At 44.7% G+C, this 225709-nt stretch overlaps 1 protein-coding gene, 13 long non-coding RNA genes and 1 other non-coding gene across 16 annotated transcripts, besides 51 other annotated features; 8 read left to right on the forward strand and 7 right to left on the reverse strand.

The window, feature by feature from the left end:
• Window positions 4229-4373: an enhancer, noted in NCBI's record as "145 bp enhancer 72 fragment used in the MPRA reporter construct; PK_construct_3332". NCBI's record gives its function as "activates an SV40 promoter by MPRA in K562 cells {active_cell/tissue: K562}" and the evidence as "EXISTENCE:reporter gene assay evidence [ECO:0000049][PMID:23512712]".
• Window positions 4296-4306: a transcriptional cis regulatory region, noted in NCBI's record as "NFE2L2 motif; enhancer activity is reduced when this motif is scrambled". NCBI's record gives its function as "necessary for full MPRA enhancer 72 activity {active_cell/tissue: K562}" and the evidence as "EXISTENCE:site-directed mutagenesis evidence [ECO:0005528][PMID:23512712]".
• Window positions 9121-9621: an enhancer, noted in NCBI's record as "H3K4me1 hESC enhancer chr1:234724436-234724936 (GRCh37/hg19 assembly coordinates)". NCBI's record gives its function as "activates a minimal SCP1, AML or CMV promoter by ChIP-STARR-seq in naive H9 embryonic stem cells {active_cell/tissue: H9 hESC(naive)}" and the evidence as "EXISTENCE:reporter gene assay evidence [ECO:0000049][PMID:30033119]".
• Window positions 13706-13833, forward strand: LOC124900421 (U8 small nucleolar RNA). The gene has a single exon (XR_007067353.1). It is a non-coding gene; the product is annotated as a U8 small nucleolar RNA (small nucleolar RNA).
• Window positions 19782-20295: an enhancer, noted in NCBI's record as "H3K27ac hESC enhancer chr1:234735097-234735610 (GRCh37/hg19 assembly coordinates)". NCBI's record gives its function as "activates a minimal SCP1, AML or CMV promoter by ChIP-STARR-seq in primed H9 embryonic stem cells {active_cell/tissue: H9 hESC(primed)}" and the evidence as "EXISTENCE:reporter gene assay evidence [ECO:0000049][PMID:30033119]".
• Window positions 20296-20809: an enhancer, noted in NCBI's record as "H3K27ac hESC enhancer chr1:234735611-234736124 (GRCh37/hg19 assembly coordinates)". NCBI's record gives its function as "activates a minimal SCP1, AML or CMV promoter by ChIP-STARR-seq in primed H9 embryonic stem cells {active_cell/tissue: H9 hESC(primed)}" and the evidence as "EXISTENCE:reporter gene assay evidence [ECO:0000049][PMID:30033119]".
• Window positions 20296-20882: a biological region, named in NCBI's record as "H3K27ac hESC enhancer GRCh37_chr1:234735611-234736124".
• Window positions 20353-20882: a silencer, noted in NCBI's record as "silent region_1973". NCBI's record gives its function as "represses an Ori minimal core promoter by ATAC-STARR-seq in GM12878 lymphoblastoid cells {active_cell/tissue: GM12878}" and the evidence as "EXISTENCE:reporter gene assay evidence [ECO:0000049][PMID:35858748]".
• Window positions 21283-21332: a silencer, noted in NCBI's record as "silent region_1974". NCBI's record gives its function as "represses an Ori minimal core promoter by ATAC-STARR-seq in GM12878 lymphoblastoid cells {active_cell/tissue: GM12878}" and the evidence as "EXISTENCE:reporter gene assay evidence [ECO:0000049][PMID:35858748]".
• Window positions 23218-23387: a silencer, noted in NCBI's record as "silent region_1975". NCBI's record gives its function as "represses an Ori minimal core promoter by ATAC-STARR-seq in GM12878 lymphoblastoid cells {active_cell/tissue: GM12878}" and the evidence as "EXISTENCE:reporter gene assay evidence [ECO:0000049][PMID:35858748]".
• Window positions 24700-30609, reverse strand: IRF2BP2 (interferon regulatory factor 2 binding protein 2). 2 transcript variants are annotated; one of them, NM_182972.3, is made up of 2 exons: window positions 28878-30609; window positions 24700-28283 (listed from the first exon to the last, which is right to left on the reverse strand). In NM_182972.3, the coding sequence occupies exons 1-2, from the start codon at window positions 29923-29925 to the stop codon at window positions 27568-27570; spliced, it is 1764 nt and encodes a 587-aa protein (NP_892017.2). In that variant the 5' UTR covers window positions 29926-30609; the 3' UTR covers window positions 24700-27567. The 2 variants fall into 2 exon arrangements, with proteins under 2 accessions (NP_892017.2, NP_001070865.1); NM_001077397.1 differs by having other exon boundaries at window positions 28926-29956.
• Window positions 28794-28973: an enhancer, noted in NCBI's record as "active region_2760". NCBI's record gives its function as "activates an Ori minimal core promoter by ATAC-STARR-seq in GM12878 lymphoblastoid cells {active_cell/tissue: GM12878}" and the evidence as "EXISTENCE:reporter gene assay evidence [ECO:0000049][PMID:35858748]".
• Window positions 29214-29333: a silencer, noted in NCBI's record as "silent region_1976". NCBI's record gives its function as "represses an Ori minimal core promoter by ATAC-STARR-seq in GM12878 lymphoblastoid cells {active_cell/tissue: GM12878}" and the evidence as "EXISTENCE:reporter gene assay evidence [ECO:0000049][PMID:35858748]".
• Window positions 29424-29703: a silencer, noted in NCBI's record as "silent region_1977". NCBI's record gives its function as "represses an Ori minimal core promoter by ATAC-STARR-seq in GM12878 lymphoblastoid cells {active_cell/tissue: GM12878}" and the evidence as "EXISTENCE:reporter gene assay evidence [ECO:0000049][PMID:35858748]".
• Window positions 29944-30023: a silencer, noted in NCBI's record as "silent region_1978". NCBI's record gives its function as "represses an Ori minimal core promoter by ATAC-STARR-seq in GM12878 lymphoblastoid cells {active_cell/tissue: GM12878}" and the evidence as "EXISTENCE:reporter gene assay evidence [ECO:0000049][PMID:35858748]".
• Window positions 30084-30781: an enhancer, noted in NCBI's record as "NANOG-H3K27ac-H3K4me1 hESC enhancer chr1:234745399-234746096 (GRCh37/hg19 assembly coordinates)". NCBI's record gives its function as "activates a minimal SCP1, AML or CMV promoter by ChIP-STARR-seq in primed H9 embryonic stem cells {active_cell/tissue: H9 hESC(primed)}" and the evidence as "EXISTENCE:reporter gene assay evidence [ECO:0000049][PMID:30033119]".
• Window positions 30404-30503: a silencer, noted in NCBI's record as "silent region_1979". NCBI's record gives its function as "represses an Ori minimal core promoter by ATAC-STARR-seq in GM12878 lymphoblastoid cells {active_cell/tissue: GM12878}" and the evidence as "EXISTENCE:reporter gene assay evidence [ECO:0000049][PMID:35858748]".
• Window positions 30564-30753: a silencer, noted in NCBI's record as "silent region_1980". NCBI's record gives its function as "represses an Ori minimal core promoter by ATAC-STARR-seq in GM12878 lymphoblastoid cells {active_cell/tissue: GM12878}" and the evidence as "EXISTENCE:reporter gene assay evidence [ECO:0000049][PMID:35858748]".
• Window positions 30884-30983: an enhancer, noted in NCBI's record as "active region_2761". NCBI's record gives its function as "activates an Ori minimal core promoter by ATAC-STARR-seq in GM12878 lymphoblastoid cells {active_cell/tissue: GM12878}" and the evidence as "EXISTENCE:reporter gene assay evidence [ECO:0000049][PMID:35858748]".
• Window positions 31234-31833: a silencer, noted in NCBI's record as "silent region_1981". NCBI's record gives its function as "represses an Ori minimal core promoter by ATAC-STARR-seq in GM12878 lymphoblastoid cells {active_cell/tissue: GM12878}" and the evidence as "EXISTENCE:reporter gene assay evidence [ECO:0000049][PMID:35858748]".
• Window positions 33134-33193: an enhancer, noted in NCBI's record as "active region_2762". NCBI's record gives its function as "activates an Ori minimal core promoter by ATAC-STARR-seq in GM12878 lymphoblastoid cells {active_cell/tissue: GM12878}" and the evidence as "EXISTENCE:reporter gene assay evidence [ECO:0000049][PMID:35858748]".
• Window positions 33474-33523: an enhancer, noted in NCBI's record as "active region_2763". NCBI's record gives its function as "activates an Ori minimal core promoter by ATAC-STARR-seq in GM12878 lymphoblastoid cells {active_cell/tissue: GM12878}" and the evidence as "EXISTENCE:reporter gene assay evidence [ECO:0000049][PMID:35858748]".
• Window positions 37114-37614: an enhancer, noted in NCBI's record as "H3K27ac hESC enhancer chr1:234752429-234752929 (GRCh37/hg19 assembly coordinates)". NCBI's record gives its function as "activates a minimal SCP1, AML or CMV promoter by ChIP-STARR-seq in naive H9 embryonic stem cells {active_cell/tissue: H9 hESC(naive)}" and the evidence as "EXISTENCE:reporter gene assay evidence [ECO:0000049][PMID:30033119]".
• Window positions 49742-55211, forward strand: LINC00184 (long intergenic non-protein coding RNA 184). Its single transcript, NR_033927.1, has 2 exons — window positions 49742-50178; window positions 53379-55211. It is a non-coding gene; the product is annotated as a long intergenic non-protein coding RNA 184 (long non-coding RNA).
• Window positions 63554-63848: a silencer, noted in NCBI's record as "tiled region #10666; K562 Repressive non-DNase unmatched - State 7:EnhWF". NCBI's record gives its function as "weakly represses a minimal TATA promoter and a strong SV40 promoter by Sharpr-MPRA in K562 cells {active_cell/tissue: K562}" and the evidence as "EXISTENCE:reporter gene assay evidence [ECO:0000049][PMID:27701403]".
• Window positions 63554-63848: an enhancer, noted in NCBI's record as "tiled region #10666; HepG2 Activating DNase matched - State 5:Enh". NCBI's record gives its function as "activates a minimal TATA promoter and a strong SV40 promoter by Sharpr-MPRA in HepG2 cells {active_cell/tissue: HepG2}" and the evidence as "EXISTENCE:reporter gene assay evidence [ECO:0000049][PMID:27701403]".
• LOC101927787 (uncharacterized) lies at window positions 66720-81355 on the forward strand. The gene is made up of 4 exons (NR_125944.1): window positions 66720-66936; window positions 75657-75895; window positions 76539-76664; window positions 80565-81355. It is a non-coding gene; the product is annotated as an uncharacterized LOC101927787 (long non-coding RNA).
• Window positions 67491-69887, forward strand: LOC105373207 (uncharacterized). The gene is made up of 3 exons (XR_949286.3): window positions 67491-67702; window positions 68302-68403; window positions 69133-69887. It is a non-coding gene; the product is annotated as an uncharacterized LOC105373207 (long non-coding RNA).
• On the reverse strand, window positions 71119-77628 carry LOC124904554 (uncharacterized). The gene is made up of 2 exons (XR_007066950.1): window positions 77382-77628; window positions 71119-71361 (listed from the first exon to the last, which is right to left on the reverse strand). It is a non-coding gene; the product is annotated as an uncharacterized LOC124904554 (long non-coding RNA).
• Window positions 77004-78203: an enhancer, noted in NCBI's record as "P300/CBP strongly-dependent group 1 enhancer chr1:234792319-234793518 (GRCh37/hg19 assembly coordinates)". NCBI's record gives its function as "activates an origin of replication core promoter dependent on BRD2, BRD4, P300/CBP, MED14 and CDK7 cofactors, with strong dependence on P300/CBP, by STARR-seq in HCT116 cells {active_cell/tissue: HCT116}" and the evidence as "EXISTENCE:reporter gene assay evidence [ECO:0000049][PMID:35650434]".
• A 10477-nt stretch (window positions 81356-91832) lies between the features above and the next one.
• Window positions 91833-97391, reverse strand: LOC124904555 (uncharacterized). Its single transcript, XR_007066952.1, has 2 exons — window positions 97200-97391; window positions 91833-93421 (listed from the first exon to the last, which is right to left on the reverse strand). It is a non-coding gene; the product is annotated as an uncharacterized LOC124904555 (long non-coding RNA).
• Window positions 96873-103612, forward strand: LOC105373209 (uncharacterized). The gene is made up of 3 exons (NR_188651.1): window positions 96873-96994; window positions 101242-101356; window positions 103123-103612. It is a non-coding gene; the product is annotated as an uncharacterized LOC105373209 (long non-coding RNA).
• Window positions 97461-109561, reverse strand: LOC105373208 (uncharacterized). The gene is made up of 3 exons (XR_949287.4): window positions 109235-109561; window positions 102913-103030; window positions 97461-99780 (listed from the first exon to the last, which is right to left on the reverse strand). It is a non-coding gene; the product is annotated as an uncharacterized LOC105373208 (long non-coding RNA).
• Window positions 120641-120890: an enhancer, noted in NCBI's record as "active region_2764". NCBI's record gives its function as "activates an Ori minimal core promoter by ATAC-STARR-seq in GM12878 lymphoblastoid cells {active_cell/tissue: GM12878}" and the evidence as "EXISTENCE:reporter gene assay evidence [ECO:0000049][PMID:35858748]".
• Window positions 120641-120967: a biological region, named in NCBI's record as "Sharpr-MPRA regulatory region 7312".
• Window positions 120673-120967: an enhancer, noted in NCBI's record as "tiled region #7312; HepG2 Activating non-DNase unmatched - State 7:EnhWF". NCBI's record gives its function as "activates a minimal TATA promoter and a strong SV40 promoter by Sharpr-MPRA in HepG2 cells {active_cell/tissue: HepG2}" and the evidence as "EXISTENCE:reporter gene assay evidence [ECO:0000049][PMID:27701403]".
• On the forward strand, window positions 129788-138010 carry LOC124904556 (uncharacterized). Its single transcript, XR_007066953.1, has 2 exons — window positions 129788-129869; window positions 133136-138010. It is a non-coding gene; the product is annotated as an uncharacterized LOC124904556 (long non-coding RNA).
• Window positions 129848-130348: an enhancer, noted in NCBI's record as "H3K4me1 hESC enhancer chr1:234845164-234845664 (GRCh37/hg19 assembly coordinates)". NCBI's record gives its function as "activates a minimal SCP1, AML or CMV promoter by ChIP-STARR-seq in primed H9 embryonic stem cells {active_cell/tissue: H9 hESC(primed)}" and the evidence as "EXISTENCE:reporter gene assay evidence [ECO:0000049][PMID:30033119]".
• Window positions 130349-130849: an enhancer, noted in NCBI's record as "H3K4me1 hESC enhancer chr1:234845665-234846165 (GRCh37/hg19 assembly coordinates)". NCBI's record gives its function as "activates a minimal SCP1, AML or CMV promoter by ChIP-STARR-seq in primed H9 embryonic stem cells {active_cell/tissue: H9 hESC(primed)}" and the evidence as "EXISTENCE:reporter gene assay evidence [ECO:0000049][PMID:30033119]".
• Window positions 133393-133687: a silencer, noted in NCBI's record as "tiled region #10113; K562 Repressive non-DNase unmatched - State 23:Low". NCBI's record gives its function as "represses a minimal TATA promoter and a strong SV40 promoter by Sharpr-MPRA in K562 cells {active_cell/tissue: K562}" and the evidence as "EXISTENCE:reporter gene assay evidence [ECO:0000049][PMID:27701403]".
• Window positions 143690-144252: an enhancer, noted in NCBI's record as "H3K27ac-H3K4me1 hESC enhancer chr1:234859006-234859568 (GRCh37/hg19 assembly coordinates)". NCBI's record gives its function as "activates a minimal SCP1, AML or CMV promoter by ChIP-STARR-seq in primed H9 embryonic stem cells {active_cell/tissue: H9 hESC(primed)}" and the evidence as "EXISTENCE:reporter gene assay evidence [ECO:0000049][PMID:30033119]".
• Window positions 144473-152074, forward strand: LINC01132 (long intergenic non-protein coding RNA 1132). Its single transcript, NR_038856.1, has 3 exons — window positions 144473-144513; window positions 145654-146109; window positions 148779-152074. It is a non-coding gene; the product is annotated as a long intergenic non-protein coding RNA 1132 (long non-coding RNA).
• Window positions 144817-145379: an enhancer, noted in NCBI's record as "NANOG-H3K27ac-H3K4me1 hESC enhancer chr1:234860133-234860695 (GRCh37/hg19 assembly coordinates)". NCBI's record gives its function as "activates a minimal SCP1, AML or CMV promoter by ChIP-STARR-seq in naive H9 embryonic stem cells {active_cell/tissue: H9 hESC(naive)}" and the evidence as "EXISTENCE:reporter gene assay evidence [ECO:0000049][PMID:30033119]".
• Window positions 145380-145943: an enhancer, noted in NCBI's record as "H3K27ac-H3K4me1 hESC enhancer chr1:234860696-234861259 (GRCh37/hg19 assembly coordinates)". NCBI's record gives its function as "activates a minimal SCP1, AML or CMV promoter by ChIP-STARR-seq in naive H9 embryonic stem cells {active_cell/tissue: H9 hESC(naive)}" and the evidence as "EXISTENCE:reporter gene assay evidence [ECO:0000049][PMID:30033119]".
• Window positions 146507-147070: an enhancer, noted in NCBI's record as "H3K27ac-H3K4me1 hESC enhancer chr1:234861823-234862386 (GRCh37/hg19 assembly coordinates)". NCBI's record gives its function as "activates a minimal SCP1, AML or CMV promoter by ChIP-STARR-seq in naive H9 embryonic stem cells {active_cell/tissue: H9 hESC(naive)}" and the evidence as "EXISTENCE:reporter gene assay evidence [ECO:0000049][PMID:30033119]".
• Window positions 148613-148907: a silencer, noted in NCBI's record as "tiled region #12432; HepG2 Repressive non-DNase unmatched - State 11:FaireW". NCBI's record gives its function as "represses a minimal TATA promoter and a strong SV40 promoter by Sharpr-MPRA in HepG2 cells {active_cell/tissue: HepG2}" and the evidence as "EXISTENCE:reporter gene assay evidence [ECO:0000049][PMID:27701403]".
• Window positions 150801-150870: an enhancer, noted in NCBI's record as "active region_2765". NCBI's record gives its function as "activates an Ori minimal core promoter by ATAC-STARR-seq in GM12878 lymphoblastoid cells {active_cell/tissue: GM12878}" and the evidence as "EXISTENCE:reporter gene assay evidence [ECO:0000049][PMID:35858748]".
• Window positions 154564-155064: an enhancer, noted in NCBI's record as "H3K4me1 hESC enhancer chr1:234869880-234870380 (GRCh37/hg19 assembly coordinates)". NCBI's record gives its function as "activates a minimal SCP1, AML or CMV promoter by ChIP-STARR-seq in primed H9 embryonic stem cells {active_cell/tissue: H9 hESC(primed)}" and the evidence as "EXISTENCE:reporter gene assay evidence [ECO:0000049][PMID:30033119]".
• LOC105373210 (uncharacterized) lies at window positions 165967-169185 on the reverse strand. Its single transcript, XR_949292.3, has 3 exons — window positions 168524-169185; window positions 167295-167981; window positions 165967-166822 (listed from the first exon to the last, which is right to left on the reverse strand). It is a non-coding gene; the product is annotated as an uncharacterized LOC105373210 (long non-coding RNA).
• A 3188-nt stretch (window positions 169186-172373) lies between these two features.
• LOC107985364 (uncharacterized) lies at window positions 172374-198584 on the forward strand. Its single transcript, XR_001738532.2, has 3 exons — window positions 172374-172439; window positions 194400-194559; window positions 195535-198584. It is a non-coding gene; the product is annotated as an uncharacterized LOC107985364 (long non-coding RNA).
• On the reverse strand, window positions 178050-180487 carry LINC02961 (long intergenic non-protein coding RNA 2961). Its single transcript, NR_148962.1, has one exon. It is a non-coding gene; the product is annotated as a long intergenic non-protein coding RNA 2961 (long non-coding RNA).
• Window positions 181009-181588: an enhancer, noted in NCBI's record as "H3K27ac-H3K4me1 hESC enhancer chr1:234896325-234896904 (GRCh37/hg19 assembly coordinates)". NCBI's record gives its function as "activates a minimal SCP1, AML or CMV promoter by ChIP-STARR-seq in naive H9 embryonic stem cells {active_cell/tissue: H9 hESC(naive)}" and the evidence as "EXISTENCE:reporter gene assay evidence [ECO:0000049][PMID:30033119]".
• Window positions 181589-182166: an enhancer, noted in NCBI's record as "H3K27ac-H3K4me1 hESC enhancer chr1:234896905-234897482 (GRCh37/hg19 assembly coordinates)". NCBI's record gives its function as "activates a minimal SCP1, AML or CMV promoter by ChIP-STARR-seq in naive H9 embryonic stem cells {active_cell/tissue: H9 hESC(naive)}" and the evidence as "EXISTENCE:reporter gene assay evidence [ECO:0000049][PMID:30033119]".
• Window positions 191837-193036: an enhancer, noted in NCBI's record as "CDK7 strongly-dependent group 2 enhancer chr1:234907153-234908352 (GRCh37/hg19 assembly coordinates)". NCBI's record gives its function as "activates an origin of replication core promoter dependent on BRD2, BRD4, P300/CBP, MED14 and CDK7 cofactors, with strong dependence on CDK7, by STARR-seq in HCT116 cells {active_cell/tissue: HCT116}" and the evidence as "EXISTENCE:reporter gene assay evidence [ECO:0000049][PMID:35650434]".
• Window positions 191837-193112: a biological region, named in NCBI's record as "CDK7 strongly-dependent group 2 enhancer GRCh37_chr1:234907153-234908352".
• Window positions 192793-193087: an enhancer, noted in NCBI's record as "tiled region #10170; HepG2 Activating DNase matched - State 5:Enh, and K562 Activating DNase unmatched - State 5:Enh". NCBI's record gives its function as "activates a minimal TATA promoter and a strong SV40 promoter by Sharpr-MPRA in HepG2 and K562 cells {active_cell/tissue: HepG2 | K562}" and the evidence as "EXISTENCE:reporter gene assay evidence [ECO:0000049][PMID:27701403]".
• Window positions 192823-193042: an enhancer, noted in NCBI's record as "active region_2766". NCBI's record gives its function as "activates an Ori minimal core promoter by ATAC-STARR-seq in GM12878 lymphoblastoid cells {active_cell/tissue: GM12878}" and the evidence as "EXISTENCE:reporter gene assay evidence [ECO:0000049][PMID:35858748]".
• Window positions 193063-193112: an enhancer, noted in NCBI's record as "active region_2767". NCBI's record gives its function as "activates an Ori minimal core promoter by ATAC-STARR-seq in GM12878 lymphoblastoid cells {active_cell/tissue: GM12878}" and the evidence as "EXISTENCE:reporter gene assay evidence [ECO:0000049][PMID:35858748]".
• Window positions 193133-193302: an enhancer, noted in NCBI's record as "active region_2768". NCBI's record gives its function as "activates an Ori minimal core promoter by ATAC-STARR-seq in GM12878 lymphoblastoid cells {active_cell/tissue: GM12878}" and the evidence as "EXISTENCE:reporter gene assay evidence [ECO:0000049][PMID:35858748]".
• Window positions 193323-193372: an enhancer, noted in NCBI's record as "active region_2769". NCBI's record gives its function as "activates an Ori minimal core promoter by ATAC-STARR-seq in GM12878 lymphoblastoid cells {active_cell/tissue: GM12878}" and the evidence as "EXISTENCE:reporter gene assay evidence [ECO:0000049][PMID:35858748]".
• Window positions 197199-197775: an enhancer, noted in NCBI's record as "H3K27ac-H3K4me1 hESC enhancer chr1:234912515-234913091 (GRCh37/hg19 assembly coordinates)". NCBI's record gives its function as "activates a minimal SCP1, AML or CMV promoter by ChIP-STARR-seq in naive H9 embryonic stem cells {active_cell/tissue: H9 hESC(naive)}" and the evidence as "EXISTENCE:reporter gene assay evidence [ECO:0000049][PMID:30033119]".
• A 1075-nt stretch (window positions 198585-199659) lies between the features above and the next one.
• On the reverse strand, window positions 199660-214831 carry LOC124904557 (uncharacterized). The gene is made up of 3 exons (XR_007066954.1): window positions 214163-214831; window positions 200736-200845; window positions 199660-199995 (listed from the first exon to the last, which is right to left on the reverse strand). It is a non-coding gene; the product is annotated as an uncharacterized LOC124904557 (long non-coding RNA).
• Window positions 199824-200022: a silencer, noted in NCBI's record as "fragment chr1:234915140-234915338 (GRCh37/hg19 assembly coordinates)". NCBI's record gives its function as "represses an EF-1alpha promoter that drives an FKBP-Casp9 reporter gene in an ReSE screen in K562 erythroleukemia cells {active_cell/tissue: K562}" and the evidence as "EXISTENCE:reporter gene assay evidence [ECO:0000049][PMID:32094911]".
• Window positions 200485-201090: an enhancer, noted in NCBI's record as "OCT4-H3K27ac-H3K4me1 hESC enhancer chr1:234915801-234916406 (GRCh37/hg19 assembly coordinates)". NCBI's record gives its function as "activates a minimal SCP1, AML or CMV promoter by ChIP-STARR-seq in primed H9 embryonic stem cells {active_cell/tissue: H9 hESC(primed)}" and the evidence as "EXISTENCE:reporter gene assay evidence [ECO:0000049][PMID:30033119]".
• Window positions 201091-201694: an enhancer, noted in NCBI's record as "H3K27ac-H3K4me1 hESC enhancer chr1:234916407-234917010 (GRCh37/hg19 assembly coordinates)". NCBI's record gives its function as "activates a minimal SCP1, AML or CMV promoter by ChIP-STARR-seq in naive H9 embryonic stem cells {active_cell/tissue: H9 hESC(naive)}" and the evidence as "EXISTENCE:reporter gene assay evidence [ECO:0000049][PMID:30033119]".
• Window positions 205683-206428: an enhancer, noted in NCBI's record as "H3K27ac-H3K4me1 hESC enhancer chr1:234920999-234921744 (GRCh37/hg19 assembly coordinates)". NCBI's record gives its function as "activates a minimal SCP1, AML or CMV promoter by ChIP-STARR-seq in primed H9 embryonic stem cells {active_cell/tissue: H9 hESC(primed)}" and the evidence as "EXISTENCE:reporter gene assay evidence [ECO:0000049][PMID:30033119]".
• Window positions 214832-225709: the final 10878 nt, after the last annotated feature.

The following is a 225709-nucleotide window of genomic DNA, read 5'->3' on the forward strand; positions in this document are numbered from 1 at the left end:
GTATAATTATTCTAGATGGAAATAAAACTAGTAAGTTTCTTTTCTCCTATGGTCTATGAAGAAACAATTTATAAGGTACCAATATCTCATATCTCTTTTTGTTGTTGTTTAGAGACAGGGTCTCTAAACGCAAACATTACCGAGGTTGGAATGCAGTGGTACGGTCATGGCTCACTGCATCCTCCAACCCCGGGACTCAAGCAAGCCTCCCAAGTAGCTGGGACTACAGGTATGTGCCACCATTCCTTCCTATTGTTTTTATTTTTTGTAGAGACAGGGTTTCCCCCTATGTTGCCCAGATTGGTCTTGAATGTCTTGCCTTAAGCAATCCTCCTACCTTGGCCTCCCAAAGTATTGGGATTACAGGTGTCAGCCACCGCATCTGGCCAATATCTTGTGTCTTAAGAGTTGTACTATTCAAACTATACACAGACCATCAAGAATCCATCAAAAGAGCCAAATGCAAGACAAAATTCCTAGGAAAATGGGACAAACTGGTATTGGAGAAGAAGTATCTGGGGCAAGGAGATAAAATCTCCTGAAAATTGTGTTGACATAAAATTGCAATACACCTAGTACCACTAGGAGGACAAACTACATGCTCTCTGAGGAATATGGCTGTTAGTCAACCTTCACTATACATGTGACCTGAGACCCACACTTCCCATTATGAAGGCAGAAAACCATATTACTTGCTAAAAATGGCTGTAGATTAAACTCATGATATCTTTTCTAGTATGTATTGAAAAATGTTTGATCATTCTGTACCAGAGATTATAGATTCATGGCTCTACTCAAAGTTCTAGAAGGCTAATGAAAAGAGCCAAGTTTATCTATCAAAGGGAAATGAGAAAGATACTTTTTAAGAGGGTGGGCAACTCATGGTTCTTCAGGTACAAGTGAATATGCTTGTCCATTCATACTATACCTATCTTGATGAGGAATTAAGTTCTTGACAGAAAGATAACTTTTGTTTACACTGACACATTTTGGAAGATTCTCAAATGGAAAAATGTAACATAAACTAACACATTGGAGCAGGAGTTACCAGGGTCTTCTGCTATGGTTATCTGATGATAAATATTCATTTATCCATTTACAAACACTATGGAGCACAATGTTAATTACATTACTTTGGACACAAGCAACCTAGACTCTCCCTTCTACTTAAAACAATAGTTTTCCATTGTTCTTAAATTAGAGTGAAACTCCTTAATTTGGCTGATAAGAACATCCAAAATTTAGGATTGCTCCTTTCCCAATCCATCTCTTACCAACTTCCTTTATTTTCTCTTACCCAATCTAACGCATTTGTTTTCCTTTCTAGAGTGTGTGTCTGGCTTGGAGCAGATCCTCTCTCTGCCTGCATACCTCTGCCAATCATTTGGTTGACCAGTTAACTCCCTGTATTAGTCTGTTCTCACACTGGTAATAAAGACATACCCAAGACTGGGTAATGTATAAAGAAAGGAGGTTTAATGGACTCACAGTTCCACATGGCTGGGGAGGCCTCACAATTATGGTGGAAGGTGAATGAGGAGCAAAGTCACGTTTTACATGGTGACAGGCAAGAGAGCATGTGCATGGGAACTCCCTTTTATAAAACCATCACTTCTCGTGAGACTTATTCACTATCATGAGAACAACATGGGAAGAACCTGCCCCCATGATTCAATTAACTCCCACTGGGTCCCTCCCACGACACAAGGGGATTATGGGAGCTACAATTCAAGATGAGATTTGGGTGGGGACACAGCCAAACCATATCACTCCTCCTCACCCTCCAGTCCCAACTCAAACATTTATTTACTCAGCAAGGCCTCTTGTGACTCCCTCTCAATTAGGTGAGATGCTGTATTTTGTGCTCCCATGCTATGTTGTGAGCCTCCATCCTGGTTTCATCCCACTCGTGGTCTTTGTTTATTGCCCATTGGAGCAGGTTGGGCTCCTCTCAGCTGAACCCATGAGTGGGGCAGCTTCTTTTAAAATGACCACGGTCCTGGCTGGCACTGGGACTGGCCCACATAATGCAAATGCCAATCAAGACAAGGGACTGTGGGAACAACCTGAGAGACATCAGCGGTGGACAGAATAGTTTTTGTCTTTTGGGATTTCATCGTCTCTTATAAGGATGGGAAACACACCCTTTAAAAGGTGAAAAGCATGAATGTGCTAAGTAGCAAAAGGCACAGTGAGTGTCTAGAGGTGGGAGACTGTCTGTCTGCACTTGGGGGCCTGCAGAAAGCTGGATGAAGAATTTAGTATTCGTGCTGATTACAGGACAGGTGGAATTTCTACGGCAAGACTCGGTGGATGCCCAGAGGCCCGTGTGGCCGGGTCAGTTAGAAGCAAAGTCTGCGAGGCACAAAAACCTGAAACTTGTGCCAAGAATAGACAATCTCATATTTTGCAGAGTTCATAGGCAGTTAGACATTGATTTTTTTTTTACAAAGAGGAATTGAGTCTAAATATTTTAAAGACTTTTTCATCTAAGGTAACTCTGAGGGCATGTGAATAATGCAAGAATCGAGTTTAGGCTTCCTGTCTCTGTATTCTCTGGAAAGTTTATTTGATATCTTAGTTTTCCCTCATGCTCCTCCAGAATAATTCTCGAATATGTATTAAAAGTCCATGACACAGCAGATAGCCATCTGGCCTCTGAGCCCAGTGTGTTTGTGCGTACGTGTGTGCATGCGTGTGCATGCATGCGTGTGTGTGTATGTGTGAGTGCACACATGAGTGTGTTTGAACACATTGAGATGGAAGGGAGAACAGAGCGAGTGAGTTGTATTTCCAAAGATGGGCAGTGTCTCAGTTCTGACGTGGTCACAACTTTGTGGGGCTGGAGGAGTGCATTACCCTACCGGTGATATCTTAAGCCAGGATTCCCTTTCACCCACTGCAGACAGAGCATAAAAATATCACGGGCAGGCAACTTTCCCAAACAGGGAGAGGCAATTCACTATCATGGACAATGTTGTCTATTGAAATAAAAACAAACTGGGGGCAGGAAGGTTGAACTTAACTGAATGTTTTACCCCAGGTACTTGGAAGGGCAACAGTGCCAAGGTACCTCTGGGAAACCTAGAGGGCCAAGGTGACATCTCACATCCACCCACAGGTGAAGTTCTCCCATTCCTCCCCAGGAGGCTCTGGGGCCAGCCCAGCAGCTGACATCCCCAGGCCCAGGCGGGCCCCTCTCCAACAGACCCCCTCCCTGTCCTCCCTCACCGGTCCCACCCCCTTCCTGCCACAGCCACTGAGGCTCCTTATCCGCTCCTCAACCAGCCTTATTTTCGAGCTACCCAAAAATAACAACATTTGATACGATGGCTCGGAAAGCTTTGGCTGGGGTCATGTTTCCAAATTCTTGACTCAAGTATTGTAAATGAGAACTACTTTTTTTTTTTTCCAGTCAGGCTATTTTTTCCCTCTTTTTTTTTTTCTCTTGAGATGTTGGGCGAACCCCAACCAAGGAATCAGTGCTTAATGGGTCACAGGGTATAAATAGTAGTGTTGAGACCATAACAGAAGGCTCTTTGTACTATCATGCAACTGAACCTCAAAAAAAAAAAGCTTCCAAACAGACCAGCATGGGGCTCTGTGGGGGCGTCTAGCATTGCTGAGCACAAGCTATATTCTATATTTGTCCACTCCAACATTCCACTACCGATATCTATTTATGGCTTTGCCATGTACACAGGATACCCTATTCATTAAATATATGCTCAAAAATGTCAGTCCGTATATATTTTTGTGCTGCTCATAGTTCACAGACATACACTAAGCAAATCCAGTGTGATCTGGATCGCCGGGCTCATGCTCTCAGCCCCTAGCTCTGTAGTCCTTGTTCTTGTTCACATGCAGCAAGGTTTTCTCATCCATAAAATGGGGATAAATGTGCCTGTTCCCTAGAAGTTGGCTCTAAGTGATATGTGGCACTGCTTTGAAAATTAAGAGACAAAAATCTGTGGGCTTCTTTCGCTTTGAGGCACTCTTTAAATATGAGCTATTATCCTAATTAAACTAAATTTTCATCATGGGGTCAGTTTCCTGATGAAGTTAAATGGGATGATCCAAAGTCTCTATTAATTTGCTACCAGTCATTGTATTTGGAGACCCTGGGGGATCCTGAAAATTGATTAATTATGACAGGCCTGATGGTATATTTCTGGGTGATTATGGCAAGCCTTGGATGGTATTATTAGGGATGCCCATTTTTATGTGACAGTGAAATTCATAGGCTTTAACAGAAGTACTATCATCCCACTAGCAGGGACCAGGCTGAAGGGCATGTGACTTAGCAACTGACAAGTGCAATAATTCTCAGAATTTTGTGGCCCAGAATTTGCGCCGGCTACTAAGAACTGGGAGTTTAGAAACAGAAAGTTCAGGTTACAAGCCTACTGGGCAGGAGCTCAAACTCCTGGTTCTGGCAACAGGTCCCGGGCACTCGGGGGTGGGCCAAGGTTCTGACCATTCAGTGTCCTATGTTTAAATTGTGAGACTGTAAGCAAAAAGAAAAAAAAATTATTGGAAGGGTTCTCTTACCTTTTGGAGACAGTAAAATAAAAATCTCCTTTGGCAAAGGGCCTCTTTCTTCTGTGGGCTCTCCTACAGGGCAGCACTGACCTCTGGTCTGCCATGACCCCACCTCTCCAGCTGCCCACACATCCATCTTCCAGTGTGTGTGTGTGTGTGTGTGTGTGTGTTTGTGTGCGTGCGCGTGTGCGCCGTTGGAGGGTGGGGGAAGGAGGGAGTATATTCTTGTTCAAATTGCCAGATTAACCAGAAAATTAGCAGGAAGACAAGGCAGCAAAGTGAAAACTATTCTGTACAGTAGAGGTTCTTCATAGATCATTCGACCTATTAATGAAGTTACCATTTCAGCAGCAGGTATTTGAGTTGAGTTGCCAGGGGAGAGAAGGAAAGAAGGGTATAGGCAACGCTGCTTAGTCCTCGAACTCACACGGAACATGGAGAGCTACATTCTTAGTAATACCAGGGATCGTGCAGTGAGCATTTCCTAGGCAGCAGACACAGTACAACACACTTTACATAGCTCATCTCATTCAATATGTACAAAGTCCTTATGAGACTGGTACTAGCTTATGCCCAGTCTACAAAGGGAACAGAGACTCAGAAACTAATTTGTTCAGGATTAAATAGTGAATCACGTTGTGGACACATAATTCAAATCCATTTTTTTTTTTTAATGCCCAAACCTGGGCTGTTAGCAACTTTGCTAAGCTTCATTCCTTTTCCTGCACCTCTCCCTAAGCCTGCAGCCATGCATCTAGGACTCAGGGATATCTCTGGGTGGGGGTAGAGGTGAAGTCAGGCAGAAGTGTCAGGGATGAAATGTCACAGTGTTATTATAGACCTAAGGACTGGCCCTAGAGGAGGGGGCTCCCATCTCCTGGCTCCTTTCCAAGCTGGTAAGAGCCTGGCAGTCATGCTGGAGAGACAGGGGGGACATCTAAGCTGCTGAATGGAGTTCAAGTCTCCACCACCAGGGAAAGTTCTTCTCTCAGGGTCTTCCTTGCTTTCTCCTTGGACCCAATCTGTCCGCAGGAAGCAGAATTGCTGGAGAGCTTGCCTTTAATTGATGCTTGGTGCTTAAAAGAATGGTATCTGGCCCGCAGCCAGGAACCTCTGCGGGGAGATGTGAGCTTACTCTCTGGAGTCCTCTCTCTCTATGGCATCAATTGATGAAAATAAAATCTGCATTTCGTGACATTACTATATACCCATGAAATAGGATTTAAAAGGGTCCTGATTGGTGAAAATAAAAATGAGTCAGTTCTCATTTGCTCAGTTTTACCCTTCAATTCAAAAAGCCTGTGCTCTGTATCTTAGCCTCTCAGAGGCCACACCAGATTCTTGTACGGTCTGCTCAGCCTCCTCAAACTGCTGTGACAACAGCCCTGGATTCTCGGATACACTGACACATGTTTCTAACCCTCAATCCTGCCACCCTCTGCTTTTGCTCCTCCTGCTGAGAATTCCCAAGGGAAGAGCTCTGAGATCTTGACCCTCTTCAATCCCAGTTCAACACAACATCCCTTTGGTTAATTTCTGAGAAAATATCCCAAGTGGTTATTTCAGATAGTTTTCTTGGACTTACTGCTTCTGTCTTGAGTTCTGAAAGTCTGCGTATCTGTGCCCTCCTGTGTAGGCTGGGAGCTTCTTGAGGGCCTGGCTTCTTTCTTTTTGCCCTGGCACCCAGCATAGTGCCTGGTGCATGTGAATGATAAATCACGCGTGTCGAATGCATGAGTCAGTGGGGGAATGAATGGAAAAGCACTGCTTGGACAGCACAAATACAAAAACGGATCTACAGACTACATAACCAAAAGACTTCTCTACACACACATCCTGAGCACCAAGGAAACTTCTGTTTGGGCTGCTGACCATGAAATCTACTCTGCTTAGTTGCTGTGTTCATCTTCGTCCTCCAGTCTGGACTCTCAGTCTCCCTGACCCAGAACTCCTCGGCCCCAGCTCTGCTCAGCCCGACCTGGACCCTCGGCAACCTGGTCCGTTTCCTGTCTGATGTTCTTTAACATCACCCACTACCACTCTTGGCCAACTCTGGAGGTAGGGGGAGGAGAGGAAGATCTTCTTCTGCCTTGCGGCATGTCCCGGCATAACAGAAAGTCATTCTTATATGCTCATCTAGGCATTTAGACTTCTTCCAAGATTGGGTGGTGCTTCCATTCTCATAAACGACCCACATTTGCAACCTTGGAGTCATCGTTGAAGCCCCCTTCTTGTCCATGCCCTTAAACAGGTCAGATTCTGAGTCGTATCAGCCCCTTCTTTGAAATGTCTCATCTGCTCCTTCTCTGCTGCCATCCTGGTCCAGTTGCTCAGAATTGGGTTATCTTACTGGCCTGTTGGCAGCCTTAATCCTATCCCCGCCTTGTTCCAGGGTCAGCTGCCTGACTTGCCACTGTCATCATGGGCCACACTGAATTCTTGGCCCCTCCCTGTGCATGAGTTTCTGGGCCCCTGGAAGTTTCATCTTATCCTATTTACTTCCCATCACGTAGACAGTCCTTCATGCTTCCCAAAATATAGGATGCTAATTTCTGTCTCTTTGTCCCACCGCTCATGTCCCTCCTCTCAGGTCTCACTTGAGTCTGTCTTCTCCATGAAAACTTCCTTTTCCCTTTCACTCCCCTCTGTAACCACCATGCACCCCTAATCCAAATCCTACCGCTCCACACCTGCATGCGTACTATCTTACACTGGGTTCATAATTGAGTGTGCATTAGCTTGAAATTGCCAAATAGGCTCATAAGTTCTTTGGGAACAGAATGTGAATCTTAACTTGTGTTTCTCGCGGTACCTGCTGGAGAGAAGAACTTACATATTATTATGCTTGGGTTCATGATTGACTAACCTTTGCTGAAGAAAATTGGGGAAAGTGTTAGTTCACAAACATTATACATATTTTGCTTGGGAAAAATGAGGGCTTGCAATGGGGATTTTGTTGACATTGGCTGCTGCTGCTACTTTCATTTCTGCTTTTTCTTTCTCCTTCTCTTTCTCCTTTTCCTTCGTGTTAATCAAATCTCTCTCTCTCTCTCCAGTCCTTTTGCTGTAGGCTATAAGACTGTTGGATCATAATAACAATCTAAAATCTCCAGTACCACACACGTAGGAGGCACACAATAAATGTTTGTCAAATGACTTAATCCATGAAATATTTTATATCTAGAATCCTTAAAATCCCATAGCAGTGGCTGGGCGTGGGGTTCACGCCTGTAATCCGAGCACTTTGGGAGGCCAAGGGCGAGCAGATCACGAGGTCAGAAGTTCGAGACCAGCCCGGTCAACATGGTAAAACTCCGTCTCTACTAAAGATACAAAAAATTAGCTGGGCATCATGGCATGTGCCTGTAATCCCAGCTACTCAGGAGGCTGAGGCAGGAGAATCGCTTGAACCTGGGAGGTGGAGGTTGCAGTGAGCCGAGATTGTGCCACTGCACTCCAGCCTGGGCAACAGGGTGAGACTGTCTCAAAAAAAAAAAAAAGAAAAAGAAAAATCCCATAGTGGTTAAGCCAAATACCTCCTTTGTTTTTAATTCCTAAACCCAGAGCTTTCAATGTTTGAGTATCCTAAGCACTACATCCATTTCTATGTGTTTCTCTATTCGCTCCTCTTTCTTCCACTTCTATTCTGCTCTATCCAATTTTCTGCTATCCTCTTAACAGTGATTATTTGGCTTTCAAAACATCCTCTCATGAAATAAAGTTCCATGATTATTAATTGCAATTGTTGGACATTATCATATTTGCTATAGCAAGAGATAATCCATGAAGATTAATCAGTGTGAAATGTGCAATTTATGAAATGACCTTTATATACCCTAAGGAAAAAAAATTAACACATTAATAGAGATGAGTTTGCTGGTGCATTTGTTACTAGACTCTCCAAAGGTGATCATACATATTTCTAGAAATCACCTTGCCTTCGGAATTGGAGCCCCAGATTCAAGGTATGTGTGGTCTCTCATGTTTCCCCTAAACCACACTGTATTGAATTTGAATAATCAACCTGCATGTATAACGGGGCTGTCAATGAGAGTTAATTAATAATGTCACATGGCAGGACATTGCATGTTGTTGAATCACACTGCTACCTGCCACAGTAGAACTGAGGGACCTATGTGAGTGCCCCTTGAGAAAACCTAAATAAAAATCAGGAAGAGGAAATAGAAATATTCCATTGACTATTTAGGTCCATGCATAGATAGTATGTATTTTAAAACTAAATAATTTATGTTTTCTTTGTGATAGCGATTCCACATTTTATTCAGCATAGCAATCATGACAATTGATTCATAAAAGCAACATTGCCCAATCAATGGACTAGAAATACAGTCACTGTGAATATAAATTCTTTCCTCTTCTAACGATCCCAAGCTAATCATTTCAGCTCTTCTGGCTCGTTTTCCTGATTAAACCAGGAGAATAAAGACAACAGTAACATGTGACTCCTACATTAGCAAGCTAAGCATGAAGAATGAGTATAAACCCGTCTGTAAGCAAAGGGGTTTGGGGGATTTGTATAATCCATTCCATGGCACGTCTTAACTAATATTCCCTGTACTGATAAGGCCAAAAAAAAAAATGTAACTCTCAAATAGCAAAAAGAAGAAAATGGGATTAGAGTTAGATCAGCTTCACTTTATAACTATAAATAATTTAAAGCAAGTCGCTCGGCTTTGCCTCAGTTTTCTGTTCTGTAAAAGTGTTTCTTAGAGGCGGTTATGAGGATTAAATGACCCGACAGAGGCAAAACAGCTTTGTAAACCATAAATCATTTTGTTCGGAGTCAACAGGATGACTTTTTCCCCTCACACAATTTAGAATTATGTACCTGTTGAGGTAGCAACGCCCTCGTTTAATCCCAGCCATGTTTGGTCCCCAAATGCCTCTCTCACTCGCCCAGAGTGATACTGAGGCCACAAAAAGCTCTGCTGTTTTTTTTTTCTCGTGGTCTTTCTCAATTCCAACGTGGTACACAGGTACCTGGCGTGTGTCTGCTCAGACAGTGGATGGCCCTTGTTCAAAGACTGATGGGAACACCTAGTGTACGAGGTGGCGCCGGGGCCGCCCACACCAACAGGCCGTGTGCTCCCATCTCACTGTGCACGAGGAACCGGTGTGCTTTTCGGCCAGGCTGCATCACCCTCCCTCCCTTGGCTTTCTGTGTGACGTGCCTGTGCCAGAGACTGCAGTGGCAGCACAGTAAAGAGGGAAGAGGCCTAGAGAGAGGGCGGGGTGGAGGAGGCATTTTACAACTTGCTAAGATGTGTCTTCCCACCTCAGTTGTTGGTTTTTTAAACAAAAACAAACTACAGATCAAAAATCTCAAAGAACCCCCTCTTCTGGGCTGCCCCAACTTGTCTCTAAGCCACCTTCTTCCTTCATTCTTTGTCCCTGCCAAGCCACTAATCAGAACAGCGTGAATCATGCACCTCAGCTCTGGGTGGCTCCCAGCAACATCCCAGATCCCGCAGTTGTAAAGCCAGCTGCTAGGAGTTTAATCCTGTTGAGGTGAGCACTCCCTGTGTCAGAGGGAGGGGCAAACAGATCAGGGACAAGGACATCTGAAGTGAGCACATGTCCACCAGCCACGACCCCACTCTGCCATGCTGTACTGATACTGCCCTGATATCCACACAGGGAACACCCTTCTTTCCAGGCAGCCCTGCTTTGGAGGCTGATGTGGAGTACTAAGTTTATCTCCCAATATCCAGGCCATTCCTCAGCCACTGTGCAGCAACCATTTATTGTGGTGGGACTGATCCTACTCCCAATTGCAGGGAAAGACTCCTAACTAGATGCCAGTCAGGGCAATCCCATGCCTTTGCCCTGGGATTGGTTAGGGCATGGGCAGACCTGAGCCAATCAGAGCAGAGCTTTTCCTTGCCCACGATGATGATGTCGGGACTGAGCCAATCAGAGGGAAGCTTGGGACTTGTTCTAAAAGGAATGCTCTGCCCTCTTTCCTCTTGGATGTGAAAGAGAAAGTGCATCATCCTGTAAGCAGGAGGGAAGCCTGCCTGAAGATAGTATCAACATAGTGAAGGTACAGACACGAGAATCAGAGAGAGAAGATGCTTAAACCTTAAGCAAGTCAGACCTAGGGTCTACCTGACTGTAGATTTTATTAGTTCCCAGAGCCATTAAGTTCCCTTTATAGTTTAAGCCTATTTGAGTAGGATTTTCTGTGATTTTTGCCCTTGAAAGCATCGCAACTGGTAGAGGCGTCATTGTCTGGGGATGGAAAAGGAAACTTGGAAAGTGGCCATGATGGTTAATGTCATGTGTCAGCTTGGCTAGGCTATGGTGCCCAGTTGGCCAAACACCAGTCGAGATGTTGCCTTGAAAGTATTTTAAAATGTAATATTTAGATCAGTAGACTTCAAGTAAAGCAAATTACCCTCCATAATGTAGATGGACCTCATCCAATCAGCTGAGGACCTTTAAAACAAAGACTGAGGTTTCCTGAAGAAGAAGGAACGGGACCTCAAGTTTACAGCATAAATGTCTTGCTTAAGTTTCTAGCCTGCAGATTTTCAGACTGAAGACTGCAGCATGAACTCCACAACAAAATTCCAGCATGCTGGCCTGCTCTACAGATGTTAGACTTTCCAGTCTCCACAATCACATCAGCCAATTCCTTAAAATCGGTCTCTCTCTTTCTCTATCCTATTGGTTCTGTATATTAGTCAGGCTCTGGAGAGCCCTGACTTATACAGTGGCACCAAACTTGTTTACTAGGAAGGGACAGGCACTGGTTCAACTGATTTGGTGGCAAAATCTGATTTGGGAGATGATGGGCTGGGATGAGGTGCAGCAACCTAAGCTCCAAGAGTCTCAGACACAGTCCAGAAAGTGGTTGGCATCATGGAGCCCAAGATGAAGTAGCAGAGACTCAACAGGAAGCCATAGTATGGTGACAGGGAAACTGGACAGAACACCATCCCCTAGGAGATGCTGGGAAGAAAACAAGGCAAGCAGCAGAGTCCTCTTCGCTGTACTGGGGCTTATGGTAGATCTCCAGTCCTAGAAGAGACCTAAGGATGTGGGGACCGGGCAACCAAATAGAGCCTAGGCATAGGCCAAGGCACAGTCCTGTCCCATGGACTTGCCCGACATGGGTCCAGAGAGAGAAGAAGTAGCTAAGAGGTGTGATCTAGGGGCCTGGAGCCACCTAGAAGCCTTTCCTAAGGACAGTAGCCCTGGGGCTTGGCAGGGAAGGAAACCCAGGGAGCCACAAGGGAACTCAGAGCTACAAGATGATCTTGGGACTGGAAGAGGTCCCTCAAAAGTCCACTTCATGCTTGGGTTAGCCTGGGGACTGGGGCGGATGTGAGCCTTCATGGTGGGACCTGGGAGCCCAAAGCAAAGGAGTTTCAGTGTCTCTTCCTCTACGAACCCGTCCCCCTTGCTACCTCACTTCTGGCAGAGTGACTATATCTTCCCTATGCCCCCATGGTGTCTTATAAACGCATTTATTATGGCTCAAGGAAGACAAAGCAGGTAGGCCATAGCTCCCATCTTAGCAATCTTACATTGAGTCTTGACCACACATTGAAATGAGACACTCATTTGTATAGGCCCCCAATTAGTAGCAGAGGTATTTCAAATCTCTTGTCAGATATGCCCAAAGGAACCAGCCTCCTTCTGTTTCTATATTCAGACTTTGTCTCTGGTGGCCTTTCTATGGGGACTAAAGTAAAGGGCAGCAGGTCTTCCCAGCCTTGCTAGGAGGAAGGCTGTGGTCTCTTCTGGTGCCTTTGACCTCCTGGCTCCCACTGTGGACCTCATGGCAAACTTGAGCAGAGCATTTCTGCAAGGCAGTGCAGAAACGTGACCCAGTGACTTATAACTGCACAAAAGCCATGAGAACCAGCTCACAGAAAAGGCGGCATCCTCAGGACGAGCTTAGGATTCGGAAGAACTGTGTTGGATACATATCTCAGGTGGTCAGAGAAGAGTTCATCAGTCATCTTGATATTTGTAAAAATGTTGTGTAAGAAAAGCAGGTTCCCAACTTCATCACTAAAGCAAAGCTCGCGTAGAAAATCCCAAGTTAGACAATAAAAGTCAGCATTTTTATGTTACTTAAGAGTTCGCAGAGCGTTTTCATGCTCATAATTCTATAATATAAGCATTAGCGTTCCCTCCATAGCTAGGGTGTGATGAGTGATATATACATTTAGTTAATTTAGCATAAAACTGACCTTAGCCCTGGCTGCCAGGGAGAGACGGAACCAAAACTAAAGCAGCCTTCGAATCCTCCAAACCAACCTCTCTCTGACTCCTAGAACATGGCGCCCTTTCTTGCTTCTCTTCCCCATAGCCAAAAAGGGACCAGAGCTCCCCACAGTGGGGCTTGTAGGAGCCTGAACAGAGCAGAGGCACGCAGACTTGCAACTGAAGACTTAGAGCAGAGTCTGCAGAGCACAAACAGGACAGAGGACCAGAAATCCATTACCACTGGAAGTGGTGGGGTTGGGTTCCACCAAGTAGGGGTCTGGAGAGGGGTCTCTGAAGCTTGAGGGTGTTAAATAGTCATTTAAAGAAGATTGGCCAGGCGCTGTGGTTCACACCTGTAATCCCAGCACTTTGGGAGGCCGAGGCAGGTGGATTGCTTTGAGTTCAGGAGTTCAAGACCAGCCTGGGCAACATGGCAAAACCCCGTCTCTACTAAAAATACAAAACTTAGCCAGGTGTGGTGGCATGTGCCTATAGTCCCAGCTACTCGGGAGGCTGAGGCTGGAGAATCTCTTAAACCCAGGGGGCAGAGGCTGCAGTGAGCCGAGATCATGCCACTGCACTCCAGCCTGGACGACAGAACGAGTCTCCATCTGGTTAAAAAAAAAAAAAAAAAAAAAAAAACAAAAAAAAAACTATCAGAGGAACTCTATCCACAGAAGACCTGAGTGGGAAGGCTGTGTGAGAGGAAGAGCAGGTGAGGTTAAGTCACCTTCCCAGAACTCTGATGCTTCCTGCTTTGGGATAAATAATAAGACCCCACATATATTATATCACAGACTCAAGGAGACTTTGCACATTGCTTCATTTAACCCTCACAATGAATTTAAGAAACAGGTACTATTATTATTCCCATTCTACAGATGAGGAGACTGAGGTTTAGAGACATCAAAGAACTTATCCATTGTCAGGTGGGATAATCCTTACCTATGTTTGGAGGACAGTATTAGGACATAATGATTGGAGTCACATGATATGATTAATGTCTGCTTCATAATCAGGTCTCACACACCCTGATTGCTCCTATCTGATTCTTCCTGACAATCTCTTAAAGAACAAAACGTAGGCCGGGCGCCGTGGCTCACGCTTGTAATCCCAGCACTTTGGGAGGCTGAGGCGGGCGGATCATGAGGTCAGGAGATCGAGACCATCCTGGCTAACATGGTGAAACCCCATCTCTACAAAAAATACAAAAAATTAGCCGAGCGTGGTGGCAGGCGCCTGTAGTCCCAGCTACTGGGGAGGCTGAGGCAGGAGAATGGCATGAACCCGGGAGGCGGAGCTTGCAGTGAGCCGAGATTGTGCCACTGAACTCCAGCCTGGGCGACAGAGTGAGACACTTTTTCTCAAAAAAAAAAAAAAAAAAGATAAATAAAAGAACAAAATGTATTTCCAAGGACACACAGCTAAGCTATGGTGGAGCTGGGATTTGAAAGCAGTCAGGCCTTTAGCCATGACACTGTTCTATGTCCACTTAGCAGAATCTTTCAAAACACAAAGAACTGCTGCTAACATGCTCCTAAGACTACCCAAGAAGCTGTTAAGTGAGTCTTGCCCTACCCGCACCGCCCTCTGTCTCTTCCCATGCCAGAAGGTGGAAGACCACAGTGACTGATCAGATGGCAGCAGCACCCACCTGTGACCCAGCAATCAGAATCAAGTCCCACCACTGTTGCAGGCTGAGCCTGAGCAAAGCAGTCCCTGCCACAAGGAGAACTGCTTCTTGCCTACTTTCTCCTGCTTTACCTTAAATCCCCCTAAACTCTGCACCTGTAAAAGCATCTCAAGACACATCACCCTTCTGATTGGGACTTTGATGTGGTTACCATACGCCCTCTGACTGCTTCTTTCTGTTTTTTTTTATCCAGGTCTGTCTGTGCGGACCCTCTGTCCTGGCTGAACAGCATTTGTGGGGTCCCTGTGTTTGCTCAACATCCCAAAGCCCCCTTAATTTTAGATCCGCTGAGCTCTGCTCTTTCTCTATCCTGCCTGGCCAGCCCCACCTCATGGCTGCTAGCCTCAGCATTCTCTCCCGAGGTAGACTGATTGGGTTTCCATTGTATCTTATAAATACATTGTTATGGCTCTTTTCTTATTTTCCATTACTTCTCACCATATTTCCCTTGTTGAGATTAGAAACTAAATTTATTCCTTTAACAAATATTTACAGCACACATGATCATGACAGTGGGTGTACTAGTCCGTTCTCTCATTGCTACAAAGAACCACCTGAGATGGGATAATTTATAAAGAAAAGAGGTTTAATTGGCTCACAGTTCTGTAGGCTGTACAGGCAGCATGGCTGGAGAGGCCTCAGGAAACTTAGAATCACAGCAGAAGGCAAAGAGGAAGCAGGCATATCTTACGTGGCGGGAACAAAAGGAAGAGAGAGACAAGGGGGAGGTGCTACACACTTTCAAACAACCAGATCTCGTGAGAACTCTATCACGAGAACAGCAAGGGGGATGGCACTAAACCATCAGAAACCATCCCCCATGATCCAGTCACCTCCCACCAGGCCCCACCTCCCACACTGGGAATTACAATTCAACATGAGATTTAGGTGGGGACACAGAGCCACACCATATCATTTGGGGTCACTTTGCCCTTCCTCATAGAGTTTATGGCAGCAGTCCCCAACCTTTTTGGCACCAGGGACTGGTTTCATGGAAGACAGTTTCTCCATGGACCTGACAGGAAAGGGGTTAATGGTTTGGGGATGAAACTGTTCCACCTCGGATCATCAGGCATTAGACTCTCATAAGCAGTGCACAACCCAGATCTTTTGAACGTGCAGTTCACAATAGGGTTCATGCTTCTATAAGAATCTAATGCCGTGGCTGATCTGACAGGAGATGGAGCTCAGGAGGTAATGCTCGCTCACCTGCCGCTCACCCGCCGCTCACCTGCCGCTCACCTCCTGCTGTATGGCCTGGTTCCTAACAGGCCATGGACCCATATGGGGCTGCAGGCTGGGGGTTGGGGATCCCTGCTCTACCGAATGCAGGGCCTAGGGTCTGGGGAGACAAAAACTTACAAATTAGTAAATAATATATAACATCTGATGAGACAAAGTACTAGGAAGAAAAATAAAAGAGGAACAGAGACTATAGAATGTGGAGTAGCTTAGCATGGATAATTTTATATAGTGTATCAAATATATTATGATAGCTGAATAGTGGCCCCCCAAGATGTCTCTGTCCTAATCTTCTGAACCTGTGAATATATGAAGTCACATGGTAAAAGGGATTTTGCAGATGTGATTAAATCAACCATTTTGAAATGAGATCATCCTAGAACTGCTTAGCTGGGCCCCATATAATTACAAGGATCCTCGTAAGGAGGCAGGAAGAGCAGTGATGATGGAAGCAGGAACTGGAGTGATTCAAGGAAGGGACCACAAGCCCAGGAATGCAGGTGGCCTCTAGAAGCTGAAAAGGCAAGGAAGTGGCATCTCCCCTGAAGCCTCCCGAGGAAACCAGCCCTGCCGACATCTTAATTTTAGATCATGGCATCCAGAACTGTAAGATAATCATTTGGTGTACTTTTAATTCACTGTTTGTGGGACGTTGTTATAGGAGCAAGAGGATGCTAATAGAGGGTGGTCAGGGAAGATCAGGGGACTGATCAGGGAAGATCACTCATCAGGGGACCTTGGCATAGAGACCTGAAGGAAATGAGGGAATGAGCTATGCATACATCTGAGGGAAGAGCATTCCAAGCAGAGAAGAGCCATGAGGTGGGAGCATGCTTAGCAAGGTCAAGGAATGCCAGGAAGCTGGCGTGGCTAGCATGAACAAGGATAGGAGCCATGTCTGGGAAATAGCATTGCCTTGATGGCCATTGTAAAGACTTTGGATTTGACTCTGAAGGAGATAGAAAGGCAAGAAAAGGATTTGAGCAAAGGAGAAACAAGATCAGATGAATATTTTTAGGGTTTATTCTGGCCGATGAACTGAGAATAAGTTGCAGAGGACAAGGGCAGAAACGGGAGGAACAGTCTGGAAGACTCTGCAACACCCTAGACAAGAAATGATGGCGGTGTCTAGTAGGTAGTGAGATGTGGTCAGATTCTGAATATATTTTGAAGGTAGAACCAAGAGGATTTGCTGATAGACTGGATGGAGAATGGCTGAGAAAAAATCCAAGTGAAAGACCACTCTAAGGTCTATGGCTCAAACAACTAGAAGATGGAACTGCCATTTTGTAAAATGGGAAAGACTGAAAGGGGACTGTGGTGCGGTGGTGTTGGGCGAGGGTGGGAGGGAGATCAGAAGTTCAACTTCAGACATATAAATGTGAGACGTCAATTAGATATTCAAGCGAACAACTGAGTAGGTAGCTGGATATACCAGGCTGGCACTCAAGGACGGAGGTCTAGGCTAGAGAAATAAATCTGAGAGTAAGCATATAATGTTATTTTAAAACCATATTTCTGGATGAGATTGCAGGGAGTAAGTGTAGACAGAGAGAGAGGAAAAAAAAAAACCATCTGAGGACTAAGCTTAGGGGCACTCCAACAAGTGAGACGATGAGGAATCAGTGAAAGAACAGCCAGTGAGGTTGCAGAATGAAGAAAGTGGTCTCTGGAAGCAAACTGAAGATACTGTTTCTTAATACCTTTATATTTAAGGTTAGAAAGAGGTGGAGCTGGAAGTTAAGAGTAAGCCGTCTGACCCCAGAGGCCATGTTATTTATCATGAGATATATGTGGGGAGTGAAAGAGCAAGTGAACCAATGAACAAATAAGTGAATGAATGAATGGCTATGGCCAGATGTTGGTTCCTTCATGTAATTTTTCCTCTCCAATCTCTCAACTCTTGCACATGCCATCTCTTTTCCTTTCATATTTGTTTATTTAACAATAAATATTGTTATTTATTTTAAAGTGTTTGTAGACATGGTGTCTCACTATGTTGCCCAGGCTGGTCTCAAGTGATCCTCCCACCTCGGCCTCCCAAAGTGCTAAGGTTACAGGTGTGAACCACCACATCCAGCATCTTTTCCTTCTTAACTGCTTACAATTCATCTTGTTCACGAAGAGTTTCAACCTAATTCCATCCATGTCCTCAACCCCTCAGCAAACATGGCCTAGATGAAGGATCTCTGGCTTGGTCTGGTCATTCCTTGAGACTCAGCTCAGCCAGTATTTGTTACTGAGACCTTGAATCATTTCTTTCCAGTGCTACAAATTTTGAGGCTGACAAACCCAACTCTTCATGACCTCTGAAGACTTATTCATGAATCCAGTGGCTCCTGTGTAAAGAAATATGATTTACAAGAAAATTAAATGATTTTTTTACAAACACAACGTTTTTACCAAGGCCAAAATCCAATGAAGATGCTCTTATTTCCCATTATACATCATTTTTATTGATTCCTTATTTAAACAAACCTTAACAAAAATGAAATATGTTCAAACATATTTTCAACCCACTCACCTCCAGCTGCTACCAGCCACACATATACCATCCTTGCTTTTAAAGTCATAAATGGAGTGAGGTAGACCATTTTGGTGGTTCATAGGCAGGCTGAGCCTTGAGTAAATGAATCTGAGCATAGGGTGTTTCAAGAAAAATATGCATATTCTTTTTTTGTGATATTTTTAGTTCCAATGAAACTATACATCCTCCAAGGTGATGATAACTTCGAGAATCTTCTGGTACTGTGATTGAAACCCAGTGAGTACTCTAGCTACAAGACACTGGCCTGAGACAATGCATTTTCTGTGATGACAGCAGGGGGAGCCCCTTCTCTCCAGTGTTTCAAAGCGATTTGCTATTATTCTGTTTAATATAATAACTGAAAGTCTCTATTTTGGGTGGTAGGCACTCACTGTGCCCAATCACCTAATGATGCCCTGTATGACAGCACCTTCTCATGTCTGGTTGATAAATGAAAAACCAGAAATCTGTCATAGAAATTACCTAATTTGATATTTTAGCCCCCTCTGAGGCAAGTACATCATATATATATATATATATATATATTTTTTTTTTTTTTTTTTTTTTTTAAGACAGAGTCTCACTTTGTCGCCCAGGATGGAGTGCAGTGTGGCGATCTCGGCTCATTGCAACCTTCGCTTCCCAGGTTCAAGTGATTCTCCTGCCTCAGCCTCCCAAGTAGCTGGGATTACAGGCATGCACCACGGCGCCCAGCTAATTTTTGTATATATAGTAGAGACAGGGTTTCACCATGTTGGCCAGGCTGATCTCAAACTCCTGACCTCAGGTGATCCACCCGCCTCGGCCTCCCAAAGTCCTGGGATTACAGGCGTGAGCCACTGTGCCTGGCCTATATTTTTTTTTAATAATTGCAAAACAGACACAAAAGCTAATTGAATTACCTGAGATGACTGCGCAAGTCCCAAGAACATCTGGAGATTTCCTGACCTTTATTCTAGTGGTTTTATCTGGGGGCAGAACTGGACAATTCTGAGGTGTTTTCAGAAAACCTTGAATTTGCATCTCTCAGCATAGTTCCCTCTCAAAGGTCTTTGTGAAGGAGCAGAGCCACTGAAATTGCATTGCTGCTGTGTTAAAAACAGCCACAGGAAAAGAGCAAGAATAATTTCCTAGGAATTGCATTTCAACCCGGAAAAGCTTCCAGATTCCTCAGTAACATATATAAAGAGCAGAGTGCATTGCATGATTTCCATCTCAAACTTCTAAATGGTTTTTGTGCCTATTATCTAGAAAGAAAAATATGTTGGTGAAGGAAGTCTTTGGGTAGGGTTGTGTCTAGGAATTCACAAGCCTGAAGCAAGGCTTTTTTTTTTTTTTCTAGCCTCCTATCCATTCACCGGTTCATTCACTTTTAAACAATCACTAAAACTATTACACAATACTTATTCCACAATCTAGTTGCTACTTCTGGTAGCCAGCACCCTGCCCCCCCAACTCCAAGGCTGGTGATGGAGAAATAGTTTAATGTCAGTTTTTTAAAGTGACAGGGGTCATGCTGTTCATTTTTTGAGAAAATACTGCAGAGTATTAAAGGGAATAATTAATAAAAATTAGCAGTTAACTAATTGGGTAGAACCTCAGGTGCACAACAATGCTATGATCAAAGAAAAACTTTTTTCTTCAAATTTAAATAAAAGTTTCTTGATAGAAAGTAAACTCATTTTCAGGCAGTCAGTTGTTAACAGTACTCTGGGCAGTTCCCATAGGGGCATGTCCTGAGGTTTGCTTAATAAATACATTTTTATTAGCATGCACCATCCATTAGTGCTAACACAGATGCTTCTTAAACACGCGTGTTTACTTCACCAGCACGGAACATTTGGCTTATTATAGCTGCAGCCAAAAAAAAAAAAAAAAAGCAGCATCATGATTTCCAAAAAGGGAGTGACATTTGATTTGGGGCAGCTCTTGTCATGCGCCATCTCCAACTTAGAAAATCCACCCTGTACAGCCCGGCCCGCGTCAGGGACCCTTGCAGGCGGCAGCCACGGCTGCTGCTGACGCGCGTTTGATCTTTTCTGGGCCACCGAGGGCTCGCCACACCCCTGCTCTGGCGCGCACGTTCCTCGCTCGGCCTCGCCCAGCAGGAGCCAGACCTTTTACTTTATTTGGTTCACCACGCGGTCTCTGCTCCAGAGAGCGCGCCGGCGGCGGCGCACTCGGGCCCTCGCGCGCACTCGCACATTCTTCCCCGGGAACGCGGGCGGGGGGCGCGAGGAGGTGGCCGGGCCCGGGCTGCGGTCCCTCTAATTATAGCCCGGCAGCTGGCGCGCTGGCTTGGCCTGGCGCTCGGGGCCAGGACTGGGCGGCGGAGCGGAGGGGCGGGGCGCACCGGGCCGTTTCCCGTTTCCGGGCCCGCGCCCCGCCCCGTCCCGTCCCGTCCCGTTCCGTTCCGTTCCGCCCCGCCCCGCCCCGCCCCGCCCGGGGTCGCGCGGCTCCACGTGCGCAGAGCCGGGCGCGCGGAGACTGCGCTGCTCCAGCCCGGGAAAAGTTCTAGAATAGAGGCGCGGCGCAAGTCAGGGGGCCGCCTTGGAAACCGCAGCAAGGGCTCCTTGTGGGCTCCAGGCTGTTGGAGAGTGAGGGAGCCTCCTCCCCTTTCCTTCCCGTGGAGTAAACAGAGCTTGGCAGGGCTGGAGGCTTTCTTCCTTTTAAAAAGTGCCATTCTGAACAACGATACAAAGTGAAAAAATAAATTTTTTAAAAAAGAAAGGGAAAAACTACAATTTGACCATTCTGACCAGCCTCCTTGTTCCAACTGGCCTCTTGATTTGTATAAAGATAATGGGGTCCGGCGGCCCCCTTGATGCATGAATTGCACGCTGGGCATAATGAACTTATTGTGCGAAAGCACTTTGGACTTCGGACTGTGTTCCTATGTCAGAATTTTACTGTGGTTTGTAAGATAAACTGGAAGGAAACAAACTCGTGGTTAACTCTTGTCAATACGTGTCTTGAACCAAGCAAAGTGACATTTCCTACCTGTGGCTTTGACTTTAAGCTGCACAAAAGGTAGGAGCTAGCCTCTCAGCTGTTCAAAGCCTAGAATGAGATGCCTGCTTAGTAGGTGTTAAATTATAACAGCAACAACCCATATGGTGCTTATTAGGAGAATAGTATTCCAAAACTTCTCTAATGACTGTGACCCTCCTGTGAAATTCTGATTTCAATTGTATATGGGGTACAATAAATCTTTATCTTTTATCACCAGAAAAGCTAATTGAACTGCTGTTTGCAGGCAGAAATAACAAAATGGGGGTAATGGGCTCTTAGCCTGGGCTAAGACTCTCAACAGCTTTTTTCTGTTTTGCAGCTCACACATACAGTCGGCTCAGGCAGACGGCCCAAGACAAGCCTGTGCCAAAGAAATGCTGATTTAGTCTGACCCAGACAATCTCTACTCCCACATGTCACTTCTCTGCAGAACTCTTACTAGTATGGCAAATACTTTAAAAATCATACAATAAAAGAAGGCAAAACCTCAGTAATTTGAGGTTCACTTTTAATAAACTCTTTCCATGCATTAAAATAAATTGAGGCCCTGAGCTCTGGCGAAATGTTTCCGGGTTTTTAATTCCCACCGCCCCCCCACCCCGGAGGCATAAATAGCCACATACGCAATTCAAAGTACTCTATTTGAACTAGTATAGGAAAGATGTTTTCTATAGATATTGCAGATAAATTTGCAATGACTTAAATATTTATCTGCTAAAGTTGCTGAGTGCCTCCACAACAAAACCGAACTCATTTTTTGTGCACGATGGGCATCTGAATGCTACCTGATGGTGATGATATAGAAATACTAATTGCTAAGTAAAAGTGGTAAGTGATGTGATCTACAGATTATGTAATGTAGTTCATTTCCCCCAAAATGTAAACTATATTTAGAAATATTCAAATGTGACATTATTACCCTATACAGGATGTCTTATCTCAGCATCAAGGGCGTCTGTAGAGCTGCTGGAGGAGGCTCTTTAGATTACGCAATCTAACTTCTGACAGCCCATTCAAAGGATGAGAACCGGTGCCTTGAAGCTCTCAATTTAAACTAGGAATCCTGTAGTCTAGTCTCTAGACTTATCTGACCTAGGCAGAAATCATCTCCTAGAGGCTTTTCATGGCTGATTTTGTGATGTTTTACTTGCACTGAAGATTTATTATTCCATGTTTTGAGTTAGTGTTATACAGTGCCATTCTATATATTTTCCAAATAAATGTTTGTCTTACAGAAGAAACTGTTTATACCATTCTAATAGGGTTGTTTAATAAGGAAATTTTACTCAGTTGGGTTTTGGATTAAAAATAAAAGAACAGCTTTTAAGATACAATGTCTAAATGATTCTCAATAATGATCTGTCTATGGTATAGTTACTTTTTGTCCTAAAATACCTTTTCTGTGGGTTGTATGGATTGTTTTATGTTGTGCCAGGCAGATGTGCATAATTTTCTGATTAAAACCAGTGCAAATACAGACTTCATATTCTATAATCTTTTAAAGAGACAAGTTACACTTCAAATCAAACAATCAGAGAGCTGTTTCAAATCAAGCATTTTAAGTTAAGTTGTATTGACATGGGGAGGGAGCAGATGACACACCTAATGAGTTAAAACAATGTTCACTGTTAAATTAGGTATAAATTAATGTAATAACTAGGGGTAGTGTGGGTATCCCTGACAAATTATGGATTTATCTGAGGATTAATGGAGGAATCCACAGATAATCCATAAATCTACCCATTTTCTATCTTCTAACCGCTTAGCGAGTAATTTATAAATTGTCTATTTGTGTGCTTTTTAAGTTACAGTGAGGGGTTCAGACATATTAAGGAAAATGCAGGCTGTCAAGAGAAACAGCAACAAGGGATCTATAGAGTTTGTAATCTGGAAAGTCACACCCGTAATTTTTATTTGATTGTAGTACCATTGCTGTCAGAGGCCTAACCAGTGGCACTGAAGGAGTTAAAACAGTCCCCACCCCCACTCCCGATTTCTAGAACCCCACGATAAATTGGGTAAATATGTATTCCATTCATTGGTGCATCTGACCTTGGTCTGTGACAGAGGAAAGGCGTGTCTTCTCATACTGTTCCCTATGAACAAAAGGCAAGCAAATGAGGGTGACTCAGGACTTCTCATGGCCTACACACAACTGAACATTTTTCTGAATGATTCCACGTATACACTTAGGAATCAGGAAGAGAAACATTTTACTCTTCACTAACCAAATAAAACCATCTATAAATCATATGCAAAACAACTTTTGAGTAAAGAGGGACTTAAAAGTCTAGGAATTAAAAAAGGATTTCCATAGTTTCCTTTTAACTCTCCCCCAACTCCCCTTTGGGGAATAAACAAAGACATCTGCCACATCAAGAGTCTGGTTTGTTTTCTTAACTGAAAACGAAATGCAGTCATTAAAGTATATCTTTGGGAAGAGGTTTTGAAATGTTGAGAATTACTTCTACAAGCTGCACTATTTTCAATTTCACTAAAAATAAAATTTAGCATTTTTGTTACAAAAACATAGTTCATCCTATTTCTTTTAACCTAGTTATTACATGAAAAATTGTTTATCATCTGTAACTTGCTAAGAATATGGTTTCTTGAAAACCTTAAATGGACTAATAATGAAAAACTATTAAAATATATATAGTGATGGGCCCCTCCTAGTTACCAGACCACCCTAGTGTAAATATATTCAAGTACACATTCACTGTTGCTGTTTAATTTAAAACATATAGTAACTCTATGTATATCCTAGCCTCCAACTCTTTATGAGTTTCACAACTTCCTTTCATAGAGAAGTCTGCCAAGCCATTAATCAATAAAAAGAGTAAAAGCTGCAACATCTAGGAAATTTCTTATTATATGAGAGTAGCCAGTAAAATGTGTCTCAGTGCTTTCTACCTTTTATCTCTATTTATAAATTTAAGTTTCAGGATATCAATAAAGCTCATACATGGCTTTGGCTTTTTTCATTCCTAAGCTTTCCAAAGTATAAGGCTTTTTTTTTTTTTAAATCCCTTTTGTCTTTAGCGCATTTCCTATGGCCCAACGTAGCTGTTTTATTCCAAAGCTTTTCAAAGAGCAGCTCCAGGTCTTGAGAGTCTTTCCAGTGTCGTCACTATCTTCTCTTTCCAATCTACCATTGCAGAATGGCTGGTTCTGCTGCTAGTTGAAAAATAAACAAATGCTTTCTAGCCGTACTTTGTTCAGCTCTTTTATCTGTGTCCCCTATCCAGTTGCCCTTTCCGCAGTCCCTGGCACTTCTATTTTATACCATCAGTTGCCTTTTTGTTCCATGTCTTTTATCTCCTGAAGTTCAGGCAAACCCCAACCCCAAACCCACACATCCTTTAGTCACATTGCCATTAGTGATTAAAACAATAGCCATTCTAAGCTTGCTTTAGAAAATTAAAAAAGGCCTCAGAAAATGTTCAGTGCTCCCAATTTTATTTTTATTTAATGCTAAAAGTTAAAGAAAAAAAGGTACTGTAAATCTGACAAATGACAGAATTCAGGTGATATTTCCATAGCGTGATTTTAAAATATAATAATGTTGGTATCTGAGATTACACTCACTTCAGTTGACATGAGTTTCATCATATATAGAAAAAGTATCACCTTCAACTTAAAAAAAGTAAAGGTTAAAAGGTGGCACACTTTTAAAATACTTGGTGGCCAAGGAAAGGTATATAGTAAAAGTTGTAAACCATGTGTATGTTCTCATAACTTTAAATGTGAGGCCACATGAAAGACAGTACATCTGTTAAATTCTATAAATTGTTAAAAGCAAAAAAGGGAAAGCTTCAACACCCCATCCCCTAATATTTTGAGTATTAAAAGCACAGCTGAAATATTAGGATTTGAAATCTGATACTGCCCATGTACAGTAAGTAGCTTTGTGACATTTTTATCCAGCTGTGGAGAATCTCTGCACTGTCATCAGGTACAACAAAAGATCAAACCCATGTCCCGATGTTAACTTTTTAACTTAAAAGAATGCCAGAAAACCCAGATCAACACTTTCCAGCTACGAGCCGTCCACAAAGGCCACCCAAAGGCCAGTCAGACTCGTGCAGATCTTATTTTTTAATAGTAGTAACCACAATACACAGCTCTTTAAAGCTGTTCATATTCTTCCCCCATTAAACACCAGTACAGAGAAACCACAGGTTGCCCTTTCCACAGCTGGATAGACTTATCCAAAACGGCAGGATGGTTCTGTATTAATCTTTTTGGAAAGCATGTCTGTATTAAGATTGCAAAACATACAGATAGCTACCACAAATTAGGTCAAACGACTGATCAAGTTGTAACATCTGTGAGGTCAAATTCCAAAGTGCCTAGATACACATTTATACAACAGACCATAAGAGCTGAATTCTTTACAAATGTCTTTATGGGCATGTAAAATTGACTCTGCATTTCTGCATGTGTGCATTCACATAAGAGAGACCAGTCTGCACTGAGTCATATATACTCCAACTTGAAAAAGTAAGTGTAACAACTGGTTAATCATGCAAGTCTGTTTGTAATATAACAATGACTGGTAAAACATGAATTCTCGCACAGTAGTAATAGGTGCACTCATTAAAAACACTACGGAAAAACACTGTATTTGGTGCAGTATCTGATTTTCAAGTGTTAGTAACTTGACCATTAAAAAATAGTTTTGAACAATTTAAAAAGGAAAGACAAACATATAACTAAAAAAGAATCCAAAGTTGGTAAAAATCTGTATTTTCAAATGTAAATAGAAGCTAGGCTGTGAACCATACACATAAATTGTAGACCTTGAAGCCATAATTCAGCCTAATTATAAGGCCAAGTTACAAACACCTGAACGTAAGGATTTAAAATAGTGTTCCTGTCAATGTTAAATCATAACAGCACAAAAGAAAAACCAGTATCACTGTGAGACAACTATTTCTAATAATTGATGATTTATTGGTTTTAAAAAAATCATTTTACTGATGCAAAATAGTGATCAAAAGAAATTAGTTTACAAAAAGACTTCTAAAAATATTTTGAGAGGTGGGGCCTGTCTATTATATAAAACCCTTAATTTCTTTAATTTCCACTAGTTTATCATTTTTTTCCAGAACAGTATTATTCACTTGGTATTTCAAACACATGTTAAGAAGGAAATTACAGGTTTCCTCCACCCACATTTGGGCTGTCACTGATATGCCCAAGGGCAGTCCTGGCAGCACCACGCGGCTGTTACTGTCATTGTACCATACTGTATTCAGCACTCACTAGAAACAGGGTATAGGTGATAGTATCAACAGCAATAGCACTACAGGTAAATGATAAACAAAACAAAACAGAAACAAAACCAATCCCACAATCTCCAAGTTCACCTGGACTGTAACTTCTCTTGCAACTCTTTCAAAATAAAGGACAACAGCAACAACAAACAGACCTCTAGGGTGTTTAAAAAGATGAAGTGGCGCTGCAGAGCTGGGCTCTGCTCAAAGATGGCAGTGCCATCTTGTACACACCACCATCCATTATAACCGCCTTCCATCACTGGAATTGTATCTTATGTAACCAACTAGCATGCAGCATTGTAATCTTACAACTGATCACGTGGACAGTGAACAGCGGTCAACTTTGTCTTAAAAAAAAAAAAACAAAAAACCCCAAAAGACCACACAATCCTGAAAATTTCCCAGCAGCACTCTCAGTCATCAGTATCTCAGGAACTGAACTTTTGAGCAAAATAGAGATTCAAAATCCACTTTCCTACTCCTCTGAGGACAATGTTTCAGGGTAAACTGGTGGTATTTCCCAGTGGCATGCCCACTTGACAACATGCCCGTTCGATCATTTCCTTTCCTTCTCCACCACTTGGCCTCCGGCCTGAGAAAGGGGCCAGCAATAAGGAATGACAGACAGTAAGGCAATCTTACAATGTCAGAAAATGTATTTGGCTTTTTTTTTCTTTTTAAAATAAGTGCATACAAATACAGCTAGAAGCATTTCTGATTTGCCAAGTGCTCTAAAAAAGCAGCGCAAGTCACAGCCTACATAGAACGGTAACTGTCACCAGGATAATAAAGCACAAAGATATGCTAATAACGTTAACAAAAGAAAAAAATGTCTTTATAAGTACATACCTTTTGTCGTCAAAAAAAATATAGAAACACAATGTATTCAAAAAAAATCAAAATTATACAGCCATGTTTATGAAGTCTACATTTCCCTTGTCTTGGATATATATATATATGGAGATATATATACAATTCAAGCAGTTTTAATTAAGGGTAATCATTGGGTTTTTCTGAAACCGGAAAAGTCACGAGTCTCTCTCTTTTTTCACTTTCACATCTCCAGCAAGGATGGTTGCAATTTCCCCTTGCATAAAGGCCCAGGGGACATTGGAGCCCACAAGAGGGCATTTTTCCCCACTGGGACAATAGACCTCTCCACTAGCTCCCTGCTGTTTGATGCTTTGTCTGGAGCAAGGGAAGCAGAACTTGTGCGAAGGGACGGACGGGCACTGCACAAAATGGGTGTCCTCCAGCCGCTCGTGGCAGAGGGTGCAGCACAGCGGGGCACTGGTTGCCAGAGAGGAGTCCGGGAGGCTGGCAGGGTGCACTGGCTCCAGTCCTCCTGTGTTGCCTGCTCCCTGGCCCCCCACCTCTCTGGGGCCCAGCCTTCTTTGGTTCATAGAGGACGGAGAGGGCGGACTGTTGCTATTCCTCCTGGTAGTGGAGTGAACCTGGTTGGCATCTTTTGAGGCATGACTGCCCCCTGCATTGTCTGCTACTAAGATCAGGGCTGCCATGGGGGACTGGCCATTCTGGGCCGCTTCAGGCGGTGTGGTCCGGTTGGAATGAGGTGAGGCAGTGGGTGGTGGCGGAGACACAAAAGAGGATGTAGGAGTCATGGGGATCTTGAGCCCCTCTGTGGATGTGGACAGCCACGGCTGGGCCTCTCCGTTGATCTTAGGGGGCCCGACTTCACCTTCTGGTTCTGGAGAGGGCTTCCTTTTCCTTGCTGTTCTTGCAACTGGAAACACAAAGAAATAAAAGGAAAAAGGTAACATAAGTGGCGGTGCACTGAAAGAGATCATTCTCTTCCTAACCCGAAACAAAAGTCGTTACAGAATTCCTCCTCTCTAAAAGCACAGACAGAAAATACTCATATACGAGTTTCAGGTGCACATGCAACTTAAAACCTTCAGGCGTACGGGATTCTGAGGCAGCAGACTGATTTAAAATGGAGCCACTGAAAATGACACGCTTGTAACTGCCTGTTTGTACACATGCACAAAAGTACCCTCGTTTGCACTCAACATGTGACTGCTAATGTCCCCCAATAGGTTAAAAGGTGACTGGTGCCCTCATGCTCCCATCCAAGAATGTGCTGGGAAAGGAAAACCCCGTGTCAGAGCGTATCAGCCCAGTCTGACTCATCTCTGTTATGCTGCTTCAGCACATGAACACGTTGCCACCAAGCACTGGTTCCGCCTCAGGCAGATCAGGAAGTGGGGTGTTTGTTGTTTCTGGGCTGGGGTAAAATGGTGAATCCAAAGAACCACCCTTCCTCTGCTCTCCGTCCCCTTTTCTCCCCTAGACCCCCTCACTTCACAGCCGCCCCTACCTGCTTTAGACCCGTTGGCCCCGTTGGCCTCGAAACCCAACAACCTGCCTGCAGTCAGGGCCGGCTCCTTCTTAAACTTGCTCTCGAAGGGCCCCGAGTGGCCGTGCTGGTGCAGCGCCAGCAGCGTGTCGCGCACGGTCTTGGGCCTGTTGACCCAGTCCTGCTCTCCAGACCCGCGGCTCTTGCCCGCACCTTCCGCGCTCAGCTCGGCGGCCCCGGCCGCGGTGGACAGGCTGTCGGCCGGGCCCCGGTGCGCAGGCGGCGGCGGTTGTTTCTCCTTGGCTGCCGCCTCACGCTGCTCGTGCTCCACGGCAGCGCTGCTCGACACGGATGCCGGCCGCTTGTGGGCGCCCAGATCGGTGGGCTGCGCGGAGCCCAGGCTGGCGGCCGCGGTTCCGGACACCGCGGCTAAGGAGGCGGCAGCGCGGCCGCCGAGGCCGAGCGCGGTGGGCAGCGGCGTGGCCGAGCCGTTCATGAGCGGCACCAGGGTGGGCGGCACCGCGTGGCCGCGCCGCGGGTTCGGGCTCTGGCGATTCAGCTCGGGCGGCTCCTCTAGCTTGGAGAAGCCGTTGGGCACCAGGATGCCGTTCACGGGCGGCGGCTGCGGCGTCGGCGGCTGGGCCAGGCTCGCTGCCGGGCGGCTGCTGCCGAAGTCAGAGCCGAGGCGCGGGGGCCTCTCGGCCGCGGCCGCCAACGGGTAGCGCTCCAAGGCCTGCGGCGCGCGCGGGGCCGCCTCGGGGCCGCCGTGGCCAAGCTGCTGCTGCTGCTGCAAAAGGATGTCCTTGGCGGAGAGCGGCGGCGGCTTGGCGGCGGCCGAGGCCGCGGCGCCGGGTGGGGAGCGACCCTCCGGGAAGCAGCCGTGCGCCCGCTTGAGCTGCCGCGCCGTCTCGATGACGAACTCGACGCGGTCGGCGCCCTCGTAGTTGACGCAGCCGCGGCAGACGGGTTCGGTGAAGTCCCAGATCATGGCCCAGGGCATGCGGGGCAGGTCACACAGGTAGCACGACTGCCGCCGGGACGCGGCCGCCACCGCCACCGCCGCGGCCATGTCCGAGGAGCCCGCGACGCCGGAGGAGGAGGCGGAGGAGGAGGAGGGGGCGCCGCCGCCGCCCCCCACCGGCACCACGCGCGCCCTCCTCCCCCCCCAACCCCGCGTCTCCCCCACCAGCGGCGGCGGCGGCCGCAAAGGCGGCGGCGGCGGCGGCAAAGCCCGCGAAGGCTCGGCGCCCGCGCAGCGCCCCCGGTGCACGAGGGGCGGCGGGCGCGAGGTGAGGGGCTGCAGCCGCGGCAGCAGTTCCCCCCGGCCGGCCCGGGCACGGGCGGGCGGCGCGGCGCGGCGGGGCGGCGGGCGCGGCGGTGGGGGCTCGGCCGGAGCCGCGGCGGGCCTCCAGACCGGGGCGAAGACGGGCCGCGCGGGCGCGGGGGAGCGCAGCAGGTCGCGGCGGCGGCCGGCACGGAGTGCGGGGCGGGGGGCGGGGAGGCCGGGGGGGCAGGGGGCGGGGGGCGGCCGCCGGGGCAGGCTCAGCCCGAGCGGCGGGGCATGCCGCGCCGGGGTGGCGGCGGCCGGGCGGCGTGGAGCTCGGGCGCGGCGCGGGCCCCGGGTCGCTCCGCCGCTCTCTCACAGCTCCTGGCGTCGCCGCTCTCCAGCGCCAGCGTCAGCGGCCAGCCCGCCTCAGCTCCGCCGCCGCCACCGTCGCTGCTGCTGCTGCCGCCGCGACCGCTCCACTTCTACAGACTTGATTCTTCGACAGTCTCGCACGGCGCCTGCGCGGGCCCCCTCCCCTCGTGCGCGTGCCCGCCCTCCCGCGCGCGCGCTCCCCCTCCCCCCGCGCGCCGAAGGAGCGCTGCCGGGAGAGCCGGCTACGCGGCGCCCGCCCGCCCGCGGGGCAGCGCAGCAGCGCAGCGCCGGTGTTCCCTTCGGAACACCGCGCAAAGTGATCGAGTGCTTTTCCTCCACTTTCCCTCACTTCGCGCCCCACCCGGCTGTCCCGACCACCCTCAGGATGTTTTCCTCTGGTGTGCCTCTGGGCCAAATCGTGCTAAAAATCATTTTTTTTCTTTTATGCAAGGACACTTTGTCACTTGGTTTCCGTCAGTCTCCTGAGAATGGGGAATTTAGGTCTAGCGTGGTTCACAGTTCTGGTTTTTTAGGAGTTATACTTGAAAGCTCAATGTCGGACACATAGCATGAAATCCGTCACTGGTGCTTTGCATTTGTCTTGGAAAGGACATACGCCCCGCCTGTCCCTTTTACTAACTAGGGAGACTGTGAATATTCCCAAGCCCAGCACCACGTGCACACGCCGCCAGCTGGCTCGCGCGTTTTCCACGGAGCCCTCTGGAGGGGAGGGAGCGCGGTTCGGACTAGCCTCTCCCGAACACCAAGTGCCGCTCTTAGCCCCGTCCAGCCCGCCCTGTTCATCGGGGGCCTCGCCGCGCCAGTCGCCCCGGCTGCCTTATGTAGGTATGCGCGGCGGGCGCGTGACGTGGGCGCGGGGCCGTGGGCGGCCGCCGCCGCGAGTGCGCACGCTCCGCGCAGACGTGCCTCGGCGCCGCTGGCACTAGGGCCTCGTGGAACGAATGCACATTCCAGGGATCCGGGGTCTACGGCCAGCGCGGCCGCGTCACAGCGCAGGCTCCACCCCCTTCGGCGAGTCTGGGCGTCGAGGCGCCGCCCCCGGGCCCGAACTTGGACTCGAGGTGGCGGGAGGCGAGGGCGCGAGTGGGGGGGGGGGGGGTCCTGCTCGCCTCCGCGAGGTTCCCGAGGGCCGTGGGGGCGACCGGCTGGCTGGCTGGCCCGCCGTCCCGCAGGGCGGGCCGCCGACGGAGGCGGACTTTTGCCCTATATGCCACCCAGGCCGGGATGAGCCCGGCCTGCAGGTCTGCCACCGTTGGCAGCCTCAGACTCAGCCCAGACTGAATTGAATGTTTGAGTTTCGCACTTTTATCGGGAGGAGGAGCTAGTGTGTGTTATGGTAAATCACTTTGGGCTGGTCGTTAGTCTCCCTAATACACGTAGGCTTAGTCGCTCTTCAATTGGGACTTTTACACTTAAGCTCTTTAAGGGCGGCCTCTGGAGCTGCTTTTGTTGGGAACACAGGCCCACAACTCTCCCTTGAGACTGGAATGAGCTGGTTAAGTGTGGGAAGAACAGGGTACTAATTATATTATCTTTCCTACAACTGGATTGGTAGGTGGAGAGAAAAAAAAAATCATGCTGACGTTTCTCTCTAGTCGTTGCTATTGAAAATACCAGGTTGCTTCAAAGGATTAACCACAAGGAAGAGGAAAAACACCCTTAGAGAAACAGTGGAGGGAGCTGCTTAAAACACATGAAAAAACCTGTTCGAAAATGGCACAGAAAACGTAATGTCAGACCTAAATGTTTTTACAGGCTAACCTTGAATGTCTTTTGGGGATTTCCATAGAAGGTGCGCCTGTTTTAAAGGTCTCTGCATCTGTTCCTGGATCTTGCCCTGCAATTGCAATCCTGCCTCACCCTCTCCAAGCTGGGAGAATGGGGCCTGTCCAGATCCTTCCCGGGAGTAGCTGGTGCCAGCGGGTTTGGTCACTCCCAGGCCCTGCTGTTGCACACCGCTTTCAAGACCTGTCCCTTTGGTCACCCTCCTCAGAGACCCTGTGACACTCATTCCAGTACATGCCTTCACCCACTGCGTCACTGCCCAAAGGGGATGAAGTCCAGTCCTTGTGCTGCAGAGAAATGAACCAACTCATCGCCCCCAAGAGACGGCCCCACTAAGCATTGACTGAAACATACTAAAAGAAAACACAACTCACCATTAGAGTTGTGGCCTAATTATACTCATTTCTCTGCAAGCTGGTACTGTAATGGCCTCAAGGGGAGAGCCTGCCACTCCATCCTAAAATAGAATTAGAGATAGAAATTCTGCCACGATACTAAGATCTTTGCAAAACGGAGCTTTTCTTCTCCAAAGGAAGAGCATTTCCTTCTTATTTTACACTGCCAGTTTCATGTCGAAACTGAGTTGTTGTAACTTCCCTAATGAAATGCCCGATGGAAAATGGAAGGGCTATTTTAGTTCTGGGCTCGATCCGGAATCAAGGGGGTTAAGGCTGGATTCAGGGCAGCAATTCCTTATATTGTATCAGAAGTCTTTCATGCAGCCTGGCCTTTCATGTAGCTCTGAAGCAGCTTTATCGATGTATGCTAAGTAAACATAGCTTTGTTTTTGTCTTCCACCCACCGCTCCCTCCCGGCACAGACTGGAGTTGGATCCCATCCAAAGCGGCTGCTGCAGCAGTTACAGCCGCCTCCTCCACACACAGGAGCAGGGTTTCTAGGGTGAGGCAATGCGTCTGCAATTCGCAGAGACAAGGCAGGAATTGTAATTGTAGTTCATCATGTGATGACTTATGAAAGAGGAAGTTGGTATGTTTTAGTCACGTAGACTCTGCCCTCTTGCTTGAGGCACCAGGTCCTCTCAAAAGAGAATTATGATCATCTTTGCCACCCAGAGTCAAGGTTACCGGGTTGGCTGCAGTGTGCTCCTGCACATTCATATACGGACAGGCAGGCAGATGCTGGGCCAAGTGTCGGCGACGCAGCGGGATGAGGCTGGCTTTTCACCAGAACACTAAAATGTTGCAATTTGTCTTAAGGACTAAAGGAAATATTCTATGGAGAACACTCCTGCTGAGACTAGACAAACCAACAGTCCTTTCCAGCTCTAATTTCTGAGAGTTGTTTTTTTTTTTAAATAAAAATCACAGTGTAGGAGTAAAAGGAAAGCCATTCAGTATGACACTATCAGAAAAGCAGGAATAAGGAAGTGGCTTGGAAGGCAAACCTAAGAGAGCAGTTGTAAGCGATAGCTCAATGGGTAGAACTAATGTGACCTTCCGACACTGAGATTGAAACGGGCTTCTACTGCGTGAACGTTAAACATCTAAAATCTGAATCTGGTTTCCAGAGCTTACTCCAGTCAAGCAGCTATTAACACACGGAAGCCCTGAACTGACAGTCTATAGAGCAGTGTAAAGAAACGGTTCCTACAAGAGTACCTTATTGGAACTTTGCCCCCAGGTTATGCAGCTGCAAGAGGGGTGCAACCCCATTCCCCCAGCAGCTTGTGGGTGCTGTCCAGGAGATAGATGGTATTCCTAGGAACTGCTGAGTTCGTGGCTTTCACCCTCTATCCAGAGGTGGAATCACAGCCTTCATTCTTTAGAGTGCAGTTTCCTTAAATAGCATGATGTTGCAACCATGCTAAAGCTTCTTAAACTCTGATCTTGGCGTATTTGAAGAAGAGAAAAAATGCAGCCACATTTCATCTGGATTTCTGTGGACATCATTGCGGGTTTCTTCAGCTTTGGCAAAAGTGTCGTAAGGTTTGAAGAGCACACGTGATATTCAGGGCTTTTCCAATTTTTTAAATAAGTTATATATATTTGAACACATTTGTTTATATGAATATATCTACACATACTATGGAGCACCATGACATAAATGAACCTTCTGTAATTGATATGAGAGTCTTCCTTCTTAGTAACAGCATTTTATGAGACAATCTTACTGTTTTTCAAATTGCAAATATTCTTTTTTAGAAATACTTTCCCTCTGTTTGACCTCTCTCTATAGCCTACCTCCCCTGTGCACAGAGCATACAGATATTAAAGAGACTTTTGCATGTGGAGGAGATAAACTCTCTGTGGAGGGTCTAAGAATCAAGCCAGATAAAATCACAGGAGCTCTTAATCATCCACATATTGTACACAGAAGCTGTTAGTCGGCAGCCTATATGTCAACGTATGTATAGGTCCCTATTTAGAGCAAAATTTGGGATCTTGATGAAGGTTAAATACTCACTGTGTCAGAATTTAAAGAGCTAAGTGAGAAACAGACAAAATAGACAAAGGAGAGATTGAGGTCACACACTTGCTCAGTCTGCAAGGAAATTTGTAGAACTGGAAGGGATTCAACAGCCATTTGATGCCAGTAAACCTCCTATTGACTTTTTGGAAAAAGCAGGATGAAATGCACTTTTCTGGAATATCTGGATGTGGGTTTAACTTAGAATATTTAAAACACTCACTGAAGCCCTTTGAAAGATATCAGTAGGAAGATGTTGACAAAATAATGAATTAACTTCACAGATAATGTTTGAAAATATAAAAATGGTAAATTTTCCCTTCTTAGCTTTTCTATTAAAAAATGTACATTTCCTACATACACATTCCATAGCATAAGAACTGAAAAAGTCAAATAATGTAATAATTCTAAAACGTTAAAGAACAGTACGATGGCATGGTATTTGCTGTATCTTTCACATGAACATTTTAAAAAGATATTTCAAGGATAAATTCTATTCTCTTGTCATCCTTTTCAGAAACTAAAAACCTGACTTACCTAAAGTAACATGAAAAGTGAGTGTCAGAGGCCAGACGCGGTGGCTCACGCCTGTAATCCCAGCACTTTGGGAGGCCACAGTGGGTGGATCAGGAGGTCAGGAGTTCGAGACCAGCCTGGCCAGCATGGTGAAACCCCATCTCTACTAAAAATACAAAAATTAGCCGGACGTGGTGGCATGTGTCTGTAATCCCAGCTACTTAGGAGGCTGAGGCAGGAGAATTGCTTGAACCCGGGAGGCGGAGGTTGCAGTGAGCCAAGATTGTGTCACTGCACTCCAGCCTCGGCGACAGAGCAAGACTCCATCTCAAAAAAAAAAAAAAAAGTGTCAGAACTGATATCTAGGTGTGAGTCCTGTTGCCTGAGGATGTAGTCGAGAATATTCTATTTGCATTTTGCATTGTTAAAAATCATGTAAGCACAGCATAGAGCCCAGCAAAGGAGTGTTAACATCTGAGTGTTAACAGGAAAGGTGTTAAGATTTGCTATCTATACCTATATTTATAGGAAAAAGGAAAATTTTAATATAGTTCATAGAACAATCAATCCAAAGAGAAGTAAACATTCACCACAGACAAAAGGAGCTGACAGAGGTAGGGCACAGTTGCTATAACACCATGTCGAGTGTGGGACTCTTTAAATGGCACACCATTTTTATGCTAGTCTTTATGAACCTTGGATAAAAACTGATGTTGGTGTTAGGATAAAAGATTCAATTGTGGGAGTCAGTTGGGTGATGAAATGGTTTTGGCACTTACCAGGTTGGAATACTGCACCTCCAACTCTTTGTGATCTATTTTCTTAAAAAGAGGAAAAACTCATGAAATAATTTAATTCCAATTGTAGGAGTCCAATCCTGACTACTTTGCACTCAGACAAATAAATACAATGGGCTACAGGGTACCGAAAAGAAAAAAGTGTGAAACAACATTGTATAGAATATCACAGTTGCAAGGGTACAAGTTGTTCATAAAGTATGCCAATGAACTTTCATTGTTATTATTATTATTATTTGAAACAGAGTCTTTCTCTGTCGCCCAGGCTGGAGTGCAGTGGTGCGATCTCAGCTCACTGCAACCTCCACCTCCCGGGTTCAAGCGACTCTCCTGCCTCAGCTTCCTGAGTAGCTGGGACAACAGGCACATGCCACCACACCCGGCTAATTTTTATATTTTTTAGTAGAGACTGGGTTTTGCCATGTTGACCAGGCTGGTCTCAAACTCCTGACCTTGGATGATCCTCCCACCTCGGCTTCCCAAAGTGCTGGGATTACAGGCGTGAGCCACTGCACCCGGCCATGTTTTGTATTTCTTATGAAATAGAAATTAGCCAATATGAATTAGGCTTTCTCTTGACAAGATGAAAATATATTTTGCAAAACAATGCCATTCAGCAGGATAATTTGGCCTTACCAATGGAGTTTCACTAATCTATTCTGGTGACTGACTTACTTTAGTCTAATGGGCTCAGCAAAAAATAAAGTAAGCTTGTTATTTGAAACAATTATTGTATGTATATACTGCAGATTCCAATGATATCTCTCAGAGGTCTACACATTTAACAATAAAATTCTTTCTCCAACACCTGTTTTTTGGCATGGGAGGAGTAGTGGTCATTTTTGTAGGTAAAGGAGACACAGAGAGCTCCCTACACAAGGAAGGAAAGTTGAGCAGACTGACTGAGGACTGTACTTTATTAGTTGGAGTGAATTCCGGTATGCATTGGCACATCCATTTCTGTGCCCACATGGTAATGCCTCTTTGTGAGGCAGAGTGCAAAACCACTGGGAAAATTAAGAATCACACTCAGAACTGAAGTTCATACAGGGGAGAAGGAAACAGACATGCAGTAGGCAGCCTAGATGTGAGCCCTAGCAAGAGACTACTGATGGATTCCCCAAAGTGACTGCCTAAATGTAGTGTGTTTACTACAAAGCTTGTCACAGACAGCTAAAATGCAAATACAAATGAACTTTGATGTACTTCGTGGCAAGACTCCCAGCCCTTCGAGCAAATTCCTGAGTGAGGAAGCTGGTTCTGAAACATGCCTGGGAACTGCACACATGTGAACTTCCTGAGGCCTCTTCTCTTTAGCACTTAACAGGTAGCTGGATTTTAAACATTTGTCAGGCTGCTTTTATTCTGTCTACCTACCTCTCAATTATCTACCTATCTACCTATCCATCTATCTATCTTTGCATTATCAGACCAATTCATTATTCTTAACAATAGTTAAGAACATCAGTGTCTGTTCACTTTATGAACTGAGACACCAAGATAATAAGGAATCTGTCTTAAAACAAAGAAAATGTGTGGTTAAACGACAGTTAGAATTCAGGTTTCCCAAACTGCAGTTCTTTCTTTAGCCCACTGGTGGGCTACCTCCTATTTATATTTTCTTCATAGGTTCTTTTTTGCATACATGTAAATATCTATGCAGGAGATCACTGAGGGACCGTAGCTTCTCTTCATTCACCTGGCATGTGACCTGAGGCAGGTCAGCTGGACACCCTAGGCCAGTTTTTCTTGAGTGGAGGAGACGGTGCTGGCCTTGATGTCATTTCTGTTCTGACCTCTCGTGGTGGGTGGGGGTGATGGGAATACACAGGAATTTGACAAACCCAAGCCCAACATTCTTCTGACCCACATGGGATTACAAAACAATGCGGAAAAACTACCAGTAAATGCCTGCCCATTATTTGGGGGCATTGTGCCATCCAAATAAAGTCAGGAGGTTAAATGGCTACCAGAGCATCACATCATCGAGAACATCGTGTCTGCTTGGTTTGGGCTCAATCCCAGATTAGGAGACTCTAAACCACGGTCTATACTTAGTTTAAATTAGCCAGGGCAAAACATCTGTATCAGCATTAATATAAGCCCAACTTCAATGTCTCAGGGCTTATGGAAAATATTTGCATTTTTCTTTCCTCAAGAGACTGCCTTATTTCATATATGTATGTGTGTGTATGTGTGTTTATATATAATTTTATATGTATATGTGTGTATGTATATATACACGTATATGTGTAAATATACGTATATATACACGTATACACATACATATACGTGTATACGTGTATATATACATATATACATATATGCATACATATATATATACGGGCAAAGACTTAATATACTATCCACAGGCTATTCAGATTGTTCAAGAGGCTCTCAGTTGAAGAAGCAAACAGACAAACAAAACGGTTTCATACACAGGCAGGCATTTGGCTGAGTAGGTCGGCAGGATATGGAAACTTGCTTTGAGGTGTTTTTGGATTCTCACCTAGAATTCTACTACTTAATGGCTGTGTGGCTTCTTTGCAGGCTATATACTGAATTCATAAAGGATGTTATGAGAGTAAATTCAAAGAATTCTGATGTTTTGAAATTTGTTGTGACTTGGTTAACTATGGTGAAATGTTACATTCGTGTTACATTATGGCTTTTGTTTATACGGGTCTGATTATGGGATAACTTAATAAAGTTGTAAAAAACTCTATGTTTTTCAAAAATTCTGTGTTTTTCTTATGTGAAGAATTTGTTTCAACTATTCTTCAAACACCAGAAAAGGAGTCACCGTATACTTTACTTTTCATATAAAGATTACTCAATATATTTTAAAATGGGTGTTCCAGAATTAGACTTCCAGATTCCTTGAATTGAGAGTGTGGAAAAGGATAGGCAGCTCCTGTAATAGGAGACATTCTTTTAAAAGCCTGGAATGCTGAAACCCTCTTAGACTGAAAACATGTCAGGACATGCCTTTTTGGGATACTGTCAAACGGTTTAGGCTCAGAATTCCACATTCCGTACTTTTGAAGTTGTTTTCTGTTGGCAAATGACCTCTTGATTATTTTCATGTGGTGAGTATTCAGGCCAACCTTTTTGGTTCCAAGTGATTTAAAAACACACACACACACACACACATAAAAACAAACCACTCTGAAGTGTCCATATTTTAGCATAAAGTTAGGAATTATGCGAGTGCTGGGTGTATCACGGTCAATTCTGTGAGCCTCGTCACAGTTTATAGCCGAAGTCAGAGGCTTCAAAATCAGACACACATTGACCTGGAATGCTTTATTCTGCAGTGCTCATTCTTGATTCTCAGAAGTATCGCTCCTGTGAAAAACTTATCACCATTAGGGAGCTGTCATTTCCCTGGTAAAATTAAACAGCAATTTCATTCACCTTTGCTTCTTTTTGGATGAAGGCTGGCAATGGTTTAAGGAACAAATAAATGAATGAATAAATGAGTGGAGTTCCCTCCTCCTGACTCAGAAAGGTGCTATTTCCCCTCACGCAGGAGATACAACTTCCATGCAAGCCAGTTCTCCTACTACATAGAGCCCTTCTGTTTTTAGGAAGTTCTGATTCATGGATTGGAGAATTGAACTAAATTAGTATACTGTACAGCATGGGCCTGGTTAAATTAAACATAAATGCTCTGCCCCCTGCCACCCACCTCACTGTGACCACGGAGAGTTCATTTAACAGGCGCCACTGTCTGTGAGACCCAAACAAAGGTAGCTGACTTCAAACCCTGTCTACATTTGCCTTATTATAGACCATGTGTTAGTAGATGTTGTAATATTTTTTATGAACCAGTAGGATTCTCAGAATGCTTCAAAACAGGCATGATATTGGGTGATGATTTTATTTTAAGTCTCATCTCGATTTAATTTTGTGAGAATTTTTTAAAATTGTCTGTTTTATTGAGAAATTGCTCAGAGATCATATACAATGAGAAACTCGGCTAGAAGAAGATAAACAAAACAAGTATAACAGAGACAACGTTCTTTTAAAACATTTCATTTTGCAGACCAATAATAAAACTTGTAAATCTTTTAAAAATACTTTTCTTATGGTGTATAAATTCTGATATTTTACTTGAAGCTAATAAAGCCACCATAGAGAAGAAAGTTAATTTTTTCTTCTTTAAGCTTTCCATAGGTAGTATAATTTAAATAATTCTGTGGTACAGTTTCAACACCTCAGATTGAGCACTTTTGTTTACGAAGTAAGAACAGTAATCCTCATGTAAAAAGGTGGTATTGCTACCCTAGACAGCAGATGGTGTTATTAAATACACAGGCAAAGTCTAAGGTCATAAGGAACTAACAATTAACCAGAAATACGATCTGTCACAGTCGTTTAATGGGTAACCTAACAGATATATACCGCTTGTATTCTTCTGAGTGGTGGGAGGTAAATAGTCAAGCTTCAGAGCAGTTGCACAATCGTTTAGAAATATTGTAATTATATTCTTATTTAAGCATTTAGGGAAACCAACAAGCGAGAAAGAAAGTGAAAATCAGTGTGATTTCCTCATAATACTGTGTCCTGTTAATCTGCTTTGAAAAATACTTTACAAATTCAGACAGCACAATTTCATAGCTATCCCTGAATCTAACTCGTCTCCCCAAACTAGGAATGTCAAAATTTTGAATTTTTTACTGCCAGTCTCAGTTGTTCTAAGATCTCTTTACATTATCATAGGTATAATTTTTGCCCCTGAAGTTTTCGTCGTGTGAAGGTAAAAAATTGGAGCATACACAACAGCAAATGGAAGCAGGGTGGCAGGAGACAGCTGGGAAACTGTAGTGGGGAGGAGAGGCAGTCAGCTGGTGGGGTGGACCGTAGGAAGAGAATGGTCTCACCAGTAAGGAATGGGTGGCACTATTAAAATCTGGATGTGGGCTCAATTTCTATTGTAAATCAAATATAAATCTATCACTAAAATAGGAGCTGGATACACAGTGCCCAAGTCCTCGTGAGAGTTTCCCAAGAAGGGTTTACCATGGAGAATGTGTCATCAGTTCCTTTTCAGTTAGGGCTTTTGAGGATGAGGAACTGAATCCTAAATTCACCCAAAGGAAAAATGGCCAACAGGGCAGCAACTAAGCCTGGATCACAAAGAACAAACTGCTTGGTTAGAATTTGGAAGAGTGGCTGGGTGCAGTAGTAATATAATCCCAGCACTCTGGGAGGCTGAGGCGGGAGGATCACTGGAGGCCAGGAGTTTGAGACTGGCCTGGGCAACATAGCAAGACCCCCATCTCTACAAAAAAAATACAAAAATCAAGGCCAGGTAGAGTGGCTTACACCTGCAATCCCAGGACTTTGGGAGGCTGGGGTCTCTACCAAAAAATTAAAAATTAGCCAGGTGTGGTGGTAGTGCATACCTGTAGTCCCAGCTACTAAGCAGGCTGAGGCAGGTGGATTGCTTGAGCCCAGGAGGTTGATGCTACAGTGATCCATGAACCATGATCACGCCACTGCACTCCAGCCTGGGGAACAAAGCGAGACCCAGTCTCTAAAAAAAAAAAAAAAAAAAAAAAAAAAGTTTGGAAGAGTGAACCTTGTCCCATAGGCAAATAACTACGAAGCATACCCAAGAGTCATGACTCTAGCCATTGTGTCAACCAATTGTAAAAACAGCATCTGGAAAAGCAAAAACATCCTCAGTGCCCCAGGTGAATAGAAGATGAACAATGAAAAGCAAGGTTCAGAGGTCACTGGCTGATCAGGCTAAAAAAGTGGGTAGATTCCAATCTTCGGACAAAAACTATTCTTAAAAGACAAAAAGTTATTCAGTTTCCTTGCTGTTGGATTTGGTGAGGATGTCTGAGTCCCAGAAAATGCATACTAATAAGGACTTTTTTCTTATACAGTTTCATGCATTTATATATGTTTATTTAAATTTCTCTAAATTTAATTTGAATAAGGCAGGCAACAGCATCTCAGGGCACAGACTCATAACTGGAGACCTTCATCCACAAGCTTAGCTAGCTAGATTTTCCGTGTGGCCAGGACGCCTGCTGAAACTTCCAGCAGTCCTCAGAAAAACTGATGAGATACCCTTGGGCTGAATGAGTAAGAACTTTCTGGAGAGTGGAAGACTGGTGAAAGTCCAGCTGGAAAAACATATGGCAGCAGAGGCGGAAAGAGTGCTTTATGACCGGGAGCTTTATAAAAAAAATGTCTGAAGGCTCAAGGCAGCCGTTACAACCTAAGATCCTACTAAGCATGATGGATGTTTTTACTTCTAGGATTGTCTCCAATTTACCTGGACCACAGCCAGCACCGTATCCTCAGGCACCCCATGGGACAGTACATACAGAAGAACAGCATCACACCACATCCTATCACCAAGGCCAGGATTCTGTGCCTCTGCCCCCCTCCCCACCTCCTTGAAACGGGGGAAGTAGGGGGAAGAGTCAATTCTTCTTGGAGCACATGAGATGGTAGCTTGCTGTGTTGTCCTGAAAGAAAACAAAGTTTGTAAATCACTGTAGATAGTTTTTTTTTTTTTTTTGTAATAGATATGTCGGGAGGGAAAATGACTATGGTAAATTCCATTCTCAACCACACATTAACTCAGAGAATTCTTGAGCTACACAGTGACAGACTGAGCTCAAGGAGAAAGACAGGCATTCTGAGTTTCAGACTACGGAGCCATTTGGAGGTGACATGTACAGAACAATGCACAGCTTTGAGATTTTATATTGGTCCTTCCCTGCCCAATGTCATTTCCAAACTAATAGAAAGGAATATTTTATTTTTTCATGTTAACTCTTCATTATAATCATCTCTTACTGCAATGACCATTTGTATCTGTTACTGAGAACAGGTATAACTAGCTTTAAGAACATTCTACATGGAATGATATATTCCTTAGAAAGAAATCAATTAAGAGGTGATTATTCACAATTACAAAAGGACCCTTTATAAAGTCTGTAATTTACCACAGGTTTAAAGAAAAGTACAGTTGACCTTTGAACAACACAGGTTTGAATGGCACAGGTACATGCATTGATTTTCTCTTGCTTCTGCCACCCCTAAGACAAAGAGACCAACCCCTGCTCTTCCTCCTCCTCCTCAGCCTACTTCACTTAAAGACAAAGAGAATGAAGACCTTTATGATGACCCACTTCCACTTAATCAATAGCAAATATATTTTCTCTTCTTTTTTTTTTTTTTGAGACAGTCTGGCTCTGTTGCCCAGGATGGCACAATCTCAGCTCACTGCAACCTCCACCTCCTGGGTTCAAGCAATTCTCCTGCCTCAGCCTCCCGAGTAGCTGGGATTATAGGCGCCCGCCAACATGCCCGGCTAATTTTTGTATTTTTAGTAGAGACTGGGTTTCACCATGTTGGCCAGGCTGGTCTCGAACTCCTGACCTCAAGTGATCTGCCCGCCTGAGCCTCCCAAAATGCTGGGACTACAGGTCTGAGCCACTGTGCCCAGCCCCTCTTCTTTACAATTTTCTTAATAACATTTTCTTTTCTCTAGCTTCCTTTTTCTGTAAGAATACATTATATAATAAGACACATACAAAATCTGCATTCATGGACTGTTTATGTTATTTGTAAGACTTCTAGTCAACAGGTAGGCTATTAGTAGTTAAGTTTTTGGAGAGTCAAAGTTAAACTCAGATTTTTGAATTCGCAGGGGTTGGCACCCTGACTTCCATGTTGTTCAAGGTCAAATGTACTTAAATAGTATTAGATTTTTTAAATGTAATCAACATAGACTTGTTAAAGCTCCGCACAAGTTGCTTTGGAGAGGCAAGCATGTGGACCTCTTTTCATGGATGCCTCAGCGGTGGCATCTGTAATGTAGCCATTGCAGACACCACTGTTTTTCTTCAACAGACAATACTGTCTCCCTTTCGGCTTCTCTGATGGATGTTTCACCACTATTTTACTTAAGCTGTGTTGACAGTAGAAGCAGCAATTACTGTAGTCACAAAAATCAGGGCCTACCTTTATTACCCGATCATTATGACAATTATCCCCACCCCCCGTTTTCTCTTTGTCCGTGCACACACATTTCCAAGGCATGTATTTTCATTACCAGACAGAGAAGGGCCTACAGGTCAATTGCACACACTCCGTACTGATAAAGTAATGTCATTAACTTTTGATTTTTTAAAAAAAGCAAATGACAGTCCTCTATTCCTGGATTGTGTTTTTCGTCTTAGGTACTCAAGTAAAAACCAAGATGGTGTCTCTCTCTCTCTCTCTCTCTCTCTCATATATATATATGCACACACACACACACACACACACACACACACACACATATTTAATTTTAATAATGTCAGGCAGTATGTGTTTTGTTTGGAATGCACTTTGCACCCATGAGCAAAAGCCAGCACTGTGAATCTAAAACTACCTGGGCCTAATGAGGAAAGGCTTTGAAACCTGGGCATTTTCTAAATGTTCAGGGAGAGAAAACAAAGTCACCTCTTCTTAACAAAAACTTTTCTCTTTAGGGGGCTCCAGGGCTGTTAAGAACGATTTGGGCCAGGGACTGGCCAGATTTTTGTTCTTTTGAATGGTGTCCCCACTTCCCCTTTCTGGGGACCTCAGTGGACTTCTTTTGCATTTCCTGGCTCTGTTTCACACAATGCTTAGAGCTTCAAATCCCACTTCTCTGCAGTTACTCCAAGGTTTAAGCTGTGGGAAAGTCACTCAGGCTATGTGGCGGGGGCCAGCTTTGCTTCTGCTGCTGTACTGCTGTGTCAACACACCACTTCTCTGTGCCTCTGTAAATTGATATAACAACGGCAACAACAAAACCGACTGCCAAGTCAGTATGTGATTTACAAATATGTCCAGAGACCATTCAGTATCAGTATCAGCCAGCAGATAAAGCACAGGGCTTAGAGTCAGAGAGCCTGGGGTCTTATTCCAGCTCTACCACTTTTATCAGTTGTGTGATCCTAGGCAAGTGACTTAAACCTTCTGTGTCTCAATTTCCCTATCTGTGAAAAATGGGTCTAAAGTTAGTACTTACTGCAGAGGTTGATGGGGGGATTAAATGATGTGCAAAATGCCTGGAACAGTGCATGGTCCATGGCAAGCCCTGGATTCACATTGGCTTTTATGTTACGTTAGTTCCAGACTTTGCTAAATCAGGCACTTCTAAAACCAGCCAGTTCTGCTGCTGCTGCTCATGGCCAGGCTTCAGGATCCTTAGGAACAATCTCTGCTGTTTAGCAGTCCTCCTCGTCCACCACTCCATGGAAGTAGCTGTCATCAGAGCTGCCAATGACTTCCCTGTGACCATCTCCAAGAAGTTCTTAGCGCTCTGATCCTTTCTGAGTCATCTGCCACTTTGGATATCACTCCTTGGCATCTTTTTCTCACTTTGACTCTTAAAGAAATATCCTGTACCTACTGAACTTCTTTCCCTATGTTTTTATTTTATGTGTTTGCTCTCTGCCTCCCCACATCCCCAACTCCCTACTCCACACTGGAAGTGTCAGTACTTGGCACATCGTAGATGCTCAATAAATGTTTGTGAACTGATTTGAACTGTGTCGTTGAAGTAGTTCCTCAACTCTGTCCCTTTGTATCATTTTCTTGATATTTGAGCCCTTGCTGCTCTGCCTGGAATCTCTGCTATGATGAAGCAAACCCTTCAACATCTTCTCACTTATAGTTCATCTTTTTCTCTTTTTGAGCCTTGAAATTCATTTTATTTTATTTTGTATATTTTTTGAGACAGGATCCCACTCTGTTGCCCAGGCTGGAGTACAGTGGTGCAATCATGGCTCCCTGCAGCTTCGACCTCCCAGGCTCAGGTGATCCTCCTGCCTCAGCCTCCCCGAGTAGCTGGGACTACAGGTGTGCACCAACACACCTAGCTGATTTTATGTATGTTTTGTAGAGACAGGAGTTTGTCATGTTGCCCAGGCTGGTCTTGAACTCCTGGGCTCAAGCGATCCACCTACCTCAGCCTTCCAAAGTTTTGGGGTTATAGGCATGAGCCAACACATCCAGCCTGAAATTCTTTGTAATTAAATTAACCTGTCCCAAGTTTCCAATTTTGGGAGGGAGGTATATTTTTAAAGTCTAAATTTCATTTTATTCAGGAAACAGGAATTAAGCCCCACCACACATCAAAACTACATACTATTATCCTAAAAATAACTCCTCTTGAGGCATGTAAGATGCATGTTAACAAGGGAATCATATTCTCTGAGTGGCAGAACCCAACATTTTAATATGCATTTTATGGGTGTGGTGGCACATGCGTGTAGTCCCAGCTACTCAAGAGGCCGAGGTAGGAGGATCACTTGAGCCCAAGAGTTCAAGGCTGCGGTGAACTATGATGGCACCTCTGCACTCTAGCCTGGGCAACAGAGCAACATGCTGTCTCTTAAAAAATAAAAAATAAAGTTGATTTCTTTTCTTTTTTTTCTTTTTTGAGATGGAGTCTCGCTCTTTCACCCAGGCTGGAGTGCAATGGTACAATCTTGGCTCACTGCAACCTCCGCCTCCCGAGTTCAAGCAATTCTCCTGCCTCAGCCTCCTGAGTAGCTGGGATTACAGGCATGTGTCACCACGCCTGGCTAATTTTTGTATTTTTAGTAGAGACGAGGTTTCACCATGTTGGTCAGGCTGGTCTTGAACTCCTGACGTTGTGATCCACCCGCCTCAGCCTCCCAAAGTGCTGGGATTATAGGCATGAGCCAGCACGCCCCACCCAAAATTGATTTCTTAAAGACAGTGAAGTATGATAACTGTTGGTTTGATCTTGCCCTGAAGCCGAATAAAGGTTTGACCTATGAGAATCAAGGACAATTAAAATATTAGCTTATAGCATAAAAAGAGAAGCAGACTTCCCCTTACATGCACACACATACACACACTCTCTTTCTGAAGTCAACTATACATAATTTTTAAGACATTACACATTGGATTGTTCCCACTATCACGCGATCTTGTAATGATCAGGACTGTCTTCTTTGTTACATGTAGTAGGGACCAAGATACTTTTAGGGCCTCATGAAAATGTTTGATTTTAATTTATTTTAAAATCAGGGCCGGGTGCAGTGGCACACACCTGTAATCCCAGCACTTTGGGAGGCCAAGGTGGGAGGATTGCTTGAGTCCAGGAGTTCAAGACCAGTTTGTGCAACGTGGCAAAACTGCGTCTCTACAAAAAAAAAAAAAAAAAAAAAAAATTGCGTAGTGGTGCATGCCTGTAGTCCCAACTACTTGGGAGGCTGAGGTGGGAGGATCACTTGAGCCTGGGAAGCGGAGGTCACAGTTAGTCAAGATAGCTCCACTGCCCTCCAGCCTGGGTGACAGAGTGAGACCCTATCTCAAAAAACAAATAAATAAAATCAGAACGAAAAAATATAATAATCACAAGTACATAAGAACAAATTCATATACTTTTTAATTTTATTTTTAATGAAGAAAGGAGCCCACAAAGACAAAAATACCCTCAGCATTTCCAGGCACCACAAGAGTCACAATGAGGCCCTAGTAAGGACACCAATCCAGTTGAAGTTCATGTATTCATACTGAGTACTCCTGGAAATTTTCATATTTTAAATTTATATATTGCGCAAGACTTAGTCTTTGATTTTCTAGTTTTTTCTATTTATACTAACACCTCAGAGACCTAATACATTTCATGGCCTTTGTTTACTGTCTCTATCGTAATGACTTCCAAGTCCCTCTCTTCTCTATTCTTGTGTTGGAGTTCTAATTTTGTACTTCTAAGTACCTGTTGGGTATTTCCACCTGTGTATCTCATCGCTGGCTCAGCCGACAAACACATCACTGAGCTCACCATCTTCCCCTGCTCTTCGGTTTTCTCTCTTCAATTTTCCTGTCTATTAGAGTTCCTGCTAACTCTGTAGTCATTAATGAACCAACCACAAGCTTGTCTCCTTCTTCATCCCCTTATCTGAGGACCTGATTGAGCCTCTGGTCCCATGCCCACTGCCATCCCTATTGAAGTCTCACTGCCAGTCCCTCAGCCAAGCATCCTTACTTCTCATCGAGTTCCACATGCAGACTCCTGACTGACTTCTCTGCATTCCAGCTTCCTTGTGCGATACATTCCTGACCCTCCCCGAATTGATCTTTGTACTGCTTTCATCATTTTCCTCCTCTGCTCCATAATTCCTCCGCACTTCAACCCAAACTCCTCACCCAGTTTAGAAAGCTCTGCTCACGTGGTTCCTCCCACTGTGGACAATGCATCTCCCAACACATTAACACCCACCAGAGGTGATGATTAAGGAGTCCCTTCACTCACGAACTAGACTTGCTGTCTTAGTCTTTTGTGTCTGCTCTTTCTTTCATTCATTTACTCCATTTTTGGGGTAACTACTCTGTCCCAGGCACAGACACCTTAAATGGTCCTCTATTACCTATTCCAACCCTATACAGCTTTCAAAGCTCAGGTCAACTTCCAATCCATGAAGCCCAGGTCTCCCTTCTATCACAAGTCTTTTTCCTCTGAACTCCTGGGAAGCTTAGAGACATTGTCAAACATTTAGGACTTAAACATGTGACATGAGATTTCCTGACTGTGTCACGCATGCTCTCCAGTCTGACTTGTTTGAGTTTCTGCAAAGATCTTTACAGAAGATCTATCTTCTTACCACTCAGCTGCAGCTGGCATCGAGCCCTGGCTGGACTAGTCATGCTAACCCCTTGGTTATTAATCATCGCCATGATTTTTCATGTGTTTACTATAGTATGATCCAGGCGTTGACTATACTGGGCACTTTATGAGGTTGTTATTATCCTCCGTTTTTTACAGATGAGGAAAGTGAGGCTCAGAGGGGTTAAGTGACTTCTCCAGTTTTACATAGTTTGAAAGTGGCTGACTGAGAATTTGAATATAGGTCCGACATAATTCAAATATTGTGCTCTTGACCACTTAACTAAATTAACTCTACTTTCTGATTGATTCACATATGTTGAAATCTACTCATTCTCCTCCTAGTGTCATTATGTTTGTTTATTCTCTCCTTTATATTTTTAAGGCCTGCTGGTCTATCCTTTCCAGGATCTACACTTATGCTGGACCCACTAAGCTGTCCTAGAACATCATAGTAAATGTTCACCAGATATTAATTATTTGAGTGAGAATGGTTGTGAGCATTGGGTACTCCCCCAGCCAGTACCCTTCTCTCTTGCAGTAGTATATTTTGTAGATTAAATAAAACTCAAGATAAAAAAAACAAATTAATAAATGATCAATGGAAACAGAAATTTGGAACATAAAAGTATTATTTCAAAATGAACACATTATATGTAAAAGCTCACAACCAGGAATTTCTTCAGTTGGGTTTGCAGCAATGTTATGTCACTAATACTATATTTCTCTCTGTATGGCCAAACCTGTAAAGCCTCAATATCTGATTATGGAGCACATCTAGACTGTTAAAAAGCTTTCTATAATATTAATAAAATCAAATAATAAATAAAAATTAAATTGACTAATCATAGCAATTTCATTTTGAGAATGTTTTGTAGGCTGAAGGCAAATCCTTGAGATATTTTTGCAGGAGCGTCATTGCGAAACAGAATCTGCAGTAGAACTATGTCATCTTCTGGTTCTGAGTGTGCCCTCTCATTGCTGGCAGATGGCAAGTATTTATTTGCTTGCTAGCTCTTTAGTGGAACTGGTCTTCTGTTTCCACTGTCGCCTCGTGTGACACAAACTGCCACCTATCTCCCAAGGTTCTTTCTTTGTAACAGAACCCTAGTTTTTGGCTGGACTCATTTCCCCAGTGGTAGAGGCTGCTGGCTGGTCATGTCATGAGCCCAGGTCTTCTTCTTGGGCACAACCAGATGCCATTTCTCAGCCTCCCTTGCAGTTATATGCAGCTGTGTGTTTGAGTTCTGGCCGTTAGTGAGTGGAAGTGATGTGTCCCTTCTACTCACACTTCTGTAGTCCTGGCCTACAGAAACTCACAATGGTTCTCTATACTCTTTATCTTTCCACAGCTTAATGCAGTTAAGTAACAAGATCTTGGAAGACAAGTGTTGAAGGTGAAAGAGGCACAAGATAGAAGAAACCTGGGTCCTTAGATCCTTGCTTGGAGGAAAACCACCTGCCAATCCAGAACATCATTTTGGACTTCATGTGAGTGAGAAGTAATCCTGTATCATGTTTGAGCCATTAAGCGTATTTTGATTGCTTGTTCTGATAGCTGTAAGTATCTTACTGATGTAGACATCATAAGTGAGAGACCATGTTTCCTCACCTCCCCTGCTAAGTGTAACCATGTAACTAAATTCTGGCCAATGAGATGTAAGCAGAAGTGTTTTGTGTGACTTTGAAACAGGATGCTTCAAGGAAGCTGATTTGGACGGGATGGGAAAACTTCTGTTGTCTTTTGTTCCCTTTCTTTTATAGTTCAGCACTCAGACAAAATGTCAGGAATTGCTCTGGCCATCTTGCACTTCTGTGAATGGAAACCATTTTCTAAGACAATGGGGTAGGGTGATAGAGAAGACTAGGTTTCTGATGGATGTGGAGCTGTTGGGCCCATCTGGGACTCTTAACCCCATCCACAGTGCTTTTATATTGGAGGAATCTCTTGTTTAAGCCTCTATTTTATTTCTCATAGAGACACACGTTCTTTCTATAGGAGCAAAAGTGACCATTTTAAGATTTGAATCAAGTTATGCCACTTCTTGGCTATGAATCCCTTCCTGACTTCCAGTTTACCTTAGAATTGAATTTATATTTCTACCATGGTTTATGAAGCCCTGCTTGATTTGTCTCCTGCCTACCCCAATGACCCCACCACAATTACACTGGCCTGCCTTCTGTTCTGCTGTAGTGACTGATCATTCACCTCCATGAGGCCCTACTGAAGATGTTACCTTTTCAGGGAGGTTCTCTGACCTCCCACCTACAATGGGCTCTCCCAGCTTTCGTCTGTCTCACCACCGTGTTTACTTCCTACATGGCTCTGATCACAGTCTTTAATCATCTGGTTGATGTATTTATTCATTTGTTTGTCACTATCTCCCCAACTAAAATGTAAGCTCTGTGAGGCAAAGATGGTCTCCAGTACAACGCAGTGCCTGCTGCATAGGAAGCACTCATTACATTATGAAAAATACAGCAAACATGTATGTACATTTGAATATACATAAACACTAGATGTATGTGCATGTGTACACATATATAGTTGACCTGTGACTACTGCAGGAGTTGGGGGCGCTGACCCTCCATGCAGTCGAAAATCTGACTTTTAATATAACTTGGTTTTTGGATTTATAGTGTGTGGATTTCTTTTTAAAAATCTGGCCCTGATTATAAAGAGAGAAAAAGTGGAATTAAATTTAGCCATTATTAAGAATCCAACAAATCAAATATAAGTCACAGTGAATACTAAAATTTTGAGGTGAAAAAGAAAATTAGAACTGGAGATAGACATTATAGTGCCGTCCCAGAAAATGGCAGTATCTAGCCCATGAGAGAGTTTCTTTCATATTTTTTTCATTACATGTACTAAACATAGTGATTGCTTTTTATCTTTTTAAAAAAATCTAGGCCAGTCGCGGTGGCTCACGCCTGTAATCCCAGCACTTTGGGAGGCCAAGGTGGGCAGATCACAAGGTCATGAGATCGAGACCATCCTGGCTAACACGGTGAAAACCCATCTCTACTAAAAATACAAAAAATTAGCCAGGCATGGTGTCAGGCACCTGTAGTTCCAGCTACTCAGGAGGTTAAGGCAGCACAATGGCGTGAACCCGGGAGGTGGAACTTGCAGTGAGCCGAGATCACGCCACTGCACTCCAGCCTAGACAATAGAACAAGACTCTGTCTCAAAAAAAGAGAGAGAAAAAAATATCTAAATGATTATTTGCTCTCTGTTCAAAAATCACTCAGCCAAATAGAATTTCCTGCTGAAGAAAATTATGACATAAAAATTTTAAAATTACCCCACCACTTTTTTTTGTTTGTTTTTTATCTCTGTCAGTTTGTTACCTTTATTCCTGAAAGAAGGACTCAAGACTCATGTGATACTCTAAAATAGATATTAATAGGAAATGTTCCTAGACAATGTGGGTTTGCAAGAGAAACAAAGAATTTATTGTTGACTTGATTACTAGCTCAAAGTAATCAGAAATTCCATGAAAGACACTGAAAGTTGACCTCTTTTAAAACTACTTTCAAAAGCGGAGGTTGATTTGTATTTCTTAATCAGCATCTCAGAACAATGTACATTCTTTTTGTATAGTGTCATGGGCATCTGGGACTTTGGCTTGATCAACATCCACTTCCTCCTGTGATACCAAGACCCTAGTTTTCTTTTAAAGAACCACCCCTCCCTGACTCTCAGTCTTTGTTTTCTGGTGGGGTTGACTCTTACCCCTAACCCCAGGGGTGGGGCATGTGGTCCAAGTCTGGCCAATGAGAATTTTAACCATGCTGGTGATTCAAGAATGAGTATATGTTACATGCTGAGCTTATCAGAACCAACATTGTCAGCCACAGGGGTTATGCTAGAAGTATTGGAAAGGATAAATTCTCTTCTGGGGTGGTTAAACCAATAGAAAATTAGCCTGGAGCTTCTGGTGGACATCTTGTCAAAAAAATAGTGATTGCCTGCTTGAGAATGAAATCAAGAGAGAAGAAGGCAAAGCTAAAGCCTGGAGAATATTCCTGAAGACATTTTTCAAGGATCTGGAACCACCCTTGAACTTTTTTTTTTCTTTTTTTTAGAGACAGGGTCTTGTTCTGTTGCCTAAGCTGGAGTGCATTGGTGCAATCATGGCTCACTGCAGCCTCAACTCCTAGTCTCAAATGATTCTCCTTCCTCAGCCTCCCAAGTAGCTGGGACTACAGGCATGTGCCACTGTGCCCAGTGATTTTTTTTTTTTTTTTTTTTTTTGTAGAGATGAGGTCATGTTATGTTGCCCAGGCTGGTCTTGAACTCCTGGCCTCAAGTGATCTTCCCACCTTGGTCTCCCAAAGTAACTGAATTACATGCATGAGCCACTGTGTTTAGCCTGAGCATTTTCAGGTACATAAACAAATATATTGCCCTTATTTGAGTTTCATCACTTGAAACTAAGAATCTTGACTATACACTTAATTGGTTACTAAATGAATTAGGATATAAAGATTTTTTTAAATTAGTTTGCTACAAAATTTTCTGTAATTGGAAGAAAGATGGCCATTCCTCCCCAAAGGAGCTCTTACAACTTGAATTCTTTCATCAGAAAATGCAGTTTCCTTTTGCCTATACACAATCTAAAGATTTTTTAATATACTTCTTTAGTTGCCTAAATGTTCTTTATATGTTTGTCTTGTCCTTGCAGTTCATATTAGATATTATGTTACCAATGAGCAGGGACTATGATGAATGTGTCTTTAGAACACCCAATGAAGTGCCACTTGCCACAAGAAGCTAAGTCACAATCTGATGGCCAGAGGAGGCAATCATTCTTCCTACAGTTTTGTGCATAAACCTTCCTGCCTCTCTGCTGGGGACCACCTATGGGGAAAGGAAAACTTCTCTCTCATGGCTCTCCTTTCCCAGGAAAACTTTAGCTCCTGTTGAGACCAACACCTTCCCTGGAGAATGCAGAGTGAAGGGATTAGGCCCATCACAATTTTCCATTCATGATGTTGGGTCAAGCAAGGCATCACACAGAATGAATAGAAACAGAAACAGCCCCACATGTGAAGTAGGAGCCATGCTGGAATGAACAAGGGCCACGGTATGGGTGAGTTACACGGTACAGAGCACAGGGGCTGACTGCTTTGTGCTCTTCCAGGTGGGATCATTACTTGCCAGCCTTCCAGCTGATGCCAGTGGCAACAGCACGACAGGCTGAACTGGATTCTTTATGACTATGTATTCATTAGGGGGAAAAAGCACTTCCAATGCAAATGATTGAAATGGAAACAAGATGTGCACTCTGCTGCCTAAATGAAAGCTCTACCAGGTAGGCCATTCAAACTCAATTAAGAGTAGCAAAACAGGATCTATCAGGACAGTGGCTGTAACCCCTGTCACAGAGAATGGACAGTGAGCGGTCCAAATGGATTGGGGGGCATGAATGGCACCTGACTTACAGCAGGAGCTCAGCACTTTTACTCTCTTTGCCGCTTCACTGGAACCAGGAGAAAAAGACATTAGGATGAAGGATAATGTGTGATACACACATAAAGATGAAAGCGAGAGGGACACATGCAATGTCACTTATTGGAAGGACCACTTTAGGCTGCTCTGTCCTCTCTCCCCTGAAAACATGTTCCACATTGTTTTAACCATCTGTGGCCCACTCTGGAGCTCAAGGAACCCTGGCCTTTCTGCTTTATTGTGAGCACAGCCATATGAAACTGCAATCTGGCAGCTGAAGGGGAAAGTACTTTTACTGTCTCTGCTGAGAAAGGGTTTGGATGAATCGAATCCCCTGTTATGCGTGAAATTGTACCCTCTAGAAAGCTCTGTTGATGACCCAACCCACGGTACCTGTGAATGTGACCTTATTTGAAAATATGGTCTTATAAATGTAATCAAGCAAAGATGAGATGATACTGAATTAGGGTGGGCCTCCACCAACATGACTGGTGTCCTTATGAGAAGCAAGGAAGAGACATAAGGAGAACATGGTGTGACAATTGAGACAGAGATTGGAGTGATGCATCTACAAGCCAAGAAATGTCAAGGGCCGTGAGCCACACCAGAAGCTAAGAGAAAGGCATGGGACTGACCCTCCCCTAGAGCCATCAGAAAGAGCCTGACCCTGGCGGCACCTTGCTTTTGGACTTCTAGACTCCAGAATTATGAGAATAAATTTGTGTTGCTTTAAGCCACTCAGTTTGTGGTAATTTGTTATGACAGTTCTAAGAAACTAATCCACCCTGCTAAAGAGTAAATGTCTGATGCAAAACTCACTACATGGATGAAAAGGCTGAGATATTCCGAAGAGTCATAATGAACTGTGCCGTCATCTACAAAGGAAGTGCAGCACTGCAACAACTCAAGATAGATTCTGGAGACGTGGCAGGACAGACGTGCCTACCAGACTAGGAGCACTTTCAGGACAGCGTCATGCCTTGTTCTCCTCCACATCCCTCCGTGCCTGAAAATCAGAAATGCTCAATTAAATGTTGAAAATGTCAATAAATTCATAGGAAAACGATCTCAGATAAGTCAATAACGTTATGTTATTTTATTTTATTTTTGAAATGGAGTCTTGCTTTGTCACCCAGGCTGGAGTGTAGTGGCACGATCTCAGCTCATTGCAACCTCTGCCTCCCAGGTTCAAGCGATTCTCCTGCCTCGGCCCCCTGAGTAGCTAGGATTATAGGCATGCACCACCACGTCCAGCTAATTTTTGTATTTTTAGTGGAGACGGAGTTTCACCATGTTGGTCAGGCTGGTCTCGAACTCCTGACCTCGTGATCCACCCACCTCGGCTTCCCAAATTGCTGGGCTTACAGGTGTGAGCCACCGCACCCAGCCATGATTAACCTTATTTTATGATGTCATGTAAGTCCTTACCACCACCTTCCATGAAGACGTAACTGACAAAGACATCTGATTTGATGCTTTCATTGGAGAAACCCACCCTTGGCCATTGAAGAGCACAACTTTGGGTTTCTTTGAGATTTAATCTGGTCCTTGGATTCCCAAATGGCAGACGTGGCCAGTAACAGCTTTTTACAAATCTTCAAATCCCACTGACACTGGGATTCTGCCCCTCAGACGTGGCTGTGGTTTTTTCACTGGCAGGGCAGGATATGTTACTCTCCGCTTAACATCGGCCCACTCACAGTGTTAGTTAGCCTGCTGTTTCATACATGAATCCATCTGAAATGCCTCCGAGTCTCCAGGTGAAGGGTGCTGCCATCAGCAGCAGCCAATAAATGAAATAATACCAAATATAAAATCAGCCACATTGGTCTCCTGGAGGTAAATAGAGCACAGGGGCGTTTCATTTACTGAAAGGCCAGAATTGCGATACCTGTAAATGTTGAATGTGAATGTGTTTTATAAAGTGTAAAGGGCTGTAAAGAAGTCAGTTATTATGTTTATTATTGCTCCTGCTCTGTACACTTGATCAAATGACAAACCCAAAGGCTCACCTCTCTGGGCTCCGGTTTCCTTACTCAAATGAGGGAATTATGTTTAATATCCCAAGCTCCCAACTAAATCTTTTTTTTTTCCTTTGACTCTATGAATCTATCAGCAGGAACTTCCATCCAAATTCCTGAAATGTGGGAATATATTTGATGACGCTGTTTACATATAATATTAATTTATTTTGCATAAATTTTTCAGAATATGTTTTGTATAACATAGAAGATGAAGGGGGAAAAAGTAAAGTAAGATGGGAAAGTAGGCCATAAGGAAGGATAAGGAGAAACGCTTAAGAAAATCCACCTATTATAATAATTAAAATTCAGCTTACCTGGAAAGGGGAGGAGAGCATTTATGATTAACATGAATGTAGTCTGTGCTCATTGCAAAGTAAATTTTCAGAAAAAAAGGGCAAAATCTGATTATTTTAATCGTCAGATTAAATGCAATTAGAAATCCCACCTACCTTTTAAAGTAAACAGCAAACTTAGTATTTTACTACATAAAAGAAACAATTGAAATAATCCTAACTTCAGGTTATCGTTGCATATAACAGAACATTATATTTGAAAATGATCCTCATTGAGTTTTTTGGATTCAACAACTTTTTCTGTGGCTAAAAATGTCCCTTGAGTTTCTGAAATCTGCTAGAATGCTGGGAAGAGCTGTGCAGAAATACCTCCAAAGGGTCAGAAAGTAATTTAGGATTTTTAATTCAATGGAATCAATCTTTCTTGTGTATTTTTACTTACTTTTTTAGACAATAGGCCAATGATTGTAGGGTTTGTTCTAGCCTTGAAACCAACTCTCTGCAGAGCAATTCCTGTTTCCACAAAGGGTGCATCAGGATGCATGGGACCCCCGGATCACAGGCCCCACGTGTGAACGAAGCAACACAGACCATGGATAACAGAGACCTCTCTAGGGTGAGTTCTCTTGAGATGCAGGGCACGATCAACAGGACGAACAAGCCTAAAGATGACAAATGGGTATACTGGCATGGGCTGGACGAAAGGAGGCAATAGGGCTAAAAACACAGAACCAAACCTGTCATTTCTCTCCACAACTTCCTTTTGATCTCAAATATCATGTGTTCTCACTTATAAGTGGGAGCTAAACAATGGGTACACTTGGGCATGAAGATGGAAATCATAGACACTGTGGATTCCAAAGTAGGGGAGAATGGGAGAGGGGCAAGGGTTCAAAAATTACCTGTTAGGCACTATGTTCACTATCTTTTTTTTTTTTTTCTTTTTTGAGACGGAGTCTCGCTTTGTCGCCCAGCCTGGAGTGCAATGGCGCGATCCCGGCTCACTGCAACCTCTGCCCACCAGGTTCAAGTGATTCTCCTGCCTCAGCCTCCTCAGTAGCTGGGACTACAGGCATGCGCCACCACGCCTGGCTAATTTTTGTATTTTTAGTAGAGACAGGGTTTCGCCATGTTGGGCAGGCTGATCTCAAACTCCTGACCTCAAGTGATCCGCCCACCTCGGCCTCCCAAAGTGCTGGGATTACACATGAGAGCCACCGCACCTGGCCTATGTTCACTATCTGGGTAACAAGTACACTAGAAGCCCAATCCCACTGTTATGCAATATACCCATGCCTATGTACGTGTACCCCCTGAAAACATGCATATGTACCCCCGAATCTAAAATAAAATAAAAGAGATGCAGAAAAGAATAATTTAAAAAATATTTTGAGAAATGTATAACAAGAGCCATAAAAGTGTTTATATTCCCTTGTCCTAGTAATTCTGCTTGTGGATATTTATCTTAACAAAATCATCAGAAATGTGTAGAATGATTTATGGATAAGCATGTTCACTGAAGCATTCCTTAGACTATAGGAAAATTTGGGAAAAAAACCCCAATATACAAAAATGAGGAAACACTTAAATTAATCGTAGTCCATTCAGATGATGGAATGCAGTGTAGATATGTAAAAATCATATTTTCAGAGATGGCTGTTGATCAATGAAAATGCCCAATCTATAACATTCCATGAAAAAGACAGATATACAGCCATATATTCCATACAATTATAATTTTAAATATGTATGAATGTGTGTGTATATATAATATATGTGAAAAAATTGGAAAGAAATACACTAAAATGTTAACTCATTATCTCTAAGTGGCAGGATTATGAGATTACAGGTGATTGTTTCTGGTTCTTTGTATTTTTTAGTATTTTTTTTTATTTTTTTGAGATGGATTCTCACTCTGTTGCCCAGGCTGGAGTGCAGTGGCATGATCTCAGCTCACTGCAACCTCTGCCTCCCAGGTTCAAGCGATTCTCCTGCCTCAACCTCCCGAGTAGCTGGGACTACAGGTGCGCACCACCGTGCCCAGATAATTTTTGTATTTTTAGTGGAGATGGGGTTTCATCATGTTGGCCAGGATGGTCTTGATCTCTTGACCTCATGATCCACCCTGCTTGGCCTCCCAAACTGTTGGGATTACAGGCGTGAGCCACTGCGCCTGGCCTATATTTTAGTGTTCTAAGATTTTTCTACAATGACTCTGTATTGCTTTTAATGTCAAAAATCTCAATAATTTTGAAGGTTATGGTATTTATATACTTTTTTAAAAAATGACAAATGTTCTCCCTAAATCAGAAATGTGGACACCGTGTTTTGGCTTTAGTGTAGTGAGGTGGAGTATTATGATTAAATACTGTGTTTTCAAGCATTAATGACTCAAAGAGCAGGTACTTACAGAGCACCTATTATTGCCATCAACCAGTGTTATTGAGCACTTACTCAATAAGTGTTGGCCTCTGACTTTACGCCTAAGAGTCAGGAGACCACAAAAAAGCAACAATGTCAGGTCTGCAAGGTGAAGGCAAGAAGCTCATGTTCTAGGTACTTGTGACTGTCCTGTAATGCTAAAGAATGAACCATTACCAAAGATTTGGCAAACTCGCCCAAGCTTACTCCTAAGGAGTCTAACCTTTGCCCAAGTATCTAGGACTCAGGCCCACCTGCTTAGCCTGGTCTCACTGAAGTGTGGAGGCAAAGCATTTGCAGCTTCATCATATTCCATTTTGTCTCATAAGGAAATTGTGTTAGTCCAAGAGGCTTGGTGTGTTACATGGTTGTACAGCTTAGTGCTTTCTTAGCACTCTGTTTAAGTGCTGACAACTTGATATTTTCATCAATGGTTGCTATATTTCTCCAATGTTAGGTTGACAGGCTAATAATTTCAGAAGTCAATTTCTCCCTCTCTCTCTCTTCTCCCAGTTTACATATTTCTATTTTCCAATTCCTTTATCTGCATTTTGTAAATACCTCAAAATAGTGGAAGGCAAGGCCTCTAGGATCACTTGGCCCAATCTCCATATAATTGGATCCTTAGGGCTTGCTATATCTTTAAAGAAATTGAGGTCACCTTTTGTCACCAAGAATTAAGCACCTGTTGTGTGACTGATGGAGATCTGTACACAGAGCACATTGCCCAGGGCAGGGGTGATTTGGTTACAGGCAGCCTCTCGATGTATGATAAAAGTTGGCATCAGGTTGTAAACATTTTGCTCACTGTAGCAGAAAGCTCTCTGTGAACGGAGAGCTGTCTAAACAGGGTGGTTGGCCACAGAACCTGCCCAGGGATGCACCTCCTTTCCACATTAGCCCATGGCCTTTCCAGCCCTGAAATCTGAGTTGCATGTGAGTCACTTAGACAGGCCATCTGTCAATTATTAAGCGACATCAGTGGGCCCAGCAATTCCATTCTGCGTAGTGCAAAGGTCCTCCACACATTCCAGGTCTATACCATCAAAGTGGCTATTTTTCTCAACCTATCCCTGCCCTTTAAGAAAATGGGGGTCATTTATTTCCAGGGATCACTATTTACACCCCATTGGCAGGTAGTGGAGCCCAGTGGTTAATAAACAACCTTGTTTTAAATCCCATCTCTGTTGTTTGCAAGCTGTGTGTCTTTCAGAAACTTTACTTAAATTTCTTGAGCATCAGTTTCCTCACAAGGGTGTGGTCAAGTGATAATCAAGTATTTGTACTTTAACCCTGTACCTGGCTGATAGCAAGCCCTCAGAAAAGAATTAACTTAGAGTTTTTATACATTCCCTCCAGTACAATGTTCCTAACATACAAGGGGCATATGTGTGTATTATGAGTGGGAAGAAGGAAGGAAGGATGCAATTGATAAGGCTTGCATTCAACATTGCTGTAGTCAAACCCTCTTTCCTTAGGAAGATCTGGATGTGCCAACATTTCTTATATATCATATGTGGAGGTGACTTAGGTTTTTCTTTCAGTACTTCATCATTTGAAAGAGCATTTGGTGATAATGAGCAGGTTCTGAAGTCTGTGAACTAAACTAAAAGTAAAAATAAATGGGACGGTGAAATTTTGTTTGTGCCTTAAGGGAACTCCCTTTTACCCTCCCACTATGTTGATGATGTCATGTTTGTTCTAACATATCATCTAACAATTCCCTCCATTCATTTTTTTTCTCCTTATTTCTTTTCCTTTCAAGTAACAGTATCTTCAACAATCGTTCGGCTGTTCAGGAACTTAAAAATCATGAGACGATTCTTAAAGGATAGGAACTAACATTGATCACACAGTGTGTAATCCCACATCTATATACTGGCAAATGATGGCACAAACACCATAAAATCTCAGCTTGCTTTGTAGCCATTCTGGATTGCTGAGTTCTAGGCAAGTAAGAGCTGGTCCTTCAAAGCACCAAAAGAAAGAAAGGAAGGAAGGAAAGAAGGGAGGTGGGCAGAGAGGGAGGGAAGAAGGAAGGAGAGGGAGGGAGGGAGAGAGAGAGAAAGAAAAAGAAAGAAAGAAAGAAAGAAAGAAAAAAGAAAGAAAGAAAGAAAGAAAGAAGAAAAAGAAAGAGAGAAAGAAAGAAAAAGAAAGAAAGAGAAAAAAGAAAGGGGGAGAGAGAAGGAGGGAGGGAGGGAGAAAGGAAGGAAGGAAGGGAAGGAAAGAAAGAAAGAGAAAGAAAGAGAGGGAGAGTGAGGGAGGAAGGAAGGAAGGAAGGGAGGGAGGGAGGAAAAGAAAGAAAGAAAAGAGAAAGAAAGAAAGAAAGAAAGAAAGAAAGAAAGAAAGAAAGAAAGAAAGAAAAAGAAAAAAGGAATGGAGGGAGGAAGGGAATAAAGAAGGAACAAAAGAGAAGATTTTGGCAGAACACTTTCTAAAATGTAACTCAACCGCCCCTGCTTTCTTAAAGAGTGGAGGAACTTTATTTAACTTCTTATTTTTTTCTTTTCTTGGTTGTAACATTATCACAAAAAGAACTGATTTCACTGCTATCGGATAAAAAATAATAGGTTTAGGCCATGGTTGGGGGGAGAGAGAGAGAGAAGTGAGAGAGAAAGACACACACACACACACACACACACAGAGAGAGAGAGAGAGAGAGAGAAAGAGAGAGGGAGAGAAATATTTGCCTGCACACCTGAGAGGTCCCAAATTACTGTGCCTTTTGGAATTCTTGTGCCTGTCTGTTTTTTACATTTTTTTTCTGTTGCTCTCTTCTTTGGGCCATCAGCAGTTACCTCTTGTTAGTGTGCAAGACTATGCAAAGCCTTCTCCCTAATGCTGATTTTCTATTTCTAAATTGCTGTGGGCATAGAGAAACTCACACTGGTTAAGGATATGTGTGCAATAAACATAAATGCTTTTCAAGTCAGGAACTGAGGGCTGGTTCTTCTCTGAGAAAAGCATAAGAAAAGCGTCTCTCAAGTGTTGTTTTATTTTTTAAAAAATTCATTGTTTCTAAGCTATTTTCTAGATATGTGAGGCTAGCAATGGCTCAGTTCTATGTAAATAAAAATATATATTAAGTATTGTCAACCTACCCGCCCCACCCCTGGCAGAGATTGCTTACTCAAATGCTTACATTCGGATGATATATATCTTTCTTGCCCTGAAGTTTTGAAAATTTTAATAGCTCCATGGATTGAAATGACATGAGAGAAAAATATTTCAAGTCTCTTTTAGAATTTTTATGCTCATAAAAATGTTCCCAGTGTATCAAAGGCAAGTTTGATCTCAGAGAAGTCATATCCTCCAAAATCTATCTCAGGTGCTATCTCCCTATTGATGACACTTTCCTCTTTTCCCAATTGGTTTATAAAACTCATTTTCCAAGTGGGCAAAGGACATGAATAGACACATCTCAAAAGAATACATGCAAGTGGCCAACAAACATATGAGAAAATACTCAATATCACTAATCATCAGAGAAATGCAAATTAAAACCACAATGAGATACCATCTCACACCAGTGAGAATGGCTATTAAAAAGTCAATAGGCTGGGGGTGGTGCCTCAAGCCTGTAATCCCAGCACTTTGGGAGGCCGAGGTGGGCGGATCACGAGATCAGGAGTTCAAGACCAGCCTGACCAATATGGTGAAACCCCGTCTCTACTAAAAATACAAAAATTAGCCAGGCCTGGTGGCGTGTGCCTGTAGTCCCAACCACTCGGGAGGCCGAGGCAGAAGAATCACTTGAACCTGGGAGGTGGAGGTTGCAGTGAGCTGAGATCACACCACTGCACTGCAGCCTGGGAGACAGAGCAAGACTACGTCTCAAAAAAAAAAAAAATCAATAAATTACAGCTGCTGGCAAGGATGTGGAGAAAAAGGAATGCTTATACACTGTTATTGGGAATGTAAATTAGTTCATCCCCTATGGAAAACAGTATGGAGATTTCTCAAATAACTAAAAATAGAACTACCATTTGACCCAGCAACCCCACTACTGGGTAACTACCCAAAGGAACAGAAATCGTTATGTCAAAAAGACACCTGCACTCAGATGTTTATAGTTGCACTAGTCACAATAGCAAAGAGGATGGAATCAACCTAAGTGCCCATTCCTGGTGGGCTGGATAAAGAAAATGTGGTACCATGGAATATTATGCAGCCCTAAAAAAGAATAAAATCATGTCCTTTGCAACAATATGGATGCAGCTGGATGCCATTATCCTAAGTGAATTAACATAGAAACAGAAAACCAAATGTCATGTTCTCACTTATAAATGAGAGCTAGACAATAGGCATACGTGGACATAAAGACAGAAACAGTAGACACTGGGGATTCCAGAAGGGGAGACAAAGGGAGTGGGGTAAGGGCTGAAAAACTACCTATTGGGTACTATGTTCACTATTGGGGTGATGGATTCAATAGCAGCCCAAACCCCAGCATTATGCAATATACCCTTCTAACACACCTGCACAAGTATACCCTGAGTCTAAAATTTTTTTAAGTTAATTTTTAAAAAACTCATTTTCCATGACTGGTCATTTCTGTTTAAGATTCTATTGGTCAAAACTGCTATCTAGGCAGTTGCCAGTCCTTCAGGATTTCCAAGCAGAAACCATAATGAGTATTAAAAATCAGTGGGCTGGGAGCTCTAAGTCCCCAAACACATTCACAGTCAACCATGTGATGTTCCCCATTGACAACCCACAAGCAGAGGCAAGCTGCGGGGTGCCGCCCGACCAGAGCAGATTGCAGCCAGGCTGGCCTTCCTGAAAGACACACACACTGGTCCCTGGACCCTGGGACGCCCCCGCTCCCCCGACTGTTTATGTTTGCTGTCACACACTGAACAATCACGCGGTACACTTCACAGTCAGCAAGTTTATCTTGAGTTAAAGTTTGACCAGTAGAAACCAAGTTGTGTTTACCCCCGTCCTACAGCAAGTCATGTGCAAATAGCACCTGTGAACATTTTTCAGCACACATTCTGTACCCTCTCCATGGTTCTCATGGCAATGAATGTTGCGGGGAAAGCCAGTAAGCGTGAAAGCTTTGGCAAATGTTAAAATCCTCTCCGGAAATGGTTCACAATCACTGACATCAGGGTGCATGGGTCATGACCATCTTCGTCGTTAGAGCACATTCCCTCTTCCCCAAAATGCAAACTCAACCCAATAACCCTTCTACTAAACAGACTAGAAACTCTGAATGCTGTGACATATTTTCTCACTGTAATAAGAATACACTTACATGTTTTTTTAATTGTTAGAATTTAAAAGGATTTTATAGACTGGATTTCACAATACTTTCCAACTGTTGTATTTCATATTTATGCATTGGTCACAATGTGTTAAGCACTATTCTAAGTGCTTTCAAATATTATTAATTCATTTATTCCTCCTAACAACTTTGTGAGATAAGTACTATTATTACCCCATTTTACAGATCTGCAAACTGAGGCACAAAGAGATTCAGTAATTTGTCCAAGGTTACATGCATTGCTAGAGAGTGGTAGAGCCAGTGAGTTGAACCCAGGCCCAGACAAAAGCAAGTATATACCCATTTTCCATGCTGCCTTACTACATAAATGTAAGTATTGGTAATACTGTCTCTTTTTTTCCAAATAAATTGAAGAGAAGCTGATTTTTTAAATATTTACTATATTAGTTTGCTAGGGCTACTATAACAGAGTACCCTAGACTCAGTGGCTTAAACAATAGAAACTTATTTTCTCACAATTCTGGCGGCTAGATGTCTGAGATCAAGGTGCCATCAGGCTTGGTTTCTCTTGAGGCCTTTCTCTTTGCCTTATAGATAGCCACCTTCACCAGTTCACCTTACACGGATTTCACCCTGAGTGCATCTGTATCCTAATTTCCTCTCCTTAAAAAACACCAGTCGTATAGGATTAGGGCTCACAGCAATGACCTCATTTGAACTTAATTACCTCTTTAAGACCCCGTCTCCAAATAGAGTCCCATTCTGAGGTTAGTGGGGTTAGGGGTTCAACATATGAATTTTGGGGGACACAATTCACTATAACATCTACTACATGGTCATAATGTGCTAGCTACTATATGAAATGTCAAAATGTTGAGCTCCAAGTTCTTTAAGAAGGCACAGTATTCATAGTGGACATTTATTTGAATGACAAAGTTGACACGGCTCTTGTTTCTTTCTAGAAGGTTGACTTGACCATGCTCTCCAATTTGAAGTGGGTACTATGACCGAGGCATAGTGCTTGCCATTGTTTTACCTTGACTTCCTCACTTCGTACACCAAGGGTGAGAAACTGTTCATCTCTCTCTATCGTCTGTGTTTCATCTCTCTCTCTCTTTATCATCTGTCTTTCATCCATGTAGCTATTTATGTATCTACTGATCTGTCTGACTATCTATATGTCAATCAGTCATCTCAATGGACCACAAATTAAGGAATGAAGTAGTCATCTTGCTATTATGTGTGTCTTGGGCATGTCTTTAAAAAGACTCCATTTTAGCTTTCTCATTATAAAATGTGTCTCTTAAGCCAACTGTAGAAAGTAAGACTTAGTATAAAGGGAAGGAGCTTTATGGCAGGAAATCTAAGGTAAGCCATCTTTTATGACTAGAAGTAAATCCCTGGGTACAGGGAAAAATCAGAGATGTGGAAATAATAGGCGCGTGTATATGTAAGTATGAGATATTCATCTCACAGCGCCTGTCATGTAGGAGGTGATTTAAAATTATTAAAGGAAGGAAAACAGTATCCTGTCCCAGTTTTTTCCAACAAATGTCATAAACAGATACCTGCAATGATTTAGGTCCCTACAATATAATTTTACTTCTCATATAAAAGCAAATATTATCCTGCCTCTCCTACTTCTAATTCCCCAAGGAGAGCATGTCCTTCTTAACTGTGTTCATCACTTCTGCAATTACTGTGAATGTGGAAGTGCTATTTAAATAAATTTTAGAGCATTATACGAGTGTTACCATGAATGTTTGCCACTCCTTTCCCTTCTTTTGGTTTTGAATCCCAGGAAACTAAAAACAAAATTGGACACTAGTGAAATGAAGTTGCCAGGATAATGCTGAGTAAACTATGGCAATCCTTTGTTAACCCTAGTGTTGTAATAATGAGGTTCAGCATTTGTTTTTTAAAATTTCAAAATCTGTGATCTTTTAGCAGATGTTGGGCTCAGTTCAATATCCTTCACAGTGATGACTTTCCTTTCCTGTAGGTTATGCATGCCAGGATTGAGGAACTGCCTGTGTTCTACCCTTCAATGAATGGATAGAAATGTAGATCCAGAAAAAAAAATGTGCCCTTAAGTTCCTCAATATTTTGGGAAGTTGCCAAGTGGTTACTGTAGTAGATTACGGCATTGTTTGCAATTATTTGTCCTTTCTCCTTTAAAAGGGTTATATATCCCTGCCTTAGACCCCTTATAAGTAAGTGTACTTCCCTGTCCCTATCAGGCTTGCTCATGTGATTTTCATTGGCCAATGACGTATGAGTAGACAAGGTATATGCCACTTAGGAGCAGAAGCTTTAAATGTGATCATGTGGTTCCACTTGGTCTCTTGCTCTTCTGCCCTGTTCCAAGAGAAAAGCATTTTCCAGATAGGAGCTGCTCCTTCAGCTGCATCCTGGGATGAGAAAACACATGGGACAGAGCCATAGCAGACTCATAGCCTACGTGTATCATGAGCAAGAAATACATTGATGACGTAACAACTGAGATTTTGGGGGATTGTTTGTTATGCAGTGAAGCTGACTAATACAGTTACACAAGATTTTGCTGAGATTTGCACAAATAAAACAAGGGAGGATGTGAGTGCAAGAAGATGTTATACTTCACAGTAAGGGCTAGTTTCTAAACATGAAAGAACACATAGCTTATGTAACATGACATTTGTTGGAGAATATGCCCTAGAAAATCATGATATCACAGATATATACTAAATATCTGAAGGAGATTACGGAGAAAACATTTCCAGCGGAGGAGTTCTTTAATATAGACAGAGCTTGTTTCAGAATTGGTATCTTCCTGAATATTTGGTTTGTGTATATATTTTTACATATATATGTGTAATTACTCAAACATAGTATCATTTTAAATTTTTATTCTCTAAACCCCATTTTTAATGAGTTCTTGATCTTGCCAACTAAGGTTCTGTTAATATTTTTCAGAAGTGTACGATAGGTTACAGATTATAGCTCTGCACGCCAGTAGGTTTAGAAATAAGTGTTTATTGAATGTAAATACTACAAGGAGAAAACTGGAGCACCATGATAAAACTTGAGCTTAGAATAGTACCTGGTATAGAGTAGATGCTAAAAAATACTTATTGATTGACTGAGTAAATTACAATACTGTAGAGTTTAGGTAAGATAAGGGGTAACTTTGTCCTGAGGTTTGTTTGCTGTTTATTTAATTATGAATTCTCTCCCTTCTCATTCCATAAAGACTCTGGGTCAACTCATTCTGGAGGATGTGCCTCATACAAGTCATTTCTTTTTCTTTGTTTTCCTACACAGAAAGTGGGAATCGTAAGAGTGAGAAGAAAATGTTTAAAATGTTTGGAGAACTTTTGCGCTTTATAACTGTACTCCCTTGCCCCTTTTCCCTGCTTGTTGAGTATTTGTGGCTTATTGCTGTTGTCTCTGTGATTGATTCAGAGTCCACTCTGATGACTCCTGTTCTGCTCTCTACCTTATGCTGTGCTGGGCATGCCTATGAGCGGAAGACCCCAATTCATGGTCTCGAAAGCTGTGTTGGAGGACAATGAATGGGGAGAATGCAGTCTTGGAAATTTGGAAATAGGTGGGATCCAAAGAGCACCCCAATATAGCATTTGCTTATTGTTCATAAAATAGTTGTTGAATGCATGAATATATACTTTTTGAGACTGTAGAGATGCTTGTAGGAAGAGCAGCTGAACACCTGGCGAGGATAGCGATTATTTGCATGTGTCCAGCTGTGTGCCTGTGCCAGGGCTAAGTCTCCTAGGAAACCAGAGTAGCACCACATTGTGAACCTGATGTCATGACGGTGGCAAGCAGTTTAGTTTCCTGCCTCCACCAGAGTGAGGGCATACTTGGTGTTAGTAAATTTCATAAATGTAACATTTTAGGTATTAAATAGATTTTAATTAAATAAATTATATATTTCTGAAATTAAATAATTAACAATAATAAACCTCCTCATTTACCCTCAAATATTGAGGTAGTAAGAGAAGAGTAATCATTTAGGTTTATGCCTTTCTGGGTATCAGTATTTAAGAGCACCCAGGAATAGCTGAAGTTGTCTTTTCTCTGTCTGAACCCCCTCCAGTAACTTGCATGCCCTGTAAAGGCAGAAATTACACATGCCTGGTTCACTGCTGGGTCCTCAGTTACTACCTGGGTTCCTTCTTGTTACAGGCACTAATACAGACTTGATGACTGCTTGATGAGCTGTACTGAGAGGGCCCAAAGCCATGACAGGCCCAGCCCACATCACTGCTTGGCAGGAGCCGCTCCTAAGTCAGTGTTGCCCTGGGGAATCTGAGAAAACACCTAGGTGGATAAATTAGTACATTTCTGGCCAAAGGGCCTCTCTGAAATCTCACACAAATTAGTTGCAGAAAAAGAGCACTTAAGGTGACTCATGCCTGTAATCCCAACACCTTGGGAGGCCGAGCCAGGTGGATCTCTTGAGGTCAGGAGTTCAAGACCAGCCTGGCCAACATGGCAAAACCCTGTCTCTACTAAAAATACAAAAATTAGCCAGGCGTGGTGGTGTGCGCCTATAGTCCCAGCTACTCGGGAGGCTGAGACAGGAGAATCACTTGAGCCCAGGAGGTGGAGGTTGTGGTGAGCAGAGATCACACCACTGCACTCTAGCCTGGGTGACAGAGCAAGACTCTGTCTCAAAAAAAAAAGAGAACATTTGGTATTTAATGTTAAACATGGACGGATATCTATAATATTAATAAGACCTTCTATTTGTTGAGCAATACTATGTTTTAAACACTGACATTAATTCATTTAATGCTCACAGCCACTCTATGAGGTCTTGTGGTAGGCTGTCTCTGCGATGACCCCTGTTGATCCTCACCTCCTAGCATTCACTTCCTTGTATAATCTCTTCTCCTTGAGTGTGGACTGGATTCATATACTTGTCTTGAATGAGTAGAGTATGTCAAAATAATAGGATGTCCCCTTCAAGATCAGATTGTAAAAAGTCTGTGGCTTCTGTCTTTGGTGCTCCAGCTGCCATGCCATGAGCCACCCTGTAGAGAGGTCTATATGACAAAGCACTGAGGGAGACCCCCAGCCAACAGCCAGGGAGAAAGTGGAACCCTCAGTCCAACCGACTCCATTGGATGCAATCCTGTTGGCAACCACGTGCATGGACTTGGAAGAAGATCCTGCCCCAGTCACACCTTCAGATGGGACTGTAGCCTCAGACAGTAGTTGGACTGCAACCTCATGAGATACTTTGAGCCACAAGCTCCTGGCTGAGTCGTGCTTGGCTTCATAACCCACAGAAGTTGTGGCTAATACATGTTTACTGGTTCAAGCTGCTAAGTTTTGGGATAATTTATCATACAGCAATAGATAACAAATATAGGTAGGTACAGGTATTATTTGCATTTTACAGAAGAGGAAACTGAGGTTTAGAGAGGATGGAAATGATGGAGCCAGGATGTGGACCTTCAAATATGACTCCAAGGACTGCACAATTGATAACAAGAATCAGTTTTGGATAATGTTAAGCATATTACTGTTGTTCAGTCCAGGTTGGTACTGTGCAGAAACTACGTGCTTCCAGACTCTAGAAAAGCTAATATGAGCAGAAAAAAGGATGGTTTCCTCCCAAGCCAGGTAAAGATTTTAAAAGATACACAAGAAAAAAATTATAGATCATACAGGCAACGACAGAGCATTAACATTCCATTTCTAACAAAGATGATCTTAGTATTAGTCAGAGTTCTCCAGAGAGACAAGACCAATAGGAGATAGATGGATGGATAGATGGATGGATGGATAGATGATAGATAGATAGATAGATAGATGATAGATAGATAGATAGATAGATAGATAAAGAGAGGATTATTAGGGGAATTGGCTCATATGATTATGGAGGCAGAGAAGTCCCATGACAAGCCGCCCACAAACTGCATGCCTGCAGTATGGCTCAGTCCAAAAGCCTCAGAACCAGAGAAGCCAATGGTGCAACTCTGAGTCTGAGGCCAAAGGCCTGAGAACCCAGGGTGTCCTGGAGTCTAAAGGCTGAAAAGCCTGGAGTTCTGATATCCAAGGGCAACAGAAACAGGGTGTCCCAGGTCCAGGAGAAAGAAAGAAAGATTTCTCCTTTCCTCTGCCTTGTTGTTCTATGTGGGCCCCCAGCTGATTGGATGGTGCCCGCCTACATTGAGGGCAGATCTTTCCCACTCGGTCCACTGACTCACATGCCAGTCTCCTCTGGAAACACCCTCACAGACACACCCAGATTTGAGGCTTTACCAGCTCTCTAGGTATTCCTTAATCCAGTTAAGACCTAAAATTAACTATCACAGCTTCCCTGCCTTCCAGTCCACCACTCAAAAATAACCATTCTCAGCAGTTCCTTCTGTTCTCTATTGCCTCAAAATTATGCAAAACACAGCAAATGTGGATGTACATTTGCATATATAAAAATATTGTGTGTGTGTATGTGTGTGTGTGTGTGTACGCATATACATGTACAGCTGACTCTAGAGCAACATGAGGGTTAGGGGCACCGATCCCCCAACACAGTTGAAAATCTGCATATAACTCTTGACTCCCCTAAAACATAACTACCAAAAGCCTATTGTTGATCAGAAGCCTTGCCAATAACACAGTCAAGCAACACCTATTTTATATGTTATATGTCTTAGATTCTGTATTCTTAGAAAAAAGTAAGCCAGAGAAAAGAAAATGTTATTAAGAAAATCATAAAGAAGAGAAAATCTACTTACCATGTGTCAAGTGGTAGTGCATCATCCTAAAGGTCCTCATCCTCATTGTGTTCATGTTGAGTAGGCTGAGCAGTGGGGAGGAAGAGGAGGGATTGGTCTTGCTGTCTCAGGGGTAGCAGAGGTAGAAGAAAATCTGTGCATAGTGGACCTGCACAGTTCAAGCCCATGTTGTTCAAGGGCCAATTGTGTACACAACACCACACACACGCACACACACACACACACGAATGTGCACAAAAATTTGGGATCATGGTTATTTCTATTATTTATTGCTACATAACAAATCACCCCCAAACGTAGTGGTCTAAAACAGTAGCAAGTGTTTCCCGGCTAATTTTTTGTATTTTTAGTAGAGACGGGGTTTCACCGTGTTAGCCGGGATGGTCTCGATCTCCTGACCTGGTGATCTTCCCGCCTCCATCTCCCAAAGTGCTGGGATGTGTTTTGGTATAATTTTGTCAAGGTAGTAGTAATCTAAATTCAAGCAGTGGAATTCCTGGATCAAAGGGAACATACATTGAAAATTACAATTGCTATTGTTAAATTGCTCTCAGATGAGTCTATTAATATTAGCAACATGACCACCAGTTAACAGTCCCCATAACAATATTTATGAGTTCCTTTCTCCACATATCTTCACAGGCACTAATTATTTTTGCCAATTAGGTGAACACTTTATAATTTTTGCCAATTAGGTGAACAATGGCATCCTGTTATGATTTGGATATGCATTCTTAATTTCAAGTAAGTGTGCTTATCACACATTTGTGTGACTTTCCTTATAAGCTGCCCATTCATATTCTTTGCCCAATTTTTAATTTATTGATTCGTGCCAGCTTTTCTTTATTGGTTTGTACCAGCTTTTTATAATTTAAGAAAATTAACCCTGTGTTTCTCATATATGTTGCAAGTATTTGCCCTGATTGTCACATTTTTAAAGGTAATTTTGTCATACAAAAGGATGTATACTTTTATGGCATTAAATTTATAATTTTTTAAATCTGTGGCTTCTACACTAGAAAGGACTTTGCTAGACAGAGATGATCAATAAACACACCCATGATTTTTTAAACCTTATGGTTTCAAATTTTACCTTTAAATTTTTTATACACATGGAATTTATTGGGGGAAAGAGTGTGGTAAGAATGAGCTTAATTTATTTTTTTAAGTGGCTAGCCACTGGTTCCAACACCGTTTGTTGAATAGCCCTTCTTTTCACCTCTTACAAGCAGCCTTTACTACTTTCACCTGTTCCACCCTCATCAAGTGTCTACTGCCTACCCCTTTGGGTAGATGATGACAATGACCTAGGATTAGGGCAGAAGCTACTGTTCCTATAAAGAGAAGGCCCTTTATATAACTTCTTACTACAAGCATATACATGCCCTACCTTAGAGGCTAAGCTGATCTGTCCACTCACCCCCACCCCCAGCCTCTCTGAGATAATTTTCCTTATGCATATTTGGCAATTCTTGCCCACTTGTTTTGTTTTTGTTTTTTTTTTTTTGAGACAGAGTCTCGCTCTGTTGCGCAGGCTGGAGTGCAATTGCGATAGCACGATCTCGACTCACTGCAGCCTCTGACTCCCGGGTTCAAGCAATTCTCCTGCCTTGGCCTCCCAAGTTGCTGGGATTACAGGTGCCTGCCACCATGCCCATCTAATTTTTTTTGTAATTTTAGTAGAGACAGAGTTTTGCCATCTTAGCCAGGCTGGTCTCAAACTGCTGACCTTAGGTGATCTGCCTGCCTTGGCCTCTCAAAATGCTAGAATTACAGGCATGAGCCACAGCACCCGGCCAGCACTTGATCATTTATGGGTCAGTGCTCTAGGCGCAACCACTCTGTAAGTCACTTTCACAAAGTGTTCTTCAAGATTATTCATTTTCTCCTCAATAGATGCAGAAAAAGCATTTGACAATGTTCAACATTCTTTCTTGATTAAAAAGTCTCAACGCTTTAGGTATAGAAGGAAATTTCCTCAACATAATAAAGGCTGTTTATGAAAATCCTAGAGATAGCAACATAAGCAGTGGGAAAAATGGAAAGCTTTTCCTCTAAGATCCAGTACAAGGCAGGGATGCCCATTCTTGCCACTTCTATTCAACATAGTATTGAAAGTACTACCCAGAGCAGTCAGATAAGAAAAAAATATGAAGGGCATCTAAATCAGAAAAGAAGTAAAATTATCCCTTTTTATCGGTGACATGATCCTATATGTAGAAAACCCTAACAACTTCAAACACACAAAAAAAACCTGTTTAAACTAATAAACGAATTCAGTAAAGTTGGAGAATACAAAATCAACATACAAAAATCAGTACCTTTCTTCACAACAATAATGACTTATCCAAAAAATAAAGAAAACAATTTCATTAATAACATTAAAAAGAATAAAATAATTAGGAATAAATTTAACCAAGTAGCTGAAAGACCTGTACACTAAAAATTATAAAACATTGATAAAAGAAGTTTAAGATGACACAAATAATGGAAAGAGATCCCATATTCATGGACAGAAAGAATTAATATTGTTAAAATGTTCATAGTACACAAAGCAGTATGAAGATTCAAAGCCATCCTTGTCAATATTCCAATTACATTTTTTACAGAACTAGAGAAATCAGTTCTAAAATCTGTATGGAATCACAGAAGACCCCAATAGCCAAAGTTATTAAGAAAGAAAAACAAAGTTGAAGTCATCATACTTGGTGATTTTTAAATTTTACTACAAATCTATAGTAATCAAAACAGTATGGTATTGACATAAAAACAGACACATGAACCAACAGAACAGAATAGACAGTCCAGAAATAAACCCAAACATATACAATCAACTAATTTTTGACAAGAGCACCAAGAAGGTACAATGGAGAAATCAGTCTCTTTAGTAAATCGTGTTGGGAATGCAAGATATCCACATGAAAATGAATGAAGTTAGACCTTATCTTACAACAGACACAAAAATCAACTTAAAATAGATTAAGATGTAAGTTAAGACCTGAAACCATGAAACTCCTAGAAGAAAACAGGGGGAAAGCTCCTTGGCATTGGCCTTGGCAATGACTTTTTTTTAAATATTACATCAAAACCTCAGGCAACAAAAGCAAAAATAAATAAGTGGGACTATATCAAATTAAAAATTTTCCACACAGCAAGGAAAACAATCAACAAAATGAAAAGAATAGAGCCTATGGATTGTGAGAGAATATTTGTGTACCATATATTAGTAATTGCTGTTTTTGCCATTACTTTTAATGGCATTAATGGCAGTTTCTGCCATTACTTTTAATGGCAAAAGCCACAATTCCTTTTGCACCAACATGATATTTGATACAGGGTTAATATACAAAATATATAGGAACTCACACAACTCAAAAGCAACAACAAGAACAGATAACCCAGTTAAAACATGGGCAAAGCACCTGAACAGACATTTCTCCAACGAAGACATAAAAATGGCCAGCAGGTGTATGAAAAGGTGCTCAGCATCACTAATTATCGGAGTAATGCAAATCAAAACCACAATGTGATATCACCTGACATCCATCAAGATGACTATTACCAAAAAGAAGAGATAACAAGTGTTGGACAGGGTGCGGAGAAAAGGGAACCCTTATACACTGTTGGTAGGAATATAAATCGGGACAGTCATTATGGAAAAAATTGCAGGGGGTTCTCAAAAAAACACTAAAAATAGAGCTACCTATCATATGACTCAGCAATCTCTGTGCTGGATATATGCCCAAAGGAAATTAAATCAGTACCTTACAGAGATACCTGCTCTCCCATGTTCATTGCAGTATTATTCACAATAGCCAAGATATTGAAGCAACCTAAGTGTCCATCAACTGACGGATGGATAAAGAAATTGTTCATCACAGGGATTTGGTAAAAGCAGTTTCCCTGTGTTAGCACAACTTATTGAGGGATTGTAAAGGTCAGCCAAAGGAAAGGATACAATCATGGTCTAACTCAGACCACAGACCAGTATGGCTTGAACATTTTCCTTAATCAGTATGCTTTTATGCACACACACACACACACATATGCACATATATATACATATAGTGGAATATTACACAGCCTTTAAAAAGTAGATATTGCCATTTTTGACAACATGGATGAACCTGGAGGACATTATGTTAAGTGAAACAAGCCAGCCACAGAAAGAAAAATACTGTGATTCATCTTATATGTGGAATCTAAAAAAGAAGTTAAATAAGTAGAAAAGAGACAGTAGAATGGCTGTTACTGGGGATGGGAGAGGGAGAAGTGGGGAGAGGTCAAAGGGTGCAAATGTAGGATAAATAAATCTAAAGGTATGGTGTACAGCATAGTTAATAATATTATATTGTATACTGGAAATTCGTGAAGAGAGTAGATTTTAGGTGTTCTTATCATACACACACAAAAAATAACTGCGAGATGATGAATATGTTAATTTGCTTGACTGTAGTAACGATTTCACTCTGTATATATATGTCAAAACATCATGTTGTATGCCTTAAATATAGACAATTTTGTTAAAAAGGGAAAAACTACCAATGAATAAAATGGAATTTTTAAAACACCATTTGTCTCTGTAGAGTTGAATCGCTGTAGGAGTTGATATTGACGTGACCCTTCTCTTTGTGAAGGCACATGGCACTTTGCACTGTGTCATGAATCCTTTTGGTTTGGTGGGGTGGGTACCCCCTACCTCTATTTATGTGATAAAAGCTAGGATTATACTGAAGGTCCCTTTACCTCAGTATAAAATTTGTTTTTGTTTTTTTCAATTGCCTAATCTAGGCTGCTTGGAAAAAGTTACATTGGTGCCGGGATTCAGCCCTTGCCTGGACAGAGGTGGCCGCTAGAGTCATCAGCATGGACACTGGCACCAGTGACTACATAGGTCCCAGGATCGTAGCCAGCCACCTCGGGTGCCTCCGGAGACCACTTGAGAAGTGCAGAGACTGTGGGCCAGCCCCTCATTCTTGTCTGAGACAGTGATGCCCTCCCCACTCAGTAATTATGCACAGCTAGCAGAGGTGGGAGCTGGGTTCTCCCACACCCTGCAGCAAATCGGAAATCCCAGGGTGAGGACAGGAGGATAGAATTGTTGTGCCAGCTCAGCACCCACTCCTCTTGTGTGCCCAGGCAGGCTGCTGAGATCCCCCAGCATTCTGGGCTGGGCAAGAACTCAGATTTCCACCTGAGGTTGGAGAAGCTTCAGAGTTCAGCCCCTGACCAGCAGAGTCCTGGGAGAGAGGGCAGTGCTAGCAGATAAAATCTCAGCCAATGGGGCTGTGCAGGTGGCCCCAAGGCCTCCAGCTCCACAGATAAGAATCAGAAGCACAGCCATCTCAATTAGAAAGCAATTTGAGTTATCACGCTAATTAAAGGGGTGTGCAGGCACAAGACCTGACTAGATCTAGATCCCTAACGTTAACAAAAATCAGATGGTTGAGAATAAGAATTTCACATAAATAGAAATGTGAAAGTACGATGTGCAACTGAGAAGTTGCCATGATTTTTTCTTTTCAGGCTGTTGGTAATTTTCATCATCAGATACATTATTTCTGATGGGGGAGGGGTGGGGGTGTGTGAATAGGGCCGCTGACTTTTTTGTTCATTTAAAATCAGTATAATTTGCTGAAGAAGGTTGAATGACTCCTACATTTTTTAAGGCAGCTCTGAAATGAATGGCTTCATTTAATCACAAAAGAAGGAATACCAGCAAGACCACCCAGGCCCCAGCTCCGGTTTTTCCTGAAGAATTTGGCCGCATCTCCCTTTTTGAAGGCAGAGTTTCATCTTGTAAGTATAAGATTCCTTTGTTTCTTTGATGATCCTAAAGCACTGGTGTCATCTGAGGGAAATGACCTTTTAGGTAACAACACCAGCCATCACTGGGGGCTTTCCGTGTAAGAGGACCACACTGAAGTCACAGGCTATGAAGCTGTCCTATAAGAGGCAGGTGAGGCTCCCTGGGCAGGTAACAGGTGGGGAAGAGGCATCCAGGCACATGTCGTGCTGTGGTTCACAAAAGGTGCGACCACCACTATCTACAAGAGGCTGACAAAAACTATTTTGCAAAAAGAGAACCATGACTGTTTGGATCTTGAAAAGTTTAAGGGTCCTCCTCCCCTCCCCAGGCGGCCATGAGCATCTGAGGCCGGCGCCTGTGGCAAGACGTAGCAATGAGCCACCAGGTCCCTAAGGTACTACGTTGCATTTCTCAATCTGACTTTGTTTAGTTTGGGGAAAACATTTTTTCGGTCCTGAAAAAAAAAATCACTGTGGTTTCTCTCCTACTCCCGCCCTCTGTAATCGCCACTTGCAAGAGTTTCACCATTTTCCCGGAAAACCAAAAAAATGAGGATGCTGGGCAGACATTCTTTGTTTCTTTTCTTCCATCTCCCTCTGCCCCAGGCCGTCTCGTCTGCCCACTCTCCCTACACCTCCTTCCTTCACGCTGGGCTCGCCTCTTTCTCCTTACCAGATTTCCTTTTCGGAATCCAGCTCAACCCTCACCTTGGTAAATAACGCCTCAGTAGACTTAGAGGTAGCCCGGGTCCTTCCGCCCATACGGTGCCAGCACACCCTTGGCCCCATCACAGGCTCAGGCTCAGCCAGCTGCGGGCAGTTCACTGCTTCCTCTCTGCAGCACCCCCTGGTCATCCTGCTTGATGTTTCCCTTCTCCCTGTGGGCACTTGTAGCTTATCAACTCACTCATCAACCAACAGCTCCTGAGCTCCCACTAAGGATCAATTGCACTGTGCAATATTATTTTGCACCCGCCCTTTTGGAAGCCTTCTAACGTCATTTCACATGCATAGGCACGCAGGCTTCTCTCCTCCACCACATGTTGTCAACTGACCTATTCCTGTCCTTTCTACTCCCTTTACCAGGGTGGTGTCAGGAGTGAGTAGCACATTAGTCAAAGCCCCTGGATTCTCTTAAACGGTTCTGCTACTGACTCACTATGTGAGTGTAGACAAGTCACTTCCCTTTCTCAGCCCTAACTTCCCCAGCCATAACATGCTCTCTGTAGTCTGGAAAGAACACAGCTAGAATGAATGGGATGTCCTCTATACACAGGGCAACTCCATAATTCATTGTCCAGCTTTCACTTTCGAGAACAGCAGGGGGTGTTTTCATGTGTATAACAGGACAGGCTTAAACAGGTTTGTACCTGGCAAACCCAGGGCGTACGGGGCATGCCAGTTTCTGGGATCTCAGGTAAAAATGGGGATAGGAGCAGGCATTCCTCAGCTTATCACCTCCTAGTTCACAGAGATAGAACATCAGCAGCTTGCTGTAGTCTGAGCTATTAGGTTTGCTCTAGGGAAGGAGGCAAGAAATTCAGTCTATCTTTCATACATTTCCAACCTGTGTGCAAAAACAATCAGACATAACTCTCCAACACCCACAGGGTGATCTGAGACATGGTGGGTAAAGATGAGCAAAACTGTTAGAGCAACAAAGAAGGCTCTTATCTGTGCATTATAAGTCCCAGCCTCAAACATGCCATGCCATGCCATGCCCCTCTGAAATTTAAACCACCCTGATACCAAGCACTTGCCTATTTCGGGTGTCTAAAATAACACCGGGCCAAGTCAATTAAGTTGGGCCCAGAGGAAGAGCTAACAGGACCCCAGCATGGCTCTAAGGGGTCTTAGTAACTTCTGAGAATTCAGAAGTGGAAGTGTTTGCATATAAGAGCTACATCTGGGCCTGCAGCTCTCAGGGCCCTTGACTTAATTCCTTCTGGGGAGGAATATCCAGGCAGGAATAGAGAATCAGGATGTAGCATGCAACCACGATGAGGAATCAGCAGAAACAGAGCCACCCTTGCTTGGCTCAGAAACCAGATACCAGGCGCTAGGCAGGAATTCGCCCCTGGGAAGCTGTTGCTTAATCCTCTAGTTCCTCAGGCTCCTGGCCTCCTTGACAAAGGCCAAGCCAAACAGGGATCCCAGGTGAGGCCAGGCTGCCCAGCCAGTGCCAGCTCATTCAGGATTAGACTAGGGCTGGGAGGAGCCCAGGCAAACCTTCAGGATGTCAGGCACTGAACAGAATCCCAGAGGTAGGCAAGTTGCTGCAGCTCCAATAATCCAGTGGAAAAGTGCTAATTTCCCAAAGGCCTTTCATCACAAGGCCCAAGTAGTCTTTGGCCTGAGTCTAGCTAGAACCACTGGGATCTGGGATGAAACTGAGCAATTGCAGGTCTTGCTGGCGAGTGAAGAGAGGTTTGGCTGCAACTGGGTCCCAGTTGACCGGGTCACAAGGATCAGCCAGTTTCTAGGTGCAGAGTTGGGATCCGCGGCCTTTGCCCCTAAGCAGCCCCACTGATACCTCCAAGGAACTGTTTTAGTATAAAAGGGAGGGGGAAGGGAAAAGTTTATTCCATTATCGAAGGTGGAGGGTAGGGAGAAGAAGAACAGGAGATGGTTGTCTGAGTGTATTTATTTTCTTCTAAAATGTAAACTGAACTGGAAATGCCTACAGAAACACACAGGCACTTTGATCATCAGCCCACTGGGTGGGCAACATGTCTAATCTCTGCTCTGCCCTGCACATTGCAGGCACTTTACAGCTGTATAACGACATCTCCACCGTGGTGGTGGCCACATTTATTGGCTTTGTGACATTCATCAGGGCTTCCTTCTTATTAAAAATGCATGGGCTGCAGCTATTTGGAAGGACACCAGATATATTCACTCTAGGTAGAAAATATTTCTCCTTTCTCCAGGAACCCAAATGAAGCACCCCAGATCTTGGGGAATACAGAGAAGTGAGTGGGCAGAGAGTCTGTGGTGGCAGAGGTGGGACACAGAGCCGAGCTGTCCCCAGGTTAGGTGTCTCAGATGAAGGAAGTCCCCCAGACCGCATTTCCTCCTGGAGTGATTCTGCCTTATTGACTGTGATGGTAAAGAACTGACTGTGTATTTTCCATTTATTTACTCCCATATATTCTCCACTTTAATGCAGGGAGGTAAGATTAGGGAGTTGGCCCATTTCGTCCCTTTGATTTCTTGTCACTCAGCCCCAAATGCAGAAGCTCAGTGGACTAGCTGCTCCCAGGGAATGACAAACAGCTTGAACATTTCAAGGGACTAAAAGTTGATGGTGGCAGGTGAGAGAGGCCAGTGGGGGAGGAAAGAACCGGTCCTGAGGAGGCTCCTCCTCAATTCTGTTCAGTTTTTAAAACTAGAGTTTTTTCCTCTTAGTTCCTTCCCTTGGCCTTGAGGCTGTCCCAGTAGACACAGGGAGGTTGGGGCAGGGCTGGAGCCCTGCGGATGCTCTGATGAGTGAGAATGAGTCACCCGCTCAGGCCTCTTTCTGCTTAAGCAGAGGTAAAGGTCCAGCTTTGTAATAGCCGGAGTGTGAGGATCCCTCGCACTGATCTGCCCACAATGGGCCGCCGGCAGGCCCAGAGACCCTCAAGTCTCATCCTCAGTGGTCTACCGAGCTGTGCACGGCCAGCTTCCCTGAATTCACTCCAAAGTCCCAGCCAAGCCCCCTCTATGTATTACAGGTAGTTAGGCATGAAAGGGGCAGAAGAGAGGTCTCTCCATCACCCACTAGAAATCTCGGGTGATGATTCGGCAATGATCGCATCGCTTCTCTAAAAATGACAATTCCACCGCACCAGAAGAGACCATTTCCTGATGGTCCGCACCTGTTAACATCAAACTGTTAATCGAATGCAGGCTCCAGGGAGAAGCAACTTCCTGGGCATGCGTGTTAAGAGACAAAAAATGATGACGTTTGATGACCACTCCACCAGAAAAGGGAAGAAAGCCTGAGGGGCCTGCGTGGACCTCCCTAAACACACTGCGCATGCTCCATTCCAAACGGTATGGCGAGCACTGCGCATGCGGGAAACCCACCCTGTAAGGGAAGAATCCTGGGAAAGAGGCAAGCCTATGAAGTCCCAGGATCAAGGTTAAAGACCCTCTTTTTTACTGTCTTCTTGTGCTCTCTTTTCTCTCTTGGACCTTCAGGCGCCTGCTTGGGTCTCTTTCAAGCGAATTTTGCTTTCTTTCCTGTTCTAAAGCCTTTTAACTAAACTTCCACTCCTGCTCTGAAACTTGCTCTCTTTTTCTGCCTTAACGCCCCTCAGTCGAATTCTTTCTTCTGAGGAGGCAAGGACTGAAGTTGCTGTGGACCCATAGGGATTCGCCATTGGTAACTCGGGGTAACTCGGCTCTCTTCCACTGCTGACGTATGTAGCAAGTCCTGTCTTCGGGTTGGCAGGCACCACGGCTGACACCACATGCGCAGAGAGAGGGGAAAGACCAAGAAGTGACTCATGACATCACCCTCGTCTCTGAAAGACAAGATGTTGGTCTCCTCAGGTGCCGTGCAGTCTTCAGTGTTGGCTGCAGCCACAGCCCCTGCAATGCAGACCAGGATGAGGGAAAGCCGCTGGAAGAGGCCTACAGCATTTTTTATTAGTAAATCCAGAGGACGTGTTATATAAAGTGTAAGACAACCACCATTGCATGCATTTATTCATTCACTCATTCAGTAAGGAATTTTCCATTTCTTTATAAATGAGTAAAAGGTACAGGCTGGGTGGCCTTGGCCAGTATCCCATTAATGAAAGACAGATTTGAATAAAAATGTGTAAGGTCTCAAATACCAGGTTACTTACTGCTTTAGATGGTATTCAGAGGGGAGCCATTGAAAGTTTATAATGAGAAGGAAAACAAACATGATTTTCTGGTTCCTAATACTTTCCCATGGACAGTAACTATTTGCCTACAGATTGAGCAAACCATGGTGTTCTGTAAGATGCCTGGATTGTTCTGAGCACCAGGACGCTGGCTGCAAGGTGCGGGGCCCTTCGTCCACCGGGGTCTGTCCTGGTTCCTGGGCGAGCTGTGGCAGGGTCTTTCTGGCAGTCCACCCAGTGCCCTGTGGCAGGCGATCAGGAAGCAGAGGCAGAGCAGCTGGGGGAGGACTGGGATGACTGAACCTCTCCTGCTTAGGTTCAGGGGCCCTCCCTTCAAGGTGCGGCCTGTGTGAGACACGCATCCACAGCCCGGTAACCAAAACTGGCACACCCAGCACAGTCACCTCCACGGCAGCACATGACCTACATCAGCCAGTCAGCAGCTCTTACTGGGGAGCTCCTAGGTCCAAGTGCATGTGCAGCAGGACAGGGAGGGGGGCTTACCTACATTGAATTAGCAAAGTGAGATATACACACATGAGAAGTTCCAGAAGTAGCAAAGGATCACGGATGGTTGCAGAAGCTGATTGGGGTGGAAGGAAGGACTTCGAGAGGAGATGGCACTGGAGCTGGGAGTTGAGGGAGAACTAGAGTGAAATTAGGAAACACGAAGATGAGAGGGTGTTTTGGCCATGGTGATAAAAAAGGAGTGGGAGGACACGCGTGAGGTGTGCTCCAGAGAGGTGAACACTCACTATGGCAGAGCCCATTTTGGGGGCGGGTGCCATTCATTGGCCATTAAGGTGGCAAAGCTAGGTTTAAACCAGCCTTTCTATGTTTCTGAAAGTCAGGCTGAAGGTTTGGACGGTCTTCAGAGAAGAACCATGGAAAGTTTTTGGCAAAGAAACCAGATTCAGTGAGACGGTGTTGATGGAGAATTCAGTCTGTGCCAGGGATTGTGTTAGGGACTGGGGGTTCGACCGTGTTAAGACACGGTCTCTGTCTTTAGAGAGTATCTAACTGGGGGAATATGACACATAAGAAACAGATATTTTTGGTTTAACGTGATAAGGGCTGTGGTAAAAATATTCAGAGCAAGTTGTTGCAGCTTAGGAGAAGGGCAGGACACCTGGTTTTGTGGAACACAGGGAGGGAAGAGGAGGGAGTCAAGTGTGAAAGTCAGTGTACACAATGGGAGGGTTTGTACCTTCTGAGGGCGAGAGGCGGGGAAGAGATGTGGACCAGACGTGGACTCCAGCCTGGGGAGTGGCAGGGAGGATGCCGGAGCGATTCAGGAGGTGGATGAACCAGGTGAGGGTGGGAGAGAGTGGGAAGTGGTCGTTAATTGAGGTGGATGAGTCCAGCAGCCCTCTGACGAGTGGACAGGAAGGTACTAGAAGGTAAAGACACCCATCAGGAATGAAGGAACCTGGTACAAAGTGAGAAAAGCTGGAATGGAGAAGGAACAAGACAAATAGGCTCTTGGAATGGTTCAGCTGCCTTGCTGAGAGTGGTCTGTGAAAGCGGGGATCTTACTGCAGTGAGGTTTCTCTTTTAAATAAGTCTGCTCCTTCTTTCTGTTACATCAAAAGAAGAAGAAAATTCCTCAAAACCTCCCAAAGACCACCACGGCTAACACTTTGGAAATATTTCCTTCAGATCATTTTTCCTACATCGATTTGTGTTTGGTTTTAACATGGTTCTAATCACACTGTGGATCCTGCTGCCTTTAACATCCTAGCGTGTATATTTCTCTGCATGTTAAATTTATCCTGGCTATGACAGATGTTCATGTTTCCATGTAGATTTACGTGAAGATGCTCACTTTGCCACTTTTTGTTTCTTGCTTCACAGTAAACTTTGAAAATGTTGCTCCGTTCCCTTCCTTCCCATACCCCCCTCACTCACTTACCTCACTCACTCACCTCGCTCACTCACCTGGCTCACCTCGCTCACCTCACTCACTCACCTCACTCATCTCATTCACTCACCTCACTCATCTCATTCACTCACCTACCTCATTCACTCACCTCGCTCACCTCGCTCACTCACCTCATTCACTCACCTCACTCACCTCACCTCACTCACTCACCTCGCTCACTCACCTCGCTCACTCACCTCGCTCACTCACCTCATTCACTCACCTCACTCACCTCACTCACTCACCTCACCTCACTCACTCACCTCGCTCACTCACCTCGCTCACTCATCTCGCTCACTCACCTCACTCACCTCGCTCACTCACCTCACTCTCTTGCTCACTCACCTCACCTCACTCACTCACTTCACTCACCTCGCTCGCTCACTCACCTCACTCGCTAGCTCGCTCACTCACTCGCCCCAACCTTCTTTCTTTCCTTCCTTCTTCTTTTTTTTTTTTTTGGAGATGGAGTTTCGCTCTTGTCACCCAGGCTGAAGAGCAGTGGCGCAATCTCCGCTCACTGCAACCTCCGCTCACTGCAAACTCCGCCTCCCAGGTTCAAGCGATTCTCCTGCCTCAGCCTCCCGTGTAGCTGGGATTAGAGGCGCCCACCACCACACCTGGCTAATTTTTGTATTTCTAGTAGAGACGGGGTTTCACCATGTTGGCAGGCTGGTCTCGAACTCCTGACCTCAGGTGATCTGCCCGCCTCAGCCTCCCAAAGTGCTACAGGCATGAGCCACCGCGCCCGGCCTCTTTCCTTCTTTCTTATAGTTCCTAGTTCTCTTCTTACTGCCTCCCTTCATTTCCAGGGTCATGAATAGACATTTTCTTTCAAATCAGCAAGTTTCTTTTTAAGACATACACCAGAGAATATCTCTAAGGCCTAAACTCTCAGAGGTTTCAAGTCACCTGCTGGGCAGAGGAAGGATTTCTGGTGATGGAGGCCTCACTCCAAGGGGCGAGGGACTGGCGGCTGATGACTCCAAGGCAGGGACACTTGTCAAGATGAAGAGGAAGGGAAGGCGAGACTGGGCCCAAGCAGATAAAGGTGTTTCCTGGATTTTTCAAGGCCATAGAGGCTCAGAAAGAGGGGACTATAACACATTCCATTTAGAGGGGGAAAAAATGTATGGTGTATCAACTAAGCCACTGGCCCACATTTGGGAGGAGTTTTAATATTAAAGAGCAGGGCCGGGCGCGGTGGCTCATGCCTGTAGCACTTTGGGAGGCTGACGCCTGTAATCCCAGCACTTTGGGAGGCCGAGGAGGGCGGATTACGAGGTCAGGAGATCGAGACCATCTTGGCCAACATGGTGAAACCCCGTCTCTACTAAAAATACAAAAATTAGCCGGGCGTGGTGGCAGGTGCTAATCACAGCTACTCGGGAGGCTGAGGCAGGAGGATCGCTTGAACCTGGGAGGCGGAGGTTGCAGTGAGCTGAGATTGTGCCACTGCACTCCAGCCTGGTGACATAGCAAGACTCTGTCTCAAAAAAATAAAATAAAATAAAATAATATTAAAAAGCAGGAGTTCCCAACCCTGCTCTAAAATACCTGTAGGTCCATGGCCTGTTAGGAACAAAGCCACATAGCAGGAGGTGAACAGCAGGCAAGCAAGCAAAGCTTCATCTGTTTTTACAGCCGCTCCCCATCACTCCCATTACTGCCTGAGCTCTGCCTCCTGTCAGAACTGCTGCAGCATTAGATTCTCATAGGAGCTTGAACCCTATTGTGAACTGCACATGCGAGGGATCTAGGTTGCTCCTTATGAGAATCTAATGCCTGACGATCTGTCACTGTCTCCCGTCACCCCCAGATGGGACCATCTAGTTGCAGGAAAACAAGCTGAGTGAGGATTCCCACTGATTCTATACTATGGTGAGTTGTATAATTATTTCCTTATATATTACAATGTAATAATAATAGAAATAAAGTGCACAATAAATGTAATGCACTTGAATCATCCCGAAACCATTCCACCCCCCAACCGTGGAAAAATTATTTTCCACGAAACCAGTCCCTGGTGCCAAAAAGGTGGGGACCACTGGTATGGAGTGTTTCCAGTGAGGCTTCATAAGAACCAGTTTGTTCTTCCTTTGCTTCCTACCTAATAGGTACACACAGCCTGTCTCTCTCTCTCTCCCCCGCAACCCTGTGTCTCTCTCTCCCCCGCAACCCTGCGTCTCTCTCTATGTCTCTCTCTCACACACACATACTTTCTTTTTCTCTATCTCTGTGTGTGTGTCTCTCTCTCTGTTTCTCTCTCTCCTTGGCTCTCTTTCTCTCTCCTTTAACCCAGTGAAATTTCCAAAGGAGCCTTTGTTCAGTACACATGATAACAGGTTTCCTTTGTCCCATATGCCTACCACTGTCCCCAGCCCTTGTATATGTATTTCTCACAACACTTTCAGGAGGAAGATACCATCATTATGCACAGAAAGGATACCTCGCTTGTCCACAGTCACACAACCAGTCAGTGTCAGAGGCTGGATTAGAACTCAGATCACCCGCCTCCAAAGTCCATTCTTTTAACCACTGTGCCATACTCTGATCTCGCTATATTATATTCTTTCAACTTCATGGTTTTCAAAGAGAAGATAGAATCACAGTGGGATTTTATTGCAGAGACAAACATTACGTTCAAAGTTCTTTTGACCTGAATGTAGATGATGTACCAAAGACTCACAATTTCTTGCAGTTCAGTCATTGGGTGACTGCTTTATCCAGCCAGGCAAGGAGTAACCCAGGAAAACATTTTGCCTTTTCCTAAGCTGTCTGGAGAACAGCTAGGCCTTTGCCTTAATAGTGTAGCCTGGCCTTAGCGATGTTGAGGCTTTGTGTTCATCTGACTTCCATGACCAAGGGCCTCAGAGTGAGGACAATGTGTTCCACTGGCTTGATCTAATGAGAATATCATTGCCTGTGCCTGGTGTGTTGCGGCAGTCCACCCCCTCATCCCCCAGTGCCCCCATTCCTGTCTCTGTACTGACTAGCAGAGTAAGGAATCTATAGAGTACAGAACTCTATCTGGAAGACGAAATCGCCAGTGTTGATTTCTAAAGCTCCCTTTTGTGCAGCTTGCTTCTGTGAGGATCTTGAAAGACTTTCACTCTGCAGCAGCCAGGACTGGAGTCCACTCACCCCCACTAGCCACATGCTTCCTGCCCCAAATGTCAAGGTTTTCATTTGACCATGGTATAATGAGCTGTATAAAATTAAAAACAGCTAAATACCACCTTATTTACAGTAATTTTCTATTTTCTGTGCTCATCACCGAAACCTCTCCTTAACAACGCCAACCTCCAGATCATACCAATCACCTCTGAGAAGCCCAATCACTACAACCACTAACCACAACATAAATCAACGTGAGGACCTGAGAGCTCGCTTGCTCCCACTCTGTCCCTAGCCCAGCCTGGTTTTTCCATCACATGCTTCTTAGGCAGCAGGGAGCTGAGGCAGGGGGAACATTTAGTTCCTTTTTCAAAGACTGGGAACACTTAAAAATATCTCCAAGTAAGCAACCAGCATTCAGAGGATGCTTATTTACACTTTGTAGGAGCCTGGTGTTGGGACTCTGGCTCCTGGATGGCGTCAAACCTGCCCTTGGGCTTGGCCGAGGCTGGTCTGGGAGTACCATTTGCAAATGGCTCTTGCTTCACGGTTGCATCTCCATCTGGGTAAACAACCTAGCGACAGCGCTGGCTCTTCTTAAGGCTGTCTGTTATGGACTGAACTGTGTCCCTCTCAGATTCACTTGTTAAAGTCCTGACCCCAGTACACCTCAGAATGTGACTGTATATAGAAATAGGGCATGTAAAGCAGTCATGACGGTTAAGTAAGGTCATATGGATTGGCTCTAGTTCAAACGTGACTGGTATCCTTCTAAGAAGAGGAAGAGACACCAGAGCTCACTCTCTTTCCACGCACACAATGGCCATGTGAGCACACTGTGAGAAGATGCCATCCGCAAGCCAAGAAGAGAGGCCTTGGGAGAAACCAAACCTGCTGTCACCTTGATCTTGGACTTCCAGCCTCAAGAACTGTGAGAAAATAAATTTCTGCTGTTTATTCCACCCAATTTGTGGCATTTTGTTATGGCAGCCCAAGCCAACTAAGATACCATCCATGTAATTTCTTCTTGTATGGCAAGGTCTTAACATGAGACATGAATGAATCAATGGCCATTTCTATGCAGAAATTTAAAAGCATTCTTGAGTTCTCATGGGGAGATTTAAATTCTCCATATATGAACCCCTCTAGCCTGTACTTTCTTATAGGAAAATTCTCTGTGAGATTGGAATATTCCAGAAGTTAACCAAAAGGATCTTAATTTACACTCTATCTCCTATTCCTCACATTCCTAGTACTGTTAATTACTCTCCTTCCTCAACCTCTGCTCCATCCCTTTGGCAAGCCCATGCATTTAGTAGATGTTTATTGAGTGCTTCTCTAGGCCAGCTTAGGCTTTAGGCACTGGAGGTACGGGAATGAAGAAAACAGATAAGGCACGTGCTCTCACGTGGCTTCCATCCTAGCAGAGGAAAACAGAAATAAAAATAAATAAATAAATAAATAAGGACTATGTCAGATAGTGAAAAGCTATTCAGGAATTTTAAATACAGCAATGCAAGAATGACTGAGAGCCTGCTTTGGTTAGGCAGACAGGAACTCTGTCCTTTCCAACTAAAAACCATTCTACTCCCTCTTCTCTTCTTTCCATCAGCATAACTACCCCTTGAGTGCAAGCTCCTGGGCTGGGCTCCTGCAAAAGCATTCTAATTGACCTCTCTGCCACCTCCTTTGCACCACTGCAGTTCATTTTCCACATAGCAGCTAGGGAAATATGTAAAAAACAAAGCTGGTTTTCATTATTCACAATAGCTGTGTTCTATAAAGTTGCTTCAAACCCTGAATTCTGGAATACTGAAGCATTGCTCCTAGGGGAAACACAGGGTTAGGTTCCTATGAGCCTCTGATCACCCATCAGTACATAACTTTGTTTTATGTGTATTTCTGTGTAAAGACACCTCATTTAATATATATTGTTGACTCATTAACATTGAATTCATGGCTAACAGCACAATAACTCATGCCTGAGCAAAACTTATCTGACATACATATTTTCTACATAAGGCACTTTCTGGCCTTCCCGTGCTTATGAACACTGGACAGCACTTCAGTACTAGTCTGTAGTGGGGGCAGGAAAAGTGGACATTTTAAGCAACAAAATCACCAACAAAGAGCCAAGAAAAATGTAAAATAAGATGGCACTAAATAGACCACAAAAAGGTCACTTGTTTATAGTAAGAGAGCTGAAACAAGAAGAGAGCATGTCACTTTGACCTCAGCTAGCAACCCGCAGGTTAGGTGACTCACATTTTTTGCTTTGCTCATGTCTGTGAATGACTGCAAACTTGTCACCCAGTATTGGTCTTGGGGTAATATACAGGTATTCCTATGGTTTAAATGTATCCCTTCCAAAATTCAGGTGTTGCCAATGTGACAGTATTGAGAGATGAGGGCTCTAAGAGGTGATTAGGACATGCAGGCTCCTCCCTCTTGAATGGGATTAAGGTCCTTATAAAATAAGCTTCACACAGTGTTAGCTCACTTGCCCTTCAGCCTTCTGCCATGTGAAGACACAGCATTCCTTCCCTCTGGAGGACACAGCAACAAGGCACCATCTTGGAAACAGAGAGAAGCCTTTGCCAGACAACCAAACCCGTTGGTGCTTTTATCTTGGACTTCCCAGCCTCCAGAACTGTGAGAAAATAGCTTTCTGTTCTTTATAAGCTAGCTACTCGGTCTCAGCCATTTTGTTTTAGTAGCACAAACGGACTATTTTTGGTATTCTCTCAGGAATATTTCTCTGTATTCCATCAGCGAGCTACACATGCTTCCTGGGAGTTGATACGCATAGGAATAATAGACTCACGGTAGCAAACATTCAGTATCTGTTAAGTAAATGACTGAATGCATTAGTAAAATTTCAAGTGCTGCTTTTCTTTAAGTTAGGAACTGTTTCATTACATTGAAATCTCCAGCGGCTAGCACAATACCTATTGTAGATATCTAAGTTATGTTTGATGAATGAATGAATGGTCATAAATTTTGAATATTAAATTAGACATAATAAGAACAGTTTATCAACTCTAAAGCTTTTGAAAGTGCCCAGATAGTCTCTTCAGAATCACCACAAAATTATTTATCGGCCTCTTAATCCATAATTAAACGTGCTATACCTCTATTTTTTGAAAAATTACTTCTTCAATATTTTTTGTTTTTTTATCACTGTGACTATGAAAAGATTACTCAACTCTATTGATTGCCAATATAGAATAGTTCAGCTACATGATGATTTAATAAGGGTTTTATAGACTGGGAACTCAATTCTCATCTATTTACGATATTGTGTTCATGAGAAAAATGGATTCCAAGGTCTAAAACAGACTTTATCTAATGCTTTCTGAAAATACGATTCATTTAATAATATAGACACTTAAATGGATTTTATTTATTCTCAAATACATGGCATAACCTCAAATCTCAAAAAAGGTCATGGGGTGTCAGACCTCAGTATGATTTTCTGTCATATTTAAGTCAAGTGGCTTTTTTTCTTCCAAATTGCTCACCCCTACAACCATTCTTTTATACTTGTTGAATATAGATTTAATTATTGTCATATGCAGTGAGTCTCTGCTTTTTATCAAGTTTCCCATTCCTGGAAAGTTTATGACACAGTGAATTGACTCAAAGTAGATTATATTTTACCTTAGGAACAACAATAGAATTGAAGAGTTTTGTTCTTGATTTAACATCAAATAAATTTTAGATACAGCCATAATATGTCACAAAGGCAAAAACACAACAGTTTTAAACCTCTATAATCAATTACAAGAGTAAAATTAATGTCCAAGCCATTTAAAATGGGGTTAAGTTGATTATATGTTTTCTAATAAAAAGGGCTCTGTGTCTATGTGTGTGTGTGTCTATAAAATACAAATTTTCCTTGTTTTTCCACCTCTTCCTTGACGGTCCATTCTGTACACTGGCACCAGATTAATCTTTTACAGGTGAGACTCCAAGTTCACAAACCTTCCCCAGCTCACCTTCATTCACAGGGCCAAGTTGGAACCCTTAGCATAAAAGTTCCCCTCACAAGAGCCTCAGCTCCCTCCACACTTCTCCAACTCCTTCTAAATCCTCGCCTGCTGCTTAGCAAACTAGTTAACAGCTCCTGGCCCTTCACATGCATCCCCTCTCTTTCCCTGCCTTGATTCCTTGGTTCTCCTATCTGCTCAACCCGTGACCACCTCTCCACCACAGCAAATCCTGCTCGTCCTTCAAGACTCTGCCCAAGTCCTCTTAGGCCTCGCACACCATCCCTCTAGGCAAAAGGACTCCCCCTGTCCGACCCTAGAACACAGATTCAGCAGGGCATCATGGCTTGTGCTACCCAGGCTGGCTGGCTGAATCCCTCTGCCACCGTACTTCAGGAAGAAAGGGAGAAAACAAATTTACTGAGGACCTCCTATGTGTCAGGTACCCAGCCGAGCATTTTTATAAATGTTCTCTCACTCCTTACCAGGTGGGTACTGGCATTTTCATTTTGACAGCTGGGAACACAGAGAATAAATAACTTGTTGAAGTAACTCAGCTGAGAAGTGATAGGACCAGAATATAAGCCTGGAAAGGACACGGGAAGGATATAAAACTAAAAAATCAGGAGATCTCCAATTTAATTAACCTTTCTGAATCTCATTTTTTTTTTTCTCATTAACGGAAATGGCTAACAACACCTACCTCATGGAAATGTGCAAATTAACTGAGGACATTATTTTGAAAGGCTTTATCAGCTGTGGAGGTTTCTTTTCTCTTGGTGCCTAGCACACTCCAATGCTTAATAAATATTTGTTACTAGATTGATTTCTACGTCTTCTCTTAAAAGCTGCACTATCTGTTAGTCTCCCATGCCACGTCTCCCTGCTCTTAGCTGGTTACGATAATATTCGTGTACCCAACTTTGAAAAAGAAATCATGCCATGATTTGCTGAGAACCATTTCCAGGTCCAGCATGATGAGAGAGTCAACACTTACCTGCACACATTTGCAAATATTGCGTAATGTGCTCAGGAGAGAGAATTCCTCCCAGTATTTTTGTAACCTGTGTTCGGTGGTGCTAACTAATTCTAATGTGTAACATCAGTTTGCTTCTCCCCCTTGAAAGATAGCAACTGTCAATAATCATCACCGTGTCTCCCACTTGCAGAGCTCACTTAAACCGTCTAAAAACCCTTGATAGGGAGTGATATCAGCCTTTTCCCTCTGGACCAAGCTACCTAAGGAAAGCAGTATTGGTCTCATGCTAAGTCATTTGTTTTTGCTAAGAGTTTTATTGTTCCTTCACACGATAGTGATAACTGAGTTTTGGCTTCTAACTTATCTTTCCATGCCTTCTGAGTATTTGCACACTATATTTGGCATATTTCATGGTCTGTGCTTCTGTTCTTTATTTCGATTTTCAGTTTCCTCCTTCGCCCCTCCTTCTTTCCATGATTACCCAGCTGAGCTCCATGCAAACATGTCTTCTCTATTTATTCACATCACAATATCATTTTGACCCTCAGCTTTCCTATTTCATGTTTCAGAAATTTCCCCAAACAGTACTCCCTTGCCCTGGTGTAATTAGAGCTCCTATCTCTGAACCTCTAGAGTTACAACTTGCCCTGATCCACAGTTTCTTTCCTGCTTGTGAATTTCCTTTCCTCTAAGTAGTAAAATTAGTAACTCTTTGCATTTCTTAATTGTAGTTTCAACAGCTTGGATTCTTTTTGTAGGAAACTTGCTTACTCTTTGGAGCTCCTTTTCCACCACAACTAGGCCGTACAAAACCAAAGTTATTTTTAAGATGGAGTGGTCCTCAAAAATAGGCACCAACCAGTGCTTTTGTACATAAAGTCAATAACTTCTAGATATAGATTTTCTTTCTCTACCATACGCCCCTGCTCTATACAATTACCCAGTGATCAAAACAGAAACCTTAGCCAAACAAACGCATCCTATGGTGTGCAATGCTTTTCCTTTCTTATCCAATATACAAGGCTTTTTCACTCTGCCTAGTTCAACTCTTCATAAATATTAATCGGTCCCATTGATTCATCTTTCCATTTTACAGCCATTAATAGACACCTCTCTGGATGGACATCACATAGTTTATCCACTTTAACCAGGCTGATCGATTCTCTTTTCTGAAGAACGCTTGCTTTAGAGAAGTCAGGGAAACCAATTTCTCTTCTTGTTTTCTTTTACCAGTCTTCTGAAGAAGAGCCAAAGGTGAGAGGCGCTCTAACCCATGAGGCTTTTTTTTCCCCTTCCTTTCTGTCCTCACTCACAGCACCTCTTTCTTTGCCCCAAAGCGCTCCCGCCACATCTGTGCCCCAATACCACTTGTTACTTAGCATCCATGCTGGCTGGCTGCCGTGGCCACACTTACAGGTGGTGTGGGTGGGCACTGTTCTCGGTCCACACATCCTCCCCAAGAACCCTGTTGAATGGAGATGTGACAGGGCCAGGGGTCACTTAAAGATTGTTCACAGGCTGCTAACAGGCTGGGGGAACAGTGGGTCCAAGTCAGAGCTGCTCTTGCCGTGGGTGATGGCTGGTCTTCTTTGGTTAAGCTGACCCAGCACTGCTCAGCCAAGTCTCTCATGGTCAAGTGTTATTTCTTCCAGGTAGTGGCCCAAACAAACATTCTTGGAAGGCCACTTTCCTTTGTTAACTTTATTAACAGATAAGTCTCTAGTACGAAAGAGTTCTGGGGCCACCTGAGGCATAGGGACAGTTTCTGTGCTGCTTGAGAATAATCCCTTTGGGAGATCATTCGCTTAGCGGCCAGAGACTTGTGTGAGCCTGAGAGGTAATTAGGTTATAGGTGCCGAGCAGATCCACTTGTACCAGCTGTTCTGGAAGAGAAAGCAGATGTGTGAATGGAAGAAAGAGATGCATTCGAGGTTACAGAATGAAGGTCAGCGGGAAAGATGAGAATTCAGGATTCTCACTGATAGTTAGAGGTTTGTTGGTTTTTAATTCCCAGAAGAATCATGAAGAATGGATAGTAATAATAATACTTGACCCATGCACACTCTTTTATATACTAGACACTGTTCTAGTGGTTTAAATGTATTCACTTATTTGATCTTCATACCACCCATAAAAGTCCCCATTTAATAGATGAGGGAAAAGGACACCCACAAGTTCAGTAAGGTGGCCAGGGTCACACAGGGAGAAGGATGTAGGACCAGGACTCAAACCCTGGCAGTCGGGACCCATAGCCTTAACTGTGTGTGTGCGCACGTGTGTGTGAGAGAAAGAGACAGTGGGGTATGTTTCAAAGACAGACATGGAGGTGGTGCTATGCATATGGTTCATATGAGTCCCCTCCAAAGACTATTTCCAGACTAAATAGTGGCTCCAAAAGCTGACATTTACTGAGCGCCTATTAAATCTTCTCGAATTCTTACAATAATTCAGCAAGAATTTTCAGTTTTGAGGTGAGAAAACAGAGATTCAGAGAAGCGAAGCGAATTGGCCAAGATTACCCAGATAGTAAGGCAGATGGCGGACCAAGACTTGAGTCCAGAGGCCAAGCTCTTTGTGGCCCACCTTGTCTGGAGAGGGCCCCCTCACCTTGTCAAGTGTATGAGTCAATCAGACTATGAAGTAGCTCACAGAACTCTTTCATAAATTTGTTTGCATTTTCATTACACATATTATCCAAAAGAATCTTGTATCCTATGTCATCTGGCTGATAAATTTCTGATCTCACTCTATGGATCACTGGAAGAAGAGAATGGACTCCTCCTTGCTGATCATTTTTATGTGGAATATCAAACCAATGTTGTGGATTCATTGACATGCATATACTTCAGAACTAAAGAGAGAGCACAGTGATAGTCCCTGAATGCTTGCCCTAAGGAAGGAGCTTCCCCAAAATACAAGGCAAGAAGATGCTACACGGGTCTTTCCACTCCACAATTTCACTTAGGATCTGATTGTTTTTGCATTTTCCCTTTCGAAGAATTTTGTAACTAGCCAGAAGGTAAGAATGTCACCTCCGTCCTAATCTGGACATGAGCTAGGATCTAAACTTAATGGGCAAACTCATGTGTGGCTTCGGGCAGCATCATTTTGCATGGGGTTTTGTCTGAAGGTGGATGAAGATGCAGGTAGCTGAGGGGGACACTAACATGGGGAGGCCAGTGTGGTGTCTGTTTGAAACTGGTCTGTAGCCCAGCATGGTCCCCAGGCCAGAGGATCTGCAGGCAAGACTGTAGGTGCTGATTTATGAGGGGCTCCGGGAGAAGGGGCCAGGAGCAGTTCTGCTTTGGAGGAGTTGCACAGGGTGGAAGAGAGGTCTATTACCCCAAATCAGGGAGGACCTAGATGTTCTCACTGAGGAGTAGGGGCCAACTGTAGCCATCAGCTGGGTGGGGACTGGGCAGCTGAGCAGAACAAAGGAAGGACTGTTTGTGAGTACCTGTGAGACACCCCTCAGGGTCCACAGAAAGTCTTGGAGAGGGGTGCCCTCCTGTACTGGGAGCGCTGCAGAGATCAGAGCCTGTGAAATCTGGATCGTTGCTATTAGTGTGACTCATTAGTATCCACAGACTCCCAGCCATGGGGATATATGGTTTATAAGAGCAACACCCGTAAGAGTGGGGAGTGGGGTGGTCCATGAATACAGGTGTGATGGGTTCTGTACTACCAGGCAGCCTGTGAAAAGGAGGTAGGGTCATATTTGTGCTTGGGGTATAGGCATGTGATAAGTGAATAGATAAATAGTTCTCTTGAAAAGATCTCTCAGGTAGGGCCTTGAGTTTCAGGGTCACAAATATGATCCAAGTTGCAAGATCTCAGAGTATGGAATTCTGAGACTCTTGGACTTAGAAACAAAAACACATAAACAGGAAGCTCTGGAAGCAGTGGAAGAACCTGGAAAAGCCCATCTGTCCAGAGGCTGTCAACAGTGGGCACAGCAAAGGGCACGTTCACATTGGCAGGTGCACAGCATGGACTGAGCCCAGGGAGTTTCCGGAGGTGTGGGGTGCCTAGGTATCCAGGCATGTTCACAGGCAACCACATACAGACCCATTTCGAGGGCAGGTGGGGCTCAGTCTCCAGGATTTCCAACTTACCTGACACTATCCCCCAATTCCCAAGCAGGTGTTTGAGCCAGACTCCCATGCAAGCAGGGACAGGACCCCACCCTGTGCCTTCACTAGTTTTGGGAGACCACCAGCAGTGCTGGGTGCAGTCCACATATCTGCTGAGTCTTTCATCTTCATATTGTGTCTCGGTACTTTTAATTAAAGGATCCCAGAAAGCCGACTCCTAAAGGAGGCTGGTGTTGAGCCAGGCCCTTATATAACACACCTACTTGCTATAAACAAGAGCACCAGAGAAAGGTTTCCAATTGGATTGAAAGTGTTCCCCCTTTTGTCTGCAGTTTGGACAACTTCAAGGCTGTAAAGATGAGTCTACCCCACATATATTATTGTCCTTACATGTTCTCTCCCTTTTTGTTCTCTCCCTTCTAACTCAACCTTCAACTCCCTATCGTGGAAGGAAATATAGTTGTTGTGTGTGTGCATGTGTGTGTGTGCCTGCGTGCATGCATGTATGTGTGAATGTGTGCGTGTGCGTGTGTGTTTCTCAGCATAATCCGCTTTAGCAGGCTGCTAGATCTGACCAGTAGCAGCAGCTGTGGCAGCTGCAGCAGTGGCTGATTGCACTGGAAGGGCATGGATAAGCCTGTTTGATGGAACCAAGAAGGAAGGCATTTAAAACCTTCATGTCTTTCTACTGCTCTTTGCAAGCCCTCATTAGCTTCACTAGAGGGAAAACTTATCTTGTAGGGTTCAGTCGCTGTCTTCCTCTGGGCACACAGCACAATCAGGAGGGATTTCCATTCAAAATAAAGGAGGTGGAGTTGGATTTTTAAAAAGAGAGAAAGGGAGAAGAGCATACTCTCTCTCATCTGCTGAAACTCACTGAGCCAGGTGACCTCCTGAAAAGGTAGGAAGACATTGGTTTTGCCTCCTACTCCCTCTTGGCTCTCTGACTCTGAGACCCACAGGCGGTCCCAGTCAGTAAACGGGGTTTCTGGTCCTGTATGAGTGTGCTTTGTTTTCCGAGGGAGTCTGAATACTACCCATCCAACCTTCTATATCGTCTTTTTCCCTGACGTGGAAAGATTACAGTTCCCAGATAGATGGCTGGAAATTGCTTCGGGGAGAGGGTAGAGTGGTGACTGGTGGGAATAAAGGATTCTGGATGGGAAGCCCCGGAGGAAGCCACTGACCGCAGTGCATGCTGGGGGTTGTAGTTCTCGTGTACTCCACGGGTAAACAAGTCAGAGAAGCAGGCAGAGGAACCAACTCAGTAAAACCCGAGCTATGTGAGATGAATGCTTGCTGGATCCCGGGATTTAGGCTAAAGTGGGCCAGCCTAGCCTGCCTGCTGAAGACATAAGAAAGGTATTCAGTCTCCTTATCCACGTTTATATTTTGCCACTTGATCTGTCAAGAAATGAGTTAAATGTTTTAAAGTTTCCCATCGCTTTTTTTTCCCTGTCAATCCCTTACACTTTGAACAAGTTTTCCTTTATATATGACCTGGCTACATTATTCAGGGCTTAATATGTATGATGGAAGATCATATCCTTTGTCAACAAAATATTACCTTCTCTGACCCATGAATTCTTCCAGTCTTGAATTTTAATTGGACTGACAATCATTTCGTGATATTTTTCTTTTTGCTGTGTTTTCTGGGTCAGTCTTTTAATTTTTATGAGTTAGTATGCCTCTTGTAGACAGCATAAAGTTGAATTTTCTAGGAAAACATAAATTAACTCAATAAGTAGATTCCCTGATAAATCAGTAAGTATAGAAGATACTAAATAAGTTGTCAAAGGCTGCATTCAATAAAGTCAGGCGGCTCAGATGGGTGTGTAGTTTGTTTATGGGTGAGTTTTTTCAAACCTTCAACAAAAAGTTAATTCCCATTCTAAACAAATTATTGCAGAACACAGCAATATATGTAAATCTTTCCAAATCTACTTATAAATTCCAAATTAACTTATAAACTTGTAATCTTGTTAACAAGTCTGATGAACCTAGGGCAAAGGAGGCAACTGACACTAATATAGCTTACAAGTATGGAGAAAAAGCTTTAAAATGTTTTAGCAAATCAAATCCAGCAATATATTAGAAGAAGACTATATCATACCAAGGATATTTGATTACTAAAATGCAATGATGGATCAATGTGAGAAAACTAATAATACAAAGTATCACACAGAAAGGTTTGAGAAAGGAAAAATGATTATCGCAATAAATACTAAAAAGGCATGTGGTAAAATTCAACATTCATTCCCAATAAGACCTATTAATTAACAAATACCCACCATCATAGTTAACAATGAAATAATAAAGATGTTCTCGTTAAAATCAGGAAACAGTTGAGGATGTTAATTACCACAAATGTTGGTAAACATTTTCCTAGAAATTCCCATTATAAGACATACAGAAAAACAGTAAAAACATCAAAAAGGATAAAATTATTACTTGTAAGTTATATGATTAGTCTGTCCAAAGAAACTTGAGTATAACCTAATCACTTTATATGCATCCTATGAAGCAAGAATTGTATCACCCCCATTGTACAAATGAGGACACCAAGGCCCAATGTCATACACCTAGTAATAGGACTGGCATTTGAATCCAGGTAATCTGACTCCAAAACCCTTTCTCCTAACCACCTGTGTTACACTGTCTTTCCTTGTTTCACTCTATAAAGTTTAACTATCATTATTATAGCAATATAAGAAATACTTTTCCTACACACCACTAATAACCAACTAACAACACATTTAAAAGAGTATTTAAATTTAAAATAACAAAACAATATAAAATTCATACAAATAAACCTAACAAGAAAAGTGCACCCAAAGAAAAGTTAAAAATTTAATAAGGGGCAGAAAAGAATATTTGAACAAATAAAAAGATGTATAATTTCCTGGATAGGAGGACAAATAATGGGAAGATGTAAACTTTTTGGAGATAATTTACACATTTAATGCAATTCCAATTCAAAATCTGAAGAGATTTTATTTGTTTGGAATTCAGTGAAATGATACATATATTTTATTTGCAAGAAAAAATGAGAACAACCAAAATTGTTTGGAAAAGCAGAATAAGGAAAAATGACTCACGTTGAAAAAAATCAAAATGCTTTATAGAGCTATAATAATTTAAATTGTACAATTCTATACCTAGCCATATCAATGGAATAAAATATAAAGTCCAGAAATAGATACAAATATATATAGTATACAATAGAGACATTACCTCAAAAAAAGGAAGGGAAGATAAGTCATTTAATAAAAAGTGTTCTAAAAATAAATGCAAAGAAGGTATCACAAAATAAACAAATGATTGATTTGCCTCTGCACATATTTTAAAATACGTCAAAAAATAGCAACAAGTTAAGAAAAAAAGATAAACTGGGAAAATACTTTCACAACATATTCCAAAGATATCCTTAAAATATAAAGAATTGTTAAAATTAACAAGAATAACTAGGAAGAACAAGAAGAAGAAGCAGAAGCAGCAGTAGCAGCAATTAAAAGGTAAAAATTAATGTGGCCAATAAACACATGGAAATGTGCTCACTTTACCAGTAATCAAAGACAAGCTGATTAAAATATTTTATATGTAAAACGACAACTATATACATATATTTTAATCACCGGGTATTTTATCAGCAAGAACCAGTTTAAAAATATGCTGGAAAATTTACTCTCAATAGCAACTAAAGCCATAAATTACCAAGTTACAATACTATAAAAATACACTCTTTGAATTTTCTAACACATGCACAGATTTGATTAAATGAAGATCTATATCATGATTCTGAATGGGAATGTTGAACATTGTAAAGATGTAAATTCTACAAATTATTGCAAGAAATGTATCTTAACATTGTGGACGCATCTTACAAGCATAAGGCCAACAAAAGAATCCAGTAACGAAAGTTTCCACTTTTTGCAACTTACCATTTATATAAAGTTTAAGACCAAGCAAAACGAATCTATGGCAATTGGCGGCATGAGATTGTGACCTCTGGAGCAGAATCAATGTCCAAGATAGGGACACAGGGTAAATGCTGGGTGGGGTCACCTTCGTTGCTTCCCTTGGGTGGTGGATACCTGGGTGTGCTCAGTAAATCCAATGAGATGTCTGCTTATGATTTGGGCACTTTTCTGTATAAATGTTACATTTCAATAAAAGGTTACTTTAAAAAAAGGAAAAAGCATGAACTTAGGTTCTTATGCCATACTTTATAATTATAAAACATCTAGCGAAAGGTAAGTGTTAAACATAAATATTAAGTAATAAAATATGAGAGTATGTGCTCGGTGAGAGCAAGCTCGTTTTTAAAACAGTTTGCTCACTGTTTTATTCCCAGCCCGTGGAATAAAACCTGGTTCCAACAGTGCTTAATATTTATTGAGTGGATGAATTAGAAGAAAATGCCAGTGAAAAGTTAACTGGCATTGGGTTGAGAAAGGGCATTCTAAATATAAACATAATGGGAAATAAAACATATATTAAAATACTGGCATACTTAGCCGCCAAACATTTAAAACTTCTGTAAGTAAAATACATAAAGAACATAAACAAAATTAAGGTAGAAAAACAAACTGGCAAAATATTTATAATAAATATGACACTGAAAATTAATATTTTTAACAGGTTAAGCACTTAACGGTTAATAAGGAAAACACTAACATTCCTAGGGAAAATGGGTAAAAGCAAATGGACAATTTGCAAAAAAATACAAATGGCCAACAAACACATGAAAAGATGTTTGAGATGATTAATAACCAAAGAAATGCAAATTAAAACAGCAAAATACCAAAGTTTTTGGTTCGCCTATCACATTTTTCCTTCACTTACTCAACAAATATATTTTTGAGTGGCTATTACATCAGGCATGCCTGGGGATTCCATAGAAAAAGAAATCCGCTATGCCCCCACCCCTCAGGGAGCTTACATTCTGGAGAGGAACATAATAGACAATAAACAAATTATTGGGCACATATTTAGTGTGTCAAGTGATGATAATTACTATGGGGTTGGAAGGGGGAGTGTAAGTTCATGGACTGTAACAAATATACCACTCTGGAGTGTGGGATGTTGACAGTGGGGGAGGCTGTGTGTGTGGGGGGGGCATATGGGAATTCTATACTTTCCCCTCAGTTTTACCATAAACCTAAAACTGTTCTAAAAACAGTCTATTAAGGAAAGAAGCAAGAAAGAAATAGGAAGTGAGCGAGAGAGAGAGAAAAGAAAAAGAAAGAGAGAGGAAGGAAGGAAGGACGGAAGGAGAAAGAGAAGAAAGGAAAAAGGAAAGGAAGGAAGAAGAGAGGGAAGGAAGGAGAAAAAAAGAAGGAAAGATAGGAAGAAAGAAGGAAGGAAAGAGAAAGACAAAAGAGAGAAAAAGAAAGTGAAAGAGGGAGGGAAGGAAGAAAGAAGAAAAAGGAAAGACAGAAAGAAGGAAAGAAAGAAAGGAAAGACAGAAAAAAAAGAAAGAGGAAACAGGCAAGCAGAGTAAGAGAGATAGGGATGTGGGGCTGGCGGTTGGGAGATAGGGATGCGGGGCTGGCGGTTGGGAGACAGGGATGCGGGGCTGGCGGTGATGGTTGCTACTTTTTATGGAGGGTTTTTGAAGGCGTCTCTCATAAGATGGCATTTGAGCAGAGACCTGAGGAAGTGAAAGATGGAGGGCTGAAGCTTCCAGTTAGAGGAACAAGCAAAGACCCCGAGCAGGATCAGGTTTGATGTCTTCAAGTAATATCCAGGATGGGATGAAGCTGCAGGGGAGTGAGCAAGGTGTAGACAGGTAGAAGGTGAGGTTGGAGGAGTGGGTGGACGGGGAGGAATCATCCCACAGGGCCTTGTACGCACTGCAAAAACTTTAGTCTTTTGCTCTAAGAAATTAAGTCCGTTAATTAAAAACAAATGAACAGAAACAATTTTGGCTTTTACTCTGAATGAGAATCCACTTAGGGGTTTTGAGCAGAGGTGAGACATGATCTAACTTACATTGCAAGATGGTCTCTCTGGCTGCTGTGTTGGGAACAGACTGTAGGGGCAAGCGTGGGCACTTGGAGGGCAGGGAGGGGGCCACCACTGTAGTCACCCAGGCAGAGAGGTGGTGACAGACGAGGTGTCAATTGTGGAGGTGCTAAGAAGTGGTCACTTCATCTGTATATACAAAGGAGAGCCAAATAGATTTATAGAGCATAGCAGGGAAGAATCAAGAGTGACTCCAAGGTTTGGGGCAGGGGCATAGGGTAGAACCAATGGATTGTTGGGGATCATCCTACTGGAGACAAAGAATGGTTGGAGTATTGGGGAGTGAGTTAAAAAGAGAAGAGGTAGTGCCTGGAGAACGGGAGGCTTGACGTTGAGATTATGGAGGAGATGCAACTACTGGGAATGATAACACCAAAGGTGGAACCCTGCGAGTAGGTAGCTGTGTGGGGTGGAGTCAGTGGTGGGGTGGAGAGCAACAGCATTGGAGAAGAGGGCAAGGAACTGGGAGTCCAGAGAGGGAACAAGTGAAGACTCAATGTGGGTATTGATGTCACCAAGAATTATGACATGAGTTGTGTTAGAGACAGGGAACGTGAGCCATACACTGAAATCCTTAATAAATGAAGAGAGGTGTCACAGGGAGAAGTAGATGATTGAAGCCAGGAGGGGTAGCCCATGTTCTGCAACAGGAGTTTCAAAGTTAGGGGTATTTAGAGAGGGTGGAGGGAGAATGGTTTGGAAGCATCGATGGGGAAGAGGAAGCATACATCCACCACTCCAGATCAAGTAATTCAAGATATGTGGAGAAAAATGAGCTATGATGTTAAAACGCTGCAGGGAACATGGTGTCATCAGGGGAGAGCCAAGTTCTAATTAGAGCAAGAAGTTGAGAGGAGTGACCAAGTAGGAGGTTGAGGATATAGGGGATTCAGCTGATGACTGACTAGAAGTCTTCAAAAGTGGGGAGGAGTAGACGGTGCATCCAGGTTGGATGTGTTGTGTGGGAATGTGTCTGGGTGAGGTGAGATAATCTGGGAGTTTGTGGTGAAGGGTGAGATGGGAGTGGTTCTGTGGGTCAATAAGGCAGATTGCAGTGATGGATTGTTGGCCAGAGGTTTGGGGTGCTGGGAAGGGGGAGTTATGAGGGCCTTTCCAGAAGCACTCAGATCTCTGCCATTCCTCCTTGCTCCTGCTCATGGATGTGTGGAAGAAACACATGGGGAAACACACGGAGCACTGCCCTGCATCAACCCTGTGGGAGAGGGGTGGACGACGGGGAGGGTCAACCTTACCTGGAGCCTACAGAGCTCTGGGGCTCCTCTTCTCTAGCGGAGGAACCAAGAAACTCGAGCAATGCTGGGAAGGGTTCAGGAAATCCAGCCCTCCCATCCACAACTTGTGGCAGTGTAACTTGGGAGTTTGTTTTTGGAAAAAAAAATTAAAATATTTAATGAGAACCTTAAAATTGTGCTGATCCTTTGTTTTTTTAATTTCTCTTCTAGGAAAGTGTGGTAGAGACATAATCAAAGATTCAGACAAAGATATAACTACAGAATGCACATGACGGTTTTGTTAATACACCAAAAGGAAAAAAATTAAATAACGGACTCTCCCAATAAATTGTGACCATCTATAGTTTGGAATAACATGAAGATTGTTAAAAACTATGTTTACAAGAATGGCAATAACAGAGAAACACTTGCTATATAATTTTCACAATAACAAGGTGAAGAAATATTATATATATATATAATAAAATTCAAATTTTTAAGAGAAATTAAAATGTATAGAAAACATTGGAAAAGGATACACTTAATAATCTTTTTTTCAGCATGGTAGAATTGTGGGTGATTTTTGTTCCCTTTATATTTTTTAATACTTTGTACTTTTTAATGACAAATGTATATACTACCATTTAATGATAAAAATATATTTTTAAAATACTGGATAAGAATTATTCAAATAAATGCCTTATTTAAAAGTTAAATTGCAGACCAAGTGCAGTGGTTCACGCCTGTAATCCCAACACTCTGAGAGGCCAAGGTAGGAGGACTGTTTGAGGCCAGGAGTTTGAGACCACCTTGGGCAACAGAGCAAGACCCTGTCTTTGCTGGGCATGGTAGTATGAGCCTCCAGTCCTGGCTACTCAGGAGGTTGAGGCAGGGGGATTGATTGAGCCCAGGAGGTCAAGGGTGCAGTGAGCTATGATTGTGCCACTTGCACCCCAGCCTGGGCAACAGAGCAAGACCGTCTCTACAAATAAATAAGTAAATAAATAAGATACAATAAAAATTAAATTGCAAATGAAAAGTTACACTCTATCTCATCCTATTGTATACTAGAAATTATAATTTTCCTCCAATTCATTACTTTGATTATTCTACAAAATCAAGACTAAACTGGAATTCAAATCAGAAAGGCTAAGAAGCAAAGAATAACAATGGTGAACTTCAAGATAAATATCCCACATTATTTTCAAGGCAGAGGCCAGTGTTGCCTTCTGCATCTGTTTTGGGAAGAGTGCCCAAAGCCTTCAGAGGAGACAACCTTTTGTGCTGTGTCCCCTACTCCCCCCCCCATTCTTACCCTGAATAGCATTCTTTCCAAAAAAGAATAAAGAATACTCAAGGAAAACTATTAAAATGCTTGGCAAAACTACACAGACAGACACAGAGGCCAATTAAGTATAAATATTTCACACCAGAACTGTCTTTTTGACCCAGCCACTAATATCTACCCGGCCACAGATCTAAATGTTTGGATGAAAACGACAGAGCAGAGGAGGGCTGGTCAGCCAGCTGCAGAGGGGCGCCCCTTCGGAGCGTTCGCATCTGCCTGAAGAATATGTGTAGTACGTTTTCCTAGAAGCATGGAGGGGCATGCGGGTTTGACCATCTTCCTAAACCTGGAGAAGGTCACTGTTTTCCTTCAGGGATTATTCTGTCTCACCGCTTTTGTTTTTTGGTTTCCCTTGATCTAAAACAAAAGGGTCTACTTTCTTCTTTGGATTTTGAAGCTGTGGGTGCCTTTCTTCTCAGTTAATTTTTTTTTTTGTTTTCATCTGTTAAGACTTAGCTAGTTTAGGTTTTGAAAATGAACACACTGACAGCCATTGTGAGAAGATAGCCTGGCCTTTTGGAGGACAAATGCTGTGGGGTGGCGTAACCTTGAGGCTCAAGTCCTGGCACTGGCATTTAGTGTGAGTCATGCTGTATTGCTTCACCTCCTGGGCTTCAGTCTCTCCATCTGTGAATGTAGAATGACAATACCTGCTGTGCTGTAAGGTCACTGTGAAGATTAAATGAGATAATGCTTTGTAACCTGTTGGCCTCTGTGCAGTTTAAAATGATGTTTTTCATTACTTGGCTAAGTGCTGTACACCCACTGCTCTGTAGGCAAAATTCAAACAAAAAGCTTTGTAATGCTCCCACCCATTGAAAACATTACTATGTTAGCCTCTATATACATAAATTATTATAACAATACCTGGAAGGTAGGAAACACACTTTGAATTATATTGTTTCTAAGAGTGAGGATAAGGATTACTTTCATTCATTTATACTTTTTGGGCACCAATAATATGTATTTGTAAGATGAGATGGCCACTTTATAGATTGCATCTTGTATATTAAGAAACAATTAAATCTATTTTAAAAGTACAGCTAAAAACCTCCATTTCCCGAAATAGCGTGGATTAGATTACCTAAAATCTTTCCTACTACAAAACATCTAGAAATGTTAAAAACCTGTAATATTCTTTTAAATTCATTATTTGAATTCCAAGAAAGTAAGAAATATCCCTAGGGAAAAAAATGAAGATGGATCTGAACACCAAAATGTAAGCACAAGCCAATGTTGCAACAGCCTGGGTGGGGAAAGGGGAGTGAGAAAGTATGAAGTTGCCAATCTTATTAGGCAAGAGGATCTGCCTCTCTCAATCTCTATCTCTCTTTTTAAAAAATTAAATTAAAAAATTTCAAGCACTCACATAGAATACTATATGACACCTCCAAATACCTGTCACCTAGATTCATTACCAAAATCTTGCAACATTTTATCTTTATTGTTTGTATTTTTATCTTTGCTGAAGTTTTTACATTGAATCCTAGACATCATGCCATTTCACTTCACATATTCTTATATGCATATCTATTTAAACAGCACAGGAAAAGAGGTATGAGTATAAAATCAAAGAATTCAAACAGAGGCCTTATAATGTTAAACTTGAATTGGAAATATTAGCATGAACTCTCTCTTAAGAGAGAGTTTTATCTCTTAAGAGAAAAGGCCTGGCAAAAATGAAAACTCAGGAGCAAGAGGTCTTTGATGACTTCCTTTTTTCTGACACTGAAAGATGCCCCAGGATCTTCTTGGACATTTCTTGTCCCAAATCTGTAATTATTCATTTTTCCAAGGAAGCCTGGTCTTCTTAGTAAGAAATGACACTTAATGACCAATCCAGGACTGACACAGATCCTAGAATAAGCAAACAAGGACCTTGAAGCAATTACCATAACTGTATTCAATATGTTCAAAAAGTTAAGAAAGACATGGAACATAAATTTTTAAAATTAGACTTCTAGAGATGAAAACTACAATGTGTGAGATGAAAAACACACTGAATGGGATGAGGGGATTAACAGTAGATTTGACATTTTTTAAAAAGATTAATGAACTGGAGGACATAAGCAATAAAAAACATTCAAAATAAAAAATATAGAAAAAATAAGTTTAAAACATGAAAAAAGCATCAGTGAGCTGTGGCACAACTTCAAGTTTTTAATATAATAGGGGATCCTAAAGAAGGGGGGAAATAGAAAAATATCTGATGAATAATGGTCAAAATATTCCCCCCGATTTGATGAAAACTGTAAAACTACAATCCAGAAAGTTCAATGAATCTCAAGCACAAAAATTATGAAGAAAACTACACCAAGATACATCATAATAAAAATACTCAAAGCCAGTGATAAGAGAAAATTTTCAAAGCAGTACATTTATCTACAGAGGAACACATGTAAGGGTGATAGCAGACTTCTCATAGGAAACAATGCAAGTGAAAAGACAATGGTGCAACACCTAAAAAAAGCACTGAGCACTAAGTGAAAGAAAAACTCTGTAAACCTAGTATTGTATACCTAGTAAAATATCTTTCAAAAATAAGGTAAAAATAAAAACTACTTTCAAACATATGAAAGCTGAAAGAATTAATCACCAGCAGACATACACAATTAAACATTTAAGGAAGAAATATCAATTTTACAAAACTCTTAGAAAATTGAAGAGGAAGAAATGTTTTTCAACTTCTTATCTTTTCTTTTTTTTTTTTTGAGACAGTGTCACTCTGTCATCCAGGCTGGAGTCCAGCGGCATGATCTCGGCTCACTGCAACCTCTGCCTCCCAGGTTTACATGATTCTCCTGCCTCAGACTCCCCAGTAGCTGGGATTACAGGCATGTGCCACCACACCTGGCTAATTTTTGTATTTTTATTAGAGACAGGGTTTCACTATGTTGGCCAGGCTGGTCTCAAATTCCTGACCTCAAGCGATCTGCCTGCGTCGACCTCCCAAAGTGCTGGAATTACAAGTGTGAGCCAATGTGCCCAGTCGTCTTGTTTTTCAACTTCTTATGAGACAAGCATTACTGATACCAAAACCAGGAAAAGATGAAAAAAAAATCTACATATTAATATCCCTCAGGAGCAAAGGTGCAAAATTTCTAACCAAATTTTAGCAAATCAAATCTAACAATATGTAAAAAAGATAATATATGAGTTTCATATGGAGTTTATTCCAGGAAAGGAGGGTTGGTTTCATGTTGGAAAATTAATGTCATTTGTCATATTAATTAAAAATGAAAACCATATTATCATCTTGATATAAACAGGAAAAAATACGGTAAAATCAAACATCTATTCCTGATTATTCCAACATCTCAACAAACTATAAATAGAGGAAAATGTTCCCAATCCGACACAAATCATCTAAGAAAAATCTACAACTAACATCATACTTAACAGAAACAAGTCAGGAATGTTGGCTCTTACCACTTCTATTAAACATTTTGCTAGAAATCCTTGCCAGTGCAACCAGGGGAGAAAAAGAAATAAAAGGAATCCAGATTTTAAGGAAAGAAGTAAAACTGTCTTTATTCTTCATGACATGATTATCCATGTGGAAAATAGGATGGATTCTACAAAAAGGCTACTGTAATGATATAAGATCAATATACAATAATCAATTGTACTTCCATAAACTATCAACAAACAGAAATTTAAATTTCAAACAATTTAAATTGCATCAACAATATGAAGTCCTTGTCTGACAAAAGATGTGCAAGCTGTAAACACTGAAAACTATAAAACATTGTGAGAGAATTTTTTAAAGACCTGAATAATGGAGAGATGTACTATGCTCATGGGTCAGAAAATTCAATATTGTGATGTCGTTTTTCCTCAGATTGATCTATAGATTCAATATCCTTCCAACCAAAACCTGAGGGGGTTCTTTTGTGGAAATTGACAAGTTGATTCTAGGCTCTATATGGAAATGCAAAGAACCTAGAATAGCCAAAACAACTTTGAGTGAGAAGAACAAAATGGTAAGACTAATGCTACCTAATTTCAAGACTTACTATAAAGCTACAATAATCAACACAGTGTATTTGTGACATAAAGATAGATTAACAGCCCTGAAATAGATACACACATACTTAGACTACTGACTGTCAACTAAGGTTGATCCACTTTAAGTTAATTTTTCATATATTTTAAAAATTGCAAATATTTTTTGCAAGGCAATTTGGTAGTGAAAGGATAGTGTTTTCAACAAATGGTGTTGGAACAATTGGATATACATATGCAAATAAAAGGAGCTTTGATTCCTATTTTATGCTATATAAAAAATTAAAGTGGATCATATACCTAAATGTAAAACCTAAAACTACAAATATTCTAGAAGAAAATATAGGAAAAGAAATCTCTGTAACTTTGGTTTAGGCAAAGATTTCTTAGATACAGCACCAAAAACACAATTTATAAAAGAAAAACAAATTGATAAACTGAACTTCATCAAAATTAGAAATTCTCTGCTCTTCATAAGAGACTGTTAAGGAAGTAAAAAGGTAAGCCTCAGATTGGAAGAAAATATTTGCAAAGCATATACTGGATAAAGAACTCTCAAAACTCAATAATTTTTAAAAACCCACACAATGTAAAAATAGACAAAAGATTGGGACACTTTTCCAAAGAAGACATACAGATGGGAAATAAGCACATGAAAAAATGTCTAGTAACATTGGTTATTAGGGAAATGCAAATTACAATGGCCCTCCTTTATCTAGGGGGGAATATGCTCTGAGACCTCCAATGGATGCCTGAAACAGCAGATAGTACCAAACCCTATGTATACTGTGATTTCCCTATACATACACACCTATGATAAAGTTTAATTTATAAATTAGGCACAGTAAGAGATTACCAACAACTAATAATAAAATATTATATAATAAAATATTATTATAATAAAAATAATTATAACAATATACTATAATAAAAGTTATGTGAATGTGGTCTTTCTTTCTTTCTCAAAATATCTTTTTGTACTGTACTCACCTATGTTCTGGCCCATGGTTGACTGTGGGTAACTGAAACTGCAGAAAGTGAATCAGCATGCTGGGTGCGGTGGCTCATGCCTGTAATCCCAGCACTTTGGGAGGCCAAGGTGGGCGGATCACCTGAGGTTAGGAGTTCAAGACCAGCCTGCCTAACAGCCTGTCTACTAAAAATACAAAAATTGGCAGGGTGTGGTGGCACGTGTCTGTAAGCCTAGCTACTTCGGAGGCTGAGGCAGAAGAATTGCTTGAACCCAGGAGGACAGGTTGCGGTGAGCCGAGATCACGCCATTGCACTCCAGACTGGGCGACAAGAACGAGACTCCATCTCAAAACAAACAAACAACAAAAAAGTGAAACAGCAGAGAAAGGGAGACTGCTGTAAAACCACGATTAAGTACATGTACACAGTGTCACAGTTCTTTTTGTGCTGCCATAACAAAATACAGAAGACTGGGTAATTTATCAAAGAACAAAAATGTATTTCTCATAGTTTCTGGAGGCTGCAAGGTCCCAGATCAAGATGCTGGCAGGTTCCTTTGTCTATTGAGGACTGCCCTCTGCTTCCCAGATGGCGCCCAGTTGTGGCGTCCTCTGGAGGGGAGGAACACTGTGTCCTCACATGGTGAAAGGTGAAAGGGCAAGGGAGTCAAAAGCTGCACGAAATCTCTTAATCCCATTCATGAGTGAGGAGTCCTCAGGACCTAACCACCTCTTAAAGGTCCTATCTCTTGATACTATCACATTGGCCATTAAATGTCAACACCTGAATTTTGGAGGGGACACATTCAAACCATAATATACTCCTATTAAAATGGATAAAATTATAAGGTCTGACCATACTAAATATTGGAGAGAATGGGGAAGAATTGAAATTCTCATGCTCAGGAGAAATGTGCAATAGCACTTCTATGGAAAGCACATTTGCAGTTTTTTTTGAAAAGTTAAGTATATACCCTACTATCTGATGTAGCCTTTCCACTAGTAGGTATTTATCCCATAGAAATAAAATCTATGTCTGCACAAAGATTTATATAAAAATGTTCTTAGCAGCTTTATTTGTAGTAACCCCAAACTGGAAACGACCCAAATGTTCATCGATGGCTAAACAATTGTGACATAGTCATACAATAGCATACCACTTGACAATTAAAGGTATTGATACAGACAACATGTTGAATCTCAAAATAATTATGCTGAGTAAAAGCAGTCAGACACAAAGAGTACATACTAAATAATGCCATTTGTATGAATTTCTCAAAAATTCCAACATAAAGTAAATCAGAGGTCGCCTGGGGATATAGTATGGAGGAGGAGCAGGAGGTTAAAAAAGGCACAAGGACATTTTAGATTACAATAGATATGTTTGCTACATTGATTATGCTTTTGTGACTGTACAGTATCACCAAACTTTACAAAGTGTGCCATTTAAACATATGCAGTTTATTGAATATAAGCTGTTTAAGGATCCTAAAGAGAGAGAGAAAAGAGAATAATGATGGCAATTAATTCAACCTCATCAAATATATAAAAATTTATGGGCTGGGCGCAGTGGCTCATGCCTGTAATCCCAGCACTTTGGGAGGCTGAGGTGGGCAGGTCACGAGGTCAAGAGATCGAGACCATCCTGGCCAATATGGTGAAACCCTGTCTCTACTAAAACTACAAAAATCAGCTGGGCGTGGTGGTGTGCACCTGTAGTCCCAGCTACTTGGGAGGCTGAGGCAGGAGAATTGCTTGAACCCAGGATGCGGAAGTTGCAGTGAGCAGAGATCACACCACTGCACTCTAGCCTGGTGACAGAGCAAGACTCTGTCTCAAAAAAAAAAAAAAGTATATAATGATGAGAAAAACATATTGGTCTCCACTAGAAATCATTACTGGTAACTTTTATCACTATTCTGAAAATTGATATGGAAGAAGGAATGTCAAGTCTTGATAGTGATTTTGTTTGTTTTGTAAGTTACATTTTGAAGAATCCCAGCTAATGTGTATAGAAGGAACCACAGAATTAGAAAATCATTTTGCAAACCTTGATAAATCCGGGCAGTGATTATCCAAAGATACTGAAACCACTAGGTAAAAAGTAGATGGTGACTTCTTTTGTAATGATGGAATAAGGTCAGACACCACCTGGACCCCTTGACCAATCTCAGAATTACTAAAGAGACAACCACACATGATGTGCCTCCCTCCTAAATGTGGTGCAGTAGGAAGTAGACAGAATGACCTATGAAGTATTCTTTCAAAAAAATGGAACCTAAATCTGTATTTCATCATTTGATTTAGGGACATAGAGGAATCAGTTAAGCAACTAAATCTTAGGACACTCGTCTTAACTCACAAGACACTGATGCTGCTATATTAATTTATATTGCTTAGACCTGCTCGGATGTTTTTAAATAAATGGAATATTCATGTATTTTCTTTTGGGGAAAGCTTCTTTGTGCCTTTTCTGGAAACTGGGTATGTATAAAAGTCTCAGGCTTCAGAATGTTACTCAGTGAGTATTAAACCAGGGAACAGAGAGTGGGTGTTCGTGAGAGTATTTGACCTTGGATGCAACAGAGGTTTGTGAATTAATTTTACTTCACTCCAGAGAACTCCATTTGAACGCTGGACTATCCAGAAGAGCCGTACCCTTAAATTATGTTTCGCATTTGTATATACCCTTAAAATATGTATATGTCTATGTATTCTTAACTTACATAAATGTTAGATATTTATTTAGTATATATATTTTTATTGACAACAAGTAAAACAATTTACTGAAGGCCTACTCTGTATCAAGCACTTTTGTAGCTACTAGAGACATGATCATCTTGTGCACGTGTTTTGAATTTATATAAATGACACTCTACTATATATCTCAATCCATGTCTTACTGTCATCAGCCAACAGTATCTTATTCAGATTTCTCCATGCTGAGTGTACATCTGTTTTATTATTCTGACTACTGCATACTATTCATCAAACGCTCATATCAACCCTCCTTGTGGTAGAAACTTATATTGCCTCCAACTCATCACTACCACCAATAATACTGCAATAAACATATCCTTGGGCCTAGTCTGTTATAATCAGAGTTTGTCCAAGTTATATGCCCAGGTATGGGATTGCTAAATACCGCCAGATTGCTCTCTGGAGTGTCTACACTCATTTAGACTTCTAGAAACGTTTCATGGAAGGCTAGTTCCACAATCCTCAACAACAATTCACATTATTCAATTTAGTATTTTTCCTCCAATCTGACAGACACAAGATGCTGTCTCACTGTTGTCTTAATTGCTATTTCTTTGGTGATAAGTATTACCTTATATTTGGATTGCATCTTCATAGCCACTGCCCACTTTTCTGTTCCATCGCCTATATTTTTTTCTTTTTTTTTTTTTTTCTTTTTTGAGACAGAGTCTCACTCTGTCACCCAGGCTGAAGTGCAGTGGCATGATCTCAGCTCACTGCAGCCTCCATCTCTCAAGTTCAAGCGATTCTCCTGCCTCAGCCTCCCACGTAGCTGGGCTTACAGGCACCCACCACGCCCGGCTAATTTTTGTATTTTTAGTAGAGACGGGGTCTCACCATGTTGGCCAGGCTGGTCTCAAACTCCTGACCTCAAATGATCCACCTACCTCAGTCTCCCCAAGTGCTGGGATTACAGACGTGAGCCGCCATGCCCGGCTTATTTTTTTCTTTTAAATATATCAGATCTCCCCCAAGTTAATACGATCAATGCAATTCCAGTTCGAAGCCTAGCAAGAGTCTGCTTTGTGTGTTGGAGATGTTCCATGCATCGCAATTCCCCACCTCAGAGGGGAAGCTCCTGGAGCTCAGGGCTGCTATTGCTCTTGAAGCTCCCACAGCACTCTCCCCAGAGCCTCACTTAGAGCAGGCCTCAGTGAATGCTTATTGATGGGATCTGTGTGAGTCAAGAGGCAGCAGGAAGAGGATGCTGCTGGTAAGCTGGTCCCTTTGAAAATGCAGAATCCAGGCACGGTGGCAGAGCTGGATGGCCAAGAGTAGGGACCTGTAACACCTGAGGCATTGTTGATGGGAACACTTTAGAAAATGTTCTTTCCTGAGGGACCAGGACAAATGCCCTTTGAAATCCTATTTCTAAAAATAAAAATGAAAGGAACAGAAACAACAACAAAAAAAACTATACATTTTTTAGCTAGAAATATTCCACCTAAGAGCTTCTTTTTTCCATAGCACTGAGAGCTCATGCCAAGTGCCGTCCTGAAGCTTCCATGAACTGTAGCCAGTGACTGCCTTAGACAATCTTACATTGAGTCCTGTTCTAGATGCCAAGAATGATAATATCATTCCCTGGAAACAGCAGGCCGCTTGGAGAGTATTGGGAAGAGGCTGTCCTTGCTCAGCACCTGTCACCCAGATTGCGTGCTAACTTCTCTGGAGCTCCATCTTTATTCTACATGTTGATTAGATGCACTCAGCATAATAAATTGCAGAAGGCTTCAAAGTTTCTGTAGCTAAGTACTGCTCAGAGACAGTGACTCTGTCAGTGCTGAATGAAGACACTGGATCTTGCTTAGCTACCATGCCATGCTGAATGTCTTGGACCTGGTTCCTTTTAGCAGAAGGCTGATTAAACCCACATAGTGCTGAGATCATAGGAATGACTGTAAATGGCAATTATCTGCTTGAGGGTATGTCTTGTTTTCTCAGATAGACTGCAAGCTGCCTGAGGACATAAACCACAGATTATTCCTCCGTTTTTCTAGAAGAGAGCTATGCTCATAATTCAGCACTTAATAATTATTTGTTACAATTACTAATGAGTGCATTAATTAGAATGAATAATCAACGCTTGATGTTCAATGATCCCAGAATACATCAGTATGCCTGCTAGCCCAAGAGCCTGTATATAATACCAGAGTTTAGGTAAATAATGTATATAATACCTACCTAAACTCTGGTTTAGGTATTACAAACTCATTGAACATCAAACCTTGATTATTCATTCTAATTAATTCACTCACTAACAACTGTATATTAGTAATTATATATATTATACTGATGTATTTTGGGATGATTGAACCAATAAGGAGCAATAAGATTTTGTTGATATAAAGAGAAAAGCAAGTGGAGGAAGAGAAAAGGAGTTAAAACTGCAAAGGTATGAATGACCCCAAATTAGTATGGACTGGTTGGGTGCACATCCTGCTGGGTTACTCAGTACTCTTGGTTGTCCTCAGTATTGAAGGATTTGGTCAACGTTTCTGCCAAGCCCAATTTCTCTTTCTAGCTTAACTTGCTCTAGGTACAGCCCTGGATAATCAGGCCCTGAAGCCTAGGGTTTATTAGTCTGGGGATGGGTAAGAGATCCAACCAGCTGGCCAGGCGCGGTGGCTCACGCCTGTAATCCCAGCAGTTTGGGAGGCCGAGGCAGGCAGATCATGAGGTCAAGAGATCGAGACCATCCTGGCCACATGGTGAAACCCCATTTCTACTAAAAATACAAAAGTTAGCTGGGCATGGTGGCGTGCGCCTGTAGTCCCAGCTACTTGGGAGGCTGAGACAGGAGAATCACTTGAACCTGGGAGGCAGAGGTTGCAGTGAGCCGAGATCGTGCCACTGCACTCCAACCTGGTGACAGAGTGAGACTCTGTCTCAAAAAAAAGAGATCCAACCAGCCAATCTATCAACTAGCTAGCAATCACAGTCCTCTCCTGGGTTTCGAGTGAAGAGACACAAGGAGAGGGAATAAGCAGCAGCCCTGAGGATAAGAGCTGAGTCACATGGATAGTAGCACGCTAGTAGAAAGACTGGTGAACTCTTGTGGCTTTAACTTCTGTCCCCCCTCACTCCTGATGTTCAGCTTTTCTTGAGTTTCTGCAAAACCACTTTAAACCTTAAAAATGCATACCTTTACATGTTTCCCTTATTCTTTTAAAAATTCCAGGCTGCTTTGAACAAGCTTCTGATCTCTGCCACCAAATGAGCTCTATGTCTAAAGCACTCCTCTCAATGACAATTTCATAGCTTGGGCTTTGATGGGTAACCTGCAGCCCCACTGGCCGCTCCAGCAGATGGTGACCCTGTGGGTGGTAGAGAGGCTTGAAGGATCTAGTGCATCTCAGCTGAAAGTGGCTTGTCTCAAACAGATGTGAGAAGGCCCAGTGTTGAAGGGATTCAGGATCAGGGCAACCTGCTGTCCTCCAGTGGTGCAGCCGCTTGGCCTCTACTGATTTCACTGACCTAAGTGATCATACACAGTGGCCTCTGCCCCTGTGATAGCAATCAATCCAGCCAACCAGATGCACCTGCAGCAGAGCCATAGAATTCCAAACTAGAATAGACTTCAGAACTCCCTTAGTTTGTGGATCAGCTCTACAGCTTCTCTTACGAATGATCATCCCATCCTTTCTTAAATGTGACAGGGCAGCCAATATCAAGATACCCTCACAGAAAGTATGTGGCCCCTAATTTTAATCCAAAGTCTTCCTCCCTCTAAATTCTACCCTTTGATGCTAGTTCTGGACCCTTCAGATATACACAAACATAAAACTCTTTAAAGAATTTAGTCAGTCTACACATTTGGACAAAAGACTCACATCTCCTTTAAAGCTTCCTCTTTCCAGGTGAAATACGCCTAGACCCTCCAGCCATTCCTTCTGCAGCATAATTTTGAATCTCTTCATCATCATAGTCACTTTTTATCAGGCCTGAGTTGGGCTCTGAGTTGACTCTGGGTTTTTCTTCAAACATGTCAGCCATGTGCCCTTGGATGGCATCTGATCAGGGGGAGTAGAGCAGGCCTCTCACCTCCTTTTCCCCTATGCAGGTGACTGCATTCACCTCCGGGGCAATTCCTCTCTTTTAACTGCAGTTGTGTTTGAGCCCACCTTTCCAGTCAGTGGCAGAAGGCTGGCCTGGAGTGACAGCCAGGTTCTGACCTGCCTGTGCCATCCTGGGGCACCAGAGTGGCCAGTAGTGCCTTAGCCACCCTTACAGAGAGTCAGCCCTTGTCAGCTCCACAAGGGATAGTCCCACTCTTACCACAGGCATGGGCCGGAGCCAGGCCCTGATCTCAGCTGGACCAAGGAGACCCCTGCCCTGGTCAGTTAGCTGTGAGGGGCCTCACTGGAAGGCCATTGAGACATGGAAGCTGACCTTGCCTTTTGGGTTGGTCATGAGAGACCAGCGAAGCCTCGTGTTAGTCCATTCTCACACTGCTCTAAAGAAATACCCGAGACTGGGTAATTTATAAAGGAAAGAGGTTTCATTGACTCACAGTTCAGCATGGCTGGGAAGGCCTCAGGAAACTGACAATCATGGCAGAAGGTGAAGAGGAAGCAGACACCTTCTTCACAAGGCAGCAGGACAGAGTGAATGGCGAAAGGGGAAGAGCCCTTTATAAAATCATCAGATCTCGTGAGAACTCACTCACTATCACGAGAACAGCACACTGCCCCCACGATCCAATCACCTCCTACCAGTTTCTGCCCTTGACACGTGGCGATCGTAGGATTACAATTCGAGATGAGATTTGGGTGGGGAACAGAGCCAAACCATATCACCTCATATCCACTGCAGATATGAAGAAGGCTCCCGGAAGCAAAGAAAAGAATCTGCAAGGCCCCACAGAGATAGAAACAGAGAAATTAACCAGCGACTTTTCACTTCCCGAAAGTCCCCACTAACCCTCTTTCAACTGGTTTCCATGAGGTTTCTCTGAAATAAATCCCCTTTTAAATTTAAGACTCTTTGTATGAATGTTGGTTCTGAACAAATAGTCCCTTGACTAAGCCCCTAAGCAAGTCTGTGAACCTTAGTTTTCCTTCTGGATACACTGAATTGAAGTATGGTGGGCTCCTCCCACTCTGCGATTCTATGTCACATCATCCCATGCTACACTTCTGTACTTGGGAGGGCTTTGAGAATAAAAGCCTAAGGGTATAACTTTATACAGAGCCCCTGGTAAATTTCAGCTTGTGTTTTGGTTAATCTTCCAAAACATCTCACATTTTGGAATATGTCTGGGGCTTTGATTAGCAAAAAGTAAATGAAAGAACAATTGAGAGTAGTGGCTTCACACATCTTCTCAGAAACCTATCAAAGGGTTGTCTCTCACATCAGATGAATTGTCCCGGAATTCTATTTATAGATGGCTTAGCAATTCATTCATTCCTCAATTTCACCAGAGGTTAGCTATAGACTGAGGGGGTGCTTTTCTAACTTCAACTGAAATATACATGAGTGGTAGGTACAAAGGTTTTGGTTGGTTACCTGAGAACCAGACACCCACATCTTGAAGGACCATGGAAGTGGACTCTGGTATGAACCCATTGTGAAAGGTCAGATACACCACACAAAGAACTGGTGAAACTCAGATTAGTCAATTTGCCATTTGTTAGCAACACAGGCATAAAGAGTTGGTGGGAAAGGATGTAGGAATTTTGGCTAAAAGAAGCTTTTGGCTTATCTTCAGATTCCAATTATGCAAGGCTATCCCCGTTCCTCATTACCACAGATAAATTAAACATCAGCTTAGAGTTCAACTTGGCAACTTGGAGAAAACAAAGAATATATCTTTGAGGCAAAATGTGGGCTGTATCTATTTGTAGTTCATATGTGCTCCAAAAAGACAGGCAAGCAGAAAGCAAGACTGCCTCTCCCAACTACAGCATTAAATAGCAAAGGCAATGGGAATGTGGGGTATTTCTTGGACACACCATGCTCTGTGGGAAACAGACACTTCTGAAGATACTGTTCAGAGAGGCTTAAGGAAAAGACAAAAAGCGGAAAAAGAAGGAGGAGGCACATGCATTCAGGTCACCTGCAGTTACCATCCACAGACAGCTTTTTGCAGTTGGTTCATCCTGGGTAACTGTCATCTCATGTGAATGAACCGTTGACGTCCATGTCCTTGTGTGTGGTCTTTGACATTAGCCAGAACAACTCCAAATCCCACGTCTGGAATATAGACACCCCTCAGCCCGTTAAGCCCCGCACTCCGCCACCCCATTCTATTAGCTTTCGTTTGACTTCATTTTCTTCCCTTCCCAGTCACTCTATTCTTTTGCTTCAACTGCTCAGCAAGTCCCATCCCTGGGTGAATCCATCGGTCTGCCTCAGTTTCTTCATTCAGAAAATGGGTATAAGTAGAGCTACCCCATGGGTTGGCATGCTGCTGAAATGAGATATGCATGTTAAGGGCATGGCTCCGGGCCTGCAAGCGGCACCCACTCAGCAAATGGCAGTTCTCTACACCCTATGATCTCTCCCTCTCTACCGTATCTTCCCTCTACTTACAAACAGGTTCTTTCTCCTACTTTTGAAAAATCCTTTAAAGCTACAGAACATCCCTCCTTCTCTTCATCACCAAACATCATGAAAGACTCGTGTGCTCACTGCCTCCTCTTCCCTCAGTGTCCACATTCCCACCACCACTGTGGTCTAATTTCAGCCCCATCATTCCCCTTCTCCACCCCCATCCTGCCTTGCCTCCTGACTCTAGTCTCTCAAATGCAAACCCTCAGTGTGATCCCCTATGCTTTCCTTATTTTTTCTCCCTATATCTAGTAGGTCACTAGATTTGGTCAATCCTGTCCCAGAAACATCACCTGGCTTTGCATTTCCACCATCTTAAAGTCAGTTCCCACCTCCCACACCGTCTCGGATCAGGACCATCATGACTTGTCTCCCTGCTCGGTCTTGGCCTCTCAGATCCATCTTCACACCCAACTCTGCTTAAAACTCTCAGGGGTCCTTCATCATCTCCAGGACAATGTCTGAACCCCTAAGCATGGCACATGGGGTCCCGCCTGTGGCCTCACACTTACCCTGCTGGGGTCCATGCACACATGAGTGCAACGCATGACTTCCACACCAGGCCCCGATCCCCTGCCACCCTCCCTCTAGCTAGACCTCCCTTGCCCTTTCACTTTGGATTACACTCCCTGTCCTCCCATAAGACCCAAATCAAGTATCGTTGCCTTGGTAAAGGCTTTCCCAACCGCCTGCTCAGGGGCCCACAGCACTTTGCTGACACTGTAACTTACCTTCGGGAATGTAGCCTCCTCCACTGCAGTAGGCTGCAGATGGTGGGGATCTTAACCAGGGTGACGGCCTCAGCACTTGGCATGGAGTCAGGCTCATAACAGGTGACCAAATACCACATGCTGTGCAATTAATAAAATGAAGGAAGATGCCGGACGCAGTGGCTCAAGCCTGTAATCCTAGCACTTTTGGAGGCTGAGGTGGGTGAATCACTTGAGGCCAGGAGTTCAAGACCAGCCTGTCCAAAATGGTGAAACCCTGTCTTTACTAAAAATATTTAAAAAATTATCCAGGTGTGGTGGTGCATGCTTGTGATCCCAGCTACTCAGGAGGCTGAGACAGAAAAATCGCTTGAACCCAGGAGGCAGAGGTTGCAGTGAGCCGGGATCGCTCCTCTACACTCCAGCCTAAGTGACAGAGTGAGTGAGACTCTGTCTCAAAAAAAAAAAAAAAAAAGAAAGAAAGAAAGAAAGAAAGAAAGAAAGAAATGGGCCAGGCATGGTGGCTCACTCCTGTAATCCTAGCACTTTGGGAGGACAAGGCAGGCAAATTGCCTGGGCTCAGGAGTTTGAGACCAGCCTGGTCAACACAGTGAAACCCCGTCTCTACTAAAATGCAAAAAAAAAAAAAAAAAAGATTAGCCAGGCATGGTGGCATGCACCTGTATTCCCAGCTATTTGGGAGGCTGAGGCAGGAGAACTGCTTGAACCAGAGAAGCGGAGGTTGCAGTGAGCCAAGATTGCGCCAGTGCACTGCACTCCAGCCTGAGTGACAGAGCGAGACTCCATCTCAAAAAAAAAAAGAGGGAAGAAATGCTTTGAGAACCGCTGAACCCAGAGGAGGCCCCATGCCTGTCCCCACAGTGATACTTCACTATAGACATGAGGGCTAGAGAAAGTCCAGAGGCTGCAAAGAAGGTCTAAGTTTGGTTCAGCTAGTGCTTCTCAGCTCACTGAATTGACAGGCTTCATGGAGAGGAAGACTTTGCCCCACATAGAGGTGAGCCACAAGTGTGCACTTATTGCCATGTCTGTTTAGGGCAGGGCCATACGGAGATAAGCATGTCAAAATAAGCCTTGAGAGTCTAGCTAAGCAAGAACTAGGACAGGTTGGAAGAGGGAGGCACAGGACAGAGAAATAGCCCATTCAGCTTTGCAGACACTCCCCTGGTGGGCTGAGCCCTGTGGCCCTAGTGGGTGGAGGTTTCCCAAGACAAATTCCACGAAGGGACTTTGGAAATCCAGAGGCCTGACCTGAAGGCAAACTGGCAAAGCAGTGCATCGCCAAACAGCAGACCTTGTGGTTTACAGCAAAGACCAAAGGGAAGCTTAGGATTTGGAGACCTTCATGGCAAGAGTAATGAAAATAAAATCTGCTCTGCTCAGAGCAGTTCGGAGAGAAACAGGCCCAGCCACATGGAACCAGAACAGATGGGCTGTACAGGAGGGATGTTCATCAGCACTGCTATGGGGGAGGGAACATGCACAGGCTTGCATGTCCCCGTCAGGGATTCTAGGTGACACTATCAACATGTGACAGCTGACACGGAGGTGGCATCAACAGAGGTTAATGGATGACTCAGAGGCATTATTTATTACTGTTATTTTTGCCCTCCCTCACAGTGGTTTATAGAAAGTGCTTTGTCAAGATTTCCAGACCCAGCCATGTACAAATGACATAAGGCAGATTCTCAGGGGAGCCCCTCTCTGACTCAGGGCTGTGAGCTAGCAGGCAGCAGGGAAGCACAAAGCGTTGACTGAGCAGCACCAAATCAAAATGGCAAATGATACTCTGGCCCCTACCACAGCAAGCAGGCAGCCTAAAGCCCAAGGGACTGGAGAGGATGGGTCAGGATGGGTCCTGTACCCATCTGCCGCAAAGGAGCAAGCATTCTTCAAGGTGACCAAACCTGGATTTGTTTAAAAATATCAGCAAGTCAGGTGCCCTAGTAATGGCAGTACATATAAATTACACTTGGAAACATTTGCCAAAGGACTGATCAATCCCATGATTTATTCAGGGTGATCTATATCAGCAAAGATGGTAGAAATTCCAGGCCATTGCACAGAAAGTTTAACATGTGTGGTAGAACTAGGATCTTTCTCTTACTAAAAGGAACGCTCTAACGAGAGTGATACTGCAGCAGTTTTTTCTTTGGATCTATCTATTTACCTACATATCTATTTATTTATCATCTATCTATTGTTGGAGACAGGGTTGGATTGGGCAAGAAGAAAAGGCATTTGCCTGGATGTGCATCAATAGATAATAACAGAAGCTTTCTAGAACCTCAGAATCTTTCCCTTTATTCATGTATTTGCATGTTCTGTTGTTTCTTTCTTTCTGCTGTGTGTGTGTGTGTGTGTGTGTGTGTTTGTGTGTGTGTGTGTGTGACAGAATCTCCCTCTGTCGCCCAGGCTGGAGTGCATTGGTGTGATCTTGGCTGACTGCAACCTCCGCCTTCCAGGTTCAAGCGATTCTCCTGCCTCAGCCTCCTGAATAGCTGAAATTACAGGCGCCTGCCACCATGCCCAGCTAATTTTAATATTTTTTAGTAGAGACGGGGGTTTGCCATGTTGGTCAGGCTGGTCTCGAACTCCTGACCTCAGGTGATCCACCTACCTCGGCCTCCCAACGTGCTGGGGTTATAGGCGTGACCTACCACGTCTGGCCTCTTTCTGCTTACTTTTGAGGCACAGGTCCTTCTTTTGGATTTAGAAACCCAAAGGGGTGAGTGATCACATTATGACTTGGATTTTTAGTTCCCTGAGTCTGAACTTGCCTACTAATATGCTATCATATGCCCAAATTATTTTTGTGCAAAGTTCATCAAGCTTCTCCAGGAACCAAGGGAACCAGAAGATGGGTTTTGTTATCGCTTACAAGCTGACCCTGGAGAAGGTCACTGAGCCACTGGGGTGTTGCTTGAGCTGTAAGTATCTCTGTGGCAAGCTCCAGAAGTCAGTGATATTCTGAGATGGGCATAAGTATCTTGAGAGGAACAAACCCATGCTGAAGTGGGGTGGGGCTCAGGACGTGCTTTCCCTTGGGCACCATGTTGTTAGACCACTTGTAGTGTGGTTGGCCATGTTTCTTTACACCCGCACAGCCTCATGATAAATAGTCACTGCTAGCAGCTACTCTGCACCATCTGGGGCCTGTAGCAGCTGGAAAAGTGATGAGGTAAGGGTGAGTGGCTAGAAGGGAGAAGGGGCCAGAGGGTGTCCAGGCTGCCAAAACCAATCTGAGACGATCATAAGCATGGCCCAGCTTCTTCTTATGAACTGAGTTTTCCTTCATTATGAGCCAAACCCAAATCGTACCCTTTGCAGAACCTACCTATCTATTTGGGGCATGAACTGCATGCACAGCTGTGCTTGTGATAAACAGGTTAGATCTGGAAGATCTCGGAAGAAAACATAATCTGGGCTGATGCAGTCCAGTGGTTTCTCAGCCAAGGGGGTTGGATAGAGGCAAGGCCAGGAGAAGAGGGAACAAAACTTGAGCTCATCGTACCAAAGGGACACAGCCTTAAGGACAGCAGTATTCCAATCACATGATAGCATTACAGGAAACAGTAAATGGAGAAGCCAATGAGAAGGCCTAGGATACTTCTTTGGAAAAACCTAACAAGGCCCTTGAGCCTCAGCCAGGATTATACAAGGCCCGTTCGCACTTGGCTGAAGACTTGACTCTGGGGAGAACTTATGATCAAACACTCCCTGGATATGTGCTCATAGGAATGATGAACATTTCTGATTCTGGAGCTACTCTGGGGCCAAGCAGAGATCCAAGATCCCTTTGGTCTAAGTAAGCAGAACAGGGGTCCTCCCAACCTCCTGGCCCTCATGTGCAGGGAGGTTGTTGTCAGCTCATGACTTCAAGTTGGCTGCACCAAGCTTCTCATGACAGTCTGGAGAGCTCGTCTCGGTGTTACAGGCAGTAGTCATCGCAGCTGGGTTATGAGAGGGTAACAGAGTCAGGGAAGAATTTAGGGCACTGGGAGGAATTAAAAGATAGGCTTCATCAGAGTCACCAGCGCTTTCCTGCTTTTAGGATATGTAATTACAATGTCTGTATTCAGTTAAAGATCCAGCTTCCTGTACTGACTCAATCCACAATAGCCCTTCCCTCTGGCTGCATTTCTATAGTACATGCATTGCCTTGAATCGTTCCTGAATATTTCCTGTACATACCACACTCTTTTCATTTTATTGTATTTCATTTTATTGACAGAGTCTTGCTCTGCCACCCAGGATTTAGTGCAGTGGCATGATCATAGCTCAGGGCAGCCTCAAACTCCTGGACTCTCATGATCCTCCCATCTCAGCCTCTTGAGTAGCTAGAACTACAGGTGCACATCACTACACCTGGCTAATTTTTTTTCTTATTTTTAGTAGAGGTGGGGTCTCCCTATGTTGCCCAGGCTGGTCTCGGACTCTTGGCTTCTAGAAATTCATGCGCCTTAGCCTCCCAAAGTGTTGGGATTACAGGCATAAGCTCACCGTGCCTGGCCTCTTTTTATTTTAATAATCCTATTATCTCTCTTGCTATGTGCCTGTAATGGAATTTGAAGAGAAGTAAATAATAGTTCTTGTCATAAAGGAGTTTATAGTCCAGTGAAAGAAATGGGTGCATAAATAATAGCATCACTAAGGAAGAGCAGAGACGGAGCCTTGGGGGCTAGATTGGCCAGTGGGGTTCACAGGCGTAGGAACTGGACTAGGATGTTTTTCACCAGAGACCATGGGTGTGATTTTATACCAAAAGCCGGAAGTATAGGACAGATGAGGCATTATTGTGGAAAATCATATAGAAATCTAAAACCAATGAAGCTAAAGTGGCCAGAAATTGGAAATAAAGGGGTGGGGAACAAAGGATAGGAGACCTGGAGCTGGGAACAGTGAAGAGGGGGCTGGAGCTCCTGCCTAAAAGAGCTGGTGTTCACAGCTTTTGGGGGCCACCAGGAAAAAGTATGTGGGTCAGCTGGACTTGAGGGATCAGGGATAGAGTGACAAGAGGAAAGAGATTTAAGGGATGCTTACGAAGCAATTGGATAGCAGGCATGAAAGAGAAGGAGGCACTCAAGATAATCCTGAGGTTCTAGCTGAAGGCTGCCCGGGAGATCATGATGATCACATAAACTGTTACAGAAGCAAGCTTGAGGGGGAAGGGGATGAGTCCATTTGGGTCATGTTTATTAAAGGTTTTCAAGGGACATCCAGGTAGACTCACTGCTTGATAGGTAGTTGGAAATACAGTTTCTGCACCCCTAAGGTTTAAGTCAAGACTGGAAATCTGCCTCTGGGAGTTGTCAGCCAGGGGAAGCAAACGATGTTTGCTCAGAGAAAGTGAAGAGCTGGTCCCAAGACTGAAACTCAGAGATCATCACATCCCAAGAGCAGGCATGAGCACAGGAGCCATCCCGGTGCTGGCAGAAGCTGAGCCGGAACAATGGCGGAACACTGAACCGTAGCAATGTGGAGGATGGGAAAGTAGGGACAGTGAATGCAGCCTTTTTATAAAATGAAGATTGGTGCCAAAGGGAAGGGGTGAAGTGGAGCAGTAGTTTGAGAGGAAGGCAGAGTTGCTGACACATTTTTGAGAATCATCAGGGTCTAGTCATGTTTGCAGGACATGGAAAAGGGGCGCCAGATGAGGAGACAGGATTGAGGGCTGAAGATAGAGCTGCGCTCACAGAGGGCTGGAGGTCTCAAAGGAGGGGCAGGGAGGAGTCAGGTGGCAAGGTAGCCTCTAAAGAGCTTCCACCCTTCTGTCTCTAAGGTGAAAGATGGATAGAAGCTGGGTGAAGTGGTGGAGCTACCAGGCAACAAAACACAACCCTGCTCTTGGGAGTGTGTGTGTGTGTGTGTGTGTGTGTGTGTGTGTACGCGCACATATGCGTGTATGTAATGCAAACCATGCTATCTTGCACTTAGGGGTCAGTCTCTCTACGTGTTTCGACCATGGCCATTTCCTCTCCCTTAGACAGCAATCTCATTGAAGGCACGAACTGTGGCTTCAGCTTCTTTTGTCGTCCCAATAGCACAAAGTGCAAGAATTGAGTGAGTCGTGGATGCACCTGACCCTGATCATCATTGATTGCCTTCTGTCTCTCAGATGACCTAGGTAAGTCTTTAAGAAGCATGGAGTATCAGGACTCATCATCTTTTGAGAGCTGGGCTCTGCCTTTGAAAGTTATTTGTATCATCCTGGCACATCTTGCAAGCATTAATTTAATAGGAAGAAGTTGGGGAGAGAAACCCAACATAGAGTTGAAACCTAACAATAGTCACTTGGTGGAAAGAGAGGATATTTAAAAAAAGCAAAGACAGTTTTCTTTCCTCTAAGTTGCTATCTTCGTTAGAGTCAGATTGAGCTGGAAGGTCCCAAGATAGTAATTTGATACATTTGCTGTTTTAGCTTCCTTCTAGGTCTCTTTATCAGACACAACAGGGCACCCAATACACTCCCCATAAACATGGGATAAAGCAAGCTTGAGAGTCATCACTAACCAAGCAAAGGGCAGCATGGTGTGGGCTTCATTACCAGGTTCAGTAGGCTTTTGCCTATAATCCCAGTTAGATGTTTGACATGGACCTGGTAGGACATTTCCTCTGTGTCACCCCTTGTCCTCAGCTCTGCTCTTCCTGGACACTCACAGCATTTTAAGTTCACCCTCACCATGTTAAGCACTTGATTATAGTTCATTTAGCACTTTCATGGTGCTTCCTATGGCATAGTACAGTTATTGATGCTCACACATATCTTATCTCCTTCTCAAATCAAACCCTAAGTTCATGGAGAGTGAGGTCCATGACTGGTTCATCTTTATATTCCCATTATACTGAACAGATTAGACATTGAATAAATATTTGTTCTTGAATTATTAATGATTCACTGTTTCATGTGTTATTAGACTTCCTTGAACCACAGCTTTCTTATCTATCAGATGAGGAAGCTGAACTAGATTCTACAAAGTCCTCCTCACTGAAACTTGCGAGTATTTTATGATTCTCCTTCCTGTGCTGACTTCACGTACACTAGAGGCTCATTCGTAAGTGTGAAGCAATGTCTTTAGCCCTCTGTTAGGATATAGGCATTTAAAATTTAAAATCTAGATGGGGAGACAGGAATAACTCACATGAAAATAGCCCAAAATATGACAAGTTATGTACACTGAAGTCTGAATTGTGTGATAGACCCTAGAGATGACAGCACAAGAAGAAAACTGATGCCAGATGTGTAAGTTTGGGTGGTAAACCTTCAGGAAGCCTCTGTTATCACTCAAAACACCCTGGAAAGAACATCATTTTAAATGGTATCTAATACAATTTAGCTAATTGGTATTGAGGGAAAAGAAGAGGGAGGAATCAGAGATCTAATTTCTTCCTCAACAGTGAGTAGAAATAGGACTGTTGTGTTTTGTTGGGGGAATGGAAAAGGGTTGACCTGGAGAGAGTCAGGGAATGCAGTTGGGTGTCTTGGAGGTCGTGAATAGCCTGAATTGCAAGAAAATACTGGGCCCTTGTGGGGACACAAAAAGGGCCAGGCATGGGGGAGAAAAGGAGAGTGAGAGGGTACTACTGAGGGCAAACTTCTGCCTGGCTCTGCTAAGGAGAAGCCTCATGGACAAGGCTGGAAAGAGAATGAGGAGTACTGATTTGCAATGTGGAGCAATGAAGCGGGCTAGTGTCTTGTCCATGTAAGATGTGTAAGCACTTTTTTTTTTGAGACAGAATCTCGCTCTGTTGCCCAGACTGGAGTGCAGTGGCGCGATCTCAGCTCACTGCAAGCTCCGCCTCCCAGGTTCACACCATTCTCCTGCCTCAGCCTCCCAAGTAGCTGGGACTACAGGCACTTGCCACCATGCCCAGCTAATTTTTTTTTTTTTGTATTTTTAGTAGAGACGGGGTTTCACCGTGTTAGCCAGGATGGTCTCAATCTTCTGACCTCATGATCTGCCCACCTCAGCCTCCCAAAGTGCTGCAGTTACAGGCGTCAGCTACCGTGCCAGACCAAGATGTGTAAGCACTTTCTGTGCCACAGGTCAATGAAATGAGCATATGGATATAGAAGGGGTAAGGGAGTCCATTTCCCTCCACCAGCAGAGTCAAAGGCTTCTATCCCCTCCTTCCTACATATGCTTCCCAAGAGTGGACTTGAGTAAGCCCCAAGGAAAGCATTTTAGGGTAGGGTGATTATGTGCCCCATGGCTTCCCGGCCCTGGGAATCTGAGTGAGTGTTCACTTCCATGTCAGTTTAATCACATCCAAACCCCTTGTGGAGCTTTAAAAGGGAGATTCAACTGGGGTAACCCCAAGAGGAAGCCCCAAGAGAGCCTATGAGAGGGCAAGAGACTTCTTTATTAGCAGGAGGATCTTCTCTTGGGGCCTTTTTCTCTTCATTATCAGGAAGCACTAGTTTCATTTTTCCCAAACCTGAGAGATTTAAAATAGGAATGCATGAGGCCACTTTCTAGGTTTTGCAGAGCTCAAACCTCAATACTTGTCAACACTGGTAGTGTGAACAGTGGTGCCAGGGACTCAGTTGTTAGCATCATGAGACCTCCTCAGGCCCCTGAGCTAAGCCCACTACCTCAGACCCCCCGCTCTACAATCTGGGTTCTTGGGAGCATTTCTTCCTGGGGTGTGTGTGTTTTAATAGTCCATTTGAAGTGCCCTTTTCATTCCTCGCAATCTCCCCTTGCTGGCAATCATTCCCCAGTAACAGCATAGGAAGGAAGGGCAAAAACCGTGAGGCCATGAGCTCCTTACCGGGGCCCAGGATGCAGGTTTGCAGGAGGCTCAAAACCCTGTTCCAACCCCACAGGGTGGCTCTTGCCCTAGGAAAGGAAAAGACTCAGGGACAGAGGGAAACCCCAGAGGTAAACCAGTAACTTTCCCTTCAGCTCAGTCTGCTCTCTCCTGCTCTGCCTATGGCCAGTGATCATTTCCTTAAGTCACTTGCAACATTAAGGAACTGCCCTTGAATCTTGGCCTAGGGCTTGCATTGGGTTCGGTCCCACTTCAGAGGTTCAGTTTGAAGTGCTCAAGTATTGAAAGCTTCCTCTTTGCAGTTCATTCCAATCATGAGTCAAGTTCTCTTCAATCCTGCAAATATTTAGATTTGGGGCCAGGCCAAAATATATATGTCAAAATCACAAAGGCTAATAGTTTCAATGGACTTGCAGTGCAATGAAGGAAACATGCTCATTAAAATGGCAATACCTAATAATTAATACTTCATTAATTTATTCAACAAATATTCTGCTGCAACACAGGTGGTCTCTGTCTCACAAAGCTCACACTCTAGCTAGGAGGTGGTCATAACTGAAGTCAACAAAGAAAGACAGAGAACAATGACTAAATGCTGTGGTCTGAATTTTTGTGTCCCCCCAAAATTCATATGTTGAAATTCTCACCTGCAAGGTGATGTGTATTAGTCCGTTTTCACACTGCTGATAAAGACATACTTGAGACTGGGCAACTTACAAAAGAAAGAGGTTTAATGGACTCACAGTTCCACATGGCTGGGGAGGCCTCATAATCACGGTGGAAGGTGAAAGACACTTCTCACATGGCAGTGGACAAGAGAAGAGAACTTGTGCGGGAAACTCCCCTTTATAAAACCATCAGATCTCGTGAGACTTATTCACTATCACGAGAACAGCACTAGAAAGACCCACCCCCATGATTCAATTACCTCCTACCTGGTCCCTCCCATGACACATGGGAATTGTGGGGGCTATAATTCAGGAAGAGATTTGGGTGGGGACACAGCAAAAACCATATGGTCATGGTATTAGAAGGTGGGGCTTTAGGAGGTGATTAGGTCATGAATGTGGAGCCTTCTTGAATGGGATTAGCACCCTTATAAAAGGGACCCAGAGAACTCCCTCACCCCTTCTATCATGTGACAATGAAGTGAGAAGGCACCACCTATGAACCAGGAAGTGGGTCTTCACCAGACGTTAGATTAGCCAGTACATTTACCTTGGACTTCCCAGCCTGCAGAACAGTGAGAAATACATCTCTGTTGTTTACAAGCTGCCCCCTCTATGTGTTTTGTTATAGCAGCATATATGGACTTAGACTAGCCTTGTTATAATGAGACAATGGTGAGAACCTCTTTTGGAGAGGAAGGTGTGGAAGGCCTGTCTGAGGAGACGACATTTAAGCAGAGATCTGGAAGATACACAGTGAGAATTCCAGGGAAAGAGAGGAGGGAATCATTTGTGCAAAGGACCTGAGGCAAGAGGAAAGACCTGAGGCAGTTCCAGGAAGTGCCAGGAGGCCGATGGTGCTAGAAGGAAGAGGAGCATGGTGAGAGTGAGGTCAGAGATGAGCCAGTAGGGCAGGCATGTGGCCACCAAAGAATGTGAACTCATTCTAAACTCGTTGGGACGTGAACTGGTGACGTGCCTGGAGCTAAGATGGCTCTGGCCCTGTGTGGAGAATGGGTTGAAGGAACACAGACGCAGCAGCAGAACCGGTGAGTTTTGCCTCAGGGAAATTCACATTCAAGGGGACAATCATCTCAGTCTGAAGGGTACCCGGGAGTTTGACAGGTGAAGAGACCTCTTTCAGGCAGAGGGAACAAAATAAGCCACAGTAAGTATGCTTGGACCTGCATAGAAGTAGAAGGAAGATGAGGGGTGACTGAAAGGAAGAGCAGTCAAAGATGAGGCGGGGAAGCAAGCCGACTGGGTGTCAGGAGCAGGCTCAGGGACTTGGGCTTGGCCGGTGAGCAGTCAAGGTGCACAGAGCTGTTCCTGGGTAGCGCCTCTCATGGTGCCGCTGACTCCACCGGGGTGACCGCTGTGCCCGGGGCTGCTGGTCAGGATGCAAAAGCACTTTAGAGTGAAGGTCACCTCAGGCAACAGGCAAAACAGACGGGGCTGAAGTGAGCGCCTTTCGCCACTTGAGCCCTGAAGTGTCCCAGTGCCCTGCACAGTTGCTAGGAGACACCCATGCAAGCAGGGGCTCAGGAGGGGGTACAGGAGGCACCAGGCTCAGGCCTCCCTCAGGCTCCAGTACTTCCTTCTCTGCAAAGCCTCTTTGCCAGCCTCAGGCCTCCCTCAGGCTCCAGTACTTCCTTCTCTGCAAAGCCTCTTTGCCAGCCTCAGGCCTCCAGGGCCTTCTCTGAGCAACTGTTGCTCAGAGAGAATTCAGTTTTGCTCTTATTACCAGCCACCCGGCATGCGGATCTTGCTAGTCACCACTGTCCTCAGATACTGGGCTCAGGCTGGGCCTACACTGGGACGTGGAGCCTGCCCTGCCCAGCCCCACCCCAGCCATCTGTTGGCCTCAGATGATTTGTGTGATGGTGACAGTCAGCCCCAGGGAGTCTTGTCCAGGGCCAGGGGAAATGCAGGGCACCACAGGTTCTGCTCCAGGACAGGCCTGTGCTGAGGGTCTGGGCAGAGGTAGAAGCAACTGCTTTCTAGAAGGCATAAGCGCTCAGCTCAGTATGACCCATAAAGCTGGGATGAGGAACAGCCTCTCATATCTAAGCCAGACACAGCACTGCTCCAGGCCAGTGCCTCAAGGAAGGATGGCCATTGGGCCCCTCCAAGAGGCAGTTTTGAGGAGCCCTGGGTGGGGATCCCCACTCTTCACATACAATAGCATTCATTTGGAGGGCACCAGATACAGGAACAGTGGTGGAGATTTCATGAACAAGCGGCGTCAACAAGGGGCTGCAGGAGAGAGGTGTGTGAACACATATGAACCACCTGCTGGAAGCTCCCAGAATCATATGGGCGGGGCAGTGGGGGAGGGGAGGACTCAGTGGGATGCCATAGGTCCTGGGTCAGTCAACAGGAGCAAGGGTGCTACAGCTATTACCATCACTGTGAGACCTTGGACGAGCTAAGTAAAATGTGCTCCTCTAGAGTTCAGGGACCCCTCACCTTGTACCGACGGCAATGTCACCTCTAAGATGTCCCAGAATAGCTCCAATTCCAATATCACATGCATGAGTGTTCCTATATGTATGTTCATTTGTTAGACACCATTTTTCATTCATTGGATTAAAAATTGTTTACTATACCTCCTTCTATTTTATTTATTAATTTCGCTCACTTATATAGCACAATGTCTTGCACAGAAAAGACATTGAATACATATCTGCTAAGTGATTGACTAATGGAATCATAGAAATACCTTTCAGATGAATGATGGAAGGTTTGTTTTTTAAAAGCAACTTGGCACATTGCATTTGGTTCATAGTCACCTAGCAGCCTCAGCTCAGCTGTAGAGTGAGTGAGAGAGCTGTGTTTGACAAAGGGTGAGATGCCGTCGCATAGCTTGAAATCCAGTCCACACAGAGCCAGTCTTTGGAGTGCGTCCCCGAAGCCAGGCCATAGCACAGCCAATACACTGGGCACACACAAAGCACAGGCCCAGCTTCATAGATTTTTCTCTTTCAATTTCCAAGGCTGATTTAAAGACTGACTCTAGTGAATCAGGGTCATGGTGAAAGACTAGGGAAAGAATGAAGTCGAGATAATCCATTTTTAGCAGTCAATGTCAAAGTTTTATCCCTTTGGCTGGGTCTGGTTTAATCAATAGTTAAGAATTTGGTTAACTGCTAATGAGTAATTTATATGTTTTTGTAAGAAATGTATGAGAGAAATAGAAATGGAAAGAGTGGCTCTGGAAGGTTAAAGACAATAAACTTCCTGATAAGGCTGAAGAATCTTTCCTTGGACTCCAGTTCAGTTAATGGCATCTCCCTCCACTCAGTTATTAAATTGGAATCTGTGAGTCATCCTGGACCATCCTCCTCCTCCTTCTTCCCCCAATCTCGTTGTTCATCAAATTCTACTGATTTTCCCACGTATTTACCTAATCTCTCTCCTCCTCTCTGTAATACTGAGGAAATGGCAGTACCTACTTCATAAGGTGGTGGTGAGAGTGAAATGCTAAGGCAATAAAGTGTCAAGCACAGTGAACAGCACCACCAATAAATGTTACTGAATATTCCTTTTTTTTTTTTTTTGAGATGAAGTCTCACTCTGTCTCCCAGGCTGGAGTGCAGTGGTGCAATCATAGCTCACTGCAGCCTCAAACTCCTGGGCTACAGGGCTTCTCCCATCTCAGCCTCCCAAGTAGCTAGGACTATAGACATGAACTACCACACCTGGCTAATTTTTTATTTCTTTAGAGGTGGTATCGCACTATGTTGCCCAGGCTGGTCACAAACTCTCGGCCTTAAGCGGTCCTCCTGCCTAGGCCTGATCCCAAAGTGCTGGGATTATAGATGTGAGCCACCACACCTGGCCTAAGAAAGACTCTAATCTACTATCAGGAGCTCAAAACAGTCATGATTTATGTTAGAAAGATAAGAAAAGGTAAACATTTCTTAACCTTTGATGTTGTAAACAGATACAGTACCTATACCTTGCTGTTGTGATCAAAATTAAAATCCACTAGACTGGGCGTGGTGGCTCATGCCTGTAATCCCAGCACTTTGGGAGGCTGAGGCAGGTGGATCACGAGGTCAAGAGATCGAGACCAGCCAGGCCAACATGGTGAAACCCCGTCTCTACTAAAAATACAAAAATCAGCTGGGTGTGGTGGCACGTGCCTGTACTCCCAGCTACTTGGGAGGCTGAGGCAGGAGAATTGCTTGAACCCGGAGGGACGGAGGTTACAGTGAGCCAAGATCACACCAGTGCACTCCAGCCTGGGCAGCTGAGTGAGACTCCGTCTCAAAAAACAAAAAAAAAAATCCACTAAAAAATCATTAAATTTTGAGTCATTTGTTAGTCTATATGCATTTTCTGATTCAATGGTTCTTAAAGTACCATGACAACTACTACTACTACTACAAGACGGTCTGAAATAATTTTGTTTTTTCTTATTAAATATAGGTCCTCATCCTTGAACCAGGTGAGAACTTCTAGCTTACTGGGTAAAGTCCAATTAACGTGGTGCAGAATTCCATCCATGGCAGGGCTCCTGCTGTCTCCAGCCTCATCTCCAGGCACACCCTGCACCCTTGAGAAGACAATGCTTCCGTGTCCACCAGTTCATTCCTTCCAGACACATCCCAGTGGTGTCTAGCTCAGGTCTCAGCTCCTGGAAAGGGACAAGGACGCCCCAGAGTCTGCTTTTTTGACACTTACCTTCTGGTCCCCCTGAAAAATCATGCTGCATCACGCCTGCACATTGTCCTTTCTGCGGAAATGTCCTGTCTCCCCATCTCTATCTGCCAAAGACCCACGCATAATGCAAACAATTCAGGTTTCACCCTTTGCAGTGAACTTTGTACAGCTCTCCCAGGTAAGTGGGCTCCCTGTACTGGTTCCTTGCCCATGCCTCTCTCGTGTCACTCCCCAGCTGGTAGGGCAATAGTCCTTGATCTGTCAGAACTCCTGGTTGAAGTGTAGGTATCACCTACACACAGTAAGGCTCCTTAGTGTTATGAAAACCCACTCATATGCTGGCACAGAACTCTCTCTTCCCCCAGCAATTGATCCAGCAATTCTCAATCCAGGCTGCACACTAAAGTCATCTGGGGAGCTTTTTAAAAAGCACCACTGCCAGGTTTCCTCCCCAGATAATCCAGTTTAATGGGTCTTGGGTGGGGCCCAAGCATAGGTATTATTTACAGGTTCCCTAAGTGAGGCTACTGGACAGCAGGAGTTGAGAAAAACTCATACAGAGGTACAAAAATAAAGGCTGGATGATGCGGCCCTTCAGGAAGCTCCTGCACATCTCACCGGCATATCGAGGGCATGAACTAGGTCATGGGGACGAGGCAGAATCTCACAGGCACCTCCCTGATGAAAGTGGCGCGAAGCACTGCCTTGCAGCGTCGCTCTGGGGCCTGTCGTTTGCCTGGGTCTAGCTTAGCAAGGGCAATGGCAAGAAGGGGTTTGGGAGTTAACAGACTGTTTCATTCCAAGGGTCAAGAGTTGGTGGTTGGTAGCAGTGAGTGGGTCTATATTAGCCTCCTTGCTGGAAGGAGGGCCGGTAACGTTGTCCCCATATTTGCCATCTGAGCGGACACTTCTGGAATATTCCAAGATGTGCCAATCCTTGGCCCTTGGAATTAATAGTCTCCTGACTCCCAAACCCCTTCTTGCCATTGCCCTTGCTAAGCTAGACCCAGGCAAAAGACAAACCCCAGAGCAACAGTGCGAGGCGGTGCTCCACGCTCCATCTCAGAGCAGAGCAACCTTAGGACCCCATTTCAGAATCCCCTCAATGAAGTGTATGGTGGAAGGGCCTGATTCGTGTCATGAGAGGTAACAACACCACTACCAACATCCTGCTTCTCGTCCCCCAGCCCCTGCAAGGGTGCAGTGTGGCTACAGGGGGTGTCTCTGCAGTGATTCCTCCCTTTACAGGGAATGAGTCAGGTCCTCTGAAGAAAAGGTGTAAAAAGAAAAAAGAGTGTGTTGTCAATACTTCAAAGCCTCAGCCAGCATCATCTGATCTAGGAAAGGTGTGATGGGGTAGGATAATCGATCGCTGCTTAATTTCCACTGGTTTCTGCAGGGTGCAGACCAGGAAATTAGACATTGGGCCTTCCCAGCAGGTCAAGAAACCCATGTCAGATACAGCAAAATCAGCCTCTGTGGCCAGGGGACAGAGGCGTGTGGCGTCTACAAGAAACAAAGAACACAAAGGTTTCCAAGACCATACTCTGAAATCTCTGCTCCTTAGAACAGACTCTAAGCTACTACAGAAAAACCACAAGGAAGTTTTCCATCTGCTTTTTTCCCCTAGTATCTTCTCCCTATCTCAAAAACAAAAAAACAAAACAAAACAAAACTTTAAAAATCCATGAAGCATTAGCTATTTTTAGAAATTTTAACTTTTCTATTATCTAACAATACATATTTCCTGAGCATTTTAAGTCCATTTTAATTTTGTGTACTATTTAATGGTAAATCGTGGTATATATCCTCAACATAATACTTCATATCCTTGCAGTCCGATTATTCAGTCAGCCTTCACTTCTTCAGATTAAACAATATAACTTCAATTTGCATATGTTCTCCAGGTTATTGCAAAATAAACCTGTTTCAGTGCATTTGAAGTATAGAACAGTGATCATTTTAAATCACACTCAATTGCCCAGCTTTTCATTTGAATAAAATTCAGGTACCGTTTAGTTCACAAAGATAATTTTACTTCAAGATTTACAGTCGTGCCTCTCATCTAAAGCAATCTTCCTCACCCTCTCCCCGGCACTATTTCTCACCAGCCCTCAAACCCACAAGGCCTCATTCAAAAATGATGAATCAAGAAGAAAATATAATGTAAATAGCTGCTGTATTAGAAAAATGCACTGGGAATCTTTGAAAGCCAGGGAGAATATATTAATATTCTATATTTCTTTTATCATACCAAAAAAAAAAAAAAAGGCAGGCTATGCCTTAGAGCAAGGCTGCAACAGTGTGTCCCATGTAGGAAAGATATTTGCAAGGCCGTCTGGCCTAAATGCTCACCATTAACCAAAGCAGGAGCTCTGGGAAGCTCCTGGGAAGTCCAGCCATGTGGGGCCACCAAAACATAATGGAAAATGCCCACCACACACTACACGCTTCTTCATTACATTGGCTCAATACTGAGAATGACCGCACAGGACAGCCCTCTTGCATGACACTAAGGTTTTGTAGGTGAACTGCCACCTGTTAGATTTCCACTTCCTTTGTTCTCCTACAGTGAGGTCTTTGTCCTGAGTTGAGGGGAGGACAGATTTTGGTGGGAAGATGATCTGAGTTTAAAGGGGCTCTGAGAGATCCACATGCAGCTGTCTAGTAGGTTAATGGGAATACCCATCCAACACTCTGGAAAGAGGTCCTTGCTGGAGATGGAAATCTAGGGTCCTTCACATTGGCATGGTTGTTGGAACCACGGCTGGGTCAGAGTTGTTGAGGAGCACAGACCTCTGAAGGGGGAAGAACAAGGAACCTTGGGAGCACCGATAATTGCTGGATACACGAGCTCTGCGACAGGAAGGCAAGCATAAGGCTGTCATGCCATAAAAACTAAGGCAAGAGAGAGTTTCCATGCGAGGGAGGGGTCACACGAACTGAATACAGTCCAAAGGACTGTAGGCAGTGGATGATACTATTTAGGAGGTCTAAATATAGCTCTAGTAATCTCAGCAAGAATAAGTTACAATGAAACAATTACGGGTAAGGGAGAAGCTAGCTAGATTTCACTGGACTAAAAAGGAGTAAGAAAGGAGTGGCTGGGCACCATGGCTCACGTCTGTAATCCCAGCACTTTGGAAGGCTGAGGCAGGCGGGTCACGAGGTCAACAGATCGAGACCATCCGGGTGAACATAGTGAAACCCTGTTTCTACTAAAAATAGAAAAACTAGCTGGGCGTGGTAGCGCATGCCTGTAATCCCAGCTACTCGGGAGGCTGAGGCAGGAGAATCACTTGAACCCGGGAGGCAGAGGTTGCAGTGAGCCGAGATCATGCCATTATTGCACTCCAGCCTGGCGACAGCTAGAGACTCTGTCTCAAGAAAAGAAAAAAAAAGAAAGAAAGAAAGGAGTAAATGGTGCCAGCAAGATAGCTACATAGAATGGAAAGAGCAGGGAGGGCCGTGTGGACACTTAGCTCCTCTGTCTGCAGGTTGTACAACTTCAATCGTCCGGCAGGCCCGTGAGCACCTTCGGTGTGACAGTCTGTTCAGCACTGGGGCTATAAAGATAAACAAGACAAAGTCCATGTGCTCAAAGAGCTCTCCGTCTGTGATCCCAGAGAGACATCTGGACAGAGACGTCAAAATACAAAACAATAAATTCTGGACAGAGCAGTGTTTAGCATGAATCGTGATCTGGAGGACAAAGACACAGTCCTTGCTGTCACGGAGCTCACCATTGAGGGATGCCCACAGGCAGCTGAAATACAGCGGAAGTGATAAATCTTTAACAGAGGGTGTTTTACTCGGGGCACCCAGAAAAAAATGAAATTTTAACTGCAGATTCAGGAAGTTATCCATGAAAAGGCGGCAGTTGATTCCAAACTCCAACAATGCGCTGTCAAGGCTCATGGGCTGGCTGAGACCGTCACTTCAGGCAGAGGATGTAGCGTTCTGAGGGGAAGAAAAAGTTTTAAAAAGAAACTTCCAGAGACACTGTCTTGATGCAAGGAGTAAACATAAAGTACAAATCTGGAACACAGCGTCAGACTTATTAGGAAAGTTACTCGGATCAGGGCCTCTGAAATCACCCAGACCCGAGCTCCGTAACTGCTCTGGTATAGAGCTGGGCTCTGTGCTATGGAGACAGTACTGACATTTCATCTTCCCGAGGCACGTCCCCTGGCTCCGTGATGTGGCCGTACAACAAGCCTGCCCTTTGTTACGGTGTGTGCACACATGTAAGTGCTCTCGACAAATCTGTGTTCCTGCCTCTCCTCCAGTGCTTCTCAGGCAACGACGTTACCCTTGGCCTCAAGGAAAAAAAACAGACACCGTTGGTTGGAGATTACTGAGTAAACCTACAACGTCCTCATGCTTAAGGCCCCGTCTGTGATTCCACCATGAAGGTCACATATCCTCTCTCCTAAAAAGACCTCATGTCTCCATTTAAGTATTTGTTTGGGAAAATGCTGTATTGTATTGAAATTATTGTATAAAGATAGGGCCTTGGTACAAAATCTAGGAATGTGAGGTTTAAACACAGTTGGATAAATTTTTAAAAATCACATTGCAAATTTTAATTAAGGCGAGGGAGCTTAATTTAAACAAATAAATGATTAGTGTTGACTACCAGAGTATAAACAAGACTGTAGTTTTAAAATGTAATCAGCGTTCTCCCCATTTTCAGACATTATCCTGGTCTGAATTCCTCACCCTGTCCTCTCTTTGCAACACGAGGCACAGTGAGCTGTGGTCTGGACTGTTTTTGCAGCCCCTCTTTGGCGACAACAGGGTAGAACCCACAGCCATCAAATCAGCCTCTAGGTTGGCCCAAAACATCACAGTGGCCTGGACATGATGGAGTATTTCCAGGCACATAGAAACTTGGCCTTTATTCTTCCGGGTTGTAAATCTGGCACCTCTCAGGATCAGTAAATAAGCTTTTTTAAAAGCCCAAACAAACCATAAGGAAATCCTGCATTCTGAAACAAAAGGTATGAAAGCTAAGTCAAGACCCACACTGCCATTGTGTCACTTGCCAGGATGTGAGCTGCTGCCTTGGGAGAAAGATAACATGAAAGAGGCTATAATTGCAGGGCTGAGACTCCAGGTCCCATGAAAACAGGATAAAAAATAGCAAGCAAGAAGTGTTCCCTGAGCTTTCAGCTGGGCTAGGGTGGGGAAAAAAATCAAAAGAGCAACACTCTCCTGAAGTTGTTCAAGAAATGGAGACACAGGGGGAGGAGAATGAGAAAGAACACCAAGGCCAAGTTAACGTGTTTAGGAAAAATATGGGGGCAGGAGAGAAAAAAAAAAAAGGCGGAATGATTTAATGCCAGCCAAAGTAACTAAGGGGAAGAAGGTGTGTTTTTATAAACATGTTTGCTTTTGTGTGTGTGTGTGTGTGTGTGTGTGTGTGTGTGTGTGCCGGGGGAAAAGTGTGGAAAAAGAGAAACTAGGTCCATTAATGAAGGAGTAGGGTGTTGCAAGGGAAATGACTAAATTAGCTGAGCTTTTAAACTGCTTTTAAAAAATTAGCTTAAATGAGAAAAATAAAGATAAGAGGTAAGAATGATTGGGAGGATGCAGTCAATAAACTATTGATAAGGAAGGGTTAAAGGAGTATTTAGAGAAATTGAAGATATGCAAATGAGAGGTCAAAATAACAGTAGCCCAGTGTAGTTAGTGGAACTAGCTGAAGAATTTGGAACACCACGGCGGGACTTCATAACCACTCAGTCTACAGGGAGTACTAAGAACACATTCTAACATTGTACAGCACCTTATACTAACATTGTGCATGATAAATGCATTCATTGTTCTCACATTCTTACATTCATCTGAGTCTGGTCTTTACCTCCACTATCAGCAGCAATGTGATAGGACTGACCAAAGCGAAAGATGTTTAAAACTCTTTTTGGTATGAAACAGAAGCAAAATCACTTCTCTCGGTAATAAAGAAGGACATTGAGGCATTGAGTAGTCAAAGGAATTGCTGAAGATGAAACACCAAGTCAGTGACTAAGTTCTGACCCATTTTTAAGAATTCAGACATATTCCCCCAAAAAGAAAGAATGTATTTAACGCAGGTTTTCAGATAGGGAGTCCCACTAGCGCTAGGAACCATTTCAGAGGTAGACCTTGCCTGCATTCCTAACGTGACTATTGCTGTAGTTAATTTTCCCCATTTGCCTACTCCAAGTTACACTTAGCCAATGGCACAGCTTAAAATCGGAACACCAAACCACTCTTTCAACCCTTACCCCGAGCAAATGTCAGAAGGCCTCCAGCTATTCTTTGTGAATTGCAAAATGAACCAGTGTCTGCCCCTTTACCCTTCCAGAGCCGTGGAGTCTAGGTCTATGCCCAAGAGAGATGCATGAAATGTTTTACTGGTTTCTGCAAATAAGCCAGACCAAGGGAGAAACAGACCTTCAGCAAGTAGTAACCAAATGCAAGTTTTGAGAATGTGGAGGGAGAGGAGGTAAGGTTAATGAACACCCCTATACATCTTTTCAGTGTCTCTTGCTGAATTACCCAGCCCTGAGCTAACACCTTGCTGAATCACCCAGTCCTGATGCAGGTTTATGCTGTGTCCTGAATTGGTCTCTGGTGTCCCTTTCAGCTTCTGCCCCTGCAAACTGGGCAGTGCATCCAAGGTCTCCTGCTAACATCTGTCACTCATCGGAGCCACCTGATCTGAAGCGTTGTCAGGGTCAGTATTTTTGTTCTGCCTGCTGTTTTGCTAATGGATCAATGGCAGTCAGTAAAGAACAAACCGTGCCAGAAAAGAATGTCCTCTTCTTCTCAGCTGACTCAGCTCGGGACAGGAAGACAGGGGGCATCTGGCATTTGGGGAAGCCCTTGATTGTCCCTTAGGAAATAACTGAAAATGGATTTGTGTTGGCCTGGTTCTAAGAAGGTCACCCAGGTTGAATTTGAAAAGCAGAGGCACTGTGTCCACAAAAGAAAGTGATAAGCAGCAAGCCATTTCTCAAAGCTAATGCCCGAGTGTGTACCACCGGGATCCATTTTATATCTCTCTACAGATTGGTGTGTTTTTCATGACAACCATCCCCATAGCAACCAGGTGTCCAGGCACTAAATTGATCTCAAGGATATGAAATCTCAGCCTGGTGAGGGAAGCCCACTCTGACTGCAGTTTCCTTGGAGTCGTTTCACATCGAGGGCTGGTGTGCAGGTCATGGGGAATGGGGCTTCTTCCTGAGGGCTCAGCTGGACACAAGGGACAGCCCTGGTGAGAGGGGAGCCTTTCCTTTTTCATGTTTACTAATAATCCAGAAGAAAGGGTAAGAAACTGGTAAATCAAATTCAAATGAAACTAAATGGGAAGATGTTGCAAACGCCAGTTGGATGGAGGAAATTATGTGGACAGCCACGGAAGAAATGACCACGTAAGACCTGCCCTGGAAAGGCCACAGTTGGAACCTCTGGGAGCCAATATTCCAAAGCAAGAAGCTAGAAGAGATTTACCAAGCAGAATTATTTGAGGAGATTGGGGCGAGGGAGAGATGATAATTAAGCTGAAAAAAAGGGACATTACAGGGTGCGCAGAGCTGAGGGCCGTGCAGGGAAGGGGCAGAGCAGTTCTAGCTGGACGAAAGCTTAGGTCTTGGTCAGGGAAATGAGGTGCTCCCATGGATTGTCCAGGTGAGCCCAGAGAGCGCACCCAGGGAAGAATGTTGAGGGCATGGGGGGTCATAGGAAGGAGTGAGGGAGAGCCCACACAACAGTATCCTCTTAAGGCAGCTCATGCTCGCCCAGAGGCAGCTACCTGCCATCAGGCTGTCCCTAAGGTCAGCCTTGCTAATGCTGAGCCCCTGCCTTCCACAGTTACCCTGTCCTGGGGCTTTGGTGATGGTCCTCCTCACCTCAACAGTGATGGACAAGGGCTCCTTTTGCTTTGAAGTGATGCCCACGTGCTTACTGCACAAGGAGGGCAGGGAAGAGCCAGGAAGGGAGGAACCGCCACGCCAGCGGGGACAACGTGACGACACGGAACAAAGGGACATGCCGTTGGAATCCTAGGAAGAAGTTTCTTAAGTGACATCTAAATAGGCTGCAAATGGCCTTTTCGAGGGAACTCCCATCCCTGTGATAATCTAAACCAGAATCGGATGAGATGGGGTGGACCGCATCTCGGGAGGAGCACATGGGTGTGAGGGAGGAGGGACGTGGCAACCTCATGCTCCCTTCTCTCTGTAATCACTCTGTCAACCCACGATTCTGGGAGGGGAGTATGAAATGTGTGGTTTGTCTATTGCATGAAGATATTTGGATCCCCCAAATCTAGGTGTGTCTGGAAGAAAGCTGCCCTCTCCCAGAGGAAAGCTGGGGGTTAAATCCATAACTGTCAGTGTGTCTGGCAACAAAATAAAAGGAAACCACATTCTCCATGAATGAAGGGAGAAGCAGGAAGGAGGTAGTTTTTTCTTTTTTAAAAACATGAATAAGATCCTCCAATATGTTTGAGATTATTGAGCAAATTCTTTGAAAAGGGCCCTGGGTCACTAACCAACAGATTGTGGATGTAGAAACCACATTCTTCCAACTTCCCTTCCCATCCTGACCCCAGAGATAGCAGGTTGGGTATGCTGGGGGTCTTTGTTTAGTTAACCATTAACAATTCATAAAAGTGCAGATCCCTGCACGATAAGTCCAGTCCTTGGAATGTTATTAGAAAATCCTATTTCTAGTCTGTTATGAAACAGAGGTTTTGATGTGCTGCCAGGTTTATGGGGAACTCTGGAAACAACACTTGCTTCTCTGAGAAGCTGAGGCTGGGTGGGTGTTACATAAAGCTTTCCTAGCAACTTAGCTTTATCACAGAATGGGAGGCTGCAGTGGAAAATATCAGACGAGTTAATGCAAAACCTGAGCCAACCCACTATCCCCATTTGCTCTAAGGCCAGCCAGCAAATCTGTGGGAGTGATTTTAACCCACGGGGGAGCGGCAGGCCTAGGGCTCCGGTTGACTGCAGATTCAGCCCAAGAATGCTCGGGCAGCTCAGAGCTGAAAGGCACCTTCAGACAGACCTCACGGAAGGCAAAACAGCTCTTCTTGACTCTGAACCAATTGCTGATTGAAATTCACACAAACACACCTTCCTTTTCCTTCTTTGGGTCATTCCCAGTTTCTCCGGGCACTGCAGGAACAAAGGGGAGTAAGGTCACTTCGTCGAATCCCTGCCAAGGGAAATGCGTCTAATGCATGACGGTGTCTCTGAAGTCAATGGATAAGAATCTCATTTCTAAACTCTTGGATCCAAAAGTATGCCTCTTAGGATGGAATCCTTCTGTGGTGTTGGTTGACAGCTTTTTGGGTTTTCTGAAAAGCATGTGTCCAGTCCATTGTTTTTAATCTCCCAGGGCTGGCGTGGGGGTGGAAGGAGCTGGAGGAAGAAACCATGCAAAAATCCATTTGGAAGCTGCAAATCAAAGCTAATAGCCTCTCCTGATCTGCTCACACACGGTGCCCAACCGGTGTTGTAGAGAGGAAGAGGAAAAGATTCCCCAGACATGAGGACAAGTGTAAGGCGAAGGGCTGGAAAGGGGAGGGGAGCTCGTGTCAAGAGGGAGCTGGAACTCAAGTGGGGAGAGGAAAGGCAGTGGGAGAGAAGAGAGCTCCTTCGTGGGCGGCCTCTGCGACATCTGCCCCAGGGGCCTAACGCCTCCCTCTGTGATGTCTCTGCACCCAGGCTCTGTTGCTGCTTCCTCAACCATTATTCTCATTTGGGAAGGGAAAGAGTGGTTTTATAAAACCGGTGTCCACGTGAAGGCAGCCATCCAGTTGGTGGAGAAATTTTCCCCACATAAATTAGATTACTCCAAGTCTAGATGGTTCCTAGCCCCTAGTCCTTCTCGCTGAAGACGGTACAAGGAGGGTGGCAAGGCAGAGGTCTGGAGGGAGAAGAGTAAAAAGCTCCTTGTTTGCGTTAAAACAAACAAACCCCAAGATATGCCAGTTGTTTCAGAAGGTGAATTCCTACTTCAGGTAGTCCTTAAGAGTCACCAGAAATCCAGGAGCGAAACTGCACTGAGATTCCATTAACTGTGAAAAAAAATAACAAAATAAACGGGCCACACAAAAAGAAGAAAACCGGCCTGCCCAACGAGGGCTGCGGAGTGCAGCCAGAGTCCCTTGTACCAGTAGATCATATTGTGTCCATTTAATAATAATAAGAAGGGGCACCCTCCGCGGAGGCTTCACCCAAGGAGTCCTGTCCCACCCGCAGGCTCGGGCGCCCGCCTGCAGACCTCGGACGCCGGCCAGCGTCTTGTCGTGCAAGGCCGTCCACAGCCAGCATGGCCTTAATGAGCCCATTTCAATTGAAATGAGATCAATACTACTCATTTTTCTCTTGCTGGCTCCCGAGTGATTCATGAATCTGAAAACTAGTTCATGAATCAGAGCAGGGTGGGGTGGAGGGGCTGGGGCGGAGGCAGGCAGGGGAACATTTGTGCAGTCGGCAAACCTCGATTCCTTTAATGAACCTAGCCATGAGTTGCATAACGCTGGCCTGCCTGCTAGTTTAAAACAGTCTTTTCGGAAGCAGCTTTCAGCTTGACTTATTCACCTATTTTCCTCCTGGAAAGGGGAAGAATGACACTGGGTACTGATTGTGTGTCTGTCTGTCTCAGGGAATACTTTTTTGCTCTTCGTGTGTGGAACCGTAGGGGCTTCCCTGGACAAGAACGTGTGTCCATGTGTGTGTGCATACATGTATAATGGTCTTTGTGTGCACATCCTCTGTGTGTGTGTGTGTGTGTGTGTGTGTGTGTGTGTGTGTATGAGTGAGCAATGTGTGACCGGCCTCGGGCCCTTTAAACCTGAACAGGAGCCAAGTTCATTTCTCAGCGGAGCTTCATAAGGAAGCACGAGCTGGGGCAGTTGGAAACCACATCCCTGTGAGTGCTGATTACAGCCTACTAAGGAAAATGAGATTTTTATCTCACAGGAATTCAGTTATAAAAATAAAATACAGCGTCTGGCTTGATTCAGCTAAATGTACAAGCACTAGGGTGTTTTTAATTTAACAGAGAAGCTGGACAAGAAGAATGACCTAAAACATTGCATTTAAAGAAAGTCAGAGGCGAGGGGGAGGCTACAGGAAGTGAGTGGGAGTAGAGATGTGTGTGTGAGAGAGAGAGAGAGAGAGAAATGGAGGGAGAGGGAGGGAGGAAGGGAGGAGGGAGGTGGAGAGAGAGAGAAAAAAACCACCCTGCTGGCAAATGAATGCAGCAGGGATGATGTCATTGGAACAGTTGGAGGAGAGAGGAGAAAAACAACTCGGAGCTGTGCTAATCCTGTTTGCTGCCCTGAAGGGAATGGAAGGCGGCCAAGGCAGGGAGTTCTGGGAAACCATATAAGGGTGCCAAACAAGCATTGCCGCCAACATTAGGAACTGACAGCTTTGTTCTTTGTAACTTGGCTGCCCGCCAGAGGCCTCATTTCAGCTCTGCGGCATGATTACCCTGGACGGCCGCCAGCCCCGCGCTGAGAGCTCCTTTTCTTCTCTCCGAGCTTTTTTTTTTTTTCCTCTTTCCCTCTGCCAAACATGCAGCAGTTACCATGGCAGTGGAAAGTAAAGTTTTAAAAAAACACAACAAAGTAGAGAGGCACGCCTTTATCCAGATGTGCCACATGAGCAGATAGAAAAGGCAGTTCACCTATTCATCGGGGCCTTTGACTGCAGAAGAAAACACTGGGGCACTGGCTGTCAAGTTCGGGAGGGAGGTGACTCCAGGATAAACAGAGCAGCGAGCAGCCCTGGCTGCAGACAGAGAGGGGCTGGCTCCCAGGCCCTATTTTCCTTCCCTCTCTCTCTCCCTTCCTGGGGCATTGTGGAGTGCGTAATGTGAAACGGAAAATGTCATGATTTCCACTGGGAACGTGTCCACGGTTTTGAGAAAGCTCCAGAAACTCAGGTCCATAAAGCACTGAGGGGAGGAGGAAGGGAGGGAGGAGAATGGGCGGTCACAGTGCCCTCTGGTCACCAAGGTGAACCCAGCGAGCAGGAGCCAGTACGTGGCTGTGGCCCAAGCCTCTGCCTGCTGCTGGAGCATGGCCAGGCCGTCGTCGTAGGGTTGCAGGCTGTTCGGGGGTCCTGGGTCCCACGGAGCCCTGGGACCTGAGGGACAGGGATGTTCCCTTTTCCCCCTTGGAGGTGTAGCCAGTAGTTTGGCTTTACAGGGGGACTCTGTGAAGAGTCCAGTTCCCTATTTTTAATCAGGTTCATTTTTCACCTGCTTAGAAAGTGGAACATCTCCTGAAAGGTGACAAGTCGTGATCAAAGGCAAGTCTCCAGGCAGAGAGTTGGCAGGTTTCCGAAGCAAAGGTTACTTAGAAGTGGAGGCTCCACTGCCAGCTTCCCCCCGCTGCAAAATCTGACACTCCTCACCCTCAGGGTTCAGCAAGATTCTCGGAAAGGCCTTTTCTGATTCTAGGAGGTGCTGCAGCAGGAGCTGACTCGGCCATTTCCTGGCCTCTTTAGTTGGAAGATGACAGAAAGGCGGAAGCAGGGACTGCTATTGTGAGGCCCATGGCAGCCTTCCTGTAAAACAAATTGGCAAATTGTCACCTTCAGATGGACCACAGCTGGCCCTCTGAACAGCCCTCCTTGGCCTTTCCAGAGTGTACATGATTGTGTCCCATGTCCAGGGAGAGGACAGAGCCACCAGGAGGGTCAAGGTCGTGGAGGGAAACATGGGTGAGTAAGAGATGGACCCCAGAAATCCCTCCTCATGCTCCTCCCTGCTGTTATCACAGGCCTTGGCTGCCTTTCTCAGGAGGCATTCCCAGCTCAGAGTTGGGTATGCACTAAGTTAAAGCAAAGAGGGCCCTACTGGAGTGAGGGCAAGGGGACTTGGTTGACCTCCTTTGGGGATGTTGCGAAGCAGACCCATTCCCGCCCTTGCTGGCTGGAATGCCCAGTCCTTCCCTGCCTCCCCGGGCCCCACACACCCTGGCTGACACCTGTGCTGAGGACATGGCCGAGGAGAGCTGAAAGGAGCAGAGGAGGGGAGAAACGTGTACCAGTTCCCATACAAACAGGACCCACAGGCTTGGGGTCCCCAGAGGTTGGCAGAGCCAGGGGATACTGGGAGCTGGAGGCCAGACAGGGGCACACTTTTGCCTCAGGTTGTTGAGGCAGTACAAATAAAAACTTGTTGCTGGGCAGAATTGATCCAAAAACGAACTTCAGTTTCTTCAGAAGAGGCTCAGGTTTGGAAGTAGAACTTGATATGGCGGTTGTCCCCTTTCCTTAACCTGCGACTCAAAACCAAGGGCAAGTGGATCTCTCACATCAGACACAGGAGCAGCCTCCTAGAGTCTGCTGGAGCAGCTACCCAGAGTGAGAGAGGGCTACTGACTTTGGAGCTGATGCTCAGGTCAGGGCCTGGTTGAGCCACATCCCCGTCCTTCATTCCCAGCCCCTGGTGACCTTCTAGAAGCAACACTGAGTTCGGCGGCTTGGTGTCCACTGGGGCACAGCATGTCTGAGCCTAACCCAACAGCCTCTCATTGGCTTAGCTTGTCTTCCCAGGTACTGCCTGGAAAAGCAGCCTCTGGCGGGGATGTCTGGGCCTGCCCTTCCTTCCTATCTCGACCTGGGTGGAAATCCGACTCCCTGGGCCTTGTTTTCAGAGTTCCAGTGTTCTCTCTCATAGCCTGTAAGTGGAGAAGGGCAAGCTGAAGAAGGAACAGGCTGTTTTCTCAGGGGGAAGCGGGGCAGCTCGTGTACGCCTCCCAGCATCGCTGCGTGATGGTTTCATCCGGCCCTGAGGATATGAATTTGGTTGCTCCAGGAGCTCCCCCAGCCTCAAGATCCATGAATTGGATGGAGTATGCATGAAACTGCAGAAAACCCATGACCCTCCCTTACACAGGAATGTTGCTTTCCTTTTAGGCTTGTCAGGCAGACTGAAGAGGAGGATCCTAGGAGACTTTTCTTTCCTGAGAAACCCAAAGAAAGCAACAGCAGATCCGTAGGGTGTGGGGGAAGGGGGCAGGGGAAGTGTATTTTCAGTAACAGAGACCTAAAGCAGAAACTATTTGCAAACAGGTGACCTGCTCAATTTCTCCTGTGATCTTTCATTTCTAATGCTGGTTTTTCCCCCTCATTAAAAAACTCAATTTAATTTCTTGCTTCACCTGCATGGTAAAAATAATTACATACAGACATTAAGCCTGCACTAAAAATCAATATACAGAGAGATTCCACCTTTGCTGTTAGTCATCACAGGGCTTGTTGGCCACAAATAGAAAGCATTTAAAATACTTCTCTTTGTAGAAAGACAAGTGAAACCAGTCACTAGCCCTGTTGCTGAAGAGTGGCCTTTGTATGTTAGTGAAAGTCAAGGGTCAGGAAGGAAGATGAGGCTCTAACAGGGATTTCATGGCGTCCAGAGCCCTGTTTTCTTATTGGTGAAAGATACAAGGGCTGATCACCATCAGAGAACACTAACTTCAGATGCAGGGCCTCCACGCCACTGCTGCTGCCTTAATGGACATAAGCATTCTTCTTTATTTCCTGGAGCTCAAGCCTGAACCACAGGGGGTATAAGGAGAACGCCGTAAGGCACTGCTGTTCCCAGGCCCCCGCCCTCCCATCTGCACAGCCATCTCATCGCAGTCTCCTTCAGTGTCCTTGGACTCCCAGGGCTGCTGGGGTTCAGGACAGGCTGTTTGCATGAAGAGGGTCTTTATAGCTCCACCCAGAGGGGTTTGGAGAGTTTGACGATTGCTGCAGGAGATGGGAAGCTCTTGCCATATGAGGACCCAAATAAGTATTTAGGAGCCTGCAAAATCAGCTGGGCCCTAATCTACTCTCCAGCTGTTTCTAAGAGAGGTGATCTGAAAAACTGTCACCGAGGAAACTGGTTGTGAGGATTTTTAAGAGACTTGGGAGCCTGGCTAATGTTTGAATGTTTGTGATATGACATGCTGTATCTTGCATCTTCCTGGTACAAGGTAGATCAGCGGCTGCACACATCAGTGGGTCTTTGGATAGTCTGATTTAAATGTATTCTGGCCGGGCACAGTGGCTCACAGCTGTAATACCAGCACTTTGGGAGGCCGAGAAGGGCAGATCACCAGGTCAGGAGATTGAGACCAGCCTGGCCAACACGGTGAAACCCCGTCTCTACTAAAAATACAAAAATTAGCTGGGCGTGGTGGCGCGTGCCTGTAATCCCAGCTACTCGGGAGGCTGAGGCAGGATAATCGCTTGAACCAGGGAGTCAGAGGTTGCGGTGAGCCGAGATCGCGCCACTGTCCTGGCGACAGAGTGAGACTCTGTCTCAAAAAAAAAAAAAATGTATTCCATCTGGACGTTTCTAGGATTAGTCAACAGGTTCATTGTTTTTATCTCTACAGCTTGTTTCCCATTGCAACAAGGCCTCCCACTGCAAGACAGAGAGGAAGAGCTCTGCCACCCATGTGTGTAAGGCCATGTGGATACCTCATGACATCCTGGAAGGCCACAGGGCTGTGGCCGCCATTCAACTTAGGTTGACATGGCCAAGACCATAGAGCTAATGAGTGGCAATGTTGAGCCTAGACCCTAAGTCTCTAGATTCCTCCTGCAGGGCGCTGGGTGTTGTGGGGGCGTCTCTGAGGTGGGTCAGAGTGAACCTGCAGGGGCCACTTAAAACCCTTGCAGGCCTTGGCTCCTTCTCCAAAGAAGCCCAAGCCAGAATGGCAGTAGAAGTATCTCCTGTGACCGCAAGCCAGGCACTGATTCTTAGGTTGCTTCCTGGTCCTTCTGTATGTATTGCTAAGAGCAGCAGTGTTCTTTCTTGCCACAGAGTGAGTCCTGGTGCATAAATCTGTGCTCATGTCACCCAGTGCTTTCACCTGCCTGTTCGTGATAATCCTGGGACAAGACCCTCACCTGCCTGCACGGGGGCGGGGGGGGCGTGAGGTCTAGAGACCCAAATGAAGGCCTCACTGAATGGACTTCCCTGAGGTGTCGGGGCCACTGATGTGGTGCCAGGGCCTGTCTATTCTTCCTGCTAGCCAAAGGCTGGCTTCTCAAGCCGCTGGATGAATGGGGAGCCTGGAGATGTTGAACAAGTCACGTACGTCTCTGATTGCCTCGATTTCCCCATTTTGGCCGATGGCATCGCTAAAGCATTTGATGATTCCACCGTCAAGTGTGAGAGCTACAGGAGATAAAAATTTTAAATTACTAATCACCCATGGTAATGCATGGTAATGCATGCTGAACAAACAGTGAGGAGGCCAGACGCCACCGCATTCCAAAACAGGAAGCACTCAGGAACTCTACCAGAGCATGGCTGCCCTCTCCACATCTGCACTACTGGACTGAGGGCTTAGTTGATCCATCTCTTCCACAGATTTGCAGAGATATGCTCAAGCGTGACTTAAGTGACTTAAGGCTCATGTGTTGCCTCCCTATGTCAAGCTTTTCACCCAGTGAGCTCTTTGAGAACAGGGGCTGCATTTTAGGACATCTCCCCCAGTGTCTTCGTAGAACCAGGCAAGACACACGGCCTTGTTGGAAGTGCCAAACATCTATTCTTCATCAGCAGAATGGATGAGCCCCTGAAAGGCATGAGTTGAGCTGCGCAGTCTGAACTCAGGGAAGTCCTCGCAGCGGGCTCCCAATTCCTGCCTCTCAAGAAGCAAGCTGAGCCTTAAAGATGGCTGAAAATGTGAACAGTCTCAGGGCCACGCAGACCCACCTGAGCAGTTGCTCTCTGATGTCTCACCGAGCCATCCACCATCCCAGCGAAGAAAGGGCCTGCAAGCAGACCAGAAAATGCCCCATTCAGTCATGCTGCTTAGTCATGGCCCAAACCTGCAGCGTTTAATTCTGCTCACTGTGACTTTATTGCAATGGCACACACATTTACATCACTTTATGTGCGATAACAGTAGAGAAGTTAGTTAGGTTTTTCTGTTTTTTGTTTTTTTAAGATAATGAGAAAAGTCTGTAATATTCAGCCAAAATGTATCCTTGTGGCTGGTGTAGATTTTTGGCGAAATGACACTGTACATAATCAGAAGAAGGCAAACATGCATATTATCTCCATCTCCTTATAACTGCACGAGATAACATAAAACTGCAGGAAGTATCAAGCATAAGAATAAAAGCCGTCTATTGAAGTCTACGTGGCATCCCCTGCGTGCCCCAGGAACACCCTTCGGTGGATTAGGATGAGCACGCTGGAAAATACACACCCTGCCGCTGCATCTGGCTAATGCCAGGCCCCAGCCCCTGTTCCTTAAGCCACAGATCCCCTGAGTGTCTGTGTTGTGTCTGCTGGAATTTAGTTTAGGCAGGTGACGTGGCTCCAAAGAAAGTCACAGGCTGGTTTCTGCTGCAGAGATTTGTGTCCACTTCATGCATGTTTATTGCCCGTTAACTCTATATGAAGCCACAGCAAAGGGGAAGTGATGTTAGAGAGGTCACAATCTAGTTAGTGGGGTCAAGACAAGAGATGGAGACAGCAGGTCTTGACACTCTGGAATCATTCTGATTTGTAAATATGACAATTGATGAAGGGGAAGAGTGCCTAGTCTCCAGGAGGGATTTCCTGCTGAGACCCACCAGGTATACAGTCGGTCCTTGTCTGCAGTGACCCCAGAGACATTTATTGCAACACCTGCACATCAGGTTGCAGCAACTGTGTTCTGCCTGGCCCAGGACAGACTCTGCTCCACCTAAGAGTCAGCCTCTCCAAGGCAGCAGTGGGGTTGGGAAGAGGGGAGGAGGGACCTCCATGCTGCACCAGCTCCTACAGAGCCAGCTCAAGCTACATTTCAGGACATCTTGGAGGCTACTTCTGGACAATTGTGGATTAGCTAAGTGACAGTCCAGGAACCTGGATCCCATCCTGGCCAGGGAGTTGTGGCTTCTGAGATAAGGACTTTGTGCATTGGAGATAAACTGAAGTGTTTCTGCCTCTGCTCCCTCCAGGGGCGGCTTATGGCACAGGCTCACCAAATTGCAGGCCCCAGAGCACCTGCAACCTCAGGGAGCTCAGGGGCTTCCCAGCATGGGCAGGGGAAGCCACAGATTCACTTCTCCTACAGATGCACAGACCCTGGGGTGGATGGTCTAAAGCTCAGGATCTTATAATGCAGAGAAGATGGAATAGAGCAGGAACCAGGCCCCTGTCTGGAGGAAGGAACCAATAACAACAACAACAAAACTACTGACAATGTGCGCGCTTTACAATTTTCAAAGCGCTCTCATCTCAGTCAAGGAAGGATGCATTCTTTCCACAGGCTGACGTTCAAAACCCAACCACCAGAAACATGAAGATAAAACAAAAGGAACCACCAGAAACAAACAAGACACCTGTCCATCCTCCAGGTTTGCAAATCAGATCAAGTTCTGACAACTGGTAAAGAGGAAGATGAGAAGATCCTGCCAGATAAATTCTCTGGTACCTTCATTGATCTCATTCTTTCACCATCAAAGGGGAATGCAGTAGTGCCAGCAGGAGCAGAAAAAAAAAAAAAAAACCCTAAAAAGAACAAGAGAGACTAGTCAAAGCTAGTACAGTGTTTCCCTGGTACTGAGTCATACTTTTACAATGACCCAGGCCCACGGCCTCAACTGATGACAAATAATGAGAATCCAACAATCATTCTTTCTCGCATATTCACTTGTGAATAAATGCAAGAACTGGTGTATTTGTATATGCTGTGTTTATATCTACATGATTCATTAGATTCATTAAAACCCAACTGGTAATTAGGAAAAACACTCACAAAGTTAGAAAAAAAACAGCGACGTAGACAGTAAGTTTGAATTTTAAATGGAGAAGCATTCTGTTGGTGCTTCCTGAGGTGGCGGAGGGTGTATGTGTGTGAGGGCATTGGAACAGGAAGTTGCTGGGATGTGGACCTGAGCCACCAGCACACACAGCCACGCACAGGAGGCTGATGGCTGCGGCCCAGTCGCTCACATGCCAGCATCCCCACCCTGGCTAGTCCCGACTGCCATGTTCCCAAATCTTTCTGGTTCTGGCCCCCTCGGGCTTTCTCTGGCATCTCCGGGTCTCCTGGTAGAAAGCAGACTTCTTTGGTTGTGCACTCAGATCCTTCCCAGGACCTGGCCAATGTGGTGCTGTTTCTGCTCCAGGCCACCAAGGATAACCTCCCTGCAGAATCTAACTCTCCCTTGTGCCCACATGGTCCATCTCTGCCTCAAACCAGGAGTCACCGGCTCTCTGGAGAGGTGTTAATCAGCACCCACCCTCTACCTGGCCCTCTCCAGGCATGAAGACAGCCATGAACATGGACAAAGTACCTGCTCCCAGGGAGCTCACAGTCTAGTGGGTAGAATCCAAGAACCAAATGAATAACCACCTAAGTCAACTAGGAAATAGTGCATGGTGAGAACTGCTCTGTAGAGAATCAGAAGAGAATAGGAGAGGCTGGGCATGGTGGCTTACGCCTGTAATGCCAGAGCTTTGGGGGGCCGAGGAGGGAGGATCACTTGAGACCAGGAGTTCAAGACCAGCCTGGGCAATATAGTGAGACCCCATGTCTACAAAAAAGTTTAAAAAATGAGCAGAGCATGGCAGCATGCGCTTGTAGTCCCAGCTACTCAGGAGGCCGAGGCAGGACAATCGCTTGAATCTAGGAGTTCGAGGCTGCAGAAGCTATGATCGCACCACTGCACTCCGGCCTGGGCGACAGAGTGAGACTGTCTCTAACGAAAAAGACAGGACAGGAGAGGGCACCTGGGCAGTCAGCCGAGGTCTCTCTGCAGAGGTGATCTTCAAGCTTAAGAGAAGCCATCTCTGTGAGACCTGGGGAGTGGCATTCCAGGAGGAGGGAGCAGCTGGTCCAAGGCCACAGGGCAGGAATGAGCCTAGCTTGTGTGAGGAGCCAAAAGGGTGGGCGAGGGCGGAGAGCCGGGAGCAAAGCAGACAAAGACGGGAGCAGGCAGGGCCAGAGCCTAGAGGACCTCATGCGTATGGGAAAGACTTTCAGTGGCTTTTCAGAGCAGGATGGGTGACGGCTAGAGGGCTCAAAGAGCTGTGATGGGTTTGGTTACCAATTTTTAGAGATCCTTTGATTGTTATGTGGAGAAGGTGTTCTCAGCGGAGTCCAGGGCAGGCAGGGAGATGGTGAGGAGGAGCATTCTTGGTCCTGGGGAGGGCGAGGGTTCCGACAGTGGGCTCCGCCGACCATCACTGCCGCAAGGGATGCTGGTCACCTGCCTCAGCAACACCCCTGGTGTGCAGTTCACCGGGGAGCCCCATCGGTGGACCCAGGCAGTGCCTCCCCCCATGCCATCCCTGAAGGACACTTCTACCACAGAGCCTGCCCACATCCAACTGGAGGCAGAGACGCTGGACTGGAAAGACCACAGGCCCTGAATTTGGGCAGACCTGGGTTCAAGTCCTGTCTTAGCCACTTTCTAACTCAGACATTCTGGTTAAGTGGCTGAACGCCCCTGAGCCTCAGTTTCCTCATGTGTCAAATGTGGCAAGGATTGCATCACAGAGTTGTGCTTGAAACTCATGTTAAATCCCCCACCACAGAGCCTGGTACATAGCAGGTCATCAAAATGGTCTTCAGGAGTTGGGCGCAGTGGACACTGGACTACAGGATTACATGCCTGTAATCCCAGCACTTTGGGAGGCTAAGACAGGAAGCTCGCACGACGCCAGGAGTTCAAGGTTATGGTAAGCTATGATTGCACCACTATACTCCAGCCTGGGTGACCAAGCCCGTTAGTAGTGGTGGCAGTGGCTGTAGTCATAGTAGTTGTAATAATATAATACCCACTCATTCATCAAAGGTTTATTGACTGCCTCTTATGTGCCAAGTTACGGTTCTAGGCACTTGGAGTATATCAGTGAATAAAATGAAGTCACTGCCCTATGGAGCTTATATTCTGGGAAGGAAGACAGACAAAGGTTTTTTTTTATTGTTTTTAATTTTATTTTATTTTATATATTTTTTCGAGACGGAGTCTCGCTCTGTCACTCAGGCTGGAGTGCAGTGGCGTGGTCTTGGCTCACTGCAACCTCTGCCTCCCAGGTTCAAGTGATTCTCCTGCCTCAGCCTCCCAAGTAGCTGGGATTACAGGCGCACACCACCATGCCCGGCTAATTTTTTGTATTTTTAGTAGAGACACGGTTTCACCATGTTGACCAGGCTGATCTCGAACTCCTCACCTCAGGTGATCCGCCTGCCTCAGCCTCCCAAAGTGCTAGGATTATAGGCGTGAGCCACTGCACCAGGCCAAACGTGTATTAGATTTTTAAAAATTAAATGAGTTTGTTAGAAGGTGACAAGTGCTTTTTAAATGAAATGGAGTAGAGTGGATGGAGAGAGGTGGGGTGAGGAAGGGCACAGCTCTAAGCCATGTGAAGGGTGGGCTTCTTGGCAAAGGTGACGGCTGAACAGAGACTTCTGGAGGCGAGGGAGCGAGCCACATGGATCTCCAGGGATGAGAATCGTAGGCACAAGGATCGGCCAACTCTGAGTGGGACAGCTCTGGGGTGTCTGAGCCTGCGGGGGCGGGGCACTTGGCTGGAGGGGAGAGCGAGTGGGTGGTGAGTGGCAGTGGATGACATGGGAATGGGGGGTGACCAGGTCCGGGTTGCCCAGGGGAGGACTCGGAGGCCATGGGGAGGACTGCAGCTTTCAGGCTGAGCAACAGGAGCCCTTGGAAGTTTGTGAACCAGGACAACATCCGCTTCAGGTTTCAAAGAGATCATTCCAGCTGCTGGATCGAGACAAGGCTGTCGGGTGCTGGCGGAAGACCAGTGGTTCGGGGAGGGGTGAGGGGCAGCTCAGGACAGGAGGCCAGTCGTGGGCAGTGGTCAGAAAATCAACAAAACAGCTTCATTCTGCTTACCCCACATTATCTTCAAGGATGGGCCCCGTCAATCCTGGCACACCCCTCAGTTGCATCTGTCCTTAAATGGCCACCTGCTGGCCTTCTGGACCTCCCAGAAAAGACACATCTTACCAGAAGCTTCCCTGGCCTCGCTCCAGTCTGGGCCACATGGTGACTTCTAGGCTTCCTGACTCTCAGTTCTTCCCACTCCCGGTCTCACCTGCTCCCGCCCACCCATCTCTACGTGCAGACCACGCGGCTGCTTCCTGGCTTGTGACCTTTGGCTCCATCTCCTGGCTCTTCCTTTCATCTCCCTCAGCATAGAGGCTCCAGGGACAGAACTTGGAGCAAGGACCCTCCCACGTGGCCTGGCCTGGTGTCCCCGATGCTGGGCACTGGGAGTTGAGTGGCAGTAGATAATATGCCCAAGCCTCCTCACTGGTGGGCAGCCCTGATGACCGGAGACAGCAGGCTGGGTCCAAAGTTGAGACTTGGAAGAAGGGGAGGCAGTAGAGGAGCCAGGCTCTTTCTGCACGGACTTCTGGCCGGGGGTGAGAGACTAAAATGAAGGTTAGAATAATAACAACAAGAAATACTATCACTCACTGGGCAGCCACCATAGCTATGCTAGGCACTGGGCAGGTACTTTGCATCCTCTAATCTCACTATTGTAAGATGTGGGGATTGTGCTCATATTACGAATGAGGACAGCGAGCTCAGACAGCTCTAGAAATACGTCAAGATCACACAGCTAGCGGCACTCAGAGAGAGTCCCTCCCAGCCTTGCTTCTGCAAAGCCTGAATCCTCCCCCCACCCTTCGAGCAGCTCCATCACGGTCGTCCGTGCAGCTTGGGCGTATGGGAATACGTCAGAGGCGTTTTGCTCGCCTTTCCAAAAGCAAAGCAAGAGAAGGAAGCTTGTCGCGGGCCTGGCCTGTGTGTTCATCCAAGTTGCTGCAATCTTTTCTTGTTTTTAAATTCCCTTCTGCCTTCCATACCAAGGCCCAAAGCAATGGATGACTGACCAGGCAAGCTCCTTGTTTCCATGTTTGTGTGTTAATGGGCTTTGCGTCTTTTTTGAGCAAATCTGTCTTGTCTCTTTCTCTCAGATTCTCAGCTCCTCAGGGGAAGAACTGAATCGTACATGCCTTATTTCTGGCTCCACAGCTCCGAGCTCTGAGCTCTGTACCCCGGGAGCACTCGATGGATGGTATTGACTGGCTGACTCAGGCCCCGTCTGCCCACATGAGCCATTTTGAGCAGCTTTAACTAAAATGCGGACAGAATCAGTGAGAGCCAAATAAGCAGTCTGGTCGATTCTCTTCCCTCCCACCCTATTCCGAATGCCTCCTGGAAACTGCTGGTCCTCCTCGCCCACGGTTCTCTCCTTCACTAGGGGCCCAGAGTCTGCAAAGCGCCCATCTCCTCTCCAGTGCCGTTTGCATCCTCAGAGCAGCGCCGCACCTTGAACTTGTTAGAGGCATCCTGATTCACCCAAGGCAGTCTCAGATTTGGAACTGTCATTTTTCTATTCCTGCCATCTTCACCCGACAAATAGTACTGAACACCTGCTCTGTGCCAGGTAGAAAGTATAAATGCAACCTCTGTTGTCCTGAGAAACAATAGGAGAGAAAGGTGATTCTTGAAACTTAAAACAAACAAACAAAAGGAATCTGTGGTTACTCAAGAATTTACTTACTTAGTCTACACACTAAACAAATTATAGCCTTTATTGGTAAAATTAATTGGACACAAAACAGGTCAGGGCATGTTCACTAGTTGGATCTTCCAAATTCGGAAACCCTACTTTTTAGGAATCTATATTTCAAAGGAAAGAGAAAATGAAATGCACATACACAAATTTGCTTGTAAATACGTCAAGCATCTCTGGTACAAATTAATGATATCAGTTGGCTCTTGGAAAGGGGTGAGAATTGGAGACAGACTTTTCAGAATAAATTCCTTGGATATTTTAAATTTGATGCTATGAATAGATTGCTTACTTAAAAAAAAGAAAGATATACATTTTTTTTTTTTGAGATGGAGTCTTGCTCTGTCGCCCAGGCTGGAATACAATGGCACGATCTCAGCTCACTGCAAGCTCCGCCTCCCAAGTTCAAGTGATTCTCCTGCCTCAGCCTCTTGAGTAGCTGGGACTACAGGCGCCCACCACCACCCCTGGCTAATTTTTGTATTTTTAGTAGAGACGGGGTTTCACCATATTGGCCAGGCTGGCCTTGAACCCCTGACCTTGTGATCCACCCGCCTCGGCCTCCAAAAGTGCTGGGATTACAGGCGTGAGTGACCACACCTGGCCTGATATACATTTTTTTAAAGCAAAGAGAGGAGAGCAAAAGTATAGAGACATGAAATAATCCAAGCTCTAGACCAGACCAACGAATGATTCTCCTGAAAGAAAAACATGCAGTTGCAATCATAGCCCCATCCTAGGCATATGTTGATGGCATTTACAAATAACTTCTTCCACAGGGTCAACCCTTTATGAGAGGTTGGGCACCTTGATTGTGCTTCATTAGGCACAGTCTATAATGTAAGGGTAGTTCATCTTACAGGAAGGAAAAGTGGTGAAAAAGGGGTGAGTGGGTTGACCTGGACCTGTTGATTGTAAGGCCACAGAATTCAGTGACAGCAGAGAGGGGTGGGAGCAAAGGGGCAGAGCAACCCCTCCTCCAACCGACCTCCCCTAAAGTCACACAGAAAAGGCCCCATCCTTGAGTGTGCCTGGTCAGTCATCCATTGCTTTGGGCTTTGGTATGGAAGGCAGAAGGGAATTTAAAAATAAGAAAAGGGCCAGGCGCAGTGGCTCACACCTGTAATCCCAACACTTTGGGAGGCCGAGGTGGGTGGATCACGAGGTCAGGAGTTCGAGACCTGCCTGACCAACATGGTGAAACCCCGTCACTACTAAAAATACAAAAATTAGCCGGGTGTGGTGGCATGTGCCTGTAGTCCCAGCTACTCAGGCGGCTGAAGCAGGAGAATCACTTGAACCCGGAAGGCAGAGGTTGCAGTGAGCTGAGATCGTGCCACTGCACTCCAGCCTGGGCGACAGAGGGAGACTCCGTCTCAAAAAAAAAAAACAAAACAAAAAACCTCTGGGGGGAAATAGACCCCAGAAAGAAAGACTTCTTCCTTTTTTCCGGGAACTGTCAGCTTCAAGGCGGCATCACTCCTAAGCTGCTTTCCATTTACAGATAAAAAGAGAGAGGAGACAGGAGAGAGGAGAGAGAGGAGAGAGGGGAGAAGGGAGAGAGGGAAACAAGCACAGATGTGAATTACTGGGTAATGCTGAGTGGCTTCCCCACTGAGCACGTTGCCACGGCAACACACTCCCGTGATGGGCCACTTTGGGAGGAGGGTACAAAGAATTGCAGGGAAATGCCGTGAAAAGCAGCAGTGTGAGTTTGGGCCTAGGCTTTCTGTATTTCTGGAAGCATTCTTTGTACAGATGCATTTTTCACCCCTGCCCCTGGATCTACCCCTGTATATTCAGCAGGTGTGGCAGAAGTCTAGAACTCTCACACTTCAAAACAGAAGACATTTTCCTCATCTTCTTTTCTATACTTACACCTGTCCATCATTCAGAGTGCCTCTTAAGCTTGTCTTCCATAAATAAAGCAGGACAGTGTCAGACATTTCTTCCAAACATAATATGGCTCCATTTAACCTTGCAGCTCTAATATAGACTGACTACATTTCCTGGTCTATCATAGACAGATAGATAGACAGGTAGGTAGATAGATACACACTTTTTTTAGTGATAGGGGTCTCACTGTTTTGCCCAGGCTGGAGTGCAGTGGTGCAATCACAGTGTAATATAAACCTTCAACTCCTGGACTCAAGCCATCCTCCTGCCTCAGCCTCCCAAGTAGCTGGGACTACAGGCACATGTCACCATGCCCAGCTAATTTTATTTTATTTGTAGAGATGGGGTCTTGCTTAGTTGCCCAGGCTGGTCTCAAACTCCTGGTTTCAAGTGGTCTTCCCTCTTCACCTTCCCAAAGTGCTGGGATTCAGCCACTGCGCCTGGCCACATATATATTTTGATATGAGTCCTCTGAGCATGTCTCTTTTTCTGTGCCTTCATTTTACAGTGACAGCTTCTCCTGAGTGAGACAAGCCAGCTGTGAGAAGGCCGAGCTCTGTCTCTGCCAGGCCAAGAACCTGGTTAAGTTTATGGTGGGACCGGGCAGGGGGTATTTTGGGTCAGGGGGACCAGAGGAGGAAACCTCATTGCAGTCACAGGTCTTAGAGACAGAGACCTAAGTGAGAGCTGGTCATCTCATTGGTTAAGTGGGTGTCCAATTTCTTCCTGAATGCCTTTAGGGATAGCTACCTCCCTACTTCAGGAGAAGGCCCATTCAATGACTTAACAATTTCCTTCTAAAAAAATTCAAAAAGTGCTGGTTATCCCATGGGTGGGATTGTTCTCTTATGCCCTGAGGCCCTTCCACACTCTCTTGAGCACCTAGTATGTCTCACGTGAATTCCATTGACAAGGGTGTATTATGTCCACTATGCAGTCGGGAAACGTGAGGTGCAGGAGGGTCTTGTCCAAAACTACCCACCTAGCAAAGAGCAGATCTGAAACTCTCAAAGCCATGCCCCTTCTGCTGCCCCTTGCTGCTTCCTAGAGTAATGATGATGATGACAAAGCCGGTTTGAGCCAGCCGGAGGGGAAGGAAAGGCAGAAGGAGCCGGTCCCTGCCTGCCAGCAACCCCCCTACCTACTCTCAACATAAGTGGGGGTTGGACCCAGTGTCGCTGAGCCGATTATTGGTAAGAAAATTACATGCCTTCTCTCCATCTCCCTTTTGCTGTACAGAGGAACAACCGGGATCAGCAAGAGGGAAGCTTGGCAGGTGCCAAAGATCATTTACGCCATCTTTGGTTTATGGTCAGACTTGGGAAGCTGGGCTTAAACAGGCTCTCCATAGAGTTAGTGCTGCATTACAGCAGGTATTGTCATGTACAACGGCAATAGCAATGCCACTCACTACCATTTAATGAGTGTTTCTATGTGTCAGACACTGTCTTACCTACTTCACAGTCATGATTTTATGTAACTGGCTCAAAAAGTTTAAGGGATCTGCCCAAGGTCTCATAGCTAGTAAGTGGCAGCTAGTAGGTAGCTTTAACCCTGGTCATCTGATTTCAAACCCATGCTCTTTCAACACCATGCACCAATCCCCTGAGTCATCAGTTCATTTGACAGACTTATTTGAGCACCTACTAAGTGTCAGGGGCTGCTCTAGGTACTAGGGACCCATCAGTAAATAAAACAGACAAAGATCCTGGACTTTTTGGGAGGTGAGGAGGAATGCTATAGAAAATAAACAAACAGGCCGGGCGCGGTAGCTCACGCCTGTAATCCCAGCACTCTGGGAGGCTGAGGCAGGTGGATCAAGAGGTCAGGAGATTGACACCAACCTGACTAACCCGGTGAAACCCTGTCTATACTAAAAAATACAAAAACTTAGGCAGGTGTGGTGGCACACGCCTGTAGTTCCAGCTACTTGGTAGGCTGAGGCAGGAGAATGGCGTGAAGCCGGGAGGTGGAGCTTGCAGTGAGCCGAGATCACGCCACTGCACTCCAGCCTGGGCAACAGAGCGAGACTCCATCTCAAAACAAAAAAAAAGAACATAAACAAACAAAAAACAGAGTGAGAGAAGGGAGACCAGGGATGCTAAGGCCAAGCAGATGGGGTCAGTATTGCAGGTAAGTTCAACAAAGGTCAGGGTGGGCATTGAGCAGTGAGGTCTGAGCAGGCACTGGGAGGGGAGGAGTGGCCAGAGCCCTATCAGGGCGAAGAATGTTGCAGACAGAAAGAACAAGTAGGGTCAAGGCGCGGTGGCTCACACCTGTAATCCCAGCACTTTGGGAGGCTGAGGCAGGTGGATCACCTGAGGTCAGGAGCTCAAGACCAGCCTGGCCAACATGGCGAAACCCCATCTCTACTAAAAATACAAAATTAGCTAAGAGTGGTGGTGCATGCCTATAATCCCAGGTACTTGGGAGGCTGAGGCAGGAGAACCACTTGAACCTGGGAGGCGGGGGTTACAGTGAGCCGAGATCAGACCATTGCACTCCAGCCTGAGCGACAAGAGCAAAACTGCACTAAAAAAAAAAAAAAAAAAAGGAAAGGAAGGAAGAAGAAAGAGAAAGAAAGAGAGAAAGAGAAAAAGAAAGAAAAAGAAAGGAAGAAAGAGAGAAAGGAAGAAAGAGAGAAAGAAAGAGAGAGAAAGAAAGAAAGAAAGAAAGAAAGAAAGAAAGAAAGAAAGAAAGAGAGAAAGAAAGAGAGAAAGAAGTAGGGCAAAGGCCCTACAGTGGTAGCATGTCTGGCTTTTTGGAGGAATCGCAAGGAGGCCAGTACTGCTGAACTGGAGTCAAACTGGGCAGGTGGTAGGTCATAAGATTGGAGAGATGGTGGAGGTGGGTGTAATGATTTCTGCTCTTCTCTGGGTGAGCCAGAAGCTTCTGTAGGGTCCCGAGCAGGTGTAGCACTACCTTACATTTGCAAAGAATCACTCTGGCTGGTGGGTTGAAGGTAGATGCAGACCTATCGGAGGTCACAGTTGTCATCCAGGGGCAAAAAATGGCAGTGGCTCAGAGTGACAACAGTGGAGCTGGATATATTTTGTGGGAATAAGTGGGATTTCCTGACAGTTTGGATGTGGAGTAAAAAAGAAAGAAGTCAAGGATGACTCTGAGGTTTGGGGCCTGAGCCACTAGGAGAATGAAATGCTCCCAGCTGAGATAGGAAGGCTGTGGCTGGAACAGGTTTGGTGGGAGGCAGCCTAGGGGAATAGGGAGCCCAGTTTCGGGCATGTTGAGTTGCAGATGTTCATTAGCTTCCTGGAGATGTCAAGAAAGTCCTTGGATCTATTATGAGTATCGGAAATATTTTAGAACATCTGTAAACAAGTAAGACAAGATTTCAGGTGTTTCAGCCCATGTTACCATAAAAAATTTGAAGCATTAAAATAAAAAATGTTTAAAAAATTTTTAAAAAGAGATTTCAGATGTAAGCTTCATTCATCAGGGCAACAAAAATGGGTATCAATCTTCTTGTTTCCCGTAAGACACGTCATGGAATAAGTGCCATGGTATATTCAGTACCACAGAAATTCCTGACTGGGATGGGCAGGAGAAAGGAGGGAAGTCACCCAGAAGCAAGAGAGGAAGCCAGTATAGGATTAGTAATTTTTGTTCCAGATAATCAAGGACTGGGTAAATACATGCAAAGAAACCTATGTTAAAATGAACGTAAATACCTTATCTGGAAGGACAAGTCAAATCTCACATACAGGCCTGGAAATAAAAAGCTTGATTAATTTCACATTAGGTTACCAAAACTCTTGGTACTTAACAGTTAACCAGAAATTAACCAGAGAGCCAAAAAGTAGATTATCGGTAATTCTTCTGTGAATTAAGAAGGAATGGGCAGTAGAGGCTGGGCGCGGTGGATCTCGCCTGTAATCCCAGCACTTTGGGAGGCCGATGCAGGCGGATCATGAGGTCAGAAGATCGACACCATCGTGGCTAACACGGTGAAACCCCGTCTCTACTAAAAATAACAAAAAATTAGCCAGGCGTAGTGACGGGCGCCTATAGTCCCAGCCACTCGGGAGGCTGAGGCAGGCGAATGGCGTGAACCGGGAGGCGGAGCTTGCAGTGAGCCAAGATCAGGCCACTGCACTCCAGCCTGGGCAACAGAACGGAGCGAGACTCAGTCTCAAAAAAAAAAAAAAAAAAAGAAGGAATGGGCAGTAGAATTGTTTTTCTGTAATACCTGCTCATACCAAATTTACTTTTAAGTGTCAGCAAATTTCTTGGCTAATTATCACAAGTCTCAGAAAAACGACGTGGCTATATTTCAATAATTGGAGCAAGAATTTTAGGTAGGTCACCGCCCGCAGCCCGTCCTCTCTGAGCCCAAGCCACCCCGTGCACTTCCGTTTAGTATGTCTACTTTGAGATGCATGGAAATGAAACCCGTCAATTCAGATCTTGGGAGATCTCCAGCCAGGGATGTGAGGTGTCAAGTATGAAATAATCACAAAGACGTTGGAAATAAGCTTCACCACCTCATTCTGAGCCAAGTTCAGAAAGTTCATCTAAAATGCCAAGAATGATGCCGGAAGACCCTGGAAGAGCTGAGACTTGAATGCAACAAACAAGATTTTGAGTCTTGTTGGAGAAAACGGGGTGCCTTCTCATAAAACCTGCGCAGACACCTCAACGCTCTGACCTGCTTCTCTCTCTTGCTAGGGCTCGTGACTCTGTTTATAAAACATCTCTGACTCTGATGGTTAAATGCTGGAGTCTGTGTGCATGGAATTAAACTAAGACAGCCCGGGCACTCGTGGGCACTAGCAATCTTTTTTGGATGAAGAGTAGCAAGGAACCATTCCCTATTCCTTCATCTCGGCTCTGTCACATACCATGTCATCGTTGTGGCTCCAACTCTACGGCCAAGCGACAGTCTCTGTCACCGTAATCAGGCTTAGGACATGGACAGGGGCTCTCACAGGCTCTTAAAGAACCAGGAAGGGTACTGGGTGTCCGATCACACACACACACACACACACACACACACTCTACTTGTGTATCAGATGTCCACTGACATTGGCCACATTACTGCTAGATTTGTGAACCAATTAAAAGCTGTTCCATTTGATAAACATTACATGTATATGCATTCTATACTGCAGTAATAATTATCTCTTTGCATATCTGTTTCCTCACAAGAGCTTGAGTCCCGTCAAGACAAGGATAAGCCCTTCCACTATAGAGCCACAGCAGGAAGCCCTCAGCCTGGTACACAGTGGGCATCCAATAAACCTGAATGGACAGAATGAGGAAACTGAGACACAGCTCTTGTGTTCAGGGCCAGTCTGAGACCAAATCTGGAAACAAACTCGGAATTTCCAATTCCAGGCTAAGTGCTTTTGCCAGAGGGAAGATGAAAGCGTATGTTTCAAGCTCTGCAAGATCCACAGAGAATTTTTTCTAAGCTCCTCTCTAAGAAGGCGCCAAGGAGCTCGATGTCTTTTTCCCCTGGACCCAAGCTTTTATGCCTCTGCCCAGTGGATGCGGCTTCTCCGCCGCAAGGAGTGCAGCTCCCTCCTCATCCGTTGGGAACATAACAGCCGAAGCTGCTCCCCCACAAGCTGCAGGATAAATGTCAAGTGAGGAGGGAATGCTGCTGCCTGGGTAGACTGCATTCTACTCATTCTGCTGAGGGTCATGCTTTGAAAATATCTCTAATTTTGTTTTCATAGCTTGTTAACCTTTTCCTTCCCAAAACAATACCCATGTTTGTTTTGGCACCACTCGCGTCCTGCATACTGAGGACGGGTCTGAGTTGGATGCACAAAAGCATTTTTCCCTTAATCTCATTACAAGGGCTCCTCAGTCTTTAATTCTTCCCAGGGCTCACTTGCTGTGAAGTGATTTCCTCTTGGAATCCGTTTCTCTTTGTGAAGCTGGGAGAGCAAGTCTGTTTGGTTTTGTAGGGATGTGGGGAAGGAAAGCAAAGACAAAGGCAAAAACAAGTGGTGCTGGGGTGCCCTGGAAGTTCCTAAGAGCAAATGGACCCACTCTGAAATGTCTGCAGCTGAGACCAGTGATACTCGAATTCCAGTTTGAATGAGGATCACGCGCTGAGGTCACGTACTTACTGCTGTCTCCTGTCTACCTGAGGTTTACAAAATGTGTGAATAAAGGCGCCAGTGCTTTGACAGCTGGTCTTGCTCATGCGTTTAGAGAGCATCTTATTTCATCCTTTTTGCCCCTCGAATGTTGCGCATCTGACAGTTTGACCACCCTGCCTGGACTCTTACATGCATGTGGCATTTCTTTTTCTTTCTTTTTCTTTTTCTTTTTTTTTTTTTTTGAGACAGAGTCTCGCTCTGTCACCCAGGCTGGAGTGCAGTGGTGCGTCTCGGCTCACTGAAAGCTCCACCTCCCGGGTTCAAGCGATTCTCCTGCCTCAGCCTCCCGAGTAGCTGGGACTACAGGCTTATGCCACCACACCCGGCTAATTTTTTGTATTTTTTTTAGTAGAGACAGGGTTTCACCGTGTTAGCCAGGATGATCTTGATCTCCTGACCTCTTGATCCTCCTGCCTCGGCCTCCCAAAATGCTGGGATTACAGGCGTGAGCCACCACGCCTGGCCTGCATGTGGCACTTCTAACATGTTCCTCCTAAGCGTTGTGGACAAATCCATACTGAGTTTTTATTCTCATGGATTCATGTTTATTCTCAATACTTGAGGAAATTGTAAGTTTAACCAGCTTTCTGTTAATTTTACTATCCTTTCTCATGAAAAGATTTCTTTTCCCATCTGAATTGTTTCCTAGATTGTATCTGCAAATACAAAACTACAATGAGGGACAGAGGATTCTGGAAAATGAATGGGGATGCTGGGGGAAACTAACAACACCAGCGACAAAACCAAGCCACTGGAGCCTGAACCAGCCAGGTGCCTGAGGAAAAGGGGAGGGAAGGTTTTCTCTCCCGCGTATTGTATTCCTGTTGTATATTGTACATGTAATGCATGCTAGCTGCCATTTAGAATGGAAAAGCATGCCCTCACCACAGTCAGGCCCACATTTTGCTTTCCGTGTTAAAGAGAGAAATGGCGTAACGTGCTCGTGAAGAGGCGGCACCTGCAGCGGTTGGAGCTGGCACCCTTGGCAGACTTTCTGGGACCGAGTCCTAGCTTTTTCTCTTATTAGCACGTTGCTTCCCCTCATTTATAGAATGGGCCTCATACCTACCTCATGGGGTATCAGACAGCATCCTTTCTTTTCACCTGATGCATTAATTTGGACATGAACTGAGAGAAAAGAAATATAAAACATAGTCCCTGCTTTTCAGTAGCTTAGAATCCAGTGAAACTTACCAATATAAAAGAAAAGGATACAGGCAAATTCTTGACAGCATCTCCTCTGTACTCACACATCCTCTCCCACTATCTATTATATTTTCATGTAAAAACGTGTGTGGGTGAGGGAAGGATTCTGGGAGGCTTCGTCCTGGAGCTCCAGCGGCTTATCAATCACCATTAATCTTGGAGGCTCACAGCCCCCATGCCCATTTGCTGAAGAGGAGTGAGTCATCCTGACTCGAACAGCAATGCTGACAGTTAATTGAATTCCAGAGCCAACGTTTCTTCCTACCTACAGCAATTCTTCACAGCTCAGAGCTCAAGATTGCTCTGAGCAAGACCGCTGTGTTTACGAGGCAGAGAGAAAGAGAGAGAGAGGGTGCCTTTTTCAAGTGATGGAAAGGCCATGTTGACGTGTAAGATTTCGTTTTTCTTTGACTTTCAGGCTTAAAACTTATGCAAACTTGGTCCAGAACAAAATGGACCAAACAATTATGGTTGAAGATTGCTATTAGTGTCTTTCCATGGGGGCAAGGGGCACTGACAGAGAAGCCTCTTTCCACTCCAAATGTAGCAGGTGTAATCTGCAAGCTGCCGGGCCCTCTTTTAATAATCCTTTATCTTCCCAGGGATGACCAAGGGCAGTCATTATTTGCTGACTGGTCCGCTGTTGAAAAGGGAGGAAAAATTAACGCATGTGTAGAAAATTTTAATGAGGAAAGATTTATTTCTAGAGTCCTTTCACAACATGTGTATATTTCAAGAGGAGAGTGACTACGCAAAGTGACAAAGACAACAATTTATATTTGGAACAGCTAGTATTGGGTGATGGGCTGATTGGTTTGATGGAAGCCAGGTTGTCACGGACTGAAAAGGAAGCAGGTGGTAGATAAATGGAGGGAGCAGTGGATGATTCATTCAAGTCATTTAACACACTGTCTTGGGAATCATGTGCGCACAAAAGCAAACAAACTTTTTGGGAGATTCCAAATTAGGCAGTTGGGTCTTGGAAAGAGGCCCCCCATGTGGGAAGCTCGAGCCCCCTCCAGAAGGCTCTTCAGAAGCTGTGTTAGAACAGTGTGTTTCTCATGGTCGGTCCCTGACTCATTATCCCTGGTTCCTGGTTATACAGGATTTACCTGAAGCAAAATGACCACAAAGGCGAACTCCTCCAGGCCATCTCCTCTTGAAGTCCTCTTTGTTCACAGCAAGGCCCCAGGTCACAGTGCACAGCCTGCCTGGGCCTGTCTGTCCAGGATCCAGCCCAGGCTGAGAAGCCCTGCAGCAGGCAGAAAAAGGAAGCCTGAGGTTTGAGGAGAGCGCGGGGAGGGTGGAATGGAGCCAGAGGCCGTGGTGCCTTGGAGGCCCAGAGCCATGAGTCCCGCACCCTCATGGAAGCAACGGAGGGATCCCTCCCGGTTCTCAGTGCAGACAACTTCCTTTCCGACTGTGGCCCTGAGGATCAGAGAAGAACACCTGTCTACAATGGCAGAAAGCTTAGGGATTTACCTCTTCAACTACCTCTTGTTACAGAAGAAAAATCTGACTCACATGTGATCACAGCAAAACAATCTGAATGAGACCCCTCTTCTGATTTATTCTAAGCCCCCTCTCAGACTGCCCCTAGGCCAACAGGGAGTTGGGGATGGGGAGTGAAAGAGTTTTAGACAAACTGATTGGTTCGGCAACACAGTCTTCCGGCAGAATTCTTACTCCTTAGTCTTCAATAACAGGTTGTAGAAATTCATTCAAGTATGTAGGTTTGAGTCCTGGCTAATAGCTACCCTTGGAAAAGTTCTTAACTCCTTGAGTCTTGGCTTCTTCCCCTGAAAAATCAAGAATAATCATTGTAGTGGTAGTAGTAGTAATAATAATAATAATAATATCTGACTTATTGAACTTTCAGGATTACTGTGAAGATCTAATGACAAAATGAATATAAAATTACTGAAAAAGTATGAAGCCCTCAAAGTATCATGCAGTGTTGACAATAAGTTCATTGCATTTCAATCCCTTAAAACAAACAATTCAATTCTATTTCTATATTTCTATATACTTATAATGATTTTCACACACACTCACACACACACATACACACTTTAGCTCTCTCTGATCTTTATACACCGAGTCTCATGCTTTTACATGCATTTACCATCTGCTGTGCATAAAGCCTCACTCTGCCCAGAGCAGAGTTAACAGAAATTAGGGCTGAATCCTGACTCAGCCTCAGTTATTCACCTGTAACATGCATATAATAATTCATAAACAGTGGAGGTTTTTCCTTGCAGTGGACAGATGCTAAATCATTATAATGGTATCCCCATCCTCACATAAGTTTGATGGGCATGTAATGTGTGTTTGAACTTACCTATGGATTTCCTAGCCTGGCACTCAAGGCCCTCTGTAGTGTGAGCCTCTCTTCCTAGCCTCTAGTGACTCCCGCCGCCTCCCATCTCCACTCACTTCAACCTTAGCGGCCCCGTGCTTCCCACACCAGCGCAATGCTTCTCCTTTCTTCACCCAGCTTCCTCCGCTGGAAGAGGAGGATGTTCCCCTTTCTTTCCCTGCATTTCCAGCTCTTTGCCTCTGTTGGACCCTGTACTGTCAGCCCACAATGACTTCCTTGTGTCCAAATTCTGCCCAGTCTCCTAGGTCTGGGCATTTGCTCCTCCCCTTTGAGATTTTTCCCAGAGCCTCTTAGCAAAGTCACTTTGCTCTCAGTTTTTGTGGCTCCTCGCCTGAATTTCCTCTGCACCACATTTCACTTTCTGCCCCATGATTCAGGTATGCATGGACATGCTTTCTCTCTTCTCTAAAATAAAAACTTGCTGAATGAATGGATAAATGTGTTGTCTTGGAATAATGGATTGATGTTTGTAGCTGCTTCCATAATTAAATTAAAAGCTTTTTAAAGGCAGGGACCACATCTTATCCGAAACTATAATTCAATTAACCAACACGTTGGAGGGCCTAGTCTGAAGTGGCACTGGATAAGGTGCTTCAGGGGTGGATGACAGAGCCTGTGAGACACATCCTTGCCCTTCAAGCGTTCACAAGCTGGTTGGAAAGGCAAGCCCCTCTCCTCTAAAAAAATGCATGGAGAAAACAACCATAAATATCTGTTAATGGGGGAGAGATTAAAAAAGAAAAGATTATTGTATTCATGCAATTTACTACTACTCAGCAATAAAAAGAAACAAACTATTGATAGACTTACTCAGCATTGATGAACCCAATCATTATGTTGAGCAAAAAAAGCCAGACATAAGACTGTATACCAATTGATTCTGTTCATATGGCAAGTCCAGAAGAGGGAAAACAAAACTTTGATGACAGAACTCAGATCACTGGTGGCCTGGGTTGTCTGGGTTGGTGGTGGGAACAGGGAGGGGGGTGATGAAAGCAAACAGGCATGCAGGAACTTTCTGAAGTGATGGAGATGCTTCATCCTGATTCGGATGGTGCTTACACACATGCGTTTGTCATCAAACTGCACACTTCAATTCTGTGCATCTTATTGTATGTAAATTTTATTCCAATTGAGTTGATTAAAAATGAGTAGAGAGGCCAGGCTCAGTGGCTCATGCCTGTAATCTCAGCACTTTGGGAGGTGGAGGTGGACAGATCACCGGAGGTCAGGAGTTCGAGACCAGCCTGGCCAACATGGTGAAACCCTGTCTCCACTAAAAATACAAAAATTAGCTGGGCATGGTAGCACATGTCTATAATCCCAGCTACTTGGGAGGCTGAGGCAGGAGAATCGCTTGAACCCCGGAGGCAGAGGTGGCAGTGAGCCAAGATCATGACACTGCACTCTACCCTGGGTGACAGAGTGACTTCATCTAAAAATAAAAGGAGTAGAGAATTAAGTCGTACATTAAAATGTAAATAACAGTTCAAAACAACCATGATGGAAGAGATATTGCAATTCACGGTTAAAGCAAATTGAGTTATACAGAAAATGGTGTTGAGAGTCACAAGGAGAGACTCATTCCTTTGGACCCTGGAGGTCTTTAAAGGAGGAAAGTGAAGACCTTAAGGATCACAGAGGGAAGGAAGAGTGTCTGCCAGGTGGGTCATCTTATGTTCCCCCTTTTCTTTTCCTTTTTTTTCCCCCTTTTTCTTTTAGAGACAGGGTCTTGCTTTGTCACCCAGGCTGGAGTGCAATGGCTGGATCATAGCTCACTGCAGCCTCAACCTCCTGGGGTCAAGCCATCCTCCCATCTCAGGTTCCACAGCAGCTGGGAGTACAGGTACATGCCACCACACCTGGATAATTTTAAAAATTTTTTTTGTAGAGACAGGGTCTCGCTATGTTGCCCTGGCTGATCTCCAGCTCCTGGCTTCAAGGGATTCTCCTGCCTTAGCCTCCCAAAGCACTGGAATGACAGGTGTGACCCACTGCACCCAGCCCTCATGCTCCTTTTGAATTTACCACAGAACCCCAGAAAGCTCATGACAATAATTTAATAAGTAAGTGATCTCATAAGAACGCATTCTTCCGCTCTCTGTTCAGGAAGTGTAGATATAAGCCAATCCAAGCCCATGTCCACACACACAGGCTTGTGGGCCCTTCATGTCTCTGCTCCTTTCTCCAAGCTGCTCTTTCTGCCTGGATTTCCCTGCTTCATCCTTCCAGGCCTGGAGACATCTCGCTGTTTCCTCAAGACACAGCTCCTTCTCCTTGGAGTCTTTAGGGACCCACCCTTCCAATCTCTTCAAGCAAGGCTGTCTCTCCCTAGGTCAGGTTCTCAAAGTGACAAATCCATTCTGCTCCCCTGATACTCCCCTATTGCACCGAGGTTAGCAGCCTCCAACCCAACTGTGAGCAACCCCTGACTAGGTGTTTGCCAAGCAACCAGTTACTTTTCTAATTAAACAACAACAAAAAAATGTGTTCATCAGGCCACACCACATATTCAGGGCCAGCGAAGGGCCAGTCTAGTTCATTTTCATCTCGACCCCTTTCTACTTGGTGGGACTCTCCACGGTTGCAGGCGGCTGGATCTTGTGCTCTGCTGGCCTAGTGGCCTGCAGGAGAACTCTCTAGAAGGTTCCTCTGAGTGTCTCTTACCATGAACCTACAGGGCTGCAAATAACAGTCTTCAGGCACTTCTGCAAGTAGCAGAAAGCCCCTCCACACAACACACCCTTCTGCCCATTAGCGCCAGGCTTCCTTGTGGCAGGAGACCAGAAAAGGGGCAACTGCTTCCAGAATTGTAGTAGATCTAACAGGAGAAGAATCCAAATGATCGCCTGGTCCCACAGATAGGGAAACTGGGTTTAAAAGGATGAAACTATAGTCTTACTAGGAGGACCTTTAAAAAATGAACAGAGAAGCAAAAGCAAACCTTTTTGTCCTCCTCTAAACACAGGGGGTGGTGAGAAAAAAAATAAATCAATCAAAGTCACCTGGAACAGAACCCATCAGTAAGGAAAGACAGGCTATTTTCAGGTTCTAAAAGGATACTAGTAACAGTCGGGGGTGGGGGGAAATCCACATAAAAACTGTGCTTGACAGAGGCCTTTTGAAAGCAGATAAAGGTGTGTTTTGCTGCCTTGTGGCCTTGAGCCTTTTCACTCTGCTTAGTCCAGCTGGGCTTGGAGATTGAGGTCTGGGAGTGTGATTGTCTATTTGTTCCAACTGATACTGGAGTTGTTTGCTTTGAACAATGTGACTTTGTTTCTTTGTCAGACACGGCCAGCAGCATAGCTGTTGCTTAGGAAAGGAACAAACACATTAGGAGCTTGCTAAAAGTCAAACAATGTTTTGTATATTGCAGAGTATTAGCGAAAGTACTGTGATACTGGCCAAGGCAGCTTAGTGTGGCTCTAAGGACCATAAAATTCAAGCATTGTGGTGGCAGGGAGTGATTTCCTCTCCAATGCCATCCTGAAGCATATGCACTGGGCTCTGAGCTATTTCCAAGAAGATGCTGAGAGCAGTGGATCTGGAGCCAGGAATGACAGCCTTATATTATTTAAAAATCATTGCAATTTGCTCCTCCCAGAAGAGAGGATCCATTAGCTGCATTCTGAAAGGCAAGAAGACTCCCAAGCTAAAAGCCCTGGCTGGTGTGAGGCACAACTATAATAAGGGCACCTACTGTGTGCCAGGCGCTGGACTAGCGCTGTAAGTACTGCCTGTGCATTACCCCAGTAACCTCAGTGCGTGGAAAGAGGGGTGTCTTAGAGCCAGCTCACAAGAGCCGATTATGTCTATCTCTTCCCAGCTCCACATCCAGTGACATCATGGCAACAGCTTGAAATTGGCCATGGTGGAGGTACGTACACCACGGAAATTGGCAAGTGCTATGAAATCAGAGGTTTCTTTTCGTTGATTGGTTGGTTTCATTATTCGAGAGCTATTGTTCAATGTTTACCAGCACAACCACTGGATAGGTAGTACTCTTATCCCCAGTTCACAGATGAGAAGTTGAGGTTTTAAGTAACTAATCCAAGGGGTCATGCAGATTTCAAATTCATGTCTTCCTGAAACTAGACTCCAGGGAAGAGCCCAGTGCAGGCTGAGAGCTGTTGAGGGCTGTCTGGAGGGAGCAGGAGGTGGGGTAGGGCAGGAAGCCATTGGGATCCCCAGTAATCCAGACCCAGTGGAACCTGCTTTGAAGCACCCTTCAGAATTGAGAGACTGTGCACAGGGGCCCCAGGAGAATTGGATGTGGCCTGGCTCCAGCAGCCGCCCTCACTACAGTGGAGGGTCCCAGGACCTTCCGCTACCCTGGGGCCACCCTTCCTCATGTATGGGTTTTTCTTTCCTCTTTGGGACAACTAACTGATATTCCGTTTTAAGAACACATAATACTCTGGCCATTCCTGGGGTCAACAACCTCTCAGAGGTGATCAGGGTAAGGTTTTGTGTGTCAGGAATAATTCTTCAGTGTGCTAATACTCTGGTCTGCAACCTTCAAACCCAGTCTTCGTGACTGACTGGAGCAAGGCTGGGGCAAACAGTATGTCAGGAAACTGCACCGTAGATATTCCGATGTCAGCACAGAGAGGATTCTGAGACCCAGACGATGTGGATATGACTTCTGAGTCACCCATGTGAACCTGTGATATGGAGGGGAGGTGGGAAGTAGGGAACGGAGTGATGGAGAAATGGTGGAGGCTGGAAATCTATGTATTATGAGGGAGGAATGGGGATGAAATTATGCACTGGAATTCTTTACCTCTGATGATCAGGTAGGAAAGAGGGGGCAGCTACTCCTTCTCCACCTCCTCTATCGCCTGCATCTTCTTTCTTCGGCTGCAGACACGATCCCTGATTTCCCTTCTGTCTTGGTCAACAGCCTAAAGATAGATAGTGGCTGCTGGGACTGATGGCGAGTTTCAGTTACTTTTCTGCCATGGAGACCTCAAATCATCTCAGTCCACAGCGCATGTGCATCATATTTGCTTTCAACCCCAAACCGAGCTCTGGAAAACCCAGGTTTGAGCCACAGAGAGCAATCGCTACCTTTTCAATAAAGCCTATGACACATAAAATGCTATAGAAACACAGTTTAGTGCCATCTTGTCCTTACTGTGTAAATCAGAACAGTCATGGTTACCTCTTATCGTGCATCAATATGCCTTACAAGATAATGGAGATGGAGCAGTAATATTGTTGAGTTTTTTTCCTCCCTTCTTAGCTTTCCAAATCTTTACTGACTTTTTGAAATCGCTGCCTAGCGCAGTAGCAAATGATGTATGAAATGAAATATTGCTTCCCCCAGCCAAGCAATGGCTTCCTCATCATTGCTTCAGTATTTATTATTTGAAGTTGTGTTTGGGTTGGCTACACTCAGAAAAACACATCTTTTTTTTTTTTTTTTTTTACATTAGACCAAGAAAGAAGGTGAGGAAGGAGAGAAGCAAGAAAGATTTGTTTAATTAGAGAAATAGACTAAATCTGTATAGTATCAAAATATTGTTTTGACTGGCATTTCCCTGATGTTTTCAGATTGTCCAAACATAGAAAAGAGAAGCCTTCTTCACTGCCTTTTTGTACCTTCTTTCATGGGGGTTCACCATTAACTATCTGTCAAGATACAGGAGAAATACCATCTTCCTGTGGAGCTTTTCCCACCAGTTTTTAGCATGTGATGATTCCTGCCCCCTTTTAATTGTTCTGATCTTTCTGCAGTTGATGTCTGCCATGGACTGAATATTTGTGTTCCCCCAAAATTCATATATTGAAATACCCGCAATCAGATGGTATTAGGTGGTAGGGATTTGGGAGGCAATTAGATCATAAGGGAGGAGGTCTTATGAATGGCACTAGTGCTCTTATAAAAGAGGCCCCAGATAGCTCATCTGTCTCTTCCACCACGTGAGGAAACAGTAAGGAGATTGCCGTCTATGAGCCAGGGAGTGGGCCCTTGCCAGACACTAATCTGCTGGCATCTTGATCTGAGACTTCCCAGCCTCCAAAACAGTAAGAAATAAATATCAGTTATTTATAATCCACCCACTCTATGGTACTTTGTTATGGCAGCCCAAACACCCTAAGACATTGTCCAGGATCACATAATTAACTTTTTATTATAGTTTATTCTTTCCCTAATAATCTATATATAAAATTTAGCTCTTTTTTATGTCGGCATGTAATGTCATCTCTTGCTCTCTAATTATCAGTGGAAAGTAAATCTATGGTCTGAGCTCACATTCCAGTTTTGCGACTTACTACTATTTGTGTGTAACCTGAAAAAATTTACTTCACTTCCCTGTGCCTGAATTTCTTACATGTAAAAACATATTATAACATATCATGTGTTTGCAAAAGCTATTAATTTTTTATATTATTTTAAAATATGTGTGCCTTTTCCCTTGCCTACCCATGCAGACGATGAGCTTCATGAAGTCAAGAATCATTTGTATATTTCTTGTGTTCATTGTGGAATCGAGCACCATGTTGAATGTTTGTTGATTGACAAGTGTTTCACCTTTCTTTCTTCCTGTCAGTTTAGGTTTTAGCCAGTGCATTATTATAAGCCAGACAATTACTGGAGTTACTCGAAGCAACAGAAAATATGCTCCCAAGTTCAATAAGCAAAAGCAATAGATCTAAATGACAAGCAACATGTATCAAAAGAGGCCACACATTCATCTTTCTGTGTGATCAATTTTGGGCAGATGTGATACTACTTTTCTTGTAAAACAAGCAGTGATTTTTATGTTCTGCATAAGGGTTGTATTCTATTTCTACATTTTGAATGAAGGTAGGTTTTACCCAAGTTTAGTAATGATAGCTACGTTTATTGAGTGTCTACTGTGCAGTGGTATACTGATAAGTAAGTTCTTGGGAAGACAATATCCCCGCTTTGTGGCACTGGCTGATTTCCATGGTGAAAATACTCTTGCCACGGCCAGTTTCAAGCTACCAGTGTAATGCCACCAAACACAATCTCACCTCACCCACCAGTGGGAGCTGCTCCTGCCACCTCCCAAACTGTGTCAGAGCTACACAACTATTCACAAGAATTTTCACAACAACCCTACAAGGAAGATATTATTGATATTGTTGGCTCCCATCCTACCAATGAGAAAACAGGCTGGGAAATTATTTGCCCAAAGTCGCATAGCTAATAAGAGGTGAGTTTGGGATTTAAACAGAGGTCTGCATGACTCCCGAGCCCACTGCCTTTCCAGTGCACCCCACTTCCTCACCACACAGCTGTGCGTGAATGGAAGAATGTGGTGACCCACTACTCACAAACTCTGGCAACACTGGGTGAGCGGAAGTGTCTCCAGACAAAGACCCATGACTGCCCCCAAAATGCAAACCCAGCCTTGGAAGACATGAACTTTCTCACAAGCTATGAGGTGGCTTCGCTGGGCAGCTGTTATCTTGCTCAGTTTTGGCACATTACCATGTGATGCAATCAAGCCGGTCACGTGGCACCCACTCAGAGCATCCAGCGGCACCACAAGTAGTCAGAGTGTCTGGAGGAGGGCATGGGAAGAGCCCTCCTCACAGAAAGGCTCAGAAGGGACACAAACGCCCCTGCCCTTCCAACAGCTGCTGGCCAGCAAAGTACATCGGCTTTCAGTGATCCTGCATGTGAGTAGAAAGGGTGTTTCCAGCACATCCCAAAAAGGGTTTCAGATAAGTCCTGCAGCTTCGGGCTCTTTCTTCCACAACTTCTCCCTGTTTTTTAAATGGGGGACAAGAGTGCTTGTCTCTCTATAACCCCAGGAGATTCATGAATAATGTCCCCGAAGGCTGTAAAATGACAAGATGGCAAGAGGCACATAAACACAGTGTTATCATTTTCCTCCACGACTTGGTTTTCTAGATGTTGCACCTTGCTATAAGCCCCAGATGGAACCACAGCAAACCCAATAATTGCTTTCCACACTGATGGCAGTTTTAAAGAGGTCCCGCATTGTGAAATAATGATATTGACAAAAATAATAATAATACCTCGTGTTTGAGTAACACCTTTCTTCTTAGGAGCTCAAAGCACTTTACAGACACAAGAAACGTTGTCAACAGACGGACAATTAATAGAAAAAAAATGACTCATGTTTTAAGAAGTTACTCCGTGGGGGATAATGGTGCTGTTATCCTCACAAATCGACTGGTGAACATAATATCCATTTCTGGTCTAAACCAGGAATAAAAATGCCAGGTAGGACAAGAGCAAGGGTACCTGGAGTGAGCAAGGAAATCAAGAGGGCTCCTCTCCCGTCATCTACCTGAACACAGTCTAGACACAGCCACAGCCTGGGACAATTCTGGCCCCAAGTGACCCCATGACAAGAGGCTGCTCAGGGACCCGGGTGATTAATATGACGGGACAACCACCCGCTTTGTAGACTTTTCTTGAGGCTTCTTTCTGGGGTTCAGATGGAGGCTGTTGAGTCATCACAGCGGATGCTCAAAAGAAAAGAAAATCAAGAAGCCCATCCCCAGGGCCCTCCTGCTAAATGAATGGCAGCCCCACCCTGCTCCTCACCCACTTCCCTCCCCTCTGCTCCCCTCAACCTCCTGCGTTTACCTCCCGGTACTCACCCAAATCTACAAGCTCTGCAAAGCCAGCTGCAGATATCACAGGTGATTTTGAGCTGTAAGAAATCATGAAGCAAAGGCATTTGCTGAGAGGCCACTCTGCAAAGTGCAGTGCTGGATTGAAAGGGTGGGGAGTGAGACCAAGGAGAGGGGAAGGGAAGGGGAGAAGCATTGATTTAAAAGCTGAGTGTGGAATGTACCAGGTTTGTTACCTGTGCTAGCTCATTTGATCTTCATCAAATGCCCTGCGATTGAGGTGTTGTTATCCCAGTTTTTAGATAACAAAGCCAAGCATCAGAGAGCTTAAGCAACTTATCAGGGGCCACACAGCTGTCAAGTAGCAGAGCCAGAAGGAAAATCCAGGTGAGTCTGGGTTTCCACTTCAACGACAAGTTAGGGAGAGGAGCTGAGAGTGAGCGTCGAGAGCTGTCAGAGCGGGCATTGAAGACCGTGGTGAGGAGTTGGAGGCTGGTTGTAAAGTCATGGGAAACTATATCCAGGCATCACCCAGATGAGCAGGGAGGAGGAATGGATCTGAGGGGCACTGTAGAGAAGGGACTTGGGGGATGGATTGTCTTTGGTGTATAAAAGGAAGAAGGTGTCAAAGAGGATCCAAGGCAGCAGCTCTACATCCTTGTTGAGTCCAGAACCCCTGTGTGACGTGCAACTGAGAACGCGGGATGCTTCCCCCAGAAAATGCACACAACCCACTCACAAACATCAGCGTCATTTTGGGGGAGTTGCTTGGTTCAAGATTAAGGTTTCTCGCCCTGTGAAGGGCCTGAAGTGGTGAGAACATCGGCATCCTGCGTTTGGCTTATAGGACTCTCAAGACAATTGTATATTTATTTTCAGAAAAGAAAGGAAATATCTCTGAAACTTGAAATTAAAAACCTTATTTATTTTAATATAAGAGAGGAGTTTCCTTGTTTCCGTGTTTCTTCTGCAAATCTGATTAGTAGGACCGCCACAGATGCCACTAAGGGTCACTTCACAAATCACCCTATTCTTCTATGCTTACAGATACCTATTTGCAAAAAGGCTACAAGTCCTAGTAACTGGATGAAAGACATTTGGGGACAAAGGTCAAAAACGAGGGGAGGTTGGGCACGGTGGTTCACACTTGTAATCCCAGAACTTTGGGAGGCTGAGGCGGGCGGATCGCCTGAGGTCAGGAGTTTGAGACCAGCCAGGCCAACATGATGAAACCCTGTCTTTACTAAAAATACAAAAATTAGCCAGGCGTGATGGTGTCTACCTGTAATCCCAGGTACTGGGGAGATTGAGGCAAGAGAATCACTTGAACCCAGTAGGCGGAGGTTGCAGTAAGCCGAGATCACACCACTGCACTCCAGCCTGGACAACACAGCGAGACTCCCTCTCAAAACAAAACAAAACAAAAAAAAGGGTAACAGGGTGGATCCAAAGTTGCTCTGGAAAGTCAAGTCTCGAATGCCCCAGGAACGTGAAGCCTTCATAGAGCCAGCGAAGGGGGTCTGCGTCCAGGATGTGGAGCGGGTTTGCAAATCTGGGAAGCTACACAAGAAAATGCCACTGATACACACGAGACAGAAAGAGAATGGGTAGAGGCTGATTGGGAAGAGGAATGTGCCTGGATGTCCCTGGTGGCAAGTCTCATTCTACCTTTCCCATGGAGAAAGAGGGAAAGACGAAGGAGAGTGAGGAAAGACCTGGGAGAGGAAGCCCCGCGGTCGTTTATCATCTATGGGGTGGAGAAATCAGAAGTCCCCACAGCCAACTATAAACCCGCATTGCATCCCTCACCCCAGTGCTGATACTACCTAGGCAAGCTTGGGGCAGTGCGCTGGTGGGAGAGGAGGCCAGGCACCCACCACAATCCCCCCAGGGAGTAAAACTCGGGATGGGGAGGGTGACTGCATCCAGGAAGGACCGTCTCAGCCCAACCTCACCATCGCGTCCGTGCGTGTCTGCTGGAAACCGGTCTCTCCCAAGGTTGCCTAATTTTCTGCCTAAAATATAGGCTGACCTGCAGCTTACTCCTTCGATATGCTGTCTGGTGCGGGGGGGGGTTGGGCTGCTGGGGCTTAAGGAGAGAGTTTGGTGGAGATAAAAAAAGTAATAATAATAAGCCTGATCCACCATTCTGGACACCCTTTCCAGCTCTCTGCTCCATGAAGCTGTGTGTGTGTAAGAAAAACAGGGTGTGTGAGTGTGTGTGTGCGCGCACACCAGCAATCAGTGTGGCGAGGCCAGAGGCTTTCATCACTGAAACACTGAGTTCCTGTTTATAAACATTTGCTCACTGTTTTGTTATGTGGGGGAATTAACCACAAAACATGACCCACGACGTCAAGCCCTCCATCTTCACATCCTTCATACCGCATGCACTTTCTCTCTCTACCTGAAAGCCGCTGAGTAGAAAATAATTTCTCTGCAACAAAGCGGGGAATGCCCAGAGAAGAGAAGGCGCCTCTACACAGACTTGAAGGCTTGAAGGGAGGCTGGGGAGACCTCCCACCGGCGATCACTGACCCATGGGGCTGTCTCTGGGAAAAGTCATCACATGGGCCATGGCTGAAGGCATTACTCTTTCTGGGGCTTTTTGGAGCCCCAAAAGATATTGGGACCAAAACAAATGTATCTCAATGGCATTTGCGCGCCATACTGGGCAGGGGGTGAAGGTCTAGTCTGTATGAAGAGGAGAGGAAGACCAAGCAGAACAGAATGCAGCTGAGACCTTGGGATAGAATGGAAGAGGGGATGGATCCGCTGAGAAGCTTTGGGGCTCCCAGGTTGGGAGGACTTATGCAGACTGAAAGGAGACCTCAGGAGCAGAGTTCTGAGGGGAGGCACTGGCTGTTGAGTTTGTTTTCCTGACCATCCTCCAGATAAGATGGTTCTTTCTGGTGAAAGACTGAGCATGCTGCTATTATAGTTTGGGGGCATCCCAACAGCAGGATGCAAGTGTTCTGCGAACCATATTCCACAGAGTGCTGGGGCTCCAAAGTTACCCTGGAGAGCCCGTGGCAGGGGTGGGGTGAGTCTTGCCCTCTGAGAGCCCTGCCCTGCCTTCAAGAAGAGCAGTTCCTCTTCCATCTGCTTGAGGCATTGGAGCTCCTCACTGGATTTCATGGTAAGAATTCAATCACCAGGAAAAGTTTGGAAGCCTCTGGATCAACGATATCCAAAGTCTCTGATCTCAGCTTGGAGGTGCTTTGAGCCTCTGGCCCCGGTGCTCTGCACTGTCCCAGAGAAAGGGGTGGGCCACTTTTGGTCCTAACAAGCAGTTCACCAAGAACAGGGCAACGGCTAAAAGATGAAGGGTGTCCAGACGCCGATGAGGGATCCCAGGCCCTGGAGAAAGACGGTTACAGGATACCAAGATTCCTGGTGGTTTTCCAGGGCATTCCAGTATTAGAGCCCTCACCCTCCTTCCCGAGGTTCTGCGCTGATCCAGTGCAGAAGCTGCATGCACTGGAGAAATGGCTAACTCTGTGCCCAGGGCTGGACGGAGCAGCATCGCAGATCAAAAGGCCGCCACCCCCAAGAAGTCCATGAAAGGCAATCACCCCTCAAAGCAAACGCTCTTCTTTCCAGGACTCACAGAGATTATCAAGTCCCAGCTCTTGCACCCCCCAACATGCCCTTTCCCTTCCTGCCTCATTACTCTGTTGAAGTTCCATTCCTGTTCCACAACCACCCAGATCTCTCCCGTGCCTCTGCCTTCCTTCCCAATGAGAAGCAGGGGGAATGCTGGGTGCCCATTCTTTAAAACAAACAGGAAGTGGGGGAGGGGGAGCTGGGAGGATTGAGGGGGAAGGGAGAGAATGGCATTCAAGGACTGGAGCTTGACATTCTAATGCTTTGGGCAGGAAGGGAGGAGGCCACCATGCTTTACTAGGTCATGGAGAGGCGGAGCAGGCCTTTGAGCACACGCTCAGGCCAGGGCACCACAGTGCAGGTTGCTCAGAGGCTCCCCGGGCCTAGAGCACGGGCATCAGTTTCACCCACTCTGGGCATTTGCTGCCAACTCGGGAATACCCTTCACTTTTCCATTACTTCTGCATGGCAAATATATGTATAGATATTATCGTGTGTGTATGTGTGTGTGTGTGTGTGTGTGTGTACAATCAAAACTTATCCTCTGTAGCGAAAAAAAAAAGTATTAATTATGTTTTGGATTGTCTTCATAGAGATCTGAGAGCATAATTTAAGTAAATACTGTAGTCATGACTAGCAATGCTATATTATTCTTATTTGAATTTTAACCCTAAGAATTTTCCAGTCTGCTAGCCAAACCAACACTTGGGCACATTTATAGTTCTCAAAAGCTAAACTCATCCCAGTGTTCTCCTGACTACTATGAGAGGTTTGGAGTTCTGGAGTTCGGACATGACACGGTTTCCCTGCATGTGTGATGAGACGTGTGTGGATGTGTCAGAAGATCGGCCTTTGGGTCAATGCGTATTTTGGGTGCTGCTTGCTTCTTGCTCCTTTGGGTGTGCCCAAGTCCCATGGCCTCTTTCAAGAGTTCTGAGCAAACCCATTCCTGTTCCCCTGTCTCATGGTTCGCCAGACATTACTGGGGCAGGAGAAGGGCTGTCAGCTGGGGCAGTCAGCAAGAGTGACTCTCTGATTGCCCTGGCTAGGAGCCCCTTCCTGATACCCAGGTAAGAGCAAACTGTTCCTTGAACTGTGCACACAGGGCATGGAAACCCTGCTTGTCAATGGATTGAAATGAAAATCCCAAATTCTACACTTTCTGTGACAAACAAGCCACTGGGCTTCCTTTGACTTCTTCGTTGTTGTGGACTATGATTCATAACAGTTTAGTATGTTATGCAACTAGATAATCATAACTATATGTGTGTAATATAGCATACTCTATATGTATGTAGTATAGCATACTCTATATGTATGTAGTATAGCATACTACATATGTATGTAGTATAGCATGAACACACACACACACAAAATGTTAGGATGGTGTGTTCCAACACAAAGGCATGCACACTCACAACCACACAGCAACAACCCCTCTAAGCGTTCCACAGCCACCAGTGTCTCAATCAGCCTCGGGCCGCCCTATCGCCTCCTCGCCTCCCGAAGTCTGTTCCATGCACTCGTAATTGTATCGTCTGCATTATCGGGCACATTCCTTTTTTTTTTTTTAAGGTTACTGAAGTGAACTAATTTATTTGGTCTGGTCATTTTAGCACCAACAATTATAGAAGAATCGGCCAATTATTTTTATTTTTATTTATTTTATTGTTTTTTTATTATACTTTAAGTTCTAGGGTACATGTGCACAACGTGCAGGTTTGTTACATATGTGTACATGTGCTATGTTGGTGTGCTGCACCCATTAACTCGTCATTTACATTAGGTATATCTCCTAATGCTATCCCTCCCCCGACCCCACAACAGGCCCCGGTGTGTGATGTTCCCCACCCTGTGTCCAGGTGTTCTCATTGTTCGATTCCCACCTATGAGTGAGAACATGTGGTGCTTGGTTTTTTGTCCTTGTGATAGTTTGCTGAGAATGATGGTTTCCAGCTTCATCCATGTCCCTACAAAGGGCATGAACTCATCCTTTTTTATGGCTGCATAGTATTCCATGGTGTCTATGTGCCACATTTTCTTAACCCAGTCTATCACTGATGGACATTTGGGTTGGTTCCAAGTCTTTGCTATTGTATCGGGCACATTCTTGCCAGCAAAGAATTTCCATTTTGACTAGGTGTCAATGGAAACAGCATCTTCTCCTTACCATTTTATACATCTGATAACTGAAAAACTCTCCGAAGACTAGACTCTGGCACCACACATTGTAAATCCTGTTTCCACTTTCCTATCAGCCTGGCTCTGGGGACACGGGCCACAGGACATGTTTATGCTGGGATATGACCTCAGGCCCTGTCCTCCCTGTGGAAATGCCACAAGAGCCAGCACAGGGGGCTGAAGGTTGTCCCTGCAAGCCACTTCTACATCAGAACAGCTGGCGATAGCTTCATACAGGCTGAAGAGACTGCAAATTGCATCAATGTTCCACCAAATTCAAAATAAATATCTCCCCGACTTAATTTTCACTTAGCCAGATCCCAAAAATGTCCAAAGCCACTTCAATATGACAAGAAACTGATGAGGTGTGTGGAGGCAAAGTTGAGGTGAAAAGAGACAAAAGTCTTTTTTTTTTTTTTTTTTTTTGAGATGGAGTCTTGCTCTGTCACCCAGGCTGGAGTGCAGTGGCGTGATCTCGGCTCACTGCAAACTCCACCTCCCGGGTTCAAGTGATTCTCCTGCCTCAGCCTCCTGAGTAGCTGGAATCACAGGTGTGCACTACCATGCCTGGCCAATTTTTGTATTTTTAGTAGAGATGGGGTTTTACCATGTTGGCCAGACTGGTCTTGAACTCCTGGCCTCAAGCAATCCACCCACTTGCCCTCCCAAAGTGCTGGGATTATAGGCACAAGCCACTGCGCCCAGCCAAAAGTCTTAATCTATTTATGTTATTTTTGCTAATTGTACAAAACACATGGTCTTGGGAACTGACTGCTATGGTACCTCCAGGCCCATGCAAGAGATGAACCTGAAATGGAAGGACCCTGAAGCTTAAAACTCATTAGCTTCATACTAAGTCCACCTCTGCATAGGATTTGGCAACTAGTGGTCCAAGGGGTAAGGGAAACAAAGTCTTCCAGCTGCAAGGAAAATCCTACACAAAGGTGCAGAGGCCAGAGAGCTCAGGACTGTTCAGCAAGCAGGGAGAACAGTCATAGGTGAGAAGCACGCAGTGGATGTAGATCTGAAATACTCGGCAACTGCAGACCACAGAGGGTTGCAAAATGTCAGGGTAAGATATCTTAATGTCAACTGTACAGCAAGAAGCTTCGAAGATTTGCCCTCCCGTGGCCTAAGGCAAGGACTACCCCTCTCCAAGCCCTGCTTTAGAAAAAGAAATCTGGGATGGACAGATGGGAGGCAGAGAGACCAGCTCAGAGGCATCAGCAGCTATCTGCCGCAAATCAGGATTCTCTGGGAAAGGAACAACACAGTGATTAACAGAAACACACAAAGACTCATGCGCGAGCCTTGAGGCAGTGCCCAACTCTTCTTCCTCCCCTGATCCCATTCACACTTGGATGTGGCATAGCCCTTTTCTCTGATACCTGGCTGCTGTGATGTGTCCTCAGCCCAGCTTTACCTGTGGGGTCACAGTCTCTGGAACTACGCTCCACACCCGTCACTGTCCTACCAGGGTGGTGACTCTCAGTCACACTGTCCAGGATGCACCTGACACCTGTGGATGTGGTTTCTGCCTGTCCTCTTAGTCCAGGATGCAAGAGGAGGCGGTGGCTTAGTTCAGGCAGGAAGAAAGAGAGCCTCCACAGGGCTGTAGCCTTGGGAACCGGATGGAGGGACCAAGTGGAGAGAAGGTCAATTAGGCAACTAAGTGTATGCAGAAGGCAAAGAAGACGGACACATCAAAGAGGACGCTGATGGCCACAGTGGAAGGAAGAATGTCTGTGTGTTTAGGCTCCAGGAGAAGCCCAGCGCTGCAGAAATTGACGCATCTCAGCATGGGTGTGCTCAGTTGGAGGCTGCGCACATCTCAGATTTGCCTCCAGCACAAGGCTTCATTTTAGAGCTTCGTGTTCTGGCACCTTGGTCATGGAGAGGCTGGAGAATCTCCTTTACCTTCTTGCCCCCCACCACCTATGCTCTCTCCCTGGGTGATCTTACCAGTGCCCTAGCTTTAACTTCAGCTTTGCATGGGGGCCCAGGCCTCTGCTTTGAACTATGCACTTGCTACCTTGCGCTGGCATTTTACGGAGCTTCCTGCTATAGTTAGACATGTTCTTTATGGCCAGTACCCACTCTGGCCAGTCAGTACCCCTGCCACAGTGATTGTTGAATTGTTTTTATTGTGATAGAATACACACAGCATGAAATTGACCATTTAAGCCATTTTTAACTGTGCAGTTCAGTGGCACTAAGTTCATTCACATTGTCGTGCCACCGCCACCATCCGTCTCCAGATTTTTTCATCTTCCCAAACTGAAACTCCATGCCCATTAAGCACCAATTCCCCATTTCTCTCTCCCCAGCCCCTGGCAACCACCATTCTACTTTCTGTCTCTATGAGTTTGACTCCTCCTCTAAGTATTTCTTTCTTTTTTTTTGAGACAGAGTCTTGCTCTGTCGCCCAGGCTGGAGTGTAGTGGCACAATCTCGGCTCACTGCAAGCTCCGCCTCCCAGGTTCATGCCATTCTTCTGCCTCAGCCTCCCAAGTAGCTGGGACTACAGGCACCTGCCACCACACCTGGCTAATTTTTTTGTATTTTTAGTAAGACGGGGTTTCAGCGTGTTAGCCAGGATGGTCTCGATCTCCTGACCTCGTGATCCACCCACCTCGGCCTCCCAAAGTGCTGGGATTACAGGGGTGAGCCACTGCGCCCAGCCCTACTCCACGTATTTCATATGCAATATTTGTCCTTTTTAACTGGCTTATTTCACTCGGCATAATGTCTTCAAGGTTCATCTCTGTTGTAGAATGTGTCAAAATTTCCTTCCCTTTCAAGGCTGAATACTCTTCCGTCATATGGATAGACCACCTTTTGTTTATCCATTCATCCACTGATGAATGCTGGGCTGTTGTGACTAATGCTGATATGGATATGAGTGTACAAATATCTGTTTTGAGTCCCTGCCCTCAATTCTCAGTGGATATACACCCAGAAGTGGAATTGCCAGATCATACGGTAATCTTGTGCTTTGTTTCTGAGGAACTGTTGAATATTTTTACCATCACACCTGTTATACAATAGGTACAACTGCTACTTCACAGCTTGACTCAGGTGTCTAATTAGCATCTCATAGTGGAAATATCCAAGCCCAAAGTCTTGATGGTCCTAAGCCTATTCCTCCCCAGCTTCTCCTACCTCCATAAGCGGAATCACCACACAGCTGGGGCCAGGGCCCTTGGCAGCATCAGCAACTCCCTCTCACTCTGCATCTCCAACCCATCAACAAATCCTATCAGCCCTATGTGCAAAATATATCCAGAACCAAATCACTTCTCACCACCCTGCTGCTGCCACTGGACCCAGCCCACCTTGACCTCTCACCCTCACTATTGCAGTAACCTCCCCAAATAGTTGCTCTTTGCCCTTTTACCAGCTAGTCTTCATGCAGCTGTTAGCATGAGCCATTTAAAATGTCAACCAGATCCCTTCACTCCTTTGATTAAAACTTCCAATCTTCTCATCATAATTAGAAAGAGAAAAAAGACCCAAAGGTGTTACCATGTGCTGTGATGTGAATGTTTGTGTTGCCTCCAAAATTCATGTTGAAACTGAATCTTCGATGCAACGATATTAAGAGGTGGGACCTTTAGGAAATGATTAGGCCCTGAGCACTCTGTCTTCGTGGATGAGATTAGTGCCTTATTCATGGCTGGCGGGAACTAGCGAACCCCTTTTGGCTCTCTGCCTTTCGCCCTGTGAGGAGCAGCAAGAGGCAGCATCTTGGACGCAGAGAACAGCCCTCACCCAACACCAACCCTGCTGGCACCTTGATATTAGACTTTCCAGCTTTCAGAACTATGACAATTAATTTCTTTTCTTCTTCTTCTTCTTCTTTCTTTTTTTTCTTTTTTTTTCTTTTTTTTTTTTTTTTTTTGAGATAGGGTCTCACTCCGGTTGCCCAGGCTGGAGAGCAGTGACGCAATCTCAACTCACTGCAGCCTCGACCTCTTCAGCTCAGGTGATTCTCTTCCTCAGCCTCCCGAGTAGCTGGGATTACAGGCATGCGCCACCACGGCCTGGCTCATTTTTGTATTTTTAACAGAGACAGGGTTTCACTGTATGGGCCAGGCAGGTCTCGATCTCCTGACCTCAAGTGATCCACCCATTTCGGCCTCCCAAAGTGTTGTGATTCCAGGCCTGAGCCACCACCCCTGGCCTAATTTCTATTATTTATAAATTACTCAGTCTCAGGTATTTTATTACAGCAGCACAGATGGACTAAGACACCATGGGCTGTATGAGTGGCCCCTCACCTGGCCTCACATCCTCTATGCATGCCCACTCCTGCCTTTTCCACACACACATTGATTAGGTCCTGCTTTGAGGTCCCTGACCCTGGGTGTTCTCTCTGCTAGAAATTGCTTCCCACAAATCATCACATGGCTTATTCGAAATGCTACCCCCTCAGAGATGGCTCCCGGATGATCCTATCTAGACTAGAACAGCAACTCTCATCACTGGCAGTCTCCTAATTCAGTTTCCAGCTCTTCAGCTACCTAGCACTCCTGCCCTTACAGTACCTGATTATTTACTGGCTGGTTGTTTATTTTCCCCCTAGAGTATAAGCTCCGAGATGGAAGGGAGAGGGTTCTGATGGCTGCTGCATCCCTAGGGCATGGAGTAATGCCCAGCATGGAACTCCCTGCTCTCCAGGAAGAACGCGCTTCCCGTCGTGAGATGCATGAGCACATCTCAGTCTCCAGGGCCAGTTCAGTTCTATGGACACAAGGAAAGGGTGAAATGCTAAGATCCACACCGGAGACACATAGGTGGATTCAGTGCTTTGGGATTCCCAGAGTCTGTGGCCAGTTCTCTTCACCAGTGGAGTCAGAGCCTACCAGGCCAGTAGAGTAGGGAGTGCACCCTACTTTAAGTGCTTTAGGAAAACCTTGCACCCACAAATAGCTCTACCACTAACTAATCTATCACTCTCTCTTAAATTTCACCATTAATAGTGCAATTCTTTTTTACAGGAAGAGGGGAGAGAACTAAAATGTACTCAGTAGTTAGTAAATATCAGGCAGCATTCAAGGTCACCAGCCATCCCAGTGTGCCTGGTCAGAGGGATTTCCTGGGACATTCAGAGCTAAAACTAGGATAGTCTTGAACAAATGGCATAGTTGGTCACCCTACTTCATTTCCTGGTTTAGCTCTCTCATCAACCATATGTGCATTTTACTCATGAGAAATCCTGGCCTTCAGTCATGAGGCCAATGTGGCAGAATTGGAGTCAAGGCTTCCATGGCTCCAGGGTCCAGGTCCTCTCTACCATATCCCAAGGGCCCCCTGACCTCCCTTCAGAGGCAGTAATTCTGAGATAGCTCTGTGCAGCTCTCTCCTCATAAAATATACTCTACAGCACTCAGATCATGAGATATGGAAAAGAATGGATGAAGGCTTGCTGGAAAGGCAGGGACAGATACTTTGCAGGAAAAAAAGGACTTCCAAAATGTGCGTGGCAACTTGGGGTTTCAAAAATCTTTGTTCTAAGGGCCGGAACTTTAGTGCCAACCTGACATTGGGAAGGGGTAAGAACTGATGAAAATAGTCCTAACTGAGAAGCACTTTGAGCTTCTGGGAAAGAGACTGCTGCATTGAAGTGGCCAGCTCTAGGTCACATCACAGGACCTGGGTGGGCATCATTCTTTCTGACGCTTGGCTCCTCTATCCTAGTTATTTGAGATTTCAAAGTAGTCATCTGGTTTATCTCTTCAAGTGTGACCACATAATACACTGTTCAAACAAGGACACTTCTAAGAATGAAAGGGGAACAATTCATAATTAGGCAAGGACAACAGTGGGGAATGGGACTCTGCCCCGGTTAACTGGGATGCCTGATCCCCCGGCCAGCTCTTCTGATCATGAGGAACTGAGTTGTGATCTTATCTTCTAATGCACCAAACAAAGCAGGGAAAGTCCCAGCCGCACGCCATTGCCACTGGGCTCTTCTGCCTCCCTCTGGTTCTGCCCCATGTCCCAGGGTCTAAAGAATACCTTTTCCCCAAAGGTCTAAATACTCCTTTGAGTCATTTGCATCAAATATCAGCATAGAAATGCTTACTTCAACTACTCTTTCTTGATCACCACAGAGTTTTCTGAGCACTCACCTTGAACAGGGCCTCTTCTGGGTGCTACAGACATTTTCAAGGGAGAGAGACCTCGCCCACCCATAGGCAGTGAGCTGGCTGGCTGGTGGGTGAGTCTGTTGGGGGGGGAACCTGCCCCTCCTTATGTTGCCCCTCAGTGACTGACCACAGGCTTTGGAAAAACCTCTTCAGCAGGGTACCGCTTACTCTGATCTACTTAAACGTTGACTCCCACGCCCTGAGGAGGAGCCGAGCGTGCCAGAGCAGCAGAATGCAACTTTGCTAAGATCAAAGTGCGAACCTGCTGAAGCTGTGTGTCTGAAATTACCCAGAAATCGCTTTGTGCTCACTCGTGGAGCAGAAGTGATGGTGAGCAAGTGTGCAGAGACCATGAAGGACTTGGTGCAGGGATGAATATTGTCTGCAGCTGGTTTTCTCCAGTCCCTGCCAGTGCACCCAGTGTCTGTTTCCGCACTACTGGGGCCCTAGGCTCAGCACAGTGCCAAGTACATAATAGGTGCAAAGTAAATATCAGTAAGTCATTGAATGCTCGTCTCCACGGACGATGCTGGGCCTGAAGTAGCCTAAGTTTGAATCCATGCAATGGACCATGGTCGAGGGCTCACGGCTTCATGATGAATCCTGGAATGTTAGCGCTAACAGTGTTCTTACAGGATCAAATCCAGTCCCAGTCAGTTTCAGCTGAGAAACTCAGGTGTGGGCCCAGAGAGTTTAAGATCACTTGTCCAAATGTTGTGAATGCCAGAGGCAACACTGGACTCAGGTGTTCTGGGCAGTAACCTTTGCTCCTCTCTCCCTACCACATGCCCCCCAGGCCAGCTGGCCCTTCTGACCAGCACCATCTGTCTGATGTCTCTTTGCCATTACTCGGAGGCCTAACCTCAGCACTGACAGGCTGCTTGACCTGGAACCTCGCCACTATGTCCTAGCCATGCTCCCTGACACCCCCGCTCTCTAGCAAAACTACTCCCTTCTTCCTCTGCATGCGATTAATTATCTCATACAGCATCTCTTTTCTTTTCCCACTGTATTCCTGTTGGTTCAAGATGTGTCTGCATTCCTTACCATTTTACCGGGAACAGTGTCTTTTTCATCTTTGTCTCTCCAGTGCCTCAATTGCGCCTACCACGCATGTATTATACAAATGCGCAGCTTGCTGTGTGACCATGGCCCAATTGTTCACCGTCTCTGGGCCTTCTCTTGGATTTATAAAATTAACGGGGCACTACTGACTTATCTCACAGAGCGGCTGTGTCCTAATGTATATATTGTTGCATAAATATCTTGGAAATGCAGTGGCCAACGACAGCGCTCAACAATAAATGCTGTGTGCTGAGAGCAAGTGTTAGAGAACTTGAAAGGAGGCTCTTCTCTCTGTGATGAAAGAAACGGAAGGTGGCTCTGCAGATCCCCTCAGATGATGCACGCTGTGGACCCGAGCACCGAGCCTGGGTGGGGAAGGAAGGAACTTAGGAGAGGTGTGAGGGCAAGGGCGTCTTGTGGAGAGAGCTTGACCAAACCCTGACCCTCCTCTTTGTAGAGCCCCCGGGCTCGTCTGCAGGGTCTGTGCAGGCCGCCTGCCCCCTGCGCCAGCAGGCGAGGAGGACAGCCTCCCCTTCTCAGCAGGACCCCTAGCCCTGCAGAGGGAGCTGGGAGCTGGCTGCTTTTAATTAGAGCCGCTTCTTTCCTGTTTTCCTTCGCGGCTGGTTTCCGAGCTTCCCTCACCCTCTGCTGATTCCCCCAAGCAATTTTTTTAAGCATCCAAACCGTCTGGGATAAGAAAGGAGAAAGCTATCATTATGTGTGTGAGCTGTGCGGTGGCTTCCGCTGGCTTCCCAGACGTTTGGAGGTCGTCAAAAGGCTGGCTCTGCTGTCTGGACATGGCCTGAGGAAGCCTGGTGCCAGCTTTCTGCTTCCTATGCCACCAGCTCTGCTTATGTATATATTGAGCACCTGCTGTGTGCCAGGCCCCCAGATGAGCAAATATAGCGTCAGCCCAAAAAGCTGAGAACTATTGTCATGGCTCTCTTAGGTCTAGAGCTGTGGCAGTGATCACCAGCACGCTGACAGAGGTGTGAACGGAGCACCCCAGACATGGAGCAGGAATGAGAACGACTGGCACGATGGGTTGCACCAACGAGAACCTTACAAGGAGAACACAGCCTCAATCTGGCTCCCGTTCCCTTTAGAACTCACTCTCGTTCATGGCTCGTGGAACCCACATTCATTCGGAACGCAAGAGGCTCCAGAAGGGCTGTCAGATTTAGCAAAGAAAAATGCAGCATGCACAGTGAGATGTGAACTTCAGATAAACAACATATAATTGTTTAGTGTAAGTATGCTCTAAATATTGCATGGGACATGCTTTTTATTATAACATTGAAGGTATATTTGCACTAAAAAAGGGATGTGTTGTTTATCCGAAATTCTCATTTCACTAGGCATCCGGTATTTTATCTGGCAACTCTTTTCCAAGGTCAACAGAGAGTCCTAGACCATAGACCAGAAAGTCCATTCTACCCGACACTGGGCTACAAGAAATGTATATTTGTGGGGATCAGCCACACTGGGAGAAAGATAGCTGTCTCATGTCACCAGGGTAGATGAAGAAAGGGTTCTAAAGCCTAGCAGCATTCATATGATAGGTACCTGGGCTTGTTTTCAAAGATCAGCAATCAAGGGGAAATGACAGAGACGCTGGAGGAGGCTGGTCCTCCCAGAAGCTAGTGGCTTGACCCAAGAAGGAAGAAAATGGCGGCTGCCTTCCCGGACCCAGGCTGTAGGCCGGGAATTCCCAGCTCTTTGATACCGTATTCCAACTGGTATGATCTGTTCGATGCCTGCTCTAGCTCTATCCCAAATATGTGTTATATGGCTTCCATCAATATTTTTTATGTAGTGCAAGCTTAATTTAATCTGAGAGTGGTTTAAGAATACACATACTTCTCAGCCATCAAAAGAACACGATTAAGAATCTCTGTGCTAGAAACTAGAAAGTTCTAGGAGATTACTGAAGGAGAGGCAGGAATGGGAACTGAGATGAAGAGGGCAAAGACTTAACCACCGACGGTCCATTTTTGGAGGAAGTGGCTGAGTGGAGTCTGGAAAAAAAAAAAAACAACAACCAGATAACCTGAAAACCAGCTGGGCTGGAAGCAAAGAGAGGGCCCAGGCATTAGCCCGGCCCTGGGGGCAGCCCAGACACACCCCAGCATTTCTCAGGGGGAAGAAGGCACAGCCTGCTGTTATTTACAAAGCTGTTGTTGAGAATTTTGAGGATCTCTTCCAGGTTCTCGCTTATGTAAATTCTAATTCACAGTGCCCTGGCCCCACATGTCTCGTAAACCAGGCCTGATATTGTAAACCTTCGCCATTCACAGAGGGTTTTAGCTTTGCCTTTGTTCCCCTCTCCAATTTCCCACTTCACAAACCTGGATCTAAAGCTTTGCACGTAGTTGATAGGGAAGTGTCGTTTGAGCAGTTCTAAGAGGCTGTCTTCCTTCTTCCTCCGACCCCCACAGCTCTGGTTTCCTCTTGGATATCAATTATTGGCTTTTACATAAGAAGGCTAATGCATTTTCAAAGCAGGCAGATCACTCTCCCATGTTTTGACAGTTTGGCTTTAGTTGAAATATAATTAAACTTTTTGAAAACAAGAACCTTGAAACTCAGTCTTCACACTGTTTGCAGGTTTTTTCCCCCTCACGCATTCAGTTTTTACTTGCTGCGGCACAATTGATTTGGTCTTCACTTTCTGCGCTCAAAACAAACACTGGGTTTAGGCATTCTGCTCTCCCAGCACCGCATGGCTGAGGGTGGAAAAAAATAACATCTGAAACAGGCCGGGCTTTTGATGATACCTCCTTATGACAGACACATCGAAAACCACCGACGGTGAGTCACCCACATTCTGTGCATACCCTCTCCGAGGAGCAGGAAGTGTGGCTATTTTAAACCCTGAGGCAATGAGAAGTTTTCAGATGCGTCCTAAGGCGCTCCGGCCAGCGCCCTGCATGCACACGAGGGCCTTCCTCAGTGTGGCCCCAGCACATCTGTAGACCTGAGGCGACACACCCAGCCTTCTGCCAGCATCTCTTTGTTTATTCTGCTTGTCCTGGTTTTGCGTTGACACGAGCAAGCCGAGTCTAAAAAACACAGAGCTACAGAATTTATAAAATCAACAAAAACTTAAAAAAAAAAAACAAAAAAAAAAACACACCACCACCACCAACAACAATCGGAGCCTGGCAGTTGGTGAGGGTGGGTGGGGGCGAACAGATGGTGCCACAAGATGTCCTCGGGCGGCTCACTGGGGACCGAGCCTTGTGGCTCTGTGGCCAAAAATAAATAAATAAGTCAGGGCCCAGCAGAAGTGCTTTCACTTCTAACCCAAGTCACTAGCTGTGGGTAATGAGTCCTCTTACTCCTTGTTCCCCATCTCCAAAGGCCAAACAAACAAGTAGAAAAAAAAAGAGAGAGAGTGAGAGAATGAATTGAACTGAAATGAAATGACTATAGATGAAAGATATATATATATATATAAAGAGTGGCGGGGGCGGGGGAAGCCGGGCGCTGTGGCTCACGCCTGTAATCCCAGCACTTTGGGAGGCCGAGGCGGGCGGATCACGAGGTCAGGAGATCAAGACCATCCTGGCAAACACGGTGAAACCCCGTCTCTACTAAAAATACAAAAAAATTAGCCGGGCGTGGTGGCGGGCGCCTGTAGTCCCAGCTACTCGGGAGGCTGAGGCAGGAGAATGGCGTGAGCCCGGGAGGCGGAGCTTGCAGTGAGCGGAGATCGCGCCACCGCACTTCAGCCTGGGCGACAGAGCAAGACTCTTGTCTCAAAAAAAAAAAAAAAAAGTGGCAGGGGGACTTGAGGGAAATAAGCCAGATGTTGCCACAAAAGCAGTTACAAATCCTGACCTTGTTTGCTAAAGGGAGCAGGCTCAGCCAGGATGCGAGACATCTCCAGGTGCTGGGAGCTTCTGAGGATGGTGAGCTCCCAGACCGAGGCAGCAAAAATGGCCTAGAACCCATCACTGTGTGGGGAGGATCCGGCTTCCTTGATGTCGGGGAAGCGTTTCCAGAACACTGGCCACTGATAGAACCAGCGGTCGATGTGGCAGGGCCTGGGATTCAGGCAAGACTCCATTTGGCTGTAATGTTTTTTATCTTTATCGGCAGTTTTCTTAGAGAATGAAATTGTTTGGGAAGTGGAAACCCAGCCTTCAGCATCTTTTAGCACAATGTGTTAAGACTCCCGAACTGGTTGGGAGCTGTATAAGCCACACAAGCATTCCAAATAATACATATTCTTTCTATTGTTGCAGATGCTAACTGCCTCCTAACTCTGATAAAACCTAAAGAATTTGTTGGTGGAAGAAAGTCCTAGAGTTTTAAAAAGCAGCTGCAGAAGAGACCAGGCCGCCTACACCCCTTGGCTTGTGGCCTCTTTACTCCACCTTGACAGCCAGCAAGGTGGCCTCTCTGGTACCTTTCTTTTGCATTCACTCTCCCTCTGTCTCCTCTTGTGACTAGCTGTGGGTAATGAGTCCTGTTACTTCTCATTCTCAATCTCCAAAGGCCAAACAAACAGGTAGAAAGAGAGAGAGAAGGAATTGAGCCGAAATGAAATGACTTTAGAATAAAGATTTGTATACTAAAAAAAAAAAAAGAGTTGGGGGAACTTGAGAGAAATGAGCCAGATGTTACCATGAAAGCAGTTATAAATCCTAACCTTGTTTGTAAAGGGAGCAGGCTCAGCCAGGATGCTGGACATTGGTCTCACCTGGAGAACTCAGGCTTCTCTTCCCACTGTAAGGTCAGCTGATTTGCAGCCTCAGCTCCTCCTGCAACCTTCCTTTGCCTTTGCCGTGTAACCTAACACATTCCCAGATTCCGGGGATTAGGGTCTACACATCTTTAGGGGGCATTATTCTGTTGAGGGTCAGTGGTGTCCTTAGCACTGAGACAGTTACTTGTCTGTCTCCACAGTTTATTTGTTAGGACATATGACCAGGCAATAGTTGCTCTGTATAGTAGAAATACAGTCAAATAATAGTGTAAATTAAATTGATAATACACATTTACTATCTGCCAGATATAAGCACTTCACTTCATGCGTGTTAACACTCATTTAAGACTCATGATAGTTCCATGAGTTAGGTACTATTATTAGCTCCACTGTACAGACGAGGGAAAGTATAGGGTGTATCCATGGTTGGGAAACGGTGGAGATAGTGTTAGAACCCAGGCCTCTGGCCCAGGTTCCAGATTCTTAGCTAATAGGATTAGAAAAATACAGGGGTGTTGCCCTCCAAATACCAAGGACAAGACACAAAGGCAAAGTGCCTTCCTGGACCCTTCTTCCCCACCATGCCCCTGTGGAGCCAATGGCCCTGTCTGTTATATCAAGGCCCTGAACAGCAGGGAAAGGTGACTCAGAGAGTTCTGTTCACCCTACAGGCCTTGACGCCATCCAAGACCTGACCACATGAAGTTGAGCTTTCAGCTATGGGGAGCCAGAAACACACCCTGCCTTGCGTGCTCAGCTTGGACTGTAACAGTACAAGCCCAGTGACAGCTGGTGCCTGGAAACCATCTTGCTGCTGTTTCCTGTGAGTGGAGAGGATCTTCTTCTGCAGAGGAGAGGAAACAGTGTCATCAACTGGGGTGTGTTCCTATGCTTCCAAGGATCCTGGAGTCATCTGCTGGAAGGGGAGACAGTGAACTCTGCAAGGGGAAGTTGGCTATGTATTTTCGTGCCCCTCAGTAGTCAAATCCTATGGAAACAAACAAGGCTGGTCTCTGTAGATGGGACCTCCCACCCACGTAGGGTCAGTTTTTTCCCCAGAATAACAGAGGGAAGGCAGGGCCAGAAACATGGTTTGGGAGTTGCTCTCCTAGAGACCCTGGACTGTTTCAGGGCTCATCGCCTCCTTGGTCCAAGACGCAGTAGCTGGGCCCAGTTGACAAAAGCAGCTCCAAACAAGAGGGCATGAAGAACCAACTCGAAAGCTCCTCGGGGCCCCAGGGAAGTAGGACGGAGAGAACCTCAACCACCAAGTTCCGCAAATTTCACAAGTTTATTACAAACCCCAGAAGTGTTGTTGGGTTGCTTAAAAACGATTTAATTTTTGCAATCTCCCGAAGAGAGCGGGTGCCCCAAATTAAAACTGATGTTTCAAAAATAATAGCTATGAGGATGAAAGACAGTCCTTCTCATGGGAGGGGAGCAAGGAGGTGCACAGAGAAGCACCCTAGTGTCAAAGCTGTAGGGAGCCCTTTCTTGTGATGTATGAGTCTTAGGAGTCTGTTGCCATGATGGGGCCCATTCTCCCGTTATCTAACCAGAATAGTCACCTTCTTGTGATTCACCTAGAAATCTGATTCTTATCAGAACTCTGAGCAACACAAGGGAGGAGGAGGCCTCCTGATGTCATGGAGAAAAGAATGAGCTATCGCATCAGATGGGCCTGGATCTGAATCACAGCTCAGCCACTTATACTTACTTTGTACCCCTGACAAGTTACTTAAGTTAACTGAGCCTCCGTTACCTCAATTGCAAAATGAAGATCAACAGCACTGATCTTGCTTGGTTCCAGGGATGCTTGGTTCCAGGGATGAGATGGTTGTGCTGTTAAGCATGAAAACTGGTACCTATGGGACCTTGACGATAGTTGCTACTATTACTGTTGCTTTTCATGTCATTATTGCCAGCATGAATATGATCCTCAAAGTGGCCTTCCTCATACAATTCTCACAAGTCCAGCGGTAAAGGAATTGAGTATATGAAACTTCATACATGTCAGAGCTCTCTTTGGAGGGTCCAGCGGTGGGGTACCAAGGTGGAGCTCCAGTTACAGCATGTACTTCCCCAGGCACAGGGCACCGTCCTCAACAGCTGGCATCATTGCACCTGCAGCATCTGCCCCTTCCCAGAGCCTCTCTCTTACGCTTTTCACATCACTGGAGAAGCAGCTTGCAGGACCACACCGTATTTCACTTTTACGGTGCAAAGCCAGAAGGTGCCCAAAGGAGAAGCACCTACTCCCGTGGTGAGAAGGTGGGCACAGGTGCAGCTGCGACTCACCAAGAGCCAGGCTGCCAGCCACACAGCCAGGGACACCGCAATGGGGGAAGGGGCAGCAAGGATGTGTCAAAGATATTCCTTTCCAAATGACTTTGGTTGAAAGAAATGCTTCCGGTTCGTAACCTGGCCTCACATTTTATAGCTAAATATGAGCCGGGTGCGTTGATGGAGCCATTTTTGACATATTTCAATTGCACTGATTGCCTGACATCATTCAAGTCACCCACGTTTCCCCAGCACAGGCCACACACTCGGGTAGATTCAGTTATTTTCACGAGGACAGCCTCCCCAGCCCTGCAGAAGTCATTGTCTTTTTCTGGGCAGCCCCTGTGGATGGATTCAGCTGCAGTGACCAGCACACATGGTGGTTAATGGGAGTTCTAAGAGGGAGAGGCCAGTGAAGGTCGGGGCTCATATGGGAAACCAAGTCATTTCCCACCAGGAACGTTTGGCACACTGACCCCTCACCCAGGCAGCTGATATGATGGCTAAAGGGAACAACAAGTGACCACACCCACTCTTGAGAGCAACTGCAAATTGCATGTGGCCACGAGGGTCTCTGTAATCTGTTTCTGTTTGCTAAATGCCTCTCTACCGGGGGCAGTTAAGACACTCGGAGAGTGGACAAACTTGGAGGATGTTGCTCAGTTCCAGAAAAGGAAAAAAACATATTACACGTACATTGGAGGTAAATCAGCCTGACTGGTTCTCGAGAACTCGACGATCTCAAATGTCCACAAATAATTGTGCAAAGTGGAGACCAACAGGCAGAGAATCCAAGTAGATAGTGACAATAGTAAACACTGTGCTAGGCACTATTTTAAGAGCTTTTGTATATTTTAAGAGCTGTTTGGCTGGGCACAGTGGCTCATGCCTATAATCCCCATACTTTGGAGGCTGAGGTGGGAGGAGTGCTTGAGGCCAGAAGTTCAAAACTAGCCTGGGAAACAGAGCAAGACCCCATCTATATAAAAGCATGTTTTAAAAATAGCCAGGTATGGTGGCATGCACCTGTACTCCTAGCTACTCAGGAAGCTGAAATAGGAAGATTCCTTGAGCCCAGGAGGTCAAGGCTGCAGTGAGCTAGCATCTTGCCACTGCACTCCAGCCTGGATGACAGACTGAGACCCTGTCTCTAAAAACAAACAAACAAGAGCTTTATGTATATTAAATGTTTACATGTAATCCTTATTATATAAGGTAAGTACTATTATCCCTGTTTATGGGGCAAGTACTATTATTATCCCCATTTCACTGATGAGGAAATCAAGGCAAGTGAAGTCACATCCCCAAGGTGTGACAGAGCTGGTAAGTGACACAGCTGGGATTTGAACACTCGCTGTCTGGCTTCTGACAAGGGTCTGTGTGCTTAACCTTGAGGCTAAGTTGAATAAATACAGCACATCTTGCCAAGCAAAGAAAAGAATCTAAAGATGTTCAAACTCTCCCTTCAGCAGAGGGCAAAGGGTGGAAAGTAAGCAGCTAGCACCAGGTGAGCGAGAGGAGGCAGGTTGATAAGCCAGCTTCCTTCCCAGGAAACCCCTTCTGTCTTAGAGGACCCTGTAAAACCTTCTTACTTCACCAAAATGAATCTCACAACTGTTGGAAAAACAGAGCCACCCTATCCTGTTCCCCCAAACACTGTCCCCACGTCTATTATGCAAGCGCCTATTACAGCGAGTTGTGGATGTCTCTTTTGTGGTCATGGTTTTTAACTGCAAATGAAAGAAGAAACCCAAGTCAGGAAGCGTGCATCTTACCAATCCCACATTTGGGGGTGCAGGAGACCCCGAAATGTGGGCTGTCTTTGGAAAGAGTAGAACACTCCGCGTGGGGCTGGCGGGCTGCTGCTGGGAAGGATGAGGTATGGTAAGGGCTGAGACAACCCCAAGATAATCTGGGGGAAAATCCTGGCAGGGGAAGGAAGGGAAGTGAGCCATTAGGGGTGACCCTGGCTCCGGAAGTTGAATCTCTCTCTGAAGAAGGACAGAGTGGCCACACGCGGTTCCTGGGATCCAGCCTCTAACCCTCGGAACAATTGTGAGAAAATGCCCAGGGGCAGTTCCCTGTGCTCTCAGAGGCCCTCTTCCAGCACAAGGCCAGCGCCACAGCCAATCATCCTTCAGCAGGTGATATTTTGTCCCAGGCCTGACTAGGTGAGCCAGTCGTTCCTCACAAAACACGCTGAGAGCATCCCCTGGAATTCCCATGGGCTCCCTGGCCTCTCACACCCTGCTGTGTGTCTTGACTTGAGATGGCGGGCACCTCAAAGACAGGGCACACAGGGAAGCATCCGGGTCCCTGGGGACTCCAACAATGCTTCGAGCTGATACCAGGGGAGGAGAGGGTCAGCCTTGGGGCCGGTGGGGGGGTGCGGGGGCAGAGAGCAGGTGCCTTCGTTGGATTCTCAGTCTGCAATTTGCAGACTGAGACCATGAGCACAGCACCCTTCCTCAGAGAAATGATCATAAGACCTACCCCACTGAATGTGGCAGCTGTAACGGGAGACATTTGTACATTTATTCACCGAATCCTTGAGAACTCACTGTACGTTGAGCCCTGGAAGTGCAAGTGTTTTGAAGTCAGAAGAGCAGCACATTGGCTGGAGGAAAGAGGTGGTCTTATCTTAAGAAGCAGAGCTCTGGCGGGTAGACAGGGGAGAGGCCAGGAGGTCCTGCCATCCTCCGGGAACATGTGCCCAGGCAGCAAGAAGCGCAGGAACTGAGGGCCTCCCACATCACTGGGGCACCAGGTAGCTTCTGCCTACAGGGACCACTGCTTGTTGCGCCTTCAGGTAACTTCTCTGCTGTCAGCCCCTGAGATCCCAGATTGCGCTGGAAGAAATAAAAATATTTCAATAGAAAACATAGGTCATTGACATCTTTTGAGAAGGTTGTTCAGAGAGCCAGCAAACAGAAGATTCCCTGAAGAGCTGTCTTTCGTGGGGGAGATTTGCATCTGCAGAGATGCAATCAGGCCTTCTCCAAGACCTTCCCTTGTCCAGATCTAGGAAAGATTAACCAAGAGTCTGACATGTTTAAAGGTCTAAAAAAGGATTATCCCCGTAATCCCAGCACTTTGGGAGGCCGAGATGAGCAGATCATCTGAGGTCAGGAGATTGAGACCAGCCTGGCCAACATGGTGAAACCCATCTCTACTAAAGATATAAAAATTAGCCAGGCATGGTGACACATGCCTGTAATCTCAGCTACTCAGTAGGCTGAGGCAGGAGAATCACTGGAACCCGGGAGGCGGAGGTTGCAGTGAGCTGAGATGGCACCACTGCACTCCAGACTGGGCGACAGAGCAAGTCTCCATCTTAAAAAAAAAAAAAAAAAAAAAAAAAAAAAAAAAAAAAAAAAAAAAAGAATTATCATCTGTTCTCTTTGAGGGCTGCTATCTGTGGGATTTCCTCTGCATAACAAGATCACCTTTGTTAGCCACGACTCCCTTTCTTCCCCCCAAATAACCTATCTTGCCTCCATAACCTGCTGTTCCACCATAGTCTGGTTTGGGCCATGCTCTGAGCCCCCATTCTCTCTGTAACTGTAGGATGGGATGTAAGCTTCTATACCTCAATGCAGATGGTGGGGTAATCACTCCACGGTTCTCCCCCATGCGCATATTGATCTGTATGCCTTTATTCCAATTAATCTCCTTTTGTGAGTTGATTTTTCAGCAAACCTTCAGAGGAAGAAGGGGGATTTTTTTCTTTGTCCCCTACAGCATTCTGTCCCTCAGAGCACCCCCTGAACCTGCCTCAGTAAGACCAGCATGTGGAAAGGGGAGAAATCTAGTACACAGCCTCATTCAGTGCCTGTCCCTCCAGCCTGAGCCACCAGCCCCGGAGAGGCCCGGGCCACCAGGGGATGCATACCTGAGAGCTGCCTCCGGGGCGGCATCCATGTTTCCTATACCCCTGAGATGGCTCACCAGGGAGCCCATGGCTGAAATCTGAAGACAATCAGGTCTGAAGACTTCCTGCTTTCCCAGAACACCACCAAGAGATGGCCACGTCCTCAGGTTCTGCATCAGACTGAAGGAAGCTCAAGGATGTTGGTGATTCCAGTGCTGGCAGAGATCATGGCTTGCTCCAGGCGTCTCTCCCCACTTCACAGTGGCCAGCGAGACACCTTGCATGTGGCTCACCAGAAGAAGCCACGTTTTCTCTAGAGGCGGCATACACATCTGGAACGCGTCTCCCTCCCAAGGAATTTGTGGTGCCTTCACAGGAGGGTGTGTGGCTGCCAAAGGGCATCAGACTGGACTCTGAAGCACCCTGCTGTCCTCAGGCCAAGACCACTTTCCAGCACAATGAAGCTAGAACTAGGCTCTGAAAATGTCACATCAACCCTTTGCATGAATCGGAAGACTGAGCCCCTCGTCTTCACAACTCACTGGCTCTATGACTTTGGAAGAAGCTCTGAACCTCTTGGTGTCTCCAATTCATCATCCATAAAAGGAGTATCATAACACTGTACTTGCAGGGATCAAAACAGAGTCCCAGGCATGAAAATACTGTGAAGTACAAGAGCTATGAATGTCAATTGCTAATAGTTGTATGTGAACCACCTTGAGGGAAGGAGGAGAGAAGGTGAAGGGTGCTTTCACCTATTTACAATCCTGAATTCCTGGACTCTGGGCTGGTGTTTGTATTTTCCAGCTAGCCCAAGATGACATGTTCACTTATGACCATTTGGTCTCTAAAAATGAACTCCCATCTGGAATCCAAGACCGTGGCTGGCCTGAACTCTGGACCCACATCACACTTCCAAGAAGGAAGCTAGAGTGGCCCCTAGGGAACAGCCTGTGTCAGGACAGTCACTTTAAACACCCCTGCTCTCTACATTTAGAGCCTGGAAAAACTTAGTCGAAACCTAAAATGAACTGAACCTTGGCCCGTGGATGTTTCCAAGTAAATTGAAACCCTCATCCACACCATTAGCCCAGTGCTTCTGCAACCTAGTGATGCTTACCCACTGTGACTCCTCGCGTCAGTATACCCCGGGATGTGTGGAGGCGTTTAAAGGGCTGATGACTTAGAGCTGGTGGTGACATTTTGGAACCTATGGTGCCAGCCACCATTAGGGAAATCCTACACTGATTCATTGGCTCTTCTAGGTAAGGGTTTCAAGAAGCAAGGTCTTCTTGGTAGGAATCTAAGAGAAGAGGCATCCTGGTTGTGTTGGACAGAACATGGTCTTTGCAGCCAGACAAATCTTGATTTAGTACGGACTCCAGAATGTCTGTGTAGACAGGATTTGGGGCAGCAATAATCTCAATGAAAGGGAGATGACAGGGAAGCACATATTGAAGCTACATTTTTGCCTCCTGTAGGCTCTTCCGACTTAGATTGTGTGTTTATTTGGGATAATTGTGGAGAAGGGGGCTGCTACAGATGATGGTTACAACGAAAGCCTCCCAAACCACCCCTTGATAATGACACTGTCTGGATTCAAATCAGCATCTACCACTTACCGTCTATGTGACCTTGGGCGAGTAACTTAGCATCTCCGAGCTACTGTTTTCTTATTTGTAAAATGAGAAGAATAATTCCACTCTGGCAGGGCTTTTGTGGGGGATTACATTGGATAACATATGGGAAAGGGCTTAGCACAATGCAGGCATATAATAGGCTCTCAACATATGGAAGTCTCTTTCCTTCTTTCCATCGCTGGTCCCCAGATGTCTCAGGATCCTAATGAAGTATCCAGATGAGGACTGAGATCTAGAAAGTTCTTTTTTTTTAAGTTAGATATTTGTGGGGGTTTGCTTTTGGATTTTGTTGCCCACCGTTAAGTGTATTTCAAGGGGACACTACATCTGCCCTGCACATTGTAAGTCCAGAATACCATGCAGCTGGCCTACTTGAAAGGGAGCCTTCACAGGCTGAACTACACAGGCAGCACCAGTCCTGAGGATGAAAAAGCCACCATAGCAAATGAATTAGGTCAGCGGCTTTCCTAAAGTCTAGAGGCAGCAGAATCTTCCTACAGTGGGATTTTTTAATGGTTTTTTTCTCCTGGTTTTTGTAGTGTGTGTGTGTGTGTTTCCTTTCTCACTGAACTCCTGGAGGCTGGACAAGACACAGGATGATAGAATAGAAGGAAAAAGAAGGAGACATTATAAGTACATGCCCCAGTACCAAGTTCTTTGCAAGGAATCTCTGGAGACGACTGGTGGAACTCATGGGGTTGGCAGAAAACTACTGACTTTGCATGGCCAACACTCATTGGTTCATTCATGCATTCAGGAAGCATTTGCTGAGGGAGGCTGACAGCTCCCTGGGAGATGTTAATACATGACATAGCCCCAGTCCCTACATTCTAATGAGTTGTTCCAAATAACAAGTGTTGGGACTCAGAAAACAATACCCCAAAAGGAAGGCTTAGCCTCAGAAGCAAAAGTTTTTCTCTGATCTTCTCCTGCCCTCCTATCTCTTGCCCCTCATTCTCCCCGAGGCCAGCCATAGAAACCAGAATCCCTCTTCCCCAAGGCGGATATAAAAACCAGAACCCCTTTTCCCCAAAGCCAGCCATAAAACCTAAAATACAACTCTAGCTTTCCTTCCACCTTTCTGTGTAAAAACTGGCCATAAAGACCTCATCTAACCTATCTTATTTGACTGTAGGTCATAAGACCCCCACTCCAGAAAGGATCCTGTCCCATACCCAGAAGGAAGGAATGCGGCATGGATGCCTGGAAGAATCTAGGCAGACAGGCCTTGCTGCGCTTTCTACTCAGTCTAGTCTAGCATTCCATCAGACCCTTTTTGTCCAGTCATATTTCTATGTGACTATCCATACTGTCTTGAACCTAAGTGTAAAAGTGGACAATTTCCCCTCTATCTTTGGGTCTTCATTCTGAAGGCTCCTGTGTATACACATTAAATAAATGTGTATGCCTTTTTTCCTATTAATCAATCTTCTTCATGTCAGTGATTTTCCAGTGAACCTTTGGGAAGAAATGCTGGCTCAATTAGAAATAGAAATTTGCAAGCCAGGTGCGGTGGCTCACGCCTGGAATCCTAGCACTTTGGGAAGCCAAGGTCAGGATCACCTGAAGTCAGGAGTTTGAGACCAGCCTGGCCAACATGGTGAAACCCTGTCTCTACCAAATATACAAAATTAGCCAGGCTTGGTGTTGCCTGCCTGTAGTCCCCACTACTCAGGAGACTGAGACAGGAGAATCGCTTGAACCCGGGAGGCAGAGGTTGCAGTGAGCCAAGATCACACCACTGCACTCCAGCCTGGGTGACAAGACCAAAACTCCATCAAAAAAAAAAAAAAAGCAAGGAAAGAAAGAAAGAAAAAAGAAGGGAAGGAAGGAAAGAAGGAAGGAAGGAAGGAAGAAAGAAAAGAAAAGAAAAGAAAAGAAAAGAAAAGAAAAGAAAAAAGAAAAGAAAAGAAAGAAAAGAAAAGAAAAGAAAAAAATAAATTTGCAAAAAGATCCGCTATTAGACCTAGGCCAGTGGATCATGAAGCCACACACACCACACTTTGTTTCCTTGCAGGGATCCAGTCCCTCCCCTGAGAATGCAGGCTCCTGACTTCTGGTCTCCCACACCCTCGGTGCTATGCAGTGTCAGCCCAGTATCTGGCTCACAGCAGTCCTAGTGAGCATCTCTTGGGGAGTCCCCTTTACCACCTGTGTATTACAGCTTCCCAAGGATTAGGAGTAAGGGGAAGAAGCCATTTAAACAAAATTGCTTTTGAAGCACAGATGGGTTCACAATACAGAAAAAATGGTGCTTAGCAAGAAATGTTTAGGATTTGGCAGATTCTGAAGTTCATTTCACATTGTTTGATGCTTTAAACCAGCTGCTTCTCCCATTCCCTAAACATCAGCTCCCAAGAGAGCAAGTCAGCCTAGGACTCTCCAGGCAATGATATTTCCTTGGATAATATGCAACCTTTTCTGGAAGGTCTGTTCCATCAGCACTCAGCTCAGCACCCATCCAGAGCATCTCACTTCCCTTCTCACCATGGTTTCCCTAACAATGGATTCCACACGCACATACGGCTATAGAGGGTCAGTTCAACTGAGCGTGTTTCCCAGCAATTGACACAATAGATTCCTCTCTGGGGAGCGAAGGAGTCTACTTACCTGGGATTCCCCTTGTCTCTACTGAGCCACTGGGGGCCATGGTACAAGCAGCCAATCCTAAGGACCCTCCTGCTCTCCTCTTGTTGTCCAGCTTGTTTTCTTAGTATGCGCACTACTTGATTTATGGTGCCTGGAGAACCTCAAGCCAACAAGATGCTTGCTCCTGACTTCTCTGATTCCAGGGTTCCTTACTTCCTAGTCTCCACCCCTGGTTCATAAGCAGCTTGAAGGAAGACACAACCAAGACCCTACCTTTGCAACAGCTGTGAAATGGGATCAGAGAATTCCGGTAAAAGTTTGTCAAGCTAAGTGGGATGTATCCAAGGCTTCGTAAGAAAGGAGGCTGGATCTAGCTCCAGAGCCACTTCTGGAGGCTTGGATAAGAATGGGAAAAGTAAGCCTCCCATTTGCAATTCGCAGACCCATGCTGTGTGGTCTTAAAGCCTCAGGATCAGTTAGGAGGCCCCAGGTCAAAATCCTGGCTGAAACTGTGGGCCCAAACACATAGGCTTTCATTATGGTACAAAAAAAAAATGTGTCAAGTGTAGTGGGTGTTTGTTTTGGTTTTCAGAATATTAATATGGTTTAATACCATTGTCTGGAGGGTTTAGAAGAATGACATACATTGCAGAGTTCCTGGCACCTAGCAGAAACTCAATAAATGGTAGCTATTGAATTTCCCCCTTGTCTGTACAGCAGTAAGTCCAGACCTGCCCACTCTGGGCCTGCCTCCTTGGGAGCCTGAAGCATTTTGCAGAGGAGCTGCCCTTCCCCCGACTCAGTCACCTCAGTGTTGGTTGTGCCCCCCCGCACCTGTAACTGGGTCATCTCTTACTTATCGCCCGCACTCAGCAGAAGAAATCAAATGAGTGTTAATTGAGAGCTGGGTTCGTCAAAACTACTGCTCTTTTCTGGTGTGTTTTATTTAAGTGTAAGCCAATCCAAGCTTACCATGGGGTTTCTGTGTAACTGAGAGTTCCCAGTGCTTTGTGGCAGGGCTCGCATTCATTCCAGACATAGCATAATGAACCACAATCTCACATTACCTAATCACATGGAGGCAGCGCGGATCACAATGCCGCATTTGGCATTTCTGTGGTGCGCTCCATCTGAGGAGCTCAAAGGGCTTAAAGAAAACCCTTTCTTTATTTGGGAAGTATTATTATCTGGGTTTTACAGAGAGAGATACCTAGAGGTGAAGTGACCTGCTTTAAGACCACACAGCACGACGTCTCTGGGCTGAGATGGAGCCCAAGCAGCTGACAGGCGCTCCTTGGCCAGACATCACAGGCTCAAAACAGAAAGCTGCTCCCACAGAGCCTGTCCTCACCAGGCCCCGTGGGGGACTCACGGAGGAGACCGAACCCAATAGCAGAGACGAAGACAGAGGGAATTTAAAAGCATCAGCCAGAGGAAAGGTGTGCAAAGACCTGGCTCAGCCTCAAGAGAGCTGACTGCAGGATGAGACTTGCTCAGATAGAACATGAAGCCATGAACTCTGTTCAGCAGATATTTCTCCAGCTTTCTTCATGGATTGACCCCCAGAGAGAATCCTTTTATCACCTTGCTTCTCTGTGACAACATTATTTTTAGTAATAGCCATGAAACGAAACAACAAAAATAATGGATAGAAGAGGAAAGCAGTGATATTTCTCTCTTACTGACCCTTCTGTGGATGGTTATGCCCATAAAATAGAAAAATAAATAATACAGTAAATATTACAGTACCAAAAAATTAGTAGATTAGCACTTTTAACTACATTTTTGTAGTTAACTTTTTTTTTTTAAAGGAAATACGCTTAGAGTTAAATATTGGTCTATTGTAGTCATGAGGAATGACATCATGGTCTCTGTTTTTAACACTTAACTACTTTAATTTGTCCATGACCTAGAAGAAAAATTGATCTTCATAGTTTCATGTTCATTGAGCAGTTGTCCATCTACTTTTGTTCCTGGTTAATCACAGAACACTGTTTACTGATTTTAATTTTGAAAAGCGTCTTTCACATAAAGCAATAGACACATAAATTGTTACAAAAAATCTTAAGCAACAGAATATGTATGGCAAAGATTCATCAAAGTCCAATTTCACAATAAATTCTATAAATTGCAATAGTGCCCACATCTCTGTTTCTCCAGGATCGATTTTGTTGTCTTTCAAATGTCTCCATGGCTGAAAATTATGAACACAAATAAAAATGCCAAGTGATTACACAGATTGGCAGAACTGGAGTAACTCAAGTTTTATATAAAGACACACAGAGAGACAATATCGTGGTAAAATATACAAAAATAAAGCAAATTGAGAGCTTGGGAAGAGAAGTAAGAGGGAGAAGCCAAGCCAGGGAGGGAAAGGCACCTTCAGTTATCTGCACACTGACATAGTTGCTATGGTTGGACCGTAAAGTTAGCTCAACAGTCCAGGCTTCCTGGCACCCGAAGAAAAAAGGGAGATGGGGCCAGTCATGCCATTCATATTGACGGAAAAGCAGCCACTTTGGGAGAGCCCGAAGAACAGCCTGGTGAACCCATGTGGAGGCTTCCATGCAGGGGCTGGCCGAGCCCACGGAGGGATGTCAGGAGCTACAGCACACTTGGATTCTATTTGTTTTCATTTTGGTTTCAGACCAGGAGAAGGTGACCTTGAAAAAGAGGTCCCAGATGCCCTGTGAACAACCGTTAGAAAGTAAGTGATTTAAAAGATTAATTTTACTAAGAAACTAGAAAATTTGTGTTCAACACATTTTAGAACTGAGATTAGGTAAATGGCAATGCTTGACTAGATCCAGAATAATGAAGATGATGAAGAAGAGAGCTGGAGAGCAAGAGGGCTTCACATTCCTTTTCAACTCTGCATTTGGCGGCCTGTACTCCAACATGGCAGCTCCCCCTGCCACGCAGCGGTGTGGGCTCTGGAGTCTGGGTGTGCACAGACCTGTGCCTAAATCCTGGTTCCAGGGGATGTCCCCTGGTGGTAAGGATAGATTGAGTTATCAGACGCCCTTCGTGCCAAGAACACTGGATAATGTGGACAAAACATCTTTTTCAAATCTATTTGAAGGCATCAAAAACCACCAGCTAATAGTAGCCTGTAGTCCCTGCTACTCAGGAGGCTGAGGTGGGAGGGTCACTTGAGCCCAGGAGTTTGAGGCCAGCCTGAGCAACATAGCAAGACCTCTGTCTCCTAAATAAATGAATAAGAATTTAAAAAAAAAAAAAAAAACTACTAACGCAATGAGAAACTAAGGCACTAAGATCCCGGAAACAAGGCGTGAGCGGAGAGGTGCCAGCCACTTTTCTCCTTGGCGTGCATGGATTCCCCAGCAGTGGCTCGGAAACTGAGAAGTTGAGCAGAGTTGCCAGGACTCTCATGGGGCTGAGGCACAGAAAGGAATTCAGAGCCCAGCAAGGAGGAAGAGCTGGGTTAAATACCACTGGTCTTCTGTTGAGACTCCCCACAAAGGGGTGATCCAGGAAGAACTCAGCCTGCAGAAAGCCTGAACCATCTTTAAAGAGCTCAGTTCTTGGTCGGATTAAGGTGATGTAAAATGAACTAATACATATCTAAACAACCCATGAGTCAAAATAAGAATTACCGTGGAAATTAGGAAATATTTCAATAAAAAGGTAATAAAACTAAAACATATCAAAATGTAAGGGATGCAGCCAAAGAATGCTTAAGAGAAATTTAAAACCTTGAATGCTTTACAAGAAAAGAAGAAAAGATGAAGAAACAATGAACTAAGTTTCCATCTCAAGATTTTAATTAAAAAAACAGCATATTAAATCCTAAGATAGCATAAGAATGGAAATAATAAATAGCAGGAATTAATAAAGTAGAAAACAATAATACAACAAAGAAAACCAACAAAGTGAAAAAATAAAAATAAAAACAAGTCTTTAAAAAAGACTAATACAGGGACAGGTGCTGTGGCTCATGCCTGTAATCCCAGCACTTTGGGAGGCCAAAGTGGGGCGGATCACCTGAGGTCAGGAGTTTGAGACCAGCCTGACCGACATGGAGAAATCTGCTAAAAAAACAAAAAAGTAGCCAGGCATGATGGCAGGCGCCTGTAATCCCAGCTACCTGGGAGGCTGAGGCAGGAGAATCGTTTGAACCTGGGAGGCTGAGGTTGCAGTGAACCAAGATCACGCCATTGCACTCCAGCCTGGGCAACAAGAGCGAAACTCCATCTCAAACAAACAAACAAACAACAAAAGAGATTAATACAACCGATAAGCCCATAAGATTAATTTTTTTTAAGAAGAGTCCCAAATATTATCAGGAATGGAAAGGAAGCCCTAACAATAGAATCTGTGGCTCCTAAATAAGACAAAAAGCTGTTCAGAACCAATTTATGATGATAAATGTTTAAATCTAGGTGAAATAGACAAATTCTTTGGAAAACACAACTTATTAAAACTGACCCAAATAAAAAAAGAATATCTGATATAATAGCCTTGTACCTATTAAAGAAATAAAATCCATAATGAAAAACCTTTCCACCAAAACAAAAACAAAAACAAACCTCCAGGCCCAGATGGCTTCACCAGTGAATTCTTCAAAACCTTTAAAGATGAAATAACATCAGTCTTTACAAAAGCTCTTCTAAAAAATAAAAATGACTTCTTGACTCATTTTTGAGAGCTTTATAACCTTAATACCTGACAAGGAAAGAAAATGGTGATTTCTTTCTCCTGAACATGGATGCTAATCCTAAACAAAATGTTATCAAACTGAATTCAGCAATATATAAACAGGACAATACATCACAAACAAGATGATATTTTTTTCCAGAAATGCAAGATTATTTCAGTGTTCGGAAATCAGTCTATGTAATTTACCACAGTAACAGAATAAAGAAGAAAATCGTTGATCAGCTCAATAGATTCAGAAAAGGCATTTGATAAAATTCAACCCCTGGCGATAGTAAAAGGAAAAAAGAAGTATTTAGGAAAGTATGACTAAAAGGGAAATGCCTTAACATGATAGAGTATCTACAAAAAAACCCTCCAGCAAATATCATATAAATGTTCAAATATTGATACTTTTCCCCTAATACTGAGAATAAAAGAAAGATGCTTCCTATCTATCACCACTTCTATTCATTATTGTATTGGAGGTCCTAGCCTTTGCAGTAAAGCAAGAAAACAAATAAAATTTTAAGAAATAGAAAGAAAAAAAACTGCCATTATTGACAGACTATATCATTGCATATGCAGAAAATACAAAATAATTTATAGAAAAACTAACAGAATTAATAAGTAAATTCAGCAAGGTTCTTGGATTGAAATATCAATATACAAAGTCAGTTGTACTTATATATAACAGAAACAAAAACAGAATCAAAAAAGAAAACATTGAAAAATTGGACTACATTAAAATTTGAGTCTTCTTTTCACCAAAAGATACTATTAAGAATGAAAAGAAAAGCCATAGAGAAGACATTTACAATCCATAGAAATGACAAATGATTCATAACCGGAAAATATAAAGAACTCCTACAAATCACCTGGAAAGACAGAAAACCCAGTAGAAAAACAGGCAAGAGACCTGAATAAGCCAGTAGATATCCAAATGGCCAATAGCATTTGAAAAGCTGCTCAATTTCATTAGTCATCAGGGAAATGCAAACTGAAACACATTCATCAGGATGGCAAAAGTAAAAAGAGACCAACAGTATCAAGTGTTGGTGAGGATGTGGATCCCCCAGGACTCTCATAGCTGAAAGTGAACTGGTACAGCCACTTTGCAAAACTATGTAAACAGTATCTACTAAAGCTGAAAATCCACACACCTTATGACCCATCAATTACATTTCTTGGTATATCCTATGCCGAAATATGTACACCAAGACACATGTACAGGTGACCCTTGAGCAACATGGGTTTGAACTGCGTGGGTCCACTTATACACAGATTTTCCTCCACCTCTGCCATCCCTGAGACAAGACCAATCCCTCCTCTTCCTCCTCCTCGTCAGCCTACTCAATGTGAAGATGGTGAGGATGAAGACCTTTATGATGATTCACTTTTACTTAATGAATAGTAAATATATTTTCTCATTCTTATAATTTTCTTAAAAGTATTTTCTATTTTCTAGCTCACTTTACTGTAAGAATACAGTATATACATTCAAAATATGTGTTAATCAATTATTTATGTCATCAGTAAGGGTTCTGGTCAATAGTAAGCTATTAGTAGTTAAGTTTGGGAGAGCCAAAAGTTATACATGAATTTTTTACTGCTCCGACCCTCATTGTTCAAGGGTCAACTATCCAAGATCATTCCAAGTAGCATTATTTGTCATGGGGCAAAATTAAAATCTACTCAAATAACCAGCAAAATGAAAAATGTATAAATAAATTGTGATACATTCATACTATGAACATCTTTATAGTGTTAAAAATGACCAAACTACTTGTACATGAATGACATTAGATCAACATTACAGATGTCATACTGAGTGGAGAAAAAAGTCAGACAAAAAGAACATATAATGTAGAATTCTGTTTTTATAAAATTCACAAACTAGCCATCTAATACTCGGTGACAAAAATGGTCACCATTGGGGAAGAGGAGGTTATTGGAGAGGGTCTGGGATTTTTCTGAGGCTGGTAATAGTCTAGCTCTTGATTTGGGTGGATGGTTACACAGGTATGTTCACTTTTATGATAACCCACTTAGTTGTACACTATGCCTGTCTTTATGTACATAATACTTCAATTTTTTAAAGTTTATTTACTAGCTAGCTGTGTGATAGTGGCAAGGTACTTAACCAGCAGAAGTCTCTGACCTCATCCATAAAACTGATATAAACATGACTGCTTCAAAGGATTGCTCTGAAATATAAATGAAATAATGTAGGTGAAAAGCTTAGCACAGGTCCTGGCTGATAAACAATAGTACTTTATAATCACCATTGAGGAGTTTATTTTATTGTTTATTTCCGGGATTATCAGGGTTTGGCCACTTGCAGACAGCAGCCAGGTCTCTTCCTGGCACACCTGTCAGCAGCAAACCTGAGATTTTTCAAGGCCTCCTGGGATACCAGCCTCAGGCTGTGTTTAGGGCTTGGTGTGGTGGCTCACGCCTTTAATACTAGCACTTTGGGAGACCGAGGTGGGCAGATCACTTGAGGTCAGGAGTTTGAGACCAGCCTGGCCAACATGGTGAAACCCCGTCTCTACTAAAAATACAAAAATTAGCCAGAAATCTCTTGAACCCAGGAGGCAGAGGTTGCAGTGAGTGGAGATGGTACCACTGCACTCCAGCTTGGACAACAGAGCAAGACTCCATCTCAAGAAAAAAAGAAAAAGAAAAAAACCGTGTTTAGAGGCCCCCGGTCCTCACACTTGCAGAGGCTCCCCTCCTAATGCCAAGAGTGTTGGGGGATCGAACTGCTTGGAGATGGAGATTGAGCTTCTGTTGTCCAGACAAGTTCATGCCTCTGTGACCCCCCCCTTCCCAGAGGCAGGCCTTTAGGATGCTGAGATTGAGCTTCTGTTGTCCAGACAAGCTCATGCCTCTAGACCCTGCTTCCCAGAGGCAGGCCTTTAGGGTGCCCCAAGGCAGGAAAATGCAATCATGTGATCCAGAGGAAGTCCCATAGAGCTGAGGCATCCCTGAGAGAGGGAGGGAGTTCAGGCACCCGCCCCTGCAGCCCCTCAGCCTCAGAGAAGGGAGAAGGGAGAGTGTCCAAGGCAAACCTGACCTGAGGCTTTGGGTGGCAGGGGAGTGCATAATGAATGCCTCGCTGGAGCACCTCAGTGATAATGTGGGTATTGTGGGGGCATCCCGAGTGGCACACAGACTCCATTCATCCTGTGCACAAACAGGACTCTGCAGACCCAGCTGCTTCTCTGGAAGCCATGGGAGGTTATTAAATATGAGCTACAGCTGCTTTTTTGCCAATTCACATTTTGTAAAGGCTCATGTTGTTTTTGCTCTTGCCTTTTTGACTTAGAGCCCCTGTCTTGGACTTGGCTTTGTCCAGGTATTTCTTCATTTTGAGAGACAGCATCTTCAAATGCAGACATTGCCCAAATCTTTCCTGATTATAAAAATCACCTGGGTTTCTGTTAAAAATACAGATTTCTGGGCCTCAACCCAGACACGCTAAATGCAATGTCTAAGACTGGGGCTCTAGGAACTTATAGTTTTAAAAAGAGTACCAGGTGATTCTTATAATTATTCAAATTGGGAAACCATCCTTCAACCTGGTTCCTTCAAATTCCAGGGAATCTCCTCTGGTAACTGTTCCCATTTGGGCTCCCTTTACTTTCTTCCATTTTTTTTTTTTTAACTCAAATTTCTCTTTTTCTATGCAATAAGCTCTTCATAGTAGTTCCACGTTCTATCCACCCCAAGTTTCTTACCCTTTCCTTTTGTTCAGGCTCAACACCTCAAACTCTAAAGCTGTGGTACCCTCTCTGCAATTCCCATGATGCTGAGATAATGCCCCAAGCCATGGCTTCTCACTCCTATGGGGATTGGGGGCAGGAGGAAATCTGGCTAAATGACATATTATTTAACTCAAATTAAGGTGGATTTCTTTTGAAAACTATCCAATGATTGATAACACCCAGAGGTAACTCAAAGCCGTTCTGCAAAATCACTACAAACTTCCAAAACAGTATTTTGAGAGTTACAAGCACTACCAATAACCTTGCCTTAAAACACCACAATATGCCATTTAAGAGTATTTTTTCTGGTCAGTATTTCTCCATAATCCTTTATCCAGGGGCCACTGCTCAGAATTTGGAGTTAGAACATCTGAGTCTTGTCTGAGTTCTGATTTCAATGTGTGGTAGGAGATATCTCCATCTAATTGGGTTTCTTCATATTTCGTATACACTGATGATAATTTCATATACACTGATGATAATGGCTTACCTGTTTTCCAGAGTTCTTGATCATGTCGTGGGGCTGTAGAAAGAGCCCAGAGCGTGGATGACAGGGGTTTCATTGAATGAATGAATGAGTGACTGAATGAATGAGGTAATGGGTGCCACATCAAGAAAGGCAGTTTTACTAAGAATAATTAGGAACAAATGTTGGATCTTTTTTAAAAAAATAAATCCCATAAGGTGTGAGGCTGAGATCCTGTGAAGTGGTGCCGAATTTGGAGGCAGAGTCCTGCCAGGAGAATGTTCTTCTCTGCTGGTGTCTGTGCTGACCCTCTGCTCAATCTGCTAGTTGCCCAAAAAGACACGTTGGTGATCTTCACTTGAGTTTCTGCTTCTTTTGTCTTTCAGAGTATTGTTGGATCAGGGCTGCCAGGAAGCAGAATTTGATGACAGCTTTTGGGTTTGACTTGCCAGTGAGCACGTTTGGCTGGGTGTAGGGCTTCCGTGGTGTAGCTGGCCCATGGCCTTGAATTTCTTCCAGTGGGCCCACTGCATTTCCCAAATGGACTCTTGCAAAGGGCATCTTACAAGTCAGAGAGTGTGTGTAAGTGTACGTGCATGCACATGTAGAGAACAGACCTCCTCTTGGATGTCCGGCCTTTAAAACGACATCAAATCATCCTCGTCACCATCTGCAAATATGCCTTGAGCACTCAGTATATGCAAAGCACCGTTCTAGATATTATGAGGAATGCAACAAAATAGAGTTCCTTCCATGGCTTTCAGAAATTTATAGACTCGGTTAGGCAGATAAAATCAATAATATCCCATTTATATCAGTCTGGTTTCTTGGTTGCATGCCTTAGAAATCAACTCTGGTTAAGCTGTATTCCAGGTGGGAGGACCTGATAAGCCCTCTTCCAGGTGGCACCAGATGTATGTATCCAGAATGGAGCTTGAGGAAGTGAATCATGCCTGGAAAAGGGTGTGTCTAAGGACCCAAGAGGGAAAGTGTGCACTCGCAGAATATGACTACAAAAAAATATGTAGAACAAATGCTCATCTTTGAAGAAGTGTGAAGGAGAGTGTTTTGACTAGTTGAAACTTATGGAGCTGAAAGAGCAATTTTAAGAGGATGCGAAGGAACTGTTCACGTATGACCCCCTCACTGCCCAGAAATCACAGATGCAAGCCCCCACTGGACACAGAGGGCAGGGTGGGGCCCAATGAGCAGGATGGCACTGATGATGATGGTTGAGAGCCTGGCCTCTGAGAGCAGAAATGAGTGTGCCTGCAAAAGAACTCCTTGCCCTTCAGCAAGAAAGGCACATGGTGCCAGCAGAAAAAGAGGCAGGACCCAAAACGCTTACTTACCTCAATTCGTTGTTCTGTAAAATGAAGATTCTGGACCCTTCCCTGCCAAAAGCAAATGGATGTTGATAATAAACCAAGATAAGATTAGTATAGAGAAAAGGGTGCAGTATATGAGAAGACATGGGATCTGGTGCTACAACCATGATTTACTAGCTATGCGACCTTGGGCAAGGCATTTAACTTTTCCAAGTCTATTTGCTCTTCAATAAAATGAAGTTGGTAATTCTGGGTAGGTAGAGAACAATTGAGATACAATGCATGTGAAACTCTTTGACAAATTATATAAAGTGCACTGCCAGGGTAAGGAACTATGCTTATTCTCCTTTAAAAAATGCATGTGGATGTTGTTATCAGTAAACGACCATGAAGAGTTTTAAGGATGTTCGGCCGGGCGCGGTGGCCCACGCCTGTAATCCCAGCACTTTGGGAGGCCAAGGCCGGTGGATCATGAGGTCAGGAGATCAAGACCATCCTGGCTAACACGGTGAAACCCAGTCTCTACTAAAAACACAAAAAAGAATTAGCTGGCCATGGTGGCGGGCGCCTGTAGTCCCAGCTACTCGGGAGGCTGAGGTGGCAGAATGGTGTGAACCTGGAAGGAGGAGCTTGCAGTGAGCCGAGATCGCGTCACTGCACTCCAGCCTGGGCGACAGAGTGAGACTCATCTCAAAACAAACAAACAAACAAACAAACAATCAGAGTTTTAAGGATGTTCATCAATAACTGATTCCTACGGTTACTTCCCCTGCCTTACACTCAGGCTGCTGGCCTACCCTGCAAAGGTTCTGCTGGGACTCTGCTTGTCTCCAGAATAAGCCAGTGGCCAGAGAATCCTTTGAGCCAACCTCTCCGTGGGCCGGCATGGAGGTGATGAATCTTTTGTATTGACCCAGGAGAAAGCCCCAGCAACAAAGACCAATTTATTTTCTTAGTAAATCACAAAATGTTCCTGCAGCAAATTCCTGGGACTATGCAAAGCATCACAGTCCCTAGGAGGAAAAAGGGATGGGCTGCCTGGACGGGAGCTGAAATATGTCCATCTGGCCCAGGGAATGTCAGAGTGCACCCCAGCTGACCACATGAAACAGTCTCTATGAAATGCAGATGTTTGGTAGGGTTGGGTGTTGCTTCCCCCGCAATTTAAAAGCCTTTCATGCCTGCTGCTTACTTATAGACTTCTTCCTCCCCACACTGTTTGGCTCAGTGGGTTCGAGAGGGTGTTTTGGGGTGTTTGGATAACAGTGCATTGTGGTGGTGGGATTTATTAACAACAGCCATTCTTCCCCACTCCTGCAAGTTGCTGCCTCATAGTCCATATTTAATGTTTAAATTAAGGTGAATTAAAATTAATTTTGTTGGAGGAATTCTGCAGCTCCCGCTTGAGATAAGTGGAGACACCCTGGGGTGATATAAAATTGAGGTTAGGAATTGCTGCATTGGAGTGCTGTGCTAATGAGGTGAAGGTCAGGGGTTCAATTCCCTTGTGAAGGGAGCAGTTAATTTCACTCTCCCTCACGGCCTCAGATTCCACCCTTAACCCTGGCCATCTGCCTCCAAGAGGAGCCACTGGTCACCAGCAGGACAAAGTGAGATAGAGGACCAGATCTATACAAATCCATCAAACCCGTTAGAATGACAACCCAAAGCATGACCCATGAGTAATGTGCCAGGATTTTTAATTTTGCAAATGACAGCACTATTATATTATTACTTTATATTAGAGTAAACATGTACAAATATGGACAATACCAATGAATCAGATGTCATGGGTTCCAAATTCTCTAAGGCATTACTCTTACTTCCCAAGTGTTTAGCTAACTTGTTAGAGAGACAGCTTAATAAATGTATTGTGTATATCATGGTCACAGTCAATTCTTCTTGAGCCTTAAGAGGGAGAGAAGTGGTGTGGATCTCTCCAAACAAAAGATAGTACCAATATCACTCATATTTAGTTTGGAAAAGATGATACAATTTAGGGACAGCAGATTGCCCTCCTTAATTATGTTTTTCTTTAGCTAATAGTAATATTAGTTTGCATTCCCCTGAACATGTTGACGGATGGCAGAAAAGAGAGCCCAAATGCTCAAAAAGGGAGGAAGTTCAGGATTAAGCATTTGTCAGGGATAATCCACAGAATAGAGATAATCCAACTTCATTAATCAAAAGCTATCTCTATCCTACTAATTATCAACTTACCATTGTCCTTGTTAGAAAATAGAATTTTAGGCCGTTGAATTTTCTCTAATTCACTCCCCTCTCTTGTGTATCTAGGTTCTACTCCAGCCCAAAGGCCAACCTAAGTGACACCTTCTAGCCAGGGCAACACTGGCCTCCGCTGCCTGGGGCCTTCTGCAGCACTTATGGTATATGCTAAATTGTGGTTTAGAAAGTGTGTTTCCTTAGTGCTTGAGGGCAAGGCTCAAATTTTTAGGTTCCTATATGTCTCACAGAGCCTAGCACAACACTGAACATCCAATAGGTGCTTAATAATAGCATGCTCATTAACATTGACAGACTAATTACAGTAAGGAATAATGAAGAATTACCACCCTCTTGCCCCATTTGACAAAATTCAACACCCATTCATTAGAAAACCTCTCAGAAAAATAGGAATAGAGGGGGACTTCCTCAACTTACTAAAAAGCATCTATAAAACCCTATAGCTAACATTATACTTGATGATGAAAGGCTGAATGCTTTCCACGTAAGATCAAGGAGAGGCAAGAATGACCACTCTACCACTCCTATTCAACTTCCTACTGGAAGTTCTGCCAGTGCAATAAAATAAGAAAATAAAATAAAAGCAGATAGTTTGGAAAGGAAGAAATAAAACCATCCCTATGATTGTGAACATAGACAATCCCAAAGAATCTATAAAACAAACCAAAAAAAAAAACCCTAGAACTAATGAGTTCAGCAATGTTACAGAATAAGAGATAAACACATGAACTCAATTCTATTTCTGTATACTGCAATGAACAAGTGGACACCAAAATTACAAATGCAATGCCATTTGCAGTCACTCAAGAGAAATGAAATACGTAGGTGTAAATCTAACAAAATATGTGCAGTACTTGTGTGCTTAAAATTCCTACAAAAGAAACCAAATAAGAGCTAAAATACATGAAGAAGCATTACAAATTCATGAATCAGAAGACTCAACAGTAAAGATGTCAATTCTCCCCATCTTGATATATGGGTCAATATAACTGCAAACAAAATCCCAGCAATATTATTGCATAGATCTAGACAAGATTATCCTAAATGTATATAAAATGGCAGAGAAACTAGAATAGCTAAAACAATTTTGAAAAAGAAAAATGAAATGGGATAGATTAGTCTACCTAATGTCAAGATTTACTGTATAGCTACAGTGATCAAGGCTACATGCTATTAGTGAAGGGATAGATACACAGACCAGTGGAAGTTAATAGAAATAGGCCCACGCAAAATTTCCAACTGACTTTAGATAAGGGTACAAAGGCAATTCAATGGAGGAAAGATACCCTTTTCAACAAATGGTATGGAAGCAATCGATATTCATAAGCAAAAAATAAATAAATAAACCTCAATCTAGTCTCACGCTTCATGCAGAAATTAACTCCAAATTGATCATGGATTTATATGTAAAACATAAAACGATAAAACTTATAGAGAAAAAAAGAGAAAATATTTGAAAGCTAGGGCCAGGCAAGGAATTCTTAGACTTGATGCCAAAAGCATGAGCCATAAGAGGAAAAATGGTTAAATTAGACTTCATCAAAGTTAAACATTTGCTCTATGAAAGACCCTGTTAAGAGGATGAAAAGTCAAGCTACAGACTGGGAGAAAATATTTGCAAACTGCCTATCTGACAAAGGACTAGTATGTAGAATATAGAAAGAACTCTCAAAACTCCACAGTAAAAAAAATAAAAAATAAATAAATAAGAATTTTTAAATTTGAAAAAATGAGAAAAGACATGAAGAGATATTTAACTGAAGAGGAAAATATACAGGTGGCAAATAAGCATATGAAGAGGTAATTTAAAATCATTAGCCATTAGGAAAATACAAATTACAACCACAATGAGATATCATTACATGACTATTGAATGGCTAAAAGAGTGACAACCACAAATGCTGGCAAGGATATGGAGAAACTGGATCCCTCATACATTGTTGGTGAGAATGTAAAATGGTGCAATCACTCTAGAAAACAGTCTGACAGTTTCTTATAAAACTAAACATGCAAGGCCTGTGCAACCTGGCATGCACTCCTGAGCATTCATCCCAGGAAAAAAAAAAAAAAAAAAAAACTTAGGTTCACACAAAAACCCACATGTGAATGTCTGCAGCAGCTTTGTTTGTAATCCCCCCAAAGTGGAAAAAACCAGCTGCCCTTCAGGTGGAAGGTGAGTGGTTAAACAAACTGCAGTACATCTCTATCATGCAATACTACTCAGCAACAAAAGAGAAAACTATTGACACATGCCACAACCTGGGTGAACCTCCAGACGGTTGTGCTGAGTAAGAAAAGTCAAGGTTGCATGCTGTGTAATTCCATTCATATGAAATTCTTGACATGACAAAATTATAACTTTAGTTATACAAAGAACAGTTTAGTAGTTATACAAAGAACAGTTTAGTAGTTATACAAAGAACAGTTTAGTAGTTGTCAGGAGTTAAAGATGGGGCAGAGATGGGGAGAGTAAGAGGACGCAGGTGCGGCCACAAAAGGGCAACGTGAGGGACCTTGGTGATGACGGACATGTTCTGAATCTGGACTCTATCAATGTCAGTGTCCTGTTTGTGAAATCATACAATAGTTTTGAAGGTATTACCTTTGGGAGAAACTGTATAAAAGGTACATAGATCTCCACATCATTTCTTACATTTGCATGTGAACCTACGATTTCTCTCAAAATGAAAAGTCTAACTAAATAATAATCACCCTTATCTGTCCATGCTGGAGAGAGGTGTTACGCTGCCAGAGTTTCAGATCTGCTCTGAGCACCATGATCTGGGTTTACCATCATCCTCATAATATACTCCCTCTTGTATTCCAGATAGAAACAATAAGTACCGAAGAGTCAGCAAGCTGTGCTCAGGAATTGCACCAAAATGATAATGCTCCGGGTGTTGAATTTGCCAGCACGGGGACTCTGGGTGGCAAATAGCGGCCGTGCAAGTACGGATATAGGGCAAGGAACTCAATATGGAGCCAAGTTTCAGGAGGAAGATCAGAGAATTAGATTAGGGAATAGATCTAATCTATTAGAGATTAGCAAGCAAGCAAGCAAGAGAATAATCAGGAGTCTAAAAGTATTTATTGATCAGGAATAAGGGCTGGGCACCTCACTTGGGACTCAAGGCCCTGACTTGGCCAAGCAACAAAGATAACACTTAAGGCCATGCTCATGGTAGGCAGAAGAGGCATTCCCTTATATATCTCCTAGTTCATTCAACAAATGTTTAGTGAGAAATTCTCAGAGGTCGCTCACCAAGGCAGGTGCCCAAGACACAGACCTGGTCAGCTAAAGTTCCCTGGCTTCTAGAGGAAGCAGAATAGCAAGAATGCTTGGGAACACATCAGGAGGAACATCATTTCCAGGGTTGTGTAGTCAGATAACACGTTTTATGAGGAAGTGGTGTGGAAGTGTGGGGTGCAGAGGAGGCGAGATTCATGCAGAGAGAAGGTCTCATGGCCCTGAGCTGAGAGGTTACAGGACCATTAGCACAGCTGGGGTTCTTCTGTAAAGACGGGAAAGCAGAAGTCAGGAATTGAGGGATACGGCTGGTGTTTGTGGGCTATGCTGGTTATGAGCAAAGGCTCAAGTCAGGGAAATACCACACAGCAGGCGATTGTGGACACTCTCACTCCATGGATCACAAAGAACCACAGGCCAAGATAGGCCAGAACACTGGATCATCTTTCCCTGGAGGAGTCAGAGCCCTATAATCTATGAGGCCCTCATGGGTTCTTTCATCCCCAGAGCTCCAGGTGTAGCTGATGATCCTCCTCCCTCTGCTGGAACCCTCTGACTCTCAAATAGGCTTCACACATGAAGCCGGGAGATTGTTTTATACTCTAAATAACTTTCTGTTTCTACAACAGATGGGAAGACTGTATCTTCTAGCCTAATTGGAGGCTCACAATTCCAGGGAGAATTTCGGCTGGGCAGGAGCTCTCTTCCTCTGAGATTTTATTTCCCAGGGACATTCCATACTTGGCCCATGACAGAGGCTGCAGTTGCCCAAGGGAACAATGCGTCAAGGGCCACTCATCCTTTGGAAAGCAGAAGTCCAGATACCAGAGTAAAACCATAACTCATTAACACTTCCAACAAGTATTTATTATGTGTTGAGCAATCTGTGCCAGCCCTGATGACCTAATGGTGAGCAAAACCATGTTCTGTCTTCCTGCAACCTGCAATCTGGCAAGTGGGTCAAAGAGCCTAAAGAAGGCATTAGTTAGAATACAGGTGCAGCAATTCTAACAGAACCTCAAAATACTAGGGTTCAGATAAGATGGAACTGCATTTACCTTTCACAAGGGTGGGCAGTCGAGACCCAGGTACCTTCCACCTTGTTGCTCCAGCATCCTGAGTGTGTGGCCCTCATCCATGTGGTCCAAGATGGTTCACCATCACCAAGATAGCCACACTCCAACAAGGAGGAAGGAAGAGAAAGGTGGGAGAATGGAAGGAATAAACCCCTCTTTTCAAAGGTCCAGAAGTCACACCACACTGAAGCTCAAACTCTTCTTGCAGAAATTAGTCCCATGACCACACCAGCCTGCAAGGGATACTAGGGAAAGCAGTTTTTAAGTAGACAGCCGTGTGCCGGACACTCTTTCAATTATCGTGGAAGAAGGTGAGCATGGATACTGCAGGTGAGTAGCAATCTCTAATGAAGCAGGTGGGTGAGTAAAGAGAGGACACAGCTCTCCGAAAACAAAAGCAAATAAGTGATCAGAGCTGAGCAGAAAGGGAAAAACCCACAAATGCACAAGATCTAAAGGGCAGGAGGAAAGGAGGGGAAATATCAAAAAACAAAGGGAACACAGGTTCCGAACCTGGGCTTTGGAATATCTAGGCACTGCATCTATATTTCCTCCCAAGACAGTCATCACCCCACACGTACAGGGGGGAAAGGTATGAAGAGAAGAGTGTTTGCCTGCAGCAGGTCTGATGAAATGAGCTCCTCCAGGGCTCACGCTTTTAGCTCCAGACTGTCCATTTTGAAAAATCACTAAGAAGACTAATGGTGCTGCCCATCAGTAGTGCCAACCTATTGCCTTGCCAACCATCCTAATGGCCACAATGATGCTAATGATGATGGCAGTGTTGATGCTGGATATGTTATTTGTCTCACTGGAGCAGCAGTGGATTCCCTTGACATCCTTGGCTGAAACGTGCAGTGAAGTAGAAACCTTAATTGGCGCAATGCTGGTAGGCAAGGGGGAAATTCACAGCAAACCTAAGCCCTTCCTCTGTAGGACGGGAGGCGAAACAATAGCAAAGGCACTCTCTAAGAGTGCATGGTCCTAGGACTCTCAGAACGTGCTCATCTCCCCTCACTCAGTCCCCAACATGTTTCAGGTTTATTTAGCTTTTCATATTTTCATGAAAAAGGCACAATAACAGCCAAGTACATTTTCCAACCATTGAGTTCTACCCAGTCTGTGCCAGCCACTGTGCTGAGTGTTCAGCAGCATTTCGAAATGCTTTCATGACATCTCCTTTGGGTCTTTACTCTGTGAGGTAAGGGCAGCAGATATCAGAGACATTTCCACGTAACACGGAAGGAAAGCATGATGGGTGATTTGTCCAAGATCGCGCAGCCAATCCACAGCCAAGGCTGGTCCAGTTTCCCTCCTCCCTGTCAGTTGCATCTGCTGAACCCATCTCTTGTCACACAATCCAATTTATTTCGGGGATGACTTCTCCAGTGCCGCTTGGTGCACTGCACAGTGATTCTCTAATATAGGTCAAATCCCACGACAGGTATATTTCACTCCTTCTCCCCTCTTCCCCTCTCCTCCTCCCCCCTTACCCCTCCTTTCCTCCCCTTCCTCTCCCTCACCCCCTTCCCCCCTCCTCCTCCCCTTCCTCCCCTTCTCCTCCTACCCCTACTCCCCCTACTCTCCTCTTCCCCCTCTCCTCCTCCCCCTCCTACCCTCTTCCCACTCCCCGCCTTTCCCCTTCCCCCCTTCCTCCTCCCCCTCTCCTTGCTTGGCTGCAGCCCACCTGCCCGGCTCTCCTCCTGCCTCCTTGCTTGCTCCCTATCTCCTTTGCAGGTTCCTCCTCTTCTCCCCAAACACCTCAGACCTCAGTCTTCAGACCTCCTGCTTCTCTGTCCACACTTGCTGCCCCCATCAATGAGCTCATCCAGAGTCATGATTGTAGCTGCCTCACCAACACTGATGATGCCAAAGTCCAATCTCCAGCCCACATCACCCCCTCAACTCCAGGCTCAGAGAGCCAGCCAGCCACTTGTCTTCTCCACTGGAATGTCTACCTGCAACTCCAATGGATTGTGTCCAAAACAGAGTCCCTGATTTTCCCTCCCAAATACTGTTCACCCCCAACCCCCAGCCATCCTATCTCAGGGAACATGATATGGTTTGTATCTGTGTCCCCACTCAGATCTCATGTTCACTGTAATCCCCAATGTTGGAGGTGGGGCCTGGTGGGAGGCGATTGTATCATGGGGGCAGATTTCTCATGAATGGTTTAGCACCATCTCTCTTGGTGCCATCCTGCAGATAGAGAGAGAGTTCTCATGAGATCTGGTTGTTTAAAAGTGTGTGGCACCTCCCCCCTTGCTGTCTTGCTCCTGCTCTGGCCATGTGACATGCCCACTCTCCCTCTGCCTTCCACCATGATTGGAAGCTTCCTGAGGCCTCCCCAGAAGGAAAGCAGATGCCAGCACCATGCTTCCTGTACAGCCTGCAGAACCGTGAGCCAATTAAACCTCTGTTCTTTATAGACTTCCCAGTCTCTGGTATTTCTTTATGGCAATGCTGGAACAGCCTAATGCAGAACGTTAACTCTTTTTTCCCAGTTGCTGAGGACAACACTTGGTCTGGCACCTCACATCCAATCTTTGCCAATGTTGGCAAATCCTACTGGCTCTATTTTCAAAACATTTCCAAAACCTGACTCTGCTGCTGCCCTGATTTAGACTGCCATCCCCCTTGCCTGGACTAGCCATAGCCTCCTAATCCATGCCCCTGACTCCACCCTCATCCCTCAGTCCACTCTCAGCCTAGAGCCCAGAAGGACCCTGCAGAAACTGAAATTGGACTATGTCACTTCTCTGCTCAAAGAATGGCTCCTGTATCCTCAGGATGGCCTCTGGGGCCCTCCATAATCTGTCACCCCCCAACACACCCTTACTCTGTCTCATCTTATCTTCCCCACATCCCCTCCCACCTGCAGCAGCGCTGGTCTTCGTGTTTCCAGAACACTCTGGCCACCCTCATGCTTGGGTCTGGGCCTAGCCCCTCTTCCCGGAGGTCTCTGCCTGGCCAGTCTTCCACCTCCTTCAGGTTTGTTTGCAAATGTCACCTTCATGGTGGGAGCTTCCTCAGCAGTAGGCATATCCCTCTGCCCACCAGCCCTTCCCCTCCACCTTCTCCACTTTTCCTCCTTGGCACTTAACAACCGCTGGCATGCTGTGTATTTTATCTTGTGTGTTGCTCTGCTTCCCCCATTAGAAGTGAAGCTCCTGGAGAGCAGGAATTCTCGTCCATTTTGCTCACTGCTATTCTCCCGATACCTGGAATAGTGCCAGGGGCTTGGCCTATAGCAGGTTGGCAATGAATATTTGTTGAATAAATAAATTAAATGAATGGCTTTACCCCATTCTAGCCTTGAGCAAGATGCCTACTCTCTCTGAGTGTTAATTTTCACCTCTGTGAAAGGAACATGACAATGGCCATCCCACATCGTCCTTATAGGGATGAAAGATAGTGTGTGCAAAAAAACCAGGGCAGTGCCTGATGGGACATCATTCATTGCTATTGCTATGATTTCAGAGGAAGCTTGAGCCACTTAAAACATGTAACCCAAACCCAGTAGATGGAGATGGTGTTGTAGATCTCAAAGCCCTCTTGGCCTGGCTGACCTCCAGGTTGGTAATCACTTTCCCTGCCGGAGGAGGGGGTTCCAAGCTAGTAAGGAGCCTCCTTGCCACTGTGTTCAACAACTCACTTGCAATTCATCCATCCATGC

The sequence above is a fragment of the Homo sapiens genome, chromosome 1 (assembly GCF_000001405.40).
Source record: "Homo sapiens chromosome 1, GRCh38.p14 Primary Assembly".
Classification (NCBI taxonomy): domain Eukaryota; kingdom Metazoa; phylum Chordata; class Mammalia; order Primates; family Hominidae; genus Homo; species Homo sapiens.

Excerpts from the sequence above, each read along its gene's own strand:
- IRF2BP2 (NM_182972.3), bottom strand. The coding sequence starts at position 29,925 with ATGGCCGCGGCGGTGGCGGTGGCGGCCGCGTCCCGGCGGCAGTCGTGC. Across the intron at positions 28,284-28,877 it reads GGCCAACGGGTCTAAAGCAG|TTGCAAGAACAGCAAGGAAA; the intron begins GTAGGGGCGGCT and ends TTGTGTTTCCAG.